General features: G+C 41.2%; 5 protein-coding genes across 13 annotated transcripts in view; 4 read left to right on the top strand and 1 right to left on the bottom strand.

Moving 5' to 3' along the window:
• LOC117548871 (cytosolic 5'-nucleotidase 1A-like) overlaps positions 1-5,774 on the top strand; it is a 6,251-nt gene extending 477 nt beyond the window's left edge. The window contains exons 2-6 of the mRNA XM_034220418.1: positions 1-49; positions 1,175-1,304; positions 2,552-2,674; positions 3,469-3,653; positions 4,435-5,774. The exon at positions 1-49 is cut by the window's left edge and continues 119 nt beyond it. Of these exons, the coding sequence (XP_034076309.1) occupies positions 1-49; positions 1,175-1,304; positions 2,552-2,674; positions 3,469-3,653; positions 4,435-4,800 (853 nt within the window). The 3' untranslated portion in view covers positions 4,801-5,774. The remainder of the gene's footprint in view (positions 50-1,174; positions 1,305-2,551; positions 2,675-3,468; positions 3,654-4,434) is intronic.
• Positions 5,775-34,201: 28,427 nt separating this feature from the next.
• Positions 34,202-62,382, top strand: si:dkey-174m14.3 (uncharacterized protein LOC563117 homolog). Of its 5 annotated transcripts, XM_034220432.1 has the most exons (8): positions 34,213-34,230; positions 34,388-34,632; positions 45,031-45,235; positions 47,531-47,692; positions 50,189-50,255; positions 54,296-54,403; positions 54,994-55,074; positions 60,105-62,382. In XM_034220432.1, the coding sequence occupies exons 3-8, from the start codon at positions 45,138-45,140 to the stop codon at positions 61,497-61,499; spliced, it is 1,911 nt and encodes a 636-aa protein (XP_034076323.1). In that variant the 5' UTR covers positions 34,213-34,230; positions 34,388-34,632; positions 45,031-45,137; the 3' UTR covers positions 61,500-62,382. The 5 variants fall into 5 exon arrangements, with proteins under 5 accessions (XP_034076324.1, XP_034076323.1, XP_034076322.1 ...); XM_034220433.1 differs by lacking the exon at positions 34,388-34,632 and having other exon boundaries at positions 34,202-34,230; XM_034220431.1 differs by lacking the exon at positions 34,213-34,230 and having other exon boundaries at positions 34,370-34,632.
• Positions 62,383-64,685: 2,303 nt separating this feature from the next.
• Positions 64,686-66,940, bottom strand: rdh14b (retinol dehydrogenase 14b). The gene is made up of 2 exons (XM_034220454.1): positions 66,053-66,940; positions 64,686-65,520 (listed from the first exon to the last, which is right to left on the bottom strand). The coding sequence occupies exons 1-2, from the start codon at positions 66,407-66,409 to the stop codon at positions 64,903-64,905; spliced, it is 975 nt and encodes a 324-aa protein (XP_034076345.1). The 5' UTR covers positions 66,410-66,940; the 3' UTR covers positions 64,686-64,902.
• A 1,021-nt stretch (positions 66,941-67,961) lies between these two features.
• On the top strand, positions 67,962-80,385 carry LOC117548723 (interleukin-31 receptor subunit alpha-like). Of its 5 annotated transcripts, none has more exons than XM_034220150.1 (15): positions 67,962-68,316; positions 72,705-72,947; positions 73,040-73,169; positions 73,266-73,426; positions 73,532-73,644; positions 74,156-74,330; positions 75,321-75,403; positions 75,552-75,768; positions 75,863-76,027; positions 77,169-77,270; positions 77,361-77,510; positions 77,607-77,747; positions 78,274-78,358; positions 78,536-78,611; positions 79,152-80,385. In XM_034220150.1, the coding sequence occupies exons 1-15, from the start codon at positions 68,262-68,264 to the stop codon at positions 79,569-79,571; spliced, it is 2,316 nt and encodes a 771-aa protein (XP_034076041.1). In that variant the 5' UTR covers positions 67,962-68,261; the 3' UTR covers positions 79,572-80,385. The 5 variants fall into 5 exon arrangements, with proteins under 5 accessions (XP_034076041.1, XP_034076057.1, XP_034076049.1 ...); XM_034220158.1 differs by having other exon boundaries at positions 67,963-68,316; positions 74,168-74,330; XM_034220166.1 differs by lacking the exon at positions 73,040-73,169.
• A 536-nt stretch (positions 80,386-80,921) lies between these two features.
• rngtt (RNA guanylyltransferase and 5'-phosphatase) lies at positions 80,922-195,221 on the top strand. Its single transcript, XM_034220463.1, has 16 exons — positions 80,922-81,402; positions 83,308-83,417; positions 83,517-83,620; positions 83,718-83,806; positions 88,322-88,397; positions 90,603-90,855; positions 92,524-92,633; positions 97,274-97,375; positions 116,642-116,777; positions 123,214-123,285; positions 135,410-135,574; positions 155,836-155,904; positions 172,780-172,880; positions 179,909-179,975; positions 189,319-189,442; positions 193,974-195,221. Exons 1-16 carry the CDS (start codon positions 81,339-81,341, stop codon positions 194,138-194,140), a joined length of 1,809 nt encoding a protein of 602 aa, XP_034076354.1. The 5' UTR covers positions 80,922-81,338; the 3' UTR covers positions 194,141-195,221.
• Positions 195,222-253,405: the final 58,184 nt, after the last annotated feature.

Consider the following 253,405-nt stretch of genomic DNA (forward strand, 5'->3'; position numbering starts at 1 on the left):
GCATGAAAGCGAGCCTCTGATGCCTGGAGTTGCTTTCCCCTTCGTCCAGGTAGGCCTGATCCCCGGCTCTCTGCAGGGCGTGGTGCCTCAAACTGGTGGATTCACCAAAAATATGCGTTGTTGAGTCGACAAAAGCCACACAAGGAAAAACTTGCTTAGTGAAAATCGACAGGGGTCACTGATAATGAACAGTATGAGTCAGCGTTTTGAGTGTAGATTTTTGTGCGAGATTCTTAAAGCCATGTTTATATTGATAGATACGTTTTTTCTTTACAAAACTAAATGCATTCGTTTGTAGATGGTGTTTTGTATTTGCCAACCACATTGTGTTTGTTAGTGAATCATGAGGCATTTATAAAACCTGTTTAGTTTGTTTGTGGAGTTATGGCAGGAAATTAGCTCCATATTATACCCAAGACAGGTCACACACCTCAGTAAGTCTTGTCAAGGAATGTATCTGTATGGCACCTTCATATCTGGTACAATCAGGAAATTGTCAATTACCATTTTTTTCTTCTAACTTCCACATTCGTCAAGTGTATGTACCCAAACATTGCAGAAAGGTAGTCGTTGGCAATACAACTCTCCATCAATGCTCATTACATATGTTAATGTGTTAAGTTAATAACAATTGAGACATAAAATACTAGTGCAAGGTAAAATGTAGGGTTAAAAATGTTTATTATCTAACAATATTGTGTTGAAGACAGTATTTCACATAGATAAACTAAATGTTAGTTGCAGCACTAATATTTATTGTCTTTTGTCAAAAAGTATTTTGAGCATTACAACCATGCAGGAAACGTCCTGATGGGACTATCAACATAGGAAATGAATAAACTTCTCTCTGTGGTCATGGCACGACAGTTAATAACATTACATTTATGTTTTCTAATATTGCAAATATATACACAAATAATATTGCTGTGATGAGCTAATAATATGCTATTTATCAGCTTAGCAGTTTATTAGTCTGGCTGTGAAGTCCATGTTCACACCCTAATTAAGGTGTTACTGGTTCATTAAGCACAGTCCTTTGTTTTGGTGTTGTTTTAATACCTTAATATGCTCTTTTAAAGTCCTAACAGTAGGAAAGCTGTGTCACAATGTTGTAATGCTTTTTTTGTAACGTCATTTTAAACCCTCTGACACCACATCCTCCTCTCTCTCACAGGCGCTGATGAATGTCAACTCTCGACTGAGGCAGCTCTACCCAGACAGCGAGGAGCTGTTTGATATCGTCTTAATGACTAACAACCATGCCCAAGTCGGAGTGCGCCTCATAAACAGCATTAATCACTACGGTACGCTGCGTCCATAACCACACTTTGTTTAATACAGCGGCGTCTCTCCTGCTGCAGCAACAGGAGTGATCAACAACAGTATTAGAGTCTGGTAATGACACACAAGGTGTTCTAGTGTAAGTCGAATCAGCCTTCTTTACTTAAAGGTCACCTACTATGCAAAATCCACTTGTTCATGTCTTTTATACATAAACACGTGTCCCCTCTGTGTAAAGAGATTCTGAAAGTTTCAGGAACAAAGATTCTCTCTCTTTTTGTCCTGATCCATTTCTATAAAAACCTGTCTGAAAATGAGCTGATCAGATTGTGGCCGCTTTATGATGTCATAACGATTTTTTGGCTTGTGTAACCATTAGCCAATCACCAACCAAGGTAACCCCCCCCCCCCCACCTTATCACCTGAGTCTCCTCCTAGAGCACCATTGTGTTCTTTTTAACCAAATATCTCTCAGAGGGGCGTGGGGAGGGGCTCCTTATTTTCATCTAAAGCACCAGACAGTGGCCGTTTCTCAATCGCGAGGATGCTGGCTTGGTAGTCGCGTACTTCCAAGTCACTTCCTTCAGAAACGAAGCAAGTATGCTTCCAAGCCACGGCTTCGGAAAACGAAGAAGAATGGAACAGGCTAACAAGTGTGCCACTCTCTCTAACGGTTTCAACATAAACTGTACCAAAAATAAATACCTCACGATGTCTATCTAATTATGAACTTGCTTTACTTTCACGGAACACATTTTTGGTGATGACAAACTAATGCAACAAAGTAACATTTACCAACACATGTTCTACGCGACAACATACTTACATTTAAATGTGTGGTGCGTCGGTTCAGCCATTTTCCGCAAGGGTTTTTGAAATTGGTCCGTGTGCAAAGCATTGTGGGGATTTTAAGGACACGAAGTCTACCCATGTGCAGCCTCGAAATTTCCCCCAAACCAAGGACGCGGCCTCGGTGGAATTCCAAGTATGCTGGAGATTGGAACAGTACTTCGGCGGCACTCGATGACGTAGCATCCTTGAAATATTGCCTTGGAAGCCAAAATCCTCGCGATTGAGAAACGGCCAGAGAATCAGCACTTTTGAAACAGGGCTGAAACAGAGGGGATTATGGGATGCTATAATGCACGATCTGTTTGATATTTCGAGCCAAACACTTCAGAGACATGTTTGTATATATCCGAGACCTATAATGTATTGGTGAAAAAGAGTATAATAGAAGACCTTTGACAATCTCTAACCTGCTTTTCAGATTTGACCATAGAGAGATTTTGTATGACCGGAGGAGAAAGCCCTATAGGCTACCTGAAGGCCTACATGACCAACCTTTACCTCTCCAAGAACTCCGACAAAGTGATGGAGGCCATAGAAGAAGGTAAGATGATGCCGCGTTGACATTATAACCCTGATTTCTCTTTTTATGTATAAGTTACTTTCAGCAGCCTCGAGATGTATAGTACATTCACACATTTCCGTGTTTCTGAGTGACTCATTAATGATGTTGAGGGATACTTCGACCCCACACTGAGCAGCAAGAAGGAGAATGAAAGCGTGTGATTTATGGCTCCCTGTAATATCCCAATACACACAAAACAAACCAACATGAATCACTGACTTTCATGTGTAGTGCTGAAATTAAATATTTAGCTGTCAGAACATAATTGATTTTAAGTCGCTTATCAAGTTAAACTTGGAGGATTTGATTCTTTATCTCTTTTGTATCCCTGTAAATTGAATTTGTTCGGGTTTCTGTCTGTTGGTCGAGCAAAACAAGATATCTGAAGAAGACATGCCTAAGAAATTAAGATTGGATATTTGTTTATGACAAACATTTGGATGGCACACCTATATCACAAGATTCTATGTTACATTATATATAGAGCATCACTAATGTGTAAAGTTCAGTGTTACGACCATAACTGATTCTCAAACAAAACTGTCTTTGTCTTTTTAGCAATAAACAAGAAATCTTTCACAGTTTACCTCGAACAACTTGGTAGCTATGAGAAATCTCTTTATTGAAAGACAGAAGTATCAGAAATCAGAGCAAATGTGCATTAGCAGCGAAAACATTGTATATAAAACAGGAATTTGCAGCTGTGAGGTATCAAATTCAAATATAGTCTCAAAGTCACAAAGCTTGTTTTTAACGTCCCTCTCCTCTTTCAGGCATCGCTGCAGCCACTATGTTTGCGGTGGACACGGATAATGAGCTGAGTAAGACTCAGCTGAGAGTGGCGTTTGATGGCGACGCCGTCCTCTTCTCCGACGAGTCAGAGATCATCGTGAAGCAGCACGGCCTGGACACTTTCTTTGACCACGAGAAGGAGTTTGTGAACAAGCCTCTCGCTCAGGTAACTGATGATGTCATTGGCACCTAGGGCTTGTTATAAGTACTTGATGCGTTTTAAAATATCAACTTAAAAGAACACAATAGTTTTCGGGACTCCTCCATTAAAACTGTACCCGCATTTGATGCTTTTTTGTACACAGATCTAGATACATTTTGATCTAGTGTGGTCACTCCAGCCATTCACCTTCACCACCCTTCCTGGGTTTAAGTTGATAGTTTCATTCTGCTGTTTGGCCAAACTGCTGTTTCAGAAGCTCTTCAAACTTGACAAGAATATTCTCAAAGATACTCAAAATAAAAGGAAAGTACGATAATTGTTTTCCATCTAAATGTATCTGCCTTCAGTTGATTGAGTCCTAAAACAATTATTGTATGCAGATATACAACGGCATAAAACAATATAACTAATACAACTGACAGGAAAGGACAAGAGCCCCCAGGCTTACACAATGGACCTCCACTTAACAAATAAACGATAATAAACAAATAGAAAACACATGTTTAAACAAAATGTAAAAAAATAAATGACAAAAGGAAGAGTTCACCTAATGTATTAGCTGTTTCAACAACACCTATTTGATCGAAAATACGTTTCTGGGAATTGTCTGCACGGTTTAGGAACCTGCTCAGTTTTTTATCAACTCAGGCATGTTTTCTGTCTGTGCGTGTATGTGCTCCTGTTTGTGTGCGTTTGCATTTAGTTCCTCTTCCACCTTATTTTCTGAACCTGTGTTCCTCATTTCAAAACAATTAAATAAAACGTGATACTTTGGCTCTTTCAGGGTCCCTTAAAGTGTTTCCTGGAGGCTCTGGGAAAGCTCCAGAGGAAATTCATCGCCAAGAACGAGCGCCTGAACTGTCCCATCCGAACCTTCCTGGTGACGGCCCGCAGCGCCGCCAGCTGCGGGGCCCGCGTCCTGAAGACTCTCCGCAGCTGGGGGCTGGAGATCGACGAGGCTCTCTTCCTGGCTGGGGCTCCTAAAGGGCCCCTGCTGGAGAAAATCAAACCGCACATCTTCTTCGATGACCAGATGTTCCACATTGAGGGGGCCCAGCAGATGGGAACCATATCTGCACACGTCCCCTACGGGATCGGACAGAAGTACCACAAGGGAAAACTCATCGAGCAGCCCCCAAAAAAGGAATAACCTAAAAACGGTTAGAATGTTTAATATGCACTACGTCGACACCTGCATATGAAGTTATTTGCTTAAAAAAGAAGAAGATTGCATTCAGAAAAAATCCGTTAATTAGCCAATTTAGGAGGATTTGGGTAACTGATAATGCTGTCTTCAAAGTTTCCTACTTGGTGGGGTTTTATCAAATATTTTTCACAGTTTTCTTCAGGATTGGGTATTTTCTATGAGTATAGGAATGTAGTTTCAAAGCAATAGTTACACTAGGTGCCACACACTGCTTCACCTAATACTGTTTTGAAAGAGAAACACCAGCTTTATTACCTATTGAGGCCTTTTAACCATACTATCTGTGTACCGGTTTACCTTTTGAGAGAACTTTTTCTCATTTACATAGTCATTTTCTTTACACTTTTTTTATACAATAAACATATGTTTATCTTATTTATCGTGGCTTTGGATATTTGACCTCGGTATATTCCGTTGGACCAGGGTGCGTTAATGCATCTGCTTTATGGTTGTTTTTATTGCATTAGATCTTTCAAAATCACTTTTTCTTTGTTACTGTTTTTGCTGTTGACGCGCGCAAATATAAAACACTTTATATTTTTCCTCAAAAATGTACTGTCATTTTATGCGAGTTGTTGACACTTATATACTGTATCTAGATATCAGTCAGCATACTGTAACTTCACCCTCGACTGACTGTATGTGTTTGCAGATAGCATTTGATCTATTTCATAATGGGAAAATATGTTAATGTTTCTCAACTTAACCTCATCAAGGAGTTTTATAGTTACACTTGTTTGTTAATGTTCATTACATATCTGTTTACATTTCCCAGTGCCAGATCATGCAATAGCCGGCATTGATTGTATTCATGTTCAGAATATCAGGATTCCCCTTTTTCTATACTCTATTCTATACTGTTTTCTAACTGTACCTTTAACCTTATCAGCAAGTATAATAAAGGCATGTGGACGAACCCTGGTGACTGGTCTTTATCAGAACAAGTAATTAAGTACATTTACTCAAGAAGGTCATTATTTTTGAAGTGCTTCTACTTTACTTGAATATGTCCATGTAATGCTAGTTTATTTTCACAGCCTACGAAGGCCCCCTGACAAATTGATGCATGCATTATAACACTTGTCTACTTCTACATTTTGAACAGATTTGATTTTTTTTTAATGATACTTTTACTTATGTAAAGTATCTGAGTACTTTCTCTACTGCTGGTCTTTCTACATCCCAGCAGTAGATGGTGCTGTTTAGCTGTAATTGTCCATGTTGATGCTTTACTGCTTGTTAGTGTTTGCCCTACAGTACACCCTTGTGTTTGACAGGGATGCACCTCCCTGTAAAAGTAAACCACCTGAGGTCAAGCTTTAGCAGCTTATCTTTGGGCAGATCTGTTAGATAAATGTCAATAAGTGTCAGTCAGTCAAACCTCAGCTGTTGGAGATAGAAGCGCATCTTAAATGTACACGACGAAAGAAGCCACAAGAGGGCGCTCCTGTTTAATTTATCAGGATTAACTTGAGAAGAGGAACAATTTAAGATACCACACTTTTAGTGTAATCATTTATAAGTATATATTCTCCAAAAGAATGAAAACTTGGAAAACATCACTAGAAAATATAATTTCATATTTAAAAAGGGAAATCATAAAAGTGTGAAACAAATCTCAGGAAAATAGAAACCCCCAAAAGACAAAATTAATATTAAATCGTACACAGTGTTCAATGCTTTGAGGTACAATTTAATCATTTTTTTAATAACTGAGCTCCCACTCGGCCCATTTTTACAGATACTGAAACAACAGTGCAAAGCACAGCAAGAAGAAATGCAAATCACTCTGCTTTCACTGAACTAACATTAGGCCTAATTAGAAGTTAATGAGCTATCTTGAGCTCCCAGATTTATTAATAATACCAGAGGTTTATACTTATAAAACAGAAATACAATAAAAATTAAAAGGTAAGACTTATAATCAAGAATAATGTCTAAACACATTTTACTGGACCCTAAGCTTTTTCTGTTGGGCTCATATCCAGATAAAAATAGTTATAGTAATATGAACGAGCATTTAGAGACCTCAGTTTTCCTTACGCCAAAAATGTGTTTCCCTGTTAGGTGAAAATGTAAAATATTCATAGACAGAGCACTACTCCATGGATATGACATATTATCAAGCCTACTAGAACGTACGTATAAAAGGCATAACATATGTTGAGAAAATGTGGAGGCCCTCAGTCAATTATTTTATGAATTTAAAAAATCATCAATTGAATCACTTGTTTTTTGTACACTAAGCAGTTTCCAAGCTTGTAGAATTAGTATTTTATTCTTAATACTTATTGCGATAAACAACTCCATTTTGTACAGATTAGCATTTATTAAAACAGAGGTCTATGTTTGAAACAGACAGCTACATTCTTTACAAAAACAAATTATTTTGTTGCCATTTTACAACACATTTCTGCAGTGTGTGTAGTGTGGAGGATGAGTTCATGCCTCACAGCCTGAGGGCAGCAGGGTGGAAAAGGCTACAAATAGTGAGAAGAATACTGTACTCTGTAAACATAAAAATGCAATCCTATACAGCATTGAAATTAAAATAAATGAAGCAGAAGCAAAATGTTCTTCCTTGTTAAAAATATTGGCAATCAAATTCTACAAATAAACTTCAAAACGTTAATTTAGGCCTTGAAACTAATTCACCAGCATTTTACAACCTGTAATGTAAAACCTGCCGCCTACATTACCCAGAATGCAACTCAACAGGTGTTGGGCCGTTGATTGAAGGCTTGCCGTGGATTGAAGCACAACAAGAGTCTACTTGATTTTTTTATACAAGATACAAATATGCGGTAATTCCAAAAACACAGGATCAGCAGATCCAGAAAATACATACAATACATATCTACGCTTTTCAACTTTTGGTGTATTTGTGGCCACTTACAGGCCCGGCATATGTACTACAGCGTCTCCAGCGGGTCGAGCGGTCTCGTGTGGACGGACCAGTCTATGGGACGGACACGTTTCTGGTGCCGATTGCGTGTGGACGGAAGACTTTTTTGATATCGAATTCGGTTCGTTTTCGTTACCGTCTCCGTGTGGCTAGGGCCTAAAGCTTCTAGACAGAGCATGGATGGGCCTATATACTGACATCACCGGGGCTGCTTCTCAGGTCGACTATTTTCATTTCCTCGCTCCTCGGTCTCACCGGAAGTTGATTTGCCTGCGCCATCTTGAGTACCGTCCCATGGCTCTTATTTCTGCCGGAGGACCGAGGATCGAGGAGCGAGGAGCGAACATGGAGGAGCGATAACCGAGGAACCACCAGACCATCCTCCGATGAAATCCTCAGATACTCACCCCGCCCCCTTACTGTGTATCGCTCATTGATTGGACGAGGCAGTGCATGCACTGATCTGATGCTTCTTGACATGAGAGCAGAGTGAAGAAAATACATGAACCTCACGGGAGTGACTCCTCAGTTTATACCGTGTTTTGTTTCAATTCATGTATCATTTAGTTACAAATATGTGATATATCTGAACAACAAAGTGGTCAAAAATAATTTAATTCATTTGCGTCCCTCACTTTTTTTCAAGTGAGGGACGCAAGGATTTCATTTAATCGACCTGAGAAGCAGCCCAGGTGCAGACAATAATGACGTGACAAACAATCACCGGGGCGGTAAACAGACAAAAGGAGGAAGTGCGTGACAAATCAAGACCATCAAACATAACACAGTTAACACAGTCTACGACGCACAACAACATGGATCCAGAAATCCATTTAGAATTAGTTAATTATAAAACAAAAGGCGAGTATCCCGAGGGTGCCTCGAAAACTCGTAAAAATGTAATACGACGACGATCCATGAAGTATGACACAGAAGGTGAGAAATGTACAACGTAGCCTAAACGATTGTTTTGTTGAATAATCGTTTTTTCAATATAAATACAAACAAAGTTGAACTGCAGTTCAATTGTACTATGTTCACAGTTGTTTATTAATTTCCACATTATAAGATTCTTCTTCGAGTCCTTAGCCATCTCAGATGTCGTTCTGCCAGTATCGGGCACAGGCCACAGCTGATGGGGTAGGTTCTGCCAGGTACAATTATAAGATTACAATGCATAATTATAAATGTGTTTTTTTTTAACTGAAATAAAAGATATATTCATATTCTCCAACTTGAATGAGCTGAATAGGGTCACAATGTCTACACATCTGCACGTTTTCTTTTCAACACAAACATACAATAACTGTAATAATCTGTGTTGATTCAACAGGTGGGAAATTGTTCTTGAAAACAGGCAAATCCCAGAAAGTTAAGTTGTCTGTGCATGTTCCGAGGAAGCGGGCAGACTCTTCATCGACTTTCATGCTAGCCCCACAGGGACACAATGCGGCCAAAAAAACAAAACAGGGATGCCATCTCGAAATGTTTTTTTGGCCAGATGTGCAAAGACATAGATCAATGCAAGCTTGGATACCATAAGCTCTTCTCATATCCACATAGGTACTTCAGTCCATACATATGTTCCAATTCATAATGCCTGTTGGTTGCCTTTGGAGCATTAACAGCCGTAGAGTTACAATGGTAGTGCAGAAATATGAGAGGAATTGATGCTTATGAACTTATTTCCCCTTAAATTGTTATGTTAAGAGGATAAATTCAAACATGACATCAAGGATACTTACTAAGAACTATTTAAATGATATGATAACATTACTATTTTCTTGCATTAAGGTGGGACGATGTACTGTATGTAGGCAAGTGCCATTGTGATAAAACAGGAGGTGGAGTACACCCCAATATAGTTTGTTAAAGAGACATTATTAATTTGAAATATATATATTATATATACTGTAGTGACCACCTATTTATACACTGGGTTCATAATTCATACATGGAACTACAGTTGGGGGTATTGTTCCCACACGGACATGTTATGTGTTAACTATTTATGTTGTGTGCCCTCCTGTCTTTGCTCTCTTCTTCCCAGACTGCAACCGAACAACATGACCTTTTCTACTCTCTAATAAAGTACCCTTTTGCACCGCCTCTGATTCCCTGTCTCTCGGCACTACAATACGCTCAATAGGAAAATGGTCGGGGGCCCCACTTTGAAAAACACTGTTCTAACATATTATTTTGTGACTCATGTTAATATCTAATTATCAAACCCTCGAGTTAACCTCTGCAAATAGAATACTTCATGCTCTTACCATCTTTGTCTCTGGAAGGTCACACAACCCTTCAAACTTGTTGGGATGGATTTGATTTGGAATCTGCCAATGACAAAAGATGGGTACCAGTATGTCTGTGTGATGACTGATCACATGACCAAATGGTCACAGGCATACCCCCTCAAGGCCACATCGGCAGAGGAAAGTAACCGGGTGCATTCTTAATTTTTTTTTTGTGCAATTTGAAGCAACAAAAAGAATCCTCACAGATCAAGGCAGAGAATTGGTCAATGCCGTAGGTGTCATTTTAGTTTATTTTACACCATGTAATTATAATTTGTATTGAGGAAATAATTTAATGTTTTGTTCCACCAATTTTCAGATCAATACCCGGGTCTGTGAAATTCTACAGATCAAAAGTCTGTGTTTGCCATATCATCCTCAGACTAATGGTTCGGTGGAAAGGATGAAATAGGGGTGAGCAGAGAGCCTGTGTTAATTCATGCTCTTAACTTTAATTGTTATGAGGCTGGTGGTATTTCTTGATATTATTTTTCTATTACTCTTAAATGCATGGCAATTATATTAAATGTGTTTGCTTAATATTAAAATATGCCCATAATGCATTAATAGGCATTGTCACATCTTCCTTGCCGTACTTTTATAACATTGATGAATCGGGACCTAGTTTATACTAATTTGTTGCAGGTAATAAATGCATACCTTGCTGTGAAAGTGAAGGCCTTCAACAAGGAGAACCTAAGCGGACAGAGAGCCACCTTCATTGACTCTTTTGAAATGACAAACATTTGGAACAGGAAAGAATCCAGGCTCAGAGTGAGTTGCTGATAATGACCTATCCCAGCCATGTAATTAGCTTAAACAAAACTTGAAGTGTTTTTTAAATATATATTTCAAATAGATCCATTGACCTATGATGTCATCTTGGGGATCGTCAATGATCACCACTACTGGACATTAAAGGTGAGTGGAATCAAGGCATTAGCTCCCTTTGTAGGGCTGCTCAATTAATCGTATTGTAATCGCAATTACGATTATCGAAACAAAGTAATCGAAATAAAACGATTATTTTTTTATTATTATTACTTTTGCTTTTTTCAAATTATTTTTTTTGTATTGGTTTTTCAGTTGAATTATACTTAAAGTTCAGGGTAATCAACTGTTAAAAACATACTGTTCAATTTTTCTCCAATAAATTGATGTTTTCAAAGTAAATGGATATTCGTTTTTTAATAATCGTGATATCAATTATTGACCCAAATAATCGAGATTATGATTTTTGCCATAATCAAGCAGCCCTATCCCTTTGTCTGTCTTTAAAAAAAAATCCTTGAATATTACATGTGCAATAAGTACTATTACAAATATTACTGTTCATTTACAAAGTCTAATACAATGCAGACTTTTGAACATATTATATAGGTTATGTATCCAACCCAAAAGAGGTGCCTGTTCTTGGATCCATTAGGGGAGTCTGCTGTCAACGTTAAAAGGTGCAGGGAGACAACAAGGTAGATTTGAAGTACTGCTTTTGAACTGTCACTGTCTACTATAGAGTTCGATAGAATACAACAGATGTAAACATCACAGTAATATATTCTTTCAACACTTCAGAGCATTCTTACGAAGTAAAGGATGCAACATCTCAAAGTTGATATGCAACTCACCCCCTCCCCCCAGCAACCTGACGCCACCTCATGTGGGGTCTTTGCCTTAAAGCAGGGGTGTCCAAACTACGGCACAGGGGCCAAATGTGGAAATTCTAAAGATCAAAAAAAGTCTGTGTTCGCCATATCATCCTCAGACCAATGGTTTGGTGGAGAGGATGATATGGTACAATACAGAGGTGAGCAGAGAGCCTGTGTTTATTCATGCTCTTAACTTTAATTGTTATGAAGAAATTTTTTTGAGTTTATTTAATAGTAAAATTGAACTAACCATGTTATAGAAACCTCTTTGACATTTTAGAAACCCCACATGTCAGAATTCAAGGTACTTCGGTCTTATCTGATCATTGTTTTTCTTATTTTCAGAGCACTCAGCGAATTGGTCAAACAGAGGCCAGGGACCTAGGATGAGCACCTGGATGCAACAATGTTTGGTCTTCGGACAAGAAAACAAATTACCACAAAATATTCACCCTACTTCCTGATGTTTGGGAGAGAGGCTCGCTTACCCGTCAGAGGTGCCAGAGCACTATATGGTTGGTGAACCTATAGAAATTGAGTCCAATTTAGGCTGTGTCTGCATTATTCCATTTCTACCTTCAACTTTTCTGTGAAATATATTTTCCTATTATACTATTTATGTCACCAGCGAATTTCTGTGTCATTATTTTTCTATTACTCTTGCAGTTGTGAAAGACGCTTGGGCAGGGAATGAAAACCATGTTCTGTAGTGACTTTTTAACCTAATACATTGGCTACTTAAGCCACCGAGGGATGGGAACGGGAGAACTTTGTTCGGACGCGTGTTCCATCCAGACGATAAAACAATGTCCATACGCAGGGCCGGTCCTTAGGGCGCCATATCTGGAGGGGCGCTGCGCTGGCAGCTCTGGGAGGGAAAACATGTCCAGCCTTGATGTAACAACATTCATAATTAAGTAAATTATAATAAATATATATATATATATAATATATATATTAAATAAATTGTTATTGTAGCGTAAACGGCTAAATCGCGTTTGAGAGATTTTAAATCTCAGATCTGCTCAGGCGAAACCTGCTTTACAGGTCTCAGCACTCAAGCCTGCATTAATATAGGCACGGCCAGTCTATTGATAGCGTGAAGTACAACCGCGTGACTCAGTCATTTTGTACCTTAAAAAGCATTTAAATACCGCATTTAAAATCTGATGAACTCAGTGTGCATCTGGACCCGGGTGACGACATTACCTATTGACGCAGCAACCACTGTAAGTTATATTCTTGTTTAATTAGACTTCTCTGTTTCATTTATTCGACTCTGTATAAATTGTTATTTGTAGCGTAAACGGCTAAATCGCGTTTGAGAGATTTTAAATCTCAGATCTGCTCAGGCGAAACCTGCTTTACAGGTCTCAGCACTCAAGCCTGCATTAATATAGGCACGGCCAGTCTATTGATAGCGTGAAGTACAACCGCGTGACTCAGTCATTTTGTACCTTAAAAAGCATTTAATACCGCATTTAAAATCTGATGAACTCAGTGTGCATCTGGACCCGGTGACGACATTACCTATTGACGCAGCAACCACTGTAAGTTATATTCTTGTTTAATTAGACTTCTCTGTTTCATTTATTCGACTCTGTATAAATTGTTATTGTAGCGTAAACGGCTAAATCGCGTTTGAGAGATTTTAAATCTCAGATCTGCTCAGGCGAAACCTGCTTTACAGGTCTCAGCACTCAAGCCTGCATTAATATAGGCACGGCCAGTCTATTGTCGCCCATCAGCTGTAGATAGTTAACTAATTAGAGGGCCGTGGCCCTACAGCTGTGAGAACTGAGCAATCAGGCGTCCATTTCGGGTAGCTCTTTCCTGGAGCGTCAGTTTCAGCGTCAGACAGCCGAAGACTGACAAAGACATTGGAGTCCTGCGGGAGTAAGACTGACAAAGACATTGGAGTCCTGCGGGAGTCACGAGGGAGGCAAAGAGGAGGCAAATCCTACTCTGATTGAGCTGGTGTCTTATTTATCTTTTCTTTAGTTTTCTAGCCCCGCATGCTATAATCATGTGTATTTTCTCTATTCCTGTTCATGTGTCTTCTCGCAATTATCACTGGCCCCGTGTATCTCCTAATCGATATAACCGGCCTGCTCTCGTCTATCCCACGTGCTCCACTGAGATCCAACATCTAGTTTCTGGTGGCCTGTGGAATTGCCAGTCAGCTGTTCCTAAGGCTGACTTCATCTCTGGCTACGCCTCCCTGCAGTCTCTGGATTTCCTTGCTCTCACTGAGACCTGGATTACTCCATCCAACACATCCACCCCAGCAGCTCTCTCCACTGCATATTCCTTCTCCCATACACCCAGACCCACTGGCAGAGGAGGTGGCACTGGTCTCCTGCTCTCTCCCAAATGGAGCTTTTCCCTCTTCAAGCTACCTAACTTCACTCCTTCCACCTTTGAATTCCATGCCGTCACAGTAACCCATCCTATACAGTTAACCATTGTTGTTCTCTACCGTCCACCAGGCGCCTTGGGGGACTTCTTGGAGGAATTAGATAATCTCCTCTCACTCATCCCTGAAACTGGCCCTCCCGCTGTACTTCTCGGAGACTTCAACCTCCAGACGGGGAAGATAGACGAACTAACATCTCTGTTAACCGCCTTTGCTTTCTCACTGTCTCCGTCCCCACCGACTCATAAAGCTGGCAATGTCCTTGATCTCATATTCTCAAGGAACTGCGCTACTTCTAACCTCTCTGTAAACCCGCTCCACACATCCGATCACTTCTTCATTTCATTCTCTCTATCCCTTTCCAAACATAACAAACTAATCTCTTCTCATCCTGCACTTGTCCGCCGTAACCTTCGCTCCCTCTCCCCCTCTAGCTTTGCCTCGTCGGTGCTCTCAGCCCTCCCTTCCTCTGATTCGTTCCATCTCCTGCCTCCAAACTCTGCTGCAGAAACTCTCCTCTCTACTCTCTCATCCACTCTGGACTCGCTCTGTCCTCTCACATCTCGGCAGGCTCGTCAGTCCCCTCCTGCTCCCTGGCTAAATGATGCACTGCGTGCTAATAGAACCGTCCTTAGGGCAGCAGAGCGGAAATGGTGGAAATCCAAACACCGTGACGACCTCCTAACCTATCAGGCTCTCCTCTCCTCTTTCTCTGCTTCGATCTCTCAGGCAAAAAGCACTTTCTTTCAAGATAAGATCCAATCTTCCTATTCCAATCCTAAAAAACTATTTTCCATCTTCTCCACCCTCTTGGACCCTCCAAAAGCTCCTCCCCCCTCCTCACTTCTGTCAAGCGACTTTGTTACCCACTTTGAAAAAAAGGTTGATGATATTCGCTCTTCTTTTTCTGACTCACCTTTACTCACCGCTGGGTCACCAGACCCTCCTTCCACCAACACACTTACCTCCTTTTCCCCTCTCTCTCCAAGTGAGGTTCTTACCCTCATTACCTCTGCCCGCCCCTACCACCTGTCCTCTGGACCCTATCCCTTCAAACCTCCTTCAGACTATCGCTCCTGATATTCTACCGTTTCTCACCCATTTCATCAACACTTCTCTAACTTCTGGTCACTTTCCAAACAGTCTCAAGGAGGCAAGAGTAACCCTCTCCTAAAGAAACCCACTCTCAACCCGTCTGATGTTATAAACTACAGGCCTGTCTCTCTCCTCCCGTTCCTGTCTAAATCACTTGAACGCGCTGTCTTTAAACAACTCTCCTGTTATCTCAATCAGAACAACCTTCTGGATCCGCACCAGTCTGGTTTCAAGGCAGGTCACTCCACAGAAACTGCTCTCATTGCTGTCACTGAGGAACTGCACACTGCCAAACTGCATCCCTCTCCTCTGTCATCATCCTAGTTGGACCTGTCTGCTGCATTCGACACGGTGAATCATCAGATCCTCCTTCGCACTCTCCAAAAACTTGGAGTTTCAGGCTCTGCACTTTCCCTCCTCACCTCATACCTGAAAGACCGTACCTACAGGGTGACTTGGAGAGGGTCTGAGTCCGACCCTTGTCAATTAACTACGGGGGTCCCTCAGGGCTCTGTTCTTGGTCCCCTCCTCTTCTCCCTGTACACAAACTCGCTCGGATCAGTCATTAGCCCGCATGGTTTTTCTTACCACTGCTACGCTGATGACACCCAATTAATTCTGTCCGTTCCCCGCTCAGAGACCCAGGTCGTTGCACGCATCTCTGCTTGTCTAGCTGACATCTCTCAGTGGATGTCTGCTCACCACCTCAAGCTCAACCTTGACAAGACTGAGCTGCTCTTCCTCCCGGGAAAAGATTGTCCCCCCTCTTGACCTAACAATCAACATCGGCACCTCAGTTGTTTCCCCGACTCAGACTGCAAGGAATCTGGGTGTGACCCTAGATAACAACCTGTCCTTCACTGCAAACATCGCTGCTACAACCCGTTGCTGCAGATACACGCTTTACAACATCAGGAAGATACGTCCCCAGCTGACTCAGAAAGCGACTCAGGTTCTGGTCCAGGCTCTCGTCATCTCACGCCTAGACTACTGCAACTCCCTCCTGGCTGGTCTACCTGCATGTGCCATCCGACCTCTGCAGCTCATCCAGAATGCAGCGGCTCGTCTGGTCTTCAACCTTCCTAAATTCTCCCACACCACTCCGCTCCTCCGCTCCCTTCACTGGCTTCCGGTAACTGCTAGAATCCACTTCAAGACACTGGTACTTGCTTACCATGCTGCGAATGGATCTGGCCCTTCCTACATCCAGGACATGGTTAAACCGTACACCCCAGCGCGTGCACTACGCTCTGCATCAGCCAAACGACTCGTTGCGCCCTCACTGCGAGGGGGACCCAAGTTCCCATCGGCGAAAACACGTGGGTTTGCTGTCGTGGCTCCAAGATGGTGGAATGAGCTCCCCATTGACATCAGGACGGCAGATAGCTTGCACATCTTCCGGCGCAAACTGAAAACTCATCTCTTTCGACTCCACTTCGAGCGTTAGAACTATTAACGAAGCACTTTTATACTAATAAAGGACTGGCTTACCTAAAGCCAGTTGAGTAGCACTTGAAATGTTTGGCTCTATGAAACCTGATGTACTTATATGATTCTGTTTTCTTCAAGGTTGTGTCTTCCTGGTCGAATGTACTTATTGTAAGTCGCTTTGGATAAAAGCGTCAGCTAAATGCAATGTAATGTAATGTAAAAGTAAATGTAACACCCTTTTCACCCCGGTTACACTTTTCCTTTGCCCTGTACGATGGGCGCTGTAAGTGATGAAAATGGGGGATGTTGGCTTATCAGGCGCCTCACAGCTCACAGCCAAAGTGCGAGTGAGCGAGAGAGGGCGCACCGGTACCAGCACTGTTGTTATTAGCATCTGGTGCTAGCTGCACTAACGAATATAAGAAGATGATGTTTCTACAACAAGGGTGGAGGCGGCTCAGTGAGGTAAAGGACTCTGAGGGATTAGATAGTTAACTTTAGTCTAAGTTATCTCGATGGGTCTCAAATGTTTTGATCACAATTTATGTAAACAAATATTTCCAAGGCACTCCTTTATAATTATTGGGATAAACAGGTTTGAAATAATTTCAATGTATACTATAGGACAGCTAAAATCTCGCCTTGGGCAGCAAATTGTCTAGAACCAGCCCTGTTCATACGAGTGCTATATCTTTCAATCTAGTATCGATCCATGACAGTACGACTATCTAGGAAAAAGTTAAAGTGGGGGTTCCAAATCCGGCAGCACCAACGCCTGGTCTGCCACACGTGGAAGCCCCTCTTTAGTTTTTCACCTGCTGAGCCCAGAGTAAAATGATTTTGTGTGCACAAACTAGAGGGGGACAGCAAACACCAGTGTGATTTTGGTGGAGTACGACCACCCTGGACAAAGTTATAGTGGGCGTGCAAAATCAGGCAGCTGCACCACCTGTTCTGCTGAACATGGGCTGTAGAAAAACCGTGCAGATCTTGCCTAATGACACCAGGATTAACCTTGTCGGGAAAAAAAAGAACATTAACAGTGTGAGAAAGGCACAGATACAATAACAATTATACATTTTATTTTAGGGCACCTTTCAAAACATTCAATGTCACCTTACAATAGACAAACATATAAAATACGAGTGGCATTTCAAGTGAGTAAAGCCAGTTTGAACTCATTATTCATTAGGCTTGATTTGAAATAACACAGTGTCTGACTATATCATATAATGTGATATCATTATGCCTACTTGTAATTGTTTTACGTATTTTGTATTTGTGGTTATCGAGTATCAGACACTTAAACAATAAAGAATGTTTTATAAAATAGTACTATACTGACAAAACACATCTTATCCTTTCACCATGCATTCTGTAGGAATAAAACATAAAAACACCTAACCGACGTTGACACAAGTTACATCATTTGAGGCAATTGGTTATTTGAGAAGCTCCTAGGGGGGCACACAAGTCGTTTTACAGCTCTCCATTATCACTCATTACTCAAGAGAACGTTTTATTTGTAAAATGTACAAAAAGTACTTCTGCAGAAAAGTTTCATATTTTTGGATTATTGTAGATACAGATAGATGTGTGAGTAGCATTGAATGTTATAGCCAATTGTATTTAGTTTAGGTAGAGCTAAGAAACTTTATATATTGCTTTTTATTTAATCTGTAATAATATATATTTTATAAAATCATATTACGTCTTTCATTTAAATACCATTTTGCTAGGTAACCCTAGCTGTCATACATGTAGTGGTGTCAAAAGTACAATATTTCCCTCTAAAATATGTGGAGATAGGCCCACTTTTATTGAGTTGTGTATATATAATACATAACAAAGGAAGATGTACATAAAACATGATATAAACATCAAATGAAATACAATCAAGTCACATAGAATATGCCAGTTGTCAACATAAATAGAGAATAACGTAAGTATAACCAATTGGTTCCTAGCTATAAAGTTCAGAAATATAAATATCTGTCAAAAATGTTGTAGTCACAAAAGCAGTATATTTCGCTCTGAAATGTGGTTACACAATGATACATTTTAGTGCTTCAGTTCAAATTAACTTCTGCCTACTGAGGGACAGATTGTAGTCTATCTTGTTTTTTAATCCTATTTCACTTGGTGCAATGTTTGGATTTAACAACAGGATTTGTTATTTTTTGAATTGGGTCACTCTAATAACGGCAGTGAATATTGTTACATTTCTGGAGACCATGAGGAGAAGACGCTTGTCGGGCTTAAAACGAAATACTCATGGGGGGTAGGACTTATTTTACATTAATTTGTTCTACAGTTGAGTTATCCATCTTGTCAGTCGAGCATCTTTGCGGCGAGGCACAGTTTTGTCAGGCGTGTGTGTGTGTGTGTGTGTGTGTGTGTGTGTGTGTGTGTGTGTGTGTGTGTGTGTGTGTGTGTGTGTGTGTGTGGTGTGTGTGTGTGTGTGTGTGTGTGTGTGTGTGGGTGTGTGTGTGTTGTGTGTGTGTGTGTGTGTGTGTGTGTGTGTGTGTGTGTGTGTGTGTGTGTGTGTGTGTGTGTGTGTGTGTGTGGTATCCCTGAGATCTGGGACCAACCGGCTGTTGCCATGGATACTCGGTGCTGACACCACAAGAACTGTGTAGGCTTGTTGAAGATATAATTAATAACAAAGGATTAGAGGCAAAGGTGGCATGGGGCTCAGTATGAGAAACCTCATCACACAGTTACTATAATTGGCACCCTTTCTTTCTGTGTGTGTGTGTGTGTCACGAGAAAAGTTACAGAAAAATAAGTATGAAAACAGAACTCTCATACTCTGCTGCTGCATTTATCTTCTTGACAAGCAATTTGCTATAAATATGTTTACTGCCAGAAACCTCTAGGTAGATTTTTTATTTTTATAAAGGTAATTTTGTGTGTGTGTGGAACATTTATTAAACATAATGAGATAATTACTATAGCTGGATGTTTATCAATTGTTGATCCTCCCACGACAATCGTTCTTCTCTGACATCATTACCAAAAACAACGCACGTCGCACGTGCCTTGTTTGCTACCGTCGACAGACTGACTAACCCCCCAGTGTCAGTAGCCTCTGAATTTCTATCCACCAGGGCGTGCAATGATTTTGCCTCCTTTTTCACTGACAAAATCAGACTAGCAGTCAGTGCCTCTGCATCAGGAACAGCAAATGTGTTGTCTCTGTGTCCACTTAACATAAATTCAAACACCATGACACAATTCCATCAGATTAATGATAAAAAACCTAGAGGACATTATACAACTTCTGAAATCCTCCTCCTGCTGCCTTGATATTATTCCAACAGGATTTTTCAAAGACGTTTTGCCTTGCATGGCCTCAGATCTACTTCATATAGTAAACAAATCTCTTCACTCAGGTATTTTTCCACAGGCCCTGAAAACTGCAGTCATTAAACCGCTCTTAAAAAAGAATAATCTAGATGCTTCAGTAATGAACAATTACAGGCCATATCAAACCTCCCATTTCTAGGTAAAATCATTGAAAAAGTTGTTTTTCAACAGTTGAGGTAATTTCTTGCATTTAAATAACTGTTTCGATGTGTTCCAGTCAGGCTTTCGTCCAAACCACAGCACTGAGACTGCTCTTGTAAAGGTCTTTAATGACATCCACTTAAACACAGACAGTGGCAGAACTTCAGTGTTAGTATTATTAGATCTCAGTGCTGCGTTTGACACTGTTGACCACAGCATATTACTAGACCGACTGGAAAACTGGGTGGGACTTTCGAAAACAGTTCTAAATTGGTTTGAATCCTATTTTAAAGGACAGAAACAACTTCGTTTCTATAGGTAAATACACATCTGAGTTGACAAATATGACATGTGGGGTTCCTCAAGGCTCCATCTTGGGGCCTCTTCTTTTTAACATCTACATGCTACCACTGGCTCAGATAATGAAAAACAACAAAATAAGTTACGATAGCTATGCGGATGACACACACATTTACGTAACATTTCACCAGGAGACTATTCTCCAATTCAAACAACTGAGTAAGTGCATTGAACAAATCAATGACTGGATGTGTCAGAACTTTCTCCAATTAAACAAAGATAAAACTGAGGTAATAGTTTTTGGAGCGAAGGCAGAACGTATAAAAGTTAGCGCTGAGCTTCAGTCTGCAATGTTCAAAACAACAGATAAAGCCAGAAATCTAGGTGTAGTCATGGACTCTGACCTGAGTTTCAACAGTCACATTAAAACAGTTACTAAATCAGCCTACTATCACCTAAAGAATATATCTAGGATTAAAAGACTGATGTCACAGCAGGATTTGGAAAACCTTGTCCATGCTTTTATCTTCAGTAGACTCGACTACTGTAATGGTGTCTTCACAGGTCTCACTAAAAAATCTATTAGAAAGCTGCAGCTGATTCAGAACGCCGCTGCTCGAGTCCTCACTAACACTAAGAAAGTGGATCACATCACTCCTGTTCTGAAGTCTTTACACTGGCTTCCTGTGTGTCAAAGAATAGATTTCAAAATACTGCTGCTGGTTTATAAAGATTTGAATGGTTTAGGCCCAAAATACATTACTGACCTCCTGCTAAATTATGAACCATCTAGATCTCTCAGGTATTCAGGGACTGGTCAGCTTTCTGTCCCCAGAGTCAGAACTAAACATGGAGAAGCAGCGTTCAGTTATTATGCTCCAAATATCTGGAACAAACTCCCAGAAACCTGGAGGTCCGCTGCAACTCTGACTACTTTTAAATCCAGGCTGAAGACTTTTCTTTTTGTCGCTGCTTTTAATTGAACTATTCATATCTTAGACTGCACTGTAACTTTTATCACTGTAACTTTTATCCATGTATTTTTTCTTTTAATGTTTCTTTTATTAGCTTTTCTTTTTAATGACTGATTTTAAATGCCATTTTCTTAATGTCTTTCATTTTTTGTAAAGCACTTTGAATTGCCTTGTGTTGAAAAGTGCTATATAAATAAACTTGCCTTACCTTGCCTACTACCAGATACAGTGTCTAAAGGATGATGTTGTTCACTTTTGGATGGATTGCCATGAAATATAGTGCAGATATACACAAAATGTTCAGCTGAGCTTTTGTTTAATGTTAGCGTGCTAAAAAGCTAACTTAGATGCCAAACACAACAGCCAAACGTCGTCATAATATTGAGTATATTAGCATGCTACCTTAGCCCTTAAGTAACGGTACCCTCAAAAAACAAAAAAGACAACAGTGCACATGACCAATTACAGTTTTAAGGTGGCAATCTATGCACTTATGTAATATTGTCTGCAGATTTTGCATTGCCACTTCATAAAACCGAAGATAAGCTACTGCCATGATCTTTTCCTTTGTTGAATTTCTTGGGTTTTCTGAAGGTGCACGCATTTTTTCATCTATTTTACAGGAAGTCATCAAAACCTGTGATAACAACTCTGTGAAATCTGCTGCACCATGCTACAGACACCATTTGCTGTGTGACTGAGTTGGTGGAGCACACACACAGGGATGTGACAGGCTCTGTTGACAGAAAACTGTGGTATGATAATGACATGTATTGAGGTCAGCTGGTCCCCCTCCCCAGTAGCACATCCTTATGGAAAATATCATACAGGGTATATCCACTCCAAACCCACATGAATTAAAGCTATAGTTTAAGATGCTGCAAATCTACAGCACAGTGTATATTCTTGAAGTGATCCAGCACAGCCGCTGGTTGATGTGTTGCAAAGATTAAACTGGCTTTGTCTGTGATAACTGGCTTTCAGTTTGAAACAGATGCTCATCGCCCTTGTGGTATGCATTATGTGCTTCTGTAATTGCTTTCTGACTGATGTTATTGCAGACTTTACTGTGTGTTCAGCAGGGATCCCAGGAAACCTATCTCTACACCTCCAGAATGAGCTGGCTCTTATTCAATTCAGCCCATTCTCATTTGATTGCACAGTGTGGTCCTCTGAAAGCGACCCCACAGGTCTGCCCGCATTGACAAGTGTCTCTGCATGAGATGGAATATTGATGCTGCATCTGGTGACCCGCTGTTCCTCATCCTGGCTTTTTACATGTGCACCTGTTAGCTATTATTGACGGGGCTTCGGCTAAGTTACAGGAGGCAGTCAGTCCCCATACCCGAACAAGTAATTATGCAGCACTAAAGATGGAGACACGTTAAGTGATTCACTGAAAATGCCTCCAACAATCTGAAATCAATCGCGGCTTTGCTGAGCAGGAGAGATGCACTGATCCTGCTGATAACACGTTCATTTAAGTTTTATTTCTAGCCTTCTGGTCCTCTCATACAAGCCATTCATTCACTGACACATTTTATCGGTTTGTAGTGTAAAAACATTAAATGGTGCTCTGTGGAAAAGATCGAAAATTACTTTTTCGTCCAGCGTTGTAGATTTATCTGCCCTGTGTGGAAGGCATCAGGCCGCTCTCTATCACTGTTATCTTTAATATAAGTTCGATGCTGTTTTTTGCTGTAATATAGCAACACGTATAACTGGCTTTGTCATTTTGAGAAGCATAAAACTGACATCCAGGAGAAGGGAAAGGCCAAACAGACTGCCATCGTAACAGCTGAGTGGCCGTACTTCTTTATGGTCAGAACTGATCAGCCGTGGCTTTAAGTCCGCTCTGCAGGCTTAAGTTAGGGACGCCAGAAACTCTGGCCCCTGCAGAGGCTCAGCCCAGCCACGCAAGCAGCAGTGCAACCACGAATCAAGCAAGCATCACCAATTATCCCCACCTCTGCGCTTGTAGCAGGAATCCATTTCAGCACCATTTCCTCTGGGCGGCCATGGGCAGACGGTCTCTGCTGTCAGGGCGATAGTTCTAAATTGGCTCCCACCCCTCTCCTCCTCCTGAGATTGAAAAGAGATTATTAAAGGCATTCATCATGGAATAAGCCTGTGCCTGTCTGGAAATGGTGAGAAATGGCCGCACAATGGAGAGCGCCTGAAGAAAAAGGCGGCTTGAAAATGATATAGAGATATGTCTGTGTACTGAAGGCTTGGTGCTCCTCCCTGGTACCAGACAGGGGGGTGTCCTGTGAGGTGGCTGTGTGGGGGGGGCCCAAGTCTGGAGGAACGCATGCGCGAAGCAGGCCACCTAGTCATGGCTAAAACCCTACATATCAGATGCGGCGCTAATGATCCCCCTGGGGACCGGAACAGTCTGGCTCCTGCATGCCAAGATGCACTGAACAGCCGCCTTTATTATCACTTTCTGATTTAAGGGTAAGACTATATGTAGGACAAGTTGAGGGTCTTCTTTGAGTTAGACGTCGAGTTAGATCATAATTGGAATATTAAAGATTATTAGGGTTAATCCATTTTTGCAGTATGTGGAATATTCAGGGATGACACACTGCATGTTGCCTTCATCTCTTTTCTCCTGTTGCATTTTCTAGAAGGCTAATGAGTCTTCATTTCAAGTTCAGATTTCGTATAAGCATACATTTTTAACGTATGCTTTAGATTGGGGAAATTACAGAGTCTCTATACCTGGCCTGGCTTGGTACTGTATGCAGCTTTTATTTTCTGTCAAACTGCTGCCACTCACTTGTCAATCCTGATCTCTTCAACTCCTCCCATGCACAGACTAACAGAGGTGGTATCGATGCAGTTATACAACCATCTGAATATTGATGAATTACAACTTCAGTATGCCCATATGAATACACGCGTTATTGTGTCAATGCTGTCTTCATGGCACAGATTGCATGCATCACCAGGGAATGTTTAAATTAGGAATAAGGGGAAGATACAGAGGCATCACAAATTGAGAAGAAACTGTAACACCCAGCTTTTTTTTAGTCACTGAAAGTGCGTGCATGTACTCAATTATGTGTAAAGAGAATCCTAAATTTGCATCAAGAGTGGAAAAGAGCTAAGAAAAATAGCACTGGTATACAAACAAATCTATTCAATGCAAGTATGCCATTTAAAGAAATAGAAACAGACATTTGGGGAAATACACACCTTTCCTTTCTCACCTAGATCAAGACAATCAAAATCAAGTATGGTTAATAAGCCAGGAGGCAATTATTTTAGGAGTCGTGTTGGCTCGTGGATGATGATATAATCAACGTCTCTTAACAAAATAGTCGTGCTTATGAAAACTAGAAAGATATTTGAGAATTATCGATAAGAACATATAAAAATTGTTGAAAAAACTCACTTGGTACCTAATTTGCATAAAGGAAATACTTCTAGGACGTGAGGGGACGCTAGGGCTGTGCATCTTCACTGGTCTCACGATTACGATTATCCCTGTCAACGATTCGATTCAATTCGATATCCCGATGCATCACGATTCATACCAATGCGTTGCATCCTCAATTTTCTATATTACTGCACATGGCTTATTTTTCATCAATGAATACATGCAGTAAATACATATGAACTCTCTTTTTATTATTTAGAAAGTGCTTCAGAAATCAATAACATAAATGTCTTGACATTCATTTATAAACCAAAATAAATGAATTGTATAGGTCTAGCCTCCCTATATCTGTGTGTGAAGTTGTTCCATCCTCAAAAACAAAAAAATAATGCTTCTGCAGTCTAGCTGCAGCTCAACGGTCTTCTGTTAAAAAAAGGACACTGAATGTCCTGAATATGGCATCACACACAGGACTTGAGTCTGAACACAGCAGACAACAGGAGTATTTACAATAGCATATACAAACAAAAATACTGTGGGTGCACACTTACATTCTCTGTTTTACTGTTACATAAATCCCATGAATGTATGAGATTAAGTTAGCTTCATTATATCTCAGTGATTAAGTGAATAATAAAGTTTCTATCGGGCCTGTCACTCATTATTTTCAGGGAGGGGGCGGGGTTTGGAGGAACGGAGAGGAGACGGTGATCGCGGAAGCTTTTTTCCTCCTGCCTTCACAAACTTTACACACGTATATCGTCTGAAAATAGCTAGAGGACCATTCATACTTTGCAATCCAAGACTTATTAAATCCACCAAAACCTGACATGATTGTAACGCGATTATTTTTGAAAAACATAAATCCCTGTGCCTATGAGCCGCAGCGACACGGAGTGATTCAGAGCGGGTCCTTCTGCTGTTGGTTCTGGACTGGTGTTCTTGTGTTGGTGGATAAAGCAGACTGCTCCGTGTTTGGTGTTGCTGTGCCGCTGTCACGTCTGTTCCTTGATCTCTGCGTCACCGACCGTTTTATATTAAAGTGACAGAAAAAAAAAAAACGTTATAGTAAAGCCGCGGCCGGAAAATCAGGAAGCAACGTACTACGCTATAAGACCGATTATCTTCCGTCACTGCATCGAGACCGAATCGTCCACGTCCGCATCGCAATGCATCGTAGAGAAGAACGATTATTTTCAAACACCCCTAGGGGACGCCAGCGTGTTTTTCGCCGCTCTTCAATGCCGACGCTTACTTCTCGTATCTACCACTCCCTGCCGTCAATCTATTTAATTCCCAGACACAGCGAAAATATTGTTCTGCTCTGGTTTTGTGTTTCTGCCATCTTCGCATGCTCAGCCAATTATGTTTGGCTGCTGTTTAGCTCCTAGCCTCTGCCGTCCTTCCATTAGCATAACGAGCTCACCTTCGTGCTCTGCTATCCGCGTAGTCCCCGTTCTGGAACGGTCCCAGGACTATCCACGAACCCTCCCTCAGTCCTGCCATCCCAACTGGGCTGTTTTCCATCACCGCTGTTGAGGTTCGAGGTCCGGTTTCTGCTAGGCTAATGGTGCTAGCTGCTAGCTGGCTCGCCGCTCTTCTTATGATGCTCCTCCAATACTCCCCGCTGGAACTTCGTAACCTTTTCTGCCACATTATCCCCGACTGCCTCAGAGTTATCAAATCCCTTGGGCTTCTGCGTCGTCCCCGCTACATACACCGGGCACGTTTTCCTACTCCGAAACTCCTATCCCGCAGTTGTCATCCGACCAAACCTCCCGTTCGCTCTATCTACCTGAGGTCTCTGGCCTGTGCTGAGAGTGTGCTGGTTTCTCCCTCCTTGTTCCCCCCAGCATCTATGAACAACCATGTGACATTTATGCTGCTGAATACCCGCTCCCTCAACAACAAAGCACTACTCATCCACGACATTATCACTGACAGAAGCATTGACATCCTATGCTTAACAGAGACATGGCAAAATCAGCAGGACTTTGTGACACTCAATCAAGCCACACCCCCAGGCTATCTGTACATCCAGAAGCCCCGCTCCCTGGGTCGTGGCGGTGGATTGGCTGTTCTCCACCGAGCTGGCATCCTGGTTAAATAACTCCCAGTACCTACTACCACCTCATTTGAGTGTGTTGTCTTCAAACTGCTGGGTCTGCTCCGCTCCAGGTTGTCCTCAATCTACCGCCCACCTAAAGCTTCCACTACATTACATTACATTACCTTCCTGTCTGAGTTACTCACCTCTCTCTGCTCCATGTCTCCATCAACTCTCCTGCTCGTACTACTACTCCAGTAATTGCACATTCGCTGCTGAATTCCTCTCACTTCTGGACTGCTTCAGCATCAAGCAACATGTCCAGGGCCCCACCCACACCAAAGGCCACACGCTGGACCTGGTATGCTCTACACGGCTCTCCGCCCCCCCGACCTACAGCGCCCTCGACTTGGCTGTATCTGACCACCACGCCATCCTCTTCACTGTTCTGGTCTCCCTGCCCAGGCAGCATCCCAAACGTCCCATTATGTTTAGGAACATCAAGACTGTGAGTTCACCGGCCCTATCCGACCCTGATAGCTACCCACATGGCCTCGGCTCCCTCCGACTCCACCGTGGATGGCCTGGTAGCCCACTACAACACTGCCCTATCCCTCAGTCTCAACTATCTCGCCCCCATCATAACCCGGACTGTTTCCTTCACCCCGCCCTGCCCCCTGGTTCACCACCGAACTCCGCCGCTTGAAGGCCTCTGGTCGCCAGCTGGAGAGGCTCTCCAAGAAAACTGGCCTCACGGTCCACCTCCTGGCCTTTCATGACCATGTCAAAACTTACAAGGAAGCTCTCTCCCACGCCAAGACTCACTACTACTCCCGTCCTCATCGATGCCCAGCAAAGCAACCCCAGAACACTGTTCTCCACCATCAACCGCTTACTCCGCCCCCCTGCCGCCCCCCAGCCCTCAGGGGCTCCCGATCTGTGCTCAAAATTCCTCGACTTCTTCCAGGCGAAAGTCGAGGCCATCCATCAGCAGCTTCTGGCGCCTGGCCCTACCCCCCTACCTGCACCTCAGCCACCTGGTAACGCACCCCCAGCGCCGCACCTCTCCCACTCCAACCTCTCCTCCTTCTCCCTTGTGGATGCTCTCCAAGTGGCCAAACTGGTCAGTTCGGCCAAGACCTCCACCTGCTCCCTGGACCCCATGCCCACAGCCCTGGTCAAGGACTGCCTAGTACCCACCCTCTGTTCCTACATGGTGGTCATCATCAACGCTTCTCTGGCTCCTGGTATAGTCCCCACCAGCTTCAAAATGGCTTCAGTCACCCCCATACTCAAAAAACCTGGCCTGGACCCCGACGACCTCCAGAACCACCGGCCAATCTCCAACCTTCCTTTCCTAAGCAAAACTCTGGAAAGAGTGGTCGCCGGCCAACTCCATCTATACATGTCCAACCATGAGCTCTATGAGCCCTTCCAATCCGGCTTCAGACAGCAACACAGCACTGAGACCGCCCTCATCAAGATCACCAACGATCTCCTCATTGCTGCTGACTATGGCCGCCTCAGCATCCTCATCCTCCTGGACCTCTCTGCAGCGTTTGACACCATCTCTCACAACATCCTCCTCACCCGCCTCTCAGACCTCCTAGGTATCACTGGCACAGCGCTGTTTTGGTTCACATCCTACCTCCATAACAGGAAACAGTTTGTCTCCATCAATGGCTCTAATTAACCCCCGGCCCCAGTCCACCACGGTGTACCCCAGGGCTCTGTGCTTGGCCCCCTCCTGTTCACCATTTACATGCTCCCCCTCGGCCAGATCATCCGACATCATGGACTCAATTTCCACTGTTACGCTGATGATACCCAACTGTATCTCAGCACCACTCCATCCTCCCAGCTCCCCCCTCAGTCTCTCATCAACTGCCTGCATGACATCAAAGCATGGATGTCATGCAACTATCTCAAACTAAACAGCAGGAAAACAGAGCTCATGGTTGTGGCACCCAAGGCGCTGCTCTAGAAGGTTGGTGACTTAATCCTCGAGGTTGACGGCTGCTCCATCTCCTGAAGCCCGCAAGCTGGGTGTCATCCTCGACTCCACCCTCTCCCACGTCAAGTCTGTGACCAAATCGGCCTTTTTCCATTGAAGGAACATTGCAAGACTCCCACCGTCACTCTCGGAGTCGGTTGCCGAAACCCTAGTCCATGAGTTTGTCACCTCCCGACTACTGCAATGGTCTCCTGTTTGGGGTTCCCCACAAAACCCCGGACAGGCTCCAGTATGTCCAAAACTGTGCTGCTAGGGTACTCACAAATACAAAGCCATGGCAGCCCATCACTCCCACCCTCATCCACCTCCACTGGTTGCCGGTCAAGTCCCGCATATCATTCAAAATCCTCTTCCTTACCTACAAGTCCCTCCATGCCCATGCCCTCCAGTACCTATCGGACATCCTTCACCCACATGCCCCACCCCGGAACCTGCGGTCTTCAGACTCTGGCCTGCTTACCATCCTCGCACCAAACTGCGAACCTTCGGGGACAGAGCCTTCAGCGTGGCAGCCCCCACCCTCTGGAACGCTCTCCCTACGGAGATCCGCAACATCCCCACGCTTGACGGGCCCTCAAGACCCATCTGTTCACCAAGGCCTTTGGCCCCTAATCTATTTGTTGTTTTTGTCTGTCTGACTGGTTGTCTGATTGCCTTTTTGTTTTGTTATGTTTGTTTTGCCCTGTTCTTCCTTGTAAAGCGACCTTGGGTCCCATGAAAGGCGCTATATAAATCTAAGCTATTATTATTATAGTGCATGCACTCTTAGCTTAGCTTATCATACAAACTGAATAAAGGGGGAGAGAGCCATTATTCTACATTAGAACATCTCTTTCCATTTCAACATGCTAATGGTCTTTTATGAGCACCACTGTTCTGTTTCATGAGAGATATTGATATGATTATCGTAATCCATTTCTCTGCCTGTCCATTAGTCTGTGTGTCAGCTGCCATGTGCTCTGTTGGATCAATGCTCTTCTCGACCGACCAATGACCTGGAAAAAGCTGAAAAAGCTTTGCCTACTCTGCTATCAATAGTCTAATTAAGAACAGCACCCTTGGAGTAAGCTCCGTCAAATAGCGAAGACACTCGCCACAATTGTGTGAGAATTCCCTCATTAAACCCAAACCTGAAGCTTCAGCAGATTAACAGAGAAGCTGTGATTTCATTTCCTTTGACTTCGGCCTCAGAATGTCGAAACACAAGAGGATGTTATCGTGTTTGTGGGCAAATATTAAGAGATGAGTGATAGTTTTGTTAGACTGACCTCCGTTGTTCTCTGCATTACATTTTAACTCATGGATGTCCTTGTCTGACATAGCAGGGGGTTATTCTGGCACTGAAGGAGGCCATCTGTTCAGCCTAGAGTGAAATGAATAGGATCTCTTCTGGGTCAGGATTGCACACTAATAAGACAAGATTGGGGTAGAACTCATTAAAACGTTGGGCTTTCCAATAGACCATGGATCAGCAGCCAGTTGCAACAATTAGAGAAAGAAAAGATTCTTGCTGACGGACGTGACAAGCAGCACAGCATGCATCCTCTTCCCTAGAGTTAGAGCAAAGCTCATGAGCTGTAAGCAGAAACGCCAGCTAGAGGAGCTGATGGGGCCCTCATAAAACCAGCCATCCTGCCACAGTGCCCACAGCATGAGCCCACGAGCAACTTTATCAGGAACCAAAGAAAGGAAGTGTTTCAAACCTGAATGAGAAGGTGTGGGAAACCTGCAGGTTGCCCTTACATATGGCCTCATTCAGAGATGGCAATGGTACACACATCCTTTACTCAAGTAGAAGTACAGATACTCGTGTTCAAAAATACTCTGGTAAAAGTAGAAGTACTGACTAAACTTCTTTACTCAAGTAAAAGTAAAGAAGTATGGGCTTCGAAATGTACTTAATTAAAAAGTACCCATAACTAGCAGCTGTTTTAAAGAGTAACTGACCTCCCTTTATATTAATAGAACAATAATGTCATTGTTAGCTAATGAATGTTTCGATGCTGAACAACGGCAACATGACAACGTTTTGGTCCCTCTTGTTTAGAGAAGACCAGGAAATTATGGATACACGGATCGTGTTCAAATCAATAGGCACGCAATGACTCTAAATAATAATGATCACACCACCAAACACAGATTAAAACTAAAGGAACAAACCTGTTTTGAAAATGTAAGAAGTAGAAAGTACAGGTATTAAAAATGTAAGAAGTAAAAGTAAAACGTGGAGTAAAGTACTGATACTAGAAAAATGTAAGTACAGTAACGAAGTATTTGTACTCCACTACTTCCCACCTCTGGCCTCATTGCAGAGCTCATGCACAGGCGAAGGCAGCCAGCGCAACAAACTGCACGCATGGCCAGAGAGGGTGGGCTGTGTCAGGGGAGGGGCTCTGCTCTGACCAACACCAGCGCTAATACTGTACAACTACAGTGTAGTAAAATATGAAAGACCAGGGTAGTTTCACTGTTCCTGGATGAGGTTTGTTTGACCCAAACAGCCTACAGGTATTTGGGCATCCACCCTCTCCCTCCAGCTTCACCACCACAACTCCCCACCCAGCCCGAAGGCAAGACCCACGTGGCGACACAGCGGCTGCCCTGCTCAATGGCCCAACAGCAGGGCTTTTTACCCGAACAGAAAAAGACCCAAGAAGCTCAAACCCTCCTTGACCTGGCACAGAAAAGCTATCTGGAGACCGACATCGACAATGTGAGGAGGAATGACCAGTCACGGGAAGTAGAGACAACACCACAGCAGGAAATATTCGAGAGAAACGTGATCCCACCTCCTCCACAGTTCTGTGAAGGCTTTGAATTGAAGTGTCCCTTTCCGGAGTTTCATCGTGACTTCCCCAGATACCCCTGCAGATCTGCCTCTCTGCCCAGGGGCACCAACATGGTGAGTGATGAGAGTCATCCCAGGCTTTAATCACAGCCAGGCTAAGGAACATATGCTATGATTGGAGTGGAAATTGTTCCTCACAGAGTTTGAAGTGATGCCTGAATAAATCAAGGCTGCATGATTTGAGTAAGTCACTCTTGATTTTGATCGGAGCTTTTCTGCTCTACAATTCAGAGCAGGGAAGAAATAGGCAAGTCATGATGAGGTTACTATGTATAATGCAGACTATGAAGATGTGTTTTAATCAAGATTATAACAACAGCATACAGGAAATAATCCACACATCAAAACCTCAAGAAATACAAAAGTAAGGAAAGGTGTGTTTAGACAAATATGAAAGAGAACTTTTATGGACACAGGGAAGAAATAAATATGTTATATGCCAAACATTTAGTCACACATACATACATAAGCCCTTATCCCCACAAACCAATGCACAAACACTCTCTTATAAACATATATATTAAGATTTAAGTAATTTACTATAACACATGTTATTAGTTGACTGTTTTTAGTTGCAGCAGGCGGTCGTTTTTAAGAATAATCTCTTAAAAGGCAAACAGGCAAAGATAGCCACTAGCTGGTAAACATAGTCAAGCAGGTTCACTTAAACAGACCTAAATACCCTGATAATGAATAATAGCTGCTTTAAAGAAAAATTTAAAATATTTTTCACACAAGATAAAAAGTCTAACAAAGGTACATCATAAGAATTGACCACAGACATGGCTCCACTCAGGTGATCTGTGTGCACAGGAGCGCTGCTTCATGCTGACCACTGATCTGGCTTTTATGGTTGCACGCTCATTAGCATTCTACCCATCAGCAACTCCTCCACACACAATCCAAACTGAACAATTACTGACTCAGCCCCCTCAGCAGCATTTACTGTGTCACATCCATCATTTAATCAGCTTGAGACATACTCTTGCGAAAATGGCCGTAGATGCAGAGAAACCTGTGTGAAAACTGTTTCTCTCAGGAATAGCAACTGGTGGTTTCCTCACGTATGTCACCTGAAGACAAGCCTCAAGGCTCAATAAGCAATTACTGCATAAAAAGTGAGTGTATTTGCAGCAGCATGACAGTTATCTCTGCTGTAGATGATGATCCATCTGGCTATCCTCCTCTTGTTTCAAAATGTATTATTCCAGTCTCTAAAAAAGCATAAACCGGCATTATGACTATGTTTTTGCATTCCCAGGACAATCTGTAAACATGCGACTGTACTGTTCACAGGCGAGTTTTAATTTGCGGTCTGTCGGTGTTTCCCCTGGAACCCAAAACACTCTTGACAGATCTCTGAAAGTGGCTCCGCTGCCATTTAATAATAAAGCAGAAGATCACATTGCCTTAATTTATTGTCTGATTAAAATTCATCCTTTGCCGTCACCTTAGCAACTGCTTGAAAAAAAAGGTGGGTGGTGTGGGCGCTGAGAGAGGCAGGCATGTGAGCCTGTTGGTGTTCATCTTTCAATGTAGTGTGCTAGTGTGTGCGCAAAGTTTCTCACACAAGTCCTTGCACTTGTGTGAGCGCAGAAACAAAACATTCTTCACAGGCACACGACCTTCAGCTGTGCACTCGCTAAGGATGCAAACTCCAATCGTTCAGTATCCTTCCCCCCGGCTTAGAGGCATGTATTACTTGGTATTCTGTCTCCATTATGTTTCACGCACCCTGGAGACGTAATATTGTCTTTGCAACGATTGTTCCCTCCATTAATAAAACTAGTGGACGTTAATCCTGCTCCCCAGTATTCCTTGATAACACGGCAGCATGTGATCGGGCCTGCACCCTAAATCTGAATGAGGATGAGAATACTGTGATTCATAATTCATCACCTTCAGAAAGAGGGCCCGCAGCCGCCGACTTGTAACATGCTTTCTCCCTAACGGTGTGGGACTGGAGATGTAAGATTCAACAGATTGGACCACCTGTTTCCCCTCACCTCCCCCCTTCTCTGCCTCCTATCTCCATCTCTTTCCACACCCCCTCCTCTTCATCTCTTTCTCTCCGATTCAGCTCCTAGATAAAGATATTGAGTTGCTGCCAGCATCCCTCGTGGGGGGGCTTGCTATGTATCTGCAGTCTGGCTGCAATGGAGGTTTCCGCTCTCCCTGCACACACTCCCTCCTCGCCTTCTTTCCCCTCTCTTTTATCACTCTCACACTTTAGCTATGATATGATTGTTCTCCTCGACTAAGCGCAGATGTAGACAGCCTGATGAGGGTTTTCTCACGAGCGTGGAGGGAGCGGAGCGAATGAGGGAGGAGGGAAGAGATAGAGGGGGGGGGAACATAAACAAAAACATGAGAGCGCGCCTGCTGAATATGTATGTTTTGTTTCTGTTTGTGCTGCAGCGATGCTCTACTTAGCAGTCATGGGTCCCCTCCACTAACATGCTGTCATTTCCTTTAGGTACCTGATGAAGAGATGAATATCATCAGGTAAGCTTTCCCCCCTTTTTCTCTCTCTCTCTCTCTCTCTCTCTCTCTCTCTGCACATATTTTTCAGCTCTCCATCATCACGCCCCCGCGTTCTCCCAGTCTTCTTCCTTTAAGCTCCTTCCCTCCCACTCTTCCTTTTCTTTCCACTCTTGCACAGTCCCTCTCCCTCTCTGTCTTCCCTCCTGCCTGCTGTTGGAGTGGCGTTGTGGTGTCGGAGGTGGCAGCAGCGGCGGCGGCAGTGTTGGTGGGATGCTGTGCATGTGCTGGGGGCTTCTCTAAACTGTAAAGGGGGAGCTGCGTTCGCATTTAAAAAGGGGGTTTTCTCCATTTCCCCGGCGAGAGGCTCAGGCGGCAGGATTTGTATCTCTCAGTCTTCGGGATGAGGCTCTGCGTGAGCGGCAGGTACTGCTTCAACGTTTGCATCTCTGATATGGATTACAAAGCTGGTTGTGTGTGAACGTGTGTGCTCATCTGTATGTGCTGTGGCTGCACTCACAGTATCACTTTGTGCTCTCTGTGTATTGATGCTGCTTTTATGAGAGTTTGTCAAAGATAAAAGGGTGCTAGGTTGTACTGTACGCAGGGAATCTCTTGGCTTAAACAATTCACTGCAGCCTATATGTGGCGTTTCTGTAAAATATTGTTCTCTAATGAATCATTCAGGTTTTTTTTAATTAGTCTTGGATGTGTTATAAAAATGTCCATCGTTGACTCTTAAACATCTGCTTCTGCGTGATTTCAGACAATCACCTGTCGGAATGCACCCATGGCACTGATTAATGACTCTGCATGGCAGCGCTGCTTCTCCCTGAGCAGCTAAACCGTAGAAGCTCTAATCAAGGATTTTCTATGTATTTAGATTAACCTGACAGTCCTAATCATTCACACAACACAAAGCCTAGGTAATAACTGAACTGATGCCTTCACATGCAGGCGTAAACAGGTTTTAATGAGTTCATTACAAAATTACAAGTGCTCACCCACTTTTCTGATTAAAGTCGCATTAGGCAGGAATTGAAGCAAACAAGATGCAGGAGAGAATCCTTTTCTTCTTTTTGTGGTTTATTTGCTTCTCTCCTTCTCACCTCACAGTCCTAGACACGTTTGAATTGATATTATCACTAATGAACCGTTATTAATCCGGGCACAGCTGCAAATACATCCCGAGCTTTCCCCTTTGTGTTCGATTACTGATGGTGTTATTACGATTTCAGGCAGATTACAGTATGAAAGCCGTTTCACCAGAGGGTGAGGGGATAATTAATATGACGGGGTGTTTCTCCAATATCAGGCGTCAGTTGTCCTCACCTCCGTGTCACAGCTTTAATTGAATTAAAGCCGCTTTCCCGAGATAAGGAGGGGTACTCCCGTGACTTTTCTCCTGCTTTGTGCTGAATAGGAAACAAGGTGGCCTCTGAAGACGCTGTGAGGAGGTTAAACAGGAAGCTGGATCTACCTGAGAGTCTGACCTTACATATTCATCCCAGCCGCCCCCACATCTCATCTCCGAGATGCCTCCCAGTCAGCGTGATGAAATGTCCTGAAATCTCTTGCTCTCTCTTGCTCTTTCTCTCTTTCCCTTTCGCAATTTCGGTCCCTCTCTCGGTCGAGCTCCTCCGTCGGGCTCTCTGTGGAGCAGATGGAGATGTAAATGTTTCACAGCACAGCAGGGAGCTCCAGAGCGGGGGAGAGACCTCGCTTGGATAAACAGCTTTTACGTTTTTTTTAAGTGTTTTTTAAAAAGTGTTTGAACATTTGATATCAAAGCAAATATAAAAAAATATATATATATAGCAATATTCTGCCGAAGTTCTGTATTTAAAAAAGATTGACACCAATTGAAAAGAAAAGTGACAGCCGCTCTGCCAGAATGATTGACAGGACCCAAATTGAATGGTGCTTTTCGAAAGAGTGATGAGAAAATAACCGCCTCGGGTGGCAAGAAAAGAAGTTTCTAAAGTCTTGGGATCTTCAATGAGATTCAGTCATTTTAGTCAGTTTATGGTTTAAACTACAAGCATAAGAAAGAAGTGAAATATCAGTGTATTAAATAGGCCTATCAGCAGCATTTAAGACAAAGCACTGTATTAAAGGGAGCTTTACAGTTTTGCATTTTGCTAGGAGATCTTTATGGATGTTCGAATGATTAAATAACGCCACAGTCACTAAGATCCTTTAAAGGTTGGGTAGGTACGTTTGAGAAACCAGCTCGAGTGCGCTAGAACTTGAAAATACACAACCGGAAAAAATCTGCCACTTCCTCACAGAGCCCCTCCTCCAACACACACGAACGCGCACATGACCAATGAGGGCACGAGATAAGTTTGTGCACAGATGGAAGGCTGACAGGCAGGTAGGCCATCCAGTTACTTTAGCCGGGCCGGCTCAGATGATTGGTCGTGCTTTTTACAGTACCACGGCTTCCACAGATGACATTTTTTAATGGATTTTTTGTCAAAGCACTTAAGATATTCATTGCTATCGGGATGTTAAGAGCATTCCATGGAATATAACAAAGTGTATCTCGAGCCGGTTTCTCAATCTTACATATCCCACCTTTAAGTAGCTGTTCTGTTTCATCATATCACATGACCTTTATCAGCAGACGGAGTTAGTCCATTACGGTACTTTGAAGTTGAGTTTAAAATATATTCTCTACCTTGGGAATAGTTGTTACAGTATTTAATTATTATTTTTGATGAGTTAACAAGTGACAGATGGGCGGCAGATTAAATGTAAAACCAACATGAAGTGGTAGGCCTCCACACAAGCCTGAACAGAAGCATCTGCATTTTTTGTTTCTCCGTTCATTTTTAGAAATGTTGTTTATTTATGCTTATTTTCTTGTTGAGTTAGAGGAGACGATCAATGGCACTCGCACGTCTGTCCATTGATTTAGAATCTACAGCCTTAGATTAGTTTAGCCTAAAGCTTAAACACAGCTAGCCTGCCTGTAATGAAATCTGCGTATCAGCACCTCCAAAGCTCACTAATGAACATGTTTCATCTGTATAAGAATCAACACTCTGCGGTGAATTTTGTCCATTGTCATTATTATTTTTAAAGACGTTTATTTTTAAAACAGTTTGATCAATAAATTGTCAGAAAATTGTGACATATTTTAATTTCCAGCTTCATAAAGTCCAAAGTTAAGTCCTGTATGTCTGTCCAAATCCCAAAGTTTAATATGATATAAAATGATATTAAAGCTGAAAATTGACATAATTTGAGAGGTTATAAAACGGCATTATTTGCATTAAAAAATCACTTAAGTTGATCGTTTATCGCTTTTTCTCCTGTTTGATTATTGGTTGACTGATCATTGCAGTGGAGACTTCAGGAAGTAAAGTGGCAACACATTTTACACTTTGGCTTTTGCACAGATCAAACAAACAAGATGGGTGTTGGTGCTGGCAGGCAGATTTGGTTTCCCTAGGACAGAGCGAAGCTTTCTGTTTCCACTCTTTATACTAACAAAAGATAGCGTGCTGCTAGGTGTAGCTTCATATTCAATTGACACTTAAACTGTAAAACTATTCATTTGATTTAAATGTAAGAGCCTTGTCTTTACCACTTCTCATGCAAAGGTACATAACCACTTGCTGATAAACCTGATAAACCACATATTTCAAACACTTTAGTCAATATATCATGCCAGATGGATTGGGCATCCATTGAATCACTTTTATTAGAGATGAAGTGGTGATACAGAAGAGCAATATCAGACATTTGTATGTTTGAAAGTGGTGTGGGAGAGCGGCTGGTCTGAAGAGGCTAGAGGTGGGTTTTGATCTGCTTAAGTGGACAGTGTTGGTCTAATCCTCCGCCCTCTGTGGTCTGAGCGACCGGCCTCTCTCTCCCACTCTGTGTCTGGCTCTCTCTCTCTGCTGGAGCCCTGACAGCTCCCCACGGGGTTATTTAAGTGCATCTTATTATCTAAACCCCATTATTCCCGCTCCCCTTTGCCCTCTTCAGCACCAGTGGTTAGACCTTACAGGTCAGATGTATTCCTCATGACGATGATCAGTTAATGGCCGAGTGGCTTCGCTGCACAAACAGCTGCCATAACTCGAGTTTTTGAATTAAGCATTTACATCGTAATCTACAGTATGTGTTGACTCAGCACATTTCTGATGTAAGAGAACTTGGCAGTAATTTAATGAAAATTAAATGAGACTTTTGCTGAACAGCAGCCACCGCTGATAGAGTTGGACTTGTGGTAAATACTAAACTCAAAGTAGTACAAGTGGAGAAGAGTTTTTAAAGTCATGCAGTGAAGTGTGTGTTGGATGCATATACATATATTATTGATCTTGTGGGAAGCTGTATAAATAACATGGCCCTGCATGTGTTATATCGCCCCATTTTGATTCCCAACACGTCACATATAGACTTACTTTAAATCATGTAGCGGATGTTGACAATTCAAACCAAACTATACGCCAGTTTAGGCAACATAACAACTTGGTTGTGTTCAGTAAACGATTGTGGATTTGGTTCACAAAAGTATGCTTATCATAGTAAGTAGTAAATGTAAATAGATCATCGGTTAACTTTTGATTTGACATGGGACACAAACTCGAGTCCCCTTGGTGAAAGTCATGTTTGTTTCACTCATCCGTTCACTCTCTGTAGTCTGTACTTTTTCGCAGTTTCTTCTATGCCCTTCCCCACCTGATTTCCAAAGTTGTTTGCTCTTAGCATTTGATATTGCAACGCCATGAAAAGACAAACAAAAAGCTTACAAATGTGTAGATAACACACATAACTGCTTTTTGTTGCCTTGATCATCAAATACTATTCAGTCATATCAAGCTGAATGGTCAAAGTTTTCCAATATATGCACTGTAGGCTAATTGTCACACCGCACCAAAGAAGGCTGTCGCGGCAAACCCCCCAGTGTGTTGTGCTTTAGTCAATGTTTCAGAAGTGCCAAAAGGAAAATATAGAAGCCCTTCCAAACACTTGTTTGTATGTAACAGCAGAGAGCATACTGTACTTTGAGGGACTGTTAACCTATACTTTTTAGTTCAATCGATTTTATTAAGTTCTATTAAATACAGAGCTACTGCCAATAGATACTAAGCTTGAAAAATAACTGTTACTTATGACACACATTACATTATCATTAACATGTTATCTCTTGCTCGATTAGATAAAGATTGCTAGATATGAAGAGCAGAATAAAAACAAATAGCATACATATCACCCCCGTAAATCTGTGTGATGTTTTAAACAAACACCATATAACATGTTAATTAGAGACATGTAGAGTTCCTCCTAAGGTTTTTTTGTATTACCTTCCAGCCTTTGTGCTGAGATAAGCTCACAAGCTGCTTAGTGTAGCCTCATAGTAATAATAGATAAGAGAGTGGTAATGATTTCTCATCAAACTCAGCAAATGAAGGTATTCCCCAACATGTTCTACTTCCCCTCCAAACCCTTCATTTTCACCAAACAGAAACGTTTTCATAAAATCACCGTGAGTTCAGAATGAGGAGCGTCAAACTCTGAGGGGGGTTAAAACAAAATAAAAAACATAAGTTCAAGTTTTCTTCTGATTTCATTTCCCTGTTTGCATGCAATGATCCCATACTGGAGGTCACAGATTAGACGTCTTTCTTGATATGGCATTATGCTGGAAAGCTGTTATAGTGCTTTCTATATTTTCTAAGTATAGTCTTTTTGTTTTTGTTAAAGGAAAAACTATACATTCATGCATCTCTGAGTTGAAGCTTTTTAGGCTGCCTCTGGAGAGTAATGGATGGACCTTTAAGTACATCTAGCCAATTTCCTCTTGTACACATATAGCGATATGTGTACAAGAGGAAATGCTTATCGACACATATACACACACACGCGCGCACGCACACACACGCACGGAAACACAGGGCAGTACACTGCAGGCTCCCAGATTTGCAGAGGTGGTTCCTTTGTTGTGTCTAATCACTACCTGTCCATTCCAGCTCCACTTGTAAACAATATGTTGTGATGGTGGGCGTGTGTTGTGTATCTGTGTGCGTAGTTGTGTGTGTGTGTTCTATTTTTAATGAGCTAAACCTTTTTGAAGACTTCTTGTGCTTCTTCGTCCCATCTCATTTTTGTATTATTGTGGATGAAAAGAAAGCAAACGCTAGCCTTTTTTCTGCAAATGCCACAACATTTAGTTACTGAGAAAATCATTGTACAGCCAATAAGTCAGAAACCCCCCAAAAAAACGATGGTATTGAATAAACAGAGTTGACAGAATTGGAGTTTCTTTATAATTTACTTTATGCGGAAATGTAAATGCTAAAGCAATTCAGACCCACTGGTTTGGAACACACAGTAATCTTCAGGAAACCTCAATCTTTTGAGTTTCAAATTGAGTGAGAGGTTACGCACGAAGTTTCAGAGGAAGTGTTTTCTGGGTCGGAAGAAAGAGCAGGTCTCAGTGGCTTTGTTAGGACAGCTCTCAGCAGGATTTACTGGCACCATAACACCATTTTCTCGTCCAAAGGCAGACGCTGTTTTTTGTAGAACAGAATGTGCTCGTGTGTGTGTGTGTGTGTGTGTGTGTGTGTGTGTGTGTGTGTGTGTGTGTGTGTGTGTGTGTGTGTGTGTGTGTGTGTGTGTGTGTGTGTGTGTGTGTGTGTGTGTGTGTGTGTGTGTGTGTGTGTGTGTGTGTGTGTGTGTGTGTGTGTGTGTGTGTGTGTGTGTGTGAAGGCTCTATACAGCTTGGGGGTTTTCTTGCCTCTTCTCTACTCCAAACTTCTATTTATTACAAATTGAATAATTTATGAGAACACTTTCGAAGTTTTGGTGACAGCATGTCAAGTCATTTTGTAAATATGTTATTCCTGTTGTCATACAAGCTCAAGATTTTGGTTTTTCTTTGAATGTTAAAGTGTCAATCCTAGAAGATTAAGTCTTCACTTTGAGATTTATGACAGAGATAGACTAGCTCTATAACCCAGTTTCCAATCTTCATGCTAAGCTAAGCTAATCAGCTGCCGCATGTTGCTTCATATTTACTGTACAGACAAGAGACTGGTGTCAATAATCTCATTGAACTCTCGTCAAAAAGGTGTTTTGTTTGAAACTCATACAAAAACTGTCGGTCTCGGATGGTACACTCTTGGTAGCTTTAGCAAAACCTCTGTACATGTTTAATGCAGTGCCATTATAAGTCGTAATTACAACTCTGTTCTTGGTGTTGGACTCAATTAGGGCTAGGCAATATATCGATTTAATTTATGATGTAAGACTGGATAATGTCTGACATTTTGGGTATCGTTATATCGAGTAAGTGTCGGTGCATTACATTAAAATCATTACATTTTCTGAGACCACCAGACTATTATTTCCCTTTACCTGCTTAGTTATTATATCCACATAACTAATGATTATTTATCAAAATGTGCACTGTGTAAATACTTCATGAAAGCACCAATGGCCAACCCTTCGATATTGTTGCAACATCAATATCGAGGTTTTTTTGTGACATTTGGTTCCCTCATACTACCAGCACTTGACTCAATTTTCCCTCTGTGTTGTCTTTTTGGATTTCAGAAGAATAACAAACCTGTGTACAGTATATCTTTGTGTTTGTATTCGGAGCTCAGCTTGCCTCCGTAACCTCTCCCGCTCATCCTGCCATCCTCTCTGGATGTTTGCCGCGATTACTCTCTCCCCTGTGTCGAGTGCCATCAGCATCACATGAAATCCTTTCAGCGGGTCATTATGCCGCGATGCTGCTAATGATGTTGGTAGTTGGTGTGTTACTTAGTTTTGCAGCTCCTGAGTTAATCAATACTGCACAGAGAAGCATCTAAACCCACACACTGACAGAATAGCACTCTAGACTGTTGATTTCTTTCTATGGGGTGGTTGAGTCATACTGTACATGTCGTTTGGCTGCTGCAGGTTTGCTACCTTGTTAATCTGAAGGCATTCAAGGCAGAACGAGCGTCTTCTTCTTCTGCTGCTGCGGGATGAGTCAGCCGCTCGGGTCCCCCCGCTGTAATGCTGAGGTCTGGGCCTCATATAAGGGCTTTTCCTGAGAGCTTATCTATCTGCAACGTAGATGATATCAGCGAGGCAGAAAGGGAGAAACAGAAAAAAGAAGATGAAGGAGAAATGATGATCTTAAGTGGAGGCTTCACACCCAATCTGTTTCCTTTTCCTCTCTAATTCAGTGATGACTTCTCTCCGTTTCTCGTATTTGGCTAAATTGCAACTACTCTCCCCCCTAAAAGAGGCTTCCTGCTTTTCCCCTCATCTTCATTCAACAACTTGAATGTCCTCCTCCTACTACCTCCCCTTCCTCTTCTTTTCAATGCTCTCAAATGTCAGCATGGCACGAGTGGGTGGCAGGCAGTGGCATCTGAACGAGCCCCGTCTCTGGTTTTGCTGCAGTGTGAGGCTCTGGCTGAAGGAAGAAGAAGCAGGGAGTGAATGAGCGAGGCAGTGAGAGTAGTTGTGCGTTGGCGGGTCGACAGCGGACACCTGACGTGGCCCGAGATGTGTCGCTAGCAGCTGTCCTTTTTTGGACTTTTCTCGTAGAGGAGGTTGGTTTATTTAATTCCTTGAAATTAGGGGATTGAATGGGCACAGCTGATGCCGCAGCACACACACAAACACACACACACACACACACACAAAAACATGCGCAGGTACACACTCACCAAAGCCACATGCACAAAAACAAATTCACACCCACAACATCTTTCACACACAAACACACACACACACACACACACACACACACACACACACACATCCAGAGCTATGACTCAGAGGGGAGCAGCTGGAGTGAAGGCTCCAGTGGCGGCGGTGAGCTGTCACCATCTGGAGGAGGATATTTCTCTCTGCCTCCTCAGCCAGCAGAATAAATCACCTCGCAAACAACTGTGTGTCAGCAGATCAACATGTGTCTCTGCTGTATGTGTGCCATCCGGTTTCCACTCATGCGCATGTTCAGTATATATCAACGTACCCAGTGGTGTGAAGTAACTAAGTAGAGTTTTTAAGTACTGTGCTGTTTTCCTACTTTGTACTTCTACCCCACTACAATTCAGAGGTATGTTGTGTACTTTAACTCCACTACATTCGTTTTATACCCTTAAGTTAGTTTGCAGAATTGATTAATGATGTAAAATATAAACACAATAAGACTTTAGATACACCTGAAGTAAATTTGCAAGCTACCTTACAGGATACAAACTAATATGTGCTGCACCTTTACCAGCTTTGATAACGCTTTAACGCATCAATATTTATAATCAAAACATATAATTCATATTATTCAGAATTGGGCTGATCTGCATAATGAGAACTTTTACTTTTGGTACTTTAAGTATATTTTGATGGCAATATTTTTCTACTTTTGCTCGAGTACCATTTTGATTGCAGGACTTTGACCTAAAACAGAGTATTTCTACACTCTGGTACTTCGATCTGAATACTTTTCCCGCCTTTGAACGTACCGAATGTGACGCTCTCCTCGGTTACTGCAGTCACAGAGTTTCCTTTCCGGGTGGACAGTCCGTGCTCGGATCAGAGCCGCCTTGATCAAGCTTTGACGGGCCGTCTCATCTAATAACGCGCTCTATTTGTCTGCAGGCTGACAGCCGCACCTGTGCTGTGGACGCCATCGAGACACACAAGTTTGATGGGAATATAGATATATTTGGAGAAGAGGCTTCGGTGCATTGGCCTTGTCAAACTCTTTTCATTCTGGGTGGATGTGTCAGTTCATGTCCTCTGTGTTGTCAAAGAGTTTGAAAAGGGTCAGAGGGATGTTTGTCTTTACTGATAAGTCTGATATCTGCGTGTCACAAAGGCCTTTCGTCAACCACCAGTGATATGAAGCAGCTAGTGTCCTGGAAGAACACGCACACAGGCATAAAACCTAAAAAATACATTTCCTTTTCTTGTAAGGACCCTGAAAACATTTCTCTGTCAGCTTTACATGTTTTCTATTTCAATTCTACATTAAAGCAAAAACAATCTAAATTTAGACCAGTTTTAGTCATTTCTGTTTTCCTCTGTGTTCTTTTCATTGATTTAAAGTGGGCATGGTGCAGATGAAAAGTGACTGTGTGCACCGATCAAAATGTGTTATGGGGTTGTTAATCATAATGCCAGATCATTGTCTTTGTTTAATACCTGCTAATGATTTTTTTCTTCTGAACCTTATCTTTGATCGTAGCTTATTTAGTCATGTTGGTCTAGAGAAATACTTCTAACTTGAAATGGCTTGACACAGATGTTTCAAAAGCTTCAATACAAGCCATTTTCCCAAAATGTGTAACACATAGATTGGAAAAACAGAGATTTAAGTCAAAAGTACATTGTAGTATTTCATTGAACCAACATGAATTCTACAAAGGTGTGATTTGTGGCCTTTCCCTCGGTACATTTGTCCTCATATTATTTTTGAACTTTCTTGCAAAGCAGAAAGAAGCCCTTGCTCTTTAAGACTGAAGGACCAATACCCAAACTTGACATTTACCACTGATGTCTTGGTTTCTTTCATTTTCACTCCCACTGAATGTTCACAAGAAACAGCGCATTGTGACACATAAAAAACACTAACATTTGCCCAAAACGTACATCACCAAGGGAGGGGGTTTAACCTTTGAGAGCTTTAAAATAGTGCAGAGTGTAATGCTGTTTCAGCTTTTCTTTTCTTGCCAAGGACTAAACTGTGGGTAATTTCGCCATCAAATGACTATCAATGCAAAATGTTGTCCTTCAAACAGGCTCCATGGTTGAACCGTAGTTACTAATAGTTTGTGTGTTTGCTTTGTTTGGCAGGGTCAACACAGGTAGAGCACTCAGTAACTCCGCAGGCTGCACTTAGCTGGTCTCCTTTGGGAAAGTAACACACACGGCAGCTCCCTGTGGTCAACCCCTATAAACACATGAGAGGGAAGGAACACAGAGAAACCATGAAAAAGATATACATTGGCAAAACCGCCTTAAAAGTCCCCCGAAATGGCGGCAAACATCCAAAAAAGAGGTAAGAGAGAAACTCTCAGACGCCATCTCTCCATCCGTCCTCATTTTGTATCTGTTTGTCCGTCCATCCGCCCACGGGGTGTCTCCTCTCGCCACCCAGTGGTGCGAACGCAGCCTCATCCCGCCTCTCCAACCCAGGAGTCATGCTGTCTCGTCATCTCATCTCACCGGAGTGAAAGCACTCATTATGTCTGACTCACAGGAGGTCACTAATGGGGGATTTTTTTTTTCATATCCCTGGAGCTACTTCACGTAAACTCGTCCTCTATCAGACAACAAACACCTGTATTCCCCTGCCAGCGCCTGCCAATCAAAAAGCTGCAGGAGTGGGGGCTGCTGGGTAATGCAGCACTGAAATGCCCTGCAGTCAGTTGACACACTCATTGAAACACTCAGTAGGCAGGTGTTGTTGTTATACTCACTGACAGCTTTGTGGCGGTCGCATGAAAAAATAAACAATATATTATCATCTCCAATAGACTTCCTTTTTGTCATTTAGCCTTTTATGGTACTGTGTTCAGTCAAGAGTGGAGTTTATGTAAAATAAAACATTAAAGGACAGAATGTACCACAGTTTTCACAGCACAAACCTCAAGTTACATTTATAGTAAGTTTTATTATTATTTGTTTCCATCTCTAGTTGTCATACTGTCACAAAACCTCTTGGGTACATTGGTGCCTTGCCATTAATTGTTCACATCCCTTCTTCTATACCACTATAGCTTAATTTGACTTCAGCCAAGAAGTATTAGTTGCATATACTTAACCATGCCTTTTATAATGGATAATACAACCTCAAAATGATCATGTCAGTCGTTTCTGGAAACAAACAATGGCGTAATTTGTCATATTGATCTGATGACTTGTAGACTCAAATGTTCTGACTCCTGTCACAGAAATGTAAATATCTCATGATATTTCTTTCTCTATTCTAGAGCTACTCTGCCTCTGACAAAAATGGCTTTCTGTCTCACAAATATGTTGCATCTCTACTGTGTTAAGGATTTTTAAAATTGGATTGTCAAGGTGCACATCCATAGAGGTTGAAATGCCTTTAATCACAACACCTACAGTAAAGAGAGAACATTGTGATGTATGTGTTTGGCCTGTGAATCAAATGATATCAGTTATACCCTAATTGTATTATTTTTGTGACAGTCTACAATTCCTTTTCCAGCTGAAGTGCTTCATTAACAAAATAAATACATTTGATTTAGAAATACATTCTGAGAAATAGCTATAAAGGGATAACACACCTGTAGTATTTATCATGCTTCTCAATGAGCTAGAAATGCGATGATACCTCCACTTAGTGACCTGAAAACATTGAAAGAGACCTGTCCCTGATTTTTCCCTCAGTCTTCTTCAGTCCCCACCTTCTGGTTCTATGATCGAGTTGAAAGAGAGAGAAGGAGAGGAAGAGCTGCGTGACGACATCTCCATCCCCTCTCTGCTATCTGTTATCTGGCTGCAGATAGAGTCATTAGCCTCCTTTCTCCATCTGTCCGTCAATACAGGGTCCATTAAGCCCCGCCGTGCACATTCAGATCCATCACGGCAACAGACATTTCCTCTTTTCCCACTCACACTTGCTCTTTTATTAGATTGAAGCCCAGGTAATGCACATACTCTGAAAATAGCCATCATTTTGCTGTCTGGCTGAATTACGTGTGGGGGGTATCGCTGTTCCGTAAATCTGAGACTTCACAGTCTATTCATGTGATGTATTAGAGTTCATTGGCTCATATTTCATCACAGGTTACACCCTCCTTCTTTTCTCTTTGGGACCAATCTCACTGATGATTGGGTTTCTGTGATGTGCTGCAGAGCTTTAATGCCAACAAAAAGAAACCTAATGCTTAAATAACTTAAAAGAAAGAAAGAGAAAGAAGCTCCGTTCCCTTTGCTTATCCCCGCCTGGATCCTTAATGAGAGATCTGTGTTTTGGTCCCATGTTTTTTCCATACAAAGCACTTTCCTACACAACTTTTCAGCTTTTATCACCCTCTCATGATGTTCTCATCACCGCTGCATGGCCACTCAGGGGGCATTCAAAAGATATGTAGACCATATAAGTCAATTTAGATAAGCATACACCCAAGTTACAAGCTTGTTTCCTGCGCCATATGCCCTGAACCAAATCATTATGTGTGTGTGTGTGTGTGTGTGTGTGTGTGTGTGTGTGTGTGTGTGTGTGTGTGTGTGTGTGTGTGTGTGTGTGTGTGTGTGTGTGTGTGTGTGGGTGTGTGTGTGTGTGTGTGTGTGTGTGTGTGTGTGTGTGTGTGTGTGTGTGTAGCTCAATGCTGGAGCAGAAGGAGGACTTGAGGAAGCGGCTGTCGTACACGACACACAAGCTGGAGCTGCTGCAGGGCGAGTTCGACTCCACCCGGCAGTACCTGGAGACGGAGCTGCGGCGGGCCCAGGAGGAGCTGGACAAGTTCACTGATAAACTGCGCAGGTAGGCAGCGTACTGTGCAACACGGTGCTCATAACCACTATACTTTCAATCAACATGTGTTTAATGTCTGAGAAAATGTACTTACTTTACATTTCTCTAAATCAAAGTAGAGAAAAGGGCTTCACACCATACTGCATAGTAAGGATACTGAAAATAAAAAAGGGGGAAGGAGGTAATATTAACGAGTTAAAGTGGTTATTTTTATGGGACAATTAATTGGAAGATGTAATTATTTTCTAAGGGAACTACATAGCTTTGCAAGGTGGATCTTCATCACACCGAAGATTAAAGCTATCACTTCGTACAAATCGCTATGTTGTTTTCCTCTAAATAGGCCTGAGTAAACTCGTAAATGCTTATGATTATACACTGGTTCTTGGCTATAATCAAGAGCATTTCCTTATTGCTAAATCCAATTGCAATTGTGTAATTTGATTAGGTCAGTCACTGCAGGCATTAAAGCGGTGTGGTTCCTTTAGCTAATAAAGAACATTTCTCCAAAACAGTTAATTTGTGACTTTAATCTTTTTGGGAAGAGTTTTTATTTTTCTATAATGTATAGATTAATGATACCTCAGAACATATTAGAAAATACTACTTTCTTATTAAGTACTTTAATCTAGAATTCCCTCTGGATATTGCTTCCCCTGGCTCAGAATGTATTTGTATTTTGTCACCTACAATGAGGTTTTAGGAATCTTTTTCTTTTTATAGTAAAACTAATTTAGACTGCTATTATAAGAGATACCTGAGTATATCAGGGAAAACATGCACACACAGGGGAGACGATGATGAAAATAGCTGAGTCCAACATGTAAAAATAAACAAAAAGCACCCAAAACAATCCAATCCCAAAAAAGGTCCTCTATTAAAAAGTTAAAAGATGAGATGAGACATTCAAGCTTTCTATCCTTTTTTAGTTTTTCACTCTATTTTCGGCTACTAAGTGCTGCGCTAAACTTTCAGTATTTATTTATATATACAGTCTATGGTATTTACCCATGGGTTTGCAAAGTTAGGTAGCCGTGTGTTCTGGTCCAGTGAGCAGCAGCTTTCAGAGTAGAGATGTGGGGGTTTTAAGCAGAGGCCCTTATAGCCTAAATAAAAAAAGACAGTATGTATTCATTCTGTCGAAACATAAAATTCAGAAACCAAGAGACACATTTTGACCTAATTTCCCCAGAAATGAGTACCAAATAATGAAAGTCTTTCTAGGAAACTTCCCTGCAGACTAACAGGAAAGGAGAACTTCACAACAAAACATTAGCAACGTATCTGCTTTTTGAGCCAAGAAAAAATAACTAAGTCTATGAATACCAAGAAGAGGAAGTATTTGTTCTTGGAAATGTGAGTTCTTGTGAATGAAGTAGTTGTCTCATCAGCAATTTGTAAAAGCTCAGGAGTGTATAGTGGCTTCTGCAGATGTCAAGAGCAGATTGTAATCTTCACAATGGTTTAATTGGAGCGGAGCCGAAATACATTGAAGGCAATGTCGTCTACTCTGCACAGAAATTGGCACGACAAAAATAAAATCAATATCACTTACGAAGGATTTATATAATTATGCACTAAGAATGTCACCTTGTGGTAGACCTTAACAGCCCTTCGCTACTAATGACATGTTTTGCTTATTGTTACTTCCCTTAAATGATTGACCTTCACACACTACACATGGTGATTGATTGGTAGATACAAAGTATTATTTAAGCAGAGTCAATCAATGCAGATAGCTTGTGTTTACCTTGATAAACAGTACAGATTAAGATATTTCAATCCATAACAATGCAATTTGTCAGGTCAAATGCAAGAGTGAAGAGTATTGCAGGTCTAAGAGTGATCAACACATTGAGCAGGGTTTTATAATCATGGTCAATAATAAAACTTTATTATTTGTGCTCAAAGCAAAGTAACTTTTCTTAAGCGCTGGGTTGCTGTGAGTCCAGTCTCTCCACCTGATAGGAAGATTAGTGCCCAAACATTGCCTAACATTGCAAACACCAACTACTAAGCCTTTTCCAGAGGAAGGATAACATCAAAACAAGAAAGTGATCAACAGTGAAGTCAACCCCTGGGGGCAATATGTGGCAAGTTCACCTTCAGGCAAACATCTAAACCCGCGTCAGCAATGTTTATTTACTGTCACTGCAGAGGGGAGATAAAAAAGTGTCCGCACCCTTAGATTTATGTTGGGGACCCCTAGATCCACGGGGCATAGGTAGTAGTGAGTGATCCACATTGTTACGTTGCCTTATACAACATTTCTCAGCATCTGGGTCCAAAATAAAAGCCATTAGCTTAATCATCGTATAAGTAGAGTTAGGTCAAGTCAGTGAGATGTGAAAACGACTTACAAGCTGCAAACTGAAACTTAGGTGTGTATCTCTAACTTGTGTCCTACTGAGCCTGCAATACTGCTTATGTTCAGTTTGTAGAAGTCTACTCTACACCGTAATGTAAGCTATTGTCTGGAAGTGAGCATTTATTGTGTCCTTTCAGAATACAAAGCAGCTACTCAGCACTGCAGAGGATCAACCAAGACCTGGAGGAAAAGATCCACAGAAATGTAAGTGTGTGTGTGTGTGTGTGTGTGTGTGTGTGTGTGTGTGTGTGTGTGTGTGTGTGTGTGTGTGTGTGTGTGTGTGTGTGTGTGTGTGTGTGTGTCGTCATGTGTAATGCCATGCTTGAGGACCTGTCGACACAGAAGAAAGAGCTTCTCAGAGGGTTTAGATATGGTGAAGAAAACTCGGAGAGACGATTTGAATATGACTGCCCCGCTGTTGGTACCATTGACGTTAATTACTGCCTATTACAATTGGCTGTCCTCCTTCCAATGGCAGAGTGATAGCAAAGCCATTGTTCCTCAGCGTGCCGCACCTCACTTCATTTGTCAGACGTAGCTTTAGCCGCTGGAAAGATACAATTAACCAGCCTGCCCGAGAACACTGCATGACAATCAGGTGTCGCTGCTGTTGAATGGACAGCTGAATGCGTTTGTTACGGCACGAGATAATAATCATCTCGGCCCTCCTCGTGATTACAGCTCTACAGCAGCGAGCCGAGGGTCAATAAGGAGCCGAGGGTCATCGAGAAGAAAAATTGTCTTTTTAAAAAAAAATACACTCCAACAGTTTTTATTCTCCCGAAGCGTCCAAATCAGCCGTTATTGATTCATCTCACGTACTCCCCCCTCCCAGGTGTGTGAGCGGTGCAGAGTAAGTCTCTCTGTAATTGTAAAGCGTGTTTACCCCAGAGGTGCCACAAACACATCTGACCCCGTGGCCCTGCACAACTATAGAGAATGTAATTACAAGACAGATAAACACAGTGATATACTTTGAGTGCTCACACAGCGTAGGGGGAAGCCTGAAGAGAGAAGACAAAATGTTTGCACACACTGTCCCTTTTTTTTGTATCGCAGCTGTCATATAACCTCTCACATTGACAGGATTTAAACACAGCAAACAATGGATTCACACAAACACCATCATGCATCATAAAGACAAACATTGGTTCTGTCCACATCAGCCAACAAGAGGAGAAAATGTACTCCTGCGTAGCGCTCTGTTTACTGACATCAGGGTTTCTTGGTTACCCATAGTAACCAACAGATTCAGCTACAGTATGTCCTGCTGCCACTTCTCAATGTGTGAAGTTTCTTAGTGTATCTTTAGTGTATCCATCCTGTGTTTATATTTAGAGCATGCATCTCACACACCATCTTATACGGAGATTATATTATATAATCATCTGGTTAGTAACTTTCAGACGCTGTTTTACCAAAACTTCATATTCACAACATGTTACGGTTTATTTGGTGGATTAAAACCTTCTTATGATTGATTGATTGATTGATACATTTATTTCGAACAAGTAAAATAAATAATTACAAAACAAAACAAATGTTGCAGTGCATAGTCATGTAAGAGAAATCAAAACAAAAAATTACATTTACAACAACAACAACAACAACAACAACAGCATTAGCAACATAAACAGTGCCACTAGTGTTCTCTGTGAGTGTTCCCTCACACTAGGGGGGTATACTACGAAGCAGGATTTTCGCTTAGCCGGCTAAATTCAGGGAAAACTCCGGCTTTCCGGTCCTACGAAGCTGGTTCTCTTTTTAGCAGGCTAGATCTCCATGGTAATTTATGCTGTGCGGCTAACCTGGTCGGGACCAGATTAGGTTGCAGGCTAAGAGCTCAACTCAGTGAAAGCACTGCCTGCTGACCAATCAGAGCTCAGTGTGCGGAGTTTCAAGCGATCAAGTCATATTACAGGAGAAAGGAAATACAGAAAAGCTGCCGTCGCAGGAAAGACAGCTGGCAAAAATCACCGACTGCGTGTGAACGTGAACATTAATAGAATATATCACCTCCCATCTTCAGAGCAATCTGACTATTATAACATTAGCGTTAAGAAAGCTTACTTAAATATCTGCCACAACATAAGTAACCGGATCAGAGTAACATTAAGTAGGCTACAGTCCGCGGCATATCACTTAATAATGTATCATATATTTTCTTATCTGAGTCAGCTGAGCCGTATCTGGCCGTGCAACACTCACAGTGTCACATACTGTATGCAGAAGTATTATTTTAAGCAACACATTAAGTTGACGAAACACTCGAGACAAATGTAATTAAAGTCAGATCGTGTTTTAGACGGGGCAGTGATATCATAAACCTGTTAATACGCATTCAAACACTTTTTCTTTTACCAGCTGTATTCACCTTGCAGGTGCAGCTATGTGGCTTTTATCCTGGATAAAGTGTTTAAGTCATGGATGTTTAAAGTTTAACTTCTTCATTTTTGACGAGTATTAAAGTTCACTTTTCATTCAGGAAGTATGACGCTGCGCTGTCAGTACGCTTCTCCATGTTTGTGATTGGTCGAATGCTCCAAATACCACCCCTTTCATGTGAACGCGCATCTAACTAGATAGGAAACGGCTGGCTTGAGCGATCCACTTGATAACCAGCGTCGTAGTACAGTTTAGCGAGAGCGCGTATGTTTTGGATTAGGCCAACCTGCTAACTCACACATATCCAGGTTAGGTTGAACCAGCTTCGTAATATATAGGCCCCTGGTCGGGACCAGGTTAGGTTGCAGGCTAAGAGCTCAACTCAGTGAAAGCACTGCCTGCTGACCAATCAGAGCTCAGTGTGCGGAGTTTAAAGCGATCAAGTCATATTACAGGAGAAAGGAAATACAGAATAGCTGCCGTCGCAGGAAAGACAGCCGGCAAAAATCACCGACTGTGTGAACGTGAACATTAATAGAATATATCACCTCCCATCTTCAGAGCAATCTGACTATTATAACATTAGCGTTAAGAAAGCTTACTTAAATATCTGCCACAACATAAGTAACCGGATCAGAGTAACATTAAGTAGCCTACAGTCCGCGGCATATCACTTCATAATGTATCATATATTTTCTAATCTGAGTCAGCTGAGCCGTATCTGGCCGTGCAACACTCACAGTGTCACATACTGTATGCAGAAGTATTATTTTAAGCCACACATTAAGTTGACGAAACACTAGAGACAAATGTAATTAAAGTCAAATCGTGTTTTAGACGGGGCAGTGATATCATAAACCTGTTAATGTACGCATTCAAACACTTTTTCTTTTGCCAGCTGTATTCACCTTGCTGCGCTGTCAGTGCGCTTCTCCATGTTTGTGATTGGTCGAATGCTCCAAATACCACCCCTTTCATGTGAACGCGCACCTAACTAGATAGGAAACGGCTGGCTTGAGCGATCCACTTGATAACCAGAGTCGTAGTACAGTTTAGCGAGAGCGCGTATGTTTTGGATTAGGCCAACCGGCTAACTCAAACATATCCAGGTTAGGTTGAACCAGCTTCGTAGTATAGGCCCCCGATGTGGCACTGTTTATGTTGCTAATGCTGTTGTTGTTGTTGTTGTAAATGTCATTTTTTGTTTTTTGTTTTTGAGGGAAAGGAGTGAGAAGAAGTATAATTTATTTAATCTCACCCCCTTGTCCCTAAATGATTGATTGATTTATAATCTATAATAATTATCATTATTATTAATCAATATTGTTATTATTATTATTAATCTGCTTTACCTGTTGATTGACATATATACATATACACATATGTACATAGACACATACACATATACACACACACACATACACATATATACACATATACACACTCACACACATATATACATACACATATACACACATATGTACATATACATACACACATACACATATATACACACATATATACATATACACATAGGTACATATACACACCTACATATCCACATAGTCAAACACCTTCCCCATCCCTGTACCTCGAGAAAATTATTTCTCTGTATTTCCTCTTGAACTGGTTAATGTGGATGTGGTTCTGTATTTTAATTGGGTGAGTCTTAATCGGTGGATGTTGCTTTTATTTGGATAATATAGCAAATTCCCCAAATCATTGACAGACTAGTCAAATATGTTCAGTGCTGTTTATAAAACGATTGCAAAAAGTGAAATGCACCTTTTGTTGAGTGTTGTTTGTGACCACCAAACGTATTCTATAATGATTTCTTTGATCCGCTCTCTTGTCTTTAGTCCCAGCATCATGACGATGAGAAGCGAGCGCTCAGCAGAGAGATCATCGTCCTCAACAACCACCTGATAGAGGCCAAGCTCACCATCGAGAAGCTGCAGGAAGACAATGTAAGAGCCTCATATAATAAAGCATATTATCTCCACCATGTTTACCTACCTTAGCAAAAACATTTCTCATTTGAATGTGATGTTTTTTCCCTGTCAGCTGTTGCTTTTTAGATAATTTGATATACTTTGTTTCCACTTTCATGCTTAGATTGTTGGGGGGAAAAAATGAAAAAACACAAAACTGTAGAGGCAGTTCAATGCAAATCAAGTCAAGTTTATTTATATAGCACATTTCAACAACAAGGTGATTCAAAGTGCTTCACAAGAAACAGTAAAGCAATAAAACAAAGAAATCATGAATACATAATCACATTTAAAAACTGTCATTGAAAAGCCAAGAGAAAACAAACAAATCAAGCTCAAATAGAATAAGATATGTATAAAAATCACAAGAATAAAAGTGACAGTGCTGTGTACTGAGTAATATTTGATAGTATTAACCTTCCTCATTTTGCACACAATCAACAACACTCAAGGCAAAGTGGGTTTAAGGGTTGAATTATCAGTGGACATTATGAAAATACTTAACAAAATAAGTGAATATTCATCCCTAAATGTTCATTCCTAATTTTGTTATCGTGTCTCCATAGGACATGCACAGGAAGGACTGTAACCTGGCCGCTCAGCTTCTGCAGTGCAACAAATCTCTGTACAGGGCGCAGCTCTCTGAGGTGAGGCCGACACCGACTGCTGCATGTCACGCAGCGCACGTATGTGAATTGTGTTGTGCTGATTTGATATCTGATTTGATATCTCAAGTGTAAGTGGTAAAATGTGTTTAAAATCGAACACAAGCCCAAAGCAACTTTTTGACCTGATATGTGCACAGTTCAACCTGCACTTGATGTACAATGATAGATAGCCAGGTACTGTGAAAGGGAATGACTTGATGAAATAGCTGGGATTTGTAAAAGAAAGAACAGAGTGAGCAGCATTAAGATACATTTCCCACTCACCGTGACATAAAGATGGCCCAAAAAACATAAAAATGCTGTCTCGACTCTAAGTGAAGGTCATCTTTCCCTTTTGTGAGGCAGGAGAGATTAAAGAGGAGACATGGAGGAGTGGTGAAGGCTGTGGGTCACTGCAGGACAACCAGAGAGAGAGAAATCTGCTTTTCTGCAAATAACCTTCAACTCAGAGGGGAGCTCATTTAAAACAGCTGAACTTAAGAAATAATACAGTTTTGACGTACAGTGTAGTTTACTTAGACAGTAGCCTTGAAAAATCAAATATACAATGTATTTTATTTGCTATTCAAGTGTGGTAACCTTAAAGGTGGGGTAGGTAATTTTGGAGAAACCAGCTCGAGTGCGCTAGAATTTGAAAATACACAGCCGGAAAAAATCTGCCACTTCCTTACAGAGCCCCTCCTCCATCACACACGAACGCGCACATGACCAATGAGGGCACGAGATAAGTTTGTGCCCCGATGGAAGGCTGACAGGCAGGTAGGCCATCCAGTTACTTTAGCCGGGCCGGCTCAGATGATTGGTCGTGCTTTTTACAGTACCACGGCTTCCACAGATGACGTTTTTCTATGGATTTTTTGTCAAAGCACTTAAGATATTCATTGCTATCAGGATGTTAAGAGCATTCCATGGAATATAACAAAGTGTATCTCGAGCCGGTTTCTCAAACTTACCTACCCCACCTTTAAGCTGTAAAATAAAAAAGGAACATTTCTTATTATTATTAAGCATAATGGTTACCTTACCAATATCTTTGGTATAAAGTATATTTTTCTGTGCTTATACCTTTGTACTTTGACTTTGTGAAAAATACAGTCGAATTGTTAATTTCATAACTTTTACTCAGTATTCCTGCAGGGTTGTATTGCTATTTTGTATTTGCTAAAACATCTCAGTACTTCTGAATATAGTTCACTTCGATTTGTTTTACATGCAGGCTTTGATGTGAAAACTAACAGTAGCTCAAATCTTTTGTACCAACCACCAACGAGACAGGAGGTTTTTTTCTTCCTCTCACATATTATGCAGTGACGTCAGTGTAATTATTCTGCACCGGGTTTCAGTAATCATGTAATTGTTTGACAATGATTAGGCATGAAGCACAGCGAGAACTACTTCAAGGCACGTCATGCGGAAATGTGAGGGACAGCTCACTGTTCAAGGAGAAAGAAACTTCAGTGTGTTGCAAAATGTAAATGTAGAGCACACTGCAGCCTCATCATGCTATCCTGCTGTTGCTTGTGAAAACAGACGCACGTGGGTATCGATGAGTGTCTTAACACCGGGCTAGCTTGACGCCACTTTCCGCTGCATCAGCCTGGGCCCTGTGCCTCAGTCATGCGACACGAGTGGCTTTTAAAGCTGGCAAACATCCAAAAGGTTGAAAACGGCTGCATGGAAATATCAATGCAAACTGCATTTGGTTACGTAAGACTCATAGAAATCCCCCCACACACAAACACATGCACAGCCTCTCTGAACACGGTTATAGAGTGAAAAACTGTTATGCAGGCTCGACGCCAAACATAATGGGGGTCAGAGGCTATGCATGCACTCTTTGTATGTCCACTAGTGTCCTGTGGGTGGGAGCTAATCAAAAGCATATTGATGAATTGTGCTAAAGCATTTTGAGGAGGGCAGTTGCTCTTCAGCGCCTACTGAAGTGCTCCAGTCGTTTGTTTTGCTGCAAAACAACCACAGAAAGGATGTAAAAGGATTGGGCTCTGAAACGCCTGATTAAACTGTGTGGACAGTAATTAAGTGGCGTTTACTTTGGTTCAAGTTGCAATGAAACTGTTTGGATGAAATGTCTTTTCATGTTAGTCTTCTCTCCGTCTACAAAGTTATAATTAGCTTGGCTCTCATCACCAATTAGGAACAACTGACTGGATTCTTGTTGATGATGTGCTGCAGTCGGCTTAATGCTTGTTGCTATGGAGAGGCACACATAGTAGATGGGGGCTTTTTTATTATCAAGGAAATGCTCAGAATAGCTAGAGCGATGCCTTTATTTTCCAAGGAAGGAGACTCGGTACACCTTTACTTTCACATATAATTCTCTTTGGAAACTCTTGTCACTGAATATGACACAAATACAATGATTCCAGTAAAGTCAGGTATATTCAGAGGTTGTTGTGATGGGGTATGACTGTACTATATGATACAGAGTAAGAAACTGCAATATATTTAAAGGGGACCTATCATGCAAAATGCACTTTTTGATGTCTTTTATACATAAAGATGTGTCCCCGGTGTGTCAGGGAACTCACGCAGCGTGAGAAAAATAAAACCCTCTCTCTTTTCCTCCGTACCCAAATCACTAAAAACGGGGCTACAACAGAGCTGATCCAGATTTGCGTCCGATATGACGTAATATCTAAAATGTGGGCTGGCTTTACACCCACGGCCCTATCAGAAACGTTGCTATCAGAAACAATGCCCGACTGTTTTGGACGTAATATGGTCGGTGTTTACATTAGCATCGCTAACACTCAGAGCTAACCAGTACTGGAGAGCATGTGTGTGAAGAAGCAGGAAATAAAAAGGAACTCACCTTGTGGTATAACCGGCAAGAGAGAAAGCCTTTGAGCTCCATACTGTTTCAGAAATAATCCATGATATGGCGTTTCATCACCGCAGTATTTAGTTTAGACCAGGGGTGTCAAACTCAATTTCATCAGCATAAAGGTTGCACTCAAAGGGCTGGTTGTAACTATATAAATATATAATATATATATATATATATAAAATAATGTATTATATTACATTATTGCCTCTGAATTGGATTATTATCGGATAGGATAATAATAATAATAATAATAATTCCTTACATTTATTATAGCGCTTTTTCAATGACTCAAAGCGCTTATAATAACTTAGTAATTAACTACGTAATTAACTACGTCTGAAAGCAGAAGCAAATAATTGCAAGTCTCTTCAGTGCGCATGTCACAAAACAAGATGCATTGTGGGACATGTAGTTCATGGGCAGAAATGGCCCATTGTATTATATTCTTGCGGGGCCACATAAAATGAAGTCGCGGGCCGGATTTGGCCGGATTTGAGACCCCTGGTTTAGACAGTAGCTGCCGGGTCCCGCATGAGCTCAGCCCCCTCTTTTTTTTTTTAATCAATATTTTTTTTTTTTTAAGCTTTATACCCAAAATCAGCACTTTTGAAACAGGAAGTGAAATAGAGGGTTATGAGGCATGGCTAGAATGGGTGATCTGTTTGGTATTTTGAGCAAAACACTTCACAGACATGTTTTTTATATATTTTTATATATCTGAGACCTATGCTATTGCCTAAAAATAGCATGATAGTTGACCTTTAATGCAGAAAGTACGCTGCAGTTTAGGCCCAATTACAATGAGAGATTTGGATCGATCCCAAAAAGAAGTTCCTAGATTAAACTGTTAGACACATCCACAGACAAAAGTTAAGCCATGGCAAAGTATTTAGTGTCAGAAATTCACGAAAATTAAAATTCACAACTGTTTAAAGATCACAAGGTTGCAATCCTACTTTGATCTTTTGCCATGTTATAATGGATTATGAAACATTTGTGGCATGGAGCATTACCCTTTGTCTTTATTATTTTTGTAATACGCTTACCACTATTTCTCCTTTAAACTTCAGAATGTATGGCCACAATGTGACTCTTCTACCATCTAACCAATGTGAATACATCATGAAATGAAACAGAGTGCACTGGCTAACATGACATTTTATAGGCACCATTTTGGAAAAAGCACTCACAGCCCAAAGGATGGAGGCTAAATGAAACAGTGTTTTGTTGCACCAGCTTTTACTACAATGAAAATACAAAAGCAATTACAGAACAACAAAGGCAGCAACAAAGAAACCAGGCAGAACAGAGTACTTACTGTTGAGGAAAAATGAGGTAAAAGAAGCAAGGCATGGGGAATATATTGTGAAATACAGTCTTTGTGGTTTTTTTATTCATCAACTGGAGACTTTGATCAATTCAATCAGGTCGAAATAAATCAAAATAGGGACGTCTGATTGTGTTCGATGTGCATTTTTAAATAAGATCCAAATGCAATCATGTCTGTGGTGAAGAAGAAAAACCTTGCGGAGTTTATTATTATGACATACGCTGCTGACGTCTCTGCTTTCATACACTATTTTCTATTTAGATCACATCAATAGACTTCTCACTAAGTGTGACATGAAACTATTAAACTAAATAGAATAAGGTGCTTGGAATATTCTATAATCGTTATGAAGCCTTTAAATGTTGTAGTATATGTAAAAACCCTCCTAATCAATCTAATAAATTGAGAAATGACTTAAATAATCCCAAAGGAGAACATTGTGCCTGAGACTGCTCATAAATTACAACAACATAGGGATACAAAAAACAACAGTGTTATACATATACAGTATACTAAAAACAGCAGTGCCTAGAATACTATACTGTACAATATGATACAATAATACCATACAATTGTCAGATCGAGTCTGCATTTGTTCTTGCATCACAGCTGCTTCATTTGCAACCTTAACAAATATAAGACAAGAAAACAGGTAACAGGTATGAAACCTAACTTGACACTAGAATAACAGTAACAGTCAGATAAATGTAGTAAAATAAGTCAACTAAAATAGAAAAGCAATTGGTAAAGCAGATGTGATCTCAGTACAGCTCCACCTGTCGGGACAGAATCATTTACATCAGGCCTTTCTCTTTTCTCTGACCCTTCTAGCTGCCGGCTGACTTCCAGGAGCGCCTCACCATGCACCTGGAGGAGTCTCCTCTCTGCCGCACCTACTCTGACTCCGTCGCGGCCTCTCTGATCGGCAAGGTGCTCGAGAAGCCGGACGAGGCCTGCAGCAGCAGCCAGGCCTCCCGCTCCCCCAGCCCCCAGACTCAGGAACACACTTTCGTTTTGGAGAGTTTGGGACCCGGAGAGCGGCTCAGGCTCCGCGCGGCCTACAAGTCGGACCTGTACAGCAGCGACACGGCGCTGTACTGCCCTGAAGACCGGCAGCGCGAGAGGAGGCCCAGCATGGACGTCCATGGTGAGAGGGCGCTGCTCTACGGGCCCCAAATCTCCACCGACAGCAACCCGGAGGAGGGCTCAGTGGGTCTGAGGGCTGGCTTCACCCAGGAGCACTTCGCTAAGTTCCCCGCCCCGCTGAGGGCAGGCTCCAGCTCCTACTCCAGCTTCAGCGGGGGGGGCTCTGAAGACAAAGGCAACGGGCCGCCCAGCAGCGCAGCGTCCTCCCCCAGACACCACTCCCTCTTCATGGAGTGGAGGGATGCAGGGGACTATGAGAGAAAGAGTGACTCTTCCTGGGAGAGGGACAGTCCGAGGGGCTTCCCCAGCACTCACCCCTTCCAGCAGGCGGAGCTGAGCCACCACCAGAACGGCAGCTCGCCCGTCTACAGCCGCACCATGTCCTCCTGCTTCAGCGAGCCCTACGAGCCGCTGCCGCCCTCTTCGTCCCCGAGCGTGGCCTACGGAGACAGTCGACGTGGCAGCACATTGGCCCCCGAGGAAGAGGAGCTGATTGGGCGATGGAGACAGCTGAGCGTAGAGGACCTGAGCGCCCAAAGCTACCGCAGCCCAGGCCGGGCTTCACCCTACAGCTTCTCAGAGCAGCACTTCTCCGTCAGGCCGTCTAAGATCCGCCTCGGCCCGCTCTACAGCAGCTTCCAGGAGGGGGGTGACTTTTACCCTCAAGAGGGCATGGACCCTGTGTGGGTAGCTGCCATCCCCAGCCCAGAGTGCAGCCCGGGGCCGAGCCAAGCCCACCTGTACAGGGCGGAGGACAGCCAGGGGTCGGAGCACAGCCTCTACCACTCAGGGAGCTCCAAGGACAGGGATGGGAACGTGGCAGCGGGCGGCCAGAGCGCAGACTATGTGGACCCCAGCCCCAACAGCTCCACCGAGTCCCTGAACCAGAGGACCCTGGAGATGGCCACAGAGCTGCAGCACTACCAGGTGGAGATGCACAGCCTGCCTGCACAGGGCAGCGGGTCACCACCGGCAGGCCCACCTCCTCCACCTCCCTACAACCAAACATTTGGCTCCCTAGGACTTTCCAGGAAAGACAGTCTGACCAAGGCGCAGCTCTATGGGACACTTCTGAACTGAAGGACTGAACAATCAGGTTTATTCTTTCATCAGACGACGCCCTGGTGTGTCCCGCTACACCTTCTGTTAGCACCACCATTTGGTAGAAAATGGTTTGAATAGCAGCCAGGGGAATCACTCAGCATCATGAACATGTATCTGTTGCTGATTATTGAAAAGCTTTGAACGTACGGCAGTGAGTGGCAACAGTTTACACTACGAGAAAGTCACGATGATAGTTGGATGTGGGGCAAAAAGGAGGCGAGGGTCTCAAGCTGAAAGGCCCCTTACAATTTATAAGAATGTGTATGTATTTAAATTACAAATGTATAAATATAAACTAATATCTACAAATTCAGTGATATATTTTGTATGTAGCTGTTGGCAAGAAATACATCTAAAACAATCGGATAACAATTCAAATCTTAAATAAACCTGGAACTTGTATATAAATGATAAAACTGTCGATTCGAACACTGAGAGTGGAGTTATAATTTAGATGTGACGCCCGTATAAAGTGCACATCAATCCAGTCATTATTTTTAATGGACAGTGTTGGCCCTGTGAGGATTTAAATGTGAATGTTGAACAAAGGGAGATGACAAAAGTCAATTAATCACTTAAATGAGAAACATACATTTCGTTTTTCTTCTGTTCATTGAATTTGACAGTATCGGTGGGTGTGCTAATTGTATTGATGGAACGTTTTGAGATCTGTTTTAGCAGTCAGTATTTTTTACATTTTTGCTCTTCTATATCCCACAGAGAGGTCCTGCCCCCATTCTACCTCAGATTTGGATGCCCACACCCCATCAAGCCACTGTAACCCTGTTCCTTTGACGGCAATGCATGTTTATATATTTTTGGTTGTTTTGTTCGCCTAATAAAGCACACATTATACATACACGCTCCCAAGCCTTCCTTTAATGTTCAGGCGATGCTGTGTGGGGACTTTAAATATCCTTTAAAGTCCAGTTGCGTATGATCTATCGCTGTCTTGGAGATAATTACATGCCCGCTGATGCAGAAGTTGAGTGGTTGAAGTGGGAGGAGGGAGACCCTTCATCACTCACGATGCTGCAGCCATGTGGCGCTGCATGCTGAGTCATTGCAAAGCCCTGCTTCATCACCAATTGTAAATCTAAAAATAGGTTTGTTGAGACAGATTTCTGCCAAGAACAGCAAACTCCAAACAGAAAGGAAGGTTATTTGCGTCGTCAAGAAAATACTACAAAGAAATGTTTGTTATGCACTGAGTTTTTGTGAAATTAAACACAGCTACACAGCTAATAATACTTAATATACTGATGATACCAGTGTCATGCTGGTATATTAAATAAAGACGATGTGGGCAGAAAAATTAGATTACATTTATATTGTAAAACAAAAAAAACGAAGTTTGGAAATGTCAAACTGTACCAGAGACCTGCTGATTAATCTCCTTTAAGGTTAATATATTGCAATATAGTGAACTATCTATTTGTTTCTCTCTTTATCTGTTTTAAACTGAATAGATATGTTCGTTAAACCCAGCAAGACATTAGGAACCCTGGACCTTGGATTGTAAAATATATTTTTCACCAAAGCATTTACTTCATTAATTGAAAGGTCAATCAGAAAGAAATCGACAATTAAGATGAATCCGTTTCAGCCATACTGAGGTGCCCCATAATTGTCTTTCTCAGAGGATTCAGAGGATTAATCCATCAACAGATGATCTATTTAAAATTAAATATTTTCAAGCAAGTATTCAAATAATTTTGGAACAGTTCATAAATTCTAATTTTCACTATTTTCAGACAACCATGACAATAACGGGCAGATTTTGTAAAATCAAAAAAGATCTATGGCTTTTAGTTGAAACCACATTTCTTCAGTTTTGCAAGTTTGGATTTTCCTTTTTTCTATGTGAAGAAATGTGAGCTGCATGTTTGTATGGAAGGTGCTATACAATTAAATAAAGTTGATTTGAAAGGATCAAAATAGACACATAGTACAACACAAATATTATTATCTGTTTTCTCTGATTTCATTTATTCTCATTTGAATTTCATATTGAATTGATTGCAACATTTCCTTCCTCTCTCTCCTGCAGAGGTGAGATTGAATGTTTCCACAGGAGGGAGCCGCATCATCTCGCTGATCTGCACCTCAGCCTGATTGTTAGTCTCCTCCGGACGCAGCAGAAAGCATTTACACTTCAAACACCTCAACAGAGGGAGACCAATTTAACAGCTGCCCCCCACCTCCTCCTTTGTAACACTGCAAAATACATGCTAAACTATGCACAAATTTAGCATTCAAGTACAATAACTGAACCGGATGGATAAGCTATTCTTAGACTTTGCACAGCGCAGGCCATAATGTGACAACTCAGCGTGGCTCTGATGGGTGCAGAGGAGATGAGTTCCATCGTGTGTGTGTGTGTGTGTGCATTCGGGATTTTATTTTCAATAACCAAGATTGATCTCGTTTGCTCTTACAGCTCACTATTTAACATTAGAAATATTTTCGATGTTTGGTTTGCACTTTTACATATCCACGACTGTGAAGCGCCATGTCTTAGCCTTTTTCCTATATTTCGAGAAAGCCATAATGTCACAACTTCCTGTGGATGTACTTGTAGCCTACATGCACCTAAGTAACAGGGCAACGGCTTTCTGCTTATTCGATAAATGTGGTGTGAAAAACATTTCCACAGCTACATTTCTCTAGGTCAGTGTTTCAGTGCTTCTCAAATGTGGTCCGCGGACCACTGGTGGTCCGTGAGCGCCCCCTAGTGGTCCGTGAGTATATTGGTAACATTTCACATTTTTTATTAATTAATTAATTAAAGTTTTCCGCACTCTCGCGGAAATATCTCCGCAATGGCGCGAGCTTAATTTTGATTGCATGATATAGCCCAGCGCAACACCTTCATCACACATGTTGCCACTTGTTTGTACCATTTTCAGGCGATTTGTAATCTGTTCTAGAAAAACGATGTGTTTTTGGATATCTGTGGAGTTAGGTGGTCCGCGAGTGTTTTTGTATTGGTTAAGTGGTCCTTGGTATGAAAACGTTTGAGAAACACTGCTCTAGGTGAACACAGATTTTGATAACCAGATGTTTCTATTTACTTTGTACATGTTCATATGTGCATGGTGAATACTTCAGGCAGGGGAAGTTATCGTGGAGCAGGTGGAAGAAATAAGGGGCCGATGCATCCTGGTTTGAACCATCACGTTTACATGTTTTAATTGAAACTTTATCCAGTCTCTGTTTTACCCACTACACTGCACACATTTACACACTTCATTGGCACGACATATCATTCCATTATTGATGAAATCCTCAAGGTGGCAATCAGTCTTAGCACAAGCCGTCTCCTGCACAGCAGCGTCCGTTTGAGATTAAGTATTTTGTCCGCAGTACGGGACTCTGCTCAGTCAGCGAGCCCGACCATCCTCCTGCTTATGTCCCACAGTTTCTTGGCTGCCTGCTCATCTGTAGCCTTGGGCATCAGCTCCTCCTCCGCACAGTTAGCGAAACACTTCCCCGACACTCCCTCCACCTCGGGGGAGCAGGCCAGATAGAGAGGGGTTTGGGCTCCCTCCAATGGACTCTTGAAGAAGATCAGCGAGGCGAGGTAGAAAAGCGGCTTTGCAAGGAAAGGGATTTGAACGTGTCTTCCCAGTCTGGTCCTCACGATGCCGGGGGTGAGAGCGTTGACTGTGACCCCCGTGCCCTCCAGCTGACGAGCCAGCTCCAGAGTGAACAGCAGGTTGGCCAACTTGCTCTGACTGTAGCAGAAAGCTTTATTGTAGTTATTCTCACTATTCAGGTCGTCAAAGTTGATGTGGCCGTACTTGTAAAGCTTTGAGGAAACAACAACGACGCGGCTGGGGGCCGAAGACTTCAGGAGGTCCAGCAGGAGGTGGGTGAGGAGGACGTGGCCGAGGTGATTCACACCGAGCTGCATCTCAAAATCATCCTCGGTCTTTGTGTAGGGACACTGGTAGAGTCCGGCATTGTTGATGAGAACGTCAACCTTGGATTCCTCCTAAAGGGTCAGAGAAAAACAAATAATTTAAGTTTGACTTAATCCAATCAAAGATAAAAAAAATACCTTTACATACAAATTAAGCTATTTAGAATGTTTCATTGTTAAATCTAAAGCTTGTTTAAGTAATATAATGAATATATTGAGAGTTGAGTCTCTTCTTAAAACATATGGTCAGTGGGTGGCTTGGGCATTGAATGGGAAAGGAAAACAAGGGAAATGTCTGTTAGGATTGTTTGGGATTATTGTTGCAACAGTGTTTATGCTGCCCTTCTGGGTCATTTATTTATAATCTAATAATAGGTGATCAAGCTAATGTTTGTTAGGTTGAAGGTCAATACAGAAGTTCAGCACCATGGACAGTTTCTCTGAAGCTAAAGTGCTTGTTATGCTCTTTTTTTGTATAGGCCTTACAATAGCTGGAATAAACTAGAAATCAGTCATTTAAAAAGCTCAAATGTATCTAGTAAACAAACTATACATTAAGCTGGAGAAACTGTGGGTCACTTCTCCATGTATCAGCTCAACTAACCTCTTTAATTTCCTCACAAAACCTCCGGACTGATGTGAGAGAGGCGAGGTCCAGGTGTTTGATGACCACCTCTCCCTGCTCTGGTCCCGCTTGTTTCCGGATGTCCTTCGCCGCCTCCTCGGCTCCCCGCAGGTCACGACAGGCGATGATGACCCGGGCCCGGAGCTTCAGCAGCTCCCCGGCCAGGGCCTTCCCAATCCCGCAGTTAGCCCCGGTCACGATGACCGTCTTTCCCCGCATAGTGTCGGCGGAATACCGGAGCAGCTTCAAGGCTTTCTGTTGCCGGGGGAACAGGCGGCGCATGAGGAGCAGGACCCCGCCGCCGACAACAGCGGCTACTAACACCGCGGTGGACATGAGAGAAGCACCGGGGACAGGTCAGATCTCCCGGTGACAGCACGGTGTGTTATGTGTAAAAGTTATAAAAGTACCCCGGAAACACTTCTTCTTCTTCTGCTATTATTTTATGGCGGTTGGCAAACAGCTTTTAGGTGCATTTACCGCCATCTTCTGGAGTGTGGATCAGTACGGTGTTAAACTAAATTCTTAATATAATTCCTGTCCTTTTTAAAAACCTAAATACTGCCCTGTATGCTACATAGCATACCTTAACGGTACCCTAACCCTGAACTCCTTCTCAAAATCTCTACTATATTTATTTTAAACCTGTTTGATTTCTGTTCAGTGTTTTCTTTAGTAGGCTATTATACGCCGGAAACACTTCCCTGCTAATGTGTCAATTTAACGAACAGCGTTCCACTATAAATAATCATAATACGCCGTTTTGTTGTTATAAAACCTATGTATAAAACGCGTAAAAGCAACATATGACTTTAAATATACTAGTGGACTGAATGAAGAAAGATACATTAAACATGTAACGGTCGTGCAAGCAGGATAACTAAGCTACCGACGCTTGGGATTTTACTTCCGGGTTACACCTGATTAAAAAATGTCTGTAAATCAAAGATTTAAAAAATATATATATATACACGGAGTACAATAAAACTTGCATTGACCATATCATAAATAAATATTGAAGAGGAAAAATGTAAGAATAAAAATAAGAAGGATTGAGGAACATCACCGGCAGTACAGAAGGTAACAATCGTGTTTTCTTCTAATAATAAACCAAACATAATAGTATTATGGTCAAGCATTGCTGTGGTTTGGGAGCCGATATGTGTGCGTGCTGGGGAATGGATAAGACATTTTTTTTCTCATTGCAGTCTTCTCGTCTTGTAAACACTTTGTGAGTTCTTTACACACTGAACACTAGGTGAAGCTGTTTGCACAGAAAAGTAGTAGGCCTACAGTAATTCACTCTTATCTAATTCCCGCCTGTTATATAATGTATTATATTATTGTCTACTCCATTACAACCAAATGTTCTGCATTCAAAGTCTTACAAGTTAGGAATAAAAAATCTAAAGTGACTCATTATAACAAATTTCCATTTTCCAAAAAATATTTATCATATCACTGGACTATAATTATCTTTTTGTACAATTGATGTTCATCAATTTAATGTTGCAGGAGAGAAAGGTGGAGCTATTTGTCATTTGAAGCAGTTACAAAATATGATGTATGTGTTTATTATATTACATTAACAATCTGAATCTGTCAAGTAACTAGCCTTACAAAACTTAACAAACTTTCAAAATACATGTAGTTGAGTAAAAGTACATTATTTCTCCAAAAGATGAGGAAGTATTATTATATGTAAAGTTCAAGCAAAGTGTTGGAAACTTTTATCTACACTTTCGCTAATGTAAATCCATTAGATTCTCTCTAGAGAGGGTAGCCTCGAAAACACGTCAATTAGCAGGCGCTGATATCGAAAGTATCTGATGATTAATGGCTGAGTCATAGCAGTACATTTGAAGTGGAGAGGTGTGTTTTGTGTTCACGTTATTCTGCGTTGCTCCGGGAATAAACAGACAGGATTTATTAAAGTAACAGAGGCTATGTGGACGAAGTAGCTCACTTCCTCTTAGCTCTGTTTCCAGTTGAGTAATAACTCCCGTTTATTTCAGGGTTTGCTTCAGTTCCTGTTAGTTGAAAGCTAATATACAGAGTTAGTTTGAAAATGCGGTGCAGTGTGTACAGTTGGTTTTATCAGACATAGTTAAAGCGATTTTATTTATTTGATCTTGTGCACCTGGATATATCACATCTTTAAAAGTCTTTATTTCTAGTTATAAAAGAAATGCATTTATTCTTAGCTCTGTGTATCCTGGCTGTAAACCCCTCCATTTGTAAGGGTAAGTAAACCTCCTATATTTGATATTTATTATCAAAGTTAAAGCATGATAGTAAAAATACAGAGCACCTAACTGTCCCGGCCGGGATTTATAGGAAATGCGTTTTGTTTTGGTTTCATAACAAATGTGTGATGAGTTTACTGGGTTACTAAATGCGTCATAAATTAATAATAGGCTACCTTAATCTAACTCAACTCTAACCCTAATATTAACTTCTTGCTCCATAACTTAATTTATATTTTATTTCCTGGGTGATCACTGTTATTCAATAATATATTATTTTAAATAACCACAAATCTAACTTGTGACAGAGACATTTTGTAAGTTATTCAATAATATAGTACTAATTATTCTTAATTTACACAGGTATGGTTAAAAATATCCAATATTAATTGCTTTAGGTGTCTAAAAATCTACTACCCCATCTGAAAATAATAAAAATACTCAATGTTTTACACTAATCAAATGTTATTTTAAAGTCTATTAATGTCTAAATAATGCAAAAGGAAATCTTCCTGTCGCTACTGCAAAAGGAATGATTTTGGGAAATCATGAAAAACACAAAAATTGTGTTTTCACGTGCTGCAGATCTTCTGGTCTATTCAGTGCTGGAATTGGGCCGGTACTCACCGGTACGCAGTACCGGCACTTCTGGTTCTGACCCATGGAGTACCGGCACTTCTTGCTCAGTACCGGCATGCTGGCGGTACTCCGGTACTCATGCACCGTGCCAGTACTCAACACTCTCCCGCCGTTCTTATTATACATCCATATATATATATACAGCCGCCCGGTACTCAGTAGCCGCCCCGGTACTCAGTAGATGCGTCATGAGGTGCCGAACGGACATTCTCATCGCTCTAACCGCTGGAGTTTCACAGCGGCTGTCAGCTGTTTACTCCTGTCATTCAAACAGAAGGTGCTGGAGAGGGGGCGGGGCTTATCTTCTCCATGTAAATACTGTGGTGGAAACGACTATGTCAAAATTAAGCTATTTGATCGTGATTTAATAGTAATACACGTTTCAAAATAATAATAATAATAATAATAATGCCGAAGTAACAACATACTGAAAACTGTTAGTAAAACTATGTTTTAATGCTTTACAATTTACATACCTAGATGCACGTGTGTTGTGTTTATGCAGTGCAACTCCCACCCAGTGGGTGGCTATGTAGAGTGATAGAACAGAGCAGGCACGCCCCCGAGAGAAGGAAAGCAAGTCACGTCACAAATTAGCATTTCTAAAATGTTAGCGTGGATTAATAAAAGTGCAAAAAGACAGCGGTTGTCGCCGGAAGAAACTTCAAATACAGAGAATGCTGTGCCTGTGTTGGAAATTGTGTCTGATGGGGAGCTTTCTTTGGTTGATCCTCCTGCTCCAAGTTCTAGTGCATTAGCATTAGCACTAGCTCCGCCGCCTCCTCCAGAGCCTCTAACGTTAGCTGCTGCTGGCGCAACTGCCACCACCAACACCGGGCAAAGCGATGCACCTGACTGCTGGACAACGGACCAGGTGCAATATTTTTGCAAGACCAATGCATGGCTCCTTCTTAAAGATAAGAAGCTAGGATGTCGGATATGCAGAGATGTCAAATCTTTGGGAATACACACTGGACAAGGACTGAAACTGTCAACTGAATGGGGTGAGTGTGCAGTGTCTCATTTCGGTGTTGACAAGGGCAAACAACAAGCTAGCCTGAGAAAAAAAATCAAAGAACATAAAGAATCACAAGCCCATGTAAAAGCTGCTGACATCCTTACATCTGCTTCACGTGAAACTATTCAACATCAAGTGCAGTCTGCATACATCTGAATTAGACACCACTATCAGAGTTTTTCGAACGGCATATACAATTGGCAAACATAGCCGGCCATTCACAGACATGCCAATTGATTTGAATGTACAGAAACTGAATGGGCTGAACGTGGGCAGGGTTTTGCACTCCAATAAAACCTGTGGCGAAATCATCGACCACATAGCTCATGAGCTGAAGAAAAAAATGGCAAAAGACATTACAGAAAACCAAATAAATCTCTGTGTTTTGGTCAATGAATCTACCACTATTAGTGGTAAAACGGTGCTTGTTGTGTGTCTACGCTCAGCATTAGCTGATGCTGAGCCCGAAACGTTTTTTTGGGAGCTGATCGAGTTGGATGGAAAAACGGCTGATGACATCACAAAGGCGTTAATGGAGTGTCTTGGAAGAGATTTTAACGAGGACTTTTTAGGTCAGTGTTTCGTTTCTTTTGCATGTGATGGGGCTTCAGTCATGCTAGGGAAGAGAACAGGCGTTGCTACCCAGTTGTGTAGTAAATTCCCAAGCCTGTTTGTGTGGCACTGCTCCAATCATCGTCTAGAGCTGGCAGTTGGGGATGTGGTCAAGGAGGTCTCAGGGCTCAATCATTTCCAGATCTTTTTTGACAAACTCTATTCCTTGTTCCATGCCTCCCCCAAAAATCAGAGGCAGTTAGCGCAGTGTGCGCAAGCAGTCGGACAGCGTCTCCTGGTGATAGGGCGTGTTTTGTCCATCCGCTGGGTGGCTTCAAGTGAAAGGAGCGTCAGAGCAGTCTGGGAAAACTACCGAGTGCTTCATGATCACTTCACAAATGCTGCAAACGACACGAGCAGGGATTCCAGAGACAGAGCAAAGTACAAGGGCCTGGATGATGTGCTCACATCTGCAACGTTTGTCAGCAATCTGGGACTGATGTACGATGCGCTCACAGAGCTCAGCGACCTCTCTCGGCAACTCCAAAAAAGAGAGATGACACTGCCTACAGCAGATAGGCTCTTAACTCGAGAAATACGAGTTTTTGAATCCATGGTCACCATGCCTGGCCAACACATGACTACAGTTCATACAGCTCTAGCTGAGAAGTCCTTCAAGGGTGTTGCCCTGCGTGAGAATGGCAGGCTTGTACAGATTCATGCAGGTCAGTTTTTCCGCAGTATGGTAGAGAATCTGAGACACAGAATGACTTCCACAACCTCCTCTCATGTCAGCACAAGAGAAATCCCATTACATGGCCGGGAGGCCCGGGAAAATCAGCTAATCCAGGACATGAAAGTTATCCATCCTGGAAGTTGGCCTGAAGAGGAGTTAGACGTACAGTATGGGGACGTAGAGGTGCTACGTTTGTGCGAAGTGCTGAAAGTGGACAGAAGAGAGACTGTTCAGGGCTTTCGCGAATACAAGGAAACCAGGGCTTCCCGTACACCTGCTGCCATGGAGCCTCTACTGAAAGCAGTCCGAACCATCGCTGTCTCCACTAGTGAGTGTGAGCGGGCATTCAGCTACATGAACGATATCCTTACTGCAAAAAGGAATGCTCTCTCTGTCAGCCGACTGTCCAGCCTGGTTTTCATTAAATGTAATGGACCATCACTAGGACAGTTCAATCCGGAACAGTATGTGAGGTCCTGTCTGGCAAAGGGAAGGAGAAGTGCTGATGAAAGAGCCTGTCCAGCTCCAGCCCCTGATACTGATGTCCCCAAGGCCTTCTGGAGCCTTTTCTAACAATGTGAAGTATATTGCAAAGCAGCTCACCCAGTGAGAAGACTTTTGGCATAATGTGCCGATTTGTACAGATCCTGGAGATAGAAGGACTTCAGACCAACCAGGGAGTTATCTGATCAGCTTGGTGTTCAATGTAACTCTTTACCATGGCTCAGACTTTGTTACTTGCAGTTACAGTTTCTCATTTTAGATTGTGCAAATTTTGCATTTGTTTTTACATGTTCTTTGTTCATGCTCTTTATCATTTTTCTGAGTTGGAAAGTTAGATTGCATCATAGTTTACTTTATACATATTTGTATTCTTCAGTGGTGAAGTATATTGCAAAGCAGCTCAGCCATGTGAGAAGACTTTTGGCACTTTTTCGTTTTTCGTTTTCTGAGTTGGAAAGTTAGATTGCATTCAAAATGTACAGAAATACTTAATTTTGTTAAAGCTTTTTATAAAAAATGCTTCTGACCAGAGCTTTGTTTCCTTGTCATTAATGTTGAACACCACCAGAGGGGCTCTCACCTGAAAGGTCTCTGCTTCATGTGTCTTCAGCAGAAGATCTAGACTTTGATTGCTATATTTTCAGTTAATATTGACCTTACTGAGCTTTAGCCATATCCGCTGCCTATCATAAAAAATGTTAAGTACAGTGAACCTTTCTAAAATATACAGTAGTAAAGAGACAAACCCACCAGCATTATAGTAGCCAAATTCTTGTTTGTGGGCTGTATATATAAAATTGACTTGAAAAAGTTGCTGATTTTAGAGTACTGGCACCTTTTTCATTCCAATTCAAGCACTGGGTCTATTGATATTCCCCTTTCTTTTCAGACAGGTAAATACGTGTATTTCTTAAATGCCATAATCATCTTTTGCAGGCAAGGATGAGAAAAAGTGCGACGTTGTCCCTAAAAATAATTACATCGAAGTGGGATCCGATATCAATATAACTTGTCTGACATGTTCCCATGGCGAAATCTACTGGACACTGGACACATCACGTTTGAACTCCTCACACACAGTCTTGTCCCTGAGGAACTTCACACACCAAAGTGCCACGGTGCAGTGCCACAGTACAGATTCTCAGCAAGTGATCGGAGGCACCACCATCAACACGTATTGTAAGAAGCATTTTATATCAGAATAATTGAAAAGGCTAGATACCTGCAATAACATGAAATATAGGATATTTCTGACTTGCTTTTTTCCACAGCAAAACCCTGTAACATATCATGCATCTGGCATCAATTAGATCAGAAAACGGAAAGTCAACCAGACCAGTTCACATGCAAATGGGATCATCAGATTGATCCTAAATTGGATGTAAACTACACAGTACTGCAGTGGGTGACATATTTTCTTTCTTTAGTGTAAGAACCTAATGAAAAAAGCGTTTTCATTGACTTTGGTCCTTCATGTGAAACCTGTGTTTTTTTCAGCTCCTCCGCCCAGAGAGAGATCTGCAAAACACGTCAAACAACATGTACGGTCGAAGGAGTTATAACAAATATGTTGTCGGACATCATTATTACCGTGAGAGCTAAAACTGCTGATTGGGAAGTTGATTCAGACACTCGTGAATTTCAGCCAGCGCACATACGTAAGTACCATAAAGTACATTCATTAGGAAATAATTTGATATATTTGTCATCCAATGTTGTGTGTTTCTGCATTTTTATTTGCTGTCTTAATGCCATTCCCACAGGGAAAATGATCCCTCCCCACTTGATCGTAACCAGCTTTGCTGATCATCTGTTGGTTGAGTGGAAGCGGGAACTCATTAAAAAAAAGTGTCGATGTGAAGTCAAATACAACGAGGTAAGTCCCTCTCTGATCACCTACATGCAGCATTCAAAATAACCATATTGACTAACTCCCAGGAGAAAAAAGGCAAACCATAAACAGCCTTCAGTCTAGTTAACATATACCAGCGTATAACCTAAATAAGTCATATCAAGTGCATAATAGCGATCCCATCAGTAAAATAACATTCAAATTCACGTTGATTTGATTCCTTTGTTCATGTCATTTGATATCTGACTGGTGTATCCGACTGCTTTATCAAATACATTCTGGTTTAATTGCCTTGTCTGTCAATGGCAGTTTTCCATGGAAATAAAAGTTGCTAAAAAGTAGAAAAGCTGTTTTTATGTTATTCCCCTTCATGGCTAACTGAGGTACATTCTGTTTGCCCTTCTCTTCCAAACTTTCAATAAAAGACCCATAGGGATAAGAGAAATATGTCTCCCTGTGTAGAAGTATCTTATTTAATCTGTGGACCTTCTGTGATTTCCCAAGAATTCAGAGGAATGTCTCTAACTGAAATCAGTTGTTTCCCCAGACGAAGCTTAATAAGGCTCTAAACAGAGAACAACATGGGAACATGACCATTGAACATGTGGAGTCCTGCAGTCACTACACAGTTTCAGTCCGCTGCGCTTTACTGGAGCCTGCTCCCTGGAGCGACTGGAGCCAGGAGAAGACAGTTCTGACCAAACTGAACAGTAAGAGCAATGTCCAAACTGCTGGCATCAACACCACATCTGATTTAAACAGGCTATTGAATCACATTAAAGTTAGTATTTTGGATTACCATAATATCAATTGCTATCAGAGCAGACTGGGCTCTGGTTTCAGACAGAGGGTGAAACGAGGTGGCAGTATGAGAAAAATAAAGAGCATTTTGAAAATTAAAGCATGTAAACATGTCAAAGTAGAGGCACAAAATAAAAATATGTACCTGAAATAAGTATAATAAGGCCCCTTTAAGTATGTGTATGAGACACAGTTTAGAATCAACTCGTTAAAATTACTGCCGAGAACTGATTTCAGCTCGGCGACGTACTATCCAGTTGAGGATTGATAGCTTCTATGTATTATGTTGCATCACAAGTTCTTGGTAGATCCTTGGAAAACATTAAAAAAAACACAATTGTTGGCAGTAGTTGCCATTAGCTCAAGGCTATTTTGCTTTATTCGGTTCCAAGTGTGAACAGCAGTTCATTTCAAACCCTTTTTGACTTTTCAACAAAGCTGTTACTTACACTCTTGGTGTTTTCAGTCAACTCTGACACTTTTATCCAAGTTAGACTGTTTGCAAAGTTTTCAACCCATTGTCTTTGTACTCAATCAACATCCTTTACACAACATTTAAAAAAAAAAGGCCCAGAGGATTACAGGACCACATCTTGAAGGATTATTACAGACTGGTACTGCATATGTCACAGTTAAGTCAGGATTTAGAAACCATTTTAGTTTTTTATTGGCAGCACATTAGGAAACCAGATGTTATACATTTAAATTAAACACATTCAACTTAATGAAAGTAGTTTTTATTCTTCTTGCAAAGTCTGTTATGTTATTTTTGTGTCAGTTAGTGGAAACATCATAAGGTCAAATGCAACCACAACAACTTAGTTAACATATATTGCTGAATTGCCATATTTCTGTTAGTGTATTCAAGTGATATTGTTTATATTTTATACTCTTTACAGAGAATCATGTCAGGCTGCGTCTGTGGAGAAAGGTAGCTGAACCGCAGAAAAATGGAGTTCGAAAAGTTCATGCCATGTGGAAGGTAAGGACACCTCTCATTAGATTGCACGTTTTTACACTTTCAAACTCATGAATTAATATATAACTCATAATTCAGCTTTTCAGCCTTTCATTCCCCCACATACTCCTTACATAACTTATTAAATAAAAGAGCTCTGATCTGTCTACAGGAGATTCCTTCAACATGCCGAGGCACATTTACCTACACTATTGAACCGACTCTTTACAAGGAAGCCATGATGGGAGGAAACTATACGGAAACTTTATGTGGCGAGTCAGGCTGTGATGTTGAAGTGAACCAAGATGCACACAGAATAAACCTCAACATGTTCCATAATGAAACCCTGCTTGTTGTTAACGCAGTTCATGTCCCAGCAATTGGAGAAAGTGAGTTTTAATGCTATTGATCTTTGCTCTTTTAATGGGTAACCAGAATTAATGGATCATATTGAGCTTCCTTTCACTTGATCTCACTTGGCAGGCCTCCCTCAAGTTACCGACATCCAGACCTCAGCCCTTGAAGGCGTTATTCTGGTCACCTGGAAAGCCCCTATCCAGCCTGTCAGTGGTTACATGATTGACTGGACCCACGATGGGAATCAATATAATTGGAAAGAGACCAATTACACAAATGCCACTCTGTCTGGTAGGTCATGGAACGAGCATTAAATGGTTGATGGATGTTGGATAAAAACTTTGTGCGGTTTAATATTACAGTGTTACTGATGGAGTATGACTCACCATCAAAACCGGTCTGATCCACTGTGGGCTGTGACTTAACATGTCAGTCATCAGAGCAATTTATGTTTAATCTTTCATCTTCTGAGTGCGGAACATAATAGATTCATTGGCATTGTCATACGTAATGATAGAAGCTTCTCTGTAATGCATTTTCCATTAGTTCAAGATCTTTGACGTGTCTCTCATAGAAATTAGATATGCTACAGTCTTTTCTGTTTCTTTCCTGCTTCTTTCTCTTAAAGGACAGACACTACAGGCAAAACATTATTAATGTTTGTTAAAGGGGCTGTTTTGCTTCTTTTATTTTCTGTCATTTTCCGGTGCTATCTTTAAAGTGTAACCTAAAGGCTATTAATGGCAGCACTAAGAGAAAATCAACAGTAGAGGATCCCAATCCATTGCTGCGTCTCAATTTGGTAGAACACTTTCATGTATTATTTTCAGTTCAATGTACTTAATTGTGAGGTGCGGTACATTTCAACAGGGTAGTGTTGTCTCAATTGGAACTCTGTTCTTGCGTGAAAATACAGATTGCTAAATTTGACTGTTTCTTCTTCTTCTACTTCTGCTTCTTTTTAATTGCACATTTTAAACGGACATAGCATTACACTGCGAGTGTCGCCTGCTAAAAGGTATCCCTACTGAACAAATGTATTGAAGTAAATGAAAATGTATGGGATTTGACCTTTAGCTGCTTGTGTATCCTCCTGTTTCACGTGAGATGAAAATACACCAGCATACAACCACCTTTTTGGTGTTCTTTTATATTCTGCTACATAACCAAGATGGCAACCTTTTAGGTTGAGAACTGTCCACCGTTCAACATTAGACTTTTTGAGTTTAGACAGACTTAGCACTGAAAACACCAAGAGTTTGACAGTCAGAACCCAAATTGAGAAACAGCACGTCATTTTAGTTGTCAACAAAATGGGGAACGACCTGACTGGCCGAGAGAGAGGATTACATCAATGGCTATATTATGATTTAACAACCACTTTCCCTTTGCATATGTATTTTATTTTCAGAGATGTTTTACTTCCTTACAGGTCTCCTGGATAAGAAGCCATACAATGTTACAGTTACTCCCCTCTTTGTTGATAAGACCGGTCATGGCACACAAGCCCTTCAGATCTGCTCCAGAGTGGGGGGTATGTCATTCTGATTATTTTTTTCTGATTATATATAAGTATTTTTTCCCATGTTTTACCAGACTGTTTTTGAAAATGTGTTCCCGACAGGTCCAGGAAATGTCACTATCCACATTAATAAGACTAATGCCAAAAATGCTCTGGTGAGCTGGGATGTGAAGTCCCAGGAGGAATGCAGTGGTGACGTTGTCAAATACATCGTCTTCTACCGTAAACTGGACCGTCTGGAGCTGTGGCTCAGTGAGTCCAACTCAGGCTCATTTAAAGTTTGCAAATCTGTTGAAATGATATTTTTCCACTTATCTTCATAGCATTTTTGTCATGGTCTTCTTCCAGATGTGACTGTAATTGGCACAGAGCAGTCCATCTCTTTGGAAGATCTGCTTCCAGACACCCAGTACGAATTCTATGTCAAGGCCACGGCTGCTACTGGAACTACCAAAAGCACTGAAATGTTCTTTAAAACTAAAAGATTTGGTGAGTACTCTGTAAGAACTCAAACATACATGTATATACATTTGACCCTATTTCTATGAGCACAATAGCAGAAAACCAAGAGAAAGGTATAGGCATGAATAGAAATCGTCTATTCTGAATGTTTTCAGCCCATTGAATGGTCCTCATCAGTTACTATCACTGCCACTCAAATGGTTCAGACAGGGCAACATGTTCAACTGCACCTACTTGCACTTTGCAAATGTAAGATTTAAACATGTGCTTCACATTGTAAACGATAACAAAATAACTTGTTTTAGGGTAGGTGACATAACTACTTGGTTAGGTTAACGAAAAGATAATTTGGGTCAAAATATATCCTTTAAGAAAAGTATAGAAAAGGAAATTAGCAGCGCTTAGTGCTCTCAATCTTGAAAAGTGTATCGAGTGCACGGTAATGGCAAGGTCCTCTTACATTTTGTGGGAATAAACAAGCATGTTTCAGATAGAAGCTAGCATAATCAACAAACAACAAACTCCTAAATAAATGTATTCTTTTGTTCTGTAGGTCGGTGGTTCATCACAACACTCGTTGTCTGTGGAGGCGTCGTTATAATTCTTGTGTTATCTCTTGGATTAGGCTGTGCTATTTCGTAAGTTTCAATCTTTTATGGTCACTTTTTAGTTTAGAGACTGAAGCAAGGACATTTCCTTATCATCAGTAATACAATGTAGTACATTTTGCTGCCATACAAGGAATAATCTTCACATTTCTGACCACAAAATCTTGAAAAATGGTGTTCTGATGATTCTAACAATCTGATTTTTAGGTGGAAGAAATTCAGGGAGAAGCCGGTACCGAACCCTGGCTGCAGTTCTTTGGCGTTGTGGTCACCAAGTGAAGAGGTGAAATACAACATTATTAGAGTATCTGTGGTAGGGAGTACATTCAATATTAATGTATTTGCAGTCTGGGAAGAACACATGAAAAGCTGTTGCTTTAAGAGGGTAGTCATGAAAATGATTTAATAAACTGGGGTGTTTTTTAGCTGTGACCAACTGAGCTTTAGCCCCTTTAGATACTTTTAAATAAGTACTAAAAAGATAGAGAATGCTAATGATTTCACTATTTATTTTTTCCAATTTAACAAAAGAAAAATATATATTTATGTTTGGTGAGTTGCAGCCCTGTTTTAAATGGTATTTCCCGGCATGAATATCAAATGTATTTATACTGTATGTAAAGTTATAGGTACACATTGTTTTGTTTCCGTTCTGTTTGTATGTTGTCTTTTGTTAATAATGAAAAAGAGAATTACAGAAAGAAAACATTGATGAGAATTTCATATTTCTCAGAAGGTTTTAGATGGACAGATCCATGTCATAATTCTTGAACCACGTTTTACCTCCTGGACAATCATCTTTCTGTGTGTGTCATATACATAGGGAACGGGATCCATTTGGCAATTCAACAATCCATCTGAGAGCATCTGTGACAGGGTTTACACGGAGGAAAGTCAGAAAACGTCAACATCTCCTCTAGGTTCAGGTTTAAATCCAAACCCAGCCTTTTACCAGACAGACGAATACATTGACCCAGACATGGCATCAGCACCAGAAACAGACCCTGAAGAGCGGCTCAAACCTGCAAAGACGCAGCATCGCTCCTCTCCTAATGACTCAATAGAACCGCTTCTTCCTGAGAACAGCCCCTGCAGCCCGTATCGGAGTCAGACTTCTGTGGAAAATCCGGGCAAGAGGCCTAATAAACAAAACAAACATTCTCCAGTGAAACAGCCAGATAGAAAAACACCTGTGATGGTCTATGTCACTTTGGACATGTTTGAACAAAACCAGTGCAAGTGAGGGAAATGGAAACTATAATAACATTCCAAGAGTCAAGAATAATCTCCAGAAAAAGCAGATTCTTGCGAAATACTAGAGTGTTTGTTGCATTAGGAGGCGTGTGGCGCCTTGGTGTTAGGACCAGGGGGTCACAGGTTCAAACCCCTCTGCAGTCAGCATGTCGTTGTGTCCCTGGGCAAGACACTTCACCCCAAATTGCTCCTGTGGGGGATTGCCCACAGTATTGAGTATGTAAGTCGCTTTGGATAAAAGTGTCTAACAAGTAATGTAATTACCGATACAAACATGTGATATATAAAGCTAAACAACTTGTGTAGAAAATGCTTTATTGAGTACATAGATATGTGCATGACAATAACGGTATATTTATCTGGCAACAGTTTCTGGTCTGATTTGATGCAAAGTTAATGAAAGAAATGCATTTTTTTAATTTAGTATTTACAATCAGTACTAAATATTAAGAACACATTCATTTTAGGTCGTTTTTATTTCTATATTGCAATACAATTGGGGCCATCTTATGAAGCTGCAATTTGTTTGTGTAATGATAGCATGCTGAGAATATATATAAACGGTGAAAACTATATGTTGGTGTAAAAGTCATAATATTAGCTATGTATTATAATAATATTGACTTATGTTTCATGTTTTTTATCAGTGATATCTGCATTTATTATAAAAAAAAAAGTAAACAACTTACTGTACACTGGAAAGCTATTACTCACTCCTTGTTTTACTTTACCATTTTAAAATGTAAACGTAACAATGACATGTACTATTCATAAGCTATTTAATATTAAAGAAATTACATACATGTTGTGGTCTACATGCTGTCTTGGTATTTGTGTAAAACAATTTGTATTGTTCTGCTGGTAAATGCTGTACTTAACACCTTTGAGGTACTTTGGTTATTTTTTCCTTCACACTTCACTAGAATTCACAGTAAAATGTTCTACTTTCTTCCTTCTCTACGAGTTTTTAAGCACTTTTTTGTTTGTTATCACTATTTTATTTGATGGTTATTTTCCTACAATTTATCTTCTTTGACTGTGTTTAGGCTATGTATGCACCAAATTCACAAATTCCTAGTGTGTATGTTTTTGAAACAGAGTGAGAAACGTCAGTGATATGGTCAGAGAGGCAGGACGGTGAAGGGGATACTGGGAACAGAAGGAAATGGGGTAAAAGCTACCAGAAATGCCCTTTTTATTTTTTTGGGTGAAAAAAGGCTTTAAAATGGTTTAAACATGGTTTTATACTTCCACGAGTGGTGATTTGGTCACATGATGATGCACAGTCTTGAAACATCATGTCTACTCTACAGTGGGTGGCGGTATAGACCTTTACATTGTTTACGACCCGCCAATGTTTCGAGAGAAGAAGAAGACGTAGAATGCTAGCTAGTTTAGCTCAAGCTAGCTAGCTCGTTGGATGCACTGAAGTGATGTTATGCTAGCTATTTGCTAACTATCTGGATTTCAGGGAAACAGACAAAAAACCTAACATCGTTTTTGGAATGCTTAACCAGCCTTGAGTCGATACAACCTATGTTTGGTGTGATTACCCTCCGGCCCGTCATGAAGTTGACCGGGCACACAGTTGTCGGATGATTCTCCTGAATTAGTAGCTAAAGGGCCTCGAGTCCGCGGTGCTCGGGTGAAGGACAGCCGGGGATCAGCGCCTACTGAGAGCGGGAGCTTTGAGCCACAAGCCAACTAGTAATACGAGGTTTTATTTATTATAACTGTACCACAACCTATCCTCATCATGTCACACACCGGACCCCCTCCTCGATGGCGGAATTGTCCCAGAAGAGGACAACCTGTGGCAGGTGAGTGAAAAATAACATGACATTAAATTAATCTGCTTAATGTACGGAGTGCTATTGCTACGAGCTACGCAATATGCTGGTTTATCATGTGTTTCTGATGCGTTATGATGTGCTTTTTAATTTCTCAAACGTCCTTTTATATCAACCAGTACTTGGCTGTTGATGTTCAGTTTCAGTCATACATACATTGAATGGCTAGCATCACAACATTGTGACGATGGCCACCAGTGCAGCCCAACTTCATACTATTATATTTAAACGTAGTGCTGTTGTGAGATTGGATACCGAACTGACTAAATAACCTTAATAAACGAATAGAGCTCAGTCTTTCTTTAATTGAAGATATATGTGTCATTTGTGGCGAGAACACCTTAAATAGCCACATTTGTAAATGTAGTTGTGTACGACACTATTCAGGCGCGCATTGTTTGGCTAATTTGGCAGCTGTGGCTAACTTTCTGGCAACTCCTAGCAGAAATGAGTGCTTTTAAGTTAAAAACGCCTTATTGAATTAGCAACATAAAGCTGTTGTTGGGATGTGTTTGGATCATTTATTCCCCACTGTCAGAAAAGTGCTACTGAGTTGGCTAGCTTCCTTGTCACGTGTCAAAACAAACCGTGGCTATAGCATGGCTGCATATGAAGCTGTGTTGTGGTCCTTATCTATAAAAGTTATGTTTAACAACATGTCTACTTGGATAGCACATTGCCAGGCTAATCTGTGCTCCAAGTTGGCTTTGTATCAAAGCAGTAGTCTAGAGAGATGTGACATTATAAAGCACAGCTACTGTTAGTGACAATTTCAGCTATATCTGTGTTATTATATCGGCTATTTAATACAGGGATGGGTCCAATATTTTATTTGATATGAACCACCCTTAGCTTTGCAAGCAAGTACGATTCCATCCTTAATTCAACACGATAACAGAACTTAATTCCACCTTGGTTTGACACTTCACCTGCTGTTTTTATCAGATGTTATTTAGTATGATGAAGTGTGGTTTTCATGGTAACTTTTGACAAGTGTTTGCAGTCTTTCAGACTGTGTGTTTGCGTAATTCACTACTTATGTTAAGGATAAAACCTCCCTGTAAAGAAACATTACGTTTTAGCTGAGCCAACTCATCAGGTTTCCTATTCCGAGTACAGATAGTTTTATTGAGAAATTGTACAGAGAGTTTTATGGAGAAACACTGGTTAATTCCTTGTGTGACTCCTGTTTGCTATATCAATATATTCTTGTAAATTCGTTTTGAAGACTTATCTTTCAGTGTTTCTCACAGAATTTGATTCCATTTGTGGGGGCACCCCCCCCTAATCCCCCCGGGCAAGAAAAGCCAAAGGCCCCTTAACCTATTCGGGTGGCCCACTCATCCACCCTCTAATAAGAAGATACATGCGAGTTCATGGCTACTGTAGACAACGTTCTTGTTGCGTTGTTAATGAGTGAGACACACCAGAGTTGAGGATCTGTGGGGTTTATTCTCCCGAAAATATAATTTACAATTCAGGCATTTAGCAGACGGCTTATTCCAAAGCGATTTACAATGACCAATTACAGGGACATTCTCCCTGGAGTAACTGAGGGCTAAGTGCCTTACTCAAGGGCACACTAGTAGGCGGGATTTGAACTCGCAACCTTCTGATCATCAGCCCACCTCACTATCCATTAGACCACCAAAATAAAAATAAATAGAATAATTATCTTCAATTTGTCGCGGACGATATTTAATTGTGGCGGCCCCCCACAAATAAATGTATGGGAAACTGTCTTTATTGAAAGGCTTTCTTATAATTTCTACTCTAATTCATGAGCTTATTTGTGTTCCTTCTTTGTTGTGTTGTATGCCTTTGTTTTCAAGAGCCATACAATAAGGTTTATTATTCTTTATGTTCCATCCATAGGTAAATTCCTGCCAATGAAAACGATGTTGGGTCCCAGATACGACGACCAAGTCCCAGAGGAGAACAGATTTCACCCGGGCATGCTGTCCAACTTTTTAAAAAGTCTAAAAGTAAGTAACTCTGTGAAGACTTGATTTCTAAGTGACATTTTAAAGTAAGAAAAACAACAACACAACTAATGAGTCTTTTTTGTGTGTTATTCTCTCTAGGTGAAAATGGGTTTGCTTGTGGATTTGACGAACACTACGCGTTTTTATGACCGCAACGACATTGAAAAAGAAGGCATCAAATATGTGAAGCTTCAGTGTAGAGGGTACGAGTAAATTCCCTGTCATGCGTTAAACTAATTGTGAGTTGTTGTTTATGTAGTGCTATTGTGCTAAGACGAGTGTCATTCTGTTTTGTTTTAGCCATGGAGAATCCCCGTCGAAAGAGACTACTACATCTTTCATCAGTATCTGTGAACACTTCATCGAGAAGAATCCTACCGAGATAATAGGTAAGTAAACAAATCTATAACTCATTATTTGTTCTCGCACACGATTTGTATCTTCTTCAATAGTCATAGATATGACATTGTAGCATCAAATCGATGTTTAGCATATGTATAAATGTGAGTCAGATTTAAAAAATAAAAGCAGAAGTTTTCATTTCTTTGAGCCATTTCTTAGCTCTTTTAACTTTTAATTAGCAGTCAATTTATTATTATTAAGGTTAGTAGTAGAAAGTATATTTGATTATATATAGTATTTGGTTCCCTCTCTGACTCATATAGTGAAATACTTTTTTCATTGAACGATTGATTAAATGATTGCATTAGTTTTCCATGTTGTTTATGTCAAAGCCTCTTTGCATGTCTCTGATTTTTTTTAACCTATATCAATGTGACTGAAATCCATGAAGTGTGATATTTAGGGCTGTCAAGTTAACGCGTTAATAAAATGTTTTTTAACGCCACTAATTATTTTAACGTGCGATTAACGCATGTGTATTTGTCCTCGGCCCGCCCCGTAGTTTCAGAGCCCAAAGGCTTGACGTTGTTGTTGTTAGTTGGATGGTGGGAGATTCTAGCGAGAGATATGGATACACAAAAATGTGTTTTAAACAGCTGATGCTGACAGCCCCGCTCCTGCTGCTCGCTTGCGGCAGACCACGCTTGAAAGTTTGCCGGGGAGACGCCTGGACAACCACAGCGAGAGCTAAATGGGTGGCTACAGCTTAACATTGTGGAGGACGAGGGGCTGCGTTAGATCATTCGGATCGCATCCAACGTCTCGACTGCACATCACAGCGCATTATTGACCCTAGGTGGGAACTTCAGTCTCATGCTTTGACTGAAGATGAAGACAGAGGAGCGGCATTTCGCCGACAACTGTAAACAGGCTTGTCTGTTTGAGCAACTGGCTCAGTGCAAATAAGTACACAGGGTTGGGAGAGAGTGTGTGAGAGAGAGAGAGGTTCCAGGTTGTTGTATTGAGAATATTCAGGAGAATATTTGTCATTGATCCAATGATAATAAACAAACATTTGTATAAAGCATGTCCACTCATATGTTGATAAGAGTATTACAAACTTGAAAAATATCCCTCTAAGGAACATTTAGAACAGATACAAAATGTGCGATTAACTATGGACATCATGCGATTAAATATTTTAATCGACTTTCAAGTGTTAAAACAGCTGGCACTGTAAAAGAGTTACAGCTTTGCCTTCACATGAGCTCATTTGGAATTTTCTTTGATGCGTTTTATCACCTCCAAGTTTTCCAAGTATCCATTTGTCCCCCTCAGTACGACTCTTAACGTCAAATCGTAATTACCAACACCTGGCGCACAGCCGTTTTATTTCAAAAAAACATTACATTGCTGCTTTTATTATGAAGTTAAGACTAATTGAAACTGCACATAATACACATACGGGTAATGATAGAAGAGGCTTTAAGCAATATAGATTTATAAATGTCTGCCTTATCCATTCTACTGTGATATTAACCTGCATACTGCTTACTTAAGTAAAGGTTATTTGTACAATAAAGTAGCTGAGATCCACTAAAACAAGCTTTAAGATGTTCATAAAATGTCTGCCTTGCATTATCCCTCAGATAATATAAATTAAAAAAAATAACAGCATCCTGCAACTAATATTTCTAAACTTAACTTTTTTTCCTTAATTTCTAATGATATTCTTGTGTTGCTTCTCTGATACATCATGCTAAACTATTAACAAACATCTGTTATGCTTATTAACTGTATGCAGTCTATATATAACACTTATTTTAAGTGTAAAAGGAATTTAAATATATTTTCTAAAACTGATTGTTTGTCCAAATACTGCATGGTGACTTTATATATACAGTCTATGATGCTGACCCATGAGTTGCATCACATTATGGTTCCAGCAGAGAGCAGTGTTACTCTGAAATGGAACTGTTGTCAGGTTGCATGCTTTATTTTATGTTCAAACATACAATGCATTTTTAATATTAATATAGTAACACGGGTAAACATCAGACATCTTCCCAGGACAACAGTTATCAGCTGATGGTCACAGAGCAAATCTATAAAACAACAGGAGGTTAAATGGCCGTCCAAAGGTTTGCGTCACAAGTCAAGTGGCACCTGCACATTTCCAAAAATACATTGCTACCTAATCCACATCCTTAAAAAACAAAATATCGTTGTGCAAGTGATGTTGTTTGTATGTGTGGGAGTTTCACATGAGAAAAAACACTCCTCCCCCACTGTGTAGGTGATGTTAAGGTGAAAGGAGGCACTAAGCCTAACTAAAAAAGTGAATGTTTGGTTTTTAAAAGTCAAAATAGTGTATATTTTGTGTTATGAGCAGGCCTTTCCCAAACGTTTTCTATCCATTTTATTTTGCAACTTTTTGTTATTTGAGATTATGCTATTTCTTTCTTAATCTCTTTCTTAAGTCTGTTCTTAAATGTGGATAGCTGGTGCTCTTTTATGTCATTGCTATTGTTTTCCAGCCCGACTTGTAGCGTCTCTGCGTTTTGTCCTGTTAGCTCTTCCTTGTATTTGCTAGCTTCAGAAGCGTCTTCCATTTCAGGTTCTTCAACTTTGTTTTGCTTTTCGTCACGTTTCCTGCTTCTTTGATCACCTTACCACTATCCTTCTTTTATCCTTTTTAAATAATGAATTTTCTCCTCATTTTTCTCTTTATTTGCGAACAATATTCAGCTTTTACATTACGCTTATGTATGTTTGTTTGTAGCCTTTATTTAACCAGGTGAAATCCCATTGAGATCAAACGATCTCTTTTTCAAGGGTGACCTGCAGCAAGTTGGTTACACAGCAAAACATAAAAACAACAGAAAACAAAAAGGACATCATACAACATAATTACAGGGGTATCATTTACAAACTATGGACAATGACAGGTACCAAGAGTATCAAATTGCATTGCATCTAGCCGAGCTTTAAAACGATGCAGGGGAACCAAAATGCTCAGTTTCAATTATTTTTTAGAGTTTTCCAAGCTAGAGGAGCAGTGCACATAAAAGCTTTTGTACCTAAATCAGTCCTAGCATTTGGCACATATAACAAAAACACATCCTGAGATCTTAGGCAATAGCTACTTGCAACTCTCTGTGAGATCAGAGAGCAGATGTAAGGTGATCGTTTACCCAACATGGCTTTGTAGATAAACATGTACCAATGACTGAGTCTCCGAACAGTTAGTGAAGGCAAACCTGCCCTGGCCTACAGGGTACAGTGATGAGTGAGTGCTTTACAGTTTGTAACAAATCTCAGCGCACTGTGATAGGCGGATAGGCTTAATTGCAGAATGGTAAATTCCTATCATGGACACATCGATATAGAAGCTGCACTTCCACAGTTTTGCCAGCTGGGGGCTCTCTTATACTTCCCCATGGCATTATTACCCTGTTCAGATCTGCTCTTACCTACCTACTGCCGCCTGGCCTTTAAATCACATCGCTCCAACATCAGAGCAGAATGTGTGAATGTCAGCTCGGCCGTGTCCTGTCTTTGGCCAGCTGGTGATTAGGCTTTGTGGTACTCGTGTCCAAATCACACAGTCGGGCTGGTGAATGTGATCCCCATCCTCTGATGTTGGTTCATTTCATCTTCATTAGCGTCGCCAGGCAAACAACTGTCATTTGTGTGTTTTGGACACAATTTACATCAAATGAAAAGGCATGGTTTTATCAGTTGTTGCTTTTGCTCTGCCCTTTTCATCCACTTTCTCCATCCCTGAATGTTTCATCAATCTCTGCATCTCTTCTCTGTGTGTGAGGCTGGTGTGTTAATGTGGGTATAAAGGCAAGACCCCCTCTAAATATACATCTTCCTGTAATCTCTTTGAATTGATGCCACTACTCAAAATATGGCCTCATTACATCTCAAATAGGCCTGATGTAAGAGGGGAACTGGGAAACTGACTCCACACTCACATCAGGCAAAGTGAAATTCAATGTGTGAAGGCGTCGAGGATAATTCAGGGATAGAGATTTAGATCTACAGAATACTTCATGATTACACTTCCAGAAGTGTTTGCTTAAAGGTGGGGTAGGTAATTTTGGAGAAACCAGCTCGAGTGCGCTAGAATTTGAAAATACACAGCCGGAAGAAATCTGCCACTTCCTTACAGAGCCCCTCCTCCAACACACACGAACGCGCACATGACCAATGAGGGCACGAGATAAGTTTGTGCCCCGATGGAAGGCTGACAGGCAGGTAGGCCATCCAGTTACTTTAGTCGGGCCGGCTCAGATGATTGGTCGTGGTTTTGAAAGTACTACGGCTTCCACAGATGACTTTTTTAATGGATTTTTTTGTCAAAGCACTGAAGATATTCATTGCTATCGGGATGTTAAGAGCATTCCATGGAATATAACAAAAAGTGTATCTCGAGCCGGTTTCTCAAACTTACCTACCCCACCTTTAATGCTTAAGGTTTAATATAAATGTAAATCTTAAGTGGGATTCTCAGTTTGTAATCCCTCTCCCGCCTCTTTTCCTTTCTCCTGAAGGTGTTCACTGCACGCATGGCTTCAACCGGACTGGCTTTCTGGTGTGTGGGTACCTGGTGGAGAAGATGGACTGGAGGTAACACTTGACCTCCTTTCATCACTCCCTCTGCTCCGAGTGCAATTTTACTACCTTCACTTGTCTTGCATGATAATGTGAAGCCCCTCCTAGTGTCTTCCATCACAACCCCTGTCAGTCTGTGAATGCCGTCTCCTCCTGATAGTTCCTAAATGTGTGACGGCACGAGAAGTTGCACTGTCAGTTTGAATCAACAGAAGCTGCCGGGTTAGCAGTGACCGCGCTCCTGCCCCTTTGACAGATGTTAAATAATTTACAGCGGCTGAGCAGAGGGGAGGGTGGGGAAGTGTCTTTAGTCAGAGGTGGAGCAGCAGTCTGAGGAGGCAGAATCCCTGGAAGCTGTCTGCGTGTATTCAGGATGAAACCCTCCCACCGCCCACCTCCTCCTGAGTAATGAGGGATCTGGGAGCATTCACAGCCTCCTTCCAGTGTAGCAACATCATTTTACAACCGAATAATCGACATTTTTATTTGGATATGTGGCTAGTCATTTAAATATACCTGCTGTAAATAACCTGCATGAGGTTTTCATCGGAGTTATTTTGTCTATAAAACGTCAGAAAAAAGTAGGGCTGTGCAATTAATCGTATTTTAATCTCGATTACGATTTTGGCTTGCAACGATTACGAAAACAACGTAATCGAAATAAAACTATTATTATTTTTTATTTATTTGATTTCTTTTTTTATTAATTTCTATTTATTGGTTTTCCAGTTGAATTATACTTAAAGTTCAGGGTAATCAACTGTTAAAAACATACTGTTCACATTTCTTTTTTCAATAAATGGATGTTTTCAAAGTAAATGGATAATCGTTTTTAATTATCGTGATATCAATTATTGACCAAAATAATCGTGATTATGATTTTTGCCATAATCGAGCAGCCCTAGAAAAAAGTATATAAAAGGAACACCACTCTTTCCTAGAACCAAAGATGATGCCCTTTTGATATAATGATTTGAAGTAGCTTTTATACGACACTATCAAAGACCCTAAACCAATCCATTAAAAGCTGAAGCAATCAATGGAATAATTAATCATTGAGATAATTTGTTTTTGCTTTCAAGATAAGATGACAAGCTTCCCACTTTTTGTATATCCAATATGAGGAGTAGCTGCTTTTACTGTTTGTTTGTCTATCTTTGAATTATGGACTGTTGTCTGACACTAACATGATATCTAATGGGCTTTAGGAGATTGTGAAGGGGTGCCTATTTTTTTTTACTACCGTTTTAAACACTAAACTAGATCATGCTCATGCTGACGTACAAATGGTCCTCAACTGCAGCCACTATTTCATTAACTTCAATGTAAGACATAGAAAAGCAGCACACTGACATCTGAGACGCTAAAATCATCAAATGTTTTGAATGAATGCTTGAAAAATTACTTATTAACTGATTAATCAAGTATCACAATATATGCTGATTATTGTTTTTTCCACCAACTTCTACCTCTAGTTATGATAACCAGATAAAATGAGAAATACAGAAAAATAAACGACATTGAAAAGAATAAAATATAATCTGATTCTTTAAAGATGCCCTGTCTGTGTGTGGGGTATTTCTATATTACTTTGTAAGAGTAAACCCCAGCTCGGTTCAAATATACCAAAACCCAGTGAACAAAGATAACAGTACTCCAGTTTCAAGTTTACTTGCTGCAAGGAGAATCAGCGAGTGACAGGTCATGTCAACTCCAAAACCAACTCTCAGCTAGGAGAATCGGCGAGTGACATATGCCATGTCCACTCCTTAACCAACTCTCAGCTAGGAGAGCCAACTCTCTAACCGACTCCCACTCGCCTCCTCTCAGTGCAGTCCTTTTATTTCAACAATACAGTTACAACTCATGTATGAGGAAGTGTATGTAACCAACGGCTTATTTGTCAATGGGAGTCTTGTGACTCGCAATCGTGTGTGTGTGTGTGTGTGTGTGTGTGTGTGTGTGTGTGTGTGTGTGTGTGTGTGTGTGTGTGTGTGTGTGTGTGTGTGTGTGTGTGTGTGTGTGTGTGTGTGTGTGTGTGTGTGTGTGTGTGTGTGTGTGTGTGTGTGTGTGTGTATATCAATCACAGAAAAGAGGAACAGACTATTCTCTGTTCCTCTTTTCTGACTATGGTCTCTTTACAACATAAAATGACAACATATTATGAAAACACGTTTATCCTTCAATAAACTCTAACACTGTGTTGTCGCCTCTTATCAGCGTGGAGGCAGCCGTGGCGGCGTTCACGCAGGCCCGGGCCCCCGGGATCTACAAGGGAGAGTACCTCAAAGAGCTTTTCCGTCGTTATGGAGACGAGGAGGACTCACCCCCTGCCCCTGCGCTCCCCGAGTGGTGCTTCGACGACGATGACGAGGAGGACGTGGACGACGATGGAAAGTCTGTGGGCCAGGATTCGGGCCCCAGCTCCTCGGGGTCATCGGCTGGCAAACGAAAGAAAGAAAAGCTCAAGCTGGTAAGACTTCCGGGAAAAGGACTGCTAAGTGGACTGCATTGGGTTTCCCCTCTCTGAAGGACATAGGCCTCATGCAGTGTCTAGGGAGGCATTTCTTCTCTGTGGAAAAAGCTCCTATGTTATATATAGAAAACAAAATGCGCATCACAACATCTCAGACCGAGTGTTCATATGTCAGGGTGTCCGCGGGGTCTTAAAAAGTATTAAAAGTTGATAATCAATTTAGCGAAAAACGGCATTTTCCAAGGTATTACATTTTGTAGCTTGTTTTCAATAAGTATATCAATTGTCCAAAGAGGTTGTATTCTACAGTCTGCCTGAATGTAATCATTGCGTAGGTGTGTAGTGTGATTCTGTGTAGTTTATTTATGGCATCCCGTTGGGTTTGACGTCATCTGAACAGGACATCGCACGCTCACTGCTTGATAGCGCGCGAAGGTCCGTTTACGCCGGTTGTTCAACAACATCGTTATGGGGAAATGCAAGTTTGCGTCCAAATGGTTGGAAGATAAGGAGGAAAGACAATCAATACTGTATATAGTCAATGTGAGGTAAAGTGTGTCGCCAAGGCAACCGGTTAGAACTCCAAGTGGCGATGAGGTCTTAAAATGTATGGAAAGGGTCTTAAAAAAGGTCTTAAAAGGTATTCAATTTGACTTCAGGATTCCTGCATATACCCTGTATGTATCCAAACAATAGTCCAACACCACAGGATCGTCTGCTTACTCTCTTATACGGCACCAAAAAGCAACAAATCGTCACTTTCAGAGACAGTAACTTGTACATTTGTGTCAGTTTTGCATTATTAACTTATTATGGCAAATTGTTTAACTTTTGCAAAATTATCCAGGTTGGAGATTTCTTTCATGCGAAGCTTAACATAAGTAGAGAGGTTATTTGCTTTGATTGTCACTCCGATGTATATACAGTTTTGTGTGATAATTTCCCAACATGATATGTATCACTACCACAAAACAATCTTTAATATTCTCATGATGATGTTTTCCGCCATGTCGTCCAGCCACACTCATTTTCCATTGGATTTTGTGATTCTCATGTGCATTTTGTTCAATTACATTTTCACATCTCTTGAATACTGAAGGTAAAAACTCCTTTGGGATCGAAAGGTGAATCATGACGAGGGGGCTTTGTCTTCTCACTGCAGCTGTTCGTACAAAAACATATGCACTAATGGCTCTTGAGGTGACCTATATTATCATACCACATGTGTAACTGATCTCATAGCCATGTATTATCATATTATACCAGTTAGAAGACTTATTTGCACAATGAGGAGGAGAAGGGTGAATAGTTGGGATTAGAAATTGAGGTGAATCATCTTTAGTCGAGAGAGGAGTGAGACAGACGTCGTTAGTGTATCTCTCCAACCACATATGAGATGTAAGGGCTATAGGCGTGAAGGAAGTGAGGAGGTGCAGAGATAGTGAGGTTCCCTGGGAGATGAATCAGAGGAACACGGTTTTAAAGGTGAATTCATAAAATGAGTGCAACATTTTTTTTCTTTAACAGAGGTAAAGAACTCGAAGGAGCAGCTGTTTGTGAAATATCTCGGGATATCAAATGTTTTTTTCCCTGTACGTGTAGGAGGGTATGAGTGTCTCTTTTAATTAAATCCAAGTTTAACTTTCTCATTCTACATCCTCCCAGGGTGCAGTATTCCTTGAAGGCATCACGGTGAAAGGCGTCTCACAGATCACCACACAACCCAAACTCGGAGAGATCCAAAGAATGTGTCAGAGGATGGCCGAGTGGGAAAGGTGAGAATCTCCCTCTGCCCTCCTTTCAGCCGCTCCGTGTGTACTAATACATGTGGGTGTACTGTACTGTGTTGTTCAGAGTGACTCATTTGTTGTAAGCGCCTTTAAAAAAGAAAAACGATGTTGACACTTTGACAGGCGGCAGTCGAGAATAGATTTTTCAGGAGAAATTTGCTGCTGTAGCTTTTTAAAAAAAAATAATTTGCAGAAAGTCAGCTATACTGATGTGTCACACAACAGACAACACTGCTGTTCCGCTGCCTTCTTTCCCCAAAGTTTCTGTTATACTTGAAGCAAGCATGAGCTTAAAAAGACATTTCACATTGACTTTGGAAGAGGTTGTTTTTCTATCTCTGTGTATTCAAAAAACAGCCAGATAAAGTAAAACATAGGCTTTTTAAAGAAATAAAGAACTTAAAAGTAACTAGAAAAGTGCCATTCCTATGTGCATTGACTCCTAAGCCCTTTGAGTGCGCTAAGAAACCCTGAAAGTTTGTCTGGATGTTTTTGTCCATTTGAAAGTGGCACCCATCATGGCGCATGCTGCAAAATAATTCACAGCATCTCTCCCACCTGCTGTTTGATTATTAGCTGCTAAAGAGTCAGCATCACACCTGTAGGCCCCCGCTATAAATGCTACGATTAAACAAAATCTCTAAGGCTTCATACATACTTTATCATAAAAAGACCACATATATAACTTAATGTAAGGGCCCATGTCGTGCTTTTCCGGTTATTACCCGTCTCCTTGTGTGTTATGTAGCTTTTTATGCATGTAAACGGTCTGCAGAGTCACAAATCCTCAAAGTACACCATGTAGCGAGTAAAACTCTAACACAGAAAATACCTGTCTAAGCTGCCCCAGAACGCCTCGTTGGAGATTTTTCTTTTTCATTTTTTTCTTCCGGGAACCAAGTGACGTAACGACGACCCCATGGACTAATTGGTCCAAATGGACCAATCCGCGGAGCCGTTACGCGGACTTCCTCACACACACACACACACACACTGCGGGACGTTGCGTATGGCGTTATATTTGTGCCTCTATCCTGAGCACGCAATGAAACATGTTGAGCATAGAAAATGCGATTGAGCGCGCACTTGAACATTTTTGAGCACAGAGAAATATGTTCTCTCATAAAACTCCTGCTCCGTGCGCAAGCTGACCGCTGCATGCGCGCTCTCTCCCCCGCTCGCTCGACCTCTCCAGCCTGTGCGCGCTCAGCTTTGCCTGCGCTCGCTCAAGTTGTCACAGCGTTACAAATGTGCCACAAAACCAACCAATCGGAGAACTCGAGAAGGTCAATTCTGATTGGCTGGTCCAGCGCCATGTAGAGAGAAGAGTTGCTACAGCGGAAGTCCAAAATGCTTGATCGTCACGTGGTTCAGAGAGACTCAGAAAGTTCCCGGAAGTTCGTGGCGGGCCATTTGAATCACGATTTGAATGCATTAATAACAGGATAGAAATGCAATTTTTGGTAATTAGTGGTCAATAAAGGTTTTGATTTGCAATATTTATACAACATATCGATATGTGTATGTAGTTACATCAATGTGTGTGTTTTTTTTTTTTTTAAATGTGCTAATATTTGAGGATTAAGATAAAATAAGAAGTAGCCTACTTTATTACCAATTGGGGAAATGTTTACGCTGCAGCAGCAAAAGACAAGGAGGCATTGTACATTAGACAGTTAAAAGACTATAATTAAACAATCGAAAATGTAAACATCTTAAATAGAAATAACATAGCATTACAACGTAGAAAGTAGAACATATACATAGTGTGAACAGCTATCTTACCTGTTAACATACATGTTAGGCTAACGTTGCCTTGGTTAAAGAGCCTGTTGTTTATTGCTTTGAATTCTTTAAAACAAATATTATCTTCTTAAACCTGTATGGTAGTCAGGAGCATCACATCCTAATGTTTGATATATTTAGAGGGAGGGAAGGAAGGTTTAAAAATTGTGATTAGATTCATTTCTACCATTTCTTTAATTCATGGTGGTTTTAGTAATCCCTTGGTAATTGAGGACACAAGTAATCTAAAGTACTAATGTCATCTTTATGACTTTCAGAAAGGACAGGAGACCCACAGGTGCCTATATCAATGATTGTCAACTGACAGCACAATGAGTCAAAGGGCTAGCAGCAGCATGATGATGTTAAATGTGTTGCTTTAGGAACATCCATTGTAAATAAATGGAATTCAATAAACATTGAATAGCATATCATGCCGTTTGTCTGTGCCTTTTCCTCTGTGTTGTCCTGGCATATCGTCTCCCCCATGGTTTGCTGTGCTGCCTAGGGATGCTCCAAGCGCTCAGAGAAAGGAGTATGAATGCAAAGTTTCCCCACTGACAGAGAAGAGGAAAGAATGGCTGGCTCAAGTCAGCAGGAGCAATTTAACTATCACAAAAGACAACAACAGCAACAACATATGTGAGGTAATCATATTTTTCACAAACCGAAGACCACACCATTGGGAAGCTTAACGTCTGTTTAATCAAAATAAAGAACAGGGAGAGGCTTGCAAAACTCTGGGAGTTGAGACTCAGGTGCAGGGTGAGGGTCTCATTGCAGGTCTTCAGCCTCCATTGAATCCCCCTGGGGTTCTTGTGCTGAGAGAGGGAGACAGGAGAAAGGGTTAGATACATCTAGCAATAGGGTGGGAAATTGCTGACCTATTTTAAACTTACCTTGTGTTTTCACTCTCACTTAAATCCCTCTCCCTTTGCCATCAATCCAAAATCAGCTGAGCTGCAACATAATACAGACAGGTAATAATCAACAGAATCACAAGGACATTATATGGCTCTGCTAAAAACACTCACCCATAAGTTACGTTTTTGTTTACTGTTTGGAAGTCTCAAATATCCACTCTAAATCCATATCAATAGCGATGTATCACACAAATAGCTCTCTTCCTTATTGTGTAACGTTAACTATATTATACTAGATTGAACTCCAAGATGGATATCCTCATTTCTCCACCCACTACAATCACACACCACAATGTTATATTTAACTAATATGTAACTCCCTCCACCCCGGATAAAAGCACGTTAAGAAGCCCCTTTTCTCTAATTCCACAACGTTGGAAGAAATAACATTAAGAGAACGGATTAATAGGCTGTTCATGGTTAACGTGTGTTGCTAACTTTAGCCGGTATCCTAGCCTCATCTGTCCGGTTGAAAATTAACGCAAGCATATGCCCATTGTAGAACAGCAAACAGAAGTTGGTCCAGGTTCTGGTCAACCCAACATTGTGATAGAGAGAGAAACATGTTTTGTCATTCTGCCACCTCTAATGCTTACAGCAAGTAATCAATACCTCAGAAGGGTTCATGTAGCTACATGTATGCTACGGTTTGTTAGCGGTTTGCTTAAACTACCCCTATAGCTATGTTGCCGGCTAGCAAACTCAGGCATTGCAAACAATAACGTGATATCAGAAAACTAGAAATGTATTACTCACCACTGTGTCGTGCTATTCTCTTCATTCGAGTCTGTCATGTCCTGTAAATGTCAACGATAGATGTGTAATAAGAACGTCAACAGCCTGATGGCAACTGAAAATCCCTCTCTCATCTCAGATAGAAGATATGATTGGAGACGACCAGCCAATCAGAATTGACCTTCTCGAGTTCTCCGATTGGTTGGTTTTGTGGCACATTTGTAACGCTGTGACAACTTGAGCGAGCGCAGGCAAAGCTGAGCGCGCACAGGCTGGAGAGGTCGAGCGAGCGGGGGAGAGAGAGCGCGTGCAGCGGTCTGCTTGCGCACGGAGCAGGAGTTTTATGAGAGAACATATATTTCTCTGTGCTCAAAAATGTTCAAGTGCGCGCTCAATAGCATTTTCTATGCTCAACATGTTTCATTGCGTGCTCAGGATAGAGGCACAAATATAACGCCATAGTTGCGAGGCTCGCTGCTGCGAGGCTCGGACAGTGTGAGTTGGCTTACTGGTGTGGGGTCGGCGAGACACCGCGGAACTCTGCCTGAGCACACACACACACACACACACACACACACACACACACACACACACACACACACACACACACACACACACACACACACACACGCAGCCTCGCCGCGTCCCGCCGTCTCAGGCTGAGAAATCCGCGGAGCTGCAGCTGAGAAAAGATTGAACACGGTACCCAGACCCACGGCCACGCAGCATACTCATCTGTTTGTCATTACTGGTGTCCTTTTCTGGTTGCTAACAAATGCCGTTGTAACACATTAACACACATCAGAGCACAGTGGGCTCATGGGGGGGGCAGGAGCTCCAACAAGGCGTTTAGGACAGAGAGTGAATACACATACTATACAGAGATGCTGTATGAGAAACCAATGTGAGTTTGAAAATTGCACAATATAAATCTATTCTAGTAAACCTCAACCATGGAATTATGATCAGTAGAAATGGCCATGACATGGGACCTTTAATGTATCACGTGTAATATTTGATTTCATTGAATGTTTATTGGGAAGCCCACCAATCATCTTTAGTCGAGACAGGAGCGATGCAGTCTTCGTTAGTGTTTCTCTCAAACCATATATGAGATGTAAGGGCTGTAGGGATGAAGGAAGAAATACAAATATAAGAAGTGTGTGCTCACTGTTGTTTCAGATCTGGTTTCCCTGGGGCTCAGCCTGTGTCCATGGACAGGACAAACCTTCGTTTCATGGAACAGAAACCATACAAAGTCAGCTGGAAGGCTGACGGCACACGGTATGTCTATCCTTCATGACTCTCTCTACAATAATTGACTCCTCATCTACATATATCAATACAAGCATCCCTCTCTGTGCCTCTGATTGGCTTCTCTTGCCATTTGGTAGCCTTCTTTTGAGTAACAATACTTATACAGGGATTTTGTCAGGGTTGTTGATTAACATTTCAGACTGAGAGAAAGCTAACGCGACTTCTGTTTCACATTAGATTTACCTTCATACTCATCAAGCTGCTCAGTAAACGGTGAAGATGTGGGCAGTTGAATTGTAAAATGACTAAGCATGGGGGTGCCAACATAGAATGAGAAATGCAAAAAAGGACTATTTTCTTTCTGGTCACATTTCGGGTTCAATTGTTTTCTCTTGTTTTAATGCTCTTTTGCCAAAAGCCAGTGATGAGGGGGTAAACGTTGTTTAGTATTCCACTCGTGTGCTGTTTCTCCCGCTGGTGAAAATGTTCCGCTGCTGGTGAATATTCACTCACTGCAGTCAATTTCCGAGTTTTACACATCGGTTGCTTATATTTCATGCAAGAGTGAGAAATCCGCAGATAGGGCCACTCACCAAGTTGCTGGTGCTTGAAAGAGTTGTTAGAAAGTTTTGTGCTTGAAAGTGAAGTTGGGAAGTTTTGCTCTTTAATGGTTCAGAGTGATGGTGTGCTCTTCCTCCTCTGCCTGGAGCTCTTGTTCCTCATCCCCAATTACCTCGGGATACTTGAAGAGTCTCGCTGAGTAGTGACGTCTTTTTCTTCAGTCCTGAGATACAGAGAGAGGCAGAATCCGAGTCATCACTCAGCTGCACGATATGCTGAGGAAATGATATACTATCTCCTCAAAATATCAAGATAAATGTGTTATTAGAGACTTACCTTACCACATGAGGAATACAATCATATTTCCTATCATCAAAATAAGATTGGCCAATACAGGAACACCTTCTCTCCTCTAGTAAGGTCAAATGTAATCACAAATGCATCAAAAATACCCGAAAAAACAAACTAAGTGAAGTAAGATATGCAGTCTAGCAATTTTATTTTTCAGTTAGTTCTTTTCATTTTATAATCAGTAGTTGCTAGGCAGGATAATTTATTTAGGAAAATCTATTAATACCCCAAATGTGTGCCTTAAAATATCAAACTGCCATCTTTGGGGTTTTACCTTTCCTGTTTTGTGTTAAACAGGTTTTGGTGCATGTAAATGGTCTCCAAGGCTAAAATCCCAAAGTTGCCCCTAAAGGGAGTTTCCACACTGGTTTCAGACAGGGGGTGAAAAGAGGTGCTGCAACACGTATGAGAAAAATAAATACCTTTTTTGAACATTAAAGCATGTCTACTGTCTATCTCCCGACAGTATGGGTGGAATCTAGATCAACGGAAACAACTCCTAGTTTTGATAATTTAATCCAAATCCAAATAGGTTGTTAACCTTAGAAGAAAAAGGACAACAACAATTAGGATCACACATATCCCATACAACTTAAATCACATTCAATATAATAATCACACTTACTAGTGGCCTCTCCCGATTCCTCAATCTCAATGACGTTCATTTATTTATCCCCTCTATTTATAACATATCAATAAACCCTGCGAATCTCCACCCAGATTTAAAGTCACACTCACATAAACTGAACCCCATTAATTGGACCCTCATACAACCAGCACAAAACACGAGACTGTCATATGTGTTATGAAGAAATCCTAAGAGATACCAGAATTAGCAGTATTGCAGTATTTCCAAGTATTGAGTTGTTTTGTGGACTGATTGGAAATTCCTCTGTGATTCATTTGTAATTTTGGGCTTTATGAAAAAGTTCTATCAACCTGAAGAAATGGCCGCCAGTGAAGCTAGAACCTGAATCTGTGCAATAATCCTCTGTTGTCTCCAAGATCTATTAAAAAAACATCAGTGAGTCACGCTGTTGTCTTCATTTAGAGACATTTGGCTACAGTAGTTCATTTCAAACACTCTCTGGAGCACTAAATATGTATTAATAAATACAATCTACAATAAATAATCGTAATTCACGAGATTAAAGTCGTAAACTTGCTAGACATTTTTTTCTCTCGTAACTTTGTGAGTTTCTTTCTAAGCAAAATGGTGACTCAGATCTTTAATTTACGACTTTCATTCTGCTTTTTATGATTTTTGTATTATATTTTTTGCAGTATGTTGCCCTTATACAGTATACTTCAATAATAAATGAGGCTGCCATTATTATGTATTAACCGCCATCAAGTTTTCTTGAAAATGTATGTCCTAAGAATCGGTGTGCCACGGACAGGGTAAAGAAGTCACAACGTTTTTTGAGACATTGTTGGTTTTTCGTCTTTTTAATGACATTTGTTGACAGCCTTATAGACAGTCCTGAATTGTTTCTCTAAGCTAACATTGGTTTTACATAGTGTTTGGAAATGAAAGACCATGGCTTTTTGTCTCTAGAGCTTTTTTAAACGTATCTTGTAACCAATCTGATACACAACTAGGACAACCCTCCCAGAATCATTTAGACTTTAGTCTCACCAGAACATATTATGCTCCAGTCTAATTTGGAGAGTGTAAATCAGACTAATTTATAAGTTTAATTCAATCACTGCACATGGTGTTTGTGTTAATTTGCAGATGAGAGGGTCTTGGTACTTGAGTTCATAACCTTCTCCTGCTTAGCCTTGAAACTTACATTTCCCGGGAAATCTGGAGATTTGTCAAGGGTGGGGGGGGGGGGTGGGGGGGTTTAGGTTGCCATAAGGCTGTTGACGGTCTTATTATAGGCTACATCCATTGGTTGGTTTTGTGGCACATTTGTAACGCTGTGCCAACTTGGGCAAGCACGCAGGCAAACTTGAGCGCACACAGGGTGGAGAGGTGGAGCGATGGAGAGAAAGGGAGAGAGAGAGATTGAGCGAGGCAGAGAGCATGTGCAGCGGTCTGCTTGCGCACAGAGCAGGAGTTTGAGAGAGAGCCGTCTTGAGAGTCAATTTCTCTTCAAAATGTAATTGATTGCCAGCCTCCCTTGTCCCTGGCTGGCTTGCTATCTCGTTGTAATGTAACTGATGTCTTCTAATGTGCCTGCATCTGGCGCTGAGTTGCCATATTCCTTTCAAGTGTATAAGTGTGAACCACTTCCTGATATCCATTGTTGCAGATAAATATAAATGATAATAGCCAAACTAACCTAGCAAGCGTAAACTGACAGGCTGCTGTGCCGCATCTCACTCAAAAACCCACACGACTCAACCCAGCGAAATACCAGTCTCGCGCACAGCCTTTCATTCAGAATTTCATTCAGAATTTCATAGCAAAATTTAAAAAATGATATTAAACTAATCTTTCAACATAGTTTAAAACAACAATAAATATTAGGACAAAGTACAAATAACAACAATAAACATAATCAGTGGCGGCTCCAGAGTATTTGTGTTGGGTAATCTCTGGTAGGGCTAACCCATACAGTGGTGGGGCTCAAGTCAGTATTTGCAATGTAATTACATACCCGCTCCCCTTGACAGTGAAACGCCACGCGTGAGGTTTAGATTATTTCCCTGTCTCAATCCAAATTGAACTGTATGAAACAAAAAGGCACATTTGTCTTGTAGTAAATAAAAAGGGCGACCTGGAGCCAATCCTGCAATTTCCCCACAAGTGAAAGAGTTGACATGCTGAAAACCCAACCCCTGCAGGGGGGTCTGGGGGGATTCTCCCCCAGGAGATTTTTTGAAATACTAACATAAAATACACATTCTGGTACTCTCTTGAGAAGAAAAATAAATAAATCTATTACTCCACGACATATTTAAATGAATGGTATTTTAGTTTTGTGTTACTTTGTTCTGAAAGCTGAACCTGCTGCTCCTCACAGAGAGAAGAGGGAAGAGGCTGTGAATGACTTTACATTGTGGATAAGGGTGGATAGCCCCCATTGTTCTGTGTGTCAAAATGAAAGACAGCCCACACACCTATCAATCATCAAACCGTGGAGTCTCATTTCATTACAGTATGTGTTGATTTCTATCAACACGTAATGTTGTATCGATGTATATATAGTAGGGCTGTCAAGTTAACGCGTGTGTATTTTTTGTCCTCGGCCGCCCCGTAGTTTCAGAGCGCATCGAGTTTAAAATACCATCTACAAGCTGATGCTGACAGCCCCGCTTCTGCCGCCCGCTTGTGGCAGACCACACTTCCACGCTCACCGGCAGGCACCGACTGGCCATCTGGAGGACCGGGAGGGTGTGTGTATGTGTGGCCCGAGCGAGCGAGAGAGAGACCTTACGTGCATTGTTGTTGTTAGCATCTGGTGCTAGCTAGCTGCGCTAACGGATATGGAGCTGTTTAAATGAAAACAGAGGAGCGACATTTCGCCACAACTGCGCCGAGCACTTGACTTTATGCAGGAAGCCAGACAGTGGGACATTGTACGAAAAGTCAGCACACTCAGCACGGATAGTGCGCAACATGATTGCAGCGTCTAGGCAGCTCCCTCCCGTTCGAGCATATGCCTTGAGTTGCACATAGCTCCAACGATCCATCACACACACACACACACATACACACACACACACACACACACACACACACACACACACACACACACACACACACACACACACACACACCATTTGTATTGTATTATTGTATGAGAGAGGTTCCAGGTTGAATTGAGGCGAATATTTGTAATGTTCAGAGGTTGTTGTGTTTAATATTCATGAGGATAGTTGTCATTGTTCAAATGATAATAAACATTAGCATAAAGCATATTTGTCCACTCATATGTTGATAACAGTATTAAAAACTTGAAAAATATTCCTCTAAGGTACATTTAGAACAGATAAAAAATGTGCGATTAATCGGGATTAACTATTTTAATCGACTGACAGCCCTAATATATAGATTTACTACAGCAAAAGTATTCTCCGTCGGGACTTCCTGCAACAACACCACGTAGTTATCGTGATTCTGATTGGCCAGAAGACATTATCAAAGATGTTCTATTGAGAAGATGATCACTCCGTGACAAAAGTTTTCAAACCGTTTCTAGTCTTCGGTATTTACTGCTGTCTGTGCAATTTACTCCGCGAGTTGGCGGACTTTATTTAGCTTACTTTAAAATAATTTTTCATGGTGGGGCTAAGCCATTTCTTGGTATGGCTGTAGCCTACCCCAGTATACCCTGGCGCCGCCACTGAACATAATAATAAAACAAATAAAATGTTGTATTCAGCCCTGATTAAAACAGCGGGCCCAAATCCTGGATGGGCGGGCCCAAATCCTGGATGGGCGGGCCCGGCCCCATGGGGCCCGCCCATGACGCCGGGTCTGCTTGGTATGTTCCTTATTGAATTGTACCTTAAAGGTAGGGTAGGTAAGAATGGAGAAACCAGTTTGAGTGCGCTAGAATTTGAAAATACACAACAGGAAAAATTCTGCCCCTTCCTTATAGAGCCCCTCCTTCAACACACACGAACGCGCACATGACCAATGAGGGCACGAGATAAGTTTGTGCACAGATGGAAGGCTGACAGGCAGGTAGGCCATCCAGTTACTTTAGCCAGTCATGCTTTTTACAGCGCCACGGCTTCCACAGATGACATTTTTGTTATGTATTTATTGTCAAAGCATTTAATATATTCATTGCTATCGGGATGTTAAGAGCATTCCATGGAATATAACAAAAAGTGTTTCTGAAGTGAATTACCTACCCCACCTTTAAGTGCAAAATGTAAAAAAACGAAATCTTCAAATTATATTGCTTTTAAAAACATATTTTCAGAAAAATGTCGATTTGATTTAATCACTTAGTTAACGTTATATATATTAATGTAATATACATTGATATTAGCAGCCTTATATAAAAGCCTAACAATTGTTTTCATAGCAATGATTTTTGGAACATAATGTACTTTTCTGGAGCTGCATCTTATCTTCTCAACAATAAGATTTCTAACTTGGCTTTAAAGAATATCTGCAAGTTTTATTTTTAAAGCTTTTTGACACCTTTACAGAAACCTGGAGTTTCTATTCTTAAAAAGATTAGATAAAATCTTGTTTGTCAGCATGGTTCCTGTCTGCTGTCGCTTCTTTCTTCTTTTTAACAGACCGCAGTATTGTGCCTTCTTTATTATTGTTTTTCTTGGAAAATGCACAGACTGTACAGAATGTCTCACAGAGGCAGTATGAAGTAGCAGAAAGGATGGATTCAGCTTTGTTTGGTGGATATTCACAGCTCAACTCCAGGCTGCAGGTAATAAAGTTGAGTTCTCACATGGCATACACACGGCATCTATTGCACGTCTGTCCGTCCTGGGAGAGGGATCCCTCCTCTGTTGCTCTCCCTGAGGTTTCTCCCATTTTTCCCTTTAAACTGTGGGTTTTCTCCGGAAGTTTTTCCTTGTACGATGTGAGGGTCTAAGGACAGAGGGTGTCGTATTGTCATACTGATATTTTGTACAAACTGTAAAGTCCACTGAGACAAATGTAACATTTGTGATATTGGGCTATATAAATAAACATTGATTGATTGATTGACATGGGGAAAGCTTACATTGATGCGCTGGATACGCTGGGTTGAAAGCTGTGAGGGACAGTCTATGTGCTGCTCATCTCATATTCATTTGTTGTCCTTGGCGGAAAAAATATATCTCAGGTCTTAGATCCTCCAACAGTGCAACACAATGCACGGATACAATAGTATAATTAAATAGAATATAATAGAAACAGAATATGATAGAAACTGTGCAGAATAGTCTATATACAGTAATTGGAATATTGATATATAGGTCTTTCTTATATGTTCGGATTTTGTTTGTGGGAGAGAAATTCCCTCTGGAAGGAACTTTGGGATTTGAGCCTTTGCAGACCATTTACATGCACACAAACCTATATATCACACTACAGGAAAGTCAACTTTAATGTCAATCTTACTCAGTGTTTACAGACAGAGAGATCGAAATGACGTTTCCAACAATCCCGAATATAAAATTATACAATATACAGATATGTATAAAATATGTATATCCTATATACACAATCAACAGACACATATGCACACATTAAGATAAAAAACACACAAATCAATATATACGAGATAACAGTCAAGTTAAGTGGAACTCCTATGAAGCATAAAAGGGCCCCTTTAAATGCACAAATCCATTAGATTTCTTAATGATTAAAATTCCACGGGACTCCCACATGTGTGTTTGTGTGTCCTCATTTAATCTGGATCATGTCTCAGATTGAGCGTTAAAGCTGAGACAGACAGTCTTGGGCTCGTAGGCGGGCAGTGGATAAGCCGTCATCATAAAAGATTATGATTGATGTCTTGGGCTCTATTAATCCTACAATCTCTCTAATGATGGGGAAAGTATGAATTCTGAAAAATGAGCTGTAATATGTGGCGGACAGCAATGCATCGGATACAACTAATGACTTGATGTTTTTTGTATATTTTCAGGGGGATGTACTGATCGAAGTGCTGCAGTGTGATTTGTCATTCTCGTCAGGCATTGCAAAGAGAGTGTGCAGAAAATTACTTATCCTGTTTCTAGCCAATGGCATTTTTTCATAACCTGGAGGGGATTTTTTATAGGAAATGTTTCTCTCCGAGGTGGTCCGGAAGATATTTTCTCTTTGCAAATTGCCAGAGGTCTTCACTTATGTATTACATATTTTAAATCCCTCCAGCTTTGGTGAGGATAAGAACGTTTCCTATTCTTTTGCAAGTCAATTTTACTTTTCTATTTCATACTGTTGTTTGACGTCTAATGCCAACAGCCCCACGTGGATGATTCCCTTCAAAGGCATGGCAAGTTTATTCACGAAGCCTGTTTCAACACAAGGCAATGAATTCTTGTCCTTTACAAAATAATATAAAAAGAAACACACTATGAAATTAACTTTAAATACATCTGCTATAGTGTTATTTCCAAATCCCTGTATTGTTGTGCTGCAGAGAAGTCCCAACCTACACACCGTCTTTTACAAATGTAGTAACAAATCATTGTTTGGTACAGGTCCTCTTAAAAAAATCACACCATGATAATTGTCATACAGTTATAGTGTGAATAATGGTTATAAATGATCATTCCTTTTTAATTTCATGCCTTCATTGCAATATCAGTCAAAAATAAATGCAATTAGTTATTTGTATTCCACTTTCGGCAGAGAAGGCTGGCTCCTATCAGGCTCTGGAAAGGACGGCCTCATCAGTGGATTTGCAAAGAGAGGAAACATAGGCCGAGTTGGGATTTTAATCAACTTGTTGCAGAGCCGTCTGTCAGGGCTCAATTGGTTTTGAGCCCCAGGGAAGAAGAAGAGGTGGGAGAGGGGCCAAGTACGTCTTTGTGACTTTAACAAATAACACTGCTCAAATTGGAGTGGAGGAAAAGCAGTCGTTATTTCCTCTCAAAGTCTCCTAGCACTTCAGTCATTTACTGAATTTCCCCACAGGGATTAATAAAAGTCCGTTTTATTTTATCTCAAAGGGAGGAATCAACAAACCAATGTTTGCTTCCATATGCCAGATTATCTTGTGAGTTGAAGCGAGTTTAACACGGCTTTCCGGTTGTTTTCCCGGTGCATTATTTCTTCTGTTTGCCAGTCTCTGTTATGTTGTTTGAATGGTCCTGGCACACCAGACTGCACCAACTATTATTTATTGCTGCTCCAAATAGCATGAGTAATGAACATGGGAGAGAGTTCAGCTCACAAAAGACAAAACTGTGTACCAGGGAATTTGTAAACTGCACTACGTAAGGGATAATGTGCAGCGAGGCGGTCATTATGGGTAAAAGAACACCTGACAGGCTGATCAGGAGCCTGATGCCAAGCGGAACTTGATCACCATAATGAACAAGTCGCTGCACATTATCCCGCTTATTACACGGCCACATTCTCAACAAAGTCACGACATGACTCCCAATATTAATTGAAATGCTTTTATAGATTTAGAACATGTTTTTATTGATTTAAAAAATTGTTTTATTGATTTAAAATTACATGCATCCGCTAAGAAAAATAGTCCGTTGTTACCGTTTGAACTACGTAGGAACGGCTTCGATAGCGTTTTTGAGGAGCTTTTTGATTACAGATTCGAAAACATCGTTGCTTGCTTTAAAAGTAGCACAATTCATTATGTCAAACCTTGGAAAGTATCTAGATATCCCTGCCCTGATGCCAAAGTAACTGCACACTGAATATGTGTCGCCGTAAAAAGGGGGGTTTCTGCCCCGTTACTTCTCCGCTGTTTACTTGTCCCTCTTGTCTTTTTATTTTCTTCACTGGGGACTCATCAGCCACTAATCATTCATCCAAATGACTGTGCTCTCCAAATATATTAAAATTAATATTACAATCCTCCATGTTGCTCTCAGACGGTAGACAACGGAAAACGAAAGACAAGCAAACCGTTTGAAAACCCAGTTAAATCGACCGGACTTCTTTCTGCAGATGTGAGCGTCCTTAACAACAGTCAATAAATCCTTGACAGCGGTCTGTACTACTGGATTAACAACGTGTCACGTATTCTGAATTGACCAATCAGAATCGAGTATTCAACTAAGTCAGGTAATAATGCTAATTAATGTTTCCAGTACACCTGTTCTTTAATGCCTTTTTCTAATCAAAGATAATGCTGGGACACAAGTTCCAAAAGCTCTAAGTGTGTCTGCTGAGCTTTAAGAACATACTCACCTGCTGCTCAGGAGACACTGTGTGCTTTTATACATTCTTTACTTTTTATTTGTCAGTTTTCATTTGCAGGGTATGGTCTATGGCTAGTTTAGACCTGCCTCGTCACATTTGGGTTTTTTTCCTGTGAAATGTTCCACATAATGTTTTTGTTAAGGCTAGTTTAGGCTTTAGATATGGCTTGCTTAGTATTTTATGTTTGTGTTTATATCGTTTTTGTCTCGCTTTGTTATTTCTCATGAGAATAAAAGTTTGGATCTACCACCAGAGTAGACCAGATGGGAAAGTAAAACCAAAAAAAAAAGCACTTGTTTTGTATTCGAGTGCATTTTGCAAAACAGTGGTACAAATGCGAGGTTCACTGTTTATAAGAAGGGTTGCAGTTTTACACGAGAAAAGGATAAAGACTAAATGGTTGTTTTTTCTGCGTAACCGTCTCCTCTGGGATTAGGTGCAAAGCTGCTTCCCTGAACTTTTAGTGGGGAAGCATCGCGTCTGTCTTCTACCGAAGGTCAGACAGTCCTTATCTCTTGAGTTGTTTTTTGGGTAAATTCCGTGAGACCCCTAATAGTGGGAATGAGACTTTTTTTTATTTTCTGCAGTGATTTACAAAACAATCTAATGTGATATGACATTTTTTATTTTCCAGCTTACACACTCTGAATCTCCTGATATACATAGCCCACTTAGAGTATACATTTGATACATTATCAAACCCATATTACATCTCTATTTCACCCATGTTACTCTGTTTGTACACCATTATTGCACCCAAATTACCCTCATAAAACACTAATATTACTTCCATATTACACCGATTTTACATTGATTTTACACTTCTATAACACCCATATTACACCGTTACTACACCGACATTACAATTATATTACTCCCATGTGAGACATTGACACAGCCTTTCAAACGACTGTATCCGGCAGGACACAGAAACCATTTAAGCATTTCACTTTTATAAAAACCACCTGAGCTCCGTCACATCTAAAAGGAAAGTATAGTATGTGAGGACCTTTATGTTTTGATGCCGTTATCTAAATGACAAATCTACCGGCCTTTCGACAGCATTGACGCACCAGTAATGATGTGCAAAGCTGCTGGATCTGATCTCAGACCTCCCCTGGAGCTCAGCTGCTGTCAGTCAAGCCACAGGACTATACTGGAGAAGTCGACACAATGGCCCGCCTCTGCTTCATTAGGCTAAAGTGCTCTGGGGGGGGAAAGGAGCTCGGGGGATGAGGATGAAATCTGACGCTCGCAGCACCCATCAGAGGACCGGAGCAAAGAGCAGGCGGGGAGGGAATAAAAGAAGCACATTAGATTGAATATTTTCCCATTGGTCGTTAGGAAAGTACCCTGTATTTCAGGGAGAGATGAAGAAACTATGATGAAGAGGAGGACCACTGGGGAGGTTACACAGCACTAATCGTCTCCTTCTGAACATACTGGATGGCTAACTGGCCAATTAGACAGCAGGGGATGCACTTGTGCTCGGCGCAGCCCTGTTGTGTCCGCACTGGTTGTCAGATGTTCTCTGTCGTGACTCGCTGTTTGATATTCTCTGTCCTTTCCTGAGACAAAAGATATCACCAGGATTTTTCTTCTGTCTGTGGGAATCATTTGCCTAAACTGCAGGCGTTTCCTGTTCCCTTTTATTATTTTTTTATCCACTCTTCCCTGCCTTCATGTCTTTTTAATGCTTTCATTGTGCCCGCTCCCACCCTGAGAATGTGCTGCTGTATCTAGCCCACTCACCATTCTTTCCTTCACCTCCCACATTCTGTAGTTTTTCCTTTTGCAGTTTCCAAGAGACTTTTGGGTGACCCTAATTTTATACCTCAAGGCTTGTGTGTTTTTGAGCTTGCTCCCGTCATGACTGGAGGGGGAGGGGATGGTCTCACTTATCGATCGGAGCTCTCTTTCAACCGAAGTGTGTGTTGAGGGTTATGATTACCACTTTCCTTGGCCAGCCTGCTCAAGTGCTACTCGAGTATAATGGAAATAATTGGGTTTTATGTCGAGCTTCTCAATCCCCCTCCTCCCAAATCAAAAGCCCTTGTTGAGATTATAATAACTTTGAAGGGAGTGGCATCTACCTCCGCATTTATTCCTGGAGGGACAATACAGCAGAGCATTTAATCAAAGACAGGCACTTTTTATGAAGCTGTTTTCTTCTCCTCTCATCCCCATCCAACTTCATTTAGTTTTACTACAATAGCACGTTGCTCGATTATAATCTTACAATACTGTTTCTCAAGAACAATTGAGACAGCCGTCTCGAAGAAATGCACCATCTCTCTTAATTCAGTTTTTAGAAAAAGTGAATTATTGGACAAAACATTATTTGTCAAGGTTTTCTGTCAGAGGTGGCTATTCTGTGCAGTAAAATAATCCATTGAAATATCTCTCCATGTGAAACAACCCTTGCAGCCTTATATTGATATACATCCTGTGATAATGACCCTCTGTTCAGCCTTATTTATGTTATCATACGGCTATTTTTGTTACATTAAATCGTCATTATTGGGATGGCTATGGACAATTTATATGATGCATTTCTGACATCTGGATAAACCAAATGTTAAATCAATTTTCTAAGAAGATACGCATCAGATACATCGATATAAAGACATAAATTGCAGCCTTATATATCAAATTTAAAAACAACTTACCTTTTTAGTACGTCCCTCACAAATATTCAGCTTTCAGTGTTGACTCCTGTCTGCTGGTTTATCATTCTGCCCACATATTACGTTTTGGCAGCTTGTCAAATGTCAAACTTTGAACCAGCTGGTATTTATGATGTATTTATTACATATAATCCCTTTGTGATAATGGTGGAGAGTCACAGCAGGTATGAGAAATGCATAGCTCTGTCAGTGGGGAAGCCATTAATCTTAAGTCTGTCATCGGACTCTGTTTTCCCAAAAGGTGTCCATCCCATCAGTCTTATCAGCGGTATCTTACAGTGTGTGCGCCATAACTGCTTTCTACTCATTGTAAGGCATAATTATTGTTATATGTTAAACGATAATCAGCCTCTGTATTCAAATCACATTGTATACTTGTATACCTAACCTTAAAAGTAGCATGACTGCAGTAAGTCATTAGTACTTGGTTTATGTTGTTTCATTCAACCATTTGGATTTGTGTGAGAGTGCAGCCGGCAGCCAGGTGTAATTGGGTTTATAACAAGTGTTTAATGAAGCCGTCAGTTTTCTAGATATACTTTTTATTTTGTACGATATATTCTGTACAATATGACTGCGCTCACAACAGCATGCCTCACCAGATAAGCCCACTCCAGTATAACTAATCAACAAGAAAACTAAATAATGCTGAACACAGTCAGTTAATGAATCATATGGTTGATTAGGAGAACAATGATTGGGAACGAACATTTGCTACATTCAGTTTCTCAGTTCACTTCCTTTTTTAGATAAATTATCTTTTGGTTTTGGACCGTTTTTCAGACGAAAGATATTTCAACGACATCTTCTTTGGGCTCTAAGAAAATCTGCTAATCTAATAGAAAATAGTTATTTACCATTGTTTACTTGAATCAAGTTGCAGTGGCTAATTAAAATGCAATAATGTGGAATGGGAAATGCCGTGCCAATCAGATGTTCCTCCATTTAGCTTTCAAGTACTTCTACGTTGTTGATCTGGAGCAGAAAACAGCTGTGCTTCCATTTGATGAAAGGAAATTGATGGCTTTGTTGCTCCTACTTGTTGGAGGACATTTGCATGAGCTTGAACTATTCTCAGTGTCACGCTGGCATTTGATTCTTGAAATAAAAGCGTCGTCACGTCTCTAGCGCTTGAGTCCATATGTGTGAATGTTGGTTTACAATGTCACTACTGTGCTAATTGGCCTCCAGCTCTAGTTCTGTGCAGCTCTTTGTTGAAACCTATTTAATTTTCCGGGTAGCAGAAGTGACAAAACAGATGTCTCAGTAAAGTGTTAACAAAGCAGTAGAAAGAAGCTATTTCAGCAGCGAGTGATCAGTGTTGTTACAGTGACTGTAGGGCTGTGCGATTATGGCAAAAATCATAATCACGATTATTTGGGTCAATAATTGATATCACGATTATTTTGACGATTATTCATTGACCATTTATTGAACTTTAAAACAAATAATATTTTACCAATAAACAAGATCAACAAATATGTTGGAGCGCACTTCCAAAACCATATAAACATATATTAATATGATAAATAAAAATAAATTAGACCAAAATAAATGAAATCAAACATGTTGCAGTGCACTGTCACAACCTACTGAAAACTCCTTAACATATAGCCAACATTTTGGTAAAACATATTCAACATATTCCACTCAGTTAAACGTTGAAGGCTGGCCAACCGTCATGGTCCAGAAGTAACAGGAAATAAATCTTGAACTACAATTTAAGACCAAATAAAAATGTTTAGGCCACCATGGCAAATGCTGGTAGGGCTGCTCATTTCATCTCTTAAAGATTTTTTGCAAGAAACACCAGGCTGTTTACATGGTCTGGTTTCAGAGATGAGCGCAGGCAGGTGACAATATTGCCACCTGTACTGAAGACCCTCAGCCACGCCCCGACACAGGGGTGACGCCGGCCAATCACAAAGCTTTGATGCGTTCAAGTGCATTATTCTGGCACAGGAAGATTATGTTACAGGACATAAAACAGAATATTGTTGTTCTATTTTTAGACACATCTCGCGATCGACTGGTTGGGCACCCCTGGGCTAGACCATAGGTCTGTTGTGGTAGCAAAGTAGTCATCTCTCTCAACTTCCCCACGGCATTTGTCACATAGTGCAGGCAGCGCAGACCTGCTGAAATAATACCGAGACGGCATCGCGTAACGCTTGTCCAACGTGTTGACAAGTTGCTTAAAGCCCTGGTTGCTAACAGTGCTAACTATCTTTAGCGATGTGAAATGTAATGGCACCTGTAATATCTCTGTCTCTGCGAGCTCGTCGCGTAGGCCGTTGCTCTGTACAATGCGTCCTGAATCGATGACTGTGATGATGTGGTGGATGAAGTCGAGCGGGCATCTGCTTTTTGTTGTATTACTGCCCGGTCGTATTGCACTTTGTGGTTGTATTTCAGATGATTAAAGAGATTGGTTGTGTTAGCGTGTGGTGCCAACACAACCTGGTAACAAATCCTGCACTGTACTTTATTTTGCTCCACGTCGGACTCCTGAAAGCCAAATAGTGGAAATAGTTTGACCCTTCTTTTTAACGAGTTGCTGCTCTTGTTCTGACATCTTCGCTCGCGCTGAACACTCACAACACATGTCACTCCCACGTGGCCGAGTGGGCTTTTAGGGAGGGGCGAAAGCGCACCCAGCAAAATAATCGTATTTTGTCAATTATGCTGTTTTCATAATCGTCGCAAGCCATAATCGTAATCGCGATTAAAATACGATTAATTGCACAGCCCTAAGTGACTGTTCTGGAGGATAAAGGCAACAATAGAGCCTGTGTTTCTCTTCAGCTCGTCTTAGCGAACCGACAGAAGGGAGGATCAAGGATTTTGTCTTTTTGCTGTCCCTCACTTCAAACTACCTATCATGTCTGCCAGCTCAGTGATCAGCTTACTCAGTTGATCAAACAACAAACATTTGGTATGAACACTTTTGCATGATACTCGTGCCTCTCTATTATACTTACAAATAAAGCCAGTGATTATGTGGAGGTTTAGTTTGAACATCGTTTGTGTTGTGTGTTGATGGTCATATTTTACAACACATTTTATAACACATCTGCTCATGGAAAAGGAGCTGTTGGCAGGTTAATTGTACAGACTGCAGCTTCCAGAAATTATACCATGAAAACATATATTTCTTCTCTTTGATATTCCCCTTCCTAAGCATTATTTCTGAGAGCTGAGATGAAGGTGTAACGGCGATAAAAGTCTGAAAGGTGTCTTAAGTGTAGAAGTGTTAATGTCTCTATGCTCCAGCAGTCTGACACACCTGTTTGCAGGATGGAGAGGAGAACTGGCTTATTATGAACCATGGTGGTAAACTGACTTATTTTGACAGCTATTTGAACAATCTGAATGTCACTGCTCTCTAGTTTTTGAATCTCGCAGCCGAGTGCACTCGTGGATGAAAAAGACATTTTCCAGCAGTATCCCGTGTATCAAGTTTCTCTATTGCTTCTGTTAACTCGATTTTGAATTGTACTGAAGCCAAATTAAGTAACTATACAGAATGATACGGACAAAATAACAGATAAACCCTTAACGTGTAAAGCGGTGTAATCCAATAATACAAAGTATGGATTGTACAACTACTGCATTCAATCACTTTTGTTTAATGGATTTTACAGAAACCTTATTTTCATTTTTTATATTCATGCAGATATTAATTCTGTCTTTGTCTCCCATGCAAAGGCTGGATTTGTTAAGCTTCAGAGGGGAGTGTGTGGGAGAGAAACTCCCTGTAGAGCAGGGGTGTCAAACTCAAGGCCCGGGGGCCAAATCCGGCCCACGACTTCCTTTTATGTGGAGCTTGCAAAGAATATAATACGTTTTATTATACGGTTATATGCCACTTTACAGAAGCAGGTTGCCCATAAACTACATGTCCCACAATGCATCTCGTTTTCTGACACTGAAGAGACTTGCAATTATTTGCCCTGGACTTCTGCTTTCAGACGTATTTAATTACTAAGTTATTACCCTATCCAAAAATAATCCAATGCAGAGACAATAATATAATACATTATTTCATATATATTATGTATTTATATATGTATATTTATATAGTTACAACCGGCCCTTTGAGTGCAACCATAATGCTAATGTGGCCCGCGATGAAATTGAGTTTGACACCCCTGCTCTAGAGGGAACTTTGTGATTTTAGCCTTTGCAGACCATTTACATGCACACAAACCTATACATCACAAGACAACAAAGGGAAAACCCCAAAAAGCATTATAGGTCCTCTTTAAGTAAAGGCTTTTTGTGTTGGCGATGTGTGCTTTTAATAAAAACTGAATTTGTTTACAATTCCTAGAATAAAGCATTTTGTTCCCGTGGCTGTAAAAAGTTTAGTAAGTATTTGTTGAGTAAAATCCTCCTAATGTTTGAAAAGGTAAAGGTTGGCATTTTTGATGTGTTTATTTCTTGCAAAGCTGTCATTATGCGCATGAACGCTTTTAGTTTGCAATGATGGTTCCCACAAAGCACAGCTTGATAAAATGATAAGTGGTTGCTTTGATATTATGTTGCAATTAGAAGCTATCTGTTTGGTGATCTTTCGCCTCTCCTCAGGCAAAAGCTCTTACAGCACATTAGAGATATCCCCGCTCTGTTGTCTGGTAGTTACTGAGTGGAGCACAAATCTCAAGTGTTGTTTTCTTCGCTCTCAGCAATTCAATTGTGATAACTGTATTAAAAGTGTGGTAGGTAAGTTTGAGAAACCGGCTTGAGATACACTTTTTGTTATATTCCATGGAATGCTCTTAACATCCCGATAGCAATGAATATCTGAAGTGCTTTGACAAAAAAAATCCATAAAAAATGTCATCTGTGGAAGCCGTAATACTGTAAAAAGCACGACCAATCATTTTAGCCGGCCCGGCTAAAATAACTGGATGGCCTACCTGCCTGTCAGCCTTCCATCTGTGCACAAACTTATCTCGTGCCCTCATTGGTCATGTGGCGTCCGTGTGTGTTGGAGGAGGGGCTCTGTAAGGAAGTGGCAGATTTTTTCCTGTTGTGTATTTTCAAATTCTAGCGCACTCGAGCTGGTTTCTCCAAAATTACCTACCCCACCTTTAAGTCCTCCAAATAAATAAATACAAACTAATTATAGGCAGCTTTGTTTGTCTGGAAGAGTGGAATTTAAGCACAGCTTTGCTTAGTGAAGGGTCATACTATTTGATAATAATTTCAAAGAAAATAATAAAGAAATCCTATGACAAAAGTAATAGAATATAATCTAATCGGAGGGATGAAACCCTCTTTAATGGTCACTAGGGATGTAACGATACCAAAAACTCACGGTACAATATTTATCGAGATATTGAAAAATAAAGGGGAAAAAATGTGAAAATGTTTTTTTTACTTGCATTTTTTTCTTTATTAAATAATAAATCTGATTTGTACAGCATTTTAGTAGGATAGTAGTATTTTAAAGTGTCAACAATATAATAATCAGACCCTGCAATAAAATAAATCAAGTTTCACTTTAGTTTTTCAAGCAACTCAACTCTAACTCACTCACTCAGCATCATCAAGGTTATCTTTTAGGAATATGAGCATGTCCACATTTCCAGGTAGAAGCTGGGATGTTTGGGCGTTTACAATATCCCCTGCTGTGGAAACAACTCTCTTGCTTGGTACTGATGTTGCTTGGACAGAGAGATATGCTTTGGCCATGGGTGACAGCAGTGGGTAAAACTGTGCATTGTCTCTCCACCACTTCAAAAACAATACAGTTTTTGCCAAGAAGGTGAGGCTTATTGACAGGGCGAGATATACATATACTGTTGGTACTTGTCAATGTCTCTAGGTATGTACATGTAGCCCTGTAAATACGATACCTTTTGTGTTATCTGTTGTTTTATGTTCATGTTGTAACCTACTTGCTGCCATGTTGGACAGGTCTCCCTTGAAAAAGAGATAGATTATCTCAATGGGACCATCTGGTTAAATAAAGGTTTTTAAAAAAAATATATTTAAAAAAATCGTGGTATATTTTGTCAGTCTCACGACGGTATTGAGACATTTCTTTACCGCGGTATTCGATATATCGTTACATCCCTAATGGCCACACATGCAGAGCACACAGCACACACAGTGAAATGTGGCCTCTGCATTTAACCCACCCTAGTACCAGGAGTCTAGTACTAGGAGCAGTGGGCAGCTATTGTACAGCGCCCAGGGAGCAATGTAAGTTTCTCTCTTTCACTGAATTAGCTGAACTAGCTAAATTGTCTTGTAAGTAATCATATTACATTCAATTGAATGTTTTTGTCCAAAGGGACTTACAATAATTGCATTCGACCATGAAGAAGTCAGTAGGGGCTTGGACTGGGAGCTGTAGGGTCGTCGGTTCAAGTCCCCGACCAGACTTAAAATATGGAGTGTGGACTGCTACTTGGAGAGGTCCCAGTTCACCTCCTGCCCTGCCATGGTGCCCTTGAGCAAGGCACCGGACACCCCCCTTCCCCCCTCACTCCCATTGCTCCCCAGGCGCTGTACAATACACTGCTCCTAGTACTAGACTTCTGGTACTAGGATAGGTTAAAAGCAGAGAACACATTTCACTGTGTGTGCTGTGTGCTCTGCATGTGAGACCATTAAAGAGGGTTTCATCCCTCCCAATTCTATTCTAATTCTATTCAAAAGCAAGAATCCTGCAGGTACATTTCCTATCTATAAAGTGCTACGTACAGAAGATTTTTTTGAATAATTGATTCATTTAACACTGCCTACTTCATTCAAACACGACCGAAAAAACAAAAAATGAACAACTTCCTCTTTAACACAGCATGAATAACCCACCTTGCTCCCTTCTGATTAAAATACATAATGTTTCGACCTCTCCTCCTGCAGGTACATGATGTTGATCAACGGAAAAAATGAAGTATTCATGATCGACAGAGACAACACGATCTTCCACATAGCGAACCTAGAGTTTCCTTTCCGGAAGGATCCACGTGTACACCTCGCAAATACTCTATTGGACGGGGTGAGTGAATACTGCTCTTGTTTTTGGATTGTAATGTATTGTGCCATGCTAGCTTCTCTTGATGCTCCTTTAAGCCCCTGTCACACTGTACGGAAATTGACACCCGATGGACACACGATAAAGGAAATGTTCAAATTCGGCTCTGATCGTAACAACATCGGGCCATTCGTGAGGGCATCTTAAGCCATCGTATGACCGCCGGTGGAGTTTCTCAGGCTCCGGCAGCAACTTCGTGAGTGATGGCAAAATCTTTGGCATGCCCAAAAATTTCCGAAGGACCTTGCCAAGGTTCATTTTCGTGTTGAATTTGTGTGTCCATTTTGCCTCTTCGTCTGATCATCGGTGCCATCGGGCATTTTTAGCCTCACGAAGACAATACAAAGGAAACAAGAAGCTGCCCGATTGTCTTAGTGAAGCCCTCGCAATAGGCGCATTCACACTGCGGTACTTTTCCCACAAAGGTTCATGTGAACTTAGTTCATGTGAACTCTTTAGTTCGCATGAACTAAGTACAGATCGCGTTCACACTGGAAAAAGTCCCTGGGGGTGGATTAGGCAAATGAAGCCGCTGACGTCACTTGTTCTTCTTCTGCTTTGGGCTTACTGGCAGGCCGCAAACCACTTCACGGCGTATACTGCTGCCCAAAGTCCCCGGCCGGAAGTCCCCGAAGTTGGGGACTGGCTTCAGTAGAAGCTGCTGGGACTCCCAGCAGCTTCTACTGAAGCCTTCCGAGTAAATCGCCAGAACGCCGACACCTCCTCATCTCCACCACTCCCATGTTTTATTTTGTGTTGCCATAAGTTAGTCTCTCTGCATTTCTGCGCTGGGATAATGCTAATGCTAATAATGCTAATGCGAGGATAATAAAATGGCGGCTTCACAAAACTTTTTGGGAGTTTTGCGGGGCGTGGTTTGCAATCCTTCCAGCCAATCAGAAATGTAGCTCTTTTCTCACAAAAGAGCCGCTCGAAAGTCCCTGCTCTCTAGCAGTGACTTTCGAGGGGGTAAAAAGGTTCACATGAACTAATTTTAGTACCGGCTCTTTTTGGTGTGAACGCGATAAAAGAGTTCACATGAACTAAGTTCACATGAACCTTTGTGGGAAAAGTACCGCAGTGTGAATGCGCCTTATGCCGTCGTGTAGCAATCGTATTATAGTACGATGACATCGAGATGGGACCACGGTGTGCAATGTTTCCTTGCAGATCGCTTCTCTGGTTGTTTTATTGCACAACAAAATCATGTAAACATATTATGTAAATAACCCAATTTGTTTTTCTGTGAAACTGAAAAGGATATTACATTGTTTTTGTTGCAGTTGTATGTCTTAAATGTAGGGCTGTCAAGTTAACGCCACTAATTATTTTAACGTGCGATTAACGCATTTGTCCTCGGCCCGCCCCGTAGTTTCAGAGCCCAAAGGCTTGACGTTGTTGTTGTTGTTAGTTGGATGGTGGGAGATTCTAGCGAGAGATATGGATACACAAAAATGTGTTGTAAACAGCACACAGCTGATGCTGACATCCCCGCTCCTGCCGCTCACTTGCGGCAGACCACGCTTGAAAGTTTGCTGGGGAGACGCCTGTACACGGCGTCTACGAGCAGCAATCTTTCAACAGCGATAGCTAAATGGGTGGCTACAGCTTGCAGGACAATTAACATTGTGGAGGACGAGGGACTGTGTGAGATAATTTGGATCGCATCCAACGTGTCGACTGCACATCACAGCGCATTATTGACCCTAGGTGGGAACTTCAGTCTCATGCTTTGACTGAAGATGAAGACAGAGGAGCGGCATTTCGCCGACAACTGTAAACAGGCTTGTCTGTTTGAGCAACTGGCTCAGTGCAAATAAGTAGACCGGGTTGGGAGAGAGTGTAAGAGAGAGAGAGAGGTTCCAGGTTGTTGTGTGGAGAATATTTGTCATTGTTCCAATGATAATAAAACATTTGCATAAAGCATATTTGTCCACTCATATGTTGATAAGAGTATTAAAAACTTGAAAAATATTCCTCTAAGGTGCATTTAGAACAGATAAAAAATGTGCGATTAATCGCGATTAACTATTTTAATCGACTGACAGCCCTACTTAAATGTAATTTAAGTTAACTTCCTGTTTTATTTAGATGCTTTTATTTTGAAGGCGAGTTTAAGCTGTTGACAGGAAGTTGTTGTTGCTATGGAAACAACATGACGGAGAAAACTTAATATCTTCTAAATATAAAGACGGAGAAAGTAAAGAACAAAGTCTGAAAATATCAGTCAACATTTTTTTATATACAATCAAGTTTCCAAAATGTAAAGTCCCATAGTATTTTTTAACATAATTGTTTTTGTTACTCTCATTGCAGTTGTATGTCTTAAATCTAATGTAAATGTTGCCTTCGTGTGTGGTTCGGGCGCCATCGTGTGGCCTTCTGTAGGCATCGTACTTGCTTCGGCTGTTGCTTGGCCATTGACCAAGTTCGGGGCCATCTTTGTGCGAAATTCACAATTCCATATTCGTGTGTCCATCTGGTGTCAATGTCGGGACAGTGTGACAGGGGCTTTAAACGACACCGTTTTTCCCCTTGAACGGAAATTGTTGGGGAAATACTGAATGTACTCTTCCAATATCAGAGTAGCACATGATAACAAAGGCCCTACGTAGCTGTGGACGTAACAGGATGTATGATTACCCAGAAGAGCGTCAGGACTATTTTAGGCATATGATAGCTATGTGATTAACATGATGATTCAGCCTCTATGGAGATACACATATGACTGTCGTGTTTATTGACTACGTCGGCCTTAGCTAATCTGAGCTAAACATTGAATATTGCTTTGAAGCGGTATTCTGCATCTTGTGACTGTGTAACTCCCTCTCTTGTATATAAGCATGTGAAGGACACTGTTCTGGGAACTATTTGTCCCATGCAGCTCTGTATGTGATGACTATTTCCATTCTTGCAAGGATAATAAATACATGTATCCTGATTATTGAAACTCAAGCTAGTCCCCTCCATTTCTGATGTCTCACTCACTTCCTGCCCCCTGCCGCGCAGTCTTGCAGATAATTGACACGAGTTGCCAAACCTTAGGTGAAAGAAAAGCATGTCTGACAGTCGAGTCTTTACAGGCTTACAGGAAAACGATCGTCCGTGTCCTGGAGAAATGTTTAATAGTTGTGTCACTGTTTCCTCTCTTGCCTCACAGTGTGTTGTAATACTCAGTGTACGCTCCCCAGGGTGATAGTTGGGGTCGCTGACTTCTCCTCCCTCATCCATAATACCATGCACGTTTTTTTATTGGCATGTTTGTGCTGTTAAGCTCACACAAATTCCCAGCTGCAGGTGCACACACACGAGTCATTATCCCGTTCCCCAACTGGAAACACAGCCAGCTAAACTGCTTTATGGTCACGCAGTCAGTCGAGATTTAATCATACATGTCTGGCAGTGTTTTGCGTTTGATATTCCGGCCCTAGAGATGACAGATAAGTTGCTTGTGATTGTTTTTTGTTTTGCCTCTGGCCTTGTTTTGTTTAGCAATTTTATGTAAAGTAGGTGTTTGCTTCCTCTTGGCTTATCAGCTGCCGATTGATGCAGAGAATGTGGTTTCCTCACTCAGGCAGGACATCTAATTGCGGCGCATTAGTGCTATTTGGAAGGAGCAGGCCGTACTTGTGTTTGGATTGCTACAAGGTTTGTTTTGACTGTGTTTATTCATCTGTTGATGCTTCTGGCTCTCTCGGTTGAAGAGGCGATGTTGAGCCCCGTAGAAGCCAAGCTGTGTTGTCTGATATATTTCATCTTCAGCCCAAAGACACTGGTCTTTGTCTTGACATGCTGTTCTGTTGAACAGTTTTTAATGAGCTTTACATCAACTTGATGTCCAACATTGGATGTGTGCGCCATGTAGATTGAATTTGGTTGTCTTTGGTCACATTAATGTATTCCTCCGCCGCTGTCTGTCTGTGCAACGCTTCAGTGCACCAGATGCATAATAATGGCAGCCTCCAAAGGACATCATTACTTCTCTCTGTGCCTGCCATTCACTCTTCTTCATCCACTCCACCAATATGGCTTTGGATATTAAGTGTTGCTGTTTGTTCCTGCCTTTTGATATAAACATATAAGCTAGTAAAGAAGCACATTGAGGATTAATCCTACCACAATATGTATAGTATGTTAGCTTAATTCAAAAGAATTGCAGGTACTTAATTGGTGCCCATTACTACCAGTGTAGCCTATATCAAAGGGCCTTCAGCCACCAGTTGTTGCTAAATGTTGCGTTCAAAGTGAGCAACTACATTAAGGGGTGTTTAAAAATCCATGGTTTATGGTGAAAGTTAAATAATTTACCAGACCCTCTCATTAAATCAGTTCACTTCTTCTATTGTCCACCTTGAAGAGATATTAAAGTGCACCTATCATGCTATTGTTAGGCAATAGCATAGGTCTCAGATGTATAAAAATATATAAAAAACATGTCTATGAAGTGTTTTGCTCAAAATACCAAACAGATCACCCATTCTAGCCATGCCTCATATCCCTCTATTTCACTTCCTGTTTCAAAAGTGCTGATTTTGAGAATAAAGCTTTAAAAAAATAAAAAAGGAGGGGTCTGAGCTCATGCGGGACCCGGCAGCTACTTTCTAAACTAAATACTGCCGTGATGAAACGCCATATCATGGATTATCAAGGATTTTTCTGAAACAGTATGGATCTCAAAGGCTTTCTCTCTTGCCGGTTATACCACAAAGTGAGTTCCTTTTTATTTCCTGCTTCTTCACACACATGCTCTCCAGTACAGGTTAGCTCTGAGTGTTAGCGATGCTAATGTAAACATGCATCGATCATATTACGTCCAAAACAGTCGGGCATTGTTTCTGATAGCAACGTTTCTGATTGTGCCGTGGGTCCACATTTCCGATATTATGTCATATTGGATGCAAACCTGGATCAGCTCCGTTGTACCCCCGTTTTTAGATTTGTGTACGGAGGAAAGGAGAGAGGGTTTTATTTTCTGACGCTGCGTGAGTTCCCCGACACACTGGGGGACAAAAGACATACAAAAGTGCATTTTGCATGATAGGTCCCCTTTAAGATAAGTTTGAACAACTTTCTTATATACAAAAACGATGGATGTTAGCTCCACTTTTGTCCCACTTTATCTCCACCCAGGTTTCATCTACTAGACTTCTGAAACCAATGGGTGACAGTCATTACGTTTACTACAGCTTATTGACTACTGGAAACAAAAGCAGCTTTTCATGTTCAAATCACACGGGATTGCAGAACAATTTAGACAAAACTGAGCTGTCTTTTCATCTGGCTGTTGTGATAATAAGAGATAACAGATTTTGCTTGGTACAATACAATATAAAGTCGATAAATATCCTGGTTAGAATATGTAATTATTGCATCGGCACAACAGGGCTGGAGCTTTACAACATGCGGCACAGTTAGAACAGCAGTGGCTTAACTGTTATTTCCACTGACCCTGTGGAGAAAAAATGCCCATTTTGGGCCACATTGTGAGTTAAATGAAATAAAAACAGCACATTATTCAGTAAACTCATCTGGACTGCCCAGTACAGCAGAGTCCCTGGAGCTCATATACAGCCAATCTCAATAATAACAGCTTTATCTAGTGGGAACAAAACTTTAAAAGACAACATTACATGACTCATTTGACCCAAAATAAGTTATTTCTTTTAACAACATGAATGCTAATACATCAATTATAATAAGGTTCATTCCTGTCATTCAGCCAGAAGACTTCCTTATTTGTTCATTTGTATGGAAAAGTATGCAGCATCCTTAAAATACTTCCCACCCTTCCCAGCACCTGCTTCTCCTCTACCTGTCTTTTACTGCCGCAGAGCACAGTTAGTCACCTGAATATTTTACAAGAGTTAAAAACATATATATAGTTCTATAGTGCTTGAGCGGTGGTGACGTCTGAGTCTGCTGTCGCTGCAATGCCTGGTTGTGTAACAGCTGTTTGAAAACTACTCATGTGTCTGATGGGCATCCTGCACCACCGCTGCACCTGACTTTCAACTGGAAAGTGTTGCATAATGGATGGTCATTGTTATTTCTGCTTCATGTCCTTCTGCACCAGACCTCACTGCGCACACACACACACACACACACACACACACACACACACACACACACACACACACACACACACACACACACACACACACACACGCACAATTCCCCAATTCCATACTACCCTTGTCATTGCTGCAGGCGTCTCCCCCTGTGAACATGCGTCCCCTCGAGAGCGCTCACTCTCAAGTGCTTCACTGTTTCTACCCTGGTTTCAAAGAAAAACTGCACATAGTATGCCGTGAAGACATCCCCCTTTTCATCATCTTCATTCAACTGTATATATTTTTCTGTCAATAACAACAAAGTGTATCTTTGCTCTTTATCTGTGCAGGAGATGATCATCGACAAAGTGAACGGTCAGCCGGTGCCCCGCTATTTGATATACGACATCATCAAATTCAATGTGAGTAGCCCCGGCTGTTTGAGAATGTGTTGTCTGTTATTTGACCTATCGTTCCTTGAGAAGCTGCCAGATCAAGCGGTCAGACAGAATAAACAAACCAAAGAGTGGAAGTAAAGAGCATGACTCTTCCTGACACCCCCCCCCCGCCCTTCCCCGCCCTTCCACTTGTAACGCAGCGACCTTTACTGAAGCCTGGGTTTCGCCCTGAAACTTGGGCTCAACGGCATCTAATAATGAATATTTGTAAGATAAGTCTTTGTGTTTTTATCACTGAAATTTGTTTTCCTCACCTCCATTGACCTGTGTTGTTAATCACTTCAAACTAAATATATTTGAAAAACAAATGTTTTACTTTTACCAGTGGAGTCACCATATCTGGTTGAAGTGGACCCGTGATCAGCCAATTACTTGCGTTGTAGTCGGGCAGCAGTACTTGCCCTGGTGTATATGGAAATAAAGCACACTTACATTACATCTAAATGGGCATTTTCCCTAGGCTGTTAATTGCTAACATACTTTAAAACTTTAAATGAATGAATCACTTTGTTGCCAGTGGCAAGCAGGCTGGCAAAGAGACCAATGAGCCTTAAGTTTCCCCATAGCTAGCCTTTGGTGTCAAACACCCGGGTGAAGGGGAAGAGGGGTTTACTTTAGCTAAAATGTGTGTCTGTCGCCTCCTTTTCTCCATCGATCGGTAGAACACACAAGCAGGCAGCTCAATAGGCTCCAGTGGTGAGGGGAACATCTTTGTCAGATGGAGCAGAGGTTATTATCTCATCATGACTCTCCCCCGAGCTATCAGCAAAGCGCTTGTATCGATCCTCGCTTGCCATTATTAGCCTTCTCCATTATCTGTGGCGGGCTGCTCCTTGGCACCAAGGCTCCATCCTGAGACCGGGGATGGAGATGCAGCAGGAGGGAGAACACACCACCTGCTAAGCCCATGGCCCAACGTGACACCTACTTGTTTGGGAAATTTGGGTGAAGCAACGTACTGGGATTCTTTCGATCGGAGCTCGATGAGAAATGTGTGTCCTCTAGCAGAGACGGGTGATTTAGCTGTGAGTGAAGGGTCGGACTATGTTCTGCGGATTTTGATAAAGATAAATGACGGTCAGCATATACCGTGCTCTTCATGTTAGAAGCAATTTATATTCTTAGTCATCACGCAGTGGTACTTTGTTGAGATTGCTGATGTGTACAGTACCTCTCCAACCATGTAACTGATTCACCCTGACTATTACCCTGAGAAATGGAGTGAATCTTCTATTTCTGCCTTTGCTGCAAAGTATAAAAACGTATTTCTTTGTCTTAAAAGTTATTAGTTCTTGTCAGACTTGTCCAATTTCTCTGACTTCAGAAAAGGGGTGCTCCGCCTATATGGGCAACTCTCCACCTATCAGGGGAATGAGAGGTTGGGCCACGGCCATTGCCCAACCTCTCATTCGCATATAGGCTGTCGGAAAGCTAAATCTCCCCCAGTCACGTCTGTGTTTTTGCCTGCTCTTGCCAGGATGTCTAAGGGAGTTAAACGTTGTGCTGTTGTTGGCTGCAAGAATCGGCACAAGGACAAGGGACTGCATGCAATGCCATCCCTGGAAAAAGACAATAATCTGTGGCAGAAGACTCCAGCAGATTTCTGTTTGTGTGTTCAAAACATTTTACCACGGACATGTTTATGAACTAGATTTTTTTCGCCAGACAAAATTAGAAAAGTGCCGGTCAAAGGTCTTCTTTGTTATTTATTGAGCTTTAAAACAAATGAATAACGAACGACTCTATATAATAATATAAGAATAATACACGGAGGACGGAGCCTCTCTTTTCCTCCCCCTCTTCTGAGAGCCCAGCAGCTGATCTCCCTCTCCTACAGGGGGGCGTGGTCAGCTGCAGCTCATTTGCATTAAAGCTACGTCACAGAATCAGCCCTTGCAAAAACAGGGCTGGAAAAGAGGAAATGGAGCGAAATGAGGCATGGCTAAAATGCATGATCTGTTTGGTATTTTGAAAAAAAAAATTCACAGACATGTTTTATATAGGTATGGCCCTACAATATATTATTCAAATATAGCATGATAGGTCTACTTTAAGCAAAGGAGGTGGTTATTATCGGGATAATTGTACTCAGATGTAGCTGAGAGTGCTGCAATGCTCTCTATTTAACCATACTTGGCCTGAAAATTCAATACAAGTCATATTATATAGAATTATAATGCACTTGATTATCAACCCATACCACTGGTTGCACCTGCTTTTTTTCAACTAGGATGTATTGCATCAAATGTATTATTTGATTAATTATAAGAGGATACATAAGTATATTCAGTTTTTGAAAAAAAGTTCTACAATCCTTTCTTCTAACTATCCTACAAACTGTTAAATCCTTTTGAATCACAGCGACCGGACAGCTCATTGCTTAATGCATTTTTGCAGTTATTGAACAGAAAGGTAAGCCCCACTGGATTTCACAATGACTCATAAAGGAACAGGAACGGCTTCAGGCGCTCGTACAGAACAACTGCAGACTATCGTCAATCGTTGTGGCACAGACCTATCTGACTACATTTGTTAAACTAAAAAGTGTTTTCAAAGTCAGAAACCAGACGGGTCACAATGTGAGGCAGTGAAGGGAAGATGGTGGAAAAAGATGCAGCCTCTCCTGTCGGTCCGGTCTGGTTTCAGATCAGCTCGAAAACAAAACCTGCGTTCTGTCTTGGGAGCAGCCCTAAGTGGTGACAAGATATTTAGGTTTCTGGAGGGCTGTCTTCAGTCTGCAAAACACTTACGGCCCATCCACACAGCAGCGTTAAAAAAATCTTCCAACGCTTCTGCCCATTGACTTTGAATGGGGTGACGTCACTTTGCCTCGCTTTTCGCTGAACTGCATTGTGGGAAGCAAAGTGGAGATTTCCAGGCATCTCAGGATTCAAAAGTTGAGCAATGTTCAACTTTTGAAGCTGAGGTGGAAGCGTCAGTCAATCAAATCCCGTTTATGCAAATCTGACAGTACAAGCGCTAGCCAATCAAACCACGTGCAAGCTGGGAGAGCCAGACCGCAGTTCATTTTCTATATTCTGAAAATGGAGGAGAAATTAGTTATTGCGGTAGCAAATCACCCGGTTCTTTATGACCAGTCGCTAATAACTTACCGGGATACAAACCGGAGGAAGCAGGCATGGAGGGAGGTGGCAGAGACAGTGGGTGAAACTGGTAGGTTTTCGCCTGTTTGGGGATTTTATATCCAGTTTACTTCGTTTTAACATTGCTATTGCTTTGTATGTCGGGGGCGGGAGATTCATGTGATTGGTTGTTGGTCGCGTTGCTCGCAAAAAATCCCCAAGCTTTTAGACACGCCCACCTCCGAGATTTTCAAGATTTTTTTAACGCTGCTGTGTGGAAGGGCCGTTAGTGTGTCTGCAAAACACTAAGAATTCAGGCTAAAAATGTTCCTTCCAGGGGCGGATCTAGACAAATATTCATGGGGTGGCAAGAGGGTGGCAGGAGATTTTGAGGGGTGGCATCCCCTGACAGAAGTATATGCTGATTTAAATCGCAATCATATCAATCAATTAGGGGTGTAACGGTACACGTACCCGTACTGAAATTATTCGGTACGGGCCCTTCGGTTCAGTACACGTGTGTACCGAACGAATATAGCGTTAAACGTAAAAAATTGAGAACATGAACAACTTTCTGGAAGTAATCTATATCATAGAGCGACCAAGTCATTTCATTGGACGAGAGGCATACTATGAGAGCTAGTCACAGGAATGCGTTCAAATGTAGTCAGTAATTTGAGGAACTGTCGAAATGGCGAACGCAGATAAAGTTGAGCTGAAAATCCTCCAGCATCATTGAAGTCTCCGGTTTGGGAACATTTTGATTTCGCAGTTACGTACAAGGATGAAGGACAAAGACAGGTGGACCGAACCAAAGCTGTTTGTCGGCATTGTTCAACTAACATTGGTTACGCGGATGGCAATACATCACACTCATTTGAAAAGGCATCACCCGAACGTGAATATCACCGGTACCAAAAGAAAAAAGACTGAAGTGCAAACCCAACTCCCGCTAGCATTTAAGCCTCCACCACTCGCAAAGAGTTCAGACCGAGCCAAAGCTATTACAAACGCCAAATATCCTTATGTTGCCATGTTAGCAAAGCGCTACCTGGCTGTATCTGCTGCCACTGTCCCTAGAGAGGGTGTTATCCACAGCAGGAGACATTGTTATTGCCAGCAGATCTGCCCTTTCAGCAAGCAATGTGGACAAGTTCATCTTTCTTTAAACAACATGAAAATACAATGACAAGCAAGTCCTAATGTCAAGCTGGCTGCTTAGGTACTAGTACAGTTCAAATACAGATTATTTCAGTTCATCGAAATGCTGCACCTTAATGTTTATTTTACTATATTTTGTATTTATTTGAATACATTAGTCACAGTTTAATAATAATTTAAAAAAAAGATTTAATGTTTTGTGATAATTTTTTCTGCTATACCGAAAACGTACCGAACCGAACCGTGACCTAAAAACTGAGGTATGTACCGAACCGAAATGTTTGTGAACCGTTACACCCCTACAATCAATGTTAACTTGGAAAGCCACAATATTAATATTTTAACTCAATCACATAGGTGATATTATTGTGGCACATCAGTAAAGCCTTACAAGGTGGCAGATGTAATTTAATGAATTTTAACTGAACAATAACTGAATGAGTTTGTTTCACTCTTAGACCAGTAGGGGTACCAAATATATACAGACTGCTGCAATAAGTACATTAATTAACTGTCTCATTGATGTTTGTCTGAATGAATATGATACTATTAACAATCATATTATTCCTATCAGCTGTCAATCACTGTTAATAAATAATAATAATAGATTTAATTTGTTAGCGTTTTTACAGGTGCTCAAAGACGCTTTACAGATATAGTGAAGACCTGTTATGATTCACATATTCATTTATTATTGAATAAACTATATTTTTTGGAGGAGTTAATGATGAATGTTCATCAAGATGCTTGCTCACCCTCCTTCAAATTTGAAAAACAAGTAATTATATCATTATTGATATACAGTTACAACCTTGACTTTACATCAGAAAGAACAAACATTAAAGAAGTGACTAACTGCATCAGTTAGGGTTAAAAAACGTGTATTCAGCTAAAACATCGCTGCAGTTATTATCCAGTGGAAGGTCCTTACCTACTGGCCTAGTTACATCAAAGTGGTTACTTTCTGTTGGCTGGGCAGTGTAGTTTTACACATCGTCTGATTTTACTTTCTCAAGACTTAAAACTGTTTTTTGGTGGCAGACCCCCTCAAAGAAAAACAAATATATACACGCATACAAGGTCATCATCTTAACAGTTTGTTATTCTCATCGAGTCATCCGTGAGCAGAGCATCAAGTTGGCATGTCTATTACAGCTGAATGCGGCGATTACTATTTTGTTCAGCAAAACGCCTCACAAACGTGCGTTTTGATTCAATGCTGAGTGCAGCCAAACTGACAGTCTCTTCTCTGTCAGTGTAGACCGCAAATACCTCATTCCTTCAGTGCTTGGGTCCGAAAGGCTTCTCGTTTTGCGCCGTCCCCCCGTTCAAGTGAATTCGCCACCAATCATATTTCCACTCTCGCGCCAGGACCGGGGGAGGGGTTACATGACGTGCATATTGTGCTGCATTCACTTGCACTCGGACATTAGAGACTTTCTCTCATAAATGTCCGATGAGCCACAACTTTTCTTTCAAAACAAAGATGCCAACTGGGGTGGCAGCTGGGGTGGCAAGGCTATTGTTTAGGGTGGCAGTTGCCACCCCATGCCACCCCGGTAGATCCGCCCCTGGTTCCTTCCCAATAATAGTACGCCCAGCACTAGCAATAAATTAGAGAGAAAAAGTGTACTCGGAATAAAACTTTATTTTGTATTTTTCCCTGAAGATACTACCCTTACATTGGTTTGTGCCCCATGATGCAAAAGGATACAGTATATGCCAGTGACGTGCGGTGAGGTTCATGGCTGGTGAGGCACTGACTCTTTCAGAGTCAGATTTACAAATATTATATTTTGACCTTAATCGAAATATTCGGTTATTTTCAAAAGCTTTTTTAGTCGGATGCTTCGATTCATTTTAAACAGACCGTTCAACAAAAGGATACCCAAAATCTAAATATTGGATTGTTCTTTCTTAGTAAGATCCCATTTTCATCACAATTGTGGTCTTACCTTGACTTGAAGATGAAGTCCATGCTATCCTTCTGGACAACAATCTCTATTACTTTTTTGTAAAAGTCCTCCTTATCTTCCTGTAGTTTCAAAAGTCTAGTTTGTTGTTTGTGTCTACCGTCTCTGCGTAGAATAACAGTAGCAACAAGAACCTGTGGGCTCACTTGCGCCCCCTTCAGTGCGGCAGAGGTTATGGCTGCCTCTCCTGGTGCTTTTTTCATTGCCGTTGTATGATAAGACCAGCGAGCCTAAATATCATATATACGTGAAATAAGTTATTTAGAGACTATGGATGGCGAGGATAAATGTAATAAAGGGATCTACAAACATTACATTGGTGACCTACAGTGAGATGGTAACAGGCATGCGCTTAGTGCCCGCTTTCCAGCCAGTTTCTGTGGGGTGACGCATTCTGAGGTGAGGCAGATCTCATCTGTGCCTCACCTCACCACACAGTAACTGGCTTGAGCGCGCTCACAAAATAAGTGCCCGCGTTAAATTAGTGCCCGCGCTCCAGCCAGTTACTGTGGGCTTACGAGAGGCAGAGCTCGTCCCTGCCTCACTTCTCATCGCTACCCGTAGTTGTAGCGGAGCTCGGCAAATTTGCTGATTTTGACTATAAAAAGCGATTGGAATCAAACATAAATCACATTTACAACACAGATCAGTGGAGGCATTTTATTATTATTTAGTTTTTCTTTAGTTGTTTTCCTGTTACATTGGAGTATGACAGGGGAGGCTCTGCCTCCCCGGACTGCACGTCGCTGGTATATGCTTATAAACGGTTCAGGGCCAAAACCTAAAAGCCTTTATTTTTTGTTAAAAATATCCCAAAGGAAGCTGCACACTAAGCTTCTTGGTCCCAATGCTAATTTTGTCACCTGCGTATAATTTCATTTAATCAGAGTTATACCAGACAGTCGCCCGGCTTCTCACAGTATTCCCAGCACTGTCAGCTTTCTTTTTGAAGATTTCGTTTTTGTGCCTTATTCTTGAAGGCACCCTCCAGCCTCGCACAATAAAAGAGCTTTATTTCTGGCTCTGCAGCTCTCTGATGTTTTAACAATTAATGAGTTTGTATATATAGATTCTTTATGCGCTGGGTTCAATTTACCCTTAAAGGAGGTTATGTAATGCTCGGGATTTTACACAACAGTCTTTGAGTATATACATTTATAAAACATCAGCAAACTGTGGAAAATGCCCCCACAATATCTTAAAGACCTAGATGCTGTTTCTACATTGGTTGTTTTGTTTGACAGATCAAATCCATAATATACTTAGTTCATTATCACATAAGAGAAAGACAATCAGCAAATTCAAATTGAGAAGTTAACTAGGGAAACATTTAATTGACAGTGGTTTCAGCTCTAGAGGATATAGATCTGTATCTAGTTTGATCAACCACGATCCATTGCGGTTGCTTATTGAAAATGGTGCAGTGTGCTGCGTTGAGACACCGGCTCTGGTCTAGCTCAAGCCCACAGTGATGACAGTGAGTCAAAGTAGAGCTGCACAGACAAATAAATGGCTGCCACCCAGACCTATTAGTGTCTGCAACCACAGCAGAGTAATAAGGGGATTTCACCGATACGATCGATCTTTATTCCAGGAAATGCAGGATTTACAAGATTCTCATCAGCTGTGTTTTCCTGTAGGTCAGGCATGGACGGCGCATTGAATCATCCACACTTACATCTTGTCCTGTCCTGATGACATGGCTAACAGATGGTGCAGAGTGTGTGGGACATGGTACCAGCTGTCAGTACAGGAGAATGGAGTGTGTTTTTGTTTTGCACACAAAAAAAGAAAACCAAGCCCTCAAAGTTAAGCCCAAATGAGTGTTTCTCAAACTTTAAATGTGTCGATCTTATTTGCAGTCGCTAAACTGTTCTTTATAGAGTTGTTATGGCTGAAGAAGAAAGTAACAGACACTGCACAGCATACTGCACGGTTATTATCACGTTGTTGCTGAAAATGAGCAAACAGTTATATATTAGATAAAATAAATAATTAAATAATACAAATAAATATATAATTGCCAAAATAAATTCTTGCTCTTGGAAATCCTCGAAGCTCAAATTGTCAAAATGAATGCTTGATTTGTGTCTCAAACCATGCAGGTGCGTACATTTGAGGGAAGTGGGCATGGGAAGTCCGTGCATTTGATGTGTCAGAAGGTCTGGGAACTCTTGAATCATACCAGCCGAATCTTTAATGTGATTTAACAATACACAGATTTATTATTTTATTATAATTTTAGCTCTAAATGTAACAACCGTGACATGGACGAAGATGCTGGAATTATATAGCACGCACACTCTTTGGCCAGCCCTAGTTATAATAATAACTGGAGTGGATTCCCTAAATGGGTCTCATGACCATATAGTCAATATTTATACTCTCCTATTTTTTTGTCTTGTGTTTTTTGGGCAAATTAATGTAATTTAAAATAAGATATAATCTTCTCACGAAAAAATACAATTCACCACCAGCTGTACAGAAATGGCTTTTATTTCTAAGACATAATTGTATCATTAGATACTGAAGACACAGCCATGCTCTCTGTGGTTAGTAAAATAAAGTAATTGTTTTATTGGTCATTAAGCTTGACATTGTACTTGCTTACATAAGACTGCATACTAAAATAAAATGCTCTGGTTTCTGTTTGCGGAATTTCTGAATGACTCAAGAGTAAGTAGTCTAGGAAATGACATCTTTACTAATAATTGACCGTGTCCCTCCTCATCCATCATTCATATTTTTCTATGGATAATACATTCCATAGAAAGCTCTTGCGGAGTGAGGTGGCCTTTACCAAACAGTAACCGAGCAGAATACAAATGCCCCCGAGTCACGCCTCCCTGCTAGTGCCTCTCGTTATGGATTGGGAAATATTGATCCGTTTCCTTGTGTAGGAAGAAAAAAGGTGTAAATGTTCGCTTTATACTTTCATGGTTTAAAAAAAAGAAGGGAAAAACTCAATGTCGAATAGGAACTGTTCCAAAAATCGCTAAATGTACACAAGAAGAATACGAAAAAGGAGTCTTTTGATATGATTGAATTGATGCTAATCATAACCTGGTAATACAAAATGTAAAGAAAATACAATCTAAAAGCTTGTCAAGCCAAGATCCTTCACATGGATGAAATAACAACCTTGAGATTGATCCTTGAGGAACTGTTCGCTATAAGCATATATTATCAATTTCCTTTTGTAATAATATATTAAACCTTTTATCAAGTTCTTTATTCAAAAGGGCAAAGTAATGCCTAATTAAACTGATCAAGAAAACATCCAGTTAGGGAGATAGATTGGAAGTTTCCAAAAGCATTTGACAAAACATGGAAAGCATTTAAAGTTATTTTGTCCTCATCACGACGCGGAGAATTATTTGTTTTTCATTATGTTTTTCTGTCTCTTGGAAAAACAAGAAATGACAGCTTGGTTGGTGAGTTCAAGGCGACTTATTGCCCTCTCTGATAACGTGTTAGAAATATTAAATGTCAGATTTGTTTTCACTTTTCACATATTTTGTCCTTATCTGGTCAATTGTTTTAGATAAATGTTATTATTTTTTGTGACTAATTGTTTTCTAATCACTTTGTCAATTGAGCAACCGAGAACTTTGTTGCTGACTTTCAAATTACTTCACCGTAGCAGAATGGTTTCATCACAACTTTTCAGCTTACTTTTATAGTCACACTGTAAGGTTTCTTAAAGGGGCCCTGTCGTGGCTTCCTTCCTTGTTTTTCTTTCAAGCCACTAGACCAAGCCCCCAGGAAGTGCGCCGAACTCTGTGCCAACTTCCGTATCAGTCTGTGATGTCCCAAAACGACTTTTCCCCATTGGCTAACATGGGGAAAGAGACGTCTGTAAATCAGCGGATAATTTTTGTAATACTAAATAAACTACCCAGTATAAACTATTGTATAGCCCTTATTAGAATCATTCGGTCCTTAAAGTTGTAAAATGTACTAAAAGCTGAATCTATATTTATTTTTTCTCTCCATTCATTCTAGTGAGCCGAGAGTGGGAGCTCGGGGGGCGGGGCTTAATGGGCAACTCAACTGCGCATACTCTAGCCAAGCATGACGGGTAATCTGTGACGTTTCGCTCTCTCAAAAGTTGAGCCATGTTGCCTTCATGCGCCAATGAGCAGCTCTCATAGGAAAGAACGAGACTCCGCATCCCACGCTGTATCCAGTTCTTATTATACATCCATGCACTAGACGCCTTAAACAGACATTTTTAAATCGTTTTCTTCCTTTATATTACTTACAGTTTGAAGAGTTACTTGGCCTCCAATGGTTAGATGATGTTATGCGATGTGTTTGCTCAAAATAAAATAACACACTTTTACACATGCAATAAAGAAAAGGCCTTTTTAATATTCAAAACAAATAGGCAAAACTCAAATAAAATAACAAACAACTTGGATATTCTTTCTTTCTGATAAGGCTTATATACTTAAAGGGTAATTGTACGGTTAAAAACTGTGCCTCGACGGCGTCTTTCTAACAGGTTGCTGCCCATCACTGTCACTTTAGAGGAGGCGACTTGGGAATTGTAGTCTTTTATAGCAGGGTGTCCGCGGGATCTTAAAAAGTATTAAAAGTCGATAAATCAATTTAGCGAAAATGAAGGCTATTAAAAAGTATAAAACGGCATTTTCCAAGGTGTTACATTTTGTATCTTGTTTTCAATAAGTATATCAATTGTCCAACAAGGTTGTATTCTACAGTCTGCCTGAATGTAATCATTGCGTAGGTGTGTAGTGTGATTCTGTGTAGTTTATTTATGGCATCCCGTTGGATTTGACGTCATCTGAACAGGACATCGCACGCTCACTGCTTGATAGCGCGCGAAGGTCCGTTAAAACTCAAAGTGGCGATGAGGTCTTAAAATGTATGGAAAGGGTCTTAAAAAAGGTCTTAAAAGGTAATACATTTGACTTCAGGATTCCTGCATATACCCTGTATAGTGTCTTGACTACAGATGTCACAATTAGGTTGCCTTTCTTATAAAACAAAAATACTGGCTCTAACAGGCCCTATTATGCCTTTTTGGTTCTGCTTTTCTGTACTTTAACATATAGGTTTTTGTGCATGTTAATGGTCTTCAAAGGCTAAAATCCCAAAAGGCCCCTTTAAATGAGTTACTTGGCTGTCCTAAAGTTCCTTCATGAATAACCAGGATATGAGACTTATAATTGTTAATATTGATTTCTGTCACAGGTTTGAGGCCTCTATGGCCCTGCTGTCTGTCTGAGAGGCAGTGATGGTCGCTGGGCTTATCTCTTCAGAACAACTGTGTGTGGCTTACCAATGATGGGAGGAAGCTGTTGTCATAGTGACAAAGAGAAAACTATTTCACTGTTAACTTTTGGTTTTGACATTCCAATTAGCTCAACTGATCTCAAGGTGCTGTTGCCTTAGCACCTGCACACTGCCAGCTATCATGGAGCTAATATAAGTTTTATGAAGAAACTTAAAGTGATCCTACAAGGAAGCTATTGTGTGTGTGGAAATGTTTTATTACACTTGTAAGGACTGTGACTCGTTATTTTTTCATTATTATCGAATCTGTTTATTGTTTGCTTGACTAATTGATTACCTGTTTGGTTCATCAAATAAGATATTATTTGTAAATGGCAGTTAAGAGCGAATTTGGCTTAGATATTTCAAATATCATAGCTAAATATAAAATGGCAGAACTCTGTCTAAATAAAGGATATTCTTTATTTCTGCAGTAAATTGATTGTTTTTATATTGAAAACATTGATTTTTCCATATCTGCAAACCAAAGAGTACACATTATTTTCCCAAATGAGTTACTTCCCAAGTTGCGTAGAGAGATGACTGAGTTTGTTTTTGTGTGTGTTTCAGGGACAGCCGGTTGGCCAGTGTGAGTTCAATATTCGACTGTTATGCATGGAAAAGGAGATCATTTCTCCCCGGATGGAAAAGATGAAGACCGGACAGATCGACAAAACCAAGGAGCCCTTCAGCGTCCGAAACAAACCCTTCTTTGACATTCATTTATCACGCAAGGTAATGTGAACAAAGAAACTCTTCACTTTCAAGCCCATTTTCCTCCTCATTTCTTTCAAAGATGTAAAATCCCACATATTCCATATTTAAATGAAATATGTGAGTTATGTTCCTGTTACCTCTTTTAAAATGTAAATTAGGCCCAATTTTAGAAGCCAAAAAGAGAGCAATTGAAAGACTTGTATGGACCAGCCTCTTGTGGAAAGCACAGTCCCAGAATAGGGAATCTGGCCTGAAAGCTGGTCCTCCTGCTAAACCAGATATGCTGAACCCTGCATATGAAAACTGTCAGAAATCTGGCTCCTGCAATATGTTAAACCTCGATGGAGGAGTCTTTTGTTCTGCTGGAGGTGTGGACCAGTTATTTAATCTGCAAAGCTACTAGAGGGTAAAGTAGCTTGTCCATCTATTCTTGCTGTATATATTTAACTTGAAAAAGGCTTATGAGCATTTCCCTATAGATGACTTCTGGTCAATTAAAAAAGTAGTTCGGATATGTAACATTTATTTATAAAGCGTAAGTAAGCAACATTGATTTATAAAGCACTTTTCAGAGACATAGTCACAAAGTGTTTGACAAAGCATTAAAACATCATACGAATAAAGACGTACACAATAAAAACACATTAAACAATAAAAACACAATGCCTGCCAAGTTTTATGTTTTTATGAATATTTGTTTATTATTTTGATAATGATGATCCAGTAATGAGTGACCCGGCCAACAGTAAAAATATACATATTTATAACTAGTTTAGGTAGTTTGAGAGGTGTCTCCGTCCTGTCAGATTAGACTTCACTCGCGTGCATGTCCATATCAAGAGAAAGATAAATAATCTGAATTCAGTGTGCAGTTTACTTTGACGCGGGGGTGAGCAGCAGAGGTGGGGAGAGGCGGGGCTATTGCCTCATCATTATCAGAAAATTATCGTATATGGCGTACACACGGAGCCGTTGGACCCCCCAGAGCGTTGCGTATGCCGTTCTATCCACCTTGGGACCCATTATCGTTTCCGCAGTCGTTTAGTGCCGTATTCGGTCGTCCGCGTGTGGCCGAACGGTCTATATGACACTAAACAGTAACGCAAACAACCGTTTTCGTCCTCGTGTGGCCGGGGCCTTAGTGTTCAAATGTCTCGTTCTTTGCAACCAAAGAGTCACTACTTTCTGCATTACCTCTGATAGCCCAGTATCCATCATGGTGCTGTTTGCTTTACTGGTTATCATTGATTGATCAAACACAAGCCTTTAGCCTTGTCTATAATTGCCAATGATTGCCTCTTCCTACGTCTTTGTCTCTGTCCGTTTGAATTACCCAGGAGGTATAGGTGTGAAAAGATGGCAGTGGAATATAGCAATACAAGTATGGGAACATTGTATAGACTTTTTTGCAGTACCCAGTAATGGCAAGTATTGTTGCCATTTGCCCTATAATACTAACATTATGTGTAAAATAAATGTTGGGTCTTAAAGGTCACCTATTATGCAAAATCCACTTTTTCACGTCTTTTATACATCAACATGTGTCCCCTCTGCGTAAAGAGGTTCTGAAAGTTTCAGGAAAAAAGATTCTCTCACTTTTTGTCATGATCCATTTATATATAAACCTGTCTGAAAAGGAGCTGATCAGACTTTGGCCACTTTATGATGTCATAAGGATTTTTTGGCCAATCACCAACCAAGGTAACCCCCCCCCCCCACCACCTTATCACCTGAATCTCCTCCTAGAGCACCATTGTGTTCTTTGTAACCAAATATCTCTCAGAGGGGCGTGGAGAGGGGCTCCTTATTTTCATCTAAAGTAACAGACACAGAGGGTGTTTCTCAATGTTGAGGACGCTTCCTTGGTAGGACATGTCTTCCGAGTCAGGTCCTTCAGAAGTGAGGCAAGAATCCTTCCTAGCCTCGGAAAACGAAGAATGGTGGAACAGGCTAACAGGTGTGCAGGTGTGCGTCATATGCGAGGCCCCGCCTTAAATGGAACGCGATTTCCGCCAAATATTTGGAAATTGGTCTGTGCGCAAAGCATTGTGGGGATTTTAAGACCGGAGTGTGCAGCCTCGACATTTCCCGCAACGAAGGATGCCGGCCTCGGTAGAATTCCAAGGATCCTGGACATTGGAACAGTCCTTCGGTGGGACTCGATTACATAACATCCTTGAAATAGCGGCTCTGGAGGAGCCTTCCTCGACATTGAGAAACACCCAGAATCAGCACTTTTGAAACAGGGCTGAAACAGAGGGGATTATGGGATGCTACAATGATCTGTTTGATATTTCGGACACTTCAGAGACATGTTTTGTATATATCTGATATATATATATATTAGGGCCGGGACTTTAACGCGTTAATTTTTGTGTAATTAATTAATCTTAATTAACGCGTTAAAAAAATTAACGCATTTTAATCGCACTTATTTTTGCACCGCGGAACGTTTCTCACTGGATGAGTTTCAGGCGTACCGATTATACTGGAGCACCAACTAACGTTCATGACTTCAGACAACAACAAACCACAGTGAACAACAGTGGGAAAACGGACGGATGGAAGCGTTGATAAGAGCACGGTTGTGTGCAAATTATGCAAAAAGGAATTCGCATATCACCGCAGCACATCAAGCCTCAAGTATCACCTCAATGCAAAACATATAGCAGCTAGCGTGGAAGCTAGCGTGGACGTTAGCCTCTTTTATCGCGTTCACACCATACAGTCTATGGTTCACACCAAAAAGAGCCGGTACTAAAATTAGTTCATGAGAACCTTTTTACCCCCACGAAAGTCCCTGCTAGAGAGCAGAGAGCTGCTAGAGAGCAGGGACTTTCGTACGGCTCTCTTGTGAGAAAAGAGCTATATTTCTGATTGGCTGGGCGGATTGCAAACCACGCCCCGTAAAACTCCCAAAAAGTTTGGTGAAGCCGCCATTTTATTATCCTCGCATTAGCATTATTAGCATTAGCATTAGCCCAGCGCAGAAACGCAGAGAGACTAACTTATGGCAACACAAAATAAAACATGGGAGCGGTGGAGATGAGGAGGTGTCGGCGTTCTGGCGATTTACTCGGAAGGCTTCAGTAGAAGCTGCTGGGAGTCCCAGCAGCTTCTACTGAAGCCAGTCCCCAACTCCGGGGACTTCCGGCCGGGGACTTTGGGCGGCAGTATACGCCGTGAAGTGGTTTGCGGCCTGCCAGTAAACCCAAAGCAGAAGAAGAAGAAGTGACGTCAGCGGCTTAATTTGTTCTCATGAACTAAGTTCTCATGAACCTTTGTGGGAAAAGTACTGCGGTGTGAATGCGCCTAATGGTATACTAAAATCCATGTGAAAAAAATTGCTTCTCACTGTTCTCAGGTCAAATATTTATATGCGATTAAAAATGCGATTAATTTCGATTAATTAATTACAAAGCCTCTAATTAATTAGATTAATTTTTTTAATCGAGTCCCGGCCCTAATATATATATATATATATATATATAGATATTAGTGGTGCACGATAATTATCGGCCCGATAATTATCGGTCCGATATTAGGAATTATGACGTCATCCCGATAAACCCTATAAAAGTATTAATAGCCCCGATAATATACAATATATTTTTTGGGTAGAAAAAAATACTGCGGTGTGGGTGGATTGGGATGAGGGGCGCTTGTTTTTCACTCGGCTCCTCCCGGTTTGCCAGTACTGTGGTATTAGTGGTTTAGGAAGAGGGGAGTTTTTCACAAATCCAGCGCTCCCTAACTCATGCCTGGCTGTGACGTAAATGGTGAGCGGCCGTGAAGCCAGGACAGTAAACAAACATGTCACCGGTAGTATGGGACTATTTCAAAGTTTCAGAGTTAGATAGTTCGCTTGCTATTTGTATTAACAAATGCAATGCAGAAGTTCCACGAGGAGGGAAAAAGGCAACGAGCTATAATACTTCCAACCTGATTAGTCACCTGAAACATCGCCATCGCTACGATGGTGTGTTAAAAGCGTACGAAGACTCCTGCGCTGCTAAACTAGCGGGGAATCCAAAGCCAGCTGCAAAGGCACCGGGGCTTTTACCTATCGACGAGGCTTTTGAAAAAGGCAAGAACTTTATTTGGGAAAATAAATATGATCACTTTGAAGAGTCAAAACTGTTCTTGGCTTTGTTTTGTTCATAGTAGTAATGCTCATGTCATTTGCTCACTACTAGTCTTTTTTTTACCACCAGGTGTGCAAAAACTACAGCTACATTTAATATATATATATATTATATTATTATCGGTTATCGGTATCGGTCTTGAGAAGCAGGAAGTTATCGGTATCGGTTTCAAAAAACCAATATCGTGCATCCCTAATAGATATAGATATATATATATATATTGATGAAAAACAGTATAATAGGGGACCTTTTTAAAGCAGTAACTTTTTTGGACTAATTTGGTTCAGATCACATTTTTGGGATTTTCCATGTTATTGTCTTGTAATAAAAACATTTTCACGGCTCAGGTTGTAGTGCTGTGCTGCTCACAGGATAAGGACATCAGAGCTTTTATCCCTTGAATATCTGTGAAGCCTCTCTTCAAAGGCTTGCACTTGTGCCCTAATATCAGATTTGTAGGAGGTCAGAGCATGATTAATTTGATGTTTTGTTCGGGCCAAGATCAGTCGAAAATCTTGGCACTGCGTAATCGCAGATGATCAAAATACACGGCGGGGGTGAAGTTTTAGACATTTATTTTCTTGTGGGCGCAGGTCGCTCTCTGCCAAACACTGAGATCCTGGAGTTTTTGAATGAATAGTTGGGCTACCTCTGGTCTAACCTTGTGCTGTCCACACACTAAGAACCTTCATGATGAATCGCCTCTACTCTTCGAGGGGCAGCTTGATAAAGGAATTAAGCACTGGAACTATGTCTGGTTCTGACTGCTCTATTGTGTTGTGCAGCGGCCATCTGCTCCACATACAGTCATATCTCTGTTGTACGGGACACTGACAGAGGGAAACTGGAATCTGGCTCATTAATTCAAACCAGCACAACCCCTCACTTCATGGCATTTCCACCAGAAATTCCTTTTTAAGGATATTTCAGTCAGACGGGAGTTGTATGATTGCTTTTGTCTGTTGCTAGGCTGCTGGTTTTCATCTCAGACACTTGCACATTCATGCCGCCATTTCCCACCAATTGGGACCATTTGTTCTTTTTCTGCTTCCTCCACTGGTCCAATTATCCTACAAAGACCCCTTTTTGTATTACAGACATTGTACACTGGGACAACCAGATAATACTATTTGGAATTTCCCCTTTGTATCAGTCGAATGGTCATGGCAGACAATACATTTTTCATTAGAAAATAATTCTGAATCTAATGGCATTTCACAACTTGTTGTTGGCGGTGCCTGTTTCTGTAACCATTTGCAGTTTGTTTTGTACCTTTGTGTTAATATATGCTTTTTCCTTAAAAGACGGGTAGTTTTGTTTCCATTCAGCTGATATAATCCAATCTCCTCACTTACAGTAAAACTAATTACTGCTGACAGTGTCTGCAAACAAGTCTTAAAACCTCACCAAAATCAGATAAAGCAATAAAAAAGTTAAAAAATAAGCACGCTTGTATGTATTTCCGTTGTATGAATGCATTAAGTGTGCCATTATTTAATTAAATGAGAATTGGTTCGCTTTTGTCTTCAGTTACTCCATTAGTTGTTTTCAATAGCCGCTTTCACACCAAGTACTTTGCCATACTTAGTTCCCAGCACTTAGTACCCCCATGGAACTAAGAGCCGATCGCGTTCACACCGGAATAAGTTCCCTGAGGGAAGATTACGCAAATGAAGCCGCTGACGTCACTTCTTCTTCTTCTGCTTTGGGTTTACTGGCAGGCCGCAAACCACTTCACGGCGTATACTGCCACCCGAAGTCCCTGGCCGGAAGTCCCCGAGTAAATCGCCAGAACACCGACACCTTATCACTCCACCGCTCCCATGTTTTTTTTTGTGTTGCCATAAGTTATTCTCTTTCCGTTGGCTAATGCTAATAATGCTAATGCCAGCAAATACAATGGCGGCTTCACAAAACTTTTCAGAGTTTTACGGGGCGTGGTTTGCAATTCGCCCAGCCAATCAGAAATTGGTACTTTTTTCTCCCCAGGATAGTACCACCTCTCTAGCAGGCACTACAAATGGGGGTAAAAGTTATTGGAACTAAGTACTCTTTTTGGTGTGAACGCAAAATTCCAGGCACTAACGGAACTAAACGGGAAAAGTACGGGTAAAAGTACTCCGGTGTGAACGCACCTATTGTGATAAGGAGAACTTTTCTTTTTGAGATTGAGGTGAAAAGTAAGGGCAACCCAGTTTGGATGTGAAACCTCTGGCTTGTCTGCAGGTAATGGACACTGTTAAACAGACCAGCACGTGTACTTGGCAGAGATCTTTGTAATACTTTGAAGAAATTAGAAATCTAGTCGACCCTGGTATTTTATTTTTGGCAATTTCTTTGCAAAAGACTTGGCAATTTCCACAGAGAATCCAATTATGATGCAGAAATTCGTATTTCCTCCAGAGATTATAGAACTGAATGTTACAGGTTTGGGGCTACAGACAACTGATGATGATTTCTGCAATTTCCATAGAGAGTGGGTTTCACAAGTAAAAAAAGAAAACTAGTCTAAACTCTTGTTGCTTGTAGCTTGCTTTTTAATGTTTCATGTTTGTTTGTTTTGTACCAGCTTCTTAAATGGGAATATGTTCTGTGTCTTTTCACATTACCTTAAATGGGATTGTGTTTTAGGCCGTTGTCTTTCTCAAATTGGGCCTTGTATAGTTTTTTAATCATTATCCAACAATTTGTAATCTAAATGATGAATTGATCTTATTTAGTTTCTTCAATTAAACAGTGTTGCGTTGATTCTAAATATACCCTATGATGAAATCTATAGTTCTCAAGCAGGGAACATTTTAAATTGGAGTATTGACTTATTCATTTCTTGAAAATGAAACCTTTGGCGGAGTGTACCCTGTTTGAGTAAGCCTAACATTTGCAGAGCATACTGTAATTCAATGGGAGTCAGATTTAACCTATTAAGCCCCAAAGACCCCTCGGCGGGTCTTTTTTTTTAAACACAGAGATCGTCTCACCGTAGCTGTCAATCTGATCAAAAGACGTGTTCAATGGCATTAAAACGAGAAAAAACGCGGCTGAACCGGTTAATCCATAGGTTGATAATGTGTCTGTTGCTTTGAAAAAATTATTTATATTACATTTTTATGTAAAAATCGGAGAGTAAAAGTTAGCTGCTAATGGTAGCCACCAGAGTTATCGCAGCTTCCGGTTTTGGCTATGCGTCACTCTCACACACACATTACCAAATAAGGAGTATGTGGGAGTTCCCCTCGATTCCATTGGCTCTGACGGTTAGAAAGAGATGTCAATCATCAAAATCGACCAAGGGGGGCCAGAGATATGGAAAATCCACCCAAATTACCCCAGAAGTGGGTTTTTTTTGTGCTAAATCTCTCTTTAAAAGTCAAATTTCACTTGTTTTGCATCAATCTTGATACAGGGTACTTATTATATGTTATAGTTTGGATTCCTAAAGCTTTTAGTCTCTGATCCCATCATACAAGGGTGGTTTTCAAGTAATTTTCTTTTTTGGACGGACACAATAATTTACATCTTTTTACCGTGTTCAATCTGAATTTACTTTAAAATAAAAACATCTATATTGATTCTGACACTTTTACATCCAACTCACAGGTGTAACCTTGCTCTGAGAAAAAAGATTATTAATGTAACCCTTTTAGAAGGGAAGATATGGTCATTTGTTCTGGGAATGTCATTTTCGAGCCTGAGACCTGACAAACAGGCTCAGGGCTTAACAGGTAAAGTTACAATTTTATATTATAAATTACAAAAGGAAATTAGATGGGGTTAAATTGCCTTGGTTCTTCGCTGAATGTTTAATATCCCTCGCTCATTTATCACCTGAAGAAATTAAGCCCATGCTGAATAACTTTTCCATAATATAACTGGTATCTTTGATTGACCCCCGGCCATCACCCTCCTCCTCCTCTCATGAGTCTAGATAGAGGGAAAGACTTTGTGCGAAATTAGTTTTTTTACCTGAGACTAGATCTCATCTCGAAATAACGGTTTGAACTGAGATTGTATTTGGTTAGAGACCTCTAAAGTTGTAATTTAGATACTTTTGCAAGATGGTAGTATTTTAATGGAGCTCCAATCTAATCACAGCGGGAGAGATTATGGTTGAGAGTATGTACTGAATACCAAATAGCAAAAAAGAATTGTCTTCCTTCAGAATGCAAATGGGAAAGTTAAATAGATTCAATAAAAGCACCATTGCTGGAGCATTAAAGAAATGTTTTGGTAGGCTGTTGTTTATGTTTACTTAGTCTGTCCCTCTGTTGCTCTCCCAGAGGTTTCTTCAATTTTTCTCCCATTAACTGTGGGCTTTCTTTGGAAGTTTGTCCTTGTCCGATGTGAGGGTCCAAAGACATAGGGTGTCATATTCGTAGTCATAAAACTGTAAAGTCCATTGAGACATATTTGAAATGTGTGATATTGGGCTATATAAATAAACTTTGATTGATTGATTACTTAGAACTACTTTGCTTATTGGAGTTTTTCCTTTCCTATAGTGTGTTTATAACGCCTGACATGCCTCCATTGTACTCCTTTGTTGACTTCTGTAACTCTCGCGCTTCTACTGGCTAGCGCTCCAACGCATTTTACATGATAGGCAAAGGGGTGGGACACTAATCACAACAGAACCGGCCAGCTAACCAATCAGAGCAGACTGGGCTCTAGTTTCAGACAGAGGGTGAAAAGAGGTGCTGCAACACAGGCAGTATGAGAATTCATTACTAAAGGTAAAACAAATAAAGAGCTCTCTGAACATTAAAGCATGGTGACATGTCACAGTAGAGAAACACAATACAAGTATGAAACCTAAAAATGAGCATTACAAGGCCCCTTTAACTAATCCTCTTGAAATATCTGTTACTTTGAGTGGTAATGAAAATCTGATATTGTCTGCGATGACTTTTTAAATATTTGACAAGGTGAATGGGAGACTATATTTCTCGACTATTTGCTAATCCTTTCCACACGCCCCAGACATTTTCTGATTTCAATTTTCTGATTGCGTGCTCCCTGATACCCCTATCACATGCCATGCTCGTGGTTAGGCTGAAGCGTATTGCACAGTTACTCCATCTCAAGTCATTTCAGAGGGAAACAACTGCAGCTGTAGCAGGTCTAAGTGTTGATCCCAGACAGTGTATTGAGTGCCTGTCTGCAGCCGATCACATAACTGTAATGATGAGATGCTTTCTCCTTTTCCTGACTCGCCTTTCTTTCCAGTCAGCTCAGTCGAATATGTATTAATGCCTCTTAAATTCCTCCTCTTGTTATTGCATCCGAACCTCAGAGTCTTGTCTTTTGCAGGTTTGTAGTGGCGAACCAGATACAAACTGTAACTTCTCCCCTACAACATGCCTCATTAGCTGCGTGCTGTCGGTCTGCAGGTTTCCTTGCTGCTCACTGACCTCACACCTCTGTCAGCTCTCCAGTCTGCAGCTATTGGAGAAGATGGAAACACGGGGTCTTGCTTTTTCAACTCTACCTCCTTTATGTCTGTACTACAACAAAAATAAACGTCGCTATTGAGCTGAATCTGACCTCAACATCCGAGTTAGTTTGCACCTCAAACACAAGTTTAAAAAGTGTCTTTCTGTCCCTTTACACTATCGTTCTAATCCTTTTGCTAGAAAATTATAACTTAGCTAGATCAATCCTTATTAAAGAGGCCTTATTATTCTCATTTTCAGGGTCATTTTTGTATTTTGTGCCTCTACTATGACATATTCAAAATAGCTTTATTTTTCTCATACTGCCTCCTTTCATGTGTTGAAAGGCTAGCCAATAGAAGCATGGGTGTTACATAGTGATGTCTCTATGTTGCGGAAGTAAACAAAGGAGACCAATGGAGGCGTTTTAGACAGAGGGGAGAGTGTGTGGGAGAAAAGCTTTTTGGATTTTATCCTTTGCAGACCATTTAGTCAACTTCATTGTCAATCTTTCAGTTTGTGTTTACAGACAGAGAGATCGAAATACCGTTTCCCACAATCCTGAAAACAAAAATTAAAATATGTATAGAAATATGTATAAATTATGTATATCCTATATATATACACAATGAACACAGATGCAGACATTAAGATAAAAACACAACAATCAATATATACAAAATAACAGTCACTTCAATATCTTTGGGAATGTACATTAGTGCAAGATTGTCCGTAGCAGGACTTACTAAACACACTAGGAAAGGGAAAACCCCAAAGATAATAATCTTGTCTCTTTAAATACATTGTAATAATGAATTAATTCTCCTGCACCAGTGGCCTTGTAATACACCCATCCTCAATTTCTTTCACAAACACACTGCTCTTCATCACCTGCATCTTCCTCCCTCTCTCTCTCTCTCTCTCTCTCTCTGCTGCTGCACCCACTCACAGAGGGAGACATGTTGACTGTTCTATAAGGGCTGCTGATGCTTGGAAGAACACCCCACATGGGATCGATGACTAATGTTTGTGTACCTCAGTTGCTTTGAAATATTTGAGTTTCTTTCTTCAAAGCCTCCAAGACGTTACGCAACATCTGATGATGCACCGCACATCTATACAGCAGAGGTTGGATTCACTTGAGAGCGAGCGGGTGAATATGCTGCTGCCTCGGGTCTAGGGACTCATTTTATTTGTTCTGCTCGTCTGCTTTCGCTTTGCCTTCGAGGCTCAGAGCCGATGCATTCAAGGAACACTTCCTCTGGGTCAGGTCAACGGGTGTTTTTCTTTAGATTTCTTTTGGGACATTTGTTGTTTATTCAACGTCTGTCCTCCTACTCTGCCTTCAGTCTGCTGTCTGCCTTTTCTAATGACCCTTGGTAATGTCATGTTCTCCAGTCCTGTCAACAATAAGTCATTTTTATGACATACTTCATTTTTAATAGCCTCTCTTTTTGTGCTTATTCAAACTGAATTGCTACTCGCTAAGAAAACATATACACTACAACAATGACAGCTATTGAGTATTTTTGAGTGGTGGAATAAATACATTTACCCAAGTACGAATTAAAGGATACTTTAATTTAGGAATGGTAATCAATTGAATTCAAATCACAATACCACAATACATACCAGTATCGAAAAGGGGTTAAGGATAATTATTCGATAGATTTTTCTTCTTCATTTGATACCCATCATGTTAATAAAAGTGTTGGGAAACATAAAACACCACAACCACTAACCCATTTGGATTTCTCTAATAAAACTGTATCAGGCTCCTCAGACCTATAGTATAGCTGTACTTTCCAACATTTGGTCGTATCGAGTAATTGCTAATTAAACATGTATGCATTAGCAATAATTATCCAATAATCTATTAAATACAGTAACATTTTCAATGCACCACTTTTACTTGTAGTGATGTATTTAAACAGTCAAGTTTTTCTACGGTTAAATTAATGATCATATGACTAGTCCCCACTGTAATTTTCATATTTTCAAACTAAAGCAGTTTTGGACACGTCTGAGCCTAAAGCTGAAAGTGGTCAGCTCCCCTGGCGCAGGTTGGCTGACTGAAGTCTGAGTGGTTACATCACCAGGAGACTTCTGTAGCGCCCTATGGACAGGGAAACATCACACTGCGTCTCCTACAAATGTGTTATTCATGGCTTTTTTACTAGCTCCAAAGCGTTTGCAACCAGCCGTTTAATCTTTCAGTCCCTTGACAAAGTTTAACACCTCGTACTGTGAAAATTGTTTTTCACTCAAAACTGGAACTTGACAAACTAAGACAACTGCCTTCCATTCAGTAAGTGGACAAACACAACGATAGATGTTTGTCTATATTTAAGTTTTTTCTTAACTCATCTACTTATAAATAATCACTTATATAATAGAAAATACATGATATCATGTTCACTTTATCAGGGGGTGAACAGTAGCAGAGCTGCAGCCACAGTTTGTTTTTGACGTTTTTTTCACCAGAGATTAGAGTGAACATCTCTTTCTCGTACAGTACGGCTGTTAAAAATATTGTCATATATTGTCCGCCGTATAGCTGAGTCAATAGAGCTGGCGTCCCATTTACTGGTCGATGTAAATATACATTTGTTTTCTGACTTTGATTGAATGTAACTTTTTTTCATATATATGCCGGCTGTTACAATATTGTCATACTATGCAGTTTCACATTACAGTTACAGTTTTGACTCAATATGTACTGCAGTGCATACTGCACACTCTGGCTCAGGGCAGTGTCTCTTCTCTCTTCTTCTACTGTATCCCAGACAGCCTAATGCTGCTGGAGCTCAATGAAGGGCTCCACTTCTTCAGACTGACTCTCAATCTCGAAGAAACTGGCTTCCAAGCCAATATTTCAAGGATGCTACGTCATCGTGGCGCAGCAGGACCGTTCCAATCTCCAGCATACTTGGAATTCCACCGAGGCCGCGTCCTTGGTTTGGGGGAAATTTCGAGGCTGCACATGGGTAAACTTCGCGTCCTTAAAATCCCCACAATGCTTTGCGCACGGACCAATTTCCCGAAATCTGTGGTGGAAAATGTAAGGCGGGGCCTCTCATATGACGCACACCAGCACACTTGCTAGCCTGTTCCACTCTTCGTTTTCCGAATGCCAGGAAGGATTCTTGCCTAGCTTCTGAAGGAAGTGACTCGGAAGACATGTGCTACCAAGCCAGGATCCTCGAGATTGAGAAACGCCCTCTGTCTGCTGTCTGTGTGGATGTGACTGAGAGTGACTGAGTGTGTGGGCTGTGTGTTTGTGCCTGTCTGTTTATCTTTTCTTACCCAGAGAAAGTCCGGTAAGGTGGCTAACTGACACTGGCAGAGTCCCATCTCTGCAACATGATAAAATAATCTTTCTTTTTTTTTTGGTTTGGCATTACCTATTTCATTGCCGATTTCACATAGCTTCTAGTAACCTTCAAAGAACACAAGATGTATTATGCTTTTACTTCGTGCATCGACCTGATGGTAAACACATTAAAGCCCTGTTCACAAAAGTACACAAATCAAATACTACAAAGTGCAAGTATTGTCTCTGTTAATCTAAATAAATACAAAAATACATATTTTCAAGTTGAAAAGAAAATGTATTGTAATTGAGTTTTAGCTTAAAAATACTTTAAAGTAAAATAGTACCTTTTTTGTGGGTTTGTTCTATATTTCTTTCTTACAACTAATACACAACTTTATAGAGAAATAGATTATGCTGACACTGAAGTTTTATTATGTAATAAAAAAAATGACATTTACTGTCGGCTCCTGCTGTGTCCCTGGCACTAAACTCCGGCTATGAATACCAAATGTCTTTTTAGTTATTTATTACCCTGCATAACTTGCTGCTGACCTTTTTCTAATTTCACAGTAGGGGATGTTAGGTAATCGTCACGTATCAAGACACTTGTCCAAGTTGCTGCAGGTTAGGTCTTTTTTTAATACCACTATTCAACCATGCTGTGCCCTAAAATGTCTCATCATCCTTGCCTGTTCTACCTTTTTAACCCTCGATTTATTGGTTTAAATCACTAAAAAGTGAATGTCTCAATCGATTTGCCCAAATGAATGCGCACATTTTCTTATGAAACCGCTAGTATCAATCAAGAAATGAGATGCCAGACGATATTAAACTTCTCTGTGAAGCCTTGTTTGACTGGAGATTGGTCAGTGGTTTATCTGCCCTGCCCATGCACTCAGCGGGCTTTCTGTCTAATAAGGAACTGCACAGCGGCTTCAGAGAGCTGCTCACACTAGACTTGAAAGGAGCCTCCAGCCCTGTGGTCTGACTGGAATATCAATCCATCCTCTCCGCCTTTGATTCAGCCCCCACACCTAAACCTAGGCTCTGAGCGGAGACAAAACACAAAGGCTTTCGGAATGAAAAATCCATCATATCAATTCAGGTGTGCTGAGGAAAACCAATGATATTGCACAGAAAAAGAGCCATGTCATTGCTTTGTTAATGAGAACATGTGCTGCTTGCATACAAATATTGATAATCTATACATATTTTACACACAATATATATATATATCTGACTTGTACTTTTACTGCATGTCAACTTCTCAGTTCTTTATTCATCTTTAAAGCAATAAACCACTGTTAGAAAAAAATGTTTATTGATCATGTTCGTCTCTTATAAAATCATTTTTAGGTTGACTTTTGTTGAAAACATTATGAGTTAAGGCCGCTACACACCAACCTGAGACCAAAGAACACGTACCGAAGGCGTCCTGACTTTTACGTCCGCTACGTCGCCTGCGTCGGCTACGCCGCCCGCCTACGAACACACCGCAAAGACTTCAGTCGACGAGTGGCAATAACTGTCCTTACCAGCAGGCAGCGGTAGTGTGTATTCGTCATTCAAAAGAGGCAACAACCAATCAGAATGATTTCTTTGGCCGACTTTCTTTGGCCAACTGTCTACAAGTGGAATCGGCTGCGGGAGGCCGCGGGAGGTGTGAACATTTGCCGTAAAGAGACGACGGTGCGGGACACACCAACCTGAGTAGGGCGCCGCGAATGCCCGACTGCCTCTGACGGCCTCTGACTCCCAAAATCGGGTTGGTGTGCCAGGGGCTTTAGTTTACAGAAAAGTTGTTTCACTCTCAGTGGGATACTTTTGCACATTGCTGTATTTGACACCTTCTATGGTGCTGACATTCATTCATTTGGTTTATTATAAATGACTGAATGAAGAGATAGTTTGTATTCTACGGTAAAACCTTTCCTGCCTCCTGGTTTGCTCTGACCTTGGTTTTACTCCCTTCTGGACATCACCTACGGTAACAAAATAGTAGAAACCTTTTCAGTAGTCTTCTCATCTCTGCTTATTTTTGTATTCCAGTCGAACAGTCATAGTCCAGCCCATACAATGTGTTTTCAAAATCACACAATGAAATGGACATTCAAAGTCAAGGTCACAGTAATTTGCCCACCTGGGATGCTTTGTTGCAGAAAAACATAAAAAGACAACACCATCCCACTTTTTAGGTTAATCTCTTAGAACAGAAATCCAGTGGAATAACTTAAATGTTAAATATAAGACTAACTTTTAAACGCATACACCTCTGGGCATACAATCACCTCCAAGCAATGCTGGTAGACCTGCAAAATGTTTGTCAGTGTTTCCCTATTAAGTTAAAAGTGAATTAGCCTTGTTTTGCCACGTATGTATAGAAGCCTATATTTACTCTTTTTGAGAAATTACTCAAATAGCTTCACAAAATAATGGAAACAGATCAAGATCAACACTGTAATAGATCGAGCTGTTTCTGGTTTCTCGGCAGACAGATGTGGCTCATTTGTTTCTCTGGGATGCATTCACTGTCTAGTTCAGTGTCTGTGATCTGAATGGAGCTGAAACAATCAGGTGAGAAAAATGCCAACTGTTATCAATCAGCTTCAACTTCTTTTTATCACTGAATATCTTTGGTCTGTCACACAATGCAAGACATTAAAATCCAGTCAAATGTTCCTATGACATTGTTTTTGTTTAACCTGTACCTGGTTAATGAGCATAATACGGCCTCTGTCAGGTTTCCTTTGAATTAAATGTGCCTTTTTTAATATTTATTAATCACATAAAAGAGGCCTTTTGCAACCACTGTGAACGTTGATTTCTTCAGTTGAATGTGACATAACTTTGTTTTACTGTTTCTGATCTATTATGAATTAAGATTAGAGTTAAATGTCAATAAAGATTCACATCATTTAGTTTTTAGTAATTCTGTTTGTCGTAGCAGCTTTCTAATCAGCTGTGGTCTAGAGAGAATAATCAGTAAGGTAATAAACGTACAGCAACACAATATTCGTATTAAAAGCAATAAGGATCTTTATACTTGCAAGTATGACGTCTCCTCCAAAAGAGCACGTACCTTTCTGAGTGAAACAGTGTCTCTTTATAGGAGGACATCAAAGCAGATTTACATTACAACAACATTCTGGGAAGCCAGCTGACACCCCCTCTGACACAGTATGCAAAACCTTCACTCAATACAAGACAATGGGATAAACAGATACCACTCAGCCACAGTATGCAAAAACCTTACCCCCTCTGTTGACCATACATTTAAGAATCTCTCCCATGCTGTGACCTAATCAGAGGAACAGTTTACAGTCTGCAATGTTAATACACTTGATCACACAATTTCCATAACATGTTTAATTGGCTTATATAAATAGCGATTTGCTGTCGATCAGTAGAGACAATTGCCATACTTCATGTCTTCTCGATGCCATCTGGCTACACCAAGCCAGCTATCGTTCATCATTGTGTCCTGTTGTGAAACGAGCTCAAACATAAAACCACTGGAGAGGAAAATGGTCTCACTTCCATCACCCTGACATCCTGTCTCTCTCGAGGGACCTTTCTTAGCCATGTTAGGGGTTGATTTCTCTCCCCGAGCTCTTCCGTTGGCCCCTCTCTGCCTGGGAGTCTGCAACAAAAGCCTGGTCTCTTAATGGAGCTTTGCTGTTCTCCTCCGCCCACACAGCCCTACTGTACCGGGCACAACTTGGTGTTTGTTCCTTAAAAAGGTTTACCATGAAAGCAGGGTCGCTGCCCCCTCTCTGCTTTGTAGGAACTTCCCCTACTGTAGGAGGATGTGTGAGTGGAAGTCTTCTCTCGGCTCATTTCTCCCTCCAAGGTTCAGTGTGCTCGGCGAAGATGGTGGGTGGGTGTGTTAAGATGGCAAGAGAACTGAAATGGAACTCCCAGATTCGCCGCCTACACGCCGTTCCCTCATAAAAGCACCAGTTCTCTTTAGTCTGGCTATCTGCCTTCTCCATGTCAGTGTGATTGTCAAGCTTTGTGTGATCTGCTGTGACTCATTCATCATTGTGGAGAGCACTGGTGTTGCTCTGCTTTCTTTGCAGATAACGCCGAGACCAAACCGTTTTTCTGTGGCTGTAGAGAAATGTGCGCAGACGAGAAGTGCTGATGACTTAATTTACTTCCCCGAAACGCATCTTCAGAGACGTAGCGATGTTTTGCATCAAAGCGTTCTGTGGAAAGGTGGAAACATCCAGTGGTATAAATATAACGGACGCAGGATGTTTCTATCTATTCAAACCAACGCTCTGCAGCTGGAGAGACAGGATTTGCAAGGGTTTCAAGCAAACCCATTAGAGGTTAAATCTGCTAAAGCGAGCCAAAGTGAGAACACAGAGTACAGGTTCTGTTTGAGAAACTAGAAAAATACATTTTAAACACAATTACATTTCTGTGTCTTTCCATCCACCTGTTTTTATTTGGATGCTCGTTTTAAGCATAAGAACAAATGTGAGTTAACACGGCAGCAGACTTACATGAAGCGTGTGACTTATTTGTCACTCAACCTTATGCAACATTGAATAGACAAAACATGTGTCAGATAAGTATGGAGCGATAAGGCTTTACTCCTGCAGCCACTTTCACACAGTTATTAATTGACAGTTAATTAATGGGCGTAAAACACGTAGCAATGCCCCAAAAAATGCTTGTTAGAAGACGGAAAACTAGTGAACATTGATTTTAACAATGTACGATTTAAAAAAAAAAAAATGATATAATGATATAATGACCTCAGAAGGTTTGTTGTAACTTAAGGATGCGCAGAATGGATCTTTATTGGTCTCAAAATATGGATAAATGTCCTACTTGGCTGCAAATATAATCTGAATGTGTAGTGTCACAAGAGATGTTTTAAGGAAGACTAAATGTTTCATCATACGTGGTTATCCACTGCAGCTTCAAACGCATCTTTCACAGGAGAGCCTGCAGTGCTGCTACGTATAAAACAGTTTACCAGCTTCGCATGATATACAAATGTAATTATGTTATATAACCCGCTTACTTTTTTTGTCATTGAGGTTATAATTCGGTTTGTCCCCGAGCAGCACCGGGTCCGACGATGACAATCTGTTATCTCCTGCGTAGTGAATGCTTCTTGGCTCTGACGATTTTTGATGCTCTCCATATCTGCCGAACACTTTGCTATCTCCCAGTCAACAGGCACTCACATTGTCAATGCCCGCTAATTGAATAGTCAGAGCTGGACAGAGAAGCAGGCATTTTTAATTCTAACTTAATCATTCCACTTTATCGTCTTCTATAATTCAGACAGGAGACAAATCTGTTTTTAAAAGGATACTCAAGCGCAATGTTATTCTACTTTTCAATACCTCGCTGTAAGCTAAAATGCATTGCTCTCTGCTTAAGTTCATCTTGATGGTTTAGATATGATACCTGATATCCGCTGCAGAGCACTAATGCATACGCTTTCTGTTTTATTGACCAAGGCCATTTCCTGCCCGCCTAAATATATTTACCGTCTGCCTGCACATACAGAATAGCAAAGATCAAGAGTTTTAACCCAAAGGATTGCAATTAAATCCATATTCATATGAAACTTTCACGGACAGCTGATGGTCAACAGTGGTTCTGCAATCTCTGTTCATGTCTACTTTTTACCTTACAGATTCTGCTCTGTGTAGTTATGAACAATCATTTATCAGATTTGGAATTTCGTATTACATTATAGTCGAACCGTCCAACGCATGTGATACGTTTTTAGATTGATTTCCGACCCTCCAAGCAGCAACAGCCAGTTTCCCTTCATACCAGTATGGAAATAAATTCCGTTCAGACTTGTCATCCATCACGGAGGGCACAACATCACATAAAAACATTTGTCATCGTTTATTCTTGTGAAAATTACATGATTGCATTTTCAGTGCAGGTTCAGTTTCATCCTTTCAGTGTCTCGCGTTTTGAAATATCACTGAAGATGAAGCACTCTGCCAACCTTCAAATACTCACCTCGTCTAAGCACATAAAAGCCTCAGTCTCACCATTCACACTTGACTGCACATTATTTTTGACATTATACAAGTTTTCTTCTCAAACTCCATCACTGATAGAGGCTCATTTCTTTTATTAAAGGTCAGTTAGAGACTTCTTTTCTGAGTTGTCACTTAGTCAAATCTAAACACAGACATATTTTTTAGAAGCAGTGTACACTTCCACTTCTAGGTGATATATCTATCTCTAATGAACGCAAATGAACACTTATCATCTCTGCTTAGGAATCATAATAAGCTCCTTATATCTTGCCAGAAGTCGCCTGATAATACTCACATTTGAGGTTTTCTTCAGTTTCAAAGTAATCCATTAGAAGTCGTCTCTTCACCCATGGGTTTACTGCAAATAGGAAGTGTTAAAGCAAATTCTGCACATGTTTAATTGTTCCAATATATCAAAATGTAGCCTAAGTGCTAACTAACTGCATGTCATGCTTTGTACTTCCTGTTTGCATCCCGAAATAAGCCACAAACCGTGTCAGACTTTGAAACCCCTGCCAGAAATGAAGTTTGTAACACAAAATGTTCCCAATGTTGTTCTTAAATTGTTCTGTGTTTTCGTAAAATCTAATTGCTGCCATTAGCCCCAAAAGGTATGTTGTTGGTATCTGGGTCTTTTTCCTGTGCTTTGTTGAGGTGGAAAAAAGTTATTACTTCAAGATAACGGCAGAACAAATAATATTTTTCATTTAGTTGCTTAAAAATGAATTCCCCTAAGTTTCAGAGGAGGAGACAAGTCCCATCAGAGAACAGTCGAAAAGGAAAACATCCTAATTTGAGGAGATCTCTTCATGTGTTTCCATATGCTAATGTTCAAATTCAGCCTCATTGAGCCTCTAATATTCCTCCCTGTAGTTGCCATGTCTGTTGATGTGCTCCACGATGTAGAAAATGTGCTTTTGTTGTACAGTAGCTATGCCACATCTCCTGGGAATATCTCGTCTATTTCGATGCCGTAGGTTTCTTCTCTCTCCAGAAGCTGTGCTGAGAGAGATGAAATCCACTCTTTCCACTCCTCAGGATCTTAATGATTTGTTTCTATTCCTGTCCTGAATCTAGGCTGTCAAGTTACAGATATTGATCTCTCAGTCATGCGTTATCAATCAAAAACATCAGTGCTTAGTTTCAGGCTAGATGGATGGAAACAGAGTACAGACTTGGGCTTAAATCTCTGAAGGAATTCTTGAGTCTATGTTGAACTTCACTTACTTTTAGCCGGTTAGGTATTGTTGAAAGACTCCAGCTGTAATTGACATAATAAATCAATGTCATTTCATGTGTGCCCTTCTTGGCATTTATTGGTTTTCTTGACTGAAACTGTGTTCCCCTTCTTTCTATTTTTCAGCTTCTTGAAGGCAGCTTCACGTCCCAGGTCAGCCATGAAGTCGACGGGCTTATCTTCCAGCCGTACGGGGTAAGCCTCCATCTATGTATGACGATTTGTCTGTTTTTCAAAGCCTTCGCCTCGTTGCCACAGATTGTCAGGCAGAGCGGTTTTTTTTCTCCAGAAGCTACTACATAGGATTGGGACAGCTTGTCACTACCACCGGCCGTTTGTCACTCTGTCTCGCCCCCTGTTATTGTAAGGGAAACCACACACCTACATGAATTCACACAAACGCAGGGCTCTCTATAGGAGGCTGCACAGTCAAACGGACACATGGCAGTGAGTGTGTTACAACGGAAACAGCTTGGGTAAGAATACCAATTTACTTGGTTGTTAGAACAGCAGAAAGTCACTGATATCTCCGACGTTAATAGTGTTCCTTATTTCTTCTCATGTGACGGACTCAAAGGCCCATATTCCACTGTTTAATGTATAAAATATCCTATCGCTCGTAGCACTAAAGCAGGAATAGGACCGGTATCTAAACTTTTTTTTTTAACAGCTCTTGAATATTAGTCTTGCTGTATCAACTGTTCATGTAAAGCTTCTACATCTCAATCTGAAGTGAAATTCTGCCCTCAAATTTCATTGCTTGATTTGCGTCTTTAACATTTTAGGTAATATCATGTTAAGTCATTCCTTAAATAGATTGGTGTTAAAATATAACAATTGAAGCCATGACGAGATCATGTTTTAACTAATAACTAGACTTGTGCTTGGAGAGCCTAATGATACATTCATGTGCTCCTTAGTTAAGATGATCCCATTGTCAGACTTTGGTGTGTCCAAGAGCTTTACGTTGTCAAGTAGAAACAACATGGATGCAACAGAAACAAGTGTATTTTACATTGCTCTGAGCTTTTAAGAAAAACTTGTCGATAGCTATTTTCGACTTGTTGTTTTGGCTTGAGGGGCCTTCCCAGATGAATGTTGTCACTGCAGGGCAAGTGCCATGCCTTGCGATGTTTACAAAAGATAATTTGTGTGTCCACCCTGGGGTACAACTTTCCTCCAAAATGTAATAGGTTTGTCCTTGGCCAATGCGATATCCTTTCACCGAATCTCATGAAAAAGGAGTCCTAATCCTGTAAACATGCCCGAATTGAACATGACTGCACTCTTAAAGGTAGGGTAGGTAAGAATGGAGAAACCAGCTCGAGTGCGCTAGAATTTGAAAGTACACAACCGGAAAAAATCTGCCCCTTCCTTCAGACTTCCTCACAGAGCCCCTCCTCCAACACACACGGACGCACACATGACCAATGAGGGCACGAGATAAGTTTGTGCACAGATGGAAGGCTGACAGGCAGGTAGGCCATCCAGTTACTTTAGCCGGGCCGGCTCAAATGATTGGTCGTGCTTTTTACAGTACTACGGCTTCCACAGATGACATTTTTTTATGTATTTATTGTCAAAGCATTTGATATATTCATTGCTATCGGGATGTTAAGAGCATTCCATGGAATACAACAAAAAGTGTTTCTGAAGTGAATTACCTACCCCACCTTTAATATATGTAACAGTTAATAACTCTCTTCCACACTTGTATTTAAGTTTGACGCTGATGGAAAACCATTTTGAATATTTAATGCATTCATATTGTACACCAGAGTCTAATTTGTATCCATTGGCATGCCTTCAAGCAGAGAGGGGGTATTTAAAAATTGCAAAAAAATGCAAAATGTTTTTGGCTGGACTGACTCCAGACAATTTGCAAGTCAAAGAACTGGACAGCTCTCGCCAACATGGATAATAGGTGTCAACATTGTGTGTGTGGACACCTGCAGCTTGTTTGTTTTGACCGTGGACATGTTGAACAGCTATTCAGTCAAAGGCATATAATCAGCCATGTACAACAACTGCTGCTCGGCTTATTGCTCCCTGGCCACAGCCCACTGAGTCCTGTTAAATCAGGCATTTCTGCTTTTGTTTTGCTTGAGATTGAGGTTTTAACAACAGAGATGTTCTTCCTTTTTTAACTGATGTGATTTTAAAATGTAGTACTTAGATTGAGTCTGTATTGAATGTAGCTAATTGCCATCCGAGGGAATAAGCAGATGTTATAACATGGTGAAGATTTACCTTTAAGGAGTACCATATGGATCGTTTTTGGGCTCAGCAAAGCTCGATACTGTATTTCATTGAATTCCTTTTAACCCATTGATGAGCTGGTTTGTGTTAAAAGGGCCTAAATCATGATCTTTTTCATGTTCTTATGTACATTTTGTGCCTCCACTGTGAAATGTCTCCATGCTTTAATGTTCAAAAAGCTCATACTACCTGTGCTGCAGCACCTCTTTTCACCCTCTGTCTGAGACCAGAGCCCAGTCTGCTCTGATTGGTTAGCTGGCTGGCTCTGTTGTGATTGTTCAACCTCTAAGAGATGTCCCGCCACTTAGCCTATCACGTACAATGCGCTAGCCTCTGCAGATTATTTACATGCACAAAAAACTATATAGCACACTACAGGAGAGGGAAAACCCCAAAAAGCATATCAAGTTCCCTTTAACTCGTATGGTAATTCTCAGTTTTAAAGCAACATAAAAACGATTATTTAGTCTCTGTGTTTCTCCTTCTTGTTGTTGTTTTTTGTTTGTTCTCTCCTCCTGTGATTTGTTTAGTAATTATCATACAGTGTATGCAGTCAGGTGGCAGCAGATCTCCGGAGAGCTGGAAATTAAATTTGGAGGAGGCAAGTTTACACAGCTGCCCTTCCTCTCCACCACAACACGAGCAGCTGCATCTCCAAAAACCAAACTCTCTATGGCTGGTCACTGTCTTGATCAATATGGCAACACAAATGTCTTACTTTAGCAGGTGCTTGCAATCCCTGCCAATCTGCTTTACTTGATGTCCAACATAATCATTCCCAGCCTGTTTTTCACATACTTTCTTGTCTAATGTGGATGTTGCTTCTTTATAAAACAGATGTGTTGTGTGTCGAGAAGAAGGGATGTTAATTAGTTTCTTATTCCCACAGTTGATTTCTGTTCTGCTGGAAGATAACTTAATAACATCGAAAAATCATTGCTTTAGTTTTAAGTGCACAGAAATGCTTTGGAGAATCTTTTTAGGAGCTTGTTTTTGAAGTTGTACACAATTCAGAGCAGAACATGGTGTTGGATTGAGAGCCAGACAGCTATTGATTTATTTTCTTCTGTTAGTGAGTGTGACGAACAACGGTGCCGGAAAAAGGTGTTGAAAGCACTGTGGTCCTCTGGGCGTAAGGATGTGTGTGGCGTTTATCGAACCGGACGAGGAAATTGCGACAACATCATCCACATCCCAGTCATGGATTAGGTAGACACTTTAACCAGGCCTGGGATTTGTTTTGGCAGGTGCTTTTGAAATGATTGCTGTTCAACAAGCAGGCATAGAATCAGCCGGGACAATGTGCAAATGTTCTGTTAAGAAGGAAACTGATTGCATGGACAGGTCCTTTCCCTTCGCTGGTGCTTTTCGTCACCTGCTTTATATAATTCTTCCTTTTGAATTGGATGTAACTTCCACTGCACTGCGAGAGTGTACATGACAAAAAGCTCAATTTTAGATAAAGGAACGCTGTCTGTGCTCAGTCCCATTCTGTCAATCTGGGATCACCGTTCAGTGAGATGTTTCTCAGCAGTTTCATGACTCTGACAGAAGGTGAGCAGCTGGTTCTCGTCTGCACAGACAAACTAATGGGCCGGGTCGGGAAGCTGACAAGTCTAATGTGGCTAAAGGATGATGCAACTAGTCAGCCATCTGATGTAACATCGCAACAGCAGCTTTTATACTCTACCTTTTTTTACTTTTTTATCAGCATCTTCAATAAACATATGGGTTATTTATGAGTTTCACTAAAAACTGCAGCAGAAACTCATTCAAATGGTAACAACAACCCTAACCCTCCATAGGCCAAGGTGACAGACTGCACCTGCTGTTTGTTGCATTTGAAGATAAGTAAGAAAAAGTCTTGTCGCAGTGTTCATGATTGTTCACATAAAAGAAGCACTAACACAATCAGTAATAGCAAACGTAACCTTATGTTAAAGAAGATGGTCTGATGTGATGCCCTGCACCAAATACAAACGTTCAGCACGATGGCAAACAGCGCTGGAGAAGTATTTTTCAAAAGGTTATTAAATATTTACTGGGGAAAGTTAAGGACATTGGCTGGAGGCAGATAAGGCGTCGAGGGGCATGGCTGCTTTTCGCCAATTTTTTTGTTTAACTTATCTTAGGGGGGTGATCTTTGAAAAGCAAGAGAATACAGCTTTGTGATGTTGAGATATATTTCCCCCCGGTTTTCTGTTTTGTCTGCAGCATAAACAGAAAGTGAAGCTCCAATAATGAGCTGTCCGCAAGCCATCCACCTTTGATGTTACCTTGCATATAAAGCAAAGTTTGGCGTTGTGTGGTTTGTGAATTAATGCACTTTTTGAAATGCATTCACTTGCCCTGACCTTTAGCTTGTGTAAATGGGTTATTGATTGACACCGTGGCTGATGTTTGAAATGTCCTCGATATGGTGACGAGTGTAAATAACACATTATTTGAGAAGCATGCTGTGCAGTGGGAGCGAACATTTGGGGTTGTGTGAGAGAGCTCTTAATGCCATTTCAGACAGCTTTTTGTTCTCTGTGAAACACATTGGATTTTTTTACCTCTTCTGTAGGAAATCATTGTTTAATTGCTTTGATTAGCCATATCTAGAATTTAGGAGATTATGATTGGTGTTGTATTAGCATCTGGTTTCTCTGAACGCTGTGTCAGGGTAACATTTTCGAGAATGTGTTTTTGAACATTGCAGGTTTACATTAATTGTATCACATTTTGGTTGAAAATTGAAAATTCTTCTCTGAATGTGATCCATCCTTTATTAAGTGAGAAATGTCATCTCTCCCACAAAGTGAAATTACCTTAAAACTGCATATTTGATAAGATTTGTTTTTCAGGCGTATTACTTGCTTATTAAAAGGCCTTTTTCACTGCAGTTTTACGACGGAGTATTAGGGCCACACTTAGAAGAAAAAAACAGAGAGATTTCGAGAATAAAGTCGTAATATTACAAGAATAAAGTCATAGTTACGAGATTAAAGATATTTTCCACCAGCCGCCACTGACCAACACCACTACTAACCACCAATGTTTTCATGGTGCCAGTAGCACTGCCTCACATTGTGATTGTTGTCCAGAGTCATTGATTTTATCCACCTCTGCACCCACCAGTGCAATGTTAATCTCTCATGTTTGAAGGGGATTATAGTGGCCCCCGGGTTAATCTCAGCAGAGGCGGCTGTGATCGTCCATTAGTATTAGCACAAAGGTAGCCTGCAGTCACTGAGTGTGTTATCTCATCCAGCACATGGTGTACGAGGAATATGCTTCCTTTGTTTAGGGAACACAGGGAAAGATTTTGAGTTCATAACAGAACCATTGACACAGATGGTTGAATTGCCTACAGGAGAGCACTCCAGATGGTGATCTCTGTTTAAAGAATACAAAGAATAGCACAAGTAAATACATAAAAAACTGAAATCATTTCAGCAACAAAACCCAAGTCAGTGCAGAAGGTGTGACTCACATTAATATTGGTCCCAGTGAGGCTTTAACAATCATTTTAAATGCAGTGGTGGATGAATTATTGGCATCAAAATGTAATTAAAGTACCAAAAGGAAAAGTACTCATTATGCACAACGGCCCAATTCAGAATAATACAAATGATATGTCTTGGTTATTATTATTGATGCATTAATGTGTTTCTCAGTTTAATGTCGCAGCTCGTACGAGAGGAGCTTGTGAATTTCACCAAGCAATCAATACAATTTATCTTAACCCATAATACTACTTGATAAAGTAATTTTTGTATTATATTTTGTCTCAGTCCTCAAAACTCAAGTTATCAAATAGATGTTCTGGAGACAAAAATAATAATATCTCCCTCTAATGCGGCTTTCACACCAGCGCTTTTCCCTTTCTAGCTCCGAGCTAGAGCTTTTCTGGTTCAGCTCCGGTTTCCCTTTTCTGCTCCCGCTCTGTTCACACCGCCCAGCACCCGACTGGTGCTGCCGCTGCTGCGTCATGACGTCACCGTTTACATCGCTGATTTGCTCCCCAACGGCATTACGGCGCTCACAACAACAACGGGGAACTGCGTCGGGTCGATGATCGTGTTGCTTTTAATCACACGAAGCCAGAATAAATTGAATAACGACTTCTCCAACCTTATACTTTTCTCCAGAGTGCCGTGGTTCATTGTTTATTAATGTGTTTCTGCAGCATTTACCGACCACTGCAGTGTTGGCTGCTCTTCCACGGGAGTTTATTCTCCCGTTAGCTCCCGGTTAGCTCACTCTAAAGTATTCACTGTCCGACTCACACAAGCAGCTGATACATATCCCCAGTTCCCCTTAGCCTAGGTGAATGTGTGTCAGTCTGAATTGACGCTGTTTGGTATCACAACGCTGTTATGAAAGTTTCTCTGGTATAAAATGGGTGATGTTAGCATAGCAACCGAAGCTAAACTGACTACTTGCTATTGCTATCCTATTGTGGCATAAACCGTTTTCTACAGGCACATTTTACCGGCGTATTTTTATTATGATTCTACTTGTGATAGTCGGACACGACAACCTGTGCAGCCCATGTATTGATTCCATCCGATAGCTGCTATAATACAAAACAACACGTCTGCCTCGCTCCACAATGATCAATAACAGTGAACGGATGGTCAAAGTAAGGTACAAATAAACAGAATCACACGAAGCCTGGTTAGTGTTGCCTGACTTTATAAAGTGTGTTTATAAGCACTACTGCTTGTAGGCAGGCATGACAGTCGACCCATGTTCAGGGGAGGAGGGTTTAGTTTCCTGCACGCCTCGACGTAAGAGAGACGTAAGCGACGCCACCTCTTAGCTCCGAAGCTCTTGCCTCTAGACCGACAATTTTAGTAAAGATATATGAAGTAGCAGAAAATGGCAGTATTCAAGTAAGTATTATTTTAGATATATACACTATGTGAGTTTTTAAGAAGTCAAATCATTGGTTATTTTCATCATTTTATTTGTGTAAAGGGTTCAGGGTTTCTCACACATAGACTTTACTTGGTAGTATATTTCAGATCTGTGGGAAACACTGAATTCTTTACACCACATTCACACCAAGACCCAGCCGAAAAACACATTGTAAACCTATTGTGTCTGAGCTGAAGGGGAGGGAGTTATCCTCTGGGGAACAGATTTATTAGACTTGTCAGTCTTTTTGTCTGCGGCACACAAACACAATGAATCTGCTTCAGAAAATTAAGCGGTTATCGACTTATCAACAGGCTCCATAGCTTCTCTTGGACTTAAAATCACACTGTAAACTTTACATTTACAGGGTGTCCGCGGGGTCTTAAAAAGTATTAAAAGTTGATAAATCAATTTAGCGTAAATGAAGGCTATTAAAAAGTATTATACGGCATTTTCCAAGGTATTAAATGTTGTAGCTTGTTTTCAATAAGTCTATGAATTGTCCAAAGAGGTTGTATTCTACAGTCTGCCTGAATGTAATCATTGCGTAGGTGTGTAGTGTGATTCTGTGTAGTTTATTTATGGCATCCCGTTGGATTTGACGTCATCTGAACAGGACATCGCACGCTCACTGCTTGATAGCGCGCGAAGGTCCATTTACGCCGGTTGTTAAACAACAACGTTATGGGGAAATGCAAGTCTGCGTCCAAATGGTTGGAAGATAAGGAGGAAGGACAATCAATACTGTGTATAGTCAATGTGAGTTAAAGTGTGTCGCCAAGGTAACCGGTTAGAACTCAAAGTGGCGATGAGGTCTTCAAATGTATGGAAAGGGTCTTAAAGAAAGTCTTAAAAGGAATTACATTTGACTTCAAGATTCCTGCATATACCCTGATTTATATATTCAGTTTCATATTTAATATTCCATCCCTCACATACTTGTGTATATATAATAACTTGCTTTATATTTTGTTATTGTTAATTTGTAAATTCAACACGTATATTTTCTACTTTCTTGAATTTGTATTGGACAATGTCTTTTTATGCTGCTGCAACACAAACATTAACCAAATTGGGATCAATAAAGTACCATCTTATCTTATCTTGAAGCATACCCTCAAGAAAGCAGCTTTTTCCTCCAATATAATTCATTTTAAACATTTATTAAGCTTTTGTTTATTACGGGTGCTTTCTAGCATCATTTGTTATAGTCGTTACATCTGTAAACACAATGGTATGTATATCATTATGGCCAATAAGCGTTCTGATATTAAGCAGATATAGCCTGGGCATGCCTTATACAAGTGCCCAATCTTCCATTCAAAGCCTAACATGTCTGTGTGTAATAGCTATCATTTGTATCTTACTCATTCAGAGGGAGATACCGTATTTATATCCTTTGAGAGGCAATCTTTTTTAGGAACTGGAAAGCAAATCCTATTTATGGCAGGGTGTATTTTGTAAGCGTTAGAAATTCAGAAGCAAGGCATTAACATAATACGTAAATTAAAGTCATAAAGCTCATTCTTGAATTAATCTAGATTGTTTATGAGGACATTTTGTACAGGTTTTCACTGCTCTTATTGGATAAAGACAAATGCAGTGTGTACCGTGTGTATATATTTTGGTTTTCTTAGCCTTCATTTGTTTACCACAAACATTTGTATTGCCCGTTTATGTATTAAAAGTTAGATATGCCAGATTATAACACAATAGTTTAATGATTAATAGTTTAAGAAATAGTTACAGTTTTATCATATGAAGTTTGTTACATTTTGTATTCGAAATTACTTTATTATAGTCTATTTTTATAATTGATCTTTAAGGATATCCCACACCTGGACTAGTGAAAAGTCAAACAGTTTTCTACCTGGAGAACATGCTGTACTTCACAAAGAGCAGTGGTTCCACATTTTAGTCTCCTATTTTCCTCCACATGCTTTGAGACGAAGGGGAAATGACAGGGCCCTATTTCTTCCTGTGGAAATATGGATTGCACCAGATCAAATGCAACCTGGTTATTTCAGGACTTTAAAAGGGTAACAAATCTCTGATCTGCAGCCGTTCAATAGCCTGTCACTTTGTCTGTTTGCTGTTGTCTCGTTGGACTCTAATAGTTGGTCCACCTCCCTCCAGGTTATTGACTTCAGGGAAAAGGTACTCCGGTCCTTCCAATGAAAACAGATTTTCTAACAATAGCATCCAGAAAGCTGCTGTCTCAAAACCTCTAAAGTGTCTGTGAAAAGTATATATATTCAATAACCATACCTTGCTTGCTGATTGGCTAATGTAATGGTTACAAAAGCAAAAAAACATGACATCACAAAGTGGCCAAAATGTTTTTATTTAAATGGATCAGGACAAAAAGGTAGAGAATATTTTCTCCTGAAACTGTCAGAATCTCTTTACACATGTTGATGTAGAAAAGACATGAACAAGTGGATTTTGCATAATAGGTGACCTTTAATGTTCAGTTAATGCTGGGACAAGCATGTATTTTCTGCGTTCGGTTTTCTTGCCACATCAGAATATTTTGAAGATAGTAGCTGCTTGCGGAAGTCAAACAGCCTTAAGTAGCAGTTTTTTGGACAACATTTCGATGTTATCTTTGTCACCAGAAAGGTTTAGTTAAGGTATAAAGGTAAAAGTAATCAGAGCAGTGCTTACACTGTCAAACTGCTGGTGAGTGTTTTCATTAAGAAACACTGAATGTTAATATTACTTCTGTTTCTTTACAAGAAAGCACCACAAGGCATCTTTAAGGTAACCTTGTAATAAAGAGAGGAGCTTTATTAAATTGCGTTTACATACTGTATGTGCATACTATAATGTGTAAAGACAGTATTACTGTAATACAGAGTATACAGTATTAAGTGACTCCACTTCGAGCAATACAATTGCTAACAAAGCACTTATATACTAACAAAGGACTGGCTTATCTAAAGCCAGTTGAGTAGCACATGTGTTTTGGCTCCGAAACCTGATGTACTTATATGATTCTGTTTTCTTCAAGTTTGTATCTTCTTGGTCGAATGCACTTATTACATTACATTACATTGCATTTAGCTGATGCTTTTATCCAAAGCGACTTACAATAAGTACATTCGACCAGGAAGACACAACCTTGAAGAAAACAGAATCATATAAGTACATCAGGTTTCATAGAGCCAAACATTTCAAGTGCTACTCAACTGGCTTTAGGTAAGCCAGTCCTTTATTAGTATAAAAGTGCTTCGTTAATAGTTCTAACGCTCGAAGTGGAGTCGAAAGAGATGAGTTTTCAGTTTGCGCCGGAAGATGTTCAAGCTATCTGCCGTCCTGATGTCAATGGGGAGCTCATTCCACCATCTTGGAGCCAGGATAGCAAACCCACGTGTTTTCACCGATGGGAACTTGGGTCCCCCTCGCAGCGAGGGCGCAACGAGTCGTTTGGCTGATGCAGAGCGTAGTGCACGCGCTGGGGTGTACGGTTTAACCATGTCCTGGATGTACGAAGGGCCAGATCCATTCGCAGCATGGTACGCAAGTACCAGTGTCTTGAAGTGGATTCTAGCAGTTATCGGAAGCCAGTGAAGGGAGCGGAGGAGCGGAGTGGTGTGGGAGAATTTAGGAAGGTTGAAGACCAGACGAGCCGCTGCATTCTGGGTGAGCTGCAGAGGTCGGATGGCACATGCAGGTAGACCAGCCAGGAGGGAGTTGTAGTAGTCTAGGCGTGAGATGACGAGAGCCTGGACCAGAACCTGAGTCGCTTTCTGAGTCAGCTGGGGACGTATCTTCCTGATGACTTATTGTAAGTCGCTTTCGATAAAAGCGTCAGCTAAATGCAATGTAATGTAAAGAATACAAGTATATATTTTCAACGCAATATGTTTTGATTTAATAATTAACAACATCTAGTAGGGCGTCTGATGAGTTTGCTATTACTATAATTATGTTATTATATATTTCCCAAGAAAGTTAAAGTAATTGGTTTGTTATACAGTAATTACAGTCCTTTGAGTTGGCTTTAATTCGATTTAAAATTTGTATCTATAAGCCGCACTTTTGCTTTGCACCTCTGTACGTGTTTTGCCCCCTGCAGTCTGACGCTTGCAGCCTCTGATTTGGAAATGAAACGGCAGCCAATTTATATGCAATGGAACTTCATTAAAGGAAAATAATTGTGATGGATGGGAGATGTGTTCTTGAATGCAATGCAGGGTTTGAAGGTCGGTTTTGCACTTCAATAATAAAGCTCTTGTTTTGTATGTGCAGTCACTTATTGACGAGGCAAACGTAATGAAAGCCAGAGTGCCACCGGCGGCCCTTTTTCATTTGGAAAATAATTGGAAGGTATTCTATTTATTTATTCAGGAGGTTGTTGCTACTGTATGGCTCTGTTGGCTAGGATAAAACAAATGTCGCTATTGTGAGAATTAAAAGCACAAACATTTTGTTGTTATTTTTTTATTTTTTTATTGAGTCAGGCACAATGACTTTACATTTATACTGTCAATATTTTGGGTGAAGTCATGTTGTGTCACATGACTTGAATTTTGAATTGATCCGCCCCTTTTTCGGCTCACTGAGAAGAGCCGGCTCTTTCGGCTCCTAAACGGCTCTTCATGTTACCGCAGTTTACCACGGAGCCTCAGTTTCGCCGCTGCGAGGCTCCGGCGCTCACAGTTCACGCGCGTGCTCCACTAGCACCCCCCGTCAAGGCTTGCCGGCAGTACACTTTCCGTCACAGGAACACACTTTGCTGGCGGCGAAAAGAATCCCACCAGACTCCTTTGCCCCTCAAACAGAGGGATGTCCGTGTCCTTTTTCCTTTTCGTCATTTCAAGCTATAAAAACTCTCGATCTTCTCTCGAATTATTTATTTTTGTGGACGCCCTCGGCTCGAGTTCAAATGACGGCAAGACGCCCCCCTGGCAGAAACGCTGGTTCCAACATATTGTACATGATAGGCTAAGGAGCTTGACATCTATAAAGGGTTGACAAATCACAACAGAGCCGGCCAGCTAACCAATCAGAGCAGACTGGGCTCTGGTTTCAGACAGAGGGTGAAAAGAGGTGCTACAGGGACAACATACAAATATTAACTGAAAATTAGCATAATATGTCCTCTTTAAGCTCATTAGAAGACTGCCCTCATATTTAATATAGTAAGAATTGACCAACCCTTTTTGATAACTTAATAAACCCTAGATGCATATTTCGTTTTGCTTTAAAGCCACAGAAAAGGAACAAGTCGTTTCACAAGAGGTTATTTTGATATTTGTGCAGCATAGCATAACCGACTGCATTGAGGTATTTGAGTTCCATACCCGTGTTTCCAAGAACAAAATATGTACTCTGTAGAGGTTCTTCAAAAGACACATGCCCTCTTTTTCTTCTCTCTACTGCAGTGAATAGCCTTTGTGGAGTGAGCTGGTTTCAAAGGCACACGAAGGGCGCCTCACACAGGTAGAGCTCCACAAAGTAGAAGCACACTTGTGTTCCCTTCGCTGTGCACCTGAAGTGAAAAAGTCAAAGTGTCCTTGTATAAACCAATTTATAAAAAGTATAATTTCCTAACTTTGCCACCAGTGCAGCCTTTCATTTTCAAGATGTTGCCCACGCAGACTGAAATCACATCCAGTCATCTTATTTTAAAACGTTGTCAACATGTGTTTTACTTTTAGGAAATATTGGACATGTTTCTATTTGTCTCGTGCTAAACCACTAAGGCGTTTGGTAAAGGTCACGGTCATTGTGAAGAGTCTAGATGTAAAATAGGCTGTAAACTCCCTGTTCTTCATCGATGGAGTTCGTATCTTCTATCTTGTATTCTGTCGAGACTGCAAAAGATAACGTTTATGCAGAAATACCAGGGGGCGGCAGTTTGATGTAGTCTGGAGGCAGGCTATTACGTTTTTTTCCTTCAAGTGGAGTCATGAAGGGATAAACACCTGTACACCTTAATTAGTTCCAAACCTACAAGAAAAACCTTCTGCTTTGACACTGAACTCTGAAATAAAAATTCAAACGTGGGCTGCAGAATCAAACATCGCTCTATATTCGCTAAGGTTAATTGGTTTGACCCTGACTTGACTGAAAACTATTAGAAAACAACAAAACATCTTGCTATTCATTAATTCCAACAGCTTTACCAAACTCAGACACAAAGCCATGTAAGTGAGAAGGAGTACGGCATTATTTATTCCCATGATGATTGAGAGTTATTTAAAGGGGCCCTATTATGCTATTCTCTATCCCAGGGGTGGGGAACCTTTTTCCTCTCAAGGGCCATTTCAATTTTTACAATATCCTCAGAGGGCCGTACAAATGATTGACCTCTGCTTAAAAAAACTAAAATCACAGCCCACTCATTTCATTCTGTGCAAAGAAAAAGCAACCTCTTAATCCAGATATCTCACCATGACTCGCGTATGCATGCACGTGCACGGTGTGGCGTGACCACCAAAACAGAAAGATATGGACACAAGATGTGTGCAAATGTATTTAGTTTCCTATCCATGTGAACATGATTTAAGTGGGGGGGGGGGGGAACTAACCTCCTCTAGGAGGGTCCGGGGGGCATGCTCCCCTGGGAAGATGTGTTTTTAAATGTTGAAGTTAAAAGCATAAATCTGGTGCACTTTGAGAGCAACATTAGTAGATCTATGGATACATCTCTCAACACCCATATGAAACAGCACTGGAAGCAGATTTATTTTTCTTTATGAATATTTGACAAATCTCTCTCCTTTCAAACTGTATTCTTGTTTATTAATAACAACTTTTTTTTACTGTCATATAGTATTTTATACCTGTTTACTTTATTCTCTTATTTTTTTATAACTATAATGATCATATGAAGATGTGCCTTTACCTCACTGGTTGGAGAAAAAGCTTCTTATATGTGTTAGCATAGCTAGCTAACCAGATGCTAATAACAAAGAAGGTATTGACTGTATGATCAGAATGACAGATGAACAGACCACTGGGCTTTCAACTAAAGACACAGACACGCAGAAACTGCGTCATGTGTACGGCTCCTTATGGGTACTGCCATTTCTGAAGTGCTGGAGTGGCGTTCTGGTGCTCCCCGTCAGAACTGCACCCCTGTCAGTCGAGACATAATCGTGATGACACGTTAGGCTCGTGTTGTGTTCAAGGAACCTGACCTTGGCCAGGAAAAACAGGCACTCGCTTGTTTAATTTTTTTGCGGTCTAGATTTCTTACATTTTTTTCTTTTTTGCGTGTGTTTATAAATTACCTCGAGGGCCGTACCAAATTGTCTCGCGGGCCGTATACGGCCCGGAGGCCGGAGGTTCCCCACCCCTGCTCTATCCTGTAGTTTGTTAAATAATTTATTTGTTTGTGCATTTAAATGTTCTGCAAAGGCTAAAATCCCAAAGTTCCCCCCAGAAGGAGTTTCTCTCCAACACACTCCCTGAAAACGCCTCCAATGTACTCCTTTGTTTACTTCTGTAACATAGTGACATCACAATGGAAAACTCGCTCTTCTATAGGCTAGCGTTCCAACACATTGCACGGATTGGGAAATATCTAAGCTATTGACCAATCACAACAGAGCCGTCCACTAACCAATCAGAGCAGACTGGGCTATGGTTTCAGACAGAGGGTGAAAAGAGGTGCTGCAGCACAGTATGAGAAAAATAAAGAGCTTTTTGAACATCAAAGCGTGTGGACATGTCACAGTAGAGGCACAAAATAGGAACCTGAAAAAGAGCATATTAGGACCCCTTCAAGTAGGGCTGCTCTATTATGGCAAAAATCATAATCTTGATTATTTGGGTCAATAATTGATATCAGTGTTTCCGCCAGACCAGGGCTGAGAGGGCGTCCACCCCAAGAGCGTCCCTTATAGATACTATCTCTTTACGTTAGTGAGCCGGATCATTTGACTCGGCTCTCTTAAAGCGCCGGCTGTTTCGGCTCCCAAACGGCTCTTCATGTTACCACAGTTTACCACGGAGCCTCAGTTTCGCTGCGGCGAGGCTCTGGTGCTCGCAGCTCACGCACGTGCTCCACTAGCACCGCTCATCGCGTCCAAATCGCGCACGTTCCGTATTGTCCTGTAGCAGGCACCGCCGATGTCGGGGAAACGATCTTCAATACTCCGAAAAGAATCCCACCAGACTCTTTTGCCCCTCCAACAGAGGGATGTCCTTGTCCTTTTCGTCATTTCAAGCGATAACAACTCTCGATCTTCTCTCGAATTATTAATTTTTTGGGACGCCCACGGCTCGAGTTCAGGGCGTTCCGAGCTAAATAAGGGCGTCAAATGACGGCAAGACGCCCCCCTGGCGGAAATGCTGATTGATATCACGATTATTAAAAACGATTATCCATTTACTTTGAAAACATCAATCTATTGGAGAATTTTTTTTTTAACAGTATGTTTTTAACAGTTGAAGTTTAATTATAATTCAACTGAAAAACCAATAAAAAAATAATAGTAATAATAATTAAAAAAATAATCGTTTTATTTCAATTACGTTGTTTTCGTAATCGTTGCAAGCCATAATCGTAATTGCGATTAATTGAGCAGCCCTACCTTCAAGGCATTTCCTTGGGTTCATTCATGGAAACCTTTATTTGGTCCTGTACTGTGACGACAAAGGTTCTCCTGAGAAAATCCTGTCGGTTTTCCAAACATTTCCCAGGAGTAGACTTCTGTTACCGGGCAACCTGACAGTGACAGAGTCTGGTCATCTGTTGGCGCCTCCACCCGTCATGCCTTTTCATTTCTCATGTTCCACCGCACTGCTTTCATGTCCTCCTAAATGTCAGCCACGCATAAATAATTAAAGTGATGCAGGGACCATGTTGTTGGCTTGTGTCATATGGTGTTTCGCATTGAGACACAGCAGTGATGTGAATAGTGTAATCATGTTGAATCATAATATGTCAGGCTGTTATATATTTACACATTTATAATCGTGCTTCCACCCTGCAATTTTCTACTTATAATCCTTTTTTATTCAAACGTGGAGTGCTTGAACTCATTTCCTAATGACCTCTCTTTTTTGTTTGCATTTCATAACGTTGTTGATACCCAGAGAGTAATTACTAACCTGAGATGTATTCATTACCACATCTGGCTGATCTCCTTAGTTGGAGTGTCATAAAAGAGTCGGATTTGTTTAAGGGTTTTCAGCTCATTAACTCTAACTGTTGCTTAAAAACATACAAATTACTCTGTCATTAAGTCTAGTGTTATCTGCTAATACAAAAACGTTTGCAAAACAGCTTTTATATGTATGTATCTCCCTAAAAAAACTACAATATGATTAGGCTTGGGGACTACCGAATTACATGTAATGGTATTGGAAAATCTGGATATTTAAAAAACAGTAAATGTATTCCCTTACAGTTACAGTTTGTTTTAATGGGATTGCTAGCAGCATTACATTTTTACAAAACATATTCAATATGTTCATATGATATTAAATATTTAAACTATATGTAACGGAGCAATTTCTGTTTTCTTAGATTATTTGTTCTCCTTAACTGAAGTATGTGTGTTGTACACTTTCATTGTTGGTGTAAAGATTATTTTCTCAATTTGCTTAATCAATTATTTTAAAGAGCTAAGTAGAGGACACATTCTTGTTACTAAATATCTTAGTTTCTTATTTGTTAAGGTTACATTGATCTGATGTCTTATATAATACTCTTAGGTAAAAGCCATCTCATTGATAATTATTTTCTCTTGTATGTATTTGCATTGCATTTGATTGTGAGGTAATTCAAAGGAACCAGAATCAGTATTCAGCTCACATTCGTTTCTTATTGTGATTTATTGCTGATTAAATGTTTTTACAGGTTACTAGTAATTGTACAGATTTCGTATAGATACGCTCCCAACCCTGCATATGATAGATTTCTAATGGATTTGTTTCCTCCTGCAGAGATACAAGGCCGGCAGGTGTGACGACATCCTCAAGTGGAAACCCCCGAATCTCAACTCTGTGGACTTTCGCCTGAAGATCACCAAAGTCGGAGGAGAAGGGTAAGTCACTGTTGCCAAGGAAACGCTCTCTGGGATGAGTCTAATAGCACCTATCATTTTGTGACACCCTGAAGTACGTCACATGTATGTGATGCTGTGTGTGTGTCAGTGTCAAAGGCAACGCTTTTATCTTTTCTTTACAATCCAATCATTTTTTCATTTTGCCTTTGGCTTTAGTTCTTGTTACAGTAATGCTGTTTCAGTGTTCCTCATTTTATTCCTGTCACCATCATCGCCCACATGTTCTTTTGTGCTCATTCCCAGAAATGTGCTGTATGTACAAAGAAAAACACTACTGCCATTTCCTTTTTCTTTCACTCTATGCTTATCAACCTCTGCCAGATAAATTATTCAGATCATGATGTGTATCCTGCTAAACATTAGCGCTCTGCTATAAACAATTCTATACCTAGAAAAAGACAAGCAATACCTGGAGTTCAATACATCATTTTGAATGTATTCCTAATATGAAATAGATTAGTACATTAATGAGTCCTTGAACCCGGAAAACACTTTAGTCTACCTTGTCTCGAAGTCAATATTTTTTTTTACGTGTTTGTGGCAAGAAGCCTGAATTAAAGTCTATGGTCAACACAAGCTTAATAGGTTTTTAACGTTGTGTTCTGCCACATAAAATGTCAGTAGATACACCGAAGATCATCCGAAGACTGTGTCAAAAGAAATCTACTACAGATCCCACCGACACAAGTCTCCATTTAGCTTATCGATGGTGATACCGCAATGTTATGGCATTAGGTCAGCTAGTAGTGAGGCTCTAAGAAAGGTAACTGTCAGTAAGTGAACTTGGTCCAGAGTGAAATATTTGTAGTATTTAATAGATTTTTTTAAAAGACAGTTTGTACTCACATTATTGCTAATAAATCGTTCTGACTTCGGTGATCTTTAGACATTTTCTATAGTGTCACTGAGCAGGTTGACATTTTTAAAACTCAGTTACAGTATACGTCTCAAACCACTATCAGATGGATTGCACCGACATTTGGTACAAATCTTCATTTTCCCCCAGAGGATTAATCCTTATACATTTAATGTCCCCCTAACTTTTTTTCCTCACCACCAGCAAGTCCAAGTTTTCCCAACAACTACTATATGTATTTATATTAGGGGTCGACCGATATGGCTTTTTCAAGGCTGATACCGATTATTAGTAATCAAGGAGACCGATAACCGATATTTGGAACCGATATACATTTGCAGCAGATTGTGGTGCAGAAAGCAGAGTTGCTGCGAGGCTCCACTGGCAGCCGTCCCAGCGCGTCACAGTTTCTCCGCTGCGAGACGTTACCCGCCCCCCCCTTGTCCCTTTGTAACTGGGAAACTGATAGAATTGGATCAAAAGATCGTGGTGTTTTTGCAACTTCAGCATAGGGGATTGGGATGTTTATTGAACTTCGCCTTTCAACTGATTTACCTTCGAAACACCGCTCACTGCTGCTGCTTGCCTCTGTCAGTGTCGGCGTTCTTCGCACCTGCCTGTAATCTGAGAAGGTCCCGCCTCTCTGGCTGGCTGCAGCCCGGAAAATCTTCAGTGTTGATTGACACTTCAGTAATAGCCTATTAGATAGCGCTGTGGGCGGGACATTGCTCGTGAACAGTGGTGACTGCAGCCAGAGAAACGGCCGCATCAGAGACAAAGTCGTATCGGCAATTTGATTTTTTAAAAAAGGCCGATACCGATAATCTGTAAAATGCGGATTATCGGCCTCGATAATCGGTCGACCCCTAATTTATATCACATTTTTACAAACTTTCTCGGTGAATGAATCATAATGACATTTGGGATATTTGACAAATATCATGACCCCTATTGGCTGGATTGTCATTTAATTGAGTACAGCCATTTGTGTAACTTTCAGGATCAGAATAAATCCGTTTAATGATCAGCTAACATCAGGTCAACATTTTAGCTTCATCTGCAATGTGTTTTTTGCTAATTGGAAAAAGTTTGCTTGCTAGCATGACAATACAAAAAGACAATTGTAATTGTGAGCACGTTGGCATGCTTTTATCTCTAGGCACCACATTGTGCCTAAGTGCAATCTAACACTGTCCCTGTATTCCCACCAGCACAATGCACATCTCTTTTTTCTCTGTGTACTTCTTCTTCCGATTGTCTGTGAGTATTTTCTGAGTGCTTGCATACAGACTCACTGCATTGAGCTTTCTGGTCACGCTGCTTTTTCCTGAGAGAGCCAGGTGACCTTCGTGACTGTCCCAGCTTTGTAGCCACGAGCCTGCCACCATTCACCAACAACAGACTGAGAGGATCATAGCAGGCCACAGTCACTCAATCTCCTCCGAAGGCAGCCAACTAGGCAGCTTCTAGACTCCTCCCTGTGTGTGGGAGAACACAGACGATCATTGTTGCTGTTGATATTTCCACTGAAAAGATTAATTTAGCTGGCAGAGGAGCAGTCGGCAGACCTCACACAGTCTCGGTTTGGCTTTTCAAATCTCTCCTTAGTTGCTGTCTGAGAGAGTTACAGTAGAGATGGACAGACATATAAGAAGGCAACAACTGTTTATTCATCTGCCCACACAGTCAGTCCTTGAGTACATCTTTGTGTGCCGCTGAGGAGTACGCAGCCTTGCAAGTTTTATTAACTTCTCTGAAAGCAGAGGCAGACGGTGATTATCGTGCGACAGAAAGAGGGGAGAGGTGGAAAAGAACAAAATGGAAAGATTAAGCAATCCCAGAACACATGCCAGTGCCCCTCCTAAGCGTGGAAGTGAACCGTCTTGAGAATTGTATAGAAAGCTTGAATAATGGATAATTTGAGACAGCAAGACTGTGGGAAGAGGGGATTAGTAATGGTTGCATCATCATTTGTTATGTGTTTGAAGGATATGAAGAAGGAGAATGGTACCTCCTGATTGGCTTGGATTGGCTCCCATGAGGCAAGAGTGCAGGCTTCATGTTACCAGTCTTTATGCACAAGTCTCATTACAGCGTCCCAATATATATTTGGTGTAAAGGAACCCTGTCAGGTACTCTCACTTCTGACACATCATGTAAAAGCATCAAAGTGACGTTAACAACATATGATGAATGCTTTTACTCTTGATTGTTACGAATTCATCAAACATTGTACCTGCAGAGCCACCACGATGTTGACATTAAGTTGTTTTGATTAGACCCGTCTCACTAAGTGCACTGACCGCGTCATTTTATTATATTCCACAATCAAGGGAATTCAAAGCCAATGTAAGAAAAGTGGAAATAAGTTAAAGTGAACTGGATTTGCATCAGCTGAGTGGCGGCAAATAAAGTGCCTTCCTGAAAACAATGTTTCAGTGTCAGGAAAAAAACAAAGAGTTGTTTGGCAGTTTCTTCCGTCTCAGCTTATAGTAGCCCGTATTTCTTGCTTTCCCAAGCAACATGGTGACAGAGGTGCAGATAATGAGTTTCAGGATTTATTGCGGAGACGAGTGTCTCTCCTGCACATTCAGCGTGTGTTTGACATCTCTGGGGAAAGTTATACTGGAGTTGTTGTTTCCATCCAGCTTTTCTAATTAAAAAAATGTACATAGAAATGTTTGGATGGAAACGAGGTGTTCTAGGAGTCACATATTGTCCTTCAGGGATACCTCAGTAGTACCTTGAGATGGCAGTGAGTGTGTGGTTGAGAGTTAGCGACTGAGGGTGGATGCAAAACAACAGTAAAGTTGTCTCAAAGTTATTTAAAATTCATCTCATTAATTGACTCTTTTGCAAAAATTGCTTTATTTTCACGAGCAGCCATTGATATTTGCAATAATCGTTTTGCAATATAAACATAACGGCACCACTGTGTAGCATAAAATAAACAATAATTGATAGAATGATAAAAACAGTGTTATGTTTTTGTGAAAAGATTTAGACCATCTTTCAGAATATATGTTGAACAATACAATATTTACTATGTTGTGTTTACAGTTTTTTACCTATAAAGAACCGCAGTGACGCGTCCTAAAACCCCGATGTAAACTCCTTCCGGTTCCTTCGTCAAAAACCAATGCAATTTCTCCATAGGATTTTGGAAAATAGCTGGAAATAAGGTCTGTGGTTGAAACACATTTAAGAGACGGAACACGTTTTGTTCAGCCGGATAATATCCACACGTCTATCCTACTTTTATAATTTTCTAATCATAAATCTAGTCGCCAGAAGCAAAATGCTAACGTTATGCTAAAAAGGAACTACAGCAGGGTCGCGCTTCAACGTCACGCTAACTTAAGATCCATATTCAAAACTACAGATTCAAAATGTTACAAGTTGAAGAGTTTGTTTGAACAGTTTGTAAGAGCGCAGGTACTTGCTTTCAAGCAGAACAGGGCAAACAAACTTAGCGGGAGTGTTTACGTGTTCGGTGTAATGACGTAAAACGGCCTCAACAACTTCTGTAGTCCTCTTCAGCCACTTGTTAACAACCATCGTTTTTCAGACACGTAAACTCTTCAAAAATCACCAGTGGGGTCACTGCTGATGTATTTAATGTCGTAGAACAAAACGTGAGCTATTTTCCAAAATCCTATGGAGAAATCCCATTGCTTTTTGTCGAAGGAACCGGAAGTGGTAAAAATGCTAACTTACTTCCGGGTTTTAGGACGCATCACTGCGGTTCTCTATTAGTATCCATTATTCTTAATATACATTTTCATCATATCATAATAGCTACTGTTATCCAGCATATATCTTTTGTCACAAAAAAATTAAAAGCATGCCATCCAGTACAATGATGTGACACACAGGTATGGCAGATAGCAATAGGCCATACCCTGCAATAATGTGAGAGTGATCAATGAATTCATAGCTTGCTCAATTTGATGGGATTGTATTGGAATGAACCACATTATTGACTACCAATAGCCTAATCTTTAAATAGTGAGAACAAAGAAAGTGTATACAAATAAACGTTGATAAACCCACTTTTATGTTATGGTAAGGAACCTCATATTCGTTACTGTCTTGCTTTGGCTCAGCAATAAACATCATTTTGTACGTCCTTTCTCACTTGAGACACGGTTCCTCAGCCACTTCTTTTAAACATGACCTCATATTATTACTTTGTTTATTAGCTTTCAATTATAAAATGTGTTTTTCCAAGGTTATTTTTTGCTTCCATGGATATAAATCATTTCACATTATGTTCCGGCTGTTCGGTAATACAAGTCTGATTGCATGCTGTTCAAAAGGCTACCGTGACATTTAAAAGCATCTTGATTGATAAAGAAAAAACCCATGCCTGGTGCTGGTTCATTATTTCCATCAGTGTTCTGGGTTGCTAAGGTCTTTCATTTGAACATTTACGTTGGCGGGTCATTTCGGACGGCAGTACTTCAGTACATGTCGTGATTGTGCGTGTAACAGCAACTCAGCATCGTGAAATTGTTTGTTAACGAAAACAAAACTCTCTTCTTCTGTAGTTTTCTGATACAACACATCTGTTTCCTTATCGGTTCAAATGCCTCTTGTAAAATCGTATTGATTAGTGTTGATTTAGAAACTGTGAAAACTGCCATGATCAGTGCTGCACGTTTTCAAAGTTTTCGACACGCAAGGTATTAATAGAACGAATGAAGGGAATGTACTTTGTCTCCTGAGGTCTTTACACGTGACAGTGTCCATCCCTGCTTGGCTGTTTGGATCTTTTATGTCTACGGCTGCTTCCTTCCTGCTTGTTCCAGCTATCATTACACAGGAGGGGGCCGCAGTGGATGTGGAAATGGTCTCCAATTTCAGCTCCAATTGAAATCTCGGAACAAAGTGCATCAGACCAAGACCCACGCTTTTGTTTAGCCATCAGTTTTGCTCAGTTACCAACACCTATATTCGAACAGATATGAAACTGGTGCTCTTGAGCTCCGTCGGTAACAGCAGAGATGCGTAGTGTCTGGAAATAACAACGGGCACAGGGGGGTGTTTCTGGTGGAGGGAGTTAAAGAGCAGTGTGTTATTAAGACATCTGTTGGGCGTGATCTCTGGGATGAGTCACAAATACTGCACAGACACATGTTCAGGGTACTGAGAGACGAGAGACTTCTCCACATATAGATACAGTCTGAGTTTACCGTGCTGAGGACTATCAGGTGGAGATACAAAACAAAAAAATGACCTTGTGCTCAATCTCTATTTATTCTAGCTAGATTTATGTAAAGACTGCTACTAAAAAATGACTTGGCAACCCTCCTTTTTCCCTCTATGTTGTGGCCGCGCCCCTTTTTTGGGTGAAATCATTTGCTGTAATTTGACTGTCAGTAAATGCAGATTCTGATGCTAATCACATCAAAGAATTAAGAAAGCCCAATTACGAAAATCAGACACGCAATCAATGACATAATGACATTGGAGATAAATGATTGGTGTCGATTGCTGGTTTAATTTAATTCAATAGGGCATTGATGTCCTGTCAGCAGCAGGCTTACACTTAAACTGGGATTTCCAGGGCTTGTCAGTGTTTTGTATATTTTAATATGTGTCTCATTGATCTCCTTCCTCTTCGCCTGAAGCCACAGATCTCTTCTTTCACATCAGCTTTTAGGTATGATCAAACAATTTTTTCCGCTTATCTTTCGGGTGAAATATGTATAATTAAATCTCCAAGTATTCTTAAAGTAAGTGCCCTAAAACATAGATTGCAAATCCAATTTTTGGGGGAACTAATTGCTACACACTTTACAAAGTAGCAGGACACAACACGAAACAGGAAATAATTAGCTGGGACTGTTTTGTCTTCTTTGTCTGTCATTTGTCCATCATATTGTTTGTTAACCTATATTATTATTGTATTTTTTCCTGTATCAAATACGATTCAAACAACATGTATTATTGCCTTGGACTCCGAACGTTTGCATTCTGTAGTTTTCTATGCAGAGACAGAAGGGCTCGGAGAGGTGTAATCGCACATCTCTGCCTCTCTGTTACTAGCTGGATAATTGAAGCGGTGTAGTGATTTATTTGCACCGTTGTTACCACTCTGATACGGTTGTGTTGAGGGTGTTAACCACGAGCTTTTTGTCTTTTGTAGGCTGCTGCCACAGACCGTCGGCTTGCTCTACGTCGGCAGCTATGACAGGCCCTTTGCAAAGATGAAGGTGAGAAGATAAATGTGTTGCTTTGTTGAATTCCTCGTCGTGCCAGCAGTTCAACCCCCTGTGCTCTTCCAGTTTCCCTTTAGCATGGCAACATTTCAAGGGTGTGTTGAAGGTATTTAGTTCACATTGCCAAGAATAAAGCATTGGGTTTTTTATTTTCGTTTAATGTGTAACAGGAAGAATTGTACCAGTTTCTTTGATGTTCTTTTATTTGAAACATCCTGATAGAAAGGACAGATCCTTTTGACTTATTTCCCTATTTTAAACATATATTGTGACATATATTATTATAATGTGATCAAATTCTGTTTCCTGAACCACTGTAGTTATAATGAAAAAAGCTACTGTACATACAGTGTAAGCGATCGAGTGATGACAAATGGAGGGTTTTTAGAAAGAAAAACAATACCCCAATATAATTTGTATACTTTATTTTTACAACTTAGATGAACTAATCACTCATTATGACATGACATACATTTGAATAGAGAGTATTACTAACTCATACTTCTAACAAAGGCTACAACAGTTGATCCATTTCTAAATGACCCAAAGGAAAGTGGTTTGCAATCTCAAAGTGATTTGCTAAAATATATATATACATTTCTTCTAATTTCTCAGTTGGTTTCGGATAAATGCTTCTTTTCTTTGTCCTATGCAAAATAACTGTAAGCTTAGGACTCAAATAAAACAGGATTTTTAATTGTATTTCATATAATTCCATAGAAAAAAGATCAATCGCTTAGAAGTAGATCATCTAAATCAGGCATCCTCAAACTACGGACTCCGGTCCGGATCCGGACCGAACCACCACTGTCTCCGGACTCTGAGCAAATTATAGTTTTCATATGTATTATCTCTCTGTATTATATGTGAGACATCGCCACAACGCATTCGCAACGAGTCAAAATTCTCCGCTATGTCCACTGCAAACAGCGCTCTGCATGTCTGACTGTTCCACTGTGTTCCACCTGTGTGTGTCAACGCTTTGGTCCAATCACATTCAGCATCCAGTCAGCGTTTTTTCCCCCCAAACAATCTGCGAATCAGAGGCACAGTAGGGCGGGTCTTCGCGGAATGCGGGTGGGAAAAATGTGTGTGTCTCTTTCAACCTGTCTAAGTCAGAGCGAGAATTAAAAAAAACAAAATTCAGAGCGAGAGTTAACAGCTCATCTAGTTCCATCTGTACTATAGCTAGTAGCCTAGTTTCACCTACCGGGGTGGCAACTGACACCCTAAAAATAGGCCCAGCTGCCACCCCAGTTGGCAGCTTTGTTTTGAAAGAAAAGTTGTGGCTCATCGGACATTTATGAGAGAAAGTCTCTAATGTCCGAGTGCAAGTGAATGCAGCACAAGATGCACGTCATGTGTAACCCCTCCTCCGGTCCTGGCGCGAGCGTTGAAATACGATTGGCGGCGATTTCATTTTGAACTGGACGGCGCAAAACGAGAAGCATTCGGACCCAAGCGCTGAAGGAATGAGGTATTTGCGGTCTACAATGACAGAGAAGAGACTGTCAGTGTGGTTGCACTCAGCATTGAATCAAAACGCACTAAAGCTGTTGATCTTAATACGTTTGTGAGGCGTTTCGCTGAACAAGATGGTAATCGCCGCATTCAGCTGTAATAGACATGTCAACTTGATGCTCTGCTCACGGATGAGCATACAAAACTATTAAGATGATGACCTTACGTGTGTAAATATATTTTTTTCTTTGAGGGGGTCTGCCCCCAAAAAACTGTTTTAAGTCCTGAGAAAGTCAAATAAGACGGTGTGTAAAACTACACTGCCCAGCCAAAAAAAAGTAACCACTTTGATTGAACTAGGCCAGTAGGTAAGGACTTTCCACTGGATAATAACTGCAGTATAAAAGAATGCATGACTGAAGTGATGGCGACCATGTTGAAGGCAAACAAAAAGAGGAAATAACAGGTCAAATCAAGCAAATCCCCCTCTCAGATTGCACAGCAACCAGAAGAACATAAATACTGGCTGGTGATTTGATTCATCAGCTTTGTGATGGAATATAAAATGCACAGTGCATTTCCTTAGCTGTGGGTGAGTCCACTGACACCACTGACAATGCTCAGTTGCTGGTGTTTGTGAGTTTTCATGATGAGGCAAAGGGGGAGTTTGTTGAAGATGTGTTGGGCCTGACGAACCTCAGTGGACACACAAGGGGGGCAAGACATTTATAAAGCAATAATGGGAATGCTGAATGAAAGAGGGTGCAGCTGCCTTTATTCATAACTGTGCAGCTCTGCGACTCTGAGGGGTCAAGCACAGACACAATAACAATGAAAACTGCTGCATACAGATTATTTTTGTTTTTGCAACCTCGTGTTAAGAATCTTGTTGCAATTGTTTAAAAGTTTGAATGACCGTAATAAACGGACCTTTGTCTTATTGAAACATTTATTTTGGACCTTTAAGATTTGTATTTGAGTACCCCTTATCTAAATAATCGTTAGCTGAAGCCCTACATTTTGTATTCTCTGTTTACATACATTTGTAAGGTTTTGTTGTCTGTGATAAAATTTACTGAAGGTTTGCATTTAACATCATGAGATTTAAAGGATTGATATTTTCTATATGAACACACTGCTTTGTATTTTATGTGATCACATCATCAGACCATTGACCACAAACTCATTGAAGTGCACTCCACGATAACTAGCATCTCATCTCCATTAGAAACAGAATCACGTGAGGAGCAACATTATATAAGTCTTTCATTTGTTCTTGCATTCTGATGCAGATTTCTATAATGCCATAACACTATATGGATTAAGGGAATTAGCCACTGTGACTAATAGCCTCTTATGTGTTTGTGTAGGCCTTCCAATAGTCACGCATTGGTAACGCAGTGAACGAGTGTTTCTTTTCCCCCGGTGTTGTCACAGCCCATCGTAGTGCCAGATTCTCATGCATCAGCCCTGGGCTCAGTATCTGAACATGCTATAGACTAGTCTCTGTTTGCTGTTAAACCTCTAAACTCCTCTCAGGGAGACAGAGCAGCAGCCTGGGGTCTCCTGTCCGCTCTCATGTTGCTGTTTTTGTTGGGAGATGTGTTTAACAGTCGCGCCAACTGTGAATATGCTAAAAAATGCTAATCAAATGCCAGAGCAGGACACGGAGACTTGTGGTGTGTTTGTTTTTCATCGCCACTAAACACTTTAGATTTTCATTGCTTTGCTCCTGGGCAATGTCGATGTGTCGATCAGATTCAATGTGAAAGCATCAGGCTGCTGGAGAAATAGAAATCAAACCAACTTTTTCTACAATTAGAAAATGTCATAACTTTTTTATCGGCTACATTTTTCTAAATTAGCTTCTGGGAGTACCGACAGGAAATCGCGAAAATGAATTTTGGAACGGAGCTTAATGATGATTTATCACAGAAATTAAGTCGGTCCCAAAGCCTACTTTTGGTTGTTTGGCACTTATATTTCAACCCATTCAACCACTGCATATACTTTTTCATTAGTGAATCAGAAACTTAGCATGGGCGTGATTTATGGTAGAGATATTGGGGACGTGTCCCTACCACTTTTCTGATTATCTATACATTTCCCCTGCACTTTTCTGTTACATGAATTGCATTTGCGTTTAAAATAAAACTTAATTTCCATCGGCTCCACAAAGTTTGAAACCCCTCATGTTCCAACTAAATGAGAAATAGTTGTTCTATTGGTGTTTGTTTGCTTTTGCCTCGCCTCAACATGGGTTATGGTTGGTGGACTAAATGTTGGCTGTAAACGCAGAGCTTAGACAGAGAAAATGGCCCTCCTGACATTATTGCACATAACATGGATTGTTTATTGATATGAAAGACACTGACAGCTTTTAGAAGTATACAGACTAGTAACTGATTTTGACTTGCTAACCTTAGCGCTGTGCTAATAAAAATGGATAGTTAGTGGCATAATGCGGAACACATAACTTATTTGGACATGATGTAGAGTGGTTTGTACTTTAATATTACTAACTCTAACTACTGCTCTTGGTGTTTGCATTATACCCGTTGTGATGAACTCGTATTTTACTTTCTTCTCTTCAGTTTTGACTTCTATAAAAGGCAGAATTTGCTAAAGCCTGGTAAGTGATGGCTATTGATTCCCCCATTAAGGTTTAGTTTCTCTGCCTCATGGAGTCGGCTCCCTGTGCAGACCTTTCCATGGTCTGTGACTACAGCTCATTATTCAAACATCATTTGAACGCTGCCTGACAGATCTAGACACCAGAGACGGAGATAAGAGCAGCTCTCTGTCAGAGCCCAGAGGCTTTGATGAAGCTGTGAGAGTGAGGAAATGCCCCGCCTGTTTTTGTTTTATACCCCATTAATGATTAACCCCTAATTCGTACTACTCTATATGCATCATTTAACGAGAGGGAGGACAAGTAGTTCTCCGTTTAATCAACATTTACACTTTCTGATAGGGCTGCAATTTGAATATTTAAATAGCTTTTCCTTTTCTCTTTGTTTTTTAGATTTTTCTTGCCCACATCTTTTTGTAAATAACATGAGATGTGGGTTTGAGAACCATTAATACTGTCAGGGTTATTAAATGCACTTCCCATACAAAACGCTCAATCATGCTGCACAACAAAACAAACTAATCAATTAAAAGTTTGGGAGGTAAAAATACAGTTTGGGTCGTTTTTATCAACTTTATTATCATTATTTTTCTGCTTAAAAACCTGACAATGTAGGCCTGCCTTTCCCTCATTTCCCGCACTTACACATAATAAGCTTGTTTTTCACCATTCAATTCAACGTTAATATACATATTCACCAGAAACCCGACACTGATGTCATTTAATAATTTCCCGAGGAGTCGCTGAGTGGCTCACGTTTGTCTCTATTGTTCCAAAGCTGCTCAAGACGTCATATGGTTGTAATTGGCCCTTATAATTAAATTATAGCTAATATATAATACATGTGTGATGTATATTTTAGTTTTCTAACTCACACTGTTTTCTGAGCCATTCAGTGGGGTTGTGTATATTGTAGCTGATATTAATAGACAGAAGGAATCTAATGCATTCTGTCAGAAAGCATATTAAAAGTTGAACATTAGTTTCGTCCATCAGCGCTGTTTCATCGGTTTCTTCACGTTCCTACTTTTGCATTTTATATCATCTCCTCCCTTATACATGATTCCATCCAGAGTGTGGTTATTAAAATGGACCCGAGCGTTGCCGTGCCTCAGACCTGCGGGTCGGTTCTGATTAAGTCTCATTTGAAACAAAGGCGGGGTCAGTCGTAGAGCAATATACTGGAAAACAAAGCAGCTATGCAAGGAAATTACAAACGTTGAATGTTTGCTCATATATGCAGCTGTCTTATATATTAATGTAATACACTATAACACAATGTACCAGTCCAGCAGCCCCCTGACATCCTAGTATTTGATGAAAGAAAGCAGGTTGACTGTCTGTGTTGAGCACAGCCGATAAAAAAGGTTGACTTCCAGGAGTCTGCAGTTATTTGCTTTCATCCCAGTTTCTGCTTTACCGCATGATACAGAATATGGTGTTTGTTTCATAGTGATGAAAACTCTTGGTCCTGTTGTCGCCGACTTTGGATGACAGATTATTTGTGGTTACATTGGCACTGTACATAGAGTTAATGTTGGGGAACTGGCTTTGTAATGAATGTGTTGATTCCAGAAAGTGCCTTAATGGTTTTTAAGGACATGAGCCTGTTCCTTAAAGAAATACATCAACACGGAAAATAATCATTTAAGCAGTACATCAATTACTCCCCCTGTCTAACCTGGCATTTGTGAAGGAAAATGTGTTTTCCTTGCCTTCATGGTAAACAAAGAATAACAAATTGAGAATTATCTTAATGAACTATAATAAAAGGGTGCCTTGTTTAACAATAACGGTTTCATAACATTTGTGTACAAACTCACAGAAGTTGTGAACTTTAATATAAGTCTCACTACTTCCCAAACACATGCACTTTCCATAGAACCTTAAAGCACTTTCACATAAACAGCACTCGAACAAGAAGCCTGCCTGGACTTGTTGATGATGTTTGTCATTATGGCATCTCTTCCTTTCGTTTATTAAATGTTAATTCACTTTCGAGACATGTGAGTAAAACCACATTTTCTTCACAAATGTAAGGTAACACAGTGTGAGTAAATGATAAACAAATGATATTGTTGTCTTTGTGTGTCCCTAATATTCTTCCAAGCAAGCCTTTATTACAAATGAAAGAAACACAAGGGAGCCACAAAAGTAGCAGGCATAAAACTCCCATTTCTTTCTGGTGTAGAGAAATAGAACTACATCCAGGGTTCCCGCGAGGTCTTAAAAAGTCTTACATTTGAGTTGGTGAAACCTGCAGGAACCCTGTACCTCTCATAACACACAAAAGTGACTGCCAATACTCAGTGGCGGCACCAGAGTATTTTTGTTGGGTAATCTATGGTAGGGCTAACCCATACAGTGGCGGGGCTCAAGTCAGTATTTGCAATGTAATTACATACACGCTATATCGCCCCCTTGACAGTGAAACGCCACGCATAAGGTTTAGATTATTTCCCTGTCTCAATCAAAATAGAACTGTATGAAATAAAACGGCACATTTTTCTTGTAGTAAATAAAAAGGGATCACTGTGAACGTCACGTATGATAGTATACGTTGAAGATCCAATGGGGATACTGAATGGCGGTTCCGATTGATCTCAATCAATAAGGCATGACCCAATGTTTCGTTGCTCTGATTGGCTGTAGGTCTGTTCAAATTGCATTCGGAGGCATTTTGATCTGACCGCGGCCGCGCTGATATTATAACGCCAGAGAATTTTCACACCTTTAGTGTATAAAACTCCCCCACTACATAGACTATTCCTTGCACCTCTTCTAGCATAAGCCCGAATGGTCTCAACCAGTAACGTGCACTTGTTGTTACAGCAGGATCAGTTTGTGTGTTGTGGACACGACCGGTAGATTTTCGCAAGCCGTGTTCTCAACATTTAGCATTTTGCTTATTATTTAATTGAATTTGCTTACTTTAACACCATTTGTCATGGTGGGGCTAAGCCATTTCTTGGTATGGCTGTAGCCTTCCCCAGCCATACCCTGGCGCCGCCACTGTCAATACTACTCTAAATTCAGTTTGGTAGTGTTTGTAGTTTCTAAATCAGAACAAACAAGTAAAGCATTAGAAAGACGGGTCTCTGTAGTGAAACACTGGCTGCTGAGGATTGGACTGCCAAAGTCCCTGATAACTGGTGGCACACGTGCGCTGCCATAATGAGACAGATTTGGACGGATTAAGCACCAAGTGGTGGTGAAAAATGGCAGCCAACATGTCACCCTCACCAGCAGGAGGAGATCCCAGTCTGCAGCCGAGCGCCCTGCCCGCCTGCGTCGCCCGTCACATTTCTCTGTGCCGAGCTTTAGCAAAGCTTTGCGAGTCAGTCGCCGCTTTAGATCGTCTGTTCCTCTCCAAACACACAAATGTTTGATTTACAGTTAGTCTTATTAATGTGCCGTTTGTCTTCAAACTGAGATCAGTGAAAAAAATGTGTGGAGATATTTCATTTTTGTCTTGTTTTGAAATGTTGACAATGACTAATTAGGCCTCCACATGAGTTATGTCTCAAGGTCGGTATCTGAAATCAAATAACTAGCATCTCTCTCTCTGTCGGTCTTTCTTCCTCACACACACTTTTCTTTGCTTCCTGTGTGACTTCCACACCCACTGTGAGCCCATATGTCCCACACTCCGGGATCACACAAGCTCTTTCTTTATATTTAAGCCTCTTGCCAAACACTGGGGTTTTCCTGGCAGTGACTGTCTGACCTTCAAGGTGACTCTGAACCCTGAAGGTCAGCTCTTTGTCTCTCCAGTCTCAAAAAAGTACACAAAATGTCTCTGCAAAATCCCAGTAAAAGGAGCACTCGTGGCACCATACTGTTTTCCTTCAAAGTCATATGTTGCATTTTTTTTATTTATTATTTAAGCTGCACTTTTTGCTTCCCAGCATCTTTAGGATTTAGCATTTTCCAAGTCTCGAGAATCCTCTCGGTGCGACAAAGTCCCTCGACAAACAAACAACAGATGATCAAATGTCTTCTTTGACTCATGCTTGATCTTCAGTATTGTATGCCATTTTGATTCGCACTACGATACAGTGTGCTCAGTGGGTATAGTTGGTTTTATTTTCAAAGCAGAATATGATGCAATAGGTCAGTGATCCTGTGTAGCTCAGTAGGAGGAACTGGAACTCTGGCACTGCTTTGTTGAAGGCTGAATCACAAAGATACAGACTCGCTGTGTGAGTATCTGTCTGTATTTATCTCAAATGACAGCAGTGTTGGCCTCGGAGTCATTAAGATTCTCAAATATAGAATCTCTGTTCAATCAAGAGTAGAAAAATGCTTCAAATCTTGAATCTTTAGGAAGTATTTTCAGTGGATGCAGTAGAAATGCACCAATACTTTTGATGTAATATGACCAAAGAAAGGGGGCTATGGTATTCCATTCGCCAAAAGTTAGAAAACCTACAACAACCAGAATGCACTGGGCTTGTTTTCCTGCTGTCCTCACCAAGTCGCAGGGGCTTGACACTCAGCGGTTATTCCTCATTCCTTCATTTCTGCTTTTCATTGTTAAATATCAAAATGTGGACACGACATGCAATGCAAGTTGTCGCAGCAGCTTCTGTAAAACTGAGGTTATTAGATTTCTCACCATTGTCTGTCTTTGTATCTATTAATTATATTTAAAAGAGAAAGACATTAATCCTTAATGAACACAATGTTAGCTGTTCTCCTAATATTGCTCAGTTTAGTCACGACGTGGCTTCAAGTGTTAATGGGTTTTGAAATGTTGACTCACTTGCATGTGTAGTCTCCAGAAAGTAATTGTTATTTTTGTTTTTTACCAATTTAAATTATATCGGTGTATTGTAAAACAAATGTGAAACAAACATCCAATCAAAAAATTAAGAGACAAAACTGGCAAATGCATTTGCTTCAGAATTTTTTTACTTCTGCTTCAAAAACATCATAAAAAACATTTAATGCATTTAAATGTTGCCCTCTTAACTGCTTCTAAAATGAACCAATGGTAAGTAGTAACATCTCAAGTGAAGATAATAATTTGCAGCGTATTCACATCATGTTTGAAAAAAATGCAGCTCCTCGTGCCAATCATTGTGAGCTGTTGGCTTTCATCAATGCAGCAGCATGTCTCTGAAAATGTCTCAAAATACACTAACGGTTTTATCATTTTCACAGGAAATGGTGGCAAAAAGAGAAACTAAAATTGCACTGCTGTCTCGCTAACTTTGTATCCTTTCATCTTCGTCTTCACAGGCCACCAAAGAGCTGAAACAGTACGACAACAAGATCATCGAGTGCACCTTCGCCAACAGCACCTGGGTGTTCATGAGGCAGCGGGTTGACAAGAGCTTCCCAAACTCCTACGACACAGCCATGGGTGAGACTTTCTGACACTCAGTTATTATTATCTCACCGTCTCCTCTATCTGCCAGAGTAACAGCCTGCGATTAATGGCTCCTTTTATCTGTCCTGCACATCAGGCTCCTGTCTTAGTTTGATTGGTAGAGTGTGTGTGAAGGGGCAGAAGATTGTGTGTGTACTTTCCAGACAGTCTGGATCTGTATTTGGTACCAACAATGCTTTTTTCAGTGAATTGGGAAAATAGGTTTTGTTTCATCTCTTTGCCTTTGCTGCCAAAATCAAGAATTGCAGCATGACTTTATATCTGAGGTTTAACTGTTGGGTTTTAAAGCTCTCATCGACATTTGTTTATTAACAATGAGTAAGTGAAAGGGGTCACAGTGGAGTCAGTGGCAGTTCTAGACCAATTTGACTGGGGGGGGCCAGTTATTTTCTGAGGGGGGCACAATAAATGCAGGACGAAAAAGAGAACTAGACAGTATGAAGTAATTGCGCATAAGAAAACAATGCAATACAGTTATTGGTATTTGTTTCAGTACACTTATTTATTTCAGATATATCTTATAGTTATTACTGTTAGCTTCAGCTTAAGTTATAGTGCAATGTTTGCACTCACACCATATTTATATAAAAATAAAGGCAATGAACAGTTACATCTCTACTTTACATAAGGGTGTCTGCACAATCTCACATTACAGAAACAAAATCCTGCGGTTTTTGGCAAACCGAGTACCAGAAAATATACATTTTTTTTTAAAAAAAAACGTTTCATTGTTAGGGGGCCACAGGGGGGGTCAGAGGTCAGTGTTAGGGGGGCACTGGTTTTGATTGATTGATTGAAAAGTTTATTAACAGCTTGTATATTGGGTACAGTACAGTACAGCTCAAAACATACAATTGTTAAGGGGATGCAGACCAGAGAAAGACTTTCGTCTTGTTTACATCAGGGTCCCCCATTTCCAATTCATCATGTCATTTAAGACATATAAGACATATTTTACATACAGATTGCTTATTTACAATTTTCATTTTAGATTTGGTTCTAATACATCCTAACCGGACATTTAAGACATACCAAGTCTACAGATATACAGTTAGTAACAGAGTCTAAAATGCGAGTATATACATAGATGGCGGGGATGCTGTCCATTGAACGACAGGTTGAGATTTGTACCATTACCGGGGCCAGTTTTGCAATGCTCTCCCCCGAAGGGGCTCTTTAAGAGAGGTTTTGAAGGTAAGTATAGTTTTACTTTCCTTTACAGTTGTGGGAAGAGCGTTCCACCTTGATGTGGCATAATTGCGAAACGTGTATTCCCCCTTTTTTGTGCCAAATCTGGGTTTCACATGATTTGTGGAGCTCCCTCTGGTGTTATGATCATGGTATTCCTTGACCTTTGGGAAGAATTTTGACATGTACATGGGTACCATAGAGGTGTAGTGGCCCCCCCTGGCCTCCCCCCTAGAACCGCCCCTGCTTGGAGTATCAAACCCACACCAAATCTGCAAAATCCCTTCAGCTCAAACGTGCGTTTTAGCGTGGTTTGGTTTTACAGCGGTTGAAGCAAAGCCGACGGTGTATGTGTGTATTTATTCCTCTGTCACGTTAAACTATGTTCACGGTATTCCTGCCCTAAGATCATGGCATCGTCAACACATTTCAACTTTAAAATCAACTTTAAAATCAACAAAAACTTGAAACACAACTTCAAATAAAAGCTGTCTTCTTAGTGCGTGAATAAGAAACTGTTATCTAACATGTCCACTATGACGACTTGTTTCAAAGGAAATAAATTCATCCTGATTTTTAGATGACGGTTTTTAGTTGCTGTTTGGACGCTTAAAGCAGCGCTACAGTGACGCCATCTTGTTGTACTTGATTTCTTTGCAAAGAATATATTTTGAGAGCATACAAAGAATCACCTAGATGAAGCTTATTATCACTGTGCAAGATATTCTATCAGCATTTTAATAACGTTCTTAATAAAACGAAAAGTATGATGTTATTTGACTGCTAATGGTTTGAAAACCACTATCTTTAAACCATTTGTATCACTTTAGTAGCTGAATTGAATGGCCTGAGAGAATGCAGAACAACACTACCTCAGTAATAAACCTTATTTGTGTGCAGCACTTATCTAAGTGCTGAGTTTACAGTGCTGTGCAACACGGCACATTAAAGTACAAATTGCAAGCAAAAGCGAGAGAAAATACATAAAAATAATTAATTGAATCATAGAAGAAGATTTGAGAATAATTTAGCTTTACATCCATAAAAAAAAGTATGTTTTATCTCAAATGTAAAAAGATAGTCCTGCATTTCTCCTCCAGCTGACAACAACCATTGATAAAGCTCTAATAACAACACAGGGACGTATTCATCTATAACATTTCCACCTGGGTCACCCTTAGCCACAGTTCCCTTGGTAACAATGGCTCCATACAGACCTTTGGGTTGCTATTTTAAAAGAAAATTATAAATACAAACGATTTACTCTGGTATAGTCTGCAAAAGCTCCATTGCTCACTAATGACCAGGGTGGGATTTTCACGGCGGCCATGACGACCATGGCCGTCGTAGCCCCTCGGTCTGGCCGTTATGCCCCACAAATAATTGTACGTCCTACGGCCACCATGGCCTTTGGGCCCCTCGCACTGTTAAAAGTTGCTTTAAAAGCGTCAGAACAGTGGTTTCTGAACTGCATTATGCTGCGTTCACAACGGACGCGATGCGAATATTCGCATTGCTCCAACCGCTGGCGTTTCACCCCGGCTGTCAGCTGTGTTTACTCCTGTCATTCAAACAGGACGCGCTGGAGAGGGGGCAGGGCTTATATCCATGTAAATACTGTGGTGGAAACCAACTACGACCAAATTAACCTATGTTACCGTGATTTAATTGTAATACACGTTTCAAAATGATGCCGAAGTAACTAAATACTGATAACGGTTAGTAAAAACCATGCTTTGACAAGTGTGCAGACAAGACGGCATGCAAAACCTTTTAAAATGCGCATTTTGTGAATGGAGATTGGATCGATCAGGCTAAACTAACGTTGTAGCTGCTCCGTCCACACTCACAACAACGTCCTAAAGACAGAATTAAAGCAGCGACTGTACTCGTCCTGACAGAGACAGTCTGTGGTTTGTACTTGTTTAACTTTTGTCTAGTTTCTGAACAGATATGAGGAACTGTGAGGAGTTGATTAAAGAGACACACACACACACACTTTTGCATTTCAAAGTATTGCTTGTTCATACAGTTGGATGTTGGAGCTTCACTGTGCACTGCTGAATGATGTATATGCAGTTTGAACCTTGAAGGCTGTTTCTTCTGCTCTGAAATGGAATATATTTGTTACATATTAATAGAATTTTAGATTTTTAGATTTCATTTTGGATTTGTGAATGGGAGAAGTAGTAGATGGAAAACATACCAAACACTAATTATTCAAAGTAAAGTATTTCATTTTAAATACGGTAATACTAAGGAGGCATAGGCCTATATGATGATATGATTATTGATATTAAAAAAGTGATTTGTTTTTTGTAATTAGAAAGTGAAGTTATTTATTTGTAAGCTCCAAATCCTAATTTTTTTCTCAATGGCCTTTGTGCCCTGGCATGTGGCCTTTGCGCGCTGAAAAAATGTGTGACACCAAAGGCCAAATGGCTTGCACTCCAACACATTATACCTGATAAGGGGCGTGTCATCTCTAAGCGGTTGACCAATCACAACAGAGACAACCAGCTAACCAATCAGAGCAGACTGGGCTGTGGTTTCAGACAAAAGAGGTGCTGCAGTACAGGTAGTAGGAGAAAAATAGCTTTTTGAACATTAAAGCATGGAGACATGTCACAGTAGAGACACTGAATACATATATGAACCTTAAATTAGCATAATAGGGTTCCTTTATATGTATTATTGTGAGGAAAATATCATTCGTCACGTCACCGGCTTGAGCTTCAATATCAGGATACATGTATTTATTATCCTTGCAAGAATGGAAGTAGTCGTCACACACAGAGCTGCATGGGACAAATAGTTCCCAGAACAGTGTCCTTCACATGCTTAAATACAAGAGAGGGAGTTACACAGTCACAAGATGCAGAATACCGGTTCAAAGCAGTATTCATGCTTGTCATATGTGTATCTCCATAGAGGCTGAATCCTCATGTTAATCACATAGCTATCATATGCTGCTCCTAACACTAGGATGGGTCAAATGCAGAGAAACCATTTTGTTACATAGTAAGTAAGGCCTACTGTGTAATGACAATAAAAGTGAAAAAAAATGCCTAAAACAGTCCTGACGCTCTTCTAGGTAATCATACATCTGGTTTCGTCCACAGCTACGTAGGGCCTTTGTTATCATGTGCTACTCTGATATTGTAATAGCCCATTCAGTATTTTCCCAACAATTATGTATTTATGTAGCATTTGCTAAAGTAAACAAAATGCAAATCGCCTGTGATCCAGAATGCTGCATGCGTCTGTCAGCATCTCTTTAGTAACGTCCTCCTGTGTTTGTGGTTTCTCTCCACAGGGGTGTGTAAAAGCATCACGGAGCCCGTCACTAAGGACATCCTGTTGGAGTTCGTGGACCGCTACTCTCAGGCCGTCCAAGCCCAGAACCGGAAACACCCCGCAGACGCAGACTCTGAGCTAATGCCCCCTCCTCCTCCAAAGAGAGTGAACCGGGCCAACCCATAGCTCTCATCCGGACGCTCTCCAGTCGCAGCGTACATCACCAGCCCCCCCTACAGAAAACAGACATTTCAAAGCTTTTATTTCCATCAGCACATTTGCTTTCACAGCCTATAAATGCCAGGACTTTGATTGACTGCCTCGTTAATTTACCTTGTAGACTTCTTTGTAGCTTTACTTGCTGGTGTTCTTATTAAAATGAAAATCATAATGGTTAGTTTATTTTTTGTTTTGCTATTTATCTTTTTTTTTTCTTTTTTTTTTTTTTAAAGCCTGAGCTATTTATCAAAAGGGACGTTCTTTATCTCTACAAAACAACACCTCTCGATGCAGACCTTGTTCATGTTTTGTCAACAAGTTCCTTATTTGTATTGAAGGAGGAGTAAACATCATAAACGCTCAGTCTGTCGTCTCAGTGCATTTTTAAAGAGGAAACGACTCTTCAAGAAGATTTTATTAAGATTAGCACAAAGCTGCATGTGCTTTTGGGTTCAATTAACGATGCCGCCTGGTTTTCCAAATGTTTTCATAACTAAAACGGATACATATGAGATCTCAGCTCTGTGTTTCGTAACATGTTGTCCAAAGGAAGCCCATCTGTGTGGACTTTTTGTTTTAAAGGCCATAGGGGTGGGCGGCGAAATGGCAACATGATTACATAGACTCAACAAACTAAATGAAGGAGCAACAGTGAAATCCAGCTACAGATGGGCGACAAATAGACAGGAACAGGAAGTTGAATGGTTTTGGTGCTCGTTGATTCTCTGGACTTGACCAAAAGATGTTCACTCGGTTGATGTTCAGAGAGGGAGATGAAGGATCAGATAAAAACGTGTTAAATTGAGTTGAGATCTCGTGGTAAAGGACTTTTTAGAGAAACATAATCCCTCACTATCCGGTGTCGCCCATGGGACCTCATTTCAACAAAATGGTATACTACTGTCAAAGACAAATAGTATTTCGATCCCTTGAATTGTGCAATGTGAACATATGATTTTGTCAATTTCGAAGACGGTTTTGCAAGTCAAGAAAGTTGCAGTTTTGTACTGGTACCAGTTAGTTATGAATAAAACCCTTGTGAACTACATCTCTCGTCTCACACAACATGTCGCAAATGCTATCCAGGTGCAAGTTTAAGACACCCATTAATGCTCAGGCCAGACGTGTTTCTTTCACGCACTGATCTGAAGACATTTTCTAAATTGGTCAAACTGGCCATGAGTTTTCTGATCATAAGTTGTCTTTTGGCACAAAGGACTACTTTTAATTTTGTAGATGAAAAGTAGTCCCATGTGCCTAAAAACAAAATGCAGTATTATAAGAAAAACTATAACGAGCAAAATCAAGTATGATTTGTATCTGAACCAATATCAAGATTAATATCAAAGCAATACACACGTGCAGTAAAATAATTCTATTAAGTCACTTTAATAAACACAACCTGACTGACTTGATAGGAGTTTTTAGTTCAGACGAAAAAGGACACCTAAGTAGATAAATGTTCATGACTTAAAATTCATCAGAAAAGAAGTGTCAATTATTCTTCATACTGAATAGTTTAAAGTTAGAAATGGGTTGAAATCTGCTCAGATCCGATTTTTAAGATGCTTCTTTTCACTTTGTTTTACTCCCATAGGAAAACCTTGTTGCCAGGCAAAATGTAGCTTTTTCTTTTCTTACCCTGTTGCCCACGTTGGTGCCTGTTGCTAGGAGTGTCGCCCATCTGCACTAATTATCGCTGTAGTGTTCGTAGAAACTCACACATACTTACTGGTGCATCGACATTCTTTGGTTTGGTTTACGCTATCAAATAATATCTCCATCTGTTTTATTTATTATTTGTATGTTTTTTTATGAAGGACAATCTCTCTTCTTGGCTGGAAGATGCTGCAGCACTGATTCAACACTGAGGGAATATTTATATTTCTGTCTGACTAAAAAAGGTGTGCATTTCATGGAATTGTGTTGTGCAAGTTTGTTCCCAATCTGCGCCACCATGCAGTGAAGCGGCTTATTTTTGGGCCCCCAGAGTCAGAATTGTGCTTATTTTAAGATAAGGGTGACGACAGTGAGTCATGCAGCCTGGAGAATTTAGATCAGAAGTTACGGAATAAATGTAAATCAGTGGAGTATGACACACAAGGGAGGAACAAATGAAGTGTGTGTGTATGTGTGTGTTTTGAGTTGCTGTCTGTTGGTGCCTCAGGCGACTGTTCTCCTTTTAGCTCAGAAAGATGATCCGTCTCCCCGGGCTCTCTTCCCCTCTGGCTGCACATGAAAGATGGCTGATTCTCATCAAAGCCTCTCACCTTTCTGACTTTAGGCTGCTGCCGCTGAGACATCGTCGCTCCCATGTAGCAGGTGCAGAAACATTTATGTCAAATGTTCTCATCACTTACAATTCATCCTCCCATCCTACACTGAACAAAAATATAAATGCAACACTTTTGTTTTTGCTCCCATTTTTCTTGAGATGAACTCAAAGATCTAAAACATTTTCTAAATACACAAAATAACCATTTCTCTCAAATATTGTTCACAAATCTGAAAAAATCTGTGATAGTGAGCACTTCTCCTTTGCCGAGATAATCCATCCCACCTCACAGGTGTGGCATATCAAGATGCTGATTAGACAGCATGATTATTGCACAGGTGTGCCTTAGGCTGGCCACAATAAAAGGCCACTCTGAAACGTGCAGTTTTGCTTTATTGGGGGGGTCTGGGGGGGGTCCGAAAACCAGTCAGTATCTGGTGTGACCACCATTTGCCTCACGCAGTGCAACACATCTCCTTCGCATAGAGTTTATCAGGTTGTTGATTGTGGCCTGTGGAATGTTGGTCCACTCCTCTTCAATGGCTGTGCGAAGTTGCTGGATATCAATCAATCAATCAATGTTTATTTATATAGCCCAATATCACAAATGTTACATTTGTCTCAATGGACTTTACAGTTTGTACAAAATATCAGTATGACAATACGACACCCTCTGTCCTTAGACCCTCACATCGTACAAGGAAAAACTTCCAGAGAAAACCCACAGTTTAAAGGGAAACATGGGAGAAACCTCAGGGAGAGCAACAGAGGAGGGATCCCTCTCCCAGGACGGACAGACGTGCAATAGATGCCGTGTGTAAATTGAAAAGATAATACATTTGCAACATAGGTAGTCCAAATGTTTGGAAATGCATGTGTGTATAATAGGAAGATGAATCCACGAGGATATCCATCCAGGACCTATGATCCAGGACCACAGCCACGACTCAAGATCCAGGGCTCGCGATCCAGGACAGAGGAGCGCAGGATCATCCATGACTCCGGATCCCGGCGTATATAGACACCAAAAAGAAAGACATTTGGGGAAGCTGGGTTAATCGGAACATGAGTACACAGGTACAGACAGAGAGAAGGAAGAAGTAAGATGTCCCCCGATAAACTAAGCCTATATCAGCAAAACTAGGGGCTGAATCTAATCAGCCCTAACTATAAGCTTTATCAAAAAGGAAGGTCTTAAGCGCACTCTTAAAAACGGATAGGGTGTCTGCCGTCCGAACACAAACTGGAAGCTGATTCCACAAATGTGGAGCTTGATAAGAAAAGGCTCTGGCTCCCATTGTACTTTTAGAGACTCTAGGAACAACCAACAACCCTGCATTCTTGGAACGCAATGCCCTAGTAGGACAGTAGGGTATAATGAGTTCTTTAAGGTAAGATGGCGCCTGCCCATTAAGGGCTTTGTAGGCGAGAAGAAGAATTTTAAATTCTATCCTGTGTTCTATAGGGAGCCAGTGTAAGGCAGCCAGAACAGGAGTAATGGATATTGGCAGGAACTGAAACACGCTGTCGTATACGCCGATCCAGAGCATCTCAAACATGCTCAATGGGTGACATGTCCGGTGAGTATGCTGGCCATGCAAGAACTGGGATGTTTTCAGCCTCCAGGAATTGTGTACAGATCCTTGCAACATGGGGCCGTGCATTATCATGCTGCAACATGAGGTGATGGTCGTGGATGAATGGCACAACAATGGGCCTCAGGATCTCGTCACGGTATCTCTGTGCATTCACAATGCCATCAATAAAATGCACCTGTGTTCGTCGTCCATAACATACACCTGCCCATACCATAACCCCACCACCACCATGGGCCACTCGATTCACAACATTGACATCAGAAAACCGCTCACCCACACGACGCCACACACGCTGTCTGCCATCTGCCCTGAACAGTGAAAACCGGGATTCAACCATGAAGAGAACACGTCTCCAACGTGCCAGACGCCATCGAATGTGAGCATTTGCCCACTCAAATCGGTTACGACGACGAACGGGAGTTAGGTCGAGACCCCGATGAGGACGACGAGCATGCAGATGAGCTTCCCTGAGACGGTTTCTGACAGTTTGTGCAGAAATTCTTTGGTTATGCAAACCGATTGTTGCAGCAGCTGTCTGAGTGGCTGGTCTCAGACGATCTTGGAGGTGAACATGTGGAGGTCCTGGGCTGGTGTGGTTACACGTGGTCTGCGGTTGTGAGGCCGGTTGGATGTACTGCCAAATTCTCTGAAACGCCTTTGGAGACGGCTTATGGTAGAGAAATGAACATTCAATTCACGGGCAACAGCTCTGGTGGACATTCCTGCTGTCAGCATGCCAATTGCACGCTCCCTCAAAACTTGCGACATCTGTGGCATTGTGCTGTGTGATAAAACTGAACATTTTCAGTGGCCTTTTATTGTGGCCAGCCTAAGGCACACCTGTGCAATAATCATGCTGTCTAATCAGCATCTTGATATGCCACACCTGTGAGGTGGGATGGATTATCTCGGCAAAGGAGAAGTGCTCACTATCACTGATTTTTTCAGATTTGTGAACAATATTTGAGATAAATGGTTATTTTGTGTAGAAAATGTTTTAGATCTTTGAGTTCATCTCATGAAAAATGGGAGCAAAAACAAAAGTGTTGCATTTATATTTTTGCTCAGTGTATTTCAATTCTGGCTACCATTGTAGCTTCCTGATCTAATGTAACTTGTCAAAATGGACCTCTGCCTGCAGGCGTTTCTGCTTCCTTCTTCTTATGAAAACTGTATCTGGGTGGAAGGTTGTGAAAATAAACCAAACACATGAGAAGGTAAATCCATGACGGAATGTTTTTTCTCTGGTGCAGGATGGGAGTGCCTGTATGGATCTGGGAAAGTAAACACTCTCTTTGCATGAGCACAGGTGGTGCAGTGCAGATTATGAGGCTCACTCTTTCCTGGCTCAGGTGTTTAAAAGCTGGAAGCCGCCGAGCTTCTGGCGATATTAAATCAGCACAGACAAATTGCAGGCCATTATCATCTGATTTTTGAATAATGCATTTATGTGGTGTTCACGATCTCTAGTGCAACCGGAGCTGCAGAGATGTATGTGGGAATCTCCTCTGTTTTGATAGTATGAGCCTTAGACTTAATATCTTACATTTATTGATTAAATGTGTTAAATTCATTAACTTTTACATTCTTAACCCTCATGAGACAACTTCTTCCCAGCCTGTTTTAGCTTGTCTTATTGTGACAATAATACTATTTTATCTATGATAGCTTTCTCCCAACAAAGTGAATTAATAGGTGCATATTTGACCTGAAAGGGAATCTTTTATTGTTGAAATGCCTCATTATGTTAATTATAATATCTAACTAACTATTTAGTTGCATTTTCATCCTCAGGTTATATGCAGAATTCATAGAAGTGACCAATTCCACTGCACTAAGAATAATCTGATGTATTTTAATAATAAACTTGCTCTTGATAATGAAGTCGGAAAGCCCTGACCTGATTACCCTGCTGAAATTAGACAAATGTAATTACATTGTTCAGCTGCTGGAGTCAGAGAGGCACGGTGCCACAAATCTATTATCGCAGATTGTCCTCCCCATAAACTGCTGAGGCGCGATGCCATGTGGCTACAAATGGATCCTATTTGGGGGAAATGGCGATGAATCTCCATGGTCCTCCTCCGTCAGAGGCAGCAATCAGGAGGATGTTTGTGACGGCAGACAGACATTCTGCAGGCTTCATTTGTAATAGGCTGTCATCATGTTAATGTCTCATCTCTGCTCAAATGCAGATTTTAAATGAACATGCCACAAAGGTGAGGAAACCTGAGGGTGACAGTCAGAAACTGCACCTTCTGCTGCATATGATACAGTCAAGGGAAATTGCAGTTGGAGCATCTTTAGCGCTAATGAGCCTTTTTCTAAATTACTCTGAACATATGTGAAGGGTAAAGTTACAATCAATCATTCAGATGTAAAGAGATCAGTCAAAGGAAGGTAAGTAGTCAAATATAATGTTTTAGCCAATATAAATGTACCCACTGCTCCTGCTATCAAATAATTTAGATAGCTTTGACTGATGTGTAGCTAATGGTTGAATCTGATTTATTTAATAGTTGGTCATGTTATATATTTAGAGTTCAATATACAGTATATCATCAGAAGCTCACCAAGAGAAAACAAAGCTGCATTTTATACCGTGGAGTAGACTGTAGATTTTAAAGTATAACTCCTGCTATGCTATCACTCTGCTAGCTACTACGACTCACGAGCTAACGGTAAAGTACACTCGCTACTCCGGTTAGCTAGTAGCCTCAAACCATATTGGACTGGATACATCTAAATGCCGCTGAGTTATGGAGGTAATAATAAAGTATTTCAAGCTTTTTATAGATAAACAAGGGAAGATGTTTTGTATGATGTGTTTTTTTTAATTTTCACATTTTTGGCACATAGGCTAAGAAGTAAAAACTAACGCACAATTTGAAAGATCCAAAATACATTGGATTGGATTATTTATTTTTTAATACTGCTTTGAAAGAAAACATAAAGTGAATTGCAGCTTGAGTCTCATTTTCGTTTGACCTTCAATTCTGGAAATTATATTATCATTGAACTTGTCAAAGTAAGTCATTGCTGAGAATTGGTAGCGGGATAAAATAAGTGAGATGATCACACAGGTTGTAAACAAACCCAGAGATTAGTAAAAAAAACTATTGGAGAAGAAACAGATGGCAAACACTCATTATTTTATTTTTTATTTTTTTTATACTTTTATTGTCATTACACAGTGGGCCTCTTTACTATGTAACAAAATGGTTTCTCTGCATTTGACCCATCCTAGTGTTAGGAGCAGTGGGCTGCCATTATGAACGGCGCAATTCCTGCATTCCTATTTATTATTCTGCCGGGTTATTTTGCGCCTCTTCTTGTCCCACATTCCACTTCGCAGAAACTCCGTTCAGCTCGGTCGGGAATCGATGGCTTTTACTTTTCTCATTCATAACTTTCATAATTCCAGAGATACATCCCATAATTCATCACATTTATTAAACATTATTCAGACCTTGATAAAGAGGCCTTCTTCAGATTTCAACATTAGTGTGTATTGAGCAGCTCGTTAAGGTGTGTGATCTCAAAGCTAGAGTGGAGGACAGCTTGAAATTCGCCTTCATATATATTTTTTTAAACCTGCCATAATTCCCAAACCCTACATTCCTGAGACATAATTTGTCATGACAAACGTAGGAAAACATCTCGTAGTTTGAAAAATGAAAAAAAACCAAGCAAAATAATTAAACAAAATGCCTCTTGAGGGCATGAAGTGACAAAAACGTTCAACATGTCTCCATTAAAGCCAATTGTCAATTCAAGCTGATTTTTACTCACAACATTAGCCGCACACCTTTAGTTAATCTGCCAAAAAGGCCACATTATTAACCCGAAAGTACACAAAAAGCACACTTCAGATGCTCAACTTCCTTCAGATGCTTCACGCGTTGAAATTTCACCGATATCTGTTACGGTTCTTCAACAAAACGTTCACATGTAAGAGGTTTACATTCAGAATAGGGCTATCAGTCGATTAAAATATTTAATCGCAAATTAATCGCACATTTTTTATCTGTTCTAAATGTACCTTAAAGGAATATTTTTCAAGTTTTTAATACTCTTATCAACATATTAGTGGACAAATATATTTTATGCAAATGTTTATTATCATTTGAACAATGACAAATACTCATGAATATTAAACACAACAACCTCTGAACATTACAAATATTCGCGTGTGTGTGTGTGTGTGTGTGTGTGTGTGTGTGTGTGTGTGTGTGTGTGTGTGTGTGTGTGTGTGTGTGTGTGTGTGTGTGTGTGGTGTGTGTGTGTGTGTGTGTGTGTGTGTGTGTGTGTGTGTGTGTGTGTGTGTGTGTGTGTGTGTGTGTGTGTGTGTGTGTGTGTGTGTGTGTGTGTGTGTGTGTGTGTGTGTGTGTGTGTGTGTGTGTGTGTGTGTGTGTGTGGCTTGGAATTTCGTCATTTTAGGGGCAAGGCCATTTGGCCTTCCCATTCACATTTTTTTTAAGGGCACAAAGGCCACATGACAGGGCACAAAGGCCGTTTGGTTAAATTACGCTGGTCAATCAACATGACTGAAAAGTGTAGCACTAACGTCAACACCAGTCGTTTTACAAATGGCTGAATAGCAATAGTGTTTCTTAAACGTATACGTTAAGTTCAGCCATAAACCACATAAGTCAGTCATGTATTATATCAAAACCGCTTAGCAAGAAAAATACTAGATTCAAAGGTGACAGCTATCTGCTAGCTTGTAGAAGCAACACTAGATGTAGACCCCTTGAAGGGAAGACGTTAGCGCTATCCAAACTAGCTAGCTATCACTAGTTTTCATGACAAAATGTAACGAGTCGACTTTAAATAGGCTAATACAATGGTAATTACCTATCAATAGTACTTTCTATAAACACGTAAATGTTAAGTCCTTTCAAATACTACCACATACTTCAGTTAAATCATATCAAAACAGCTTGGTCCGCTTGCTTACCTGTGCTTGTCTTGCTCCCGCGGCTGAGGAGGAGGCTGTCGGGCCCCTACAGGCATTTCTGACGGAACAATCACAGCAGAGCAATCGCTCTGATCCACAGGCACGGGACTATCCTACTGCGCGCACTAGTATGACTTCACTAGCGTTGTTTACACTGGAACTTTTGACAGGGGCACAAAGGCCACTTTGGCCGTGAATTGCATTTTTTTTCACAGGAAACGGAGGAAACGGTGGAAATCCAAACACCAAGATGACCTCCTAACCTATCAGGCTCTCCTCTCCTCTTTCTCTGCTTCGATCTCTCAGGCAAAAAGCACTTTCTTTCAAGATAAGATCCAATCGTCCTATTCCAATCCCAAAAAACTATTTTCCATCTTCTCCTCCCTCTTGGACCCTCCCAAAGCCCCTTCCCCCTCCTCCCTTCTGTCAAGCGACTTTGTTACCCACTTTGAAAAAAAGGTTGATGATATTCGCTCTTCTTTTTCTGACTCACCTTTACTCACTGCTTGGTCACCAGACCCTCCTTTCACCCACACACTGACCTCCTTTTCCCCTCTCTCTCCAAGTGAGGTTCTTACCCTCATTACCTCTGCCCGCCCTACCACCTGTCCTCTGGACCCTATCCCTTCAAACCTCCTTCAGACTATCGCTCCTGATATTCTACCGTTTCTCACCCATTTCATCAACACTTCTCTAACTTCTGGTCACTTTCCAAACAGCCTCAAGGAGGCAAGAGTAAACCCTCTCCTAAAGAAACCCACTCTCAACCCGTCTGATGTTATAAACTACAGGCCTGTCTCTCTCCTCCCGTTCCTGTCTAAAACACTTGAACGCGCTGTCTTTAAACAACTCTCCTGTTATCTCAATCAGAACAACCTTCTGGATCCGCACCAGTCTGGTTTCAAGGCAGGTCACTCCACAGAAACTGCTCTCATTGCTGTCACGGAGGAACTGCACACTGCCAAAACTGCATCCCTCTCCTCTGTCATCATCCTGTTGGACCTGTCTGCTGCATTCGACACGGTGAATCATCAGATCCTCCTTCGCACTCTCCAAAATCTTGGAGTTTCTGGCTCTGCACTTTCCCTCCTCACCTCATACCTGAAAGACCGTACCTACAGGGTGACTTGGAGAGGGTCTGAGTCCGACCCTTGTCAATTAACTACGGGGGTCCCTCAGGGCTCTGTTCTTGGTCCCCTCCTCTTCTCCTTGTACACAAACTCGCTCGGATCAGTCATTAGCCCGCATGGTTTTTCTTACCACTGCTACGCTGACGACACCCAATTAATTCTGTCCTTTCCCCGCTCAGAGACCCAGGTCGTCGCACGCATCTCTGCTTGTCTAGCTGACATCTCTCAGTGGATGTCTGCTCACCACCTCAAGCTCAACCTTGACAAGACTGAGCTGCTCTTCCTCCCGGGAAAAGATTGTCCAACTCTTGACCTGACAATCAACATCGGCACCTCAGTTGTTTCCCCGACTCAGACTGCAAGGAATCTGGGTGTGACCCTAGGTAACAACCTGTCCTTCACTGCAAACATCGCTGCTACAACCCGCTGCTGCAGATACACGCTTTACAACATCAGGAAGATACGTCCCCAGCTGACTCAGAAAGCGACTCAGGTTCTGGTCCAGGCTCTCGTCATCTCACGCCTAGACTACTGCAACTCCCTCCTGGCTGGTCTACCTGCATGTGCCATCCGACCTCTGCAGCTCATCCAGAATGCAGCGGCCCGTCTGGTTTTCAACCTTCCTAAATTCTCCCACACCACTCCGCTCCTCCGCTCCCTTCACTGGCTTCCGGTAACTGCTAGAATCCACTTCAAGACACTGGTACTTGCTTACCGTGCTGCGAATGGATCTGGCCCTTCCTACATCCAGGACATGGTTAAACCGTACACCCCAGCGCGTGCACTACGCTCTGCATCAGCCAAACGACTCGTTGCGCCCTCGCTGCGAGGGGGACCCAAGTTCCCATCGGCGAAAACACGTGGGTTTGCTATCCTGGCTCCAAGATGGTGGAATGAGCTCCCCATTGACATCAGGACGGCAGATAGCTTGCACATCTTCCGGCGCAAACTGAAAACTCATCTCTTTCGACTCCACTTCGAGCGTTAGAACGATTAACGAAGCACTTTTATACCAATAAAGGACTGGATTACCTAAAGCCAGTTGAGTAGCACTTGAAATGTTTGGCTCTATGAAACCTGATGTACTTATATGATTCTGTTTTCTTCAAGGTTGTGTCTTCCTGGTCGAATGTACTTATTGTAAGTCGCTTTGGACAAAAGCGTCAGCTAAATGCAATGTAATGTAATGTAATGTAACAGTCCAGCCGTGAAGACATCTATTTGACAGTTTTAAGATTTTTTTCAAATGCCGTTGCCTTGGCAACACAATGCTCACTATGAAACACGGTTTTCTCACAACTTCAGTTCAAATGCTTGAAATGGCCCAAAACTTCACAGGTTTGGTAATGATGCAGCCATCAACACATCTAAGCGTATTATGGGGTGTCATCAAATGCCCTTGCCATGGCGACAGATCATTCGCCATTAAGTTAGTTCAAAAGTGTGCAGTTCAAATATTCTGCTGCTTTTCCAAGCCTTTTTACTTTATTTTCTTCTCTCATCACACATTCAAGCCCCCAGTGTTCATGTATCATTTCAATCTAAATTCTTCACTTTCTTCTTACACATTACATTTTAGCATAGCAATTCAGCATCAGCATAAAGCATTCCCACTAGCAATCTAGTTTAAAGACTGATTTTCTGGTGTTCTGGGGCCTCATGTATAACGCCGTGCGTAGGATTCACGTGGGAAGGTTGCTTACGTAGTAGAAATCCGAAAAAAAGGTGCATACATTTTCCGCCACTTCCCGATTCACCAAACATTGCGCACCGGCGAGGAAAGTGCGTACAGCACTTCCTACGCCGGTTTCCCTTTATAAATCACAACCGACTCGAAATGCGGTGCAGCTTTTGCGGGGTTCACGTAACGCCCATATTTGCCTATAAATAGTCAAAGAAACGCCCATTCATTCATTAATTCTGACTGACTTTATGAAGAAGATCGCAGGAAATGACGACAGAACAGCTAAAAAAGACATCTCACACCGTGTCAGATTCTGGTTATTTTGGGGAGGTCGAGATAAATCATATTGTTTGGTGGATGCAGTTTGAACAGGGGAGCAGCATGGAGGTCGGATCATCACCAAAATAAATAAATAAATGGCCCGAAAAAGGTTAATGACAAAAACAATACACATCCTTCCTCAGGCAGTGTGTATGTACCGGGGACAGGAGACACCCCCTTGATGAGAAACTGTAAGAAGTGATCGGGGAATCCCCCCGGTGTGGAGTCATGACGACTGGATCTGAATTATTTGTTTGTATTTGGTGGTTTGTGTCCCAGCTGTCGATCAGCTGTGCGCAGCCTCTCCACTGCAGCCTGTGCGTCTCAAACCCCCCCGCAGCAACCCTATATCCACCAGTTAAAGGAAATACAACTAATGTGTTGTTATATTAGCTGTACAATTGACCACATATGGTGTTCTTAGCTTCCATACCTCCTGTGTTTTACGAGCGACTTATCAAGTCTTAGCAAACGGCATAAAACACGATTAAACATGATAGTATATAAAACCATGCTCGTATCTACAACCTATAGAAATGCAAAACGGCGTCAGTTTAGACGTAATTCTGTCCTCCTGCTTACCGCATCATTTATGAGAAAACATTTCATAACATTAACACAACATATTCCAGGTGGTTTTAAATAACATCCGTATTTGTTTATTTCTCCAAGTTATGTTTTTGTGTGCACTGAGGAGTCGCAAACAGGCGTTTGTTTAATCATTTTAAGATTGGCTTTAATCAATGTTTGAAAATGAATTCTTCATATATGATAAATGAGAGGTAACATTTTATTTATGGTATTATTTCCACATATTTCTCCATTCTTCCTTCTGCCAACGGTGTCGCAGTTTCTCGTCTCTCCCGTTTTTGTGCTTAGTGCGTACGCATGGGTTAGAGTTTGCGTGGAGGACCGCACGTTTTCCCGTCAAGTTAGTATTTTATAAATCGCAAACATTGCGTAGAAACTGGCGTACGCAATTTTTTGAGCGTATATCGCTTTATAAATGAGGCCCCTGGTGTTGCCTTCTTTGATGAATGTTTAGCAATATAGTTGCATTTTAAAAACAGCAATTACTGATGGCCAAAGCTATAAAATAACTCCATTGTATACAAGCGTTGTTTATTTTCTTTATCGCATCTTCAATGGTTTTGTGTTGGACATTGTGTTAGAATACTTCCAACAAGCTGTGGTTCATAGTTTAGTAATGTTCGAAGACACGCTGTAGTAATTCAAGTAGAATCAACTTTTAAGCTTTTAAGCCAAATTGCAGCCTAATGACTCAAATATTTTTCAAATGTCAGCCACATAACAAAATGAGAATGTCACCTACTGGCTGAATGTATCCCTACATCCCTGCTGACATTCTCACATGCACCAAAGTTAATGGAGTAAAGAAAAAGCATCTAATTTTTAAATGTTCTGGCCTCAGTAGCCGGCGGAAAGAAAAACAAATCATTAACTTTAAACAAACTTGCTGGAACTGCAGAAAATGTATTGGTGAAGTGATTTGATGTTGATTACAGAAAATGTTGATGTGCTGAAGGAGCTGTGCGTTACATTTGCTGGAGACGCTGTTAGAAAAATAAACGGGGGGGAAATTCAATAAAAAAGTGTCCTGACCTTTTCAGTTTAAATGAAAGCAATCATTGTCACTTATGTCCCTACCATCCAGTCACTGGGGCTTCAATAGAGCAGCAGCTGGGTAAATGTTGCACTACCAGCTTTTAAACTTCACTGATTTAAGAAGTAATTTAAGTTCACATTGGAAACACTACTGTGAAAACAACATTTATAACAGATGTCACAAACTGGAAGTGTAGATTATGAAATATGTGGCTCTTTTTTGTTCGTAGCGTAAAAAGATGTTACAAGGTTTGGTCTGCATTGGTTATTTAAACGTTTTTCTTTGATGAACATAGAATCAACGAAGTCCTGATTAGGTAACATATCCTGCACAGAGGTTTATAATATTATGAAACATGGTTTTGCAACTCTAGGAAGTTTAACAATTGCAAGGTAGCTGAACCCTAGGAAAAGGAATCTAGTTTTGGACAGCATGGTATAACTAAATGGCTTTTGAAAAACTCAATTTCCTAAGCCTTTATCACATTCTCACAATGCAATTTTCGGTCGTATTTCACTGGCAAAACCTTTGTGACAAATAACATTGCATTGCTTTCAGAAAAAATTGAGTGAGGTTCAACTTTCTTTTTGATTCTTTGAATGTACATTTCTTACTTTTATCAAGATATGATCTCATTGAAAGGAATGAAGGTTTTTCTTTATCCGGTCACAAATCAGAGTTGCATCATATCTAAAATAAGATCCAGTGTTTTATAGGCAAACTAAACATTTAAATATATCTCTGACTCTGACATCAAACACATGCAGTATAGGACCCTTAATGTATTTTTGCCAGAAATGGAAATGTGGTGAGGTTCCTGTTGTGGTGCACTTCACAGAGCATTACCTTCGTTCCAGGGATCCGAGATGAATCTATCTCTGCTGTGAGAGTGCTCTATACAGTAGCAAGCAAGTTGGAAATACTTTACTTCACTAAGAGCATGCTCCATCACAAAAACATTTTTCTCTCAGAGCAGAATTCCTCGACAAGCCTCGCGCTCTCGTATTTTTTTTGAAAATGTTCAAAGTTGAAACACTGATCAAATGAATAATTCAGGCTCTGCAGAGAACAGGTGATGCTGCAGTGATGTGAAGCCGCTATCCATTCTTGATCAATACATTTCATGTTTGTTCTGCAGCCGGACACCCGCGTGGCCTTCGGTGGATCTGTTGCCCCCGGTAACCACCATGCCGCTGATGCTCGTCCTGTTGCCATGGTGACCTTGATGTTGCAGACAACAATATTAACCAGGTTGGTGTTTGTTGTCAATATTTAGGCTTGTTCCAGCCCCCTTTACACTTCTGACTGACTTCTTTATTCAATTGAGATTCTTGATGAGATTTGTTTTGTCTTGGTGACGGTTTTCATTATCCCGATGACTAAAAGGGACCTACTCTGCTCATTTTCAGGTTCATATTGGTATTTTGTTCTTCTACTGGGACATGTTTACATGCTTTAATGTTCAAAAAGGTCTTTATTTATCTGATTGGTTAGCTGGTCGTCTCTGTAATGATTGGTTAAACGCTTAGAGTTGTATCCCTTAGTATCACGTACAGTGTGTTTGAGCGCTAGCCAATAGAAGCGTGAGTGTAACATAGTGATGTCATTATGTTACATAAGTTCAATGGAGGCAGGGGGGGAGTTTAAGAGCTTAAGAAACTCCCTATGGAGGGAACTATGGGATTTTAGCCTTTGCAGACCATTTACATGCACAAAAACCTATAACACACTATACAGAAAAGGGGAAAACTGAGGCTTTTTAAATGAGCTCAGGGCAAAATATATTCTCACCTGCTCAGACAATCTTCATATTTTCCATCCTTTTTTGACAATCTACTGCTGTTCTTGGAATCCTTATGACATTCACATTTTTAATCATATTCAAACTGGCCTTCTGCATGACAGGAGGAAACAGAACAACAAAGCAAAAACAACGATGCAATGCAATTGATTTGCTCTTCAAAGCTTAAAGCTACTCGTGACAGGATTTTTCTTTTTATGTCCATCTCATCAGCATAACTCACAAAGTTTGGCTGTGACAGTAAAAAGACAGCAGTTTTCCATGAATTACGTTAGTATTTGTTGCCCACATAAAATACATATAGGCAAAGAAAGAAAAATCCTGCTTACCAACCAAGAGTGGAACAAACAACGGACAATAAACAAAGTTAAATGAATTTAACATCTATCTACCCCTAAGAAAAAACACTAGCTCTCTGATGCCCCTGGTTGACTGTCTTAAGGACATAAAGGCCTGGATGGCGCTAAACTTTTTAAATATAAATGAGAGCAAAACGGAGGTAATTGTGTTTGGACCAAATGGTGATGTCCCTTCCATTGACCTGGGTTCCCTGCAACAGTTTGCAAAACCCATGGTCACAAATCTGGGTGTCAAAATGGACAGTGCTTTTAAATTAGATAAACAGATAAACTCTGTGGTTAAATCCAGTTTTTATCACTTGAGGCTCCTGTCCAAAATTAAACCGGTTTTATCCTTTTTAAACTTTGAGCGTGTAATTCATGCCTTTGTTTCAACTCGTTTAGATTATTGTAATGCACTTTATGCCGGCCTAAATAAGACTTTGCTGGCCCGCCTGCAGCTTGTACAAAACGCTGCGGCGCGGCTGCTTACAGGAACCCGCAAGTTTGACCACATCACACCAGTTATGGCTTCGCTCCACTGGCTTCCTGTCCATTTTAGAGTCCATTTTAAGATTTTATTGTTTGTTTTTAAATCTCTTAATGGGCTGGCCCCAGAGTACATCTCCGACCTCTTACAGGTGTACACCCCCTCAAGGGCTTTGAGGTCGGCTGATCAGCTGCTGCTTGTAGTCCCAAAAACAAAGAAAAAGACCAGGGGAGACCGAGCGTTCTCATCGGTAGCCCCCAGGCTCTGGAACGACCTGCCCCCTCATGTTAAATTGTCGCCCACTCTTGAAGCTTTTAAGTCCCGCCTAAAAACCCACCTCTTTTCCCTCGCCTACCAGTCAGTCTGAGCTATGTCTTACCTATATGTATGCTTTTACTGTCTGTCCATAGCCTTTATGTGCCTTGTATTTATTCTTATGTGTGCTTTTTTATCTTTTCTTATGTGTGCTTTTTATCTATTCGTGTAATATTATATTTTATTATATTGTTATGTTCATTGTGAAGCACTTTGGCAAACCCTCTGTTTTTAAACTGTGCTATATAAATAAAGTGGATTGGATAACAGATTTTTTATTTGTGTATATAATAATTTAACATGATATGATATATTATTTTTAAATTATATTTGTTTTGATAATCGTACGTTTATTCATCAGAGCCATAATGAAACTGTGTGTGAGGGTATGTGTGTGTGGATGATATTTTTCTCTACATAAAGCTGTACTTTTTAGTTTGTCACAAACTGAGCTTTGGTCTTTTCTCTTTGGTGACATTTCCAGATTTTATCATACCAAGTTTTCTGTATAATTATACCCACAAAAAATAATCTGAAGAATTTCTACTTGACTGGGTCTCATAGATCTCCAGATTATAAAACTCAAAGAGGCAGTGGAGGGGTTTGGAGAGGAGTACATTGGATTTGGTGGAGAGCCAGGGAGGAGGGGGCAGCTTTTGTCACAGCAAAAGTAAGGCAAGGCAAGGCAAGGCAAGGCAAGGCAAGGCAAGGCAAGTTTATTTATATAGCACTTTTCAACACAAGGCAATTCAAAGTGCTTTACAAAAAATGAAAGAGATTAAGAAAATGGCATTTAAAATCAGTCATTAAAAAGAAAAGCTAATAAAATAAACATTAAAAGAAAAAATACATGGATAAAAGTTACAGTGCTGTCAATTAAACATTAAAAGAAAAAAGTACATGGATAAAAGTTACAGTGCAGTCTAAGATATGAATAGTTCAATTAAAAGCAGCGACAAAAAGAAAAGTCTTCAGCCTGGATTTAAAAGTAGTCAGAGTTGCAGCGGACCTGCAGGTTTCTGGGAGTTTGTTCCAGATATTTGGAGCATAATAACTGAACGCTGCTTTACCATGTTTAGTTCTGACTCTGGGGACAGAAAGCTGACCAGTCCCTGAAGACCTGAGAGATCTGGATGGTTCATAATTTAGCAGGAGGTCAGAAATGTATTTTGGGCCTAAACCATTCAGTGCTTTATAAACCAGCAGCAGTATTTTGAAATCTATTCTTTGACACACAGGAAGCCAGTGTAAAGACTTCAGAACTGGAGTGATGTGATCCACTTTCTTAGTGTTAGTGAGGACTCGAGCAGCGGCGTTCTGAATTAGCTGCAGCTTCCTAATAGATTTTTTAGTGAGACCTGTGAAGACACCATTGCAGTAGTCCAGTCTACTGAAGATAAAAGCATGGACAAGTTTTTCCAAATCCTGCTGTGACATTAGTCTTTTAATCCTAGATATATTCTTTAGGTGATAGTAGGCTGATTTAGTAACAGTTTTAATGTGACTGTTGAAACTCAGGTCAGAGTCCATGACTACACCTAGATTTCTGGCTTTATCTGTTGTTTTGAACATTGCAGACTGAAGCTCAGCGCTAACTTGTATACGTTCTGCCTTGGCTCCAAAAACCATTACCTCAGTTTTATCTTTGTTTAATTGGAGAAAGTTCTGACACATCCAGTCATTGATTTGTTCAATGCACTTACTCAGTGTTTGAATTGGAGCATAGTCTCCTGGTGAAATGGTTACGTCAATTTGTGTGTCATCTGCATAGCTATGGTAACTTATTTTGTTGTTCTTCATTATCTGAGCCAGTGGTAGCATGTAGATGTTAAAGAGAAGAGGCCCCAAGATGGAGCCTTGAGGAACCCCACATGTCATATTAGTAATGTGGTATAGCTGCAGGACTGTGGGCTGCTGATGCTGTGTATGAAAATGATGGGAGGGAAAAAACAAGTCCATGCTCAGTGGGTATATCCAAACTTTACTTTCTCTTCACATATTTTCATCCTAAAATGCCAGCAGGGACATCTTGCCACGCCTCATTATGTTTGGTGAAACTGCGATAGTGAGGGTGGGGAGGCTTGGGGTGCGTCCAGTGAGGAGCCGTAAAATAAATGGACTCGATAAAAGCTCCTCGAACAAGACTCAGAGAGGAGACAGAAGAAAATACTTTGTTGTCTTTGGAGAATCTGTCAAGTCATTTTGGACTGCAGTTCTCTTACAGCCGAACTGAGACACAACATGGATAAAATATCTTCATATTATTCTTTACACTTTCTCATTTCACCCGCTGTCTCCGAATCTCCCTTTTATGTTCCCTTTTATGAACAAACGATGCTGACTGCAGCCCCATTTTAAACCGCCCTCCATTCACCAACTCGCTGATGCAGATCCGTCTGAATTATTGCTCTGATTCACAATAAAAAACCAGAGTAGTAGAGTCATAAACAATTGCATATTTGCCTAGCTCTGCAGGACTAATTGGCATCTTAATATATTCCTGTGGTGTTTCATTATCTGAGCTTCAGATGCACAAAGCAGCAGATACAGCTTACCTAAGCATTGTTGCTAAATCACCAATAAATAGACAATATTTCAATAGAACTACCATTTGTAGGGACATTTATAATGCCAATTCAACATCCACAGGCACAGAAATGTGTCCTTCACTGCTCGTAAATATTCTATTTACTTGCATACAAACATTATGTCTGATTGATCACATTACCAACTTGGGATACCGTCAGTTCTCAGAGAAATTATTTCTTCAGTATAAACAAAGCTGCTATTAACACTTTATAAAAAAGACATTTTCCTGGAATGACTCGAGGGGTCCTTATTTTTGAATGAAATCTATACGCTATAGAGAGATTTGATTGTTGTTGTGTAGCCTCAAATGTGCATGCAAACCTCTCTTTTCATTCAAAACAATGCTAATTCTCTTCCCTCTTTCTATTAAACCCTCACAGCACTGCACTCAAACACATGTGCCTGCAGTCTGAAGGCATTAAAATGTGCAATTGTAGAAGTAATGACAGGCTTTAGGAATTTAATATTTTGAGTGTGAGTCAGGAGGATTTGTCAAGCTGAGTGTAATATCATGACTCATGTTTTATCGGATCATTATTCCCACTGTAAGCAGATCAAATTGTGAGGCCTTAACATTAAAAAGGCATCACTCACGCTGTGGTACAATTAGCTTGTTTAAGGTTAGAGCAGACATGTGTTTTTATAAAGGTATCTACTAGCTTCAGTAAAAAAACAAATCAACACTATTGGCGGACCAAGATTGTTGGAGCTTTGTTCCCATTTTGTTCTTGTAACCTGTTACTTCACCAGCTAAAGTTAAATTGAAAGGGTTTCTCAGGGTTGTAATTTATAAAAATATTCAACAAAAGATCATCTTGGTTTTGCAAGCTGGTTTGCTCACTAGCATTAAACAAAATCTACTTCTGAGGCTGATTGGGATATCATTAGTGTTAGGGAATAATTTGCTTAGGTATTCAACCTTCGACACCGTTCATCATTTTCTCCTCACACTGTCTCTTTTCCCATGGCATAGGTCTATGGCCTTGGGTATTGCTGCTATCTCTCTTTAGGAGGAGCAGCTTGGGCGCATTGTTGTTGCCAGTCTATGACAGAGCACAAGCCACCATGAGGTAGTTTACTGTTCAGGGACGTAGGTTCCCTGGCGCGCATTCTTTTCTATGGACGAGAGCTCTTGTTAGATTCAGGGTCCATAATTGTTTAGTCTCACTGATGAAGAATGTTGATTATTACACTCCGAACTAGTTAAAACCTGGAGCTGCAGAAGAGTTCTTCAGAATTGGTTTGGCAACCGCTGTGTCAACTTGTGACACACCACCTGTCTTGTCAATTCTCCGGCCGTAACTGCAAATAAACCGTCAGTGTTTGCCATCAAAGCTCCAGCTCTCCTCGTGTCTCTCTGAGTCCTGACTCTCCATTGCTACAGAAGTTTCCCCCACATTTAGTTCTGCTGGTATTTGATCCTAACACAGGTTTGGACATTCAATGTTTTTGATGGTGCTATAGCTTAAAACTATTCATCCTGAAGGGGTCATACATATTTTATACTATTTCATCCACTATACATCCACCCAGGGAATTATGTTTGGTTTGTTTATGTATGAACAGCAAATTACAACAATCTGACTATGAAAGTATGTGCTGGATAGACTTAAACCCTATACAGTCCCTCTTTCATCAATATGAGGACTATGAGTGTGGCTCAATAACGTGTTTTTAAAGGGGCCCTATTATTCTTTTTGGGGTTTTCCTTTTCCTGTAGTAAGTTATAAAGGGTGTTGTGCATATAAATGGTCTCCAAAGTTCCCTCCAGAGGGAGTTTCTCTCCCACAAACCCCTCCCCCTGCCTGAAATGCCTCCATTGGACTCCTTTGTTTACTCCCGCGACATAGTGACATTGTTAAGTAACACTTTTGCTTGGTTAGCACTCTCACATTAACCTTATTAAGACCAAAGGATTTCTACTTTTACTTAGGTAGATGATCTGAGTAATCCTTCCAACATAAGCTCAGTGTTGGTTTTGGTGAGTGTTCTTTTAACGATGAAAATAACCTAGAATATGATCAGACGTATCCTTTAATCCGAGAAAGCCTTTAACAAACCCGACAGCCTTTTCCTGGTGATCCATCTTTTCACCGTTGAACTCTAATGAGCTTGTCTCTATAATTTGAAAATATGACTTTATTTCGGGAGTCAATTACAGGCTCAGAGCGATGGGGACAGCTCGACCTGTCGTGCTCCCTCAGCTACTTTAATAGGAAACCCTCACAATGTGAGTGCTGGAGGTTTGTGGCTCTACTTCTACAGCTGTCTCCGCAGGGATCTGTTTGATTTCTGCGAGCTCCGCCTCTGCTCTGCTTCCAGCTTCTCTAATGACATGACTCGGTGTCGTTGGCGAGGTATCTGATAGCCGAGGATGAGACACTTTGGAGCGGAGGGAAACTCTGAGCTTCATTTAACCAACAGTGTGTTCACTGCTGCAGCTGGTGTGGCTTTCAGCAGAGGTGGAGGAGGTATTCAGAGCCTTTACTTAAGTTAAAGTATTAATAAGGCACTGTAGAAATACTCTGTTACAAGTAAAGTCCAGCATGGGAAATGTTACTTAAAGTGGACCTATCATGCTATATTTGAATAATATATTGTAGGGCCATACCTATATAAAACATGTCTGTGAATAATTTTTTTCAAAATACCAAACAGATAATGCATTTTAGCCATGCCTCATTTCGCTATAGTGGCTCGTTTCCAGCCCTGTTTTTGCCAGAGTTGGTTCTGAGAAGTCTTCTTTGCTGCTTTTTTGGCAGACTACAGCGCCACCTACAGGCCTGGCATATGTACTACAGCGTCTCCAGCGCTTTCGAGCGGCAGTGGCCGTGACCCAACCCCCCATTCCCCTGATAGGTGGAGAGTTGCCCATATAGGCGGAGCACCCCTTTTCTGACGTCCAACTTCCGGCCCATCTCAAATCTCCCCTTTCTGTCAAAAATACTTGAACGTGTCGTTGCCTCACAACTTAAAGCCCACCTCAGCTCCAATGATCTCTTTGAGCCATTTCAATCCGGTTTCCGATCAAAACACAGCACAGAAACAGCTCTTCTGAAAATCACAAACGACCTCCTCCTCTCCTCTGACTCCGGCAACCTGAACATCCTCATCCTCCTCGACCTCACCGCAGCATTCGACACCATCAACCACACCATCCTGCTGTCCCTCCTCGAATCATCACTCAACATCACTGACACTGCACTCTCCTGGCTGAAATCCTACCTCACCGACAGACATCAGTTTATCAATATCAACAACTGCACCTCCTCCACTGCTCCTCTGTCCCAAGGCGTCCCCCAGGGTTCGGTGCTTGGCCCCCTCGTCTTCATCCTCTACATGCTCCCCCTTGGCAAAATAATTCGTCGCCACAACCTTCAATTTCACTGCTACGCCGATGACATCCAACTTTATATCTCAACAAAAACCATCACCCCCACAACACAATCCACTCTCACCAACTGTCTCTCAGAAATAAAAGCATGGATGCAAACAAACTATCTCCAACTGAACAGTGCCAAATCAGACATCATCATCATCGGCCCCCCATCCCGTATCAAAGACATCCAGAATTTCAACTTCACCATTGACAGCCACACTCTATCTCCCCCCCTCACATCCGCAACCTCGGAGTCATCTTCGACAGTCAGCTCAAATTCAACCACCACATAAATCACATCACCAGGACCGCCTTTTTCCACCTCAAAAACATTGCCCGTCTCCGCCCATCACTCTCCTCCTCTGCTGCTGAAACCCTGATTCATGCATTCATCACATCACGACTCGACTACTGCAATAGCATCCTCTACGGCAGTGGTTCCCAACCTTTTTTCCCAAGAGCCTCCCCAAATGACTCCTGTTGGAAGTTAGGGTAACCCACACACACACGGGGGGGGACTTTTTTTTTTTTTATTATTATAAAAGACGTACAAAAGTGCATTTTGCATGATAGGTCCCCTTTAAAGTAGTAATACAATACGGTCAAAATAGTGTGTAAGTTATGGCCCTACATTCATAGTAAATAGTAAAAGGAGGTATAAGTATTCAATGCATACAAATATCAAATAAATACAAATATTGCCCAGAAAACTTAAACATTGAAAATGAATTCAGAAAATAATGTCAAATGATTATACATGATTTATAAATGCTTATAGGCTCGAGCACTTTCCTAAAGGTCGAAAACAAACAGAAGAGTCTTTATTAATAAATTCCTCCATAAAAAGAAAACAGAAATAACGATCTCTGTTGAATATTGTTAGGCATGATTCACACACAGGGAAAGAAACCCACGCAATAAAAGGCACACATTACAAATTGTTTTGCAGAATTCCATGTCTCACAAAGACATTTTCCACTACAAATGTGGCTTTGAGGCTGCAAAAATAGATGTTGGAATTTGCAACCCGGCTTCTATGAATTTTTTTAATCTAAGGGCAGAAAATTGCATCAGTATTTTAGTATGAGGGGGTGTTTGTAATTGATATAATGACTCTAGGGGGGAACATTAGAAATTAGAGTTTTAACAAGAACAGAGAAAAGGCTTTGTGCAACTGCTGCATTCGCTTTTTAACAACACAAAGCTGTTTGGAGTTACACCATTATTTTGTAAGGATTTATGAGGCTGCAATATTGGCCTTTCTTACATCAAAGAGTGCCCTCTCCCTTTAGAATAAACAAGCTGTGTTGTTGAGCATCCGCGGTGGTTTAATAGTGGGCAGCATTAATGAATGTCTCCTTGTATCAGAACATGTTGGGATAACCTCCTAACTAAATCCTGCAGAAGAAGAAACATTTATTATGATAGTGCTACAGATGCGCTGCGAACAAATTTAGACCCTGTTGCTCCTTTGAAAAAGAAGAAAATAAAACAACAAAGACTAGCTCCATGGCATAATGCCGAAACCCGCAAAAATAAAGCAAAAGTCGATACAACTTGAAAGGATAGGCGTTCCACTAAACTTGAAGAATCGCGTTTAATTTGGCATATTACTCTCAATGAATATAAGAAAGCACTGCGTAAAGCGAGAGCAGCCTTTTAATAGATGAGAATAAGAATAATGCAAGATTTCTTTTCAGCACTGACACCAGGCTGACAGAGAGCCACAGCTCGATTGAGCCTTCTATTCCCATAGCACTCAGTAGTAATGATTGTATGTGCTTTTTTCATGATAAAATTGTTACTCTTAGAAACAAAATGAAAGACCTCTTGCCTTTGACCAGTATAGTGTTATCAACAGCTCCCGGAAACGTAAGTTCTAATATTACACTAGATAGTAAATTAGAATGCTTTTCAGCCACAATCATTCAAAGTAGAAGTGATACAACCTCTTCTTAAATCCAGAGGTTTTAGCCAACGATAGACCTATTTCTAATCTTCCGTTCCTCTCAAAAATTCTTGAGAAAGCGGTCGCAAAACAGTTGTGTGATTACTTAAAAAACAATGATTTATTTGAAGATTTTCAGTCTGGCTTTAGAACACATCATAGCACAGAGACAGCTCTAGTTAAAGTCACAAATGGCCTTCTAATAGCCTCAGACAAGGGACGTGTCTCTATTCTTGTTTTGCTCGATCTCAGTGCTGCATTTGATACTATCGACCATGACATCTTATTGCAAAGAGCACTTAGTTGGCATAAAGGGAACTGCTTTAGGCTGGTTTAGGTCCTATCTATCTGAACGCTCTCAGTTTGTGTGTGTCAATGTGTGTTTGCACATCCTGACAGTCATCAATAAAGAAAAATGCAATGATAAAAAGGAAAAAGTTACAATCCCACGTCAGTTGCACTCCCAGGCCTGACTGTAAAATATTTTAATTTGTCCTCCAAAGAAAGCATTGGATGACCTCTTGTATATACGTAAAATAGCCATGTTAGTGGACATTATCATGATGTTAGTGAGTGGGACATGAGTTTGTTAAACATGGTTAGCAATCACAACGACACGCTCCGCTCCCTAATCTCAGGAAGTAACAGTCAGGAAAAGCACTTTTCTGTGTTTTGGGTGAGTGGGCTTAGAGGAAGGACTTGAGGGATAGAGCTGTTAAAATAAAGCTTACTCTTGCTAGTTTCTAGGAAGTCGCCTACACTAGCTTTGATTGAAAAAGTGAATTTTGTCTGTAGCAGAAAGTGAACTCGAGTATCTTGCATTAAAGTTTCACACCCTGCACTCCCTTACGTTCAGCACACTTATGTTGCCATAGCAGCGTACTTAAATCAAGAGGTGAAGAATTGTCCAATATGACATAATGCCTAAAGGGATACTGCACTGGCATATCTCTTACCTCTAACTTAATATCTCCCCCAGCCTCTGATAAAGAGAAGTGCTTCCCTGCTTTTCAATGAGAAGCATTTGACATTTCAACAAAGTGGGTGAGATCGTTTAAAGGAGCCAACATCAGGGAAACTCAGACCTGAGATCAGGGGTCACAAGGTCATATTGCTTTGGTATAAAGGATCAGTTGCTAAAAGAGGTTGGGAAACTGGCTGTATCTGTAGTACCTATTTTCACCCTCTGTCTGAAACCAGAGCCCAGTCTTCTCTGATTTGATTGGTCAACCACTTAGAGATGTCCCACCCCTTAGCCTATCACGTACAATGTGTTGGAGCGCTAGCCAAAAGAAGTGTGACAAAGTGTTACATAGTGATGTCAATATGCTACGAAAGGGAACGTTAGGATTGTAGCCTTTGCAGACCATTTACATGCACTAAAACCTATGTAACACTACAGGAATGGGAAAACCCCAAAAGCATTATAGGGTCCCTTTAACAGTTGAGGTACTAGAATTTTTTTTTTTTATTAATCTTGAGTTAACTTCTGAGTGTATAGATTGGTTTATTAAAATAACATGTATGGCTGGAAGGTTATTCAAAGATCGCCAGTTGATTTTCATATTGAGAACAGATGAAAATCAATTGGAGGAACCAAGGGGGTCGAGGCTCAACATGTCGTTGATGAGGCATGTCATGGCCGGTCTCTCCCCTCCTGAGGGTCACTTCTCAGAGGAGAGGATGTGAGAAGACATACAGGAAGGTTATATATATAGGTTATATAGTTATATATCTAAATACTGCAGGAAGATAAAATGGTATGGTTGTTTTTTGATGCTGAACTTTGTTTCCATTCATTTTCTTTCTATTTTTGCTGTTAGTGGTTTTTAGCAGAGACTCAGAACAAATCCAAAGTATTGACAGCATTGTGCTTTATATACTGAGTCAGAAAGCCAGACAGTTGTATAGATAATAAACACTTCAGAGCTCAACTTTTCTAACCTAAAGGCACAAGTCTGTAAATAAAGTACCGTACCACCTTTAAGAACAACGTCTCGTCAATTCTCGCTTTGTTTAGATATTATGTTCTGCTAAAGACATTTTTGAAGCTGACTTGAGGTTTAAGCTTCTTGAACATCTGCGTTTGGTCAACTCTGTTGCCTGCCTTTTCCCTTTAATTTAATCGGTGGCCACGCCTTGAATTAGGAAGCAAATGCATCTGTATCTTATATTTGTTTCACTTTTCTTAACTTAGCTCAATTACTGTTTGAAACTTTCACTTTCATACTTCACATTATTTCAGTCACAGTTTTTAGGTCTTATTTTTTCCCTTAAAGGTGGGGTAGGTAATTCACTTCAGAAACACTTTTTGTTATATTCCATGGAATGCTCTTAACATCCCGATAGCAATGAATACATTAAATGCTTTGACAATAAATACATAACAAAATATCATCTGTGGAAGCCGTGGCACTGTAAAAAGCTGGCCCGGCTAAAATAACTGGATGGCCTGCCTGCCTGTCAGCCTTCCATCTCGTGCCCTCATTGGTCACGTTCGTGTGTGTTGGAGGAGGGGCTCTGTAAGGAAGTCTGAACGAAGAGGCAGATTTTTTTCGGCTGCGTAGTTTACAATTCTAGCGCACTCGAGCTGGTTTCTCCATTCTTACACCCACCTTTAAGCATGCATAAGATAAAAGTGAAGAGCCATCTTACTCCACACTGACAGAGGATTACTATATTAACATAAGTCAAAATGCCTATTAAGACACTGGAATCATGTTTATTGCAGAGGAAGTTCGAAAAAAGTTCCATCTCACGGCAATACTGCTTCAGTTCTTAGCAAACAAACTAATAACACATTATAAACCTTGTCACACTTTATACCGAGATTGTTTTCCTTCTTGTTCTTGTCATTATTTTTCTTTTGACAGCCTGATTTAACTTTTTGAATCAACAAAACCAATTTATAGTTTGTCGTCAGACCTCAGCATCAACACATAGGGGACTGTTAAAAAATAAATAATTCAGCCAGTGAAGTTTAGTTTATAATATGAACAAAAAAATCAAAACAGCAGATAAACTCACATTTTTAATCCCAGACTTTTTTCGAGCAACCTCCTCGTGTTGGGCCCTGGGTATTTTGTTAAGATAACAAAGGCTGCATCTTTATATTTAAACTATGATGCACACAAGCTTTAAAATAGGCCTAAATAATCCCCTAGCATTTCCTTTTGAGTCCTGATAAATGAACACCTTAGAGTTTTTCACTCCTAGCCAGCTCACTCAGCCAGAGCTCTTTAAAGGATGTCAAAAGTCCTCCACCTCTATTATAAGACAAAGTGTCTGTATCGTGACCACGTGGTTTGTGCATAGCCTACAGTACATTGTGTAAAAGACGTAAATAGCACAGACGGGAGATGACAGTTCTGCTTCCGTTGCTCCAGCTTGCTCATCAACATTTAGTCTTCTTCCCACACCGGCCTGCATCACTCAACCCTAACTCCATCTCAGAAAACACCTCCCACCCTCTGAAGCTGCGTAGTGTTTCCTGCTGTGCCGCTACACACACACACACACACACACACACACACACACACACACACACACACACACACACACACACACACACACACACACACACATACAGTCACGTATTCTGATTCATTAATGTGCAATGACTGACGCCGCATCACTTAAAATAATATGGTTATTTTAGTCGCTTTTAATGTTTGTTTTCGTGCCTTTATGCGCTACTACACTTTTTTTTCTGATAGCACAAATATTTTCTTCATCAAGTAATGTTTTCTGTAAAATTAATTAAAAACGTTCTTGCCATGTTTTCTTCATCCATATTTTCTCCACATTTGTTTTGTTTAGTCCCTTTTTGTTAATTGCTGTGTATCTTATAAAGTGCTATTATAATTATTATTACTCTAATTACCACAATATAATCATGCACAGGAACCTTGCAGTTTATCATTTTTCCTCTGTACAGTCTGTATGTGCAATATTTTCCATCCAAGGCGTTGAGATTATAAACAGAAATGGATCTGTACATTTTGTACAATCTATATTTGTGACGTAAACACTCTTGTGTGCTTATGTAGAAGGTACATCTACACACAGACACCTTTATATATACATGACTGGCCGCCAGCTTGAACGCCTAACCAATAAATCATCCCTCACAGTTCACCACGAATCCTACAAACTCCGTCTCACTACCTACAGAGACGCCCTCACAAAATCTGCTTACCTCTCAACCATTTTTACCGACCCCTCCCGTAACCCCAGGACCCTCTTCTCCACCGTCAACAAGCTCCTCAAACCCCGTGCTGACACCCTCCCTTCCTCCACTTCCACTTTATGCAGTTCATTACTCCAGTTTTTCTCCGACAAAATCACTGCCATTAATCTCTCCCTATCCGCTGCATCTGACACACAAACATCTCCCCCAACATCCACCGCCACAATTTCTGCCTCCATCTCCCTGGACCTCCCGAGCCCTCCTCCCCACAACCGCCTCTCCCACTTCACTCTGGTTACCCCCCCTGAAATCCTCAAACTGATCAGCTCCTCCAAACCGACAACCTGCTCCCTTGACCCTCTACCCACCCCTCTACTGAAGTACTGCCTCCCTGTCCTCTGCCCCTACCTTGTCAACCTCTTCAACTCCTCCCTGTCCCAAGGAACCGTTCCCTCTGCCTTCAAAACTGCTGCTGTCACTCCGATCCTCAAGAAACCCGGTCTGGATCCCTCCTCCCTCAGTAATTACCGCCCCATCTCCAACCTCCCCTTTCTCTCAAAAACAATAGAACGCATCATCTCCAAACAACTCCACCGCCACCTCCAAACCAATCACCTTTTTGAACCCCTTCAGTCTAGTTTTCGTCCCCACCACAGCACAGAAATGGCACTCATCAAAGTCCTCAATGACCTCCTCACCTCTGCTGACACCGGTTCTCTCAACATCCTCATCCTCCTCGACCTGAGTGCAGCCTTCGATACCGTGAGCCACAACATCCTGCTCACCCGACTCCAGGACATCGGTATTGAAGGTACTGCACTCAGGTGGCTCCAGTCCTACCTCTCCGACAGATCCCACTTCATCTCCCTCAACAACCACTCCTCTGCCACAGCTTCAGTCACCCAAGGTGTTCCCCAAGGTTCAGTACTCGGCCCCCTCCTCTTCATCATCTACATCCTCCCCCTTGGTCAGATTCTCCGCCACTACAACCTGGACTTTCACTGTTAGGCCGACGACACCCAGATTTACCTCGGGACCAAATCCCCCCACAACCCCCCTCACCCACATCGACTCCTGTCTGACTGCAATACAATCCTGGATGCAACACAACTTCCTCAAACTCAACATCAATAAAACTGAACTCCTCCTCATCGGCTCCAAATCCACCCTCAGCAAAACCCCCAACCTGACACTCACCATTGATGGCACCCCTGTTTCCCCCTCCACCCAGGCACGCAACCTCGGCGTAATATTTGACCCCACCCTCTCCCTCGAGCCCCACATCCGCCAAGTAGTTAAAACCAAATTGTTCCACCTCCGCAATATTGCTAAACTCCGTCCCTCTCATTCACGCCTTCATCTCCTCCCGCCTTGACTACTGTAACTCACTCCTCTACGCCGGCATCAGCTCCACCTCCCTCAGTAGACTCCAGCGTGTCCAGAACGCAGCCGCCAGACTCCTCACCCACACCAAATCATGGCATCACATCACCCCGGTCCTCAAAGAACTCCACTTGCTTCCCGTCTCTCACCGCATCCACTACAAACTCCTGGTCCTCACTTACGGCCCGTCCACACTACAGCGTCGACAGCTTCAATCTGCCCATTCACTTTGAATGGGGTGACGTCAGTTGCCTCGCTTTTTCGCCGAACTGAATTGTGGGTAGCATAGCGGTCCGTCTCCGCCGTCTCCGGCGTCAGAAGTTGAACAATGTTCAACTTCTGACGCCGGAGACGCCGGAGTAGCCAGCGCCAGCCAATCAAATCCCGTTTCGGAAAATCTGACAGCTCAAGCCGTAGCCAATCAAACCGCGTCTAAGCTGGGAGAGATATCCCGCCGTTCATTTCTATATTTAAAAAAAAGATGGAGGAGAGACTAATTATCGCCGTAGCAAATCACCCGGTTTTGTATGACCAGACCCTCTTCACCTACCGGGATACAAACCGGAGGAACCAGGCATGGAGGGAGGTGGCAGAGACAGTGGGTGAAACTGGTAGGTTTTCGCCTGTTTGGGGAGTTTATATATATATATATATTGCTCCCATAAAATCCCCGGGGGTTTTTGCTTTGTATGTCGGGGGCGGGAGATTCATGTGATTGGTTGTTGGTCGCGTTGCTTGAATAAAATCCCCAAGCTTCAGACACGCCCAGCTCCAAGCTTTTTTTGAAGCTGTAGTGTGGACGCTCCATTACAAAGCCCACCACCATCTGGCCCCCCCCCTACCTCACACTGACCTCCTCATCCTCTACCAACCCCCCCCCGGTCCCTCAGGTCCACCTCAGCCGGCCCAATTTATCTCACTATAACACATTATGTTCATATCCTGGAAACATGCTGTCATTTTCCTCCCACGGACTGTCTTCATATAACTCTCATTTATTAGTACATGTAAGTACCCTCCTGTGATGTTACATGCAGCCATACATTATGATCATTTTGTAAATGCAGTGCCTTGTGTGAAGCAGAATTTCACTTCAACTCGGAGATCTCGTATACGTTCAGTTACAGCAATCAAAGACATTTAGTTTTGGTACGTACATTTTGAGGTGTTATTGAATACTGTTATATAAGTGAAAAATGTTGTATAACAGTGGAAATGTGTTTTCATTTTGTAGTTGTCACATTTTGTTTTCTAAAAGCTGCAAATGTGTTGCCAAGTTGGTTGATTTTCATGCCATGTTTCTTCATTTTCAGATGTTTTGGCAAATTTGGGTTTTTATATTTTTGAAATTGCAGATTGTTTCTCCTAAGCTTTTTAGGCCGGTGTTGCACATTTGCCGTACGAAAGACATGAGTTTGTAAATACAATACATCTAGATCCACTCTATACCTACTTGAGGCTGCATTTGTTGCTATTAGCATAACACACCTGAATCTCTGAATGTTGGTGGTTACGTTGCATTGTGGGTAATGTGGGCGCCAGGTTTTGACCAGCATGTATTTAAAAAGATGATATTATCAGGTTTTTGAAGTCGCCCAGTCCTCCCATGTTGTTTCCATGCAGAGAAAAGTCTTTATCTTTTATGTGATTTAGATGAGATTAATAAAGAAATTCAGTTCATGTTTTATTGCTAATTAGTTCTTCAGGTAGGGTATTTAAAATTGTGTTTTAGGATGGCAGATTTTATTTATAGAGCTTGGGATGGAGACAAAGTTCACCATTTGAAATGTATTGTAATATGTATGTTTTCTTTATTTTTTTATTTGTCTGCTACGCTGGTGTCTTATGAGTAGGGTTGCACAATTCCGGGAATATTCAAAGATGGAAACTTTCCATGTGAATAAACGGGAATAATTTTCAAAATGGAATGTTGGCTCTTCATAGGGAACTTAAATATAGTTGGGGAAAGTATATTTTAGCATAATCTTGACTAAAACAAACAGATGCCATTCAAGTACACGTGAATATCCATGCCATTTCTCATATCAATCACATGCACATAGCACACTGCTTACTGCATGGCTATTGAGACCACACCCCCTACAGGCACTGTGCATTCCTCCATCACATGCACACATGATTTCTAGAAGTAATATTTAACTCAACATTCATGTTTTTGTTCTTCAATGAAACAAATGATTGTTCAATAAAACAATTAAAACTTGTTCTGTTGTACTTACAAATAAATCTGTTGAAATGTCATGTTTTAAAATGGTATAATTTTGCATGGATGTTTTCTTATGTCAAAACAAAATGTTTATATTTATGCTTGGATATGACACAATTCGATTACATTACCCTCAATTCCCATAATTCCCATGGAATGTTTCCAAAATTCCCCAGTTTAAAGGTGGGGTAGGTAATTTTGGAGAAACCAGCTCGAGTGCGCTAGAATTTGAAAATACACAGCCGGGAAAAAATCTGCCACTTCCTTACAGAGCCCCTCCTCCAACACACACGAACGCGCACATGACCAATGAGGGCAAGAGATAAGTTTGTGCACAGATGGAAGGCTGACAGGCAGGTAGGCCATCCAGTTATTTTAGCCGAGCCGGCTCAGATGATTGGTCGTGCTACATGTCCACAGATGACATTTTTTAATGGATTTTTTGTCAAAGCACTTAAGATATTCATTGCTATCGGGATGTTAAGAGCATTCCATGGAATATAACAAAAAGTGTATCTCGAGCCGGTTTCTCAAACTTACCTACCCCACCTTTAGCTTCCCATGGAAATGTACAGGAAACTTACCGGAAATGTTTCACCCCTTTGCAACCCTACTTATGAGTCCATATTTTTTCATAGTTAATTTTATTTTTTATTTTCGCTTTATCTTAGAATGCTAGTAAGTATACTTATTTCTCATTAAATAATTATATTGCAGACATTCAGAGTGTTGCTGCAAAAGTCCCATTTCAAAAAGCCATTTTCTCTATTCTTAATTAGATTTAAAAGCTTTACTTTGTGTTATTGTGCTTACTGTAGCCGTCCCAGTTCCACCCAAAGAGTAATTTAAGCTTCTTCCTATCTTATCTCCATTTGCTTTTTGGCAGAGACAAATTTGAATTTAATGTGGATGGTAAATGCAGCATAAATCATCTCAGGGCAGAGTGTGGACGCAGACTGAATAATAACCACAGATGTGAGGATAAGCCTTTGTGAGGATGAGTTTAGATCTGCTGAACAAACTGAAGCGTGAAACTGTTCATCATCACAGAGATGCATTAATGGAGATCCAGCCTACAGAGAATATCTTGCTCTAAAATGTTGAATTTAAAACAAAAGTTTGACATTTTGGGGAAAACACACATTGGCTTTTTAGAAGAGAGATAAGAGATAAGATAAGTCGATTGATACCAGACTGGGAACCATCTCCACATCAAACTCTCAAAGAATGTCAAGTGATTGCGTTCAGAGTAAAAGCTGCACTTCGAAGTGAGGCTTCAACAGAGAGCCGTGTGTCTCCCCAAATAGCTGACATTTTAAACATTCACTTTCCAAAATGTAATCCTCGAGCTGAAAGAACAGCTGGCAAACTGAAACTAAAACACAAATGTCTCTGTGCCGCAGTAACTGAGAGCTGACGTCCACAGAAACCTGGTGAACATCAGGAGGCTGCGGCATCTTCGGATCACTGAACCTTGAAAATTACACTCTTACTCGTTCTGCAGCGGTGGTGCAAAGAGAGACCTTCAGATTCTGATCAGAAATGTGTCTGAGTGTGTTTGAATCAGAGGTTTGATCATCACTGTGTCCACCTGTGTGTTAAAACTGAAAGCATGTGTGTGTGTGTGTGAGTGTGTGAGGCAGAGGGAGAGGGGATTTTTTGTTAGTTTGCTAAATAACATTAGTCAGAAAAGAATATTCATGGTGACACAGCAGCATCTGTGTTGCCTTTTATTTATTAGATACTAATCACTGATGGCTATCAAAGCAGCAAATATCAATTACACTATGTAATGAAACGCTTAACACACTGCTCTGTGTTAATTAATTTAATACGCTTGGGTTTTAAAGATTTGGTCTGACAAGCAAGCAATTTAAATGTATGAACTTGCACTTTGTGATGTGCTGTTTTACATTATTTTAAAGGATATAATTACCAAGAGGATATCTCCACTTATAAAAGGCTTCTTCAGATACTCTGACTATATGTAATAATTTCTCAGCAAATAACCTTATGATTTAATGCTATCGTTTTTATTAACTAGGCTTTAAAAAGACTATACCATGGTCACATGACTTTACCATCACCTCTGAAGAATGAGTCAGCATGATGATGTTTGATTTGCTTGACATCCTCTGTACTCTGACTTGTGAAACCTTCAAAATGTTTCCAGTGAGGTTTTTACTTATTTTATGTCGTAGAACAAAAACATTGAAAAAAACTCTTTCAAAACTTGCATTAACCATGGAAATCATTTCAAGGATCCAAACAAAAACCCATTCAAAATTGACTTAGAACGAGGGAAACAGAAGTGTAAGTATTTTGTTTCTCTACTGTGACATGTCTCCATGCTTTAATGTTCAAAAAGCTCTTCATTGTTCTCATACTGCCTGTGCTGCAGCTCCTCTTTTCACCCTCTGTCTGAAACCAGAGCCCAGTCTGCTCTGATTGGTTAGCTGGCCGGCTCTGTTGTGATTGGTCAACCGCTTAGAGATGTCCCGCCCCTTAGTATATCACGTACAATGTGTTGAAGTGTTAGCCAATAGAAGCGCGACATGTTACATAGTGATGTCATTATGTCATTGAAGTAGACAAAGGACTCCAATCGAGGCGTTGGCGAATATTGGAGTTTTTGCCTTTGCAGACCATTTACATGCACAAAAACCTATATAACACAATAAAGGAAAGGAACAACCCCAAATACCATAATATGGCCTTTTTATGATATGTTCCCGCAGCACATCAAATGATAAGGTTTTTATTTTGCAGGGTTAAAATCCTGTTATTTCTATCCAGAGTCAGGGTTGTGACCTGAAGGACATGTGCATGTTTAAACAGAGCCATACATATTTTAGCACCTGTTATTGACTGTAGACCTCGGCCTGTCTAAAGGTCCTGAGAGGGTCTCTGGGGACGGACGCAGGACAGCAGTGCGAACGACTGCGTGCCCCTCTGTGCTCTCACTGCGTGACCGAATATCTGCCCCAGGGGCCTGCTGCTGCTCAGCCACTCGATGCACCAACATCTCGCTCAATGAGATTTGAGGGACACAGTTGCCATGACGCCCCAGTTTATAGCCTTGGTTCAGATGGCAGATATTCACCATGTTTTTCTTTTGCTCTTTTGTCTCCTCCACCTTTTCCTAGAGGAGCCATAACGCACCAGGCTCCGTTACGCTCTGTGGGATCACGATGTGCGGGGCGTGATTTGGAATGAACACCTTCTTCAGGCAGAGGAGAGATTCTGCTCCTCCTGGATGTCCCGGGGGAAATGTGCACAGAACATCTTGTTATTGGCACCCTTTTCCTTTTAGTTTTTGTCCCTATGCATCGCTGTCTGTAGTGAAGTCTTTCCCCCTTGGCAAAAAAATGATTATGTAGTCGTCTCTTTGTCTGTGTTCAACCTTGGCTGTGTCATGTGACTAGTCATTTCAGTCCTCACTGGTTGTCATGCCAACAGCAAATCAGAGGCAGTCGTGCCAGTTCAGTAGTGCAGAGACGGGATGTGTGCTTCACAGGCAGGTGCATGCAGCAGGTCAAGGTGTACGCTTTGATTTGGCTGATGCACTCTTGAAGTACATTTATGTGATTGATTTTTAGTTGTCTTACAAAATGATACAAAAGTATGGTTATTTAGAATCCAGAGTCAATGCAGACACATGTATTTCTGTATTCCTGATGGTCCTATAAACAGCCTCAATGTTCAATTTAAATTAAAATGTTTCGATTTCGAAGTTCCCCAGGAACTGATTGGTTTCTAAAATTCGCACATTTGTCATTAAACTAGTTGTTTAATACATTTAAAAAATCTTAATTTGAATAAATACGTTATTATTGAAATGCAAATCTAAATATTTAACTTTTGGCCTTTCGCTTATTTTATATTATAATTTATATTTATCCTCGGGGTGGTAAGAAAAAAACAAGTAACAGTAACACATTTTTTAAACTCCTTTAACATCAATTTGTTTTGTTTGATTCCCTCTTTAAAGCCCCTAAAACATTTTTTCAAATCTTATTATAAAATGTTTTCTTCCATGAAATTGAACAAAATGGCTGGAAAGACAACAATTAAAGTTGATGTTCAGTAAAAAGCAAGTTTTTATGGCTGCACCAGTTTAGAGCTGTTGAACACTGTTTTATTTGGATAATTTGTATTTTGTGTGCCCCTTTGGGATTATTTGAATACAATTGTATTAAAGTATTTATTTTATTCTCGCTTTAGTTTGGTTCAAGGAGTCTAATAGAGGTGATGCCGTTTCATTTCAACCAAAGTTACTGGATTTAATATTGGCACTATCAATATGTTTATTGTTGTTTTGGAGTGTTACCTCGGGACGTAGGGCTGCAGATATTTGGTCGTTATTTTATTCAGATGTTTGTCGTGACCCAACATGTTTCCCTGGGGTCATTTATCATCACCTTAATGCACAACAAAGAGTGGGATTGTGGGTATTTAGTGTCTATTAGATGGTAAAAAAAAAAAATGTTGTTTCTTAACACGACAACGATCCCAAGATGTCTCACAGCGTTTCGAATAAATCACATAATGAGATTCCAGGAATTAAATCACTGATTACTAATTCATTATAATCCTGTATCCATTGGGCTAAACATGAGTAGTTTATGTAATACTTTTTCTCAAATTCTAATTCTCATGCAGATAATGTTTTGAGCAGTAAGATTTGATGATTTGGAGCCTCAGGCTTGCCGTCCAGATGGGAATGGCGGTTCCTCCAGTGTGTCCTGAGGTCTGGTCCCAGTCCGTCTTACCTCCTCACCAGCTGCCCGGCTCATATTTGTTCCCCCGCAGCATGTCTGAAACAGAGTCTGCATGACAGCCGGGCAGTCCCTTAAAATCTCTGAAGATTTAAAGATGGCTGCTGCCCCCCTCCTCACCTGAACATGACAGGGTTCTTTGATCTGGTAGTTTTTGTTAAATCCGACTCAGACGTGGTGATCCTCATTTGAACTGTGTCAAACTTTCCCAGTGCACTTTGAGAGTTACGACTCAATGAGGAAAACATATCTGCAAACAGCACAGCAGAGAGGCCATGCATGTCATTAAACCTCCACGTGGGCACTAACAGGTATAATATTAATATGTAACACTTTTGCATCAAAAATATCTCAAAACAACTAAACCTATGTGATTTTTTTGAATGATGTACTAATATAATAACTTTATTCTCTTGTGTCTCCTCTAGGTGCTGTACGGGGGAAATAAGGATGGACACCAGATGAGACATTGGAAAAAGAGTGAAGAAGACATTTGGTGGGTCCCTTTTAATATTACTACTTTTGTATTATAAAAGATAACAGTTTAAATTCATTTCTGGAGCTTACGGTATTAAAGGGACTTTAAAGTCACTTTGTTATGTCAAATTTAATACAATTTATAAAAATATACTGTACTCTACAAACACTGCAACATTCATCTTAGATTGTAAATCGTGAGTGTTCACTTCTGTTCAGCAGTGTTGCATCCACATCCTTCTACTCTTCAAAGACAATACATCTTGAGAAATATGCTTATTCACATTCTTGCTGAGAGTTACATAAGAGCATGTCTTTATTTTAAATATGCTACAACCAGCTGTTAGTTTGCTTAGCTCGGCATAAACAAACAAGGGAAACAGCTTGCCTGGCTCTGTCCAAAAGTTAGAAGATCCACAATCAACCAGTTAACTGTTTAGTCAGAAAGACAAAGTTTAAAGCAACAACTTTCAGAAAGACACTTCCCATGCCCCCCTTTGCAACCTCATAAACTAAAAACAGTACGGCATCAAGTTTTCTTTCTGTGCCTTTACTTATCATCAGATGCACACAGGTTTCTTCCATTAGAATTATGAAATTGCACACAGTCATTGGAGGCCTACACATGATAAGGTGAACCTTTTGATGATGATTTTCAGCTTAGAGTGTGCAGCGTGTCCACCGACATTAGTCGTTTTGACTGAAGATTAATAAATTGTGTAATAGGACGCTTGCGAAAGGCGGCATCATCAGTCCACACACAGCAGCAGAGAGCTGCGGTGCTCAATCATGTGAGACATGAAAACATCCCAAGTTTAGAAGGAACGGGGATAAGCAAATGCTGATCTGCCTTTTTTCCTGCTTGCAATGCATTTTGTCCCTAGTTAGATACCAACAAGCTCCTCTTCTTACATCCACTTTAACTTGTAAACTTTTGACAAAAATAAAAAGTGTAGTTATTTAGGGACATATAAATCACATATTGCCCACATCTAACACATCACTTGTACATGCTAAAATGCTAACATACTCTCAGTGACATGATGTTTATGAGGTTTTACTTTTTACCATTTCACAATCTTAATCTTGTTTGATAGTAAAGTATTTGCCTTTAAGGATGGGATGTTGTTAGTTTTGCAGGTTTTTGTTTACATAGTATTGGAAGTTTGACTCTTGATGAAAAGACAGGGGTTCCCCAAAGTTATTACAGTTTATCCTGAGGGGAACTTTAATGGGTGTATCAAATCTCATGGCAATCTTGAGTTATTTAACCCAACTACACAAATGTTAACCTAAATAAGGAATCAACAAACCCAGAGGAATATTGTCTCGGGATCATACATGTCAAATATACACATTTTGTGCCAATCTGGTTTGTAGATATTGACATAATTACACGATGAGTTAAAAAGAAAATATGGCTGGCTGGTGGCAATAGAGGAAAAGTTCAAAGCATCATTAAAGTCAGTCAGATTCATCCTTTGTTGAGATATTTCAGGTTAAATTGGTTTACTGGACATTTCAATCGACATTGCAATCCCTAGTGGCAAACGCATGGTTAAAAGATAAAAAGTTGTAATCACAAAAAGTAAAGTAAATGTATTATTGTGTACACTGTAAACATATAAACATGCAGGATAGAAATACCAGCTTTTTCTTTATGATGTGCAAATTGTAAGAAAGGAGATTCAGCACTCTTTATTGATCAAACGGCCTCTTTAAAAATGATCTATGTCAGTAAATGCTTTTCTGTCACCTTTCGGTTATGTTCTATGAGTTTTCTGAAGCAAGGTTGTTAGATTTGTCCATGAAGAGTGCTCTAACTCAAAGTATCAAATCAATAAAAGCATGAACGAGCCCAGTATTTGGCTGACAGTATTTCAATATGGTGTGTCCTTCTGAAATTACAGAGGCTTTCAAGGGGAAAAGACTAACAACGGAAACAAACATCTGCCACTAATTTGATGCACAACATGGAGGTGACGTCTGTTCTCACCCACAGATCAGATGCATCGACATCGACATTGACCCCTGACATCTGTTTTGAAACTAATCATACCTTTTCATCACAATAACTCATAAGTTGATGTTGAGCATAATTTAGCAAAAGTTCAGTACGGTTGTAGTTATTTGTTATGAAGGGGCGGGGCAGCTGCAGCTGCAGCTCTGGGACACAACAAACAAACTTTACAGCTATTTATGGAGACACCAGACTCATTTGTCTCTATAGTTTTTTCAGCGTTTCACACAGAGTTAAGTGCCATATGTGAAAAACGAGCTCTAAGTTAAAATAACTGCTCAACTGGCAAAAAGACAAAAGTATTTGCTTATTCTGTAGTACAAGTGGCCTATTTTCAGAGGGGGATGACTCATACACAGCCCATGCGGTAACCTTAATCACTGGTTTAGCCTATTTAGTAAAAACAACAGCAACAGCATTCTTATATATAAAAGAAATGCAGGAATTCAAGACAGATTTTAGTTTTCTAAACCTTGGTTGGCCTTCCATATTGATGAGGTTTTTACTAATGCATTAGTGAAGTATCTTTCGGCTACATCTCCTTCCTGAAAAACCCTTAAATGTGGAACAACCTGCAGGAAAGAGGCTGGTGCAAAGTGCATTATGAATCCTGAGTGAACTCCTCTCTGCCTCTCAGGCGGCATCGCTGTAATCTGAACCATGTGAGGCAAGAAAGCTATTGATTCACTCAGTTTGTGTAAAGTATAAGAATCACGCAATGTAAACAGGAAGTCACACAGATTCAAAACAACTTGAAAATAGCAGCTTGAACTTTATATATATTGAGCTTTATTCATGTTTTAAAGGAAGTCTGTCGTCAGTGTTACTTAGTTTGAGTTAGTAGTGTTTATGCAGGTGGGAGATATACAATTAAGCTAACCTAACTAACCGGCATGATTTGGTCATTAAATCTAACGTTGTTATATATTTTTTGTAATATGAGGTATATACATAAATAAATATAAATCAGAAATATATTTTCAATTCTTACAACAGGATTTTTAATCAAGTGGCACCCTGTCCTTTTATTCACAGGTCATATAGCAAGCTAACGTTGATAGCTAGCTACTTCCGTTAGCTAGGCAACAATTACATTGAAACTTAATGTTAACATATCTTATACAAGGATGTTCTTGACCTGTTCAAAATTATTCATGTGATTATGAAGGTATGTTTTTCTGTGCATACTGCACTCAAATGGCAATAAAGTGTGCCAATTTAAACAGTTTATAAAGCAAGCTAACGTTAACTTTGCCAGTTAGCTAGGTAACAGTTACACTGAAACTTAATGTTGACATAACTTACACAAGGATGTTGGTGACGTGTTAAGAAGTTATTCAGCCGATTATGGGGGTATGTTACTCTCTATGCATAGGCCTATGTTAGTAATTATTGAGCCCTGAGAGCTGGACAGACTGAAAAGAGTCAAGGGAAAGGTTAGAGTTAGGAAAAGGGTCCAGAGTTAGGAAAAGGGACCACATTACTCCTGTTCTGGCTGCCTTACACTGGCTCCCTATAGAACACAGGATAGAATTTAAAATTCTTCTTCTCGCCTACAAAGCCCTTAATGGGCAGGCGCCATCTTACCTCAAAGAACTCATTATACCCTACTGTCCTACTAGGGCATTGCGTTCCAAGAATGCAGGGTTGTTGGTTGTTCCTAGAGTCTCTAAAAGTACAATGGGAGCCAGAGCCTTTTCTTATCAAGCTCCACATTTGTGGAATCAGCTTCCAGTTTGTGTTCGGGCGGCAGACACCCTATCCGTTTTTAAGAGTGCGCTTAAGACCTTCCTTTTTGATAAAGCTTATAGTTAGGGCTGATTAGATTCAGCCCCTAGTTTTGCTGATATAGGCTTAGTTTGTCGGGGGACATCTTACTTCTTCCTTCTCTCTGTCTGTACCTGTGTACTCTCATGTTCCGATTAACCCAGCTTCCCCAAATGTCTTTCTTTTTGGTGTCTATGTACGCCGGGATCCGGAGTCATGGATGATCCTGCGCTCCTCTGTCCTGGATCGCGAGCCCTGGATCTTGAGTCGTGGCTGTGGTCCTGGATCATAGGTCCTGGATGGATATCCTCGTGGATTCATTTTCCTATTATACACACATGCATTTCCAAACATTTGGACTACCTATGTTGCAAATGTATTATCTTTTCAATTTACACACGGCATCTATTGCACGTCTGTCCGTCCTGGGAGAGGGATCCCTCCTCTGTTGCTCTCCCTGAGGTTTCTCCCATGTTCCCCTTTAAACTGTGGGTTTTCTTTGGAAGTTTTTCCTTGTACGATGTGAGGGTCTAAGGACAGAGGGTGTCATATTGTCATACTGATATTTTGTACAAACTGTAAAGTCCACTGAGACAAATGTAACATTTGTGATATTGGGCTATATAAATAAACATTGATTGATTGATTGATTGAAGGGAAGCCCATAAAAGTTAACAGCATTTAATGACACAAAAGATGCGGTGATATACAAATGGAATTCGCGAGTGGCGGCCCTCTCCCATGCGTCCAGTCAGCCGAGGTCAGGGAAAAGAGATCGATTCTTGGCTTGCTCTTCCTGTAGTTATCCGAGGTCTTCTCCTATTGGCCGGCGTTGTCGGGGGGCGGGTCCAATGCAATTCCTGTAATTTTCTGTCGCTAAATTACATCATTCTGGTGTCTGTGGAATTATAACATTCCCTAATAAACGTGATTTCAGCGTCAATAAATGAGTGTTAAACACAGTGTGTTAGGGTACAACATCACGTCATTTCACCTTCAATTCACGGTTTGAAAACGTAGCATTTCGCCACATGCTAATGTTAACCGGAAATGACGAAATTCACTAGCGGAAAACCGGAAGTAGTGTGAAAATTCGGTTTTTAGAATAAAACAGATTTAAATTAAATACAGTGTATGAAAATACAAATAAGAATACATATTCATCATGAATATAAAGTTTTTCATTTGTGCATGACTTCTAGCTTAAACCTTTAATGTCACTTCGTAAAATAGCAGCAATTAGCTTGGTATGGAAAACGTCTAACTCCCTCCTTTCACATCATAAATCATCTTCATACTGTATCTGGTGTAAAGGCACTTGTTCTTTTACAAAGTATAAGAAGGATTAAACTATCTGAAAATAGCTAAATATTACTCTTTATTTAAACAATCTTATCCTCTTCAGTTATTTGCATACACCCCCTTTTTCAACTAATGTCATTCTATCGGTCTGTTTTTATCTAACTGTTGTGTCAATTTACAACTGGAAAAGAGGCTTCCTTCCTCTGACTGCAGTTTTCATTCCCCCCTCCCCGAGCTCTTTTCTGTGATCCATTGACTCAACGTGAATCACTGGAGGACAAAATGTTATGTACCACAACTAAAGCGCAGATGGCTGTGAGCTTTGCTTGAGCCATCGCTCATTTCTCACACACAGGTTAGCATGCCAGCAAAGTCAGAGGAAACTGTCACAGTACAACAGTCAGTTTGGCAAATGCTGCTGCCTGAAGTCTAACTGCTCCATGTGGTGGATATTACAAAGTCTCTGTTATGGGATCAGAATAACAAACAGATGACATTATTTTCTGGAACATTTTGTAATTTATATTTCAGGTGTTGCTTTGTTTATCTTAAAGACTGGTGCTTATTTCTCCGTGATGCTTGCAGGTGTTGTTGTTGTGAATATTTATAGGTGCTGCATGTCTAAACAGACATAAAAGGCATTACATTACTTTGCACATGTGTGACAGGCAATGCTGCAGGCTTCAAAGATATCAGTTTCACAGACACATTTAGCTGTTGCCAATAAAATGGTGTGAATAATTTATCGTGTTATCTGTAGAAATGACATGTAAGAACAACCTGCACATTTCAACAATAACACAAGGCTTAAAGAGCCTGTGACACGAGTTTCCCCCATCATCCAAACCCATCAATTTGAGTAAATATTGTCCCCTTGAAAACCGTTACTGCACTGATTTTGGATATTTGTACTTTGATAACCATTAATCTGCCCTTCAATGTTGACCATTTTCTGGATCTTCTCGGGGATTCTTCAAGTCCCGCCAAATTATGTGTGACGTCATTGCGGGCACAGCGCTCCAGCTGCACCGTTCAGGATCCAAGCATCTGCATGTAAACGCACGATGACGCACACAGCAGCAAGCTCAGACAGCGATGACAGTTTAATTTTGAACGTGTCTGAGAGCTCATATGAGGCTGAAGGATCGGTTTATGTTGTATCTGTTAGAAGTTTAGGAATTAGGTGCGTCAATATGGGCGATAATACGGTCATGTAGCCAGTGGTGGACTGGGACTAAAAATCAGCCCGGGACTCTCGACCGGCCCACTTCGGTACCGCTAGTAAATTGTCAACGGAGGGGAGTGGGGGATGTGCTAGTGATTTATACGACCGGCCCACTTCGGTACCGGCCCATCGGGATTCGTCCCGATGGCCAGTCCGCCACTGCACCCAGCCCAGCCCACGTAAACTGTCAATGGGGGGAGCCTCGCTGCGGGGAAACGGTGGACTAGTGTCCCGATCGGAGTGGGAATAATAATAATAATAATAATCCGTGCATTTTATCCATTAATTTCCCCAACATTGTGGTAAAAAAACCACACGTTTAATCCATGTTGGTGTACAACTACAAAAAGCATCGGTTTGTTTTCTCATCAGGAAATTCAGACCGGCTCAAACAAACGCTTTTAAATCATCATCCTCACGATCATTTAATGTATCATATGTTCGCCGAATTGACATGAAAGCACTAATAAATGTAGTTTCATCCACTTGAGTTTACAACTACAAAAATAATCGATTTGTTTTTATATTTTTATTTATTTTTTTATTTATCCTTTATTTATCCAGGAATGTCCCATTGAGATACAAGATCTCTTCTTCCAGGGAGTCCTGACCAACACGGCACACAACAAGTTTCAACATAAAACAAGGGCATTAAACAAAAAACATACAATTCAAATATAAATACAGAAGGCCATTTGTGCAGTGGCAAGAAGCATAATCACATCAGCAATAGCATCAGGTAAAACAGTTACATGTTTCATGAAGGGCTAATCGTAGCATACCTTTAAAAGCATTTACAGTAGGAAGTGCCTCTCGACAAAGTTTTACTTGCAGCGTATTCCATAAAAAGGGAGCATAGTGGGAGAATGCAGTTTTACCAAGCTCTGACTGGAGGAAATTCAGCATCTCTCACTACCGATTTTTAATCCTAATTTAATCATCATCTTCACCACGATCATTTATGTTTATGTTCGCCGAATTGACATGAAAGCACTGACAAATATGAATATACTGTAGTCAACTTCATTACAACGTTATTAACGTGCCTAAACTCAGTAATTCACCATTTCTACGCATGACAACACACTTTGTCCGTGTTTGGCTCTCTCACCGCACAGTGAAGCGTTCCCGCATTGACGTCACTTCCGGCTTCCCCCAAAACTTCAAAATGAGTCGAAGGAATTTCCCCGCGATGTTCGAAATTATTGATATTTAACGGAACGGTATCGCAACTTCTTTTTTAAACTGACGGTTCGAGATGACTAGTAGCCCAATATTTCATTGCAAAACAGTTGTTGGGAGGCTGTCACAGGCTCTTTATGTTAACTCATTAAAAATGGTATGCTAAACTAAAATGATGAATACAGTAAACATTGTACATGTTAACATTATCACTGTCAATGATAGCATTTTGATATGATAGCATGATAATATGGTATGATTTTAGTGTGACTGTTATCCAAATGTCATACATAGAGGAATTACTAAAACTGATAAACACATTCAGTTGACAGTACCGTGTGAAATTGTTTATTTTTTCAATAATCCTGCAATTTTACAAGGACACTGGCAAATAATTCGCAGAGAAATCCATCTTGGAGGTGGCAGAGATATGGATTTCTTTATAAAAGATCCCTCAGTAAACGTATCAGCAATCAAAGAAACATTGTTACTTGGCTCACTGACTAGACCACATGCCTGTAAAGTTAATTGCATCAAATGACTTAATGACCCTCCTGCCGATATTCCCAGAAATAGAAATCGACATGAAATGCTCAAGGTACAAATGACACAAGATCAAAACTTTTCTCGAATGCAGAGAAACGGATGCTCTCTAACAATCAAAATGCGTCTGAAGGGGATGTTTTCCTTCCAGGGTTCAAGAAACAACTGAAAGATTACTTCAGGCTTTTGTACAATCTGAGAAACCATGAAGAGAGGAAGTGAAGCTGTGTTTCTCACTCTAAGCTCTTTGATGTTTCCTAGAACAAGGCATTTATCTTTGGGCAAATCAGTAATCAGCGAAGGAGTGGTCTTTTGTTTTGGCCGCTCTCAGGTTTGAAGCAGAGTGTGGAGTATATCTGTATCTAGCCCCTACAGATCATGTCTATAAATTACATGTCACTTGCGAGACGCTTTTTTAATTTTCTTTATCCATTATCTAAATAACTTGTTTGCATGAAGACTGATAAGAATCCGCTTGAAGAAGATTTACAAGTAGCCTAACTCGGCTACAAGCTGCCAGTTCTGCGAAAAAGAGAAATAAATGCACAGAAAATTGAGCCTGACATAAAGCCTAAAAGATTTATGTCATTTGGTGACCGTTAATGTCTTCTCATTTTGTGAGGTAGAACATTTAGTTAATTTCAGACAGAGCTGGCATGGCTGAGAGATGTTAATAATTGCACCTGTGATGATGATCGAGGCTTATTTCAGTCCCAAATTGGCAAAAAGTTTTCATGTTCTGCCGGCCGAGGAAATCTGTGGCCCCTAAATGTCAAATGAATGTTCCTGTTCTCATTTTATCATTATGACAATGCAGCCACTCGACTCCTGCCTCTTTGGCCAGCACCAGTGTTTCTGCTATTATGGAAGACATTACTAGTTCATCACTGAAATCTATTCATGGATGTGGCCAAATGAATAAATGTAAATTAGATCATTCATAATCAGTGAATTGAGTCTGCTTTTTATTAAGGCCAAGCAAAGGGAGGATTATCTCTGCTATTGTCATTCCAAGCAGGAACTGACTCGTACATTTTGTGCTGCGTAATCTGATTGAATCTGTTGATAACTAATTGTTTTATACTAAGGGGAAGGACAACAGAACTGCTACCCCCGTGACCCGACCACGGATAAGCGGGAGAAGATGGATGGATGGATGGATTGATTGATTGATTGATTGATTGATTGATTGATTGAAGGACAACAGACATAAATATACAACAAAAGTGTGAATAAATTGTCTTGGGTTGAGTTATAACTGCTCAGCTTATGAGGTTTTTAAATTGTCTAAAATGTACTCTTTTGAATTTGTATCCAAATACAAAGTAACGCAGGTTTTCAAAGGGGGAAGAAACAAGTTAAAGGTCCCATGTCATGGCCATTTCCACTGCTCATAATTCCATTGTTGAGGTATACTAAAATAGATTTATACTGTGCAATTTTCCAAACTCACATTGGTTTCTCAAACAGCATCTCTGTAAAGTATGTGTATTCACCGGTATTCACTCTCTGCCCTAAGGCTTGTTTGAGCTCATGCCCCCCCCCCTCCTCCGCCTCCCTCCGCCTCCCTCCTGTGAGCCCAGTGTGCTCCGATTGGTCAGCTCGGCCACTCTCTTCTGATTAGTCAACCACCAAAGAGGCTCCGCCCATGTCTATCACAGTGTTTTTTCGGCTCTGAGCGGAGCATCGGTTTTTGTATAAGCTAACCTACGTTTGCTAGTTGTTCAGTGTAATATGCCAACCTACTATGAACAAAAGCTAGTGGTTCATATTAGGCTAGAAATAACGTGTTTACAATTGCAATCTTATACGGTAGTCTGCTACGTGTCGGTCATTTGTTTAGCTTGTGGTGACACGTTATTGGACATAATTCACCTTGCTTATTGTGTTGCCACACGGACCCTTTAGTGGGGAACACCTGTAGCTTTAGCTGCCATTCCTGCTAGCTCATCAGGCAGAGCAGTGCATGTGTTAACCTCTCTGAAAGTAATGGATAATAAAGATTGGAACTCCATTCTTAATACACCGCCTCCGACTCTCTTTTCACGGCACTACACTGGTGACCCTGACTTTTCCGAGAAAGTTTCCGGAAAATTAACGAACATGGCTGAGCGCGATGTTTTCATAAAGCTGCCGGAATTCTGGGAGCACACCGCGGAGGCATGGTTCGCACACGTGGAGGCACATTTCGCCTGCCGACAGGTCCGTGACGGGGACCTAAAATACTACCATGTGGTAGCAGCGCTGGGGAGCTCCACGTCGTCCAGGTTGGTGGGATTCATCGCAGCCCCCCCACATCATGGCAAATATGAGGCGATTAAGGCCCTTCTCCTTAAGACATTTAGCTTATCTGCTAAGGAGAGGGCCCGCCAGATACTTGACATTCAAGGCCTAGGAGACAGCAAGCCATCCCAGCTAATGGAGAAAATGCTAAATCTGCTAGGGGGGGAAGATCCCCGTATTTTATTCACGGAGATTTTCCTGCGTCACTTGCCTCCCCGGGTACAGACGGCGCTGGCCAACACGCCTGTCACGGAGCCCCGTGCTTTGGCTGAGGAAGCGGATCGTTTTTTTCCTGGCTACGCAACAGCCCGAGGCAGAGACGTTAGCCGTGACGCTCAGCGGCCCACCGGCAGTCAAGAAAGCGTGGCGGAGGCCGGACACGGCTGTGGCTAGCCGGCGTGGAGACGCCGGAGAGTGCGTTTACCACGCACGTTTCGGGACAAGGGCGAAGAGATGCATCGCTCCGTGCAGCTACAAACCCCCGGGAAACGGAGGGGCCGGCGCTCAGTAGTGGCTCTGAGCGTCGGCGGCACGTGCAGGCTCCTCTTCGTCAGCGACAGCGTTTCGGGGAGCCTGTTTCTGTGTGACACGGGCGCTCAACGGAGCGTAGTTCCAGCGTCGAGTGAAGACGTCGCCCGTGGGGGGCACGGACCGCGATTGACGACGGCTAACGGCAGTCCCATTCGCACGTACGGCGTGAGGCCTATGTGTTTGTGCATCGGAGGACAGCGTTTCAGCTGGGATTTTGTGACAGCGGACATTTATTTTCCCCTCCTCGGAGCGGATTTTTTGTGTGCTCATGGACTCTTAGTGGACGTTAAGAATAGGCGTTTGGTTGATGCCTTAACGTTTTCTTCCCTCGTGTGCACACTTGGCAGCGCAGCGTACGACGGGCTGTCAGGCTCGCTGTCAGGTGCAGACACGTTTCTCAGACTGTTGGCCGAGTTTCCAGACCTGTCGCTACCCACCTTCTCTGCGCTTACCACTAAGCATGGCGTGGAACACCACGTCACTACCGGAGGGCCTCCTGTCTACGCCAGGGCCCGGCGGTTGAACCCTTCTAAGCTGGCTGTAGCGAGGGCGGAGTTCGCAACCATGGAGCGCCTGGGCATTGTCCGCCGCTCCGACAGTCCTTGGGCTTCCCCCCTGCACGTCGTTCCCAAATCGAACGGCGGGTTCCGCCCGTGCGGGGATTACCGCCGACTCAACGACGCCACTACGCCTGACCGCTATCCGGTGCCGCACATTCAGGACTTTTCGGCGCATCTGGCCGGTACGGGGGTGTTTTCCAAGGTGGACCTGGTGCGTGGATACCACCAGGTGCCCATGCACCCCCTGGACATTCCCAAGACAGCAGTGATAACGCCTTTTGGACTTTTTGAGTTCCTGCGGATGCCTTTTGGACTCAAGAATGCCGCTCAGACGTTCCAGCGCCTGATGGATTCGGTGCTGCGGGACCTGCCGTTTGTGTTTGTTTACCTCGACGACATACTCGTCGCCAGCGCTTCAGTGCAGGAGCACCTGTCCCACCTCCGAGCCCTTTTCACACGGCTCAACGAACACGGATTAATCATCAATCCTGCAAAGTGCCAGTTCGGGGTGTCGGACATCGATTTCCTGGGGCACCGCGTCACCAAGGGCGGTGCGACACCTCTGCCAGCGAAGGTGGAGGCTGTTGCGGCGTTTCCTCGCCCGCTCACAGCCCGGTCGCTCCGTGAGTTTCTGGGGATGGTGACTTTCTACCACCGTTTCATCGCCCGGGCCGCACACATCATGCGGCCGCTGTATGAAGCGTTGAAAGGCAAGACCCCCGTCCAGGAGATCGACTGGACAGCAGAGGCGGACGGCGCTTTTGCTGAGGTCAAGACCGCGTTGGCTCAGGCGGCTTTGCTGGCACACCCATCATCTACGGCTCCCATCTCCATCACCACGGACGCGTCAGACTACGCGGTCGGCGCAGTGCACGAGCAGTGGGTGGAGGGCGCTTGGCAGCCGCTCGCCTTTTTCAGCCGCCAGCTGACGCCTAGAGAACGCAAATACAGCGCCTTTGACCGGGAGCTCCTCGGACTTTATTTGGCCGTGCGGCACTTCCGTTTCATGCTGGAAGGCCGTGAATTTACGGCGTTTGTCGACCACAAGCCGCTCACCTTTGCCATGTCAAAAGTGGCGGAGCCTTGGTCGGCACGTCAGCAGCGGCAGCTGTCCTACATATCGGAGTTCACTACGGACATTAAGCACGTGGCTGGCAAGTCGAACCTGGTTGCTGATTGCCTCTCCAGGGTCGTCATCGGTGCCGTCCAGTTGGGCCTGGACTATACTCGCATGGCGGCAGACCAGGTCACAGATCCCGGCGTCCAGGCCCTGAAGGTGGAGAGCGCGGGGCTGCGCTTGGAGGACGTGGTGTTCGGCGACGCGGGCATTACTCTCCTGTGTGACGTCTCTACGGGCCTGGCGCGGCCTGTCGTCCCTGCCAGCTGGAGGCGTCCTGTGTTCGAGGCTGTGCACGGCCTGTCACACCCCGGCGTTAAACCTTCGGTCCGTTTGGTAGCGGCGAAGTTCGTTTGGCAAGGACTGAAAAGGGACGTGAGGACTTGGGCCAGGGAGTGCGTGGCTTGTCAACGCGCTAAGGTGCACCGCCACACGAAGGCCCCGTTGGAGCGTTTCCTGGTGCCTGAGAGGAGGTTTGATCACGTCAACATTGACCTGGTTGGTCCGTTGCCTTCCTCTCAGGGGTTTTCCTACCTCCTCACCATGGTGGACAGGACGACCCGTTGGCCGGAGGCGGTTCCGCTCGTTTCGACATCAGCCGCAGACGTTGCCCGGGCCTTCATTGCAACGTGGGTGTGTCGTTTTGGCACCCCGTCAGACATTTCCTCAGACAGGGGCTCTCAGTTCACGTCCGAGCTCTGGAACGCTGTGGCAGGCGGTTTGGGGGTTAAGCTGCACAGGACTACCGCTTACCACCCTCAGGCTAACGGTCTCTGCGAGCGCTTTCATCGCTCCATGAAGGCGGCCCTCAAGGCCGGCCTTACGGACGGTAACTGGGTCGACAAGCTGCCCTGGGTGATGCTGGGCCTGAGGACCGCACCTAAGGAAGATCTGCAGTGTTCTACAGCGGAGATGGTCTACGGTCAGCCGCTGAGAGTTCCGGGGGATTTCCTCCCAAATGCATCGGCTCCCTGGTCGGCGTCGGCCCAGCGGGTTTTCCTGCGTGACGCCGCTGAGGCCTTTGTTCCGATCCCTACTACTCAGCACGGTACTCAGGTGTCCCAGGTTCCCGCAGAGCTCCGCTCGGCGGAGCACGTGTTCATCCGGCACGATGCGCACAGAGGCCCCCTGCAGCCCCCTTATGATGGGCCTTTCCGGGTCTTGGAGCACGGGGACAAGCACCTGGTGGTCGACCTGGGTGGCAAGGCCGAGCACGTCTCGGTGGACCGGGTGAAGGCTGCTCACCTGGACTTGGACCAGCCTGTGGTGCTGGCTCGACCTCCGCGACGTGGCCGCCCCCCGGCCTCGTCCCCTGTCACGGATTTAAGACCTGTTGTTCCGGTCCCTCCCCTTCCGGGGGCCGCACAGGCGGGAGTCACTTTTCCGACTCCCGTGCTCAGGAGTCGTGGGGGTCGGCGTGTCGTTCCTCCCCGCCATGCTGATTTTGTTTATGTGTGAATTCTGGGGGGGCTTGTGTGGTGACACGTTATTGGACATAATTCACCTTGCTTATTGTGTTGCCACACGGACCCTTTAGTGGGGAACACCTGTAGCTTTAGCTGCCATTCCTGCTAGCTCATCAGGCAGAGCAGTGCATGTGTTAACCTCTCTGAAAGTAATGGATAATAAAGATTGGAACTCCATTCTTAATACACCGCCTCCGACTCTCTTTTCACGGCACTACAAGCTTGCATAAAAACAATGTTTTTCCTAGCATGTCTAGCTATAGGTAGCCTTGTTGTTTAGCTTTGTAGCATACATGCTAGGAAAGCCAACTATAATGTAATTACGTTTCGCGACTGACCGTACGGTAAATCACCCGGAGTATACTGTATATGAGTATTTCGTGTGTGAATGCAGACATTCTCGTGCTATGAGAAACATGTAAGGCCATCTGCTGACATTGTAGTTGATCTATGTAAACGCTAGCAACTTCGTTAGCCCAGTTAGCACTGTGTCAATGGCTTGTTCTGTGTAATAAAACCAAGTGAACAAAAGCTAGTGGTTCATATTAGGCTAGGAAGAACGTGTTTACAATTGCAATCTTATACGGGTAGTCTGCTACGTTCGGTCATTCATTGTAGCTGGCATGAAAACAATGTTTTCGCCTAGCATGTCTACCTCTCGGTAGCATACACGCTAGGAACGCCAACTATAATGTACTGACCGTAGGGTAAATCACCCGGAGTATACTGTCTATGAGTATTTCGTGTGTGAATGCAGACATTCTCCTGCTATGAGAAACATGTAAGGCCATCTGCTGACATTGTAGTTGATATATGCAAACGCTAGCAACTTCGTTAGCACTGTTTTAATTTGAACTGAACCTGAGATTCCAATGCTTGGCTGGCAGAGGGTGCGTCATAGCTCTGGGCGTGGCTACTGGGTATCCAGACGTCACGATGCCCAGGAAGAACATGAGAAATCTCCAACGAAGCGTTTTGGGGAGGTATTTTCTGTGTTAGAGTTGTACTCCCTATATGGTGTACTTTGAGGGTTTTTTACTCTTTTTTTGCAGACCGTTTACATGCATAGAAACCTTCATAACACACAAGGGGACGGGTAATAAGGTAATAACCGGAAAAGCATAACATGGGCCCTTTAACTGGATTCAAACAGTAGCGTGGCGTGGGGAAAAATGTAGGGGAAGCCCATTTTTTGGGTCGGGGGGTCAATAACGTAACCAGATGAGTGATTACAGCGCCCGGTATCATTTTACACACATTTGTATCACACAGATGCAGGACTTGCACACGCCTGTTATCTAACCGAAAGGTCCGCACACACTCTCCAGCTGAAACTCTCTCCTTATTAATTTAAGCATTTTACTTATTAATGTATGCAGACAATCACACAATCTATGTGATTTGTGGATTTACCGTGCCTCTCAATTGCCCGTGACAGATTGGCAAGGTCGATGAATCCTGAAGTTGCCCAAGGATTGTTCAGGGAGCACGAATCCATGTCAAAAAGAAGACATGGCCAGCAAAATAGACGCTGAACTTTAGCGCTTCCAGTTAGCCACTCCGTGCGGACATAAATGTCCTAATTGAACGTCCGGTTCTCTCCCTTTTCCCTCTGTGTACACACAGCTCGAGTGCGGGCATTTGCCTGTCATCTGATTTAATTTTTAGTTGCTGCTGTAGCGGATGTTTAGTAAAGTTATGTTTGATTAAGTACGCCAAATCTCCACCCTCCATAATGCTTCATTTGCTTGATAATTTCTAACGGCGGTGATGACAGTATTAAAACTGATGTTGATGTGATTTGATTGGATAGCAGTGTCCAATCAAATCGCCAGCCGCCTCTGAAGGGAAGCAAGAGGCGGCTGGCTTCCCTTGGCATGGCCCTGACCAATCACAGGTTGGCAGGGGCATCACGTGGGTCTCATCTGATTGGTCAATCCCTCCATTTCTTTTTACCAAAAGAAGCCAGATTCGGCTGGCCTCCTCTCGCAACAGTGAGTGCAATCTACTGTTTCACCATAACATCTAGAGGGGCGCTGTTTGTTTCACTCTTTGGAAAATACTCAATGACAATGGGGGAGAGACGGCCGGTGTCAGTGTCCGTTATTATATGTAGAAGATATTAATTTTTTCTCCGTCATGTTGTTTCCATAGCAACAACTTCAAACAATAACAACTAACCGCTAGCCGCAAATAATCACTAGCATCACAGCCACTGCTCCGTTTTCGGAGACTTTGCACACGTTTTCACAAACATTTTCACACGCTAGGAGTACTTCCACTAGCTTCGTCTTGATCTGTAGATGTGATTTGATGTCTCGTGTGTCCCCCAACTCCTCTCCAAAGTTCAGATATTTAATAAAATACTCAGGGGAGTTTCCTGAATTTTCATGCCCAAAACCAAGCACTAGGCCCTGGGTAAATTAAGAGGCTGATCTCGGGCACTTTTGTCCACTTTCCCTGGTGGTCGAAACTCAAGCCAGACATCCCTGGAATCGTCTCAGAGAGTAGATGATCAGTGGGGCCTTGTTTTTACTGAATGATGTGTTTTTTTTATGGGGAATTAAAATATGAGCTTATTTTTAGGATTTTCGGAGACTTTGCACACGTTTTCACAAACATTTTCACGCTAGGAGTATGGGAGTACATCCATTCGCTTCGCCTTGATCTGTAGATGTGATGTGTCGTGTGTCTCCCAACTCCTTTCCAAAGTTCAGATACTATATAAAAATACTAAAAGGTAAATAAAACATTAAACACAATGACAAAATAACAACCTGAAATATATGTATTCTATCTACACATTTCGTAATTATCTAATCTAGTGGCCTTATAAAAGTGTTGGCTAAAGTAACGCAGAATATATATATTTTTGAATTGTAAATAATTAGAAACATTATTTATGTGCACAAGTACATGGGACCCCACCATAGCACCCCACACATAACAAGCTGTCCCGAGTTCCTCCGGCTGCAGTTCCGCAGACGGCCGGTGTGTGGCAGCAGAGCGCTGGGAGCAGAGGGAGGTGAGTATATGACGGATATGACGGATGACGGATGCGACGGAAATACACCCGAACATATCTGGTAGCCCGAACATGGCTGCTTCTCAGGTCGACTATTTTCATTTCCTCGCTCCTCGGTCCTCGGTCTAATCGGAAGTTGATTTGCCTGCGCCATCTTGAGTACCGTCCCATGGCTCTTATTTCTGCCGGAGGACCGAGGATCGAGGAGCGAGGAGCGATCATGGAGGAGCGATAACCGAGGAACCACCAGACCATCCTCCGATGAAATCCTCAGATACTCACCCCGCCCCCTTACTGTGTATCGCTCACTGATTGGACGAGGCAGTGCATGCACTGATCTGATGCTTCTTGACATGAGAGCAATACCCCAGCGGAGTGAAGAAAATACATGAACCTCACGGGACTCACTCCTCAGTTTATACTGTGTTTTGTTTAAATTCATGTATCATTTAGTTACAAATATGTGATATATCTGAACAACAAAGTGGTCAAACATTTTTTTATTCATTTATTGGAAACATTTTCATGATCGCTTTTTTCATTTATACATTTTAAGAATGGCGTTTATCTTTTTTGAGAATGACTTCTTATTTTATTTCATGTATTTGGATCTACAACAGATGATACTAATGTTTATGTCAGTAAATGTGCACTACCAGAGGCGGGGGTGTTTGTGGAAATAACGGGTACAGAGCTGGCTGCTGCCAGACGAACAGCTGTGCAGCGTCATCACAAACGGACGTCGCTTCACGTGACGCTCCGGAGGAAAGGACGTCCCATTGCTCTTAAAACTCATTTCCCTGCTTCTCGTGGTTTCCTTGCGTCCCTCCATGCTTCCCTGGTGGGAGGGACTAAACGCAGGGAAACGACGCAAGTGAGGGAAGCAAGGATTTCATTTAATCGACCTGAGAAGCAGCCCATATCTGGTACTGACACCGGCAGCAACACACAGCAAAGGAGAATTATCGAAACAAAACAAAGTGTTTTTATTTATTTATTTAAATTATAACTACAATCCGAAAAAACAGGGGAAGCCTGGCTTCCCTTGGCCTCCGGGAGAAAACGCCACTGGATTCAAAGGGAGTCTGAGCGGAGCCGGATTCATTTCAGAAGTGGTGGGGGGGGGGGGGGGGGCAAAAAGTGCGTGTGTATGTGACATAGCCTACTTGCCAACCCTCACGATTTTCGCGGGAGACTCCCGTTTTCCTCCCGGGGTCATATTTATCCCGCATTTCTGACTAAATCTGATTTGTTTCATTCTAACATAACGCACCAAATGTTACTGTTTCCACTCGGACTTCAATACAGCTACACCATTGTTTGGTTTCCATGGTAACGTGTCTCTTTAGTAGCGCGAGCAAATGAAAGTCTGAGAGGGTCTTCAGGAGGAAGATAGTCAGAGAAAACAGAACAAGAATGGACAACTCAACCCTCTGCTCACTCCTTTCCTGTACATTAAACTATACAGACCAGCCCACACATATGACAGCGCAGTTGCTCATTCCATCTCTTATTTTTTCCTGCTACGCTCTTGTTTGACAAGCTGAATGTTGACTGGTGTTTGACTGAAATAAGCTCTGTGAAAAGTTCCAGTTATTAACTCGGTATTTACAAAGCTGTCATCTCCACATTTGGAGAAAGTTACAAGCCGTTTGACAGCAGCACATCTGCATATTTCACAGAAGGCTCGTTTAGTGGTTTTTCAAATAATTAACCACTCTCTGTTTTTGTACCATTCTGCATTGAAGTACCTTCTCTTTGCCCAAATAAGCTTTTATTTGCCCGTCACAATGTCCCGACAACAAACCTCCATGCAGTCGGAACCAGCCTGTTTCGGTTCAACGATGCCGGCGGCGGCGGTTTTGACAGCCTCTGCGGCCGCAGAGCTGCTGCTGGGGTTCATCTGGCTGCGCTGGTTCTATGGTTGAAGGACCAGGCTCCGGAGCTGGTTCTATGGTTGAAGGACCAGGCTCCGGAGTTGTGGATGTCAGGGATGTGACATTCAAGTTGTTGAATTTTTAGCTTAGTTTGACTGTATTTTGTTTTCTTATGCGCCGGTTCTTCTGACATGTTTGCAAGTTTATCTATCTAGGTTAACGGCTGACACACACTGAACAACGTAACACATAACGTAAACAACGTAACAAATAAACACATCTAAGCTTTGTTATTGGTTGTAATGTACATGGATCATTTGAATGGTGTGACAATGTCCTATTTGATTGGATTAAAATGTACATATTCTTCCTGTTATGTCTGCCTGCTGTATTTTACCTAATGCAAAGTGAGCTGCTCCATCGAAATCAGTCGCATTGATCCGAAGACACATTTTGAGTTGTATACACTGTTGGAAAGAGGAGATTCCTAGCTTTCTAATGATATCAGGATTGTTTTTGTACTATATTAAGCAAAATATGTCACATTATATAATGACTGTCACCGAGTCATCATTTTGAGAAAAAGGCCTTAAAGTTTCCTCTTCTCTGGATCGATCTGATTGATTATTAGCGGAGCAAATGATCAAAGTAGTACGGAGGGAAGATATTTTCGTTTGGATTACTGGTCTGGGGGTAGCTCGCGAGTGTGTGTGTGTGTATACCACGTGTGTGTGTTTGTGTATTTTTGCGTTTGTTTCCCGGGGGAAACTCTCAGGAGAAACCCCGGCTGTTGTTATGCTTGCTGTGACGTCAAATTACTCCGTTCTCCGCTTTTAATTATGCCGTTACAAGCTTCAAAGCTGTATTTATCATCTGAATTGGCCGAAACAAGTTTAATATTCTGAAAGCCAAGACTTTGTTTATTTGAAATCAGATAAAAAACAAACTGTAACGGACCCTGCGGTGTTATCTATGATTACTATATGCCTTACATTCATAATGTCAGCGGAGGGAGGGGAAGCGGCGCTGTAGAAGAGCAGAGTGGCGAGTGAGAGGCCAGCTGTGTTCTTCTTCTTCCCTTTACAAGCTTCAAAAATGCCTGTAGCTAATGAGATTGAATATAACAATCAACAATAACAAAATATACACAGCTAGATCAGATGGCGTTCTTTTTAGATGCGACTTTAGAGTAGAGGGGAATTATTGAAACGGGATGTGTACAGGGTTCCGCGGCATCCGCTGCTGCGAAAATGTGGGGCAGGGCCGTAAAGTGGGGGGGCCAATGGCCCCCTGGCCCCCCCGCTTCCGGCGCCCTTGGTCTGTGTCTGTGGATAGTGTGCTGGACTTCGAAACGGGATAGCAAGTTTGAGTCAGCATGTCGTTGTGTTCCTGGGCAAGACACTTCACCTCAAATTGCTCCTATGGGGATTGTCCACAGTACTGAATGTATGTAAGTCGCTTTGGACAAAAGCATCTAACAAATGACATGTAATGCAGTGGCGGCTGGTGGAAAATATTTTTGGTGGGGCTTTTGATATAGTGAGTAAAAAATTTTTTTTGGGAGAAATTACCCCTTAAATTAGGACTTCTGGTGATGTAATGGCGCGTTTCCAGTGCAGCGCGGAGCTCGCTTTAATGCTGCGTTCAGACCGGACGCGATGCGAATATTCGCTTCGCTCTAAACGCTCCTATCGCATCGCTCTAGTCGCTCAAGTTTCACCGCGGCTGCCAGCTGTGTTTACTCGCATCATTCAAACAAGACGCGCTAGCTCGGGAGCTACAACTACAACAAAATGAACATATTTTACCGTGATTAAATTGTAATACATGTTTCTAAATAATGCCGACGTAACAACATACTGATACCGGTTAGTAAAAACCATGAATGAATGCTTTGACAAGTCTGCAGACAGACGGCAGGCGAAAAACCTTTTAGAATGCTTGTTTTCTGAATGGAGCTTGGCTAAGCTAACGTTATATATGCTCCGACCGTCCACACCCACAACAACGGCCTATACAGACATAAATAAACCAGCGACTGTATTCTCCATGACACAGACAGTCTGTGGTTTGTACTTGTTTAACTTTTGTCTAGTTTCTGAACAGATCGTATCTGTCCTCGTTGATACGTTTTGTCTTTTTCACGAGCTTGCTGTGATATATACAAATCGGGTTGGTCCGGTCCAAGGTCTTTAAGTATCAATTTATCTCCCAAACTTCTCCTTTGGAAAGGATTGGAGAGTAGCACGGAATTGGGTGCGGACCGAGGTCCGGCGACTCCACCTGCACACCATTCTAAATACTGCGTCACCTTGGTCACTCACGAGTCTAAAAAACAACTCACGTCACGTAAGCAACGTGGGCGCCATTGTGAGCGCCCTCGTGACCAAAATATTTGACGGCGCTGATTGGCTGAAATTATGTTTCGGCGGCACAGTTTACTATTGAGACTTTTGCAACGTGCTGGTTGCTGCTGTTTGTCTCGGGGGCTCCGCCCGGTAATGATAAACTAATGCCATGGGCAAGGCCAGGCAGGAAACATGTGATTTATCAGTAACTTTAGACATCGTAACACAATTTTAAACGAGATTTTATTGTAGATTATACATTTTACTGATACCAATTGTATGATATTTACCTTGTTCATTACAAATAAAAATATAAAATATATATATTTTTTAAATATATATTTTTTTAATATATATATTTTTTATTTAATATTTTTTTTAATATATATTTTTTAATGTAGGAAGAGGTGGGGCGGCGCCCCTAGCGCCCCTATGGGCCGGCCGCCACTGATGTAATGTAATTCAGCAGCCAATATC

This window comes from Gymnodraco acuticeps, unplaced genomic scaffold, assembly GCF_902827175.1.
Source record: "Gymnodraco acuticeps unplaced genomic scaffold, fGymAcu1.1, whole genome shotgun sequence".
In the NCBI taxonomy this organism is placed as follows: domain Eukaryota; kingdom Metazoa; phylum Chordata; class Actinopteri; order Perciformes; family Bathydraconidae; genus Gymnodraco; species Gymnodraco acuticeps.

What these genes read in the sequence shown, in the direction of transcription:
- si:dkey-174m14.3 (XM_034220433.1), top strand. Translation starts at nt 45,138, where the DNA reads ATGAGAGGGAAGGAACACAGAGAAACCATGAAAAAGATATACATTGGC. An exon ending in GGCAAACATCCAAAAAAGAG is followed by an intron (nt 45,236 to 47,530) that starts GTAAGAGAGAAA and finishes GTGTGTGTGTAG; the next exon opens with CTCAATGCTGGAGCAGAAGG. An exon ending in TTCACTGATAAACTGCGCAG is followed by an intron (nt 47,693 to 50,188) that starts GTAGGCAGCGTA and finishes GTGTCCTTTCAG; the next exon opens with AATACAAAGCAGCTACTCAG.
- rdh14b (XM_034220454.1), bottom strand. Translation starts at nt 66,409, where the DNA reads ATGTCCACCGCGGTGTTAGTAGCCGCTGTTGTCGGCGGCGGGGTCCTG. An exon ending in TTTGTGAGGAAATTAAAGAG is followed by an intron (nt 65,521 to 66,052) that starts GTTAGTTGAGCT and finishes CTGACCCTTTAG; the next exon opens with GAGGAATCCAAGGTTGACGT.
- LOC117548723 (XM_034220150.1), top strand. Translation starts at nt 68,262, where the DNA reads ATGCATTTATTCTTAGCTCTGTGTATCCTGGCTGTAAACCCCTCCATT. An exon ending in GTGAAGTCAAATACAACGAG is followed by an intron (nt 73,645 to 74,155) that starts GTAAGTCCCTCT and finishes AACTGAAATCAG; the next exon opens with TTGTTTCCCCAGACGAAGCT. An exon ending in AGTTCTGACCAAACTGAACA is followed by an intron (nt 74,331 to 75,320) that starts GTAAGAGCAATG and finishes TACTCTTTACAG; the next exon opens with AGAATCATGTCAGGCTGCGT.
- rngtt (XM_034220463.1), top strand. Translation starts at nt 81,339, where the DNA reads ATGTCACACACCGGACCCCCTCCTCGATGGCGGAATTGTCCCAGAAGA. An exon ending in AAGAGGACAACCTGTGGCAG is followed by an intron (nt 81,403 to 83,307) that starts GTGAGTGAAAAA and finishes TTCCATCCATAG; the next exon opens with GTAAATTCCTGCCAATGAAA. An exon ending in TGGAAGGCTGACGGCACACG is followed by an intron (nt 97,376 to 116,641) that starts GTATGTCTATCC and finishes CTCCTCCTGCAG; the next exon opens with GTACATGATGTTGATCAACG.